The sequence below is a fragment of the Coccinella septempunctata genome, chromosome 5, assembly GCF_907165205.1.
Source record: "Coccinella septempunctata chromosome 5, icCocSept1.1, whole genome shotgun sequence".
Taxonomy (NCBI): Eukaryota; Metazoa; Arthropoda; class Insecta; order Coleoptera; family Coccinellidae; genus Coccinella; species Coccinella septempunctata.
The window spans coordinates 9,528,622-9,816,979 of NC_058193.1; the positions used below are offsets into that span (position 1 = coordinate 9,528,622).

At 36.2% G+C, this 288,358-nt stretch overlaps 7 protein-coding genes and 3 long non-coding RNA genes across 14 annotated transcripts in view; 5 read left to right on the plus strand and 5 right to left on the minus strand.

The window, feature by feature from the left end:
* The first annotated feature begins 373 nt into the window (after positions 1-373).
* On the plus strand, positions 374-1,222 carry LOC123313979. The gene has a single exon (XM_044899090.1). The coding sequence runs from the start codon at positions 374-376 to the stop codon at positions 1,220-1,222; it is 849 nt and encodes a 282-aa protein (XP_044755025.1).
* Positions 1,223-8,397: 7,175 nt separating this feature from the next.
* LOC123314408 lies at positions 8,398-8,863 on the minus strand. The gene is made up of 2 exons (XR_006537812.1): positions 8,757-8,863; positions 8,398-8,507 (listed from the first exon to the last, which is right to left on the minus strand). It is a non-coding gene; the product is annotated as an uncharacterized LOC123314408 (long non-coding RNA).
* Positions 8,864-16,115: 7,252 nt separating this feature from the next.
* LOC123314406 (N-acetyl-D-glucosamine kinase) lies at positions 16,116-120,091 on the minus strand. Of its 2 annotated transcripts, none has more exons than XM_044899694.1 (4): positions 119,787-120,091; positions 51,376-51,559; positions 34,259-34,511; positions 16,116-16,872 (listed from the first exon to the last, which is right to left on the minus strand). In XM_044899694.1, the coding sequence occupies exons 2-4, from the start codon at positions 51,529-51,531 to the stop codon at positions 16,295-16,297; spliced, it is 987 nt and encodes a 328-aa protein (XP_044755629.1). In that variant the 5' UTR covers positions 51,532-51,559; positions 119,787-120,091; the 3' UTR covers positions 16,116-16,294. The 2 variants fall into 2 exon arrangements, with proteins under 2 accessions (XP_044755629.1, XP_044755628.1); XM_044899693.1 differs by lacking the exon at positions 119,787-120,091 and adding an exon at positions 99,677-99,853.
* LOC123314409 lies at positions 101,433-102,103 on the plus strand. The gene is made up of 2 exons (XR_006537813.1): positions 101,433-101,711; positions 101,775-102,103. It is a non-coding gene; the product is annotated as an uncharacterized LOC123314409 (long non-coding RNA).
* Positions 107,933-109,451, plus strand: LOC123314410. Its single transcript, XR_006537814.1, has 2 exons — positions 107,933-108,478; positions 108,933-109,451. It is a non-coding gene; the product is annotated as an uncharacterized LOC123314410 (long non-coding RNA).
* A 4,496-nt stretch (positions 120,092-124,587) lies between the features above and the next one.
* Positions 124,588-126,228, minus strand: LOC123313980. Its single transcript, XM_044899091.1, has one exon. The coding sequence runs from the start codon at positions 126,226-126,228 to the stop codon at positions 124,588-124,590; it is 1,641 nt and encodes a 546-aa protein (XP_044755026.1).
* A 28,658-nt stretch (positions 126,229-154,886) lies between these two features.
* Positions 154,887-222,313, minus strand: LOC123314402 (RNA polymerase I-specific transcription initiation factor RRN3). Its single transcript, XM_044899687.1, has 8 exons — positions 221,652-222,313; positions 221,471-221,573; positions 221,259-221,411; positions 189,146-189,381; positions 188,855-189,089; positions 177,386-177,564; positions 166,569-166,830; positions 154,887-155,421 (listed from the first exon to the last, which is right to left on the minus strand). Exons 1-8 carry the CDS (start codon positions 222,088-222,090, stop codon positions 155,241-155,243), a joined length of 1,788 nt encoding a protein of 595 aa, XP_044755622.1. The 5' UTR covers positions 222,091-222,313; the 3' UTR covers positions 154,887-155,240.
* A 6,732-nt stretch (positions 222,314-229,045) lies between these two features.
* Positions 229,046-288,358, plus strand: part of LOC123314401 (ATP-binding cassette sub-family F member 3) — a 154,975-nt gene continuing 95,662 nt past the window's right edge. For all 3 annotated transcript variants that reach the window (XM_044899684.1, XM_044899685.1, XM_044899686.1), the window contains exons 1-6: positions 229,046-229,267; positions 229,317-229,425; positions 229,478-229,652; positions 255,243-255,362; positions 255,418-255,512; positions 286,440-286,703. In XM_044899684.1, the coding sequence (XP_044755619.1) occupies positions 229,195-229,267; positions 229,317-229,425; positions 229,478-229,652; positions 255,243-255,362; positions 255,418-255,512; positions 286,440-286,703 (836 nt within the window). In that variant the 5' untranslated portion in view covers positions 229,046-229,194. The remainder of the gene's footprint in view (positions 229,268-229,316; positions 229,426-229,477; positions 229,653-255,242; positions 255,363-255,417; positions 255,513-286,439; positions 286,704-288,358) is intronic.
* Positions 244,916-245,947, plus strand: LOC123314407. Its single transcript, XM_044899695.1, has 3 exons — positions 244,916-245,163; positions 245,269-245,454; positions 245,555-245,947. The coding sequence occupies exons 1-3, from the start codon at positions 244,957-244,959 to the stop codon at positions 245,696-245,698; spliced, it is 537 nt and encodes a 178-aa protein (XP_044755630.1). The 5' UTR covers positions 244,916-244,956; the 3' UTR covers positions 245,699-245,947.
* Positions 246,059-247,552, minus strand: LOC123314405 (putative nuclease HARBI1). 2 transcript variants are annotated; one of them, XM_044899690.1, is made up of 5 exons: positions 247,220-247,552; positions 246,963-247,159; positions 246,763-246,910; positions 246,558-246,702; positions 246,059-246,505 (listed from the first exon to the last, which is right to left on the minus strand). In XM_044899690.1, the coding sequence occupies exons 1-5, from the start codon at positions 247,457-247,459 to the stop codon at positions 246,234-246,236; spliced, it is 1,002 nt and encodes a 333-aa protein (XP_044755625.1). In that variant the 5' UTR covers positions 247,460-247,552; the 3' UTR covers positions 246,059-246,233. The 2 variants fall into 2 exon arrangements, with proteins under 2 accessions (XP_044755625.1, XP_044755624.1); XM_044899689.1 differs by having other exon boundaries at positions 246,963-247,548.

A 288,358-nucleotide genomic window follows, 5' to 3' on the forward strand; every position in this document is an offset into this window, starting at 1 on the left:
TATATATATAATACGCAGGGGAGCGGGAGCTCTCGGGGAGTGACGACCCCGCGTACCTGAGTCACCCAATGTGATGGGCTAGCAACCCTCACATTGTATAAAAGAAAAAGCTTTCAACGGAAAGGAAAATGCCTCGGATACCGCCTCCGGAGTGTGGACTGCTCCAGGAGGACGACCGGCTCAGTCCATAGCGGAAGAAGGCGAAGCGAGTGGCGCCTCTACGCGAACTGGAACCACAAGGCCTAGCACCTCGAATAGGATGAACACGCGAGGACGAAGCTTGGAGTCCTCCGAATCTTCGGATCTGAGGGCTCCCGCTCGACCACGCACACGGGGTAGGCAGCGCTGGACGAGAGAACTAAATATAAGTCTAATGAGCGCCTACTTCACCGTGACAGAAGGAGAGACCAACACAAGAAAGTATGCAAACAAGCTGACAGAAAAGTGGGCTGAGATGTACCCAGATATGCCATTTACTGGCAAACACCTAATAGCTCAGATCAGAAACATAAAGAACAGAAAACTGCTATCACCAGATGAAATAACGAGCATGAAAACCGAGGCACTATTACGATCATCATCGTCCCGACTGAGAAATATCAGGAGGAGCATCCTCGAAATGACAAGCCACCCAAGATGTGAACTGAATGTAGATACGGAGAGAGAGACACCTCTAGAGCTCGAAACAGTCCCCAATGAGTCTATTCGTGAGATAAAGGCCGTATACGATGAGATCAGTATGAAATGGAGTGGCATACCTATAGAGAATAGACCGAGAATATCCCGAATAATAGTAGACGCAGAAGCAAAAAATACAATGAAGGCCATCAACTTAACTCTGGAAAGCGAGATTACAGAGTCGGAGGAGTTTAACCAGGTGTGTCACAAACTCTATTGCGCAGCAATGACAGCGAATATGATCCTACTGAAGAAAACGAAAGAAAAGATTAACATAAGGCGACCTCAGAAACCACCATGGGAGGAAAGATTAGAAAAGAAGATCACAGCGTTAAGGCAAGAAATAGGAATCATACAACATACATTGAACAGCCAAAAGATAAGTAGGAAAGTACAGAAAAAGCTAAGACTGTATACACGACGCATCCGACTGAAAGAAACGGACTCGCAATACAAGATGAAGCTTCGAATACACTCAGAAGAGCTCAAACAAAAGATTGCAGCAAAAGGACGCTCAGATATAAACAAAATAACCTGTTTATGAACAACCAAAAGCGCTTCTTCAGAGAACTTAATAATGAAGCGCCTGAACAGGGATTCACCCCACCAACGGAAGAGTTAATGAACAGCTACTGGTCATCGATATGGTCACAAACAAAACACCACAACAAAAGTGCACCATGGATTCGCGCTGAAAAGGAGAACCATAGGAATCAGCCCGCCATGCCAGCAGTGACAGTTACTGAGGAGGACATCAGTGAGAAGAATGAGGAACTGGGCCTCACCCGGAATCGATGGTCTCCATAATTACTGGTGGAAATCATAGATTAACTAGATGGAACATAAGCTATTTTCCAGACTGTTCATTTTTCCAATAATTCCCACTCCATGCAACCACCAATGACATGAATTTTCGCTTGTATTCCCCTCCTGATCGCTTCAAAATTTCTAAGACGGCGTGTGTATTTGTAATTGTCAAAATATTATTTCAATCATTCACGTCGTAATATTTTGGAAAATATGCAACGATGTGCCGTAAAAAAGTGTGTTTGAAATAAAAAAGCATTTATACATGGAAGAGGAAAGCGATTCACTTATTCCGGTAAGTTTTTGATATTTTATTCTTGTTTGAGTACACGACTTTATGAAATCAGGGGAGGGAGTTAGGGGACGCCAGGGTCGAATTCTGTTTGAATACGATCTAATGATTTGTGCTTACATTGAAATGTTGAGTTTGTACATTAAAATAATTGATTTAAATTTTAGTTTTCCAAGAAATAAAACCAGACGACCAGACCAGACTGGGTCATGAAAACAATTTACACTTCTCTTGTAATTTACACTCCAGACTTCAGTATAATGAGAGAAATCGACTTTTACTGTTAATTTGAAAAAGATGCCATCCCGAGTGAGGTAAGAAAGGTACATTACCACTTTTTTAACTCGCTTTCTTGTCTGAATATCACTTTGTTTGGAATTTTGCAAGTGATTTCTGACAACTTCTAGTTTTGAGGTGAACTTGAAATTTGGTAGATTCTCTTTCTCCTATAATAAATCATGCTTATTTATATAAACATCCTTCCTGGTTTCAAGACGAACAGTAGAACGAGATTTTAATTGCTTTAACAATTCTTTAATTATAGCCAATACTGTGCCTGTCATCAGTACTGGAGTTTTTGAAGAAAATGGAAGGAAAATGGGATCAAAATCATCAAACATGAATGCCAGTTCAGGATTTGCAGAAATGAAAGTGTCTTGTGGTTCAAGAATAAAACAAGTAAGATACATACCCACCCAGGGTGGTACAAAAAATTCTCTAAACTACTATGGTTAATAGAACTCGTCTTAGGAATGAAAATCCATAAAAATGATTAAAGGTCATGTTTTGAGGCACACGGCGTTGAACCTTTTTTGATAATAAAAAAAGTTTTCTTCATTTGTAACATGTATTTCAATGGCAATGTAAAAATTATGCTACTACTATAATTATGAACAAAATATTATGACCATTCAAATGGAGCTCGGATATTCCCATTACTTTTATGAGTTATTAAATGTCCGTTATCAGGATATTTCGAAATGAAATTTCAGTTGAAACATTTTTGCAGGAATGAACACGCGGAGAACAGAAATTGAAAAACAGCTGATTGAAGTCGAAACCGATTTAAGACGACGAGTGTGTCGTCAGTACTTCAAGAAATAATTTGCTACCCTACAAGCCGTTGTCTATTCATTGGGAGGAAAAATTGAAGATGAAAGCTTGAAAAGCCGAGGCGAATACCTTATGAAAAATTTCTTTGAAGACAGCTGCATGCATAAAAAACATAAATATGGCAATGACCTCAAGCAAGTTGCTTTAAAGTAACATTATTATTCAGTTAAAGCTTACAGTCTCGTTAAAATTGCTCTTAATTATGATGCACTTCAACACCCAGAAGCACTTTTGAGGTTGTATGAAAATTTGAAGGGGGAAGCAGATTGTTGAAGTATTTGAGTTGCTAAAAATGAAAGTTTAAAACACTGCTTATTAGTTGATATGCAATATAACTTAATTGAATTTATAACTGCCCGTAAAAGAAAAAAAATGATGCTTTATCACGAATTTAGGGATTCTTTCATGGCTAACTCTATGCAAAAAGAAATCATTTCTTTTTGATTTCACAATCATTGGTAGATGTTTATAGTATAACATTACTTTTTCATTCCGCCTAATCTGTTCAAAAGACTTGAGAATTTCTTCAATGAACAAACTCTTTCAGATTCTCATTATACAAATTCCATAAAATTCAGCTGCTTCCACTTCTATTGATCTGAGAATTAACCATTTTGAAGGGAATTAATTTGATGAAAGTAATTTTTAGTTTTTAGTATATACTTATACTAAACATATACTTATCATATACTGTATGTAGGTTAAGGTCATATTGACCATTAGTGTATGGTAACATTGTATTCAAAATAAATTCTTTTTCACACAAGGTGTTTTGGTATTACTAGTTCTATATCCCTTTGAATAGTTGTCATAAAAAAATACTCGAAATCTTTGCATTAAAACATACTTATTTTCCATTCGATATAAAATTATTGCCGACTATCTGAAATATTCAGTGCAAATAGTTCTGAATCAGCCCCTGTCCAGTTCCCCCACCCAAAGAATCCAAATTCATATTTATGGCAGTATTTTGTGAATGCGTTTTGGTCGAAATGCTCTATCTCCTGTTTTATTAATCTATGGTGGAAATCAATACCCTCCACACACAAGCCAATGGCCAGGCTTCTAGAAAAGGCACTGGACGATCCTACGATCATCCCAGATTACTTCACAAAAGGAGTAACTTATATGCTGCCAAAAAAGGGAGATTTGACCCTACCTGAGAATTATAGGCCAATAACATGTTTATCGTCAGCTTATAAAATCATCACCTCAACGTTAGCCCACAAAATCAGTTCTCACTTAAAGAATAACAGCATCATGGCGTGGGAGCAGAATGGGTGCAAGATCAAAAGTCGGGGCAGTAAGGAACTCCTGGTAATAGACAACGCAATTACCAAGCAGGTAAGCAGGTAAAGAAAGAACAAAAACTTAGCTGTGGCATGGATAGATTATCAGAAGGCCTACGACTCGGTGCTCCACTCATGGCTGCTGGAGGTTTTAGAAATTTATGGCGTGGAACGACGAGTAATCGAAATTCTCAGAACTACGATGGTCACATGGCGAACAACGATTAAGGTGAATGGAAAATCAACCGGAAGAGAAATTAAAATAAAGAGAGGCATTTTTCAGGGTGACAGTTTGAGTCCTTCCTGGTTCTGCTTGTCCCTCAACGCCCTGAGTAACATCCTCAATCGCTCCAACTATGGGTATTCGTTCACGGATAGGGAAAAAATCACCCACCTCTTCTACATGGATGATTTAAAATTATATGCAAGAGGAAGACCACAACTGGAGGGGCTTCTAGAGATAGTTAGACAGTTCAGCATGGATATCGGGATGAGCCTAGGACTGGATTAGTGTGCAGCAATTGTAATCAAGAGAGGAAAGATAGTTGAGGAAGAAGATCTCAGAATGAGAGACGGAGCGGAAATCACAAATCTCAGTACAGAAGAAAGGTACAAATATCTGGGCATACAACAAACAATTGAAACAAAACAACAAGAGAACAAAGAACTGGTTAAAAAAGAGTTGGAAAGGAGAACGCAAATCATACTTAGAACCCAGTTGTCTGCTAAGAACAAGATCATGGCTATCAACATATGGGCAATACCATCATTCCTTTATACAGCTGGGGTGCTCTCCTGGTCCAGTACAGACCTGCAGTCCATGGACAGGAAAATCAGGACAACAATGACCCAATTTGGCATTCTGCATCCTAACTCTGCTATCGAGCGGCTGTATTTACCTCGAAGAGAGGGAGGCAGAGGCCTGAGCTGCATAGAGAAAACCTGCCGGAAAGAACAAGCCGAAATGAAGATCTGTTTTGAAAAAACACACTTACCCGTTCACCAATGGGTAACACAACAGATAAATGCCTTTTTCACTCCAAATAACATCAATGAAAATGAATCTGGCGGCGATATGATGGATGATCTGAGACAAAGATGGCAATCCAAACAACTGCATGGAAGGTTTTACGCGAGCTTGCACAAGGAGGGCATAGATAAAGAGGCATCCAATAATTATCTCACTCAAGGATACCTGTTCCCTCAGACGGAAGGAACAGTATTTGCCATTCAGGACCAGGTAGTTCCTACAAGAAATTACACCTTCCATATAATGAAAAAACAAGTGGATAGCACGAAATGTCGACTATGCGATAATGCAGAAGAAACGGTTCAGCACTTATCAGCGGCATGCTCTGTGATGGCAGGCACCAGGTAGCTATCTCGTCATGACAATATGGGGAAGGTTGTCCACCAACTGCTTTGCCTCAATAAACAGCTTCTGCAACACTTCACCCAGCACCACCTGTATACTCCACAACCAATCCTGGAGAACGAGCACACAAAAGTTTATTGGGACTTTACAATAAGAACTGACATAGGAGTCGAACACAACCGGCCTGATATGGTGTTTTGGGACAAAAATGGAAAAACAGCCACCATTATAGATTTTGCGGTTCCCCAGGACTATAATATGACGAAGGTATATGGAGAAAAGATCAATAAATACGAGGCACTAGCTCAGCAGATCAAGAGCATGTGGAATCTAAAAAAAGTCAGGACAGTACCTGATCTTGTGCTGAAGAAAACTGTCTCGCACCTAGAGGAACTACAACTACCTCCCAACACTGTAACTTGGATGCAGAAAGCCGTAATATTGGGCACCGTCAACATAATAAGACGAGTAGTCTCACTATACTAGTCGGAATATCTTCTCTTGATGGTTAAATCCGGGAAGATCAACCCCACAATTACGTGTGAAATTTAAAAAAAAAAAATATATATATATGTATATAATATATATAAGATTTTTTTACTGAAATCAGAGTCTACTTTCAAGTATTTTGAGTAGGTATAAGGTAAGGGTTATTGACTCAATTAAGGAGAATATTGGTGTTTTTTCTCTTTATTCTTCGCCGAGCTTTCGCATTTGTTTAATGCTTCTTCAGGGCTTCTAAAAAGTATAATCATGTTTAATATCAATCTTACATATTTGTTTCTCTTAAATTTTCACTTACCGAATGTGAGGTTTATTTGTAAACTTTCATCAAAGCTTCAACATTCGTCATTTTGATTTTAAAAACATTATAAATCTAGTCACAAGGAAAAAAATAATTTAAAGTACAATAAAAACACACAAAAGAGTTTGTTTTGATTCATTTCAGTTTTTGTTAATAAGGTTATGTTACTTTTTGTTGTTTTGTGGTCCGCTGTTCACCACTGAATATTGTTTCCATTGCAGTCTCCTGTTTTCTGGTTCCTTATTCATCTAGAGGGCCATCATAAAATTCTTCATGCATAGACATTTTCAATAAATAACTGTATATATGGCTCAATTTATTAGTATCCATTTTCTTGTTTATTACATTTTCGTTTTTATGTATCTGTATCATTTCATGTATTATTCTTTTATGATAATTTTTCTCTGATTTCAATATTTTTACGTTTTCAAAGTCTATACAATGGTCTAAATTATGTGCATGTGTTGCCAGTGCACATCTTTCATGTTGTTTTTTTATGTCCGATTTGTGCAATGCCATCCTACTCTTGACCCATTGGGATGTTTGTCCAATATATTTTTTATTGCATGTTCCACACTCCACTTGGTATACGACATTACTCTTTACGGGTATAGGGATGGGGTCCTTTATTTTACTATAAAGATTTCCAACAGTTTTGGTATTATAAACTGCAATTTTTACATTTTCATGTTTAAATACATTCTTTAACTTGTTCGTGAGGCCATAAATATTTGGGTACGATGTTAAATGAGGTCCATCAGATATAATATTCTCTCTTGCTCCTGTATCTATGTTCGATGTTTCTTGTGTTGCATATAAAAGTTTATTTACCATTCCGGCTGGATATCCATTTTGTCTGAGAAGTTCCGATAATTTTCTCTCACATTCTTGTTTGAATGATTCATGGCATATTTTATTAATTCTGTCTTTCATTTGTTTCATGATATTTATTTTGTGTATATATATTTATGTTGTGTCCAGATTTGAAGTGAATGATTTTGTTAGAGTGTGTTTCTTTTTTATGCCACTTTAATTTAACTTTGTTGTTTTGTCTTACGACTTTTGTTTCCAAGAATGGTAATGATTGTTCATAATCCTCTTCTTCTAGGGTGAATTGAAGATTTTTGCTATAAGTGTTGAAACATTTCAGTGTGGTTTCTATATGTAAAAATGGAACTATCATGAAGATATCGTCGACAAATTTCTTCAAAATCTCTACTTTATATGGCAACTTGACTATGATTGAATCTATTGAATGGTCCATGACGTATTGTGCTAGTATTGGTGATAACTTCGAGCCCATTGCACACCCAAAAACCTGTAGATAGAATTTTCCCCGGAACATACAATAATTATTTTCCAGTATAAAAGTGGTTATTTCCATAAACAGTTCCATATCCATACTTGTGTGATCTTTTATGTCATCCCATTTTAGTCTTAATAGTGCTATTATTTCATCCTTGTCTAAATTGAGGTTTACTACATCCAGAGATATTAGTCTGGGGTCGTCCGGTATGTCATAACCGTTAATTTCATGAGCAAACTGAAACGTGTCCTTAACATAGTACCTATTGTCATTATTGTATGCCGCCTTCAAGATATCAGCTATAAATTTTGCTAGAGAACTTGTTGGGCTATTTATGCTAGATATGATGGGTCTCAATGGGTAGTCTGTTTTATGTACCTTCGGGTTACTATATATTCTTGGTGCTACAGAGTTGTACGTTCTCATCTCACGAGCTTTACGAGGTTATATAATTTTCCTGTTGCATTTTTGTTATATATTTATTACATTTGTTTTGTATTGTTTGAGTGATATATATATATATATATATATATATATATATATATATATATATATATATATATATATATATATATATATATATATATATATATATATATATATATATATATATATATATATATATATATATATATATATATATATATATATATATATATATATATATATATATATATATATATATATATATTGTTATGGTTCAAAGTATTACGTTCAATATAAAATTCCAAATCACATTTGAAAAGGATACATTATGATATATTACTTATATATTCAAGTTGAAGTACATATTTTTATACTGATATTCAAAATTCATATCCAATATCTATTGAGGCCAATAACTGAAAATGAAAAATTTAGATTATAAAAATTTGTGAATAGTGTCTATGAATAGATAAGTTGAAAATCAGGAAATCAAGAGTGTAGGAAAGTGAGGGGATGGAAACCGGGGAAACAAGAAAAAAAAGAAGGGAGATATGAAGATCGAGAGTAGAAAGAAGCATTGCAGAAATTGTGAAAAGGACAAATCGTTTGAATAATTGGAAATTGAAGCCGAAAAACTCAGTTGAAGTAGAAACAGAAGGTATTACCATATCAAGACGATAATATTTATATATTTGGAAGTATACTACTGGCTGTTGAATTACTTTCATAAAAGTAACATTCATTGTGATCCTGAGCAACCAATTCAACGGTGAAAGGACCTAGAAATAATAGCTGAAAGCATCATATCCAGACAACAAGAAGCCAAGGAGCATTTTGGTGTGAAATAAACTTTAAAGATAAACATAACCTACATTTTGAATTTGTGGATATTGGACCATAGATTAGTCAGTAACATAGATGTAAGTGTAGTTTTCCTTTTCATATAGAATTAGATTTAATTAATTATAGGAATTTAATTAGAATATTTCGAGAATTTTGAATTGAGATTATTTTTTTAATGGCATTAAATGTTATATTAATATATATAAATTTTTCATTTTTCTTGAATCCTCAATAGTGATAGAGTCTACCGGGAATTTCAAAATTTAATTTTATCATTTATTCGATTCTAAAATTCATTCTCATCTCTAACGAAAAAACAAATAAAAGGAATCATAACAAATTTGGCGCCCAACGTGGGGCAGAAAATTTTCATTTCTTATAATATTAAGAGTTATTGAAAGGCATTTATCAAATTTCTTGATTCATTATATTTTTTTTATATATATATTATATATTCCAAGTAAGATACAAATGGCAAACCGCAAAATGGAATTAAGAAATAAAAGAAATGAAGAAAATGAAATACTTGATGAGGAAGAAATAATCAGAGATCAAGGTACAGGAGAGAGTCAAATGGATAAAATTGTGAAGTTATTAGAAAATATGAACACAAGATTTGAAGAACAGAATAAAAAATTTGATGATATAATATCAGACTTAAGGAATACAATGAAAAATGAGAAAGATGAAATCATTACAAAAATAAAAGATAATGAAAATAAAATAAATGAAATAAATCATGAGGTAGAAACAAAAATGGATATTGCAATAGATAAAATAAATAAATATGAACAAAATATCACAGTGGAGGTAGAGGAACAACTCAAAATGTACCAACAACAACAAGAAGAAAAAATTCGATACATACAAGTAAAACAAGAAGAGAAGAATAACATTTAATGGAAGAGATTTATAAAAATAGAATAAATCCATTTCCAAGTGTTTTGATGAACAATGAAAATATACAAAAATTTGACGGAAACATGAAACATTTGCATCCAAAAATTTTCATAAATGATATAAAAAGTAAATTGAAAGCAGTACATGATTGGGAAGTACAAAAGAATATTATTAAAACATATTTGACATCCAGTGCATCATTATGGTTTGCAAGCCGAGAAGAAGAAATACAAAATTTGCAGCAATTTGAAATTAGATTCTTAGATTACTTCTGGGGATTTGTGCAACAAAATAATGTTAGACAGGAACTAATATGGGGAAATTTGAAATTTTAATTACCAAAGGAGTAGCAATTTGAATGATTATTCTTTAAAATTGTTTAATATGGCCAAGCATTTAGATCCAATGATGCAACAAGAAGAAATAATAAAATGTATAAGCCGACATTTTGGACCAGAAATTTCTTTATATTTGAATGCGATAGAAAATGACATAAAACAAAGAAATAGACCATATGGGAATTATAATAATAATAATAATGAAAATGGAAGGGATAGAAATTACAGGAACCATATGAATATTGACAATGGCAGAGAGAGAGATAATAGAAATAATCGAAATTTTGATAATAGAAACTATAATAATAATAGAAACTATAATAATAATAGAAATTATAATAATAATAGACAGTATAATGATAAATTCAGAAGAGGGGATTTTGAAAGAAATGGTGGAGAACGAACAGAAGGAAACAGAAACAGGAATTATGACGAAGAAAATGCAGGAAGATCAGACACAAGAAGATTTCAGAATATGAGTTGTCTAAGAATGGAAGAACAGGAGTCTCAAGAAATAATACCATCCATTATGAACATCCATCAGACTTTGTTGATCTAGAAGAAAATATTAATACACGAGAAGATTTCAAATTGATTATATTACGAGGAAAATTCAAAGACCAAAATGTTTCCATTTTAATAGACACTGGTTCGGAAGTATCATTAATTAATGAAAATTTGGTGAATAATTTGAAATTAGAAAATGAAGTAATCAAAATTCCAAAAATAAATTTAATGAGTGCTAATGGAAAATAATTAATGGAGGTGAACAATTCAATTATAGCAGATTTATATTTGAAGGAAGATATTGTGGTACAATTTCTTGTGGTGAAGGGGATTGAATACGATATGGTAATAGGATGTGATGAATTAGAAAAACACAAGATAATCATTGATTATAAAAACAGAATAATTCAACTGAATTCATCAGTAATTCATTTTGAACATGAAAATGGATTGATAAAAGGAGAAGAAAATAAACAATTGAATATTATATCAGAAGAGGCAATGAAGGAACCATCATGTCCTGAGAGAATTAAAAATGAAATAAAAGAATTATTACAATAGTATAAGGGTATCATGATGAGTGGGAATGGAAAAGCAAAAAGTTATGTTCATAAATTGGAAGTAAAAGGAATTGAAAATTTCAAATCAAAGAATTATCCAATACCATATCGATACAGAAAAGAAGTAGCAGAGGAAATTAATAAGATGCTGGAGAATGGAATTATAGAAAAAAGTAGAACAAGATACATCAATCCAATAGTAGTAGTGAAGAAGAATAATGGAGATTTACGTTTATGTTTAGATGCAAGAAATATTAACAAGTATACAGTACCACAATACGAAGCACCAATGAATATTGAAGCAATTTTTGGAAGAATTACAAAACCCAAAATTTTCTCTAAAATAGATTTGAAGCATAGTTTTTGGTTAATTCCATTAGCAGAAAATTGTAGAGATTACACAGGATTTTCCATTGATGGAGTTATTTATAGATTTAAAGTAGTGCCATTTGGTTTACAGAGTGCATGTTCAGCATTAGTTCGAGCACTACATCAGATTTTTGACAAATATGAAGATTTTATCTTACATTATGTGGACGATATATTGGTTTTCTCAGATGATGAAGTGGACCATTTGAAACATATTGAAATTGTATTGAAGGAATTAGAAGAGGCAGGATTAAAAATTAATTTGGAAAAATGTAAATTTTATCAAGAGCAAATCACATATTTAGGATATAAAGTAGATCAAGAGGGACTGGAAATGGACGATGACAAGATAAAAGCAATTCAAGAATATAAGACACCCAAGAATTTGAAAACGTTAAGGGGATTTTTAGGAATGATTAATTATTTCAAAAGATTGATTCCAGATTTAAGTCAGAAGGAAATCAAGTTGATAGAACTTTTAAGGAAGGTGTAAAATGGAAATGGAATGATGAACGAAACATGGCATTTGAAGAATTAAAAAAAACATTAACTCAACAATTGAAAGTATTTCATCCAAATTATGACTATCCTTTCATATTAAAAACGAATGCATCAAAAGAAAAATTTGCAGGTGTGTTATTTCAAAAATATCAAGATAAGGAGGTCCCAATATGTTTTATTTCAAGAATCACAAAACCATATGAGAAAAATTATAGTGTATCCGAATTAGAATTAGCAAGTATCATATTTTGTATAAGAAAATTGAGGTTTTATTTACTGGGTGATAAATTCTATATAGAAACAGATCATTCAGCACTCACAAACATATTGAAGAATAGATTTGGAAATAGCAGAATACATAGATGGGCTCTTTTACTACAAGAGTATGATTTTGAAATTCGACATATACCAGGAAAATCAAATGTGATTTCAGATATATTATCAAGAGAAGGAAACCAGAAAAAGGTTAATCAAAAATATATAGGGATTAATGTAATGAAAGATGCAGATGGAATTTTTTCTTCAGATATGATTATTGAGTCACAGCAACAATTAGAAGATAAAGAAAAACAAAAATGCCAATTGAAAAATGAAATATATTTAAAGAAAGAACAAAATAAAGAATTGTATGTTATTACAGAAGATTTATGCAGAAGAATTTTAAAATATCTACATGAGGAATATGGACATATTGGATCAAGGAAGTTATGGTTGTTATTCAGAGAAAATTACATCACAAAGCATGACCAAAGATTAGCAAAGGAAATAACATCTACATGTAGAATATGTCAATTAAGCAAGAATAAAAATAGAACAAATATTAATCAAACAAAAACAATAACAGCAAATAAGCCATTAGATTTAGTAGCAATTGATTTTCTGAGTGATCTGATACCAAGCAAAAGTGGAAATAGACATATTTTAGTGATTTTGGATATTTTTTCAAAGTACGTTAAATTGTATCCATGTAAAAAAACAAATTGTGAAGAAATAAAAAGAAAATTCAGACAATATATGGACGAGTTGGGAGCAGTTAAGGCTTGTATACTTGATAATGCCACATATTTCAGAAATGAAAGATTTGAAAGGTTTTGCAGTGAAAATGAAATACAATTAAGATTTACAAGTATTCGACATCCAGCAGAGAGATATATACGAGAAGTAATAAAATTTTTGAGAATTATAAATCCTGATGACCACACAGAATGGGAAAATAATTTACATAAAGTGGAGAAATTCATGAATTGTGTGCCGAATACGAATACTGAAGAATGCCCAATAGTATTGATGAAAAATGAATTACCTGAAAGAAAATGGGAATTTGAAAACAACAGACAATATCAAGAGATTGTGAATGAAGTCAATAGAAGAATGGAAATGAATGCAGCTAAATTTTTGAAGAAAATGAAAAAAAGAAATAAAAAGAAAACAAAATTCAAAAAAGGAGATTTAGTAATAGTTAAAACATTGAGAGTATCTAACAGAAGAGAAGATAGATGTGCTAAATTCTTATTTCCATTTGATGGACCATATAGAGTTGAAAAAGAACATCCTGTGAACAGTTATCTATTTAAAGATTTGAATACTGGTGCAATTAAAGGAATATATAATATAGAAAGCATTTTTGATTATAAAAGGATATGAATCAGGAAGGTTCATAAAATTAGTTTCTATTTGCATAATTTTAATTTATTCAAATATCAACGAATTTTAGGGGAATTGTTATGGTTCAAAGTATTACGTTCAATATAAAATTCCAAATCACATTTGAAAAGGATACATTATGATATATTACTTATATATTCAAGTTGAAGTACATATTTTTATACTGATATTCAAAATTCATATCCAATATCTATTGAGGCCAATAACTGAAAATGAAAAATTTAGATTATAAAAATTTGTGAATAGTGTCTATGAATAGATAAGTTGAAAATCAGGAAATCAAGAGTGTAGGAAAGTGAGGGGATAGAAACCGGGGAAACAAGAAAAAAAAGAAGGGAGATATGAAGATCGGGTAATTATGGAGAACATGCCACCATCAAGAAATACGGATGAAAAATTCAGTACTTACTAATTTTGGGGCGTAGATTGCGAATCCGAAGTCGAAATCCCGTGCAAATGCCTCGAAACCAAAAACAATAAAGTGTAAATTATCATGATCTACCATAGCATTGCTCAGAGGTATACCACACAGGACTTCGCTTAAGTCACGGGCATGCGTGTCAATACTACGGTTCAGATAAAATAAAAGCAAAACTAAAAACAATAAACTGTAAAACCTGTTACACCAGAAAACAAAAATAAGCGAACCTCCCTGGTCTTCGCAATGACATTAAAACCATTCAAAGAAGCTAATATCTCAAGGCTATCAAGTTCTGAGCATATCAATTCAACTTAAATCGTATAAAACAGTATTAGCTTTTGTAGTGCAATGATAGATACAAACATTAAACAGTTAACATTTTCACAGTTTTGTTAGATACACTGTCACATTGAAAATTTCAATCGATAGGCCATCAAATACGAATCCACCTGAAGCAAAATAACATCATGGCATGGGAGCAAAATGGGTGCAAAGAAAAAGGACGTGGGAGTAAGGAACTCCTGGTGATCGACAATATGCTTACCAGACAGGCAAAAAAGATACTGAAGAACATATCGATGGTCTGGATCGATTTCCAGAAGGCATATGATTCGGTGCCACACTCCTGGCTGGTTGAGATCTTGGAGATATACAAGGTGAACAGACTGGTAATAAATCTAGTCAAAAGCCTAGTGTCAACATGGCGCACAACATTGTCTGTTAAAACACGAACTACCACCTATAGTACGGAAGAACTAAAAATTAGGAACGGCATATTCCAGGGCGATGGTTTGCACCCCCTCAGCAACATGCTAAATAGTTCACCGTACGGTTACACAATCAACGATCAAACCAAAATAACCCATCTTTTCTATATGGATGATCTGAAGCTGTTTGATAGAGGGAGGAAACAACTGGAAGGAGAACTCGAACTCGTGTGAGGTTTCAGCGCAGATATTGGGATGTCATTTGGCCTAGAAAAGGGCGCCACGGTGGAAGTGAAGAGGGGAAAGCTGGTGGAAAGAGAAAACATAAAGATGGCGAATGGAAGAGAAATGGCAAACTTGGGGACAGAGAACACATACAAATATCTAGGGATACAGACGTACGAAATAGAACAAAAAGAAAACAAAAATGCTGCAGAAACAGAACTCATCGCACGAGTCAAGAAAATAATCAGCTCACAACTGTCAGCAAAAATTAAAATCACAGCCATACACCTGGGCCATACCAACTTTTTCTTATTCGACTGGGATCCTTGATTGGTCCAAAACATATCTGGAAAGACTGGACAGAAGAATACGAACAACATTGTTTTTCAGTTTTTCAGGGAGAACAACTTACCTGTACATCAGTGGATATCGGCCCAGTACATTGAAATAAACAACGAACAGGACGCAGAAGAAGACCCATCTGAAAAATTGAGACAGAGCTGGAAAACAAAAGCCTTACACGGAAAATTCTACACAAGTTTACACCAACCAGATCTTCTTCTTCTTCCTCCTTATTCTAAAGACCATGTATTGTGTGTTTGTATAATTTTTAAGATTATTGTAGTTCATGTTGTACCATTTCAGAGCCCTGATGAAGACTTTCGAATAAAGTTGAAACAAGTTGGCATGTTTTCCAAATAATGGTTTTGTGATCAAATCGTGGACCTAGAAATCTGTATAAAATCATCTTATTCATATTCATAGGTCACATCATTATTCATCGTGAAATTATTATTGATTTTAAAAAGAGGATATCCTCTTTTTAGTATGGGAGTGCTATTTGGAGGCACATATTTTTGGAGGCGTCCTAGGAAAAAAATTATTCGTGATTCGTCTTAACATAGTTTATTCATAAATGAGAAAGAGTCATGGAGTGACGGGAAGGGACAACCAGTATATTTTTTTAATTTTTGAATGAATGAATCCATCAAACTCAACAATTTATTAATATAATATCAAGTACATAAAAATATATCTCAAGTTTATGATACTGATGTAACTGATGTACAATATTGAATGTGAGGTCTGAATTACAATTTGTTTATTGTAGTGATGTATCATTTTCCAGCCCACTGAACCGATTGACCAATGATACAAATGTTTTTTCTAGCTACGTATACATTTACATGAACTGCGATTTCTTTCGTAACGAAATAGTATTTCGTAATTTTCCTCATAATTTCTGGAAACATCTATCTTCAATTTATCACAAGCCATATATGCGGCACCAAGACCACCAGGTGATATTACCCTAATTAGCAACAATTTGTCGATGTCAGTATTGTTTTCGATATGCCTTACAAATCCTTCCTTGAGAAAACACCAACTAAGCCAAACAGAACCCACGCAAGCTACTTGTAGGCCTTCCACTCTGTCTGTCAATTCTGGCGAAGCCTTCGGATATACAGCTGAAATAGATTTGGCAATATATCGTCCAGCTTCTTGAAATATATGGATGGCGAGCGGGTCACCTAAACCAGCCAACTTCGATACTTCTTTGCAGAAACCTGCTATCTTTGCTTTGCAGAAGGGACCGTAAAAAATATTCAGGAGGTCTGGTTGGTTAACTATATCGAAGTATTCTTGAACTTTCTTCCATATAGCATCTATCGGATGTGGAGGAGTTTCAAGATTGTCGATTGCATCGAAGCACGTTTTGATGGATCTGTGTGCGATATCCCAGGCTGAAATTATGAAAACTATTAGAATCAGATCTAATACACTGATCAACGACAGTCATCCGATTTCAAAATATAAATCATTTAAATTTTCATTGTATATAAGTATCATTAAATGGACATCCATTGATCATAATTTCATGGAAGAATGATATTCTGCCTGCTGATAACTGAATTATCGATTCCAAACAAATCGATGTTCATCCGTCAAGCATTCAATCACCGATCAAGCCGGACATAAGTGTAATAGTATTTTTATTTTTACTCTTCGATTGGACACAATGAAATAATTGGCGGAGATGTATCAGCAATGTCACTTCGTATACAAAAAATATAGGGAATGTCATGAGAAAAAAGAGGACTGTAGAAATGCAATCGCCCAGTGCGTGAATAATTTCATTATAGGCGATAAATTATAGAATACTAGGTACGCTTTGTCACTAGAGAAATGCGTAGGTCACTTGTAAATTTTTTAAGCAAATCAAATATTGAGCAGTCCAGTTGAATATGATCTTATAAGGAGGAGAAGTGTCACTTTTCATGGCGAGCTCAAGTGTAACTGCCGAACTGCGTTCGGCGGGTAATTGAAAGCCAGCTACTTCTACTCCGGATGAAATATGTTTTTTATTTTCATTTACCTCTGAGGCTGGACTTTACTTTACGGACATTGATCGATTTTGTTCGTAATTTTTTATACATGCAGTTTTCATGGACGAGGAGTAACTTCTTGTGAGTCTCGTAAGATCTTCAGGTGGTTGAGGGTAAACTGAAAAATTTGGTACCGAACGAGGAGATTTATAAACAAATACAGGGTGTTTTTTGAGATGAGGGGTTCACAAGCATTTTCAATTGTTGTTGTCTTAGTTCGTCCGCACTATCCAGTTCACCGTCACTGTACAGTAATTTTTAATCCCAAGGAAAAAAATCACAGGGGTTAAGATCCGGTGAGGGTGCAGGCCTAGAAAGGGATCCACCACATCCTATCCACCTATTCGGTAACACATTATTTAAATAATTTCGAACGTTTTGTCGAAAGTGAGGTGGTGCTCCATCCAGTAACAACCACATTCTCTGTCGAAAATTGAGAGGAACATCTTCTTGTAATCCTGGCAAATTGTTCTGGAGAAAATGGAGAAAATCTTCACCTAACATTCGTGGTGGTGAAAAAAATGGCCCAATAAGCATTCCACACAGGAGTGCGATCCAGACATTCAAGGAAAACCTTTGCTGAAAATCTGTTCTTCTGATAGCGTGTGGATTTTCTGTAGACCATACATGGGTATTGTAGAAATTGTTTTCTCCATTTCTTGAGACAGTGGCTTCTTCAATAAACAGAAGATATGTTGTTAAATATTAGTGATTCAAAAGCCACAGGCAGAATTCTTTTCTTCGAAGATGGTTTTCTGGTTGGGGTGCTTGAACTTTCTGGAAATGGTAGGGGTACAATTAGTCTTGTCTTAGTGTCATTCAATTTCTACTGTGGCACATTCCGACGACCCTGACTATGGATCTAGTACTTGTTGTCGATTGTTCCTCAACTATGTCCAGAATCTGCTCCTCGATTTCTGCCATTTGCGCTGTTACAGGCCCGCTAACATTTGCTCCCCCGGATTCGTGCAAACGTTCAGTATCCCTACATCTCAGCACCAAGTTTATGAACATCCGATGAGTTGGGTTCTTAACGGAAATCGTCTTCTGTACAACCTGCACGCCGCACTGGGACATTTAAATTAATATCACGTCAACATGTTCATTGTTTGAGTAAACGTGAGGCACTTTTCAACTACTTTGCGACACTCCGAAAATTCACAAAAATCATAAGCTGACTCTGACGGTTTCCAGTACCTTTCGCCGGCACAAGCCTACGCATAAAGCATAAAGCTATGGTTTCGGTAGTGCGTCGGATGCATGCAGTGGTTGCAGAATGTGATTACCCATATGCAATTACCAAGTTGCAGTCACTTTCTGTAGCGCTGTAGTGTAACATTGCATCCGAAGCACTACCAAGGTATGGTACCTTGAGTAGGCATGAAGATCCGGAGCGGTAATTTCTCAGATTTTCGACTACCTTTGGTTTCGAAATACTCAGCCCTGGTGAATATTTTATATAAACGATTCTGGTACCATGACTTATTTGGAGGAGTTCTATTACCTGTCAAAAAAAGCCTCACCTTTGATAACACTCTGTATTTAACTCTCTAGTCCTAAACTCCTAAAAATATAGAGGGGGCGGGGGTAGTTTCCATAACATTCAGAGCAATTTCAGGATTTTTTCGTCTGTTTAGTTGCTAATATGAAACAAACTAACAAACCAAAAAAATCGCCAAACAAAAAAAACCTAATTTAAAAAAAAAATTGCATGTAAAATGAACAAAAAATGAAACAACTCGTTGAAATCTAAGGATAGATGATGGTTTTCGACAACATTATGCATTGATAGGAGGTTTCCTCTGCTATATTTTTTAATGACCGATCATCCGATTTGTGCCTACTTTGTAATTGCTCTGAACGTTCCGAAAATTACCATTTACCCAATATAGTCCGATTTTAACCAACTCTGAAAAGAAATAGCTCTGAACCCCCTGTAGATTTTTAAATTAAGTAAAACGCTTGATTGAATATCTTCTCGTTCGGTACCATATATTTCAGTTTACCTTTACCCACCTAAAGTGTCTATTGTGATAGCGAAACAAGTGTCGTGATTTGACAACTCTGTTTTGTGGAAATCATATATAATCTGTTTCTAGTTCAACTATGGATGTATCGGCCACAACAATTCAATACTGCACTTTTATTTTTGACTCCGTTGTAATGATTGGCAGTTCAACAGAATGTGTTTTCTAGTGTTATCTCAAAAATACTGTTAATTTCTTATTTTAATAAAAAATGAAGTCAATAAGAGTCGAAAATCATAATATTCGCATAAATACCTAGCAGATTTCTTTTTAAGAGCTATAATAGAGTAAAAACGCGTATTCATTGTTTTGAAGCACCAAATTCGTTTTCGAAAATTTTCCGGGGTAGAGCACCGGAACCCCTTAATAGGTCTCCGCTGAGGGCCCCAAGTGGTCCCAGTCCGGGCCTGTCTGCAGTATTCATGTCCATGTTTGAAATAAGTAAAATATCGCAGGTTGAATAATAATAATAAACAGTCCGACGTGTGACACTCAACGAAATAAAAACAATGAAACCGAGTCGGAATTACATACTTTGTTATCGATGACAGATATTCTCATATTCGGTCTCGGCTTATTTGATTTATCCCAACCAGCAAACATACAGTGCAGTGGCGGCTGGTCTGTGAGGGCTACAGCCCCATATAAGAAATCACAAGAAATCAATCCTTTTATGTTATTTACCTTCCCATACGATTTTTAATGAAAATATTACATTCCACGGATACTTATATAATTTATTAATGTACAACTTTCATGAGACTCCTTCAGTTTTGTTTATCTCGATCATAATCTAGCAGTCCGTCCCTGCATGGGCGATGAATCGTATAGCCCCGATTTCTTGCATTCGGTCAGTCATTCGGCTCCACCCGCAACTCATCGTGTCGGTCAGATACAAGGAGATATCCTATATCTCCTTGGGGTCAGATACGAAGTAAAAGGGCTACGATAAAAGTCGCCCCTCTTCGCTTCACTTTAGCCGCTAGCGCATAGACAATCTAGCGTGTGTTCGCATTTGTTTACGTATTGAAATCATGGCGGGCAATAGTGTTCAAAATATTTTAAAAACTGATTTCGCGAGGCTTTCGCTGGCAGGAAAAAGCCGTATTGAACTGCTGGGTAGACCGACTCCCGATTTAAATTTAACCCAGGCAGAAAAAACTCCAAAAACTTCTTACACAAGACGATTCTCAAGACAAGTGTATGAAAAGAACAAATGGATATGTGGCTGTGATACTGTGCACAAGCATGAGCTATCTGCCAAGCATGTAAATCGTTCGAGAGAATTAAGTTTTTGTGAGTACGACTAATATTGCTGCTCAATTAGATTCAGCTTACCGACATAATATTATTAAGCAGAACGAGCAAGTAGATACGAACAGGTATGTTTTAAAAAGAATTATAAATTGCATCAAATTTTGCGGCAAACTGGTTTTAAAATTTCATATTTTTATTATTATTCTAAAAGTAGCCCCCTAGTGAATTAGATCAGGAGCCGCCACTGATGCAGTGTGAGACAAACATACAAAAGGCGACGAACACGAAACAAAGCGCGCAGACAAACAATTTTTACATTTATATTCAAAGAGTTTGGCTGCACAACATCCTTGATAACAACAAAAAATTGTTTACTAACCTAAAAACCAACATAAAAAACAAAACCCCTCCAACTATGCAATCCAGTCTGGTGTATTTCCCTGCCAAGATTGTGGCCAATTGTACGTGGGCCAAACAAGACAATACTTGAAAGACAGAATTCGACAACATAAAAATGATCTGGCAGACAGAGGCACATACGTTTAATTTTGAAGATGTAACCATCCTAGATCACGAACAGAAATGATACATATAAGAAGAAACGACACAGTGAATTATAGAGAGGATACCAACAACCTGAGTGCCAGGGCCGCCGCCCCGGCGAAATAAAATTTCGTCGCCTCCGCAAAATGATACTTTGCCACCTTGCTGTGACTATATTGAGTTTAAATAGGTACATCATTCTTTATGGAATAACGTACAACCATGAGTACATGAGTAAATGTTGAATCTAAAAAAACGATAAGAAAAAAAGGAATACAAAAGAATGGATTATATAACTACGCCGGCGCCGGAATCATACAGTAAAATACATGCAGTGAAACGTTTGAAAAATACAGATATAGAACTGAACTTCGATATGATTCAATTTGAAATTCTGAATCCCACAGATAAAGAGATTTATGATAATACACAACAGTCTCAATTCGTATAAACACGATATATTATTGTAAAGGGTTGATATGTACTCTTGCTTCTCAAGTATTTTAAATTCCTCCCGGGAATGAACATTTTGAATTCAGATTGGCAAACAGAATATCAAAATTATTTCTGAATTACCTTGGAAGCCGTCCCAAAAACTATACATTCCGTGACGTTTATCAAAGAGACCGACTGCGATGAAATTATTTAATGGCTTACCAAGGAATCTGCAAGGCATCGATCAGTTTGACCTTTTTCGGAGAAGGATTCACAGCTACATACTTCAGTGTGAACCTTATAACTTGGAAGAATTTGGAGAATTTTGTAAAGAGAAAAATTGCTCCTGAGATACTTTTTTTTTGGTTTGTTGTTTTGACATGTTTCTATTTTATTTTGACATATCTGTGATATGTAAATTAATTGTAGAAATTAAATAAATATACTATACTACAGGGTCTTTCACGAGGAACCTCACCCATATTTATACGGGAAACTACTGAACGTATTTTCATGAAATTCAGCACTTATAAGTATTTCACGATGCTGATGAAATCTAAAATATTTTCAAGGCATGAGCACCTCCGGTTTTTCCGGAAATGACGTCAACTTCCGTTTTTCAAATTAGAACACCATTTTTTTATTGCAGAAATAGATTCCTTAGAAAATTTCAAGTTATTTTGATGTAACATTTTTCAGTTTTGGTTGGAAAATTCTCTCTGAGCGGGAAAATTCGAAAAAAAAATCGAAAATAGAGCTCCGCCGAAACAAGAATAACTTCGGGGTTTTTGGATGGAAAATTTTCATTTTTGGGATTTTTCAAGATGTAAGATTGATGTATCCACTTTAAAAATCGAAATCGCGATTCATGATACAGCCGGTGAAAAAATCGCTTTCAAAGTTAGGGATGACAAAATCGTGAAAAATCAATTTTTTTCGAATTAGAACCCCATTTTTTTATGGCAGATATTGAATCTACGTTGAAAAATAATGTGAGTGTATGCATCACACCCTTGCCCTAAAATGGATATTTTCTGAGTTATTCACAAAAAACTGTTTTTCGTCTTGAATTTTCAGCTATTTCTTTTCCCTTCACGCCAAAAAGATGAAATTTTCAGGAACTGTTATTTGAACCCTGCTGTAGATTTTTCACCCCTTCTTGAAACCGACTTCAAGTTACTATAAGGAGAACCATGGCAAACTCTGGCAGTTATAACTAGAGAAGATGCTCAAAGTTTTGACCGTTAATTTCTAGACATTTATTTATACGTCTCAGGAATGCTTCGTGCGTTGCTCTTCTTATTTCATCGGGAGGATGAGATCTGCAAAAGTGTTTAAAAACCAAATTGAGTTTCAAAACTATGAATCTAAAAATCTAAACAAACCTGAACGCATTTCTGACTCGTTCTATGCAGTCCTCTTTATCAGTCAGGGGAGTTGAGTAGACAATATTTTTTATCCTACCCCAAACATAATAGTCTAAAGGAGTTAAATCGGGAGAACGTGGTGGCCAAAGGTGTGGACCATTGTTCGCCAACCATCGATCTTCAAATAGCCTGTAGATACCTGTTGATACCATAAGTCATTATGGTTCTGTACTAGCGGCTCAATTATTTGAGTCAATATGTCAGAATATCTATCTCCTAAGGGAGAACATTCTTTAAATAATGCAAACATGTGTAGTGTTCTATCTTACCAGTTAAAGTCCATAATAAATGTGAACATCGAGAATTGCATTATTTTTGATGGCGCAAAAAACATTGAAACTCCAGGTCTCTTGAAAGTTCCATTGTCCGAAGTGGTGGTTGTTCTCTTCATCCCAATAATGACTGTTATGCCTATTGAAAGAACCATTCTTTGTGAATTTAGATTCATCTGTCCAAATTATACAGACGAAAATCAGTTCTCCTGACGAAATCAGTTTCCTTCAAATGCTGTACCCTATTGAATTTATATGGGTGCATTTTATGTTTTTTTAATATTCTCCAAACACTCGATTGAGATAATTCCAGATCAATCTCGGCATCTTTGAGAGAATTTTGAGGATTCACACGAAAATATGCAAGAACTGTAATTTCGTTGTTCTCATCTTCTACTACACTTTTTTCTCTGTGTTTTCTTAACGAAAGATCCGACATTTCTCAAGTTTGTCATGGTTCTGTTAATGGTATCTCTCGTTGGTCTGGGTCGGTCAGGAAACCTCTCAATGAACAGTCGAATCGTTCTATCTACAACTTTATTACATTCTCCATGAAGTAGAAGGAGTTTTAAATAATCTTCATTGGTAAAATTAGGCATAGTGATCGATTTTATAACTTAATACGAATTATCACCAAATTAATAGAAAACACAAAATGCTACTGAATAAAGAGGAATTTGGCAGATGTAATTAATGCTATCTATCATTAAAAAAAAAGAATGTAAAACATGGTAAGTTTTTGCATATGGTTCATAAGGAATTATTTATTTATCACTGGAGAGAAAACCGATGGCCGATTAGTTGAAGTAAAGAGGTTTCCGATACAAATTCGAATCAAAATTCGCCATGTATTTAGGAACAACCTGTAACTTTTTTCTCTTGCATATTAGGGTAGTAAAATCTAAAACATGGTTTAAGTAACAGTTCCTGAAAATTTCATCTTTTTGGCGTGAAGGGAAAAGAAATAGCTGAAAATTCAAGACGACAAACAGTTTTTTGTGAATAACTCAGAAAATATCCACTTTAAGGCAAGGGTGTGATGCATACACTCACATTATTTTTTAACGTAGATTCAATATCTGGCATAAAAAAATGGGGTTCTAATTTGAAAAAATTGATTTTTCACGATTTTGTCATCCCTAACTTTGAAAGCGATTTTTTCACCGGCTGTATCATGAATCGCGATTTCGATTTTTAAAGTGGATACATCAATCTTACATCTTGAAAAATCCCAAAAATGAAAATTTTCCATCCAAAAACCTCGAAGTTATTCTTGTTTCAGCGGAGCTCTATTTTCGATTTTTTTTTCGAATTTTCCCGCTCAGAGAGAATTTTCCAACCAAAACTGAAAAATGTTACATCAAAATAACTTGAAATTTTCTAAGGAATCTATTTCTGCAATAAAAAAATGGTGTTCTAATTTGAAAAACGGAAGTTGACGTCATTTCCGGAAAAACCGAAGATGCTCATGCCTTTAAAATATTTTAGATTTCATCAGCATTGTGAAATACTTATAAGTGCTGAATTTCATGAAAATACGTTCAGTAGTTTCCCGTACAAATATGGGTGAGGTTCCTCGTGAAAGACCCTGTATACTATTATTAATATGTAACGGCTCAATTCTCCAAATTGAAAATTTAATATGAATGACTTTGAGAGCGCCCCCGTATCTGTGCTCGATCGATGATATCGACTCCCGCTATGCGCTGCGCACCTGCGAGCTAGTTCTACAGTTGCCGAGGATTTTCTTTTCTCGTCTCGGGCAGCGTTACCTAAACATCTTTAAGAAATAGATTCTGACTTTTCTGAATCAGTTATTTATCTGTGGCGATTTATAAGCTCCACATTAATTGATAAGAAGATCTATACCGAACTGCGAACATTTTCATGGTTTGAAATGGTTCTTTGAGATCATTATTCTGATTCATTTATCGAAAACCTGCTTTGTGAAAATGGAGAGATGGATTTGAAAACTTGCTGTTCACCACATTGAGGAGATTCCTTCCATCTTCCGAGATTCGATCCATCCAGCCACTACGGAAGTTTCGATGTGAAATTCCTATGATTAGTTCCACACATACGTATAGAGATCACATGTGATTCGAACTGTGATTAATCTGACTTGTTGTTCAATTAATATTCTTTGTTTGACCAACTCTTGTATATATTGTATATAATAATTGTTATAAGAGTGGAATAAAGCCCATCTGTTCAAATAGACTATTACTGACCAGAGTGGAAGCATCTATCTATAAAAAAAAGGAAAAAGGTAAGGTGGTTTCATGCTCTTTGCCAGCCGGATCTTTACGAAGTAAATAAAACCTTACACAATTGGCGACCAACGTGAAAGGGGCCTGATTTTCTTGATGGTTCTGCTTTGCAATGTTAGTCTGAACCACTGGTAACGGATTTTCGAAATTTGAATTTCTGGATCACAGGTGATTTCTGTTTTCTCCTCTTTTTACTTTTCTACCTCTTTGATCTCCTTATTTATCGTTTACAAGCTCATTCACCTCTCATTTCCATTAACTTATCTTCTACCTAACTTATCGGGTGAGACTTGAAAGTAGCTTATATCTTCATCGATATGTCTATGAATCCAAACTATTTGAAGACTCATGAGGTGACTTATGAGGTTTCTATTCGTTTGGGTAAGAAGGTAACTGATTCAGTTGAGAAAAATCGTAAGACCTTGAGAGGTTCTCTTTCCCAGGAAGAAGCAAACCGTAGTTTTGTTGCTTTACTTGATGTCTATACTTTTGATGTAGCTGAACTTGTGATTTCTCTCAAAGAAATTACTGAACTAGTAGGTAAATTTGGAGCAACCTCTTCTAAACATGAGTATAACCGATTAACATACAGGTTGGTTCATTGTTCAGGTAGATTGTATAGATTGCAACCTAATAATGATAAAGAAGCCGAGATTAAGCAGGCCTTACAAACAGAACTTTTCGGCTTGGAATCAGATTTGGCTGATAAACATTTTGATGAGCCTCCAGCTTCATCAACTCCGATTAAGAATTCTTTTCATAGTCCAAATGTAGCATTGGAAAATATTTCCCCTAGTTTATCGAAAAAAGTTCCAGTATTTAAGTGGGGTATTAAAAAATTCTCTGGTAGGGAACCTTAAGTTCCATTTCTCGATTTAGTTGATTCACTTCAAATTTCACGAGGTTGTACTGATCAAGACTTATTTGAGTCAGCTTCAGATTTGTTTCAATTGGACGCGTGGACGTTGTGGCACAATCATTATATCAGAAAAAGTTTCAAAAATTGGTCCGAACTAATAACAGGTTTAAAACAGACTTTTTTGCCATCTAATTACGACCAAGTTCTGATGGATGAAATTAAATCTAGGAAACAACAACTAGGAGAATCAGTAACTATTTTTATTAGTTCTCTGGAATCACAATTCAACAGACTGACGGCCCGTCCTTCTGAACAACAGATTGTTTCTATTATTAAAGCTAACTTACTACCTGATTTTATCAAGGCTTTGATTTTACAAGATATATATACCTTGCCTAAATTAGTTACTCTTTGTAAACGTATTGAATATACTTTACCACCACGCCTGTTGGCAGACGCTTACGATTTCAATTCAGTTAAGATCCTAGACCATTTTGACACAACATTCATCTTGGTAATAATTAGAAAGTTCCAATCGATTTTTTCAAATCTTTTCAATTTTTTTTATCCAATAAGGCGACCACTCACGAACGGCAGACGGACGGTTTCAAGTTCACATTATTAAAATGAACCAAAGTGCCAAACAGAACCTTTGGTACCTTATGAGGTAGTTGTTTTTGCTGCCAGCTCTCGGACTATTAGGTCATTAGCCGAAAAAGTAGTTGACTCATTGCAATTCAGGTACAGAAGTTATAATTAGATATAAGATATCACAAGGATATAAAAGATATTGAATAAAAACAAATATATCGTACTTAGAGTATGATACAATACAAAAAATTTAAAGATATATAAAAGTAAGACGATGTAACAATAAAATGAAGAACAATAAATATTATTTATGAAATATCGGTAGAAATGACAGGTATATACCCACAATGCCCTCATATACATATATACACATCTATAAAAAATTATTCAAATATGCACCTATACAGATCAAAATAAATGGTGTCCGGGATTGATGATCTTTGGGAGAAAATTCTTGTGATTGAGTAATCTAAGATGGTATAGTAAACTTGTTAGGTTGAAAAAGGGCGAGAAAAAAGAAGCGTACTTCGTACATATGTCCTATTACGGTGGAGAGGAGTTAGTTGCCGTCAGGATCTCCTCACGCTGCCGCAATATCATTCCGTGCAAACGCATATAACAACGTTTCAGAACGCTTCAGTTGAGTGGTTTGTGCTTAATTTCCGACTTCGTATCGGCGGTTTTGAGAGACAACGCAAATTCATCCCTGGGATTCTAGCTGGGAGGGCCCTCCTCAACAACTATCAGGAACGGACAAAGGTAAGTGCGCTTCTTTCAGTCCCCTTCATTTGTTGATATATATTACATGAATATCATTGGAATATTTCAGATCACTCAACTGTTCATTCGCCTATGCGATATTCATTCATTTGATCTCTCCGGTTGCTACCAAAGAAGTGTACGCTTTTGTTTTTATTTCTTCTTTCTTTTTCTACCCTGAATCAATCCTCGCACAAATAAGGCCTGTTTTGGTTCACTTTTAGGATGATTCCAGAACGGTTCAAAACAGTCGCACATTTATTTATTCAGCGTAAGCTCGCGCGTAGCATGTGTGTAGCTTCCCATAGCATTGCTGCTCCACTACTTTGAACCGATTCGGAACCGCCTAAAGTGCGAACCAAAACAAAGCCATAGAATACAACAATTATTCAATGAGCATTTTGATAATATCACATTCTACACACATGAACTATTCAATCAAGTAGAATAAGTTTATTCCTTTCAGGAACTTAATTGTCTTCTCAATTTCTCTATGGAAAGAAAGATTATGTCTCAGTTCAGGTCTAATATAGCAGTCTTTTCTAGCCAGGTTTTAGCTAGAAGAGGTAAGAACTCTTAAAGTTTAAAACCCGTTGAAATGGGAGACTTGGAAGAGGCTACCACTCTAGTCTTCAATGATACTAAAAGTTACCCCCACTCTATTATTGAGATTCTGTGATAGACGTGGAGTTTCAATGATTGCTCCACTGGCGCCCGAGCAAAGGCAAAGGGCTGCCAGAGTGCGAAAGTGTCTATCGCAGAAATAAAGTAATGATTCTTTCGGAATGAGCAGTTTTCCTCATTATTTTTCTTCTATGGTGATAAATAATTTACGCATACAAGATGTTTGAAAGTTGGTTATTGATAATAAATTTGTCGAAACTACATGCCTTCACGTTTTTTTTTATAAGGTAGAGATCCAGATGAAAGGAAAATAACCAATAGTTGTTGTTTTAAGGTGGAAAAATACCATGGGAGAAAAAAAAAACGTATTTTTTGAGATTTTGTGCATCGTCATTCTCAATGCTTGCTGTTCCACAATCGTAAATACTACGATTCTCTCGTGAACGACTGGTGTGTGTCGACGTAGAATTTCTGGCTCCGGAGTAATCTCGTTTATTTCGCGATTTATTGGCTTGAAAATTTTCGTATTTGTGGTTGTGGCGCGACCTCAGTGATCATATATCTATTATACCAATATCGATAACACGCGTTCTAGACTACGACAAAAAGTTAAGCCAAATCGTTGGGAGGATTCCACTTGTACGCATGCGCGAATTAGAAGTTCGAAAATGACAATCAAGATATTGGTTAGTTTGTTTTCATATTCACAGATAACAGAATTATATTTGACGTTGAATGAATTCGAATGATGATTTATTTCAAATTCTTGTACACATTTATCCGTTTTTTTCAACTTTCAGATAAATCAACGAAAAGAGATCAAACCAAATGAGTGCATCAAAACTATTCACTCAATATTATTATGATTTGTGAAATAATAAGTGCCGAATAGGAATGGTATTGTCTATACTCAGTAAACTCAAGAGTGACATAATAACAATTTCGTTTAATATTACTGTTTCATACCAGTTTCAATATTGCGTGTTTGTGTCAACACCATACTTATCTCACCTCCTGAATTTCCCCTCTTGTAAATCTACTCAATACTCAATAAAAAATATTCTTGGGTCAACATTTAATGTAATATGTAGTTATATTTTATATATAAAAGTACGGAGTGCTCATTAAAAGAGCCCTGCTTCAATAGAAGCAATACAATAATCAAATTGGCAATAAGAATATTGCCAGAAGATGAGAAACTTTTAGATACTACTAACTACAGTTGAGCTTTATATATATAGATGTCGATTTAGATATTTCACTATTTCAGTGCTGAAAAAACAATCATATAAATTGAACTAGAATTATTACCTCAACTCCCAACTGGATTTCAAGACAATAACAGACTTATCTAGATACAATGCAGACAATATACGATAGTGAACAACCTAGAAAAATGTATTCACAGTTCTACAATTTTGTTGATTCAACATCACTTTCGTTAGTCTCCGCACTCCGCAGGTTTTCTGTGGATTACACATAATATTTAACTTATTTGTTATGAATTCGAGCGTCTAGTGTTGCAAAATGATGAAGTTTCAAGGATTTTGACTTCTAGTTACTAGAAATCATTGAAGAAATACAAATTATACTACGTAATGCAAACCTGAGTTTGAACCTGATTCAAACCAATATCAACATATTGATAGGTTAAGGTCGAAAATATTCGAATGGTTGTGAAAAAAAATCATTTCATTCCTGTCAATTCATAAAACCATGTATCAGAAAGAGACAGAACTAATCAGGTATTTTATTCTTAATATTTCTGCACATGCGCATAAGTCGATTCCGGCCACGGGCTGGCTTCAATTTTCGAGGTCCCATTATCGATATAGAATATAATAGATATATGTGAGTGATTGTTGAAGCTGGTTTGTATAAATCAACATTTTATTGGTCAGAAATATTACGAAATCATAAGTGAAATTTCCGTTGTTTATAAACTCGGACCAGTTTTTTCAACACCATAACCCCACCATTTCAGTCCGGTGGTGCGCGGTCATATCGTGGGTGTCATCCCGTACCCGCTGTTATCAGCGACCGGCGAACCGTCGCTGGTCTCAGATCTCAGTTAAACATTGGACTTCATTGTTGAGCTGCATCTTCTCGAAATATCACTTGGAAGTTAGAACGTTCGTAAAATTACGGAGATCTGTTTCCTCTCACTTCTCTCTACCTTTGTTTTTGATAACCCTTCAATCCGTGGTCACCCTTCTGTATACTTTAAGTCTGTCTTACAGACCCAAGACAGTGAAGCGCGTCTTTTCCAATAAATCCCATTTCCTTTCATAAAGATGCCGAATTCTTGCGCTGGCTGTTCTGTATCAATAGGCGATGGGTCATCGTCAATAATATGTAACCCCTGTAGGAGACATTATCATCATAAATGTGTCAACTTAGGCGACGTTGAGGTGTCCTTTATCTTAGAAAATAAACAGAAATGGGTTCGCCCTTCTTGTTCCTCGCGTTCGAGAACACTACGAAGCAATTCCTCTTCATCTTCCACTGGCAGTTCTCAACCCATTTCTAATTATGTGACCAATGAGTTTCAGTCTTCTTGTAGACAAAATAACGGCCATGTCGCAGCAGCTTTCGATGGTGCTGAGTGAGGTGAGGTCCATGAAGGTGGAGCAAACGGGTTTGATTTCCCGGGTCGATGCCTGTGTCTCTATTGTGGAAAAACATACCATCTTCACAGAATGGAGCCTAATTTATACTAACATTCAATCACTCTACAGCAAATATAATGAGTTGCTAGCTTATGTCAATTACAATAAAACAGATTTAATTTTGATTTCGGAATCTTGGCTCAAGACCACCATTCCAGACAGCGTTGTTGCTATTCCTGGGTACAAGTTGTTTCGATGTGACAATTCCTTCAATGTAGGATACGATGGTGTATGCATCTTTGTCAGTGATAACATCCAACAGAACTATAATATAAATTATCAGTTTACACCATTGCCACTCCTCATATAGATAATCTATTTCTAGATATAAGGGAAAACAACGAACTCCTAGTGACGGTAGGTTGTGTCTACAGGCCCCGGGCATCCGCCTCCGACTGCACCCTCTTCTCCCATCTGGAACAGTTGTCTCGTAGTGGTAGAACTGTTTTTATTGCCGGCGATTTCAATTTCCCCGATCTGAAATGGCCTTTGCAGGCAACATTCCAGGGCACATCTCCGCATGCGCAGTTTGCAGAGTTGATCCAAAACTCTTCCTTCACTCAATTAGTTGACAAACCTACCAGATATCGAAGTGGACAGCAGCCTTCTCTTTTGGATCTCATTCTCGTCAATGACACTGATTTAGTGACGGAACTTGATTACTTGCCTCCCTTCGGGAAATCGGATCATGTGACACTTGCCACAAAATTTCAATTTACCTCACGGATTCGAGCTGCCTCAACTAAGTCAGTTAAGAGAATTGATTTCCAGGCCTTAAATGACGATCTTTCTATTGTGGATTGGGTGAGCAAATTCCATGGAAAATCAATACAGGAAATGTGGGACGCTTTCATCTTCACGTTCGATGAACTACTCAATTCGCGTACTTCAATCCGTCAATTCAAAGTCGATCCTAAGAAGCCCTGGATTACTAAGGAAACTGCTAAGATGCTGCATCACAAGAAGGTCCTCTAGCGTCGCTTCCTCCGTTTTAAAACACGGGAGAATTACAGACGCCATAGATTGTACTCGAATACACTACATTCCAGACTTGCACGGGACAGAAAAGAATACCAGATAAAGATAGCGGGTTCGAAGAATAAGAAACAACTCTACAAATTTGTCCGATCTTCCTTGAGTACTAAGGTAGGTGTCCTAGTTATAAGGGATGCCGATGGATCTGTCACTCTTGAGCCTGAAAAGTCTGCTGAACTCTTCGCCGACACTTTCTTCTCCAGCTTCATTGATGAACCTAGTGGCAAGATACCTGAAATAGACCCCTCGACAGACGAATAACCTCTGCAACATAGTTTTCACCGAATCCGCTGTTCTCGAGGAACTCAATTCTCTGGATGGTACATCTGCTCCAGGGCCGGACAATTTAACTCCTTTTGCTTTGAAGCAGTGTGCATCCTCGTTGGCCTTACCATTATCGCTCATATTCACTGAATCATTTAATTCTGGCATTATTCCTACTGATTGGCTTGTGGCAAATGTTGCTCCCATCTTCAAGTCGGGAGATAAATTGCAGGCTTCGAATTACCGACCCATCAGTCTCACCTCAGTAGTATCTAAGATCTGCGAAAGACTCATTACCAGGGAAATGATATCTTTTCTTTTGCAAAATGGTTCTCTTCCCGAGTGCCAGCATGGCTTTCTACCTGGAAGATCTGTCCTCACGAACCTTCTCACGAGTGTCCATGATTGCACGAGAATGGTGGATGATGGGCGGCCAGTTGATTTCCTCTACTTGGACCTCTCCCGGGCATTTGACCGTGTTCCCTTCAGGCGGCTCTTGTACAAACTCGAGCACATCGGAGTCAGAGGCAAGCTCTTGGAATGGATTGGAGCGTTTCTACGGGGTAGGCATTTTCGAGTGAAGGTCTCCGATATTGTTTCAACGCTCAGAATGGTGTCAAGTGGAGTGCCCCAGGGTACAGTTTTGGGTCCAATTTTGTTCCTTGTTTATGAGGCAGACCTCCCCCCACTACTTCAATCCAGGTGTTCTCAATACGCTGATGACCTGAAGCTGTACGCAGATCCCAGAACTGATTACCGGACTCTCCAGGATGACCTGAACTCGGTTGCTGAGTGGTGTGACGCATGGTTGATGTCGGTGAACGTTTCGAAGTGTAGAGTTCTTCATATAGGGAATCCACTCTTACCCTACTACTTAAATGGGTCGCCGATCCAGAGTGCTGATTCTCATGTGGATTTGGGTTTGGTTGTGAACAGAACGCTAACATGGTCTGACCATATAGCGAATATCTCAGCAAAGGCGAATAAGATGCTATACCTGTTCTACAAGTCATTCCCAAGTATGGACATCACAACATGCTCCCTTCTGTATAAGACGTACATTCGACCGGTGTTGGAGTTCGCTGGGCCGGTTTGGTATCCGATCTATCAGTACGATGGAGACCTCCTGGAGTCGGTGCAGCGCTTTGCAACGAGATTGCCCTATGGATATCTCCGTCCTGACTATCCAACGCGACTGAAGATCTTCTCCTTGCCAACTGTTAAGGATCGTAGACTACGTGGGGATCTCATCGTGACGTACCGAGCTCTTCGCGGACATTTTGGGTTGGATCTGTCACACATGTTCCCACTTAACATCAATAACGCTCTACGTGGTCACAACTTTAAGCTCGCCAAGGAAGTTTTCAGGACAACAAGCCGCCAGAAGTTTCTGCCCAACAGAGTGTTCAGTGTTTGGAACAGCTTACCGGTTGAGGTTGTGAACGCTAGTAGTGTGAACTCTTTTAAAAATAGATATGACGATTGGCGTGCTCTGATTTCGAGGCAGTGAAAAATATTTTCCGTCCTATTTCGAATTTTGTTCCTCGGATGCTAGAAATTTTTCTTTATTCTTTCCTTCTTGTAGAGATTTCTTTTTGTTTCAAACATTTCTGCTGGGCCATACTGGTTGTGATTTTGTATTCATTATTGTATTGAGTCATAAAAGGCTAATAGGCCTCGACTCTATTTTGTATTTAATAATAATAACTCACCACTTCCTTCATCCCCTAAAAGATAGCCCCATCCACCACACTGTGAACGCGTTCCGTCAGGATTTATGAGAAGAGTATTTGAGCCAGTTCCTGCTATGGAAACCAAGCCACCATTAGATGAAGTAGCAGCCACTGACCCTTCGGTGTCGCTTCCAATGGCTATATTTGGACTAAGGTTTGGGTATTTCTCCTTAAGGCCTTCGACGAGTTCATTATTTGACTCTTCAAGTTCGCAGCCACTAAGACTCAATCCCTAAAATAAATGGTAACCTGGTTGATGACCTTTTAATTTAGAACGTGACAGAGGATGACTGGAGAGGTCAGAATTGCAAAGAAACACCTTCAATTCGGCCGACGTTTCGACATATTTAATGTCTTCATCAGGGCACTGTAATTAGATAAAATCTCATGCAGTATTACACAAATACAGTAGAAAATATATACGTGATCGTTACAACAAGATAGAACAAACAACACTTACAATTTGTATTGGTTTCCTCTAAATCAATAGCAAAAACAACATCCGACAACAATACACAAAAATGGAAATCTTCGCAAGGAAAGAAAAACAACATGTGATGGATTGACCATTGAAAGGAAAACGAACTGGCGTTCCTCAATCGGGTGCGCGCATGCTAGAGATGTTTGATCTACTGTGGTCATGGTTTTCTTCCAAAGTGAATTGCAAACTAGGAAAAATCGATCAAATCAAGAATGTAGTTGTAAATATCGTTAGGATGAAATTTTCAATGCGTTTTCAAGTAATCAGATAACGTACTACAAAAAAGAATTCAAAAACATCAAAAGGAAGCAAATCGCAAAAGTCACAAAGTTGCTGCAACTTCAAAGATCTTACCTCGCTTATCGAATTAATGAAAAATGGTTAATGAATCAGTCATCCATTCCAAATATTCCTTTGGAAGTGCAACATCTCTAAGTATGGGCCATAAACATAATTTACGTATATCAAATCGTACCCCATGAAAGAATTAATAGCTGATTGCGAGAACATACTCAGAAAACACAAGGAAACAGACAGGATTGAGGCTAGAAATAGGGTCATCAATATCTTAACCAATTTTAAAAACAAGAATAACCCCGAACGTTACATCGACCACCACCTAAAAACTCAAATGGCAATGACAAGACATTTCCTCAGAAACAACAAAGACCAGATAATAATTGTTAAGGCAGATAACACTTCCGTTATACTCGATAAAAATGTATACCTTGATGAAGCGTTCTCCTTGTTAAACGACGATCGAATATACGAAAAACTACCAGCAGATCCAGCCATCAAGATTCAAAATAAATGTAAAAGACTGGTCAAAGTTTCGCTTGAAAAGGGGATAATATTCAAGGAAACATCGAAATCTCTGGCCTGCGAAAACGGAGTTGTCCCTAAAATGTATTTCTTACCTAAAATTCATAAGCCTGATACCCCACTCAGGCCGATATTGAGCTATGTGGGTTCTCCAACCTTCTTTCTTAGCAAGTTTGTTACCGATCTTCTTTAACCCATCTTCATCAAAGATGATAAATATGTTCGCAACTCCTTCGAATTCTTCGAGGCAGTAAACAAATTTCAATTACCTGCTGGGTACGTCATGATATCGATCGACATAATTTCCCTCTACACAAATACTCCAACTGATTTGGCACTGGAAATTATTGAACAAAATTGGCATCTTGTAGAGCTAACACAACTTGATTTCGACACCTTTAAAACTATTTACAAATTTTTAATAGAAAGCAGCTATTTCTCTTTCGGCGACCAGATCTATAAACAGATATTTGGTTTCGGAATGGGTAATTGCATGTCCCAGATCTGTGCTGACATCGTTGTGTTCCACTTGCAGAATTTCTGCCTCATGAAACTACAATTTCAAGTTCTACTTTAAAAACGTTACGTTGACGACATCTTTATGTGTATTCCCGAGGGTTTCTATCAGACTGTCCTTGATTGTTTCAATTCATTTTATTCTAGTTTGCAATTCACTTTGGAACATGAGAATAACAACAGCTTGAGTTTCCTAGATGTAAAAGCCATCAGAACGCCTGAAAACATCATTATAGTAGACTGGTATCAGAAGCCATCTTTCTCCGAAAGATGTCTCAATTTCAGATCAGAGCACCCCTTAAATCAGAAAATCAATGTCATCACAAACATGGAATTCAGAGCCACTCATCTCTCTGATGTCCAATTCTGGCCCAAAAACCTCGATTTTATTAAGTCCATCCTTCTCGAAAACAATTACCCAATATATATATACATTAACAAATTATCGGAGAGACTATCAGGAGTTTTATCTAACAACAATATCAAGATCTCATTTAAAGGTGACAACACAGTAGGGAAACTCTTCTTCTCAAAACTCAAGGACTAAACTCCTCCAACAATGATGTCTGACATCATATATAAGATTCCCTGCCTGCAGTGTAATAAATCATACATCGGACAAACAAGCAGATACCTAAAGAAAAGATTGGATGAACACATAAGATCTGTCATCGAGCCTATAACCAATGCCAAAACTGCCTTAGCTGAGCACTGCAAAATCGAAAACCACAAGTTTGATTTTGCAAACACGTCAATTATAGATCGACAACCACATCTATATAAAAGACTCCTACATGAAATGTTCCACATAATGACAGAGGAAACTGTAAATTTTAGAAGCGATATTCAAAATTTCAACTAAGGGTACTATAATATATTAAAAGAAAACCATGACCACAGTAGATCAAATATCTCTAGCATGCGCGCATCCGATTGAAGAACGCCAGTTTGTTTTCCTTTCAATGGTCAATCCATCACATGTTGTTTTTCTTTCCTTGCGAAGATTTCCATTTTTGTGTATTGTTGTCGGATGTTGTTTCTGCTATTGATTTAGAGGAAACCAATACAAATTGTAAGTGTTGTTTGTTCTATCTTATTGTAACGATCACGTAAATATTTCCTACTGTATTTGTGTAATACTGCATGAGATTTTATCTAATTACAGTGCCCTGATGAAGACATTAAATATGTCGAAACGTCGGCCGAATTGAAGGTGTTTCTTTGCAATTCTGATCTTGAGTTCAATTAACGGAGGGCCTCTGTTGAATCAGGTCTCTCTAATTTCCTCATTTCACTTCACAAACAGAACATATGTTAATGGTACAAAAAGTTTGTTTGAATTCTAATCTGAGTTTAAGATCGATAGCAAAAAAATATCGAATTTTTCATAAACAACTCGTAACTATAACGTCTGGTTTACAATCGATGGTTCATGATTACGGTTAGGTTACCACCACGCGATGGTTAACTTATAACTTGCATTTTACAATAATTTAATATTGAACGGGGGTTTTGGATATAGGCAAACCAGGTCTATTCAAAACGGTTTATTTCGCTACACTTTCAGATCAGATTTGATCCTTCTTCGGGCTGCAATAAATTTCAACTCTGGAATATACAGAGTGATCAAAATTAATTCTCAAACATCAAGTACAAATAATCGTCGAAAACTTTCTTATTTCAAATGGCATACTCGGTATTTCTATATCTGTTTGAACGTAAAAATTAATTTCGAAACTATCTTCATAAAATTTTTCTACATCTAAACCTGATAGTTTCTGAGCAATTTTAGATTTTCAATTCAAACTAATAAACCATTTTCGCCATTATCTCGTAAATGGCAAATTGGGTCTGTCATCTGTTAAAAACGCGAGATATCCGAGATAAACTAAGACAGAGTTAGCTCGCCACTTGTGAAGCGGCTACAGATGGTATGGCAAGCCTTTGCAGCCTGCTGCGAGGTAGTTATGGAATTTAAGGTTCTTTACATGCATTGTTATGATGTGGATGATATTTTATTCTAAAACGAAGGGAACGAGATTTTTCTTGGAATATTGATTAACATTAATTTAATTAAAATTACTTGCGGCCACTTTTGACAGGCTGCGGTGTAAACAGTGTATACTCCTATCCATAAACGAATGTAAAAATGTGTGTTTGACTCAATACGTAATGAACATAGTGATTCTGCAGCGGGATCTCGTAGTATTAGGAAATCTGAAGATAAAGATACAATGTACGTTTCGGAGAGCAAACCGGCGATCGCCGGCCTATGTAATTGATTCCAATATCCGGTGATGGGACTTCAGAACGGGCGAAAATGGTCAGTCATGTAGATTAGGGAAGTCTGGAGTCCCTGAGATGAAATTGATTCTCGAAATTCGTGGCAAAGTTTCGAGAAACTGGATCAGTGTATAATAAAAAGCCAAAATGTAGGGGTGGATGTGGCAGTTATTGGTTCGGTGGCTCTCAATCCACCCGTACGAATTCCATCTTGTACATCAAATTAATGAAGATGAATTTGAGCGCCGGTGCCGCGCGACTTCAGATTTCTGTGAAGTGATCAGTGAACGATTGCCTAATGATCCAAATTTCGTTTTTAATATTTGTTTCAAAGATAAATGTTCATTCTTCCTCCACAGTACTGTGAATCGTCACAATTGTGAATTTTTCTTGGTAATGGGTAGATGAAAAACATAGATTAACTCTGGAAATTCTCACACAACACCAAGAAAAACTGAAAGTTTTGGCTGAATTATTTGGTGATCGCATAGCTGGCCCTTTTTTCATACCAGGAAATCTCAATGGAGATGGAGAATAGAGATAGGTACCTGGAGTTGCTTCAAAACCTCTTCAATGTTGACTGACATCGAGAATAAGAAGCAGTATCCAGAAGATGTGTTGGTATCTTAGCAGGATGGGGCTTCTCAACAATAGAATTCCAAATCGTTGGATTGAAAAACGAGGATCTTTAGAATGGCCCGCACATCGCCTGTCCCTTTTTTTCCACTTTTTTTGTGGGATTACATGAAAGGTGAATGTTTGGAAGAATTACGTCATCGTATCGTCAACGAATGTCAACAAATGACTCCAGCGAATTTATAGAATGTTCCTCAATGTTTTGAACATTTGCGAAACTAATAGTTGTCAATAAATGAATTTTCTAACTTGACAACGTTCTTTTAGAAAACTAATTCACGTAGTATCTGTTTCAAACTGAAGTTGAACTGTCTTTTACTTCTCCTGATGTAAGGACTTTTCCGCAAGCAAATATTCGCTGATTCAAGTAACTCAAAAAACGAAATAATAAAAAAATCGAAAAATATGACATCTTTTAGAAGAGATAAATGTAAGAGCACGAATCAGGAAATATTCTCAGGAGATACGATGAACAACCATTCATTATTAAAATTCAATTCAATTGTACAAAAAGCTGCAAATTATGAAGAGTTGAAGTGATGAGCTTTCAAATTATATATACTAACTGACAAAGAAATTGCAATACCCAGAAAAAGCTGTTTGAATTCAAATTTTTTTTTTGGTAAAACAGAAGAGTATCAAGGAGTAAATGATTAAAATTTGAAGAAAAAAAAACGAAGGGTTTACAATTTTATTCATTAAATTTGTTAATAATGTGTTTGTCCACCGCATTTATCTGCACACTCCCCAACACGTCTTGGCATTGATGCAAGAAGATGGTCTATCTTTTATTTATTTATTTATTGCACATTTAGGATACAAACAGTAAAAAGATTACCAACAAAGTATCCACATAAAGACATTGAAAATTCGAGTTCACCGAGCAAACCAACTCGTCGAAATCAAGGAAAAAACAAAAAAAAAAACAAAAACAAAAGAACTTCTCTCTCACAAACTCGATATAAAAAAATGTTTCAAAATTTTTTTAAATCTAACAAAATTGTCTGAGAAGATATCCATGCCACCATCCAATTCAAGACCGTTAAAAGTAACCTGAAAGCGCCGCATCGGAGAGTGCTGTCCTGTGTTTGTTCTTCGATATTTAATGTTGAAGAGAGCTTTATCTCGAAGATCACGACCTGATACATTCGGATTAACCCTACTAAGCAGAAAGGACGAATCAATCTGAGTGTGTATAATCTTATAAAGCATACAAAGTTCCTGCACCATCCTACTATCCTTCGAAGATAAAATGCGAAATTTTTTTCTTATAGGTGTATAATCCCTGTTCTCTATGGTAGTATGAGTTTTGAACGCTAGAAATTTTAAGAATTTATTCTGAACACTTTGAACCCTTTTTATGTAAACTTCGTATATTGGGTTCCAGATAGCGGAAGCAAAAGAAAGTTTACTGTGAATAAAAGCATAGTAAAGACCGATGAAAACCCTAGGATCTCTAAAGTCTTTGCAACTTCTGTTAATAAATCCGACCATTTTGTTTGACGCACTAATCATCTTATTTATGTGTGGTCGGAATGACCAATTTTCATCAAGCGTCACACCCAAATCAACGGTTTCATTGACGTATTTCAACTTTTCATTATCGATTTTATATTCATATATAATTTTTTGAATTTTCTTAGTGAATGAAATATGAAAACATTTCGACGGGTTCAGAACTAAATTATTCTGTTTGCAATATTGTACTAGTCTTTCAAGGTCCTCTTGAATTTTCTGACAGTCCTCCAATGATCGAACGCTTCGAAAGTTCTTTGAGTCGTCCGCGTAAAGAAGTATCCAACAATGTCTGAAGCAACCCTTGATGTTGTTTATATAAATCAGGAAAACAAGAGGACCCAGATGGCTACCCTGAGGAACGCCAGATGTAATAAAGAAAGGTTCAAATCTGTGGCCACCAATCGAAACAAAGCCCACCCTTCCCATTAAATAGGATTTACACCATTCTATCAATGAATCGGGTAAGCCAACCTCATCAAGTCTTTTCAGTAATTTTACGTGACTGATCTTATCGAATGCTTTACTAAAGTCTGTATATATCGTGTCTATCTGACCCTGGTTGTCTATCTGTTCTATTATATGCTCAGAGAATGAAAGAAGATTAGTTTCTAAGGATCGTCCAGGAAAGAACCCGTGTTGATGTTCTATAATAATATTTTTCACATATTTCATCTTGAGGAATACTATCCCAAGCTACCTGTACTTCATGTCTCAGAGCCGCCAAAGTCTGTGGGGGCTGGGGTAAATTTCTAAGCCTTCTACCCATGATGTACCTATGGGCGAAAGATCGAGGGATCTGGGTGGTCATGGCAAAAGATTCACCTGGGTAGCTTGAAAAAAGTTTAAACTAACTCTGGCAACATGAGGTCGAGCATTATCATGCTTGTTAAGGTATGGGAAAACATATGGATCCACCATTTCTTGAAGGTAACGCAGCGCTGTCATGTTACCTCGAATAAAGACTAAAGGTGACCTACTTGCATGTGCAATGGTACCCCATACCATAATAGTAGGTTTACACATGCAATGATTTAGTGGCGCCAGTGACTTCTGGCGCGCCAGTAACTTTAAAATGCATATGTAAACACTTACTGGCGTGCAAACGTTATCCAGGCATGCATGGATTAAAAATTTTGGTCGCTTCCAAAATTTTATGCGCCAGTATCTTTTCTTGCGCCAGTGAAATTACAACTTGCAAATGTAAACACATTCCGTGCACGCCAATGAATATTGTTTACGCAGCGGCAAATCACTTTTAAGGTTAGGGGCACAGTTTAATAGTTTACTTTGGTTCTTTTCTGAGTTTTGTGTTTTAACGATGAACAAAAAAGAGAAGAAATGGAAATCAGAAACCACAATACAGTTTTCAGAATTGTATGAACAAGTTCCTTGTTTGTGGGAGGTGCATTCTGGAATGTACAAAAATAAAGATGCTAGGGAAAATGGCTATTTACAGATAGCACGATTAAAGAATATTGAAGGATTTGGGGGTCTTCCATTGAAAGTTCTTTTAAAAGAGAATTTGAAGCACCCATCATTAGCTCTGAGAAATCCAATTGCGCACCCATAAGCGACCTTTTCTTTTATGTCGTTTCTTCCCTTCTAAATCTTCAATGATATTATCAATTATCGATTTTGCAATTTTTCGATAATTTTTTACAAGCTCCTTTTGTGACATGATGTAGGTACCTACTATAACGAGAGTATCGATACTAGCAACTGGCGTGCAAAACACTGGAAACCGTGTAAACGCTTACTGGCGTGAAAGTTGAACTGGCGTTAAGACTGGCGCCGGTAAATCCATGCATGTGTAAACCTACTATAACGCCTACTGCCTGGTGTACATGACACTCAATATCAAAATGAGGTTCACATCTTTCTCCTCGACGTCGTCTAACCGTTCTTCGGCCATCATGTGCACCCGAGGATAACCGAGATTCATCAGAAAAGACGACCTGATGCCATTCCACATTCCAATGTTCTCGTTCTCTGCACCACTGTAATCGTTGCCGGCGATGCTCGACCGTAAGAGGTAACACAAGATGGGGGTCGATAGTGCTGCAGTGCAAAACACCTTGTGCTGCGGTAAACCGTTAGGACAGTTACAGGATGGCCTTGTTCTCCTAACATGCAACATCCAGCACTGATGTGCTGGATGGTTTAATGAGTCGCACAGCCATAACGACAGCTTTCGTTGGCCACTGAGGTATCCGTTGCGATATATTTCATATAGTTTTTTGTTGGGATAACTTGATCTTGGATGGCAATGATGAATTCCTCTGTCTCAGGAAACAACTTTCAAGAAGTCAACCAGTAGTTCGATGCAGATATGTCGACATAATCATGGTTGACCTCGTTCTGGTGTCTCCCATGTAAAAGCTTGCCAATCAGTTTCTGCATTTTGCTTTCTGTGGAGTTCGACGATTTTTATGTGATCCTGCAGCAGCTTTAATGGAGCAGAATTATCGGTATGACAAACTGCTTGATGGAGTCTTGATGAGGAGGCCTAATTCAGGAAAATTTCAGGAAAGTCATTCAATTTCCTGGGACATTCGTTTGAAAAAATCAGTAATTCCTCGACCCCCAAGATATCGTGGTAGATCTGCACGTTCTATTAAGCTTTTAGGGTATGTTTTTGATCTTACGTCAGCATTGTTATTATTTTTTCCTGTAGAGCTGTGTATGGCTAGGAGCTGGATCCGCCGTCTACCGCTCCAACTGCGAAACGGTGCTCTCGTCTGTCTATGAGCTTCTGAATGCGGAAGGAATCTATCAATGTCATTCAGCAATCATTCATGAGTCTATACTTCATTCAAATTTATCTTAGCAGTCGGTTGGCCATGAAATAATTTTCTCAAGTTTTTGTAACTAGAACGAAGATAGGTTGGCACTCATGAAATGTCGTTAATGTCATAACGCCGTTGCCACAACTAATATCAATATTTATTACAAAAATGCCGATTGAAAAAAGAGACAGGGTTTCAGGAAGTGCTATTTAGAATTCAGGTCCGCTCATTCAAATAGTCATACTAGTCCAAGAGCCAGAGCCAAAAAAAGTCTCTTAATTTCTTAAGCCTGTTTTTTTCTCAGGTGATTACAATTATAATATACAATAAAATGCTGCGGTCAGTCAAGTGGATGTTAGAACATGTGCCTCTGGTGCGCGGTCAAACATGTCGTGATTACCGACATAACAAAATCAATTTCTTAAGGCTGAAACTTTATAAACTTTTGTATTTTGGTATTTAAATCAAAATTATGATAGTCAGTCAGCGTCCGATCGGGACAGAGCTGGTCAGTCAGCTTTAATGTGCGTAGACTGGACTGGACGTGTGACTGGAAAGCATCAAAGGATGATTAATGTCAGTAGAATGCATCAAGGATTGGGAAATTCAGTTTGCAATGCTCTTCCTGAACTGCATGCTTTGACTGGATGTGATTTTAACCCAGCTTTTAACAAGAAAGGTAAAAAAAAACCTCTGCAGATAATGAAGCAAAGCGGCAGCAGTTCTTAACAGTGAGCTTCATTTCAAATATTTGGCGTAATGCTCACCGTTAAATTCCAACGGAGCTATCTCCTACAGACTACGGGTGGAAATTGGTGGATGAGAAATATGACTTTGATTGGTTCAAAGGCGACCAATTACCAGAACTTGTACAAGATGTCATTATTCCACCTCTACAAGAAAATACAGGTATAGAAATATCTTTATCTGGATTAAACAATCACAAAAATACTTTTTTTACTGAATTTTATTTATTTTTCAGATTCTGCAACACCCGAGCTCGACTTGTCAGATCACGATTATGAAAATGATGATATGGATTCAGATGAAGATTCAGATTATGAATCATGTGATGATTCTTTATAGCTTGTTATCGTTAATGAATTAAATAAATATTAGAAATGTTTGAAAATCAATGAGTTCTTACTTGTGCGTATACCCATGTTCGTTAAGTATCTTGTTGATTTTGAACGAACTTTATTTCTGAGATTTTAAAGAACAGTTGCTCATTAAAATAAATGTGTTTTACTTTAAATGTTTTTGATGTAATATCTATAGGGAGCGAAAAAATTTAATTTCTTATCCACTGACTGACGGGGGTTGTTCTACGGAATGGCTGACTGACTATTTTATTTATCAATAATATAGTCAGTAATAGTTACAAAAAAAATTTCACGCTTAATAAACGAATTGCATCCTTATAAACGACGCTACGCACATTGAAGCTGACTGACGAGCTGTGTCCCGATCGGAAGTTGACTGACTATCATAATTTTGATTTACATACCAAAATACAAAAGTTTATAAAGTTTCAGCCTTAAGAAATTGATTTTGTTATGTCGGTAATCACGACATGTTTGACCGCGCACCAGAGGCACATGTTCTAACATCCACTTGACTGACCGCAGCATTTTATTGTATATTATGATTGTAATCACCTGAGAAAAAACCAGGCTTAAGAAATTCAGAGACTTTTTTTGGCTCTGGCTCTCCGTCTATACCCTGATATTCTAAAATCCACAATACGCCAGACGGTAGCGAACATATTCAATGTAAGAGAATTTATATAATGTTTCATCTGAATCTAAACGACATATATTTCAGCTGGATATTTCCACAATCAGAAAGATTGTGAATGAAGAGGATGACGAAGAATTTGCTTCTATTGGGAGACCCAAAAAAGTGGTGGCATTTGAGAATTTTATGTTTGAGTGAATTAATGCGAAAAGATTACTTTCGATTTTCGATAAACGTCATCGGAGAATAAGTTCCCTAAAATGGATTTTTCTATTTTTCATTTGACTTGTCCTATACAATGTAAATGTCTTAAGGTACTAATAAATACCTATAATTATTATTATTATACATTAATGTATTAAGATGAATAGCCACAAATACGCGCAAGTTGCCCTGTTACTTGTTTATTCATGTGAAATTTTTGTTCAAAGGTTAAGTTCATCTTAACTTGAAACTTCCTTCAATTCCTTTTACTTCCATTGATGCAAGATGATTTTTGTTGAAGAATTTAACATTCTTGTAATTATTTGTTAATTCCTTCGGGAGATACCCATTCCCAACCACTGCATCATATGCATTTCATCTTTGAGTTATTATTTTTGAAATCTACAAATGATGTAAGCCAAAGAAGATAACGAACATTAACTCTCCTCAAGCTAGTGCATATTATGATATTACACTGATCTCTTGTATTTTCCATGCAAATAACTGGATTTGGTATGCCCTCAATCAGTTTGTATAAACTTCAATTATGTTCGTCGCATATTTTCCGAAGAGATTCGACATAGTGATAAAATACGTAATAACAGAAACTTTTACGTAGAACGGGCAACATAGCGTTGATTTAAAATTCAAAAATGTTTTGACAAGCTTCATAACCCCACATTTTCGTACTATACAGAGTGAAATGTGTCAAATTATCATGGCCAACCGACTGCTAAAATAAAAGTGAATGAAGTATAGTCAGTATTCATTATTCACATTCACTCGATGTCTATGATACAGTCTACATTGTCAAAGCGTGAAGTATGCAAAGAATAAAGTTACCTTTTCAAAGTGAAAAGAATTCTTGTTTTTTTATAATCACAAACAAGTTAATGCAGTCCACGAAAACCAACAGGATGCTAAATCGGTGGTGCTCCAAGTGATGATACCGAATGAGTAGTTCAATGCTGAGCAAGCGTAGATATTAATCGCTTTGATCAGATTCTTGCTGTTTAGACTAGTCTTCATTATCCTTCTCAATATTCTAGTGAATTCTTCAGCTAATTCTTTCTTCATCTGGCTCTGATTGATCCTTCTGGCCTGTTTGATCCGCGGATTCTTGTAGGTACATGTATCCCTCTTTCAATACTTCGATTTCTGCACCTTCCTTGAGTTTGAAGTACCGTCTTCTTTTTTGCCTCTCGATATATTCAGAACACCACATTTTTCCAGTCCAAACTTCATTTTTATATTTTCTGCTACTATTTTCAGCATCTGTTGCATTTGGTTTTTAGTAGATGTAATAAGTTTCAAATCATCGATTTTTATTAACTGTGCATTCTATTTCAGAAGGAGCGGTTATAGATTCAATGTTGAGATATGATTTCGGTTGTGCGTCGGACGCATACAGTGGCTACAGAATTTGCTGCTTCGTAATTGCCAGTGGCGGCCCGTCAGGGACGGCAGGGTCGGCAGTGCCGACCCAAAATTTCGGAGTAGCAAAAATGCGAATACTCACTTGTGTAAAATAATAATGTATTAGAAATTCTCCAAACATTACATAGCTCTCAATAAATTTTATAAAAATATTAGGTATATGATATCTGATATCAATGGAATATGGAACTTCTTTGAAATACGCTGTTTCAATTCAAATCCCACATCTACTCGGTCCGTAGACAAAATACGCTCATCTCCAATCGAGCTATGAAGACAGCGCCGCAGATGCCTTCTCTAGCGACCGAGTGACCGACCGTTCGTTCTGTTCATTCCGGTACGGCATGCCGGATCTAGATTGTAAACATATCGAAAAGCGCTAATATCAATGTGTCAAATTGCTTCAAACTTGAATAATTTGTGTTGGAATTTCATTCGGATAACAATTAAAATGAGATAAGTCTCTTATTTAATATTTTTTCCGCCAATATCCGATAGTTTCAGTTTCACATAACAAATTACAAGAGATCCCTGTTATTTAAAACGAATTTTTATCGTATTTGTTAATTTTTATAAACGTGAGTGCTGGATATATATAACTAATGAAATTCCGACAATTTTTTAAGAACTTTTCAAAGAATAAAGACCAAAACTATGATGAAAGTTGATATTGTTGGCTCAATACTTCGCACGGTGTAGGACATATAGGTCCGGCAGGCAGCGACCCTGCCGACCCTAGAATGCCTCTCTTCGGTAACTCGAAGAATGATCGTTCGGTTCGGGATATCTCGATTCTATCGTTTGCGCTCGAGGTGATATTAATTTCTCGCAATTCTCAATTTCGTTAGAATGCACTTTTGTTTGTTTTTCCAATTTTATTTTATGGATAAGCATTTTTAGAATATTTTTATTTGTTATATATATTTTCGGTTCTTATTTTCATATTTGTTCCGAAATGATGTTTATTTTTCAAGTGGTATGCAGGGCTAAAATAGTTATTTCTCAATCATTTTTTATTTTCCGGATAATCTTCAGAGATTATTGAAACAGAAACAAAAATTTTGGCGAAACTCCACTATGAAAAACTAACGCACCGAGTGCAGTACCCCATGGTGATGTGGAAACCTGCATTATACATAGGTATGGAAAATATTGAAAAAAAAAAGATATATATATATACCTCTTTTTTTTCAATATATATATATATATATATATATATATATATCATTCTTAAAGAAATATGTAGACGACCTGATAGCTGCAGTCCCTGAAGATAAGGTAGCCTTCATTCGTGACAGATTTAATAGACAACATGAGTGTATAAAGTTTACTGTTGAGGAGGAGACTGACATGAGCGTTTCTTTCCTAGACACTAAGGTAATGAGAACACCTCAAAACAGATTAATGCTAGATTGGTATAGGAAACCTAGCAGTTCGGGAAGATATTTGCATTTCTGCTCGAATCATCCCCATAGGCAGAAAGTCAACATGGTTCTAGGTTTAAAAAACCGAATACAGAAGATTGCCCACCCCACCTTGAGACATAACAACCTAAAAATATTGTTCGGTTTGATGCGTGAGAATGGTTACCCTGAGGGATTACTGAAGAGATTAATCTACAACGCCACTCCTTCTGGACAGCCACAGAACGGAGACAGTGGCGCATCCACCAGTAATACACAAATGAGGACAATTTACTCATCCATCCCCTACGTTAGAGGTATGACTCATGCCTTAGTTAACCTCTTAAAAACCCCCAACCTTCATGTTGTCTCAAGATCGGAGTTCAGAATTGATAGATTATACAGTCGTACCAAAGATAGAATAGACGTGGGAAAGATGAGTGGGGTAGTTTATCGTATTCCTTGTTCAATGTGTGACAAAGTGTATGTGGGTCAAACGTCACAGCAACTGAAACAGAGGATTTCTCAGCATAAGAGCGATACAAAAAACCCGAACAAGATTTGTGCTCTTGCTGACCATGTCAGATTAGAGGATCACGTGATGGGTTACGATTCGGCTGATGTTTTGGAGTGGGAGTTGAACACTAGGAAGAGATGTTTCTTAGAGTCATATCACATTAAGCGCCAGACTAATTCTATGAACTTCAAGAAGGACATAGAGGGCGTTAGCAGTATCTATGCCTATTTGATACACTTCGACTTGTTCAGTGAGAGTGGACTAAGTATTGTGAGGTCAGATCAGGAGACGACTCGAGATGAGGGATTGTTTTCGGTCGGTTCAGTGAGAGTGAAGTTGACCCAGATAAATGTTCATTTCTGACATTTCAGTGAGAGTGAAGTGAAGGAGAAGAACAAGAGGTGAATTGACATAAGCCAATAAATTTATTATGTTCTGTGTTCTAACCGCTTTTCTCTACACTCCTTGTTCGGAGGGCTGTCTGTTTTTACAATAGATATAATTTATGTATGCAATTCATTGCCGTTAGATGTTCTGCCCGTTTTATCGTTGCCCTGGATCAATGTAAACTTTTAAGATCTTTGTATCATCTTTGTAATTCGGTATGTTCAACTTGTTTTTTTCACTCCATGACTGTTGATGATTGTCCCCTTTTTTTTAGAGTTCTGAAGAAGACCCCAATCCGGGTCGAAACGTAGACCTATGAATTAAAGAAGAAATTTCAATAGTTATTTTGATCTTTTTCCTACACCCCTTAACTAAGTGATATTTGTATATATATATATATATATATATATATATATCTGCCGACCCACGATAAATATGCTCGAGCCGCCACTGGTAATTGCGCATGAGCAGCCGATGCTACTGGCGTAGCAGTCATATTCTGCAGCCACTACAGTATAACGTACAACCGAAACCACACTTTCGAATGTGGTAAAATAAAATTGAGGACTTTTTTTGATACCTACATAGTTACAAAGTGTTAAATACACAAAATTGTATTTGAAAAGAAAAATGCAGAGCCGCATTCAGGTGAATTTTTATTGAATAATATTAGTGCGTGGAATAATATTAGCGTGTTATCATGAAAACAGAGAACAAGCATGAAAACGACCACGAAAAAAATCATAAACCATTTACTTACTTTACATCTTGTCACAATTATTATTAATTCTTTAAGTAATGCTCCTGAATTCTCAATGATTTCGAGAGGTATACTCAATATAGTAGGTTCAACAACGACATGATTATAAATGAGAATCAAAAGTTATTAGACTAGCAGAAATTTATTCTCTGAATAAATTATAAAGAACGTGTCGCCATCGAGGGAGAGCACTGATAGACCGGTTTCGCTCTTATTTTACCTCATCATAAAGGCAAAAACCAGGGGTCGCCAAGTTCTTGAAAAATTCGATATCTTGTCTTGATTTCAAGATAAGATGAAGAGAAGAAATAATTTCAGAATTTCAAGACCAGACAAGAAATTTTATGTCAGTACCAAGATTCCTCGTCAAGAAAACAAAAAATTTTGAAATATCTTGTCTAACCATAAATACGCTAAAACATTTTTTTAAAGATAACATATTTTAACGCGAAATACCTATTTCCATTTTTTCCAGAAATTCTTGCTAGAAAAATATAAATTGAAAATAATTGATGATAATCTTGTTGAAACTCCAATTGGAATCTAGAATCGCAATTTTTACTTTCAGGCATACATTTTTTTATATTTATGAAAACATGGTATAATTTTGACTTATTTATTATGTATCTCGAAAAGAATAATATAATTCCTTTCTGTCAGTATTGCTACTTGTACCTATCACTATCTTGCATTAGTAATTGCTGTTTTTTTTTTCTTTCACTGCCGCTTTCGTATCTACGGTTTCAGATTCAGATTTATCATTTTCTCTCGCATTAGTAGGTACAGTTTCTCTGATCATTTTAAATTTTTACTAAGACTTTTGTTTTCCTCTATTGCTTGTCAATCTCTATTGCTTGTCAATGAATATTCTGAGTCAGAATTGGAGCCAAATGGCTCAGCAGACGTTCTATTTACCGAAGAGTCACTTATGGTAAAATAAGACTACCACTTTGTGATAATCAAGAGTAGGTATAGAAAAAAGTTGCAATTCAATTCAACGTCGATGAAAGATGACGTAGAAGTTGGCAAAGTCAAGTTCAATTGACAGAACTGGGTTCGTTAACAGTGGCGTATCGATAAATAATTGAAATAGGTAAATATTGAAGGAAGAAAATTTAACTTTAACTTTTGTGCCAAAACGTTATTATTTAAATTGCACTGCCCGATTATATGATAGTTACGCCAATGCGCGCTTATGTGACGTGGCGTGTAGAGATACCAAAGAGAGCCGAGCATTTTCGGTGTCCTATTGAGCCTCCTTCCTATATTTTATTGAATAATAACCTCCCTCAACTAATTGGGGTGAATAGTGAATCTGCGGAACATCAGAAAACAAATAAAATATCGGAGAAACACCAGATTGTCGTGTTTTGCAACTGTTTAGTTGCAGAAGTGAGTACAACGCATTTATTTGGGGCCGCGCAGACATGCAACAGAAAAGTTTTGCGATCGAATAGTTTCAGCCTCGACACAAACTAAACGATTGCGTATGTGTGCGCACTCGAACCGCTTGCAATCAAACTTTTGCCCAACTATCGCGAAACTGAAAAGTTGCATGTCCGCGACAGGCCTTATTATGGCTGTTTATGCAGACAAATTTATTACTTACCAAGGCCAGAAGTGGTGTATCTAAAGGAATTTTAGCCTTGATTTTAGCTTTGTTTACTAAATCTGCTATTCTTTTCCTGCATTCCTCCATTCCTATCAGATGATGATTTGTTCCTTCCGCTTTGAATGTGGTAATAACATTACCTGAAGTATCCATAAGTATCAGAGTTGAATGTGTGGCACCACTGAAAAATGAATTAACTGTGAAAATATGGACAAGATACCATCAGAAGAACTTCCTAACTTATAGATCACTGGATTACGCAAGATCAATATCTGAATGAGTTGGTAATATTTTTATCAGTAATATTATCTGAAAGGGAAATGAATGAAATAAATTCTATAGAAATTTATTATTTATAAATAGTTATTTAATCAACAAGGTTATTGATGAAAGCGATTAATGATTGAGATATTTTAACGTTAATGTTCGAGATCATTAATCGCTCAATTAATAAACGAGTTCATTACAAGATTTTTTCGTCGACCACATTTCGAATTGAATGTGAATTCTTGATTGCAAAAATTTTCTATCGATACCTAGTCAAATTTGACACCTTATAAATTTTCTATGTTCATACCGGAATGTTGATATTTATGCTTAGAACATGTTCTAAGTATTTATGCGGCCGATCGAACAATTCGAGACGTCCATAGAGAACATATTCGAGTTGTGACATTTTGAGTAAATCACATTGATATCGTTCCATATAATATCTTAAAGAATGTGTGTAGCTGGTGGAAGTTGTAGTACATATACATATATTGATTACTCTCTAACCATCATAATTTTTTGCAACCTCCACAATTCAGCTCTACTCAATTCACCCGCTAGGTACTACGAAAATCAATGCGACATACAAATAAAATAATTATTTGGGAAGCTCCTGAATACTTCGATTACTCATGACAATAATGCATTAAGGGCCACTTGCACCGTACTTTTAAGCGTCTGTTAAGAAAACTACGATTAATTTATTAAATCTCAGATTAACTCTTTGACTTGCACCGTGGTTCAAAAGAACTGGATTAATAGTAATCCACAGATCTGGTTATTTTGTTGGTTTAGTTGGTACTGTCGCTATCATCACATGACTTCCGTTTGCCGTTTTGCGCAGGACTAGAAAAATTTGTAAAATGTCAGATAAAACTGTACAGAAAATGTCCAGAAATCGCTCATGCAATTTCACGACAAATGAAAAAACATGTCTCTTCACTATTGTTGCGAAATTCAAAAATATTATAGGGAATAAAAAAACCGATGCGGTCACGAACCAGGACAAAATGAATACGTGGGAGAAAGTTGCGAGAGAATTCAATTCATTATCTCCGGGGAATGTGCATAGACCTACAAATGTATTGAAACGATTTTATGAGAATAAAAAAAAAGGAATTGCGGAAGAGATGTGGCAATAGAAGAATTCATATTAGAGGCACTGGTGGTGGTCCTCCACTTCCAGAAAAAGACAATCATACAAGTGATGATTTGCTGCTATCCATTGTAAATGAGGAAACTGTGCGCGGAATGAATCCACTATATGGAGGTAGACAGCGAACCTGATGATGAAATTCAGAATGAGGCTGATGGGTTGACAAGTCAGTTAAGTAATGAAATAGAATTCGTATTTGACCCACCAGGCATACCTGATATATCGATATATGTAAGTGGATATATATTATTATACATTACATTATATTATCCTGATTCACTTGATATAGAAATCACAATTTTGCATATATCTATTATACCAATATCGATAACACGCGTTCTAGACTACGACAAAAAGTTAAGACAAATCGTTGGGAGGATTCCTCTTGTACGCATGCGCGAATTAGAAGTTCGAAAATGACAATCAAGATATTGGTTAGTTTGTTTTCATATTTGACGGTGAATGAATTCGAATGATGATTTATTTCAAATTCTTGTACACACTTTGAGAAGAATTTTATTCGACGCGAAAGTTAATGAATATTGAATTCATCGAGAATTTATCCGTTTTTTTCAACTTTCATATAAATCAACGAAAAGAGATCAAACCAAATGAGTGCATCAAAACTATTCACTCAATATTATTATGATTTGTGAAATAATAAGTGCCGAATAGGAATGGTATTGTCTATACTCAGTAAACTCGAGAGTGACATAATAACAATTTCGTTTAATATTACTGTTTCATACCAGTTTCAATATTGCGTGTTTGGGTCAACATCATACTTATCTCACCTCCTGAATTTCTCCTCTTGTAAATCTACTCAATACTCAATAAAAAATATTCTTTGGTCAACATTTAATGTAATATGTAGTTATATTTTATATATAAAAGTACAGAGTGCTCATTAAAAGAGCCATGCTTCAATAGAAGCAATACAATAATCAATTTGGCAATAAGAATATTGCCAGAAGATGAGAAACTTGTAGATACTAGTAACTACAGTTGAGCTTTATATAAATAGATGTCCATTTAGATATTTCACTATTTCAGTGCTGAAAAAACAATCATATAAATTGAACTAGAATTATTACCTCAACTCCCAACTGAATTTCAAGACAATAACAGACTTATCTAGATACAATGCAGACAATATACGATAGTGAACAACCTAGAAAAATGTATTCACAGTCCTACAATTTTGTTGATTCAACATCACTTTTGTTAGTCTCCGCACTCCGCAGGTTTTCTGTGGATTACACATAATATTTCACTTTTGTTATGAATCCAAGCGTCTAGTGTTGCAAAGTGATGAAGTTTCAAGAATTTTGACTTCTAGTTATTAGAAATCAACGAAGAAATACAAATTATACTACGTAATGCAAACCTGAGTTTGAACCTGATTCAAACCAATATCAACATATTGATAGGTTAATGTCGAAAATATTCGAATGGTTGTGAAGTAAAATTATTTCATTCCTGTCAATTCATAAAACCGTGTATCAGAAAGAGACAGAACTAATCAGGTATTTTTATTCTTAATATTTCTGCACATGCGCATAAGTCGATTCCGGCCACGGGCTGGCTTCAATTTTCGAGGTCCCATTATCGATATAGAATATAATAGATATATGCAATTTTGGTACCATAGCAATTCACAAACAAATTATTCTACAGTGAAGCACTGCATATCAAAATGCCCTTAGTTTTTGAATCGAAGTAGTAATTTTTTTTTATAGGATGAAGAATCAGAGCCTTTGAATACTCCTAGAGTTGAAATTCCAGAAACTTCAGCACATACACAGGAGAATGTGAGTTATGTAACAATATTTCAAACTTTTAACTTAATTGCGTCAATATTACAAGTTGAAAGTGAATTATAAGCATTGAAGTAATAAACCAACATTCACTCATTGATTTTAGATTCAGACAAACAAGACATGGGACATGGGCATCGTATAAACCGTCAGATTTATCACAAAAGCTAAGCTCTCCTTTGAGAATGAGAACCTCAAGTGTTCCATCTCATTCTCGAGATGAAAATATGCCTGGTGAGAATATCGAGCAAATAATTTGGAAATTTTTTTGAAGTCTCTTCAAACTTAATCAATCATAAAGCCGTGACAACCATTTTGGAACTGATGTATCGTTATTTATTGTTTAGGTTTCAAAGTTTACGATTAATCTTCTATTTAATCTACCGAATTTGGGGGATTTACTTTAAGCGCTAGTTGAGGAGGTTAAACGAGGTTTACGACACGGTGCAAGATAATCATATAAGCTAAAATTAGTTTTGGACTTAAACTATTGATTAGTTCTACGGTGAAAGTGGCCCTAATAGGAAATAAACCAATAAAATGATTCAGCTAATTTCGTGTACGTTAAACAGTGCTATTATTAAGAGGTCGGCGGAAAATATCTTTTTCAGTATAAATCTTTTCAGCAAATTGCGAATGAAAAAATTTATATCAATTCAACTAGATCATTAAGAATTTTCAATGAATACATACAGGGTGTTTCATGAGTCGTAGGCCATACCCTAATGGTGTAAACAGGATAGATCCATCTATTTCTCAAGTTTCGATTCCATCCTTAGGTATGGAATAGTGATTTGGGGTAATGGTTCTGATGGCTGTAAGTTATTTGTTATTCAAAAATACGCTTTAAGATCTAGGCTTGGTCTAAAATATAGAGAAACTTGCAGAGGGCATTTCAGACAGAATGGAATTCTCACTTTTTATGGACTGTACGTTCTGGAAAGCATACTTTTTATGAAAAAAAATCATTATAACACAATACGTACTGTACCCTTTTTCTTTCCAATACATAAAAGGACACTGACTGAAAAAAAAATTTGTGTATAAAATTCTATAATTGTGTACCTGAGAATATTTTGAATATAGTGAATTTCGCCAAATTCAAAAGATAACTCACAAATTTAATTATAGATATCGAACCTTACTCGATTTCAGAATTTTTAAACTATTCTCATGTGAACACTATAGTATAATTTGTTTTTTTTTCTATTGTTGATGGTTTCTCATTTTTTTGTATAGAACATTCTGAGAATAAAGTTATTGTTATTGAATGCGGGTCATCCAGGCCTTTCAGAAAACTGTTCACTTCAGAAAGCTCTTTCAAGCGGCTCATGAAATATCAATATTTCCAGTTCAGTACTCAGAATATCATAATTTTCGTTCAGGCTCCAAAAACCTATATTTTTTACATCCCACAGAAATTTCGTTATTGTTATGAAAAACTACATCATTTATTTTAAGGAATTCAATTTTCACTTTTCATGGTACACTTGTCACAAGAGAATAGGAATAGACGAATTCATGAGGTCCTTTCGTTTGCATAAAAAGTGTAGCACTTTTCTACACTCGATTTGATTTACACCAGTGTAGTTTATCTACACATAATCAAAAGGAGATGTCGATAAACTACACCTCCTCTACACTGATCTAAATTCAATCAGCAAACGAATACTAAAATCGAGTGTAGAAAAGTGCTACACTTTTTATGCACAGGACCTATTGTGTCCATCTTTTATGTAATTTTTTTGAAATGTGGTCCTGTTTTTATTCCTTTGGTGATATTACCTATTGATGCCAACTGTCGAAATTTTGATTTTTTTTCATTCTGTTCAATTCTTTTCCATTTTAAAACCGCATTTCCTACTGAGGGTGCGTGAAAAAGTGATTAAAAGTATGCATAATCAAGATATGATTTCTTTAGGAATTACATTCTGAATTTAGATTCAATGGATAAACCCGCTTAGAAAATGTAATACGTGAATGAATTCGCTTTGAAACACAAAAAATTTTAACGAATTGAATTTCAGGGAGAATTTACTTCCAGCATGATAGTATAGGTCCTCGCCGCTACTAGTTATGTAATATCTGAACAACAACTTTCCAAACAGATGGATAGGAAATGGGGGACCTTTGGCATGGTCCCCAAGGTCTCATGATCTAACGCCTCTGGATCATTTTCTTTCGGGTTATGTTGAAGACAAAGTATATGACGCAGAAGTTGAACAAAATCCCGATATGATAAGTGTTAGATCTAACACATAGTTGTGACATTGGGACTATTTTTTGTGACATTTCATTTAGGTTTCTATGGTTTGGGAATACCGTCAAACGGGGTGAAGTGGATCAAAAATTGAGGTTTTTTAGCAATAAGATTTAAAGTATCAGTGCGAGCGGGCTGGTGTTTATAATATAGATTCTATGATCCTTTTGCTATGGATTGACCTATTTACCAAAATTTTCGGCTGCACAGTTTTTGTAATTTTTTTGGTTGAAGTGCGATCCACTTCGAAAATAGTAAATGCTAGCGAGATGCTGAAGAAAAAACTTGAAAATCTCATATAGATTCGGAAAAATTGAAGTTTGAATTTTCCGGGCCAACTTATGTGCAGCCCGTAAAACCCAGCATTTTTCATCGATATGTCCAAAATCAAAAATGCTCGCAAAATGCTGGCGAATGCTGAAGACAAAACTGAAAAATCTCATATAGATTTGGAAAAATTGGAAATTGAATTTTCTTGGCACCCTTATGTGCACCATGTAAAAGTCAGCAATTTTCATTGATATCTAGCTATGTGCGGGCGAATGACAAGTACCACTAGAAAAATGGGTGATTAAATTTGCCAGGGCACTTTGTTCAAAAAAACAACCATTTTGATGAACAGCTTTATTGTACCAGTAGTAAGACAATTCGTTCTTTAGTTATTAGTTGGCAGTGACTAAACGAAATTATTCATTTTTCCGCTATGGATGTTGTTTCTGTTAACTCCAAAATAAGACAGTTATCTAACGATATAGCATATGTATGAGTTCTAAGTTCTAAAGCTGCGTTTACATTAGCGAAATTTCCTCGCGAAAATCACTCGGGCATCAATTACTCGCATCGAGTGAAATTTCGCAGTTCCCAAAACAAAGCGCAATTAAGAGCAAAATCTTTCGCGAGTGGAGCTAGCCGCCTTCAGTTTTTGTTTCGCAGTCAGTACGGAGATTGTCGACCACGTTTACACTATGCGAAATTCGATGAGCGAAACCCTTTGATGCGCGGACAAAAACCGACAGACCTCTGGCTCGCAGCGAGGGCCCTCGCCCCGCAATTCCTCGCGGTGAGGGAGGCGTCTACACTAGGCGAAATTTCCTCGCGCAATTATTTCGCGAGGGAAATTTCGCTTATGTAAACGCAGCTTAACAGAGGTTAGTGTAACGGGGTACCATAAAATTGGGCGTGTGATACAAGAGATTACGGAACAATCTCCGTAAAAAACCCTGTCTCCCCGTGAATAGTGTAGTGATGACAGATTTTTCCACAGAATAAGCTTTTGAAACTGAAGGGTTTCTTTTCCATTGACATAAAAATTTCTTTATTTTTCGACTGTCAAGAAATACCTTCATTGTATATTCATGATGATTTCTAAATATAGTATATTATCATACTCCATCTCGAAATTATGTCTGAAACAAAAAACCAGAGCAGAAAGAAAAAATTAATAATACAGCCTTCATCAAACTGATTCGAAAACTGAGGAAAAAATAATTAATCATAGGTACCTACATAACTCGTTCTCCAATTGCCCTGTGAACAATCTGTGCGTCAAAAATCTTCTGTTTTCGTCGTTAGATATCACTCCAGTTCTGTTATTAATAATATTCCAAAAGATAAATATTCATAATGGTGATTTAATTATATCCAAGAATTTTTTTCTAATTCTTCAATATGGGTAGGTACTGTAACGATCCGTTGAATTCTAATTTTATTTATATATTATTTCTTCTAGTTCCTAATACTTATTGAACAAACTGAACTCAATAATATTATATTGGGAAAACTCAAACCATAACAGTACCTACATATATGAATCTTTGGAATATTATATGCTCTATAAGTGTGAACTTAACAGTTTATCAGTTATTCGCATCCTCATGAAAATGATGTTATCTACTATGGTTACGTTAGGATTCATTAGCATTCTACCAACATTATCATGTAACCTTTGTATAGAAGCTTTGAAACTGAAATAAATAAATAAAAGTAAAAACAAAAGGACTATTTTTCTGATATTTCGACAGAGGAGGTTTCTTTCCGAAAAAATCATTTCGTTGTCGACCAATATGTATTATTAAAACTCTGCTTTTTGACTGAACTAGGCATCCACATTTTTCATGATAACATCTTCAAGTTGGACAAATCGAATTCATCACTAGTCAATATTTCGAAATTCTAATTTCATTTTTGATTTTTCACTGGTGAAAAGAAGGAAATTTTTCTTAGAAAAACCCTTCACTTTGAATGAAAACATACTTCAAGAGGCATCGAGGCAGAATTTAGTATACGAGAACAATGGAATTTCAAACTGCGTCAGAAGTCCGGAAACTTCCGGAAATCACAGAAATGGTCTGAAATTAGGTAAGTGTTTCTTTATAACATTTCCTACGGTTTCCGGATATCACACACTTCTCACTTAATTAATCGAATGTATGATATTTTTACTTTAAGGTGCAGGTCTCACTTAAGAAACCCTCTTCTCTTCTGTAGAATTGACAGCACGAATGAAAAATATTTCGATTTGAAAAGCTTGAGTACAGATTAATTTTGATTATTCCACTCTGATGATCTTTTCATGATTATTCGGTACAAACAAGTAGTGTTATTATACTACCATCCTAATATTAACCTTTGTCTTCACTTTTTTCATAAGGAATCCAACATAAATAATGTTTTTTTTCCAAGTAAAGCATATTTTTGGAAAGGTGTTTTTCCGTGTACTTATACTATGGTCAATCCCATATTTTAACAGTGGATTCTTGAGGTCAAAAGAAATACTTTTTTCCTTCACAATTTTTTCCGAATCGGCAGATACAGGCTGTTTAAAAACCATAAAAAATGTATCATTAGTTCTATCTCACAAAAGGTTTTATCGAATAAAATGAATTTGGGAATATAGTTTTTCATCTATTTGATGAATCTTTTTGGGACACAAGATATCATTTACGTCTTCCAGCTTTTTTTCTCATTATGACCATTATGTGTACCATAAAATTACCAAAAAGTCAAAGAACCCAACTCTTGGATCTAAGTTGGACGCTATCTAATCAATTATTGAATGAACATTTTCTAAAATAAAAGTATTCTTCATATTTTCTCGTATACTACGTCGTAATTTGATGTTCAAAAATTAAAGAATATCTGTGAAAGTTGGAACATTGGATACTTTGGCTGAATATGACTCTGTTTGAAAGATATACAGATGTGTAGTGTCATAGATTCAGCTTGTTATTTTTATAAAAACTCAAAATGGCTATATTTTTTTATCAACTACCCTTTACTATTTGTGATATTTTTAAATGATCTGTTAAATTCCCTCGGATGCATGGCTTTGGCGTATGCTGATGATTTAAAGTTGTTCCTGAGAATATGTGGTGTGGATGATCTGAGGATGCTCCAGTTCAGTTTGCAGATTGTCTGGGATTGGTGTAAGAGGAATGGGCTAAAATTGAATTTCCAGAAATGATTCCAGATGTCCTACATTAGGAGACTCCAGCCCTTGTTTGCCAATTACTTCATTGGGGACCACTTTCTTGCACGTGTAGATCAAATACGCGATCGTGGTGTATTATTTGACATTTCGTTGAGCTTCATTCCTCATACATTAATGTATTAATGAGCTGTACGTCTCTGCTTGTAGAGCGCTGGGTTTTGTATTTAGATGCTCTAAAGAATTTGATGACATAGAGTTATTTAGAAAACTTTATTTAACTCTGGTTATAAGCAAGCTAGAGTATGGTAGCATCATTTGCACTAAAAGTTATGAATGCGAATACATAATTGCCTATTTAAGATATTTAGATAATTTAAACAGAACAAATTAGAACAAATTGAATACTAAATTTTGGAATTAAAATTTTTTCGAAATTTGAAAATGTTGGTGCTGAGTGTGAAGTCAGCACTAAATCATAGAAATGCGAATTACTCAAAAACCAGACCAGTGCTTGAAAAGTTTTTTACGGAACAAATCAGAACAAATTGAGTACTAAATATTGAGCTTAGTTTCAGAATTTGTTCTACCAACTTTTCGCTAACTTCACGCGGCCACGGAGAACTATTGATACTGGTACACTCATAGATTTAATAGCTACAGGTTTACCAAATTTCATAGCTGATGAGATCGATAGAGATTCATTGACTGAAACTGAAGATATCTTCAATTAATTAGGAAAACTAGAACATCTAGGTGTGAGGAAAAACTTCAGGAAAACAAAGTGAACAAAGAGGAAGGGAAGAATATAATAAAAAATCGCCATGCAAGTTTTGTGAAAAAAATGACAAACGTACACGATACCACTCAGAAACCATATGTTGGTTTAAACCAAGAGAACATGGTCGGAAAAATGAGAAAATAGAGTGTATTAATGTTTCAGAACTTGAAGATGTATTGATAAAAGAAGATCAAAAAAACTAGATTTGACACCATTGATAAAAGTGAAGGTATTGCTCAACGATAGTCTTGAAGTTAAAGCCGTTTATGACTCAGGTTCAAATGTTTCTTATGAATTCGAAATTAATTAGAATGAATAAGAAACAAACACGCAATACTAGTAATAAGAATTTAAGAACAATCAATGGTGTCAGGAAAGCAGATGCACTAATAACTCTAAAGGCAAAAATCTTCAGCATGGAAAATATGATTGATGTATTCATGATAAACAGTGAGAGTTTCAATTATGATTTTCTAATAGGTTTGGACTTCATTAAAAAATTTGGTCTATATCAAAATGAGAAATTAGAAATAAAACAAATTATTCCAGGAAGAATTAACATAGCTAATGAAAATTCATCTTCATATGATGAAGAGAAGGAATTAAATGAAGGAGAAAAAAAAATTGAAAACATCCATATGAAATCGGATTATTCCGAACAAATGATTAACTTCAACGAACATGTAGATGATTTGAGATTTATATCAATTATTTAGACCATAAGGAAAAAAATGAAATAGACAATCTAATAAACAAATATAAGTCAATTTTTGCGAAAGATAAGTATGAAGTAGGAACAGTGAAAGATTATGAAGCTCATATTGACTTGCTCATAGAAAAATATCCTAGCAAGAGACCATACAGGTGTACGATAGATGACAAGAAAGAAATTGAACAACAAATTGCAAAATTATAGGAGATGAAACTGATCGAAGAATCGTATAGTCCATTTGCTGCTCCTGTAACCTTGGCCTACAAAAGGGAAGAAAATAAAAGATCCAATCATAACCTTTTCCTTTGATTGACGAACTTGAGGAGGAAACCCGAGATGGCAAATATTTTTCCACGTTAGATATAAATTCAGCGTTCTGGTCTATACCTCTGAAAATCGAAGACGGAAAAAAAACAGGATTCATAACACAAGAAGGTCACTACCAATGGACCTGTTTACAATTTAGGTTAAAGACCTCACCTGCGATTTTTCAAAGAATTTTGAGTAATACTATTAGGAAAAATAAACTCTCTAACTTCACAGTAAATTATATTGATGATATACTGGTTTTTTCAAGAACATTTGATGAGCACATGGAGCACTTAACACAGCTTTTAGAAGCAATAAAAAAGGAAGGATTTGGGTTGAAATTCTCAAAATGTGCCTTTGTTAGGAATTGGGTGAAATATTTAGGATGCATCATAGAAAATAATTCGATTCGTCCTCTGAAAGATAATTTAGTATCAATAAAAAAATTTCCCACACCAAGGACTAGAAAAAACGTTTAGGCAAAATAAATGTTTACAATAGATATGTGAAGAATCACACAACTATGTTTAGACACACTACATAATCTTTTAAGGAAAAATCAACAAACAAAATTGGACTAATGATTGTCAAGAAGCATTTGCTAAGATTAAAAATTTGCTTTGTTGTCAACAAGTTTTGGGAATATTTGATCCTAGTTTATCTATTTCTATATATACAAATGCTAGTTTGAAAGGGGTCGGAGCAATTTTGAATTAGCCACAAATTGACGGAGAAGAAAAACCAATAGCATACTTCTCGAAAAAACTGAATGAAGCTCAGAATAAAAAAAACAATTTACCTAGAATGCCTAGCCATCAAAGAGGCTGTAAAGTATTGGCAATACAGATTGACAGGAAAAGAATTTACGGTTTTCACAGATCATAAAGCGTTAGAAAATTTAAATGTGAAATGTAGAACGGACGAAGATTCAGGAGATTTAATTTATTATTTATCCCAGTACAATTTCAAAATTATTTTTTCTCCAGGTAAATACAACATCGAGGCTTATGAAAATAGTTGATACCATAAGCTTGGAAGAAATATTGAGAGATCAAGAAAGCAACATAGACTTGAGAGTTGGGAGAAAAATCATGAAAAGGGATGGAATATACTTAAGAAAAATAAGACGAAATGAGAAAATAGTATTATCTGGAAAACTGAGTGATAATTTTTTCAAGAGAATTCATGAAAAATACAGTCATTTAGGTATACAACAAATGAAAGCCAAAATAAGTCCATATTATACTAGTAAAAATCAGATGATATAGTCATCAGAGAATATAAGGAAAATTTGTGAAGAGTACACAATATGCATCAAAAATAAATCTAGAGGAAATAATAAATACGGATTAATGTCTCATTAAGGACCAGCTGGACAACCATTCGAAATTATGTCAATAGATACAATCGGAGGATTTGGTGGAACGAGATCAGCAAAAAAATATTTACAGTTACGTGTGGATATCAACTTCAAAGACTCAAAGTGCCAATGACTTCATCAAATTGATAGAAATGATTAATGAAGAGAACAAAATTGGCATGATACTAACTGACCAGTATCCAAGAATAAACTAAAAAAAATTATTTAGATACAAAAAAATTCCTATAATTTTCACAGCTGTAAATTCGCCGTTTTCAAATGGATTGAATGAAAGACTGAACCAGACTTTAGTGAATAAAATGAGATGCAGAACCAATGAGAAGGAAAAAAAATGGCATGGCTCACGAGTGTGTAAAAAGATACATATTATGAAACAGAACACACAGTAACTGGTTTCTCTCCTAAATACTTACTAGAAGGCGAGAACACTTCGATTCTGCCCAAAGAACTGAAACATATTAAAAGCCATAGAGATTTACAAAGAGACAGAGAGATTGCTTTCCAAGATACTGGACACAGAAAGCTAGAATCAAATTGATTTCATATAACTAAGCTTATACCAGCCACGATAATCATTTCAGATTAATGAAGAGAGAATTTCTAGGAAATTTTGTCTCCAAGAAGGGAGATGTAAAAAAAGTACAGTGTACTCTTTTTGAATCTTGCCTAGTAGTTTGCATTGTTGATTTAAATCAAAATGAATTGATCAAAGTGTGTATTATAATGTCAAACTGTCTATTATAATAGTCAGTAGTAGAATATTAATCATTGATCTGTCATTATAGAATTTTGATATCGAAAACTCATTCGAGAATTGAAATTGTTATAAGTGGCATTTAATGTCGTTTCTCTTTTTTACAGAAGAGAAATGTATATAGTGTTACTGAGAATGATAATAAGATTACAACTCTTTCTTGCAGAGAAACTCAGATTTGCTTGTTATCACTAAAAGAACATTATATAAATTTAAAGCCGGCCACAGACTTCGTTCTTTTCCATCCGTTCGTATCGCCGCGATTCGAACCGACGATTCTGATCGCCGTCCTGTTTTGCCCACACACTTCGGTAAATCCTCTCAGTTATTCTTCAGTCGTTTTCGTATCTGTACATCATGAACAAAGATTATAGAGTAGGAAGATGGGAAACGACCCTACTAATCTAGTACTAAAAACCGACTACACTTTGGGCCTGTGTTTCACATACTGAGAAATTAGATGGCGCTGAAATCGTAATGTCAAACAGTAAAATTACAGTTGTCTGCTTTGTAATTTAAGGGCGCGAAATTCGAATTTTATTCCTTGTATTGGATTCGAATATCGACTTAGTCGAGACCAGAAAAAAACATCCTGAGCGACAAAACAGTACCAGGGCTTTGTTTCGTGATCAGGATGTTTTTTTTATGTGAACATTGTTTTGAATCAATTAATATTAATGAAATACTCTGTTAGATTTGCTATATTTTTATTCGAAATTTATAAAAAAATATGACAGAATTGAAGATTTTACAGGGTATATTTAAAGGTGAGGTTTTTTTTGACATGTACAACTGGTGAGAATAATTGTGTCGAAATTCTCACCTTTGAAAACACCTGTATACAAATAATACAGCTTTGAATAAAGGATACAAAAGTACATATTGAATATTATATATCAAAGTTCTTATTTCCATGCAATAAATTTTTTTGAGGCAATGGAATTTGTTGAATTTGTACAATCTTTATCAGAAATCTAAATGAACAAATAATCAATATATTTTGCATTCCAAGGAGTTGATTGTTAATTTCAGTTTTCAGATCTTTCTATCACTTCTGGGGAAAGACTTGAAAGTACTCTACAGAGTGTGGGAACTTCTTTCAGGTACACTCGAAAGAATATCTGAAAAAGGGGAAGTTCTTTTAATCTACTTTCATAATAAAACAATTAATTCAATATATTGCATGAATTTTCTCATATATAAGATGATAATTCATTCAATTATTTTTGTCACAGATATCTAGGATGACTTACATTCAGTATTTGTCATAACACTTTCAATCTGCTTGCTTTCCATTTAATGTGACCCCTCCATGAACGGAATGCTTCCTGCATATAAAAAAGATATGCATTCAATACATGATAAATGAGTAATGAATTCAGTTGTGCATTGCAGATATCTAGGAAGACTTACCATCAGTATTCGATGTATCAGTTCATGGGCGCCCGCAGAAACCCGCAGAAATTTTTCTCAGGGGGGGCAAAATATCATTACGATTAGTTTTACTGAAAGAAAAATTTCTCTAACGGTGTCTATCAGAATCTCAGGGGGGGCCGTGGCCCCCCCTGCCCCCCCCCCCCCCCCCTGCGGGCGCCCATGTATCAGTTTCAAACTGCTTGTCCTCCATCGCATGTGGTTCCTTTGGTGGCCCTTTCATGCATGGGATGCTTCCTGCATACAGCAACTTGCGTGGATGAAAAGATTCAGATTGACTTTAAGTAAAATGCAAAGATTATAGAACCTAACTTTATAATCTTTGGTAGAATGTTCACTGCACATGGTGTAGCTTTTACTCAAGTCAATGTCTTGACGCCCGGAAAATTCTATCCACTTCAGAACACTGAAAATAAAAATCAATCAACATCCGAGTCACATGGTACGAGTTTCAATACTTACGATTCCATTTTCTTTGGTAAATTCAAAAAACTTATATTCGGAGAATACCAAACGGCAGTTTCAACAGTTTTTCACCATACAATATTTTCCATACGACATTTTGAGCAAAATCTTTGATTTTGAAGTTTTCACTATATACACAAATAACATTGAAATAAGGTGACTAGAACGAGCGATTTGAACGAGCGGTACGAAAATCAAAACGTAAACAAAACGGCCATGTTGAAATATCGCTATGAAATGCCAAATGGCCCTTGAATAAATATTTTAACCAGTCTCAGTATTTCAATACACAACGGAACCTCCAGGCGGCGCTCACGCAAGTGTAGTCGCTTCGTTTCCCATCTTCCTTCTCTATAATCTTTGATCATGAAGGAGAAAACATCTTTTAGCAGTGGCGGCGGCGGTTAATGTATCGGATAAAAATTTAAAAAATCCTGTAAATTGCCTGTACAAGTCGAATAAATCCGTAATTAATTGTTTGTTAGCTGTCTTCTGATCCATCGTTGTTGAAATAACTAAATAAAATGATACAAAAACAGTACGGCAATATGGTCTAGACGAGATATTCTTTCCGGTAATGAAAAATAGTCGCCGATTGTGAACGAAATCCCCACACACTGTCGGTTTGGACCGACATCCGATGGACCGTGGTTCCAAAAATCAGACTCGGACAGATATTTTAACCGACGATTCGGAACGACGGTTTTTCACCACACACGTCGGTTATTGGCGCTTTCGGAACGACGGTTCAAATCGCGGCGATTCGAACGGATAGAAAAGAACGAAGTCTGTGGGCGGCATAAGAAAAACTTCACATAAATGAACTAAAACTTCGAAAATAAGCATCACGACGATTTCAATTATTGTTGTCTATAACTTCCATCTTCATGCATTGCTATGAATAAAACTAACATAATGTGTCGTCATCGTGAGTAGTCGTACGATCGTGAGCTCCGCTTATTTGTTGGTCAAACTTATAATAATATCACTAATTAACTGTCTCATCCATATATCTTGACAGGTCTTTTATCGGTAGCACTATGGCTTTAGCACAGAAAGATATTCAGAAGATTATCAAAGAGGCAATGAAAACAATTTTATCCGATCAAAATTTCATTGATTCCCTCGTGAAGCATGTATCAGAACACTTGAATGAAAAACTTGATGAAGTCCTTATCAAACAACAGGAAAAGTTGGAGGAATACGAAGAAAAGTTGGCAGCGCTGCAGACTGAAAATCAAAATCTTCATGAAAAATTGGATATGCATGAGCAATTACAAAGAAGAAACTGTATCCGAATCTTTGGATTAGAAGAAAGTACCGAAGAATTGGTTCAAGATTTATTTAACAAAAGGATGAAAATCAAAATAAATATGACTACACAATCTGAGTCATGCTTCCGCACAACAAACAACAAGATTGGAATCCAAAAAATCCCGACCCATTCTTGTGCGTTTTTGTAACTACCGTGATAAACAGAGAGTCATGTGGAATAGAAAATTGTTGAAATCCAGTGGCGTAGCTATCAAGGACGACCTAACGAAATCAAGATTGGAACTACTTCAAAGGGCTGTGAAGAAATATTCTGCAAAGAATGTATGGAGTTTTAATGGTGAGGTCTTCGCAATTATTGGCGGTCAGAGAAAGAAAATCCACACACATGGTGATCTATTATAGGAATAACATATTTTTAGTTATAGCAATTAAATGAGCGGATGCTTACTATTTCTTGTTGTACTTTATTTTTTTTTCTTGGTCGTTAGAATAAGCAACTAAGAGTTTCTTTTTTTTTTTTTTTGGTTTGAGGAATTTAGACAAATAAATGGGAAAGACACTTAAATGTTACTATCAAAATTTCAGAGGGTTGAGGACAAAGCTCAATGATATGAAGTTGAGTACTGAAGAGGAAGAATATGATATTATTACTGGAACAGAAACGTGGTTGTATGAGGATATTTTTGATTCGGAAATTTCCAATTTAGAAAAAATTCAGGTCTATAGATCAGACAGAGATATGAGACAGACAAACAAGGTAAGTGATGGTGGTGTGATGATAGCTGTTAAGACCGGGTTTAAAGTGATTGAAGTTGATACCAAGGCTGATAGTTACGAATTAGTTGAAATAAGTATGAAGGTGATCAATTGTGTCAGCATACTTTCCACCTAACTCGAGTATTGACAGTTACAACGATTTCTTTCTTCATATTCAAAGTACAGTGGAAAGAAATGCGGACACTATAATAATAGGGGATTTTAATCTACCGGATTTACCTAACGACTTGACAGCGTATGATGGGCTGAATGAAAGGCATGAAAACTTTTTAGACCACTTAAATATAAATATGTTACAACAAACTGATAACGTCTGCAATGCAAATGGTCGAAAATTGGATCTGATTTTAGTTCCTAGCGATACATCACACACAATGACGGTGTCTAGATTAGATTTTCCTTTGTTGCCAGAGGACAGGCATCACCCCGCTCTGGTCTTTGACATGGAATTAAACTATGACCTGGGTCATCAATCTGAGAGTGGTGAGTGGTATTATAATTTTAAAAAGTGTAATTTTTTTGAGCTGAGTTGTGGAATAAGAGATATAGACTGGACGCCACTGTTCGAATATCCGGATGTTAACGATGCACTAGATTCCTTTTATAACCAACTCTATAGTGTATTTGATTTGGTGGTTCCATTTTCATATAAAAAGAAATCAAGGTTTCCTATTTGGTATACAAGGAAGGTGATTCAATCAATTAAGAGGAAAAACTGCCTGCAGAAATTAAAAAATTTGTCGTTACACCATATGAATGTACAAATATGAAAGAAATAATCTGAAAAAATTAATAAAATTTTGTTATTCGAATTACATAAGAAATATCGAGAACTCTATACAAGAGGGGCGTTCACAAAAAATAATAGCAGTAATTGTACTTCGGTGTCACAATTTGAATTGGACGGTAGAAGGATTCCGAAATCAGAAATCACACAAAAATTTGGTGAATATTTTGAGTCTGTATTCAAAACGGACATTTCCACTTATATAACGGATCCACTTACGAGTGGAATGCCTGATTTTTTCATTTCGGAGATAACTTTTGGGGAATTTTTTATGGCAGTTACAAAGTTAAAACCAAAGAAATCACAGGTATTGACCAGATTCCACCTTATGTCGTAAAGGGATGTGCTGAGTGGCTCCAGAAGCCCTTGCTTTACATTTTCAATTTGTTGTTGAAGACAAATACGTTCCCTACCTTATAGAAAGAGGTTTTGGTAACGCCCATTCATAAGTCTGGAAAGAAAACGGAAATAAAAAACTACAGACCTGTCTCACTTCTTTGTGCAGCTGCTAAATGGTTCGAACAAGTTGTCTACGCCAAGTTGTGGTTGGGTGTGAAGAACAAAATATGCCATGAACAGCACGGCTTCACTCCAAATAAATCTACTGCCACAAATTTACTGGAGTTCTGTCATGAGGTGTCCAGTATTATGGAAAAGTCTCAAGCTGATATAGTTTACACTGACTTCCGAAAAGCATTTGATAGTGTCGATCACGACATTATGTTGAGTAAAATGGCTGAATTCGGAGCAGGTATTAACGTTCTCAGATTTTTCGCATCTTATCTACGAAAAAGAACTTTTAGGGTAAAATACAGTGGTAATTGTTCGGGGAAATTTCATGCTAATTCGGGAGTACCTCAGGGCTCAAACTTAGGTCCTTTATTATTTGTAATTTTTATAAATGACTTGCCACAGTGCCTGAGGTATTGTAAATGCCTGCTATTTGCGGACGACCTGAAATTTTACCGTAGATTTGAGGATTTTCGTGATTATGCCGGGGTTCAATCTGATATCAATGCCATCCAACAGTGGAGTATTAGGAATAATTTACCCTTTAATAAAGATAAATGCGTTGTTCTTTCTTGCTCCAGAAAAAAAGCAATACTCAAGTTTGGATACTGTATGAATGGCCAAGAGTTAGTTAGAGTTGAGGAGGTCAAGGATTTGGGTGTACAGTACAACTTCAAACTATCGTTCAAAACTCATGTTGAATCTATAGCAGCTAAAGCGCTAAGAAAGTTGGGGTTTGTGATATGGCATTGTAAGCACTTCAAAAACATAAAAACCTTTATATTATTGTACAATTCCTTGGTCAGACCCCAACTCGAATATTGCTCTGTGGTGTGGCACCCGGCACCTCTCACGTATAAAAATACTTTGGAAAAGGTTCAGAACAGGTTCTTGCGATTCCTCTACTTGAAGAAACACAAAGTCTATCCAGATTACAACATTATTCGATCAAATGACCTCAGAAAGGAGTTTCAAATAACATCGCTCGAAAACAGGAGACTGCTATAAGATTTTCAATCGGCATTATGATGCACCGCGTATAAAAGGAATTATGAAATTGAGAGTTCCCCTTCGAGATACCAGACTCGTACAGTTCTTTGACATACTTCCTGCAACCACTCTGATTTATTGTTCACCGATTATCACAATGCTAAAAATAGCAAACAATTTCTTAAGTTTATCTGGCACCAGCTTTGTCCTAAAACCCAAGCAGTTTCATAGATGTCCAAATGAATATTATAATTTAGTTTAATTAATTAGATTTTTTAGGGTAAATGTATTTGTTTTAGCTATGGTAATGTTTCTGGCTTACTTCGACTTGCAAATTTGTTCATTTCACTTTTTTTCTCATGTAAAGAGATTTGTTTATAATCTGTTTGAGAAATAAATAAATAAATAAATAAACTGACATATTAAAAAAAAAACAACACGGTATGTTGAATGAAATAAATCGGGCTGGCAGAATCCGGTATGCTGAATGTTTAGCAGGGACCGGATCCTCACATCACACTACGATATATTCCTTGCAATATGGCGAAACATATTTAGAAATAAATAATTCCTAATATATATTGAGGAGGAATTCATATGAATTGAATTTTATCAAATCATATAATTGGATATTAATTCTGGGGATATACATTCGCTTTATTGATTCGCTTCGAATCATTCTGTTGAATCGCACTATAGTGTCGCCTATAGGCGTTTTTGGAAAACTAATCACAATTTCGTGCTGAAAATCATATTGTGGTACAGTATATTTCCTCCCTGAAATGTTTTAAGACCCCTGCAACTTTCGGTTATATCTGAAACAGCCTACGCAACTTTGTTATTTCAAATGGCACACTAAAAGTTTTTAGTAGTCTATGACCTGAGTATTAATAATTCGGGTTCGATTTTTGGACAGTCCGAGAATTGTTCTAGAACTGCGTAAAACTGTTGCGCTCTAGTATCGAATCCTCTGCGCAGTTCTAGAACCATTCTCGGACTGTCCAAAAGTCGAACCCGAATACAGCTAATGAGGGTTAATACTCGATGCTAGGACTGAAGTTTTCGACCGCTTGTGGTATATATCGAGAAGTATAGATATCCCGGATTTTTTCGGTTATTCGCTGCTTGAGTTCTGGCAGGTTATGTAGACGGCCCTCAAGACTTTATCTTCAAGGTAGAAGAAGAAAGAAAAACAAAGTCCCGATGCACTCTGGTGCCGATTGAAAACTACACAAACTTTTTTTTTTGGTGTAGCAGGGGAAAAATCTGCAAGTCAGACGAACCAGCCTCTCCTGAGGGGGAACAAGTGTGGGGTTTATCACTTTCCTGAGCTCGAGACCCACTAAAAACCCTTAACTGCTTCTTGAATATTGGTTGCCTATAAACCGTTCATCTCTTAGTCGGTTTTCTTCTCGCCCACTATTGTGCTGGGATTTATGTGTTTACCCTCTATTGGATAACACTTTATTGGATTTTTCAATAGTTTCTGTTCTTATTTTAATCTCTTTATAATTGATCTCTTGGTCTCTTTCGGTAAATTCGCATTCTCCTTTTGTCTTCCTCTGGGTCGTAGTCCACTAGTCTCCTGAGTTCTTGATTAGGATGGTTTTTCGCTGTTTCGAATAATTTCTCTGCTTTTCTTTTCATGAATTCCGTTATGGTTTGACATTTTAGGTCCCTATAAATCTGTGTATTCCTGACAAACCAAGGTGCATCTATTGCACATCGTAGCAGCTTGTTTTCAGTGGCCTGAATTCTTTTGATATGGCTCTTTGCCGCGAAACCCCAGGCAACTGATCCATAAGTCAGTTGAGGCCTAGCAACGGCTTTGATTATCTTCAATTTTGTCTCTTTCGACATGTGGCTTCTTCTTCCTATCAGAGGGTAGAGTCTATTCATCGCTGCTTTCGTTCTGTCGATTGCTTGTTTGATATGACTTTTCCAAGTTAGTCCTTTGTCGAGCGTTATTCCTAAATATTTGGCTTCATTTTTCCAGTCAATTTCTTCGCCGTCAACTTCTAGATTCGTCGTGGGTGGCAGTCTTCTCTTCTGCAGTAATATTGCTTGGCTCTTTTGTCTATTGAGCTTGATTTTCCACTTTATGCACCAGTCATTTGTTTCGTCAATCGTTTCTTGTAGAAGTCGTTCTATTACTTCTGGGTTGCGGTGTCGAGTTGCTATGCCTGTGTCGTCAGCATATAACCTTAGCATGGTTTTTGCATTCTGCGGAATATCGTGGATGTTTATGTTGTACAGAAGTGGCCCAAGTACTGATACTTGAGCTGTATTCGGGTTCGGCTTTTGGACGGTCCGAGGATGGTTCTAGAACTGCGCAGAGGATTTTATACTAGGGCGCAATAGTTTTGCGCAGTCCTAGAACAATTCTCGGACCGTCCAAAAGCCGAACCCGAATACAGCTTTGGGGTACTCCAGCCTCTATATCTCTTGTTGAGGAGCATTCTCCTCCCACTTTCACGTAAAATCTTCTATTTTTTAGATAATTCCTGATCAACTTGCATATTTTGATAGAATATCCAGCACATCTCATCTTATACATATATTAATCCTTCATACCATACTCTGTCAAGAAGTACAAGAACTGTAGCTTGTTTATTTTGAAATCCCTCTGTAATGTATTCTATGAGCCTTAATAATTGTTGCTCTGTTGAATGCTCTCTTCTGAAACCGAACTGTTCTGGTGGTATTAGTTTCAGATTTTCCTCATTTAGCCTCGAGGCTATAATTCTTTCTACTACTTTTCCTAACGCCGACAGTAGACTTATCGGTCTGTAGTTTTGTGGGAACTTCTTCTATTTAAATGGTTTATTGAACACTATGACTTCCGCTGTTTTCCACCTTTTCTAGGTAATTTCTTCAACATAACATTCGTTATTTTATCGCTTCCGGGAGCTTTCCTCTTCTTCAAACTTCTAATTATTTCCCTGATTTCATTTGGAGATGTTGGTTGTCTATTTCAGCAGCCATTGGTAATTCATCCATTCCTTATTCATTTTCTTCAACCAGTTCTTCCAAATCTTCATTATCGTCGTTTATCCTGTAATTTATTCTCGATTCTCGTTCGATCGAGTCCGCCAATGCATCTGCCTTATCAGTATTGGTATACGCCATTCCCCTTTCTCCGTGTAGGGGTGGAATTTTAGTCTTTTCTCCTCGTAGGCTTTTTTGCTTTCTCCACGCAGAATGATCAATTGTATTCAACGAATTGTTTATTATAAGTACACTGGGTGTCTTCTATTTTATTCGAGTTTTCTTCTATAAGAGATCATAACAACGATATGGCAATCTTATTCAGGATGCTCCATAACGTTTTGTATCATTTTTATCATATTCCGGGTGTTTTATAAAAACATTTGTTTTTCATATGTACAAGATGCTCATAAGGGCTCTTCGCAATGGACAAGTAATATGTAAACTCGATGTTCTTCGATGATCCTTCAGTTTTCTTACATGTGAATGTAATTTCAGCGTCAAGAAAACCTCATATAGGCTGCTCTAGTCATTCATGGAGAGGATAACCTACTTTTTTTTCATGAAACATTCCGGAAATCCAAAAATGCCGGTATCAGTAAATAATACTCGGACTTTGAAGTCGGAATTTAGTAAAAAATATTACGTTTTCACCATTTTTTTCATAGGAACAATAACTCATAAATCGTTTAGTTGTTTACATATACTGTTGAAAATGTCATGAAATCAGCTACTTAACGATCCAAAGATATACTACGTATTCCATTTGGAGTACAGAAGAAAAAGGCGGTTCCGGTATAAGAAGATGTTGCAGAGGTCTGAAAGTTCATTGTCGAAAACTTTAACATGTTAATTTGCAGCATAAAATTCTGATAAGTTCTCCATAAATATCTAATAGGCCTTCGCAGTGAATCCACCCGACTCACTCTGTATGTCATAAAGAAAATACTCAGTGATTCGAGTGAAGTTAATTTATTCAATTCAATTCTGCTTGATACAATTGCTCACAACAGAATGAAAAAGCATGAAAGAAATTCATTTCGTGGAGACCGAATTCTCTTGTTTCAATATTCACATCTGAAGAATCGGTATATCCGTAGAAAAATTGGTGCATTTGAATACCTTCAGATGGCCACCCGTAAGATAGCAACACTTATCAGCTTCCTCTTAAAAAAAAATAAAAACAGTCGTAATCTTTATATAATATCTGATTTACGACAAAATTGCGCTTGCTTTCGAGAAGCCCCTCCAATCAGTATTATCGGGATCTTGAAGTACACATTGGTTTTCATAGATGGCGAGTTGTGTGAAACAGAGAAAATAGTGAATAAATCAAAAATAACTAATGATAAAGAACTAATTCCAACATAACAAATTGGGTACTAATTAATGGCTCAAAAAAAAATTAAAATTTCAAACTTTTTCGCTAACTTCACGCTTTATACAAAACAATAGTGAATTGCTGGAAAACCAAAAATGATATTGAAGTAATTTCAACACAACAAATTGAAACAAATTCCACTACTAAAAATATTGGCATTGAAATTTTTTCGAAACCAGAAAAGTGAGAAAGTGTTGTTGCTGTGTGTGAAGTCAGCACTAAAAGTTATGAATGCGAATAAATAAATATCTACTTGAGATATTTAGATAATTTCAACAGAACAAATTAGAACAAATTATGTAATAAATATTGGTATTATAATTCTTTTTTCGAAATTTGAAAATTTTGATGCTGAGTGTGAAGTCAGTAATAAATTATAGAAATACGAATTACTCAAAAACCAGATCGGTGCTTGACAAGTTTTTACGGAACAAATTGAGTACTACATATTGAGCTTAGTTTCATAATTTGTTCTATCTTCACTTCGTTAGATTCTACCATAATATGACATTACTGAGGTGTTTTTTTTTGGGAAACCTTCCAGAAGAACAATATCGTAATTTTGCTCCAAAACAGTGACAATATTCGAAACTTATAGTAAAGCTGTATAGTCTAATGATGCAAAGCTCCTTCGGAGTTCTAAATTAGTTTTCTCAAATTCGATATTCATATTTTATCCTGATGAATAAAAAGGTTCGATTCAGAAAATTCCTTAATACTATACATGTAACATACTGTATAATATAATGTATATGATATTCTCATGATTCCGTGATATTGAATTTGGGTTTAACATATGAATTTATAGATTCTTAAGCTGGTATTCGATGTAAATGCATACGGAATTATTGATTGATATTGATTTAATTTGGAATAAAGTTGTACATAGATTTTGTGACTTTTATCATGGACATGACAATAATCTGGCGACGAGGATTATGGTAAAGCAGCAAAGGGATCGTTCCGGATAAGAAGATTGGGAAAGAATGCTGAAAACTGATGATACTGCAAGTTCTCAATGTAGTTCCAGGGAGAGAAGTCCATCCAGTGAAGTGAGAGTGAGCTGGGTATACGAACTTAATAAACATGAACTCATTGAAAAACTAAAAACTTATAGCCAAAGATTATAGAGTAGAAAGATGGGAAACGAGGCGACTAAAGCGATTTGAGCGCCATCTGTGTGTCAAGCGTGTTTTTAAGACGCTAGGACTGGTTAAAATATTAATTTGAGTGCCATTTTCAAAAATATATGAAATTTTGTAAGATTTCAGACGTCCAGTTTGATCAAAGAGGTTTTGAATGTTTTGATTCTCGTACCGCTTTTTGTTTATCTAGCTAGTTCTAGTTGCTGATTATTGAATTTTTTGTCTTATTTCTTGGTGAAAACAACAAAATATTGTTCGAAAATTATTGAATGGTGAAGAACGGTGGATCAAATAATAAAATGTATTTTACGAGATTAAGTTTTTCACTCAACTAAGGAAAATGAAAGCGTAAGTATAAAAAGTCGTAATATGTGAATCGGTCATTCATTGATTCTAATTTTCAGTGCTTCGAAGTGAATAAAATTCTCAGGTCACAATTACTTCAGCAAACACTACTAACTACACCATGTGCAGTGAACATTTTACTGCAAGTCTATTGAGAACTGTTCATCGACGTAATTTGTTGTATGCAGAAAGCATCCCTTGCATGAACGGCCTATATTAAGGGGGAATTATGATCTTCATAGGTCCATTCAATGATTCTCAATTGCTAATCTTTCAATATATTCAGAAATGCAGAGGTTTTATTGATTTCCATTTGGGAACCGAGTGACTGTCAAATTGTTGTTTAGAAAGTCAAAGTTATATGAAACCTGCTTGTTCATTCATTAATCAATTTGTATATTGTGTCATGAAGAGACCATATCATAAGAAAATCATAAAAAGAGCACCAAGAAACTATACTCATATACAGGTCTAGTATATGTCTGCAAGGTTTTTCTTAAGTGCGGTTCTGAAAATTCTATAAATAATACCTTCATATTATGTAAGTAACTGGAATATGTATGCTATGATGGTATATTGAATATTGGTTCATATTAACCCATAATAACCTAGTGTTACACATATGTAACGCAAATTTCACTGGCAAATCTATTTTATTTCACAGTAACTGTAGCTATTAGCGTTACATACAGGGTCTTTCACGAGGAACCTCACCCATATTTATACGGGAAACTACTGAACGTATTTTCATGAAATTCAGCACTTATAAGTATTTCACGATGCTGATGAAATCTAAAATATTTTCAAGGCATGAGCACCTCCGGTTTTTCCGGAAATGACGTCAACTTCCGTTTTTCAAATAAGAACACCATTTTTTTATTGCAGAAATAGATTCCTTGGAAAATTTCAAGTTATTTTGATGTAACATTTTTCAGTTTTGGTTGGAAAATTCTCTCTGAGCGGGAAAATTCGAAAAAAAAATCGAAAATAGAGCTCCGCTGAAACAAGAATAACTTCGAGGTTTTTGGATGGAAAATTTTCATTTTTGGGATTTTTCAAGATGTAAGATTGATGTATCCACTTTAATCGAAATCGCGATTCATGATACAGCCGGTGAAAAAATCGCTCTCAAAGTTGGGGATGACAAAATCGTGAAAAATCAATTTTTTCAAATTAGAACCCCATTTTTTTATGGCAGATATTGAATCTACGTTGAAAAATAATGTGAGTGTATGCATCACACCCTTGCCCTAAATTGGATATTTTCTGAGTTATTCACAAAAAACTGTTTTTCGTCTTGAATTTTCAGCTATTTCTTTTCCCTTCACGCCAAAAAGATGAAATTTTCAGGAACTGTTATTTGAACCATGCTGTAGATTTTTCACCCCTTCTTGAAAACGACTTCAGGTTACTATTAGGAGAACCATGGCAAACTCTCGCAGTTATAACTAGAGAAGATGCTCAAAGTTTTGACTGTTAATTTCTAGACATTTATTTATACGTCTCAGGAATGCTTTGTGCGTTGCTCTTCTTATTTCATCGGGAGGAAGGGATCTGCAAAAGTGTTTAAAAACCAAATTGAGTTTCAAAACTATGAATCTAAAAATCTAAACAAACCTGAACGCATTTCTGACTCGTTCTATGCAGTCCTCTTTATCAGTCAGGGGAGTTGAGTAGAAAATATTTTTATCCTACCCCAAACATAATAGTCTAAAGGAGTTAAATCGGGAGAACGTGGTGGCCAAAGATGTGGACCATTGTTCGCCAACCATCGATCTTCAAATAGCCTGTAGAGGATATTTGACACATTGAGTGAATTGTGTGGAGGCGCGCCATCTTGTTGATACCATAAGTCATTATGGTTCTGTACTAGCGGCTCAATTATTTGAGTCAATATGTCAGAATATCTATCTCCTAAGGGAGGACATTCTTTAAATAATGCAAACATGTGTAGTGTTCTATCTTACCAGTTAAAGTCCCATCATAAATGTGAACATCGAAGGCCTCTTCCGATATTGCTGGTTTTACTGGCCCGCAATCGAATAACAATAAAACTCGAACGACTGGGCCAATAGGCATCGTCTCTGAAATACTGACAGTACTGTTCAGGAATATCGGAACAGACGGTGTGAATTGCATTATTTTTGATGGCGCAAAAAACATTGAAACTCCAGGTCTCTTGAAAGTTCCATTGTCTGAAGTGGTGGTTGTTCTCTTCATCCCAATAATGACTGTTATGCCAAAGAACCATTCTTTGTGAATTTAGATTCATCTGTCCAAATTATACAGTCCAAAAAGTTTTCATTCTCTTGAAATCGAATCATTATAGCTTCACAAAACTCTGTTCTCCTGACGAAATCAGTTTCCTTCAAATGCTGTACCCTATTGAATTTATATGGGTGGATTTTATGTTTTTTTAATATCCTCCAAACACTCGATTGAGATAATCCCAGATCAATCTCGGCATCTTTGAGAGAATTTTGAGGATTCACACGAAAATATGCAAGAACTGTAATTTCGTTGTTCTCATCTTATACTACACTTTTTTCTCTGTGTATAGTTTTCTTAACGAAAGATCCGACATTTCTCAAGTTTGTCATGGTTCTGTTAATGGTATCTCTCGTTGGTCTGGGTCGGTCAGGAAACCTCTCAATGAACAGTCGAATCGTTCTATCTACAACTTTATTACATTCTCCATGAAGTAGAATGAGATTTAAATAATCTTCATTGGTAAAATTAGGCATAGTGATCGATTTTATAACTTAATACGAATTATCACCAAATTAATAGTAAACACAAAATGCTACTGAATAAAGAAGAATTTGGCAGATGTAATTAATGATATCTATCGTTAAAATAAAAAGAATGTAAAACATGGTAAGTTTTTGCATATGGTTCATAAGGAATTATTTATTTATCACTGGAGAGAAAACCAATGGCCGATTAGTTGAAATAAAGAGGTTTCCGATACAAATTCGAATCAAAATTCGCCATCTATTTAGGAACAACCTGTAACTTTTTTCTCTTGCATATTAGGGTAGTAAAATCTAAAACATGGTTTAAGTAACAGTTCCTGAAAATTTCATCTTTTTGGCGTGAAGGGAAAAGAAATAGCTGAAAGTTCAAGACGAAAAACAGTTTTTTGTGAATAACTCAGAAAATATCCACTTTAGGGCAAGGGTGTGATGCATACACTCACATTATTTTTTAACGTAGATTCAATATCTGCCATAAAAAAATGGGGTTCTAATCTGAAAAAATTGATTTTTCACTATTTTGTCATCCCAAACTTTGAAAGCGATTTTTTCACCCCCTGTATCATGAATCGCGATTTCGATTTTTAAAGTGGATATATCAATCTTACATCTTGAAAAATCCCAAAAATGAAAATTTTCCATCCAAAAACCTCGAAGTTATTCTTGTTTCAGCGGAGCTCTATTTTCGATTTTTTTTTCGAATTTTCCCGCTCAGAGAGAATTTTCCAACCAAAACTGAAAAATGTTACATCAAAATAACTTGAAATTTTCTAAGGTATCTATTTCTGCAATAAAAAAATGGTGTTCTAATTTGAAAAACTGAAGTTGACGTCATTTCCGGAAAAACCGGAGGTGCTCATGCCTTGAAAATATTTTAGATTTCATCAGCATCGTGAAATACTTATAAGTGCTGAATTTCATGAAAATACGTTCAGTAGTTTCCCGTATGTATATGGGTGAGGTTCCTCGTGAAAGACCCTGTATATGTAACACCATTTCTCTCAAACAAAAACCATACAATTTTCAAACAGAAATTGAGTCGTTCTTGTCTTGTACACTCTATAAAGAATATTTATTCAATTAGAATAGTATTTTTCTGTACAAAAAATCTCAGGTTATTAAGGGTTTCTGATATATGTATATTTTACGAATTCAACTAAGTTCATTAATTCAGAACAACCTATTGTACAGAAATAACACCTTCAACGTATAGCAGATCACCATATATGTACTTTAGTGTCCTAGTCAAAGCTTCATTTATTGCCCACAATTTCAATTTTTGTAAATTTTTAATGAATTGCAATTAAACATATAACACATCCAACAGCGTTTTTCGTTGATATCATTGATTCCAAATAATGTATAGATGAAAACTAACATCCTGATCCCAAAACAAAACCATACTTTTGTTTTGTCGCCCAGGATGTTTGTTTTCTGATAGAAACAAAGTCGATATTGAAATTTAATGCAAGGAATAGTATTCGAATTTCGCGCCTCTCAATTAAAAAACAGAAAACTGTTATCAAAAAGTTTTTCTGTATTGACAGTGCGTTTTTAGCGCCATCTCATTGTCCATTTTAAATTAAAGGTGAATCCTCAGATAATTGTTAAAAGACATCCATTACCTTTAAAAGAAGAAGTTTTTCAGACTTTGCAGATTGGAACTAAATGGTCCCAGATTGATGTAAAACATGCATTTATGCAATTTGAAGTAGCTGAAGAAAGTAGAGATCCATTGACTATAATTACACAAAAAGGGTTATTTAGATATAGAAAATTGCCAGAGGGTATAGCTTCTAGCCCTGCAGAATGTCAAGATATTGTTACTGATATTTTGAAAGATATTCCGAATATTCAAACTTATATTCACAATATTTATTGGACAGGAAAAAACCATTCTGAACACCTTGATAATTTAGAAAGAATATTTTTCAAACTGAATGAAGCAGGACTTAAAGAAAACGAATCAAAATGTGAATTTTTTAAGTCAGAAATAGAGATATCGGGATTCAAATTGGACTGTCAGGGTTTAGCACCATCTTAGGAGATGGTGGAGATGGTGCCCTATCCTATTAGGATAGGGTTCATTCAGTTTTGAATATGCCTTATCCAAAAACAAAAAAAGAATCTCAAGCTTTTTTAGGATTAATTGACTTTTTCGAATCATTTCTGTATAAGCGAGCTGATGAACTTAAGGTACTATACGATGTTTTGAAAGCGGATAAATTTTACTGGAATACTTATTGTGATCGAGCGGTAGATTGGGTGAAAGGGGAGTTAGCATCAGATAAAATTTTGGTTCCGTATCGGCAAGATATTCCTTTAGTATTAGCTACAAATGCGAGTTACACAGGATTATCAGCTATATTGTCCCACAGGTTTTCAGATGGTTCAGAGAGACCTATAGCCTTTGCATCTAAGTTGATACCTCAAAACGAATTACATAGATCTATTTTAGATGAAGAAGCAGCAGCCATAATTTTCGGATTCAGAAAATTTTATCACTATATTGTTGGTAATGAAATTATTCTCAAAACAGATAATCAACTATAGAAGTATATATTTGGTAGTTCAGTGAAATTAAACGTTACAGTTCAGAATAGACTTATACGATGGATTTATTTTTTATCAGGTTTCAAATACAAAATCGAACTGATTTCATCAGCAAAGAATAGTAATTGTGATGCACTTTCCAGGTTAGCAGTACGAGATAAAATTTTGTATTTGATTCGGAATTAGATATCATAAATTTTGTAGGAATTTAGAGTAATTTGGTAGGTTCGAATTTAGTTAAGCAGGAAACAAAAAGAGATAAAATTCTAGGGAATATAAAAAGGAAATTAATGTTTGTTTGGAAAGAAGAAAATTCAGTAAATATGTCTTTTGAGGAGAAAATGTATCAAAATACATTCAAATCAGGCGATTTTTATGACCGAGCAACAATAGTCCGAGAGCTGGCAGCAAAAACAACTACCTCATAAGTTACCAAAGGTTTGGTTTGGCACTTTGGTTCAACTTTATTACCAAAACTTAAAACCGCTCGTCTGCCGGGAGTGAGTGGTCGCCTTATGGGATAAAAAAAAATTGAAAAGATGAGAAAAAATCGATTGGAACTTCCTAATAGTTACTAAGATGAATGTTGCGTCAAAATTGTCTAGGATCTTAACTGAATTGAAATCGTAAGCGTCTGCCAACAGGGGTGGTCGCTATTTTGAAACAGACGCTGTCAAATACAGGGTGGTCCAGATCATAACCAAGAAATTTTAACCACGTATTCTACATCAAAAATAAGCCCTAGTTTGTCATATGAACATATGTCGAGAAATGTTTCCTCTCCGAGATACGGGGTGTTAAAATTATAGAAAAAAAAATGGTTTTTATTGATTACTTTCACACTGCTTGAAATATGTTTATGAAATTTGAGACATAGGTTTTGAGCGTCAAGGAGCACTTTTTGCATAATATCATTTCTTTTCTATTCTACCTGTGGCCTCCGTACTGCAGCGAGACTGAATATTTTCAGATAAAAAAATGATACGCCACTGGTTTTTCCGACAATATAAATTACTTTTCAAATCCTTATTTACTTTGGAGCAAATTCGGTCTCCTGACTTTTTGCTGTACGAGGCACCGTTTCCGGTTAAAAAAATAAAACACAAACAATTTTTTTAGATTCGGTAATATGTTTTCCAAAGAGTTGAGGTAAATTTCACCATTCAATCTGCAAAAATGTGAGGGCCAACTAAATTATTCGCTATTGTTCCAAGCAAAATATTGACAGAAAATCTGTGTTGGCTATTATGATTTTTCTATAAATGCGGCTGTCCCTTACACATTCGTGAGAATTGTGGCTATTGAAAATTCCATTCTTATTGAACTTAGCCTCGTCGCTGAATAGAATACGAAAAATAGTTGGTTGGTGACTAATTACCCATTTGGTATGATATGGGGGAAATTTTTGTTTCTTCAAAGTCTTGCAGATTTTGCCTTGCGAAATCCCTAATTCGGTACAAAGACTAATAGACGGACGGCTGCTCCTCCACCCGTTCAACAATTTGATAGGAAATTTCATTTTGCCTATCAATGTGCTCTGATTTACTAGAGTATTGCCCATGTTCTTTAGAATAATGAAACACTTATTCAAAAGTACCTTTGTTTGGTTGACGACGTTGACGTCAGTTGGGAAATCGTCTTTGGTATTTTATTTTGGTTTGATTTCCATTTCTGTTACAAAAATCGTAAACGAAAATCATATCTGCATCTTCCGCATGAGTATATAATTGTGGTATGTTGAAATACATATCTTGCGACAGATTATTCATTTAACCCTTAACCGGTCCGGTAATATTTTGAGACATGGATGGTACAGCGTAGTCATTATGTCTACTCTTTTTTGATGGGGTAAAAATTAGAATAATTATTTGAAATTTCAATTTTATTTTCATAGAATGATGAATATACGTATACAATAAATGTGATTTACTCTGAAAAATAAAGAGAACATATTGACATGAAAACTCATTAAAATTCTGAACAAGAACTGACATCTGATCGACATTATATAATTATCAAATATCGTACATCATATTTGCAGTAGTCATTTCGACTACGCCGGACCTGTTAAGGGTTAATATTCACATTCTGTTTGTTGTTCACTGTGATGGTAACCATGCATCTTAACGAATTTGTTTCAAATTGGAGCGAAATTACGATATTGTTCTTTTTTAGAAATTTTTTCTTAGAAAACCTAAGATGTGCCAATAAAAATAAAAACACCTGAGTAATGTCACATCATGGTAGAATTTGAAACAAGGAGCGAATGATTTTAATAGAATGTACAGGGTGTTTTTCAACCTACAAAATTAATCTGAAATTAACATGATTCCCATCCTGTATTTTCGAAAAACTGTTGGAATTATTGAAAGTACACAATCATATTGTTCTACACTGAAAATTTCATCAAAATTGATCAAGCCATACCAAAGTTATGAATAAAAGAAAAATTGGTCGAATCGGACAAATCTCCCTGTAGATGTAGACTGTAGATTCTCAATTAAGACCCCCAAACATTGTTTCGAAACTGTCTTGACTAGTGCAAATTTCACCTAAAATCTGACGGTCTCCAACGGAATCACCCTGTATTTGTGCACGGAGAACTTATTACCTATTTATTGTTATTGATGGCAATTTTTGGCTAATTTCAGAATTTTGAATGATTTTTTGCAATGTTTCTTCAAACATTCGGAAAAATTGTATTTTTGCTTCACCTTCATGAGAAAATATTGCTCAAATGTGATTTTTTCGGTTAAGAAATCTTATAAAAACTGATTTGTTTACAAATAATTTTGATAATGAGCCAATGTATATTTGTGAGGTTTCAAAAAGATATGCAAAATAGAATCAGATTTTTTTATTCAATATCATTCTGATTCTCAAATTCGAATTTAGCAGAGAGAGAACGAAATACATGGAAGTCCTTTTTTATTTTTTCCCACCGCCATACAGACAGAACACAAGGTCATAGGCAGGCGTTCTGCCAAAATTCATGAGTAAAACCTAGTCTTTGGTCAAACACAGGCTCGCCATGAAAAGTGACATTTCTCTTCCTTATGAAATTATATACTACTACGCAGATATCAAAGGAATTGTGAAAATCACTATACATAGAGAGTGATTTCAACTTCATTAAAGTGTCCAAATTTTTGGAATGCGGTCCTGCAAATCGACAGACACTTCACTTCAAATACTTTTGGACCCATTAACAGCTATCCTCATTTCAAATATTAGCAAAATCAGTAACTTCGTTCAGGAGATATAGTGGTTTTAATTTCTATTATATTACGAAAAGAGCCTGTGTATCAGAATCTAATAGTCACAGATACTATATAAGTCTCTTTATAATTTTCTGATTTCTAAGTTGTTCCGTGAAAATGTTTCCCATCTTATCTGGGAGAATATAAAATATAATAAAAAATTTTCTTATAGTCATAATAATATGAATGCCGAGTTAGTTTTAACGCATGTTATGTGGTCATAAGCATCTACAAAATGGTTCTTTTTCTCTATCTATTCATGCATACCATCTGGTCGATATCTTGAGGGTGATGCAAATAATTCTTCCATAACGTGACAATGAGGTCTTATCAAGAACTTATCAATCAAGTGCTTCTCATTTACGGAATATATTATATAATCCAATACTTCGAAATATTATCTTCAAAAAATAGTGAATATGCCTAACGTCAGAAGTGCGAAGGACAAAATTTTCGCCGAAATCCCGTCATTCGCATACAATGGAGAAATTTTGTTTTTCCATGGGAAATAGCCAAAATCTTTCATTTATATATCACCAATCTTGAAAACCTTATCAGATAACAGTAGGAATTTGCACTTGAAATTATTGCATATTTAAGCCCAGAATGTCTAGATGTCTGTTTTGTGAGTGAATAACTGTAAGGGTGGGCACACACCGAACCGGTCTTCGACGGGACGGTTTTCGACTGTTGCTACACGCAAACCGCATGTACTCAAACAGAGGGTCGAAGAGAAAGGAGGGACGATTTGATTCAGGGAATATTTCGTCTTTGAAGACTATGGCTGTATTCGGGTTCGGCTTTCTGACAGTACGAGAATTGTTCTAGGACTGCGCAAAAACTGTTGCGCCCTAGTATTAAATCCTCTGCGCAGTTCTAGAACCATTCTCGGACTGTCCGAAAGCCGAACCCGAATACAGCTTATATTTACTTTTCATCCTATTCTTACGCAGTATCTCAATATCGTTCAAAGTGAACCAATAATATGCACCCACTTTTTCGAAAATGAATAGGTATATTTTTTTGAGCTTTCATTAGTAACTCTTTAGTAATAACAAAATTTTCGTTTGTACTTCAAAGATAGTGGTAGAAGAATACAGCATTCCGCTGGGTGCTAACTTCACTGTTCGATTTTTCGCGAAAAATAAAATAAAGTTGGAAACTCTATCATTAGTAACTATGAACAAAAAAATTATGTTAGGTATGTTTTAGTCATGTCTCTATGTACTTAAGCCATCAATTTCTTTGATCGGCTATTTTGAAATGACTTATCTTGTGGAGAAGGAATCCTCAAAACATTTCTCTATCCACCAATTTTTTTGGGCAGCCATTCTGAACTTGAAAAACATCAGGAATATGGGCTTCATCGTAATATGAAAATCAATTATGAAATCAGAGATTATAAAACATGTTCTACAGGGTGTTTCATGAGTCGTTGGCCATAGCTTAATGGTGAATGCATGTCATCCAGATCTTTCAGAAAACTTGTTTTTTTTGTATCCTAAGGCTATTAGTTTCGGAGATACGGGGTGATTCATGAATATTGGCCTAAATTTGCGATAGCCATAACTCTGGACGGCAAGGTCCTTTTTGATCAAATTTTATGGTTTTGCTCCCTTCAGAATGCTCTTTCAAACGGTGCATGAAATATCAATATTTTCAGGGCAGTACTCAGAATTTCGTGATTTTTCATTCAAGCCCCAAAATCCATATTTTTTACATACCTTACAGAAATTTCGTTATTGCCCTGAAAAACTACATAATTTATTCTAAGAAATTGATGAATAAGGATGAGAACAGAGCACTATTCATCGTCATGGCGATTCCAAATGTTAACAATCTTCTAGATAGGCACACCGAAAAATTTTCAAAATACAGAGATCTAGAGAAACAAACCAGGAGGCAAGGAAGTTGAAAGAGATGAAGATCATTTCTATTGTCATTGCATCTACATACCTGATACCAAAGAAACTACCAGAGAACTTGAGGACACCTCAGTGGGACGAAAATATTTATAGAGTCATCCTGAAGGCGGTGCTGCTGGAAACGGCGAGAACTGTTCGCTAGTACATGGGGAATGCAGAGGAACACTGTCTGTTTCGACAGGAAGTGCGGGTGGAGCAGGAATCCAACTGACAGCAAGAAGCCGAGGAGCGGCCAGAACCCGACCACCACCACGAGCCCGAAAACCTGGAAAGGGCTCCAACTGACGCTATAATAAGAGCCATTGGCATGAATCGATCTCAACTCACGCCTGAAACCTGAAGAACGCTTCTCAATCAACTACTTCGGTAGAACATTATAGATCTGAATAGGGATCGTCTTTGGTAATACTGGCAGTACTTTTCGGGAATATCGGAACTACTCCTCTGTCTGAAGCGGTCTGCTGTGCGACGGTCTCCTTATTTATTTATTCATCGCAACGCTTTTAACGACAACGTATTCGAGCACAGAAAATGTGTCTAGCCGCAGACTGTCGACTGTCGACTCCGGTGTGCGACCAGCCTAACTGTTATCATCAGTCAACTCTATTCAGATTGAGTTCGAACAATTTCAGGTTCATTATCAATTTTTCGATAAAGACTGTAAAACAATAAAGTAGAAGAGATGTAAATACATGTGTGTTTGTTCGAGATAAAATCCGAAGACTAAACAAATATTTGACGAGTTCGATATTATTATACAGGGTTGAAATAAAGTATGAAATTAAGTATTAAGGAAGAAATTCACGACACTTTTCACATTTCAAGCTGGGGCAATGAAACATAAAACATATGATACCATATTTGTTGTCGAAACTGTACAGGATGGTCAAAATTCGTTGTCTACTTAGGGGATCTCGAGAAGTATAGCAACTAGAAGATAACGGATTACACAGCTCTTTTTTCCTGCCCAATCTAAATCTGAAAACAGAACCGGTCTTTAATTTCTAGAGTTATGAAAAAAAATTGAAAAATTGCCATTTTCAATAATGCTGAATTCCTCGCTTGTTTCAACTCGTCCTCGAATATGATTATTACAACCTAGGGGCACTTTTGTATGAGTGATTCGAATATGATTTTATTGAATTTTTCGATCCAGGCATTTTCAAGATATGAACGGGATTTCTGATTTTTCAAATAAATGGTAATCGATTTTTTCAATATTTTCAAAATTTTTGGACATATCCTACACAGAAATCCAACCCTCGATAGCGGTGGTCTGGTTTATTTTTCAGTGGACGACATAATTGAATAAAAAATTATGAATGTTAAGGGTAGAAGTTTCAACCACGCCGTCCCATCCGAGGTCCGTAATTTTTTATAGAATGCACCGTCGCCGTTGTCTTTGTGAAAAAAATTATGAATGTTAAGGGTTGAAGTTTCAACCCCGCCGTCCTATCCGGAATCTGTAATTTTCTAACCAGAATGTTCATTTTTCCCTACTGAATCATCGTACAAAACCTATTCGTGCTCCGTCGCCGTTTCTACGTGGATCTTTATACATATATTATAAATATATAAAAAGTGATGATCAAGAAACATCTACGAAACATTTATTGACTGAAAGTGACTCTTATCAAGCTGAAAACATTCCTTTCACATCATCATGGGTGCCGCCGCCGTTATCAAGTGAAACCAGCGAGGATGATGATGAATTAACGACACCATTGTCTCTCAGGTCACCGGTGCCGCCGTCAAAGCTATTTAGTCAAGAACACGAATCTGATACCAAGTCTATGTCTACAGGTTTGTGGCCCATAACAATTACTGATGTGGACCGAACTGAGATTTTATTAAAAGGCGAGCTAAAAGGTCCATTCCGGGTTGAAGTTGATTTATTTCCCGTAAATGAAAATGGACGGCGATTAAGCTAATATCATTATGAAAAGATATTAATTTACGGAGAAAAGCTTTACAGGATGGTCCAGATCGTAACCAGGAAATTTTACCCACGTATTCTACATCAAAAATAAGCCCTAGTTTGTCATATAAACATATGTCGAGAAATGTTTCCTCTCCGAGATACGGGGTGTTAAAATTATTGAAAAAAAAATGTTTTTTATTGATAACTTTCACACTGCTTGAAATATTTTTATTAAATTTGAGACATAGGTTTTGAGCGTCAAGGAGCACTTTTTGCATAATATCATTTCATTTCTATTCTACCAGTGGCGTCCGTATTGCAGCGAGACTGAATATTTTCAGAATACGCTACTGGTTTTTCCGAAAATAAAAATTGCTATTTGACTCCTTATTTAATTTGGAGCAAATTCGGTCTCTTGAATTTTTGCTGTACGAGGCACAGTTTCCGGTTAAAAAATAAAGCACATTCTCATGCATGAAGAAATCGCCAAAATTTGATATGGTAGGTACATAATAATAATAAGGCTATTTTTGTGAACGAAACGTGTAACTAAAAAAAAATGAGCATTAACAGCCACACTCAAAACGAACTTGAAAAAGATGTTTGAAGTATGAACCATTTTGCTGAACACATAATTCACATCGACATCTAACAAATTTTGGCGATTTCTTCATGCATTAGAATGTGTTTTATTCTTTTAACCGGAAACGGTGCCTCGTACAGCAAAAAGTCATGAGACTGAATTTGCTCCAAATTGAATGAGGATTTAAATATTAATTTCTATTGTCTAAAAAAACCAGTGGCGTATCATTTTTTTATCTGAAAATATGCAGTCTCGCTACAGTACGGACGGCACTGGTAGAATAGAAAAAAAATGATATCATGCAAAAAGTGCTCCTTGACGCCCAAAACCTATGTCTCAAATTTAATAAAAATATTTCAAGCAGTGTGGAAGTTATCAATAAAATATTTTTTTTCTATAATTTTAACACCCCGTATCTCGGAGAGGAAACATTTCTCGACATATGTTCATATGACAAACTAGGGCTTATTTTTGATGTAGAATACGAGGTTAAAAATTCTTGGTTACGATCTGGACCACCCTGTATAGACGCTGGATGATTTATTCACAAACAAGGGATGCCGTTTACTGCTTTCCGTGTCGAATATTCGGGCTAGAAAATACAAAAATTGGATCAAGTGAAGGAGTGTGGGAACACTTGGGTGAATACCTAAAGTCTCACGAATCTAGTCGACAGCACAAAGATTGTATGTTGAAGTGGATTAATTTAGAGAATGGCTTAAAAAGCTGTTGGCCCAATCACAAATGAATCAAGAAAGGCAAGGCAACGTTGAAGAGATATTTTAGAACGATTGCTAGCAATTGTAAAGTTTTTAGTATCTCATAATTTGGCCTTCAGGGGTCATAGAGAGAAGTTAACATCTGACTCATACAAGTAAGACAAGCGAAAATTTTATAGATTTAGTAAAGTTAATAGCCCGATTTGATCCTGTGCTGAGACTTCACCTGAAACAACTAAGGGATAAGACGATTAATGAACACTATATCGGAAAAAATATTCAAAATGAGCTCATTCAATTGATGGCAGGTCACGTGAAGGCTCAAAGTGTTGAAAAAATAATAAATTATAAATATTACTCATTTTCACTCGAGTTATGTTTACGACCTTGTATGTCATTTCTCTTCGATTGAAGAGAGCAGAGAACCTTGTTTCATGACTCAATTAAACCATGAAAGTTGTAGGTATAATAAAAAATAATTAACAAATGGAATGCAATTTGAAAAACAAGCATGAACAACGGACGTTGCAGTTTAAAAATCAACTAAAATAGGTAGGTCAACAAAATATGACGTGTATAGACAGTAAAATAACAATAAAGCATAAAATACTTACAATACTGTATGATCTTCTTTGTCAAATAAGACGCTACATCAATAAAACAATGAATCAACCTATTAGCATGAATATCACATTCATTACTCGGCAGCGAAAGTGAATGAAGAACCCAGATATGAACTGAATACGTAGCAAGGGTGACAATATGTTTATAATTTCTTCATCGTGGATTTGAGAGAATAATAACAACATTCGATTCATTCTTGATTTCAATCATTTTATGTAACAATCTTTTTTTAAATTGGTTTGCTTGCCAATGACCTCCGTTTCATCAAAGTTAAAAATATGTAAAGAATCTCTACTATGTTCTGCCAGAGCCGTACAGTTTTCTTTAGATTTCAGTGGGTTTATGCTATCCATCATATCCACGTAAGTCTTTCTACAGTTCGAACATGGAATCCGGTATATTACCCGTCTGTTCCGATATTCCTGAACAGTACTGTCAGTATTTCGGAAACGATGCCTATTGGCCCAGTCGTTCGAGTTCTATTGTTATTCGATTGCGGGCCAGTACTAGCAGCAATATCGGAACAGGCCCTACATCTGTCAAGAAATCCTTCGGGGTCCTAGTTTTCAGTACCGAATGAAAACGTTGCCCCACAGTATTTTCAGGGTTTTGCACAATATCAATTTGATCTGTTTTCAGTACTTTCCGGATCTGTTCAGAAACATTCTCGATGTAAGGTATTTTATAAAAAATTTTGCTGCTATCATTAGTCCTCGTTAATACGCTCTAATGAGCGAAAATTCACATCATTAATAATATTCATCTGAACTAAATGGATAGTCGTTTTCTCTTAGTATATTAGTTATCTTTCTTAGATTTTCTTCGTTAAACCTCGGATGGGATAGGTAAAGTGCTCTACGTTTCAAATTATCAATAATATTAAGCTTAAAATTAAAAATTGTTTTATATATGTAGCGTCTTATTCGACAAAGAAGATCATACAGTATTGTAAGTATTTTATGCTTTATTGTTATTTTACTGTCTATACACGACATATTTCGTTGACCTACCTATTTGAGTTGATTTTTGAACTTCAACGTCCGTTGTTCATGCTTGTTTTTTAAATTGTATTCCCTTTGTTAATTAATTTTGATTATACCTATATCTTTCATGTTTTAATTGAGTCATGACACAAGGTTCTCTGCTGTCTCTTCTAGTGCCCTGAGGATGTTAATAAAAATAAACGAAACGTCGGGCTATATATACAGTGCAACCTTAATATAACGAACCTCAATATAACGATTTCCTCGATTTAACGGATTTTTTCCTAATCCTCTTGATTTGTCCATAAGAGTCCAAGAGGGTAAAATAAACCTTTACATTACGAAATTTTTTTACGAACAACCTCTTTATAACGAATTATCAACTATCAAAGAAAAGTGTTAATATTGTTATGGTTCAGTTTTAATCAAATGAAAGTATTGTTGTGAGTAACAATTCAAATCGTACAAAATTTAGTTTCATATAAAAGAATTTTTCAGTTGGGAATTTCAATGAGGTTTCTCAGTTCTAAGGAGATCTAGGCTAGTTAGTTGTTCTTCGAATTTTAGAAAATTGTTACATTTGGTATGTTAACGTAGCATTAATGAGGATATTTAAATTATCAGAGATGCTCAGATTTGAAAATTTCAAGATGACAGGAAACAAAAAATAATTAATTTGTCAGATTTTTTCGATAGTATGAATGAAAGCATTGTTTTTGTAATTTGGTGCTGAATATTCCGTGAAGTGATATTGACAGGACAATCAGAGATATAAAGTAAGGTAATTTAGTAATTAGTATTTAAGTGTTTGTATTTTATCATTTTCTGATCGATTATAGGTTGTTGATTGAATATTAAATTTTTTTTATATATATCATTGATGAATTTATTTATTTATTCATCTATTTAATCAAGAAAAGGTACAAACAGATAATGAATCCACAATAGCACTAACTGAATTGAAATTTAAAAAAATATACTCATACATCATACTTAATTTCTTAATTTCCTAATTAAAAATAAACATGTCTCAAACAGAAAATTCAAACAATACCCATATGTATCCAATTGGACATACTTCCGGCTTAACAATAGCAACAAAAATAAATTTACGAGAAAGAAACCACATACACAGTTGAACCCCAAAGAAAACCCACCGATCCGACATCACCCTAGTGAAGGAGTTCACGCTTCAGCTCCCTCTTGAAAACATTTGAGGTGGAGTTGAATAAATCAACCCTAGGTGTCAGAGTGTTGTAACAGGTGACCAATCTACAAAGAGGAGAATTCTGAGTGACGTTAACCCTCCTAAAAGGTATACTGAAAACCTCCCTCGATCTTGTTACTCTCTCCGGCACTCTGAGGGAAAGGAGTTCCAAGATTCCTGGAACCGCAAAGGATCCATTCACCACCTTATAGAGAATGCACAAATCGCTCATCCTTCTCCTATCCTCTAGACTCAGACAATTGAAAAGTCCACGAGCCCGTGCATAGTCGTGCTTCTCTATGGAAAGACCGTTTCTGTAGCAAAGGTGACGCAACATTTTATTCTGAACATTCTCTAATCTCTTTATGTAGCATTTGTAACGCGGATTCCACACAACCGAAGCGAAATTAATCCTGCTATAGACAAATGCATAGTACAATGTTAAAAGTGTACGGTCCTGTCGGAACTGCCTCGACCCACGAATAACAAACCCAAGCATCCTATTAGACGCTGCAACTATTCTCTCAACATGCCGATCAAATATAAGTTTAGAATCCATGGTGACGCCCAGATCCAACACCTCGCTCACCTCACGCAATGGGTAAAGGAGGTAAAGGACTTTACAGCTGAGAACCCCCTTGAGAAAGAGTTAATAGAAAAATATTTCAAAATTCATTGGAAATTAGTATTAAATCAATTTCAAAAGGTTTATGAATCCGTTTAAACTAAATTTAAATTTTTTTATTCATGACAAGTTGACAATAAAGGGATTTGTATAAAACGGATCATAACAATATCTCTAATTAACGTATTTTTTCAACTCAAAACCTCTATATAACGTTCCCACTAATATATCCCTTAATCCAGTTCCAAAATGGTCGTCACGGCGTGATGGGTACTTTCCCACACGTCCCATTTTGGAGCTCCAAAAATTAGAAATATTTGAAAATAAAATAATAAAACTAGAAAGTAATTTGATGTAAATTTTGTGTATGGTTATGCGATTGTGCTGCTACTTTGTGATTATTGATCACCGCGTGCTTTGTTAAAGACTATTTTTGGGGATTGGTTCGACCAAGCCTCCTGCAGTTCCTCGGGACCCCAAGAATACAACGACCAAGATCTGAACTGAACTGTTATTGGGTACATAGTCTAATTGTGCTGAGCCCAGATTACCGTCATCCTGGTTTAGAGGGGCTGCTAGCCGGGGTGATGTGATTACCAAGAAATAGAAAGAAAGATAAGCCTAGTTGCACACACACCGATTTTGGACGGCCGATTTTATATCGGTCGTCCAAATTCCAATAGTGAACCACGTGTGGGAACGGGAGCTGGCATACACGCCGACCGCCGATCGATGCCGGTAAAATGCCGGTGAGCAACCGTCCAATACAGGCAATACCGGGATGTAGTGGCGTGCGTGACTATGTACACGTTTGTACAAGCACCGATTGTTTACCATTGAACTCAAGAAGGAGTTCTTTCTTGAGTTCAATGTTTTTTACCGACCATTTCAGTCGACTTTAGTTGGTTGATCGTTTGGACGGTAAAAATCCGGTGAGTGTGCAAGCAACTACTACCGATAAAATGTCGGCCGATTTTATACCGGCCGTCCAAAAATCGGTGTGTGTGCAACTAGGCTAACCCTTAATCCCATAGTACCTATGTGATTCAGTCGCGACAGGCTTCGACACGTTTTCTTCGTAAAACAGTCAAAGTTGTTTGATGGCAAGTAAGGTAAACAGTACTGCTGTTCTAGTTTCAATGGCTGAGAAACTTAAAAGATATTGTTTATCAGTCGTAAAAAAAACATCATCAAGAAGTTCTTCGCTAAAACAAGATGAGTACCTACGTAATGTTGAGGTGAATAAAACTGCAGTGGAACCTCGATATAAAAAATTCTAGACCGATCTCACCTCACTATAACAAACCTCAGTTTAACGAATTACTTGATATTATAACGTTATTTTATGATTTGAGCTCAAAACCTGTCATTTCTCTTCGATTATTACTCATTTTATTAGTTTTGTAGCCATCGAAAAAACCACAGCTGAGAGTTTGACGAATTATATAATCACAGAATTAGAACAGTTAGATATATCATTGCAAAACTGCAGAGGCCAAGGATATGATAATGGAGACAATATGAGTGGTGAAAAAAGTGGTTTCCAAAAACGTATTCTTGAAATTAATCCACTTGCTTATTTTTTACCTTATGGAAGTCATAGCTGGAATCTCATCTTAGGAGATGCAGTATCGTCTTGTGTCCAAGCAAAATCTTTTTTTGGTTTGCTACAAAGGATGTACACTCTGTTTGCCGGCCCAAGTCAGAGGTGGGCTATTTTAAATGTTCATGTAAAATCGTTATCGCTGAAACCACTTTCTGAAACTAGATGGCAGTGCAGGGTAGTATCTGTGAAGGCCGTTAAATACCAACTGAGCGATATGTGTGATGCTTTAAAGAATTTAGCAGAAAATACAACAGATTGTCGTTGGTCAGTGAATGCCATTCTATAGAATGGGAAATAACTACCTATGAATTTGTAGTTTCACTTGTCATATGGTATGACATTCTTACAAAGATAAATGTTATAAGTAGGATATGGCAAAGCGAAAACATGCACTCAGAAGTGGCTGTACAACACCTAGATGCATTCACAAATTGGCTGGATAATTATCGGGAAAACGGTTTTCAGTCATCCCTTGTTTGGGGAAAATGATATTGACAGAAAGTTCAAATAAGTTGTTCATGTGATATTGATGAACATAAATTGTACGAAGAACTGAATATGTTCATCCGTGTGTATAAGGGAAACGACGACATTATCCCGGTGCTGAAATACATAAGAGAAAAAAAATTAACTGAAGTTTACCCTACTATCGAAATAGTCCTGAGAATTATTGCCACCACACCTGTTACAGTTGCGTCTGAGGAAAGCAGTTTTTCGAGGCTTAAAATTATTATAACATATTTAAGGAATTCGATGGCACAAGATCGGCTTTCAGCCCTTGCTATTGTTTCAAACGAAAATGACGGAGCTCATTCGTTAGATTATTGTTCTTTAATTAAAGATTTCAGTCTTAGGAAAAGCCACAAACATCAATTTTGAAATGTAGGTATTATTTCTGTATTTGTTAAATTTGTTAATCTTTCAAAGTGAAATATTTCAAAACACAAATTTTAGTTATTTATATAACTCTGGCATTTCTCGTCAAATATGACAAACACCTACTCCAAACAACCCGACTTACTTTCGAATCACATACACGAAGGACAAAGACCTGCCGCCCGGAGCCTCGCAATGGGTAATGCCGCCGCTGTTCATCCTGGCTTACCATTATTTGGCTGATTTGATTCGATAAGTTGATACACGTTTTTTCGACAGTTTGTGAGAACTGTGTACTATTTTTTCCGAATAAATTTGTAGGCTTGAAGGAGCAAAAAGTCGCTTTTACGAGACGTCGCCACGAATGTGAGAACCTTCAATATCTCTTAATTTTTTCCTAGTCCTATTTCCGGCTATCTGTATTTTCCGAATGAATCCTGGTAATGACCACCTTATTTTAAAAACCGAAACGATGAATTTCAGAAGTTTTTCAATGTATTTGCTATTTTCGATACGGATACCTATCTAATGGGTATTCATTCCCAAAAGCAAATTTCAGGAAAACATTTATTCATTCACTTTGCGCGAAAAGACGAAGTACTAGGAACTTATAATTTTACTGAGCACTTACAACCCTCGGTGGAATTCATTTGGTAACACACAAAATATAAAAAACAGAACTGAAATTATTTACCTTGCCTTTTCCTCAATAATCCCAAATTTATAGGCATTTCCTTTATCAGTCTACAAAGACTGACAGTGTTTTTATAGCTGTGTGGCGAACTTTATTTTCACCACTCCGTAGCAAACAGCACTTGTACATTCCTCACCAAACACAAAAAGCGCTCCATTTATTTATTATGTCTTTGAAATTAGTAGCTTTTGTGAAAACTCTATCATGCCGTCTTATTTTGTTATTCATTGACGATTGAATATGAACCGAGCAAGTCTTCTTGTTGTCATAACTTGGTATATTGTTGCTACCCTGTATAAAAGGGCCCCATTGATAACATATTCTTGCCCAAGTCAGCATTTTCCAAAACAATATATAAGTAGCAGCATGGCGCTCTCAGTTCAGTTCAGATCGTACCGTTCAGACTGATTCTTCGTTCATATCGCATAGTTCATATTGATTTTCGTATTACTCAGATCTATTGATCTATTTTGTATCTTGTGCCTTCCAAATAAATTAATTAAAATAACAGTGTGTTATCCTTCGTAAAGTGACAATCTGATAGTGTTCATCACTAGAGGTTTTACGGAGCTTTACCTCAATAAAGCTGCCCTGGTGACAGCGACCCTGCTTTCTGTTAGTTTTTTTAAAAACTAAGTTTGTTCAGAAAGGAATACAACAATATACTGGAGCTTGAAACTTTTACATTTTAGACAAATTTTGGCATTTTTTCGAATGGTGATGATTTAGTCCTTCTAACATTCCTTCAAACTTCCTATGCGAAACCAAACATTCTGAAAGTTGTCTTGCGGGCAGGACAAATTGTACCGTCAGTAGGCCAATTGGACGTTCTGTCAGAAATGAAACCAATTTGGAAAGTCAAGGCCAATTACAGTAACAAATTGACCATTATCATTGCATATGAAGTATTAAAAGGTTGAATACTCAATGCTACTTCTACTCTCTACTTCTCGGATCCAAGGAATGAACGGATAGAAGAACATAAACGAAATTCGTGACATTTTGGACGTAATTGATGTCTATTCACAACTATTGTAGGTATGCAATATTTAATATCGAGTGAAGGAAAACTTCCTACTGGGGATTGAATGGGTATAATAAAGGTTCATTGCAGGTGTAGGTACTTGATGTATTTGTATTGTGTACTTTCTCACTTACATAAACTTGATACTCTGAGTGTCGTGTCTTCAGAAAAAACTGAATTGACATCCACTCACCAATCGGTCATTGTATTATATAAAGAGGTATTCTATACACGATGATTCTGTTATAGCAGGGACATTTGATGACATTTTATGAAAAATATGGAATTTATAATATAAAATCAGTAAAAGCTTCAATGAACAAATATAATCTCAGAGCAGTGAAATGTTTTCTTGAGATTTTTTCGAACTTTTTCTATGATCACCTAACCCACAGTTGGGTTACAGAGTTATCATGCAGAGAATTCCAATTATATTCACCTAACGGCTGGTTTCATAGTCAAACCTAAAGCCGCTTTAACTTTAAAGCTTCCTTTAACCCTACTAAAAATGCCAGTAAAGGAAGCTTTAAGCTTAAAGTGACTTTGAATTTGATTATGAAACCGGACGTTAGATGTCTAAAACACTGGTGTGTGCACTTGTCACTTTTTGCAAGCATCAACATTTCAGAAAATCGGGGATATGGGATCAGTTTCGTGGCGGCGCCGCCATGTCACTTGCTTCGTTCTATTCTTGTTTTACCAAAGGAAGTCCAATGATACTTTCTCGTTTTATTATGTTTTGCGTTGATTTATCGAATATCGATCAACGAGTGCGTAATATGAACTGGCCCATTTTGTCAGCTCATAAAGATTATTTGTGATTTACAGTTTAATTTATTTTCTTTGTAAAAACAAATCTGTCAATATTTCAACACTATCGAATAAGGGTTCGAAGGAGTATTGACTATTTTTCTTCAAGATAATTTCCGTTTGACAAATTGAATTCGTGAGGGGGTTCAATATGTTTTAAATAAAACACAGTTAACGGAAAGGGAATGTTCACTATATCTACTCATGCAGAATATTTGAAGAACAGACTCGAATAGATGTATATATTTTTGATTCTCAATACATGTTCATAACTCACATTACGTATTTCAAATACAGTTTCTCTGAAATATTGCTGAAGTTGCCATAAAACTTAGCAATATCCGTCCCGAATGTTCGTTTATCTGATTTGGTTCTGCCTCAAATTTCAACAACACCGAATTTTCAGCTGTAGTTCTCGATTGTCCATACAGAAAACTGAACGACATGTTGAATAAATGAATGTTCTACACTCCTTTCTCGAAACTAATACATTTTCACACACCAATAATCGCTTTTAAATACAACATATTCGTAAGTCGTAGTAAATTATTCAAAATTATTTTCAAATATCAATTGACAATGCTCTGTCAAATTCTAAACGGCGCTACCTACAGTGGGAAAAACGAAACTGATCCCATATCCCCACGAAATTGAAAACAAAATCGAATCAGTGAATACACCAGACTTTTACACATCTTATATTCACCCATCATAGTCAATGAAAAGTATTAAATAAGTAAATCTACCTAAAATATTTTGGGCATTAAACTGAAACGAACACGGACATATGGACAACATGGTATATTGAGAACTGCAACCTTAGATCTTCAAATTTTGAATTATGTTCAGTCCAATTTTTTTATTAGGTTTGAAAGGCGTCCAGAAATTAACAAGAAAAATTTAATAGGTATCTACGCATTTAACGCAAGCAGGATGAACACTATCATATTATCATCTCAGAGCGGTTGCGGCAGAAGTGATTTATAGGACTCATTTAGATTGCTCAAGTTCTGAATTATCCATGAAGCCAATTAAAAATTGTTTATTCAAACCTTCAACAGAATCAAAACAAAAATAACAGGAATTCTTTTTACTCAAGTTCAAATGAGAAAAAGCTACCTGGTAGATTACGTCTTCACATAAATCCATCCGAAAACTTATCACTTACCCTTCTATACCTCCTATTATGTTACTCATTTTAATTGGGATATATGGAGCATTCACAAACTAGTTGTTGTTCCACTCAGAAGAAAATCCGAATTCTCTCGTACCTCCTTCTGTTACTACACTCCAGCTTCTGACAGCCGACTGTCTACACGAGTTTTGTCGGTTCACATATTTTATGAATTGGTTGTAGTTTTCAATGCCATTCACGAACTTTGCCGAACTGGAGGCAAGAATTGCGACGTTGTCACGTTGAATACACAGAACTTACCTTACTGATTGGAGTTCAGGAACGTTTGCCAACCTTGTAAATTAAAGAAAATACTTTTTCAATGGAAACGTATTTTTTTAAAGTTATATTTGTGCCTTTCGGTCGCTTTCATCATTTTACAATCCTTGAAATGGTAAGGAATAATGAGACACATTGGAAGGCTAGTTGATTTCTGTGAAATGTCATTTATTCTGGAAATATTATCATGAAGGCAGAGTTTCGGACATGCATTTTCTTTCAATATTAAATAAATAATATCGAACTATCTTGTTTGGTAAACATTCTGACAATATGTTTTTATATGATTTCTTGCATACGTCATTGTCGTCATTTCAACGAATTTCTAGTCGGAAGTGAATGGACGAGTTCTGGAACGTTTGCCAACCTTGTAAATAATAGAAAAAACTGTTTCAATGGAAAAGTATTTTTTTAAATTATATTTATGCCTTTCAGTTGCTTTCATCATTTTACATTCCTTGAAATATCTCCGGCTCTCAAATCCAAGTGATATAAGGAAATTTATATTGAATTTTCAAGGTGAGTTTTGACATTATTCAGGAGAGATTTTCGTCTTTCGTGCATTATATTTATGGTTTCATCTATAGACTAATAATTTATTTATTATTAGATTATGGTTTTATCACAGAACACATTAGTAGTTGAGGCGTTCTGAGATGAAACCATAGTCTAATAATAAATAAATTATTAGTCTATGGATGAAAGTACAAATATAATGCACGAAAGACGAAAAAAACGCTTGGATAATGTCAAAACTCACATTGAAAATTCAATATAAATTTTCTTTTATATCACTTGGATTTTAGAGCCGGGTATATTCCAAGGATTGTAAAATGATGAAAGCAACCGAAAGGCACAAATATAATTAAAAAAAATACGTTTTCATTTAGAGAGTTTTTTCTATTATTTACAAGGTTGGCAAACATTCCTGAACTCGTCCATTCACTTCCGAAATTGAACTCTAAAAGAACTGGAAGGGCCTCTTAGGTCGACGAAAAGTGTGTCCAACTGAGACGGAAGATGTAGGGCAACCCATCTCTTTCTAATGGTGCGGAAACCAATCGAATATCCGCATCAGACGTCGGACGCAGTAGTCGTCTCACTTGAACGCCTCGGGTTGTTTTTGTTTACATCGTTATAATCCAATTATTAATAATTAAATTGAAAAAATTAAAAAAAAATTAAAAAAATTAATTAATAATTAAATTGACAGAGCGCAGAGAGAGATCTACTTCTTCCCCATAGACATATTAAAAGAGACGGAATTGTTTACATTGAAAACTGTCGCCAACATTCCCCATGCGTATTATTCAGCTACAGTCAGAGACTTTCTCTATGGCTACAGTCGACTACAGAAGAAACTATTCCCATTTCGTTCCCGTGTTGCAAGATTTCGGAAGTAGGAAACGAATTCAACGAATTCACAAATATATATTATAATTTATAATTCGAAATTCATAATTATGGCGGAGTTTTCTCAAATCCACATAACTATAGTGAAAAAATAAATAAATATAATGCAAAATGTATGTTCAATTTCTCATTTCATGAGTGCCAGCATTGACTTTCTAATCCTACCACGGTATGAAAGAAATTCTTCTTGCCATTTAGGCAACGTCGTAATAAGCGCTGCCCAATAGAATGAAGCCCTCTCTCTAAGCCTCTCCTCTTCAGTTATCACCATAGTAAAACGTAGCTCCACTCCGTAATCTGTGAGTTCCTCGTTGCCAATACAGGTGCAAGTACAACGGTACGGAATATTTATATTTTTTGACCGTTTTTTTGAGTTTAGAGTTGCGTGTTTTTTTTTCAGCAACATGGTTCGTAAGTGCGAAATATGTGGAAAGGACGGAAAAATCTCATCCGGATTTATCCCTCCATAGTCCATAGGTGAATCAACCTGCAGTGTGATGTTGTTCAGTGGCGTCGCACGTGGCAGCAAACATGTATTATTTTGATATCTTTTATATGAATCACATAAAATGTGTATATACCTGTTCACGCAAGAACTACTTGTGAAATTTTTTGTAATTTTATATGTTAATAGGAATTTTTCTCAACATTTTTTGTGGGCTTAATAATAAAAATAATAATATTCATCACTTGAAAAAGCCCAGATCATGTAAAAACTTTTTTATTGCATCAGATTTTTTTCTTAAAACCATCCAGATAGAAAATAATGAAATATCGTAATAGTAAATTATTGAAAACATCTTTCTAGATAGTGAATAGTGAAACCAGATTGAAATTCACACAATTTACAATTTTCTTTTTGACAAGTATCAATTATTCTCAATTCTTAAGTGTTAAAATTTTTTACACAGTTGAAAACCATACACATGCGTACGCACTATGAGGATTTTATTGTTCAAAATTTGGTTATTTCAAGAACGGAAGGAAAATGCGAAATATTCTCAAATAACACTTCCTCTTCAATGATTAACTAAAATATTCTCTTCTAGACTCCTTTGCAATTCATCGAAAATATGATAATGTTCATTTTCAATTCTAACGATAATTTGTACAATTGCAAAATATTGTACAGGGTATCCCAAATTCGATGTCCAATGAGGAAACTATATAGAATAGCTAAAGCAAAACCGATGATACATTTCAGAAATTTGAATTGGAAAGTTTGTCAGTCTAGTTTCCACGTATTAACGTGTCTATAGAAGGTTCAAGATTGGATCTGATGTGACTTCAAAGTTATGAGAACTTTTCGAAATAGTCGAAATAAAATGTTTTGGTGATAATTCAAAAAAAAGGTACAAAGGATCGTGTCATCGGTTTTGCTCTAGAGATCTCTTCTAGACGACCAATTTGGGACACCTTGTATATTTCGCCTGTTTGGTTCAGTGTGGCATGAAAAATAGAAAATATTTCCGTGGAATGTACAATGTTTGGAACTTTCAACTATGGTTTCTTACGAAAATTTGAAGATACTTGAACCAATAAATACCTATTTTTTATCGAAACTTTCATTATGTGAGCAATTCATCGATAGATATTTATCGATTATAATCATTAACCCGCTGGTTTGAGCTAGTCTTCCATGAAACGTTCCCGCTTTGGATGGGTAATGGGCCTGTTCCGATATTGCTGGTTGCTGGTTTTACTGGCCCGCAATCGAATAACAATAGAACTCGAACGACTAGGCCAATAGGCATCGTCTCTGAAATACTGACGGTACTGTTTAGGAATATATCGGAACAGACGGAATAAATAAAATACCGCACGCTCATGATCATTCTGGAACGATTGACGTAAGTATTCTTTGCGCCGTTGCCGATAGAAGGGGCGCGACAAGGAGGTCCGATGTTTTATCTTTGTTGCACTCGTTGTGTGGAACCTCAGTATTGGAATCACAACAAACCCGATATTTGTATAGTGATGTTTCGTCTCCTCGGCGTAATAAGTCTATGATCTTCCCTTTCAGTCTTCCTCAGTTTGCCTCAGTGGCAGCTGGTCTGTGAGGGCTATAGGCATAGAGAAAGGGAAAGAAAAGAGTAGTCAATTCAGTGTTATTCATGGGCGACCATTGAACTTTCTTTAGTTCAATGTGGGCGACACATTTAGTGGCTCCCCCCTTGGCTACGGGAGAAACTACTCCGAAAAAAATTTCGCGGGAAATTCAAATAACGGACGCGTTTTTGAAATAATATTTACCAAGTTCGAAAAATACACTCCGTCGCCTCTCTCTACTCCTATTGTTCTTTTTACCGAGTTTAGTTGGAAAGATTCGATTAAAAGAACGATAGGAGTAGAGAGAGTCGATGGAGTGTATTTTTCGAACTTGGTAATTATAGATTTTTAGACGAATCATGAAGTAGTGTAATAAAATAGAAAATCAACTGAAATAAATATATATTCATGAAAATATCAGAAAATTACATTTGTATAGGAAAAATATACAGAAAATTAACCGAAATAAATATATAATAGAAATATTTGACAATAAAATCTGTAATTACAATATTGTACATAATACATTATATAAAGGAACTGATCTTGTAAAGGGTTGAATGGATAAATAATATGAGCCAAACTAAACACAAAAACTGAACTTTGATATACATGAATGACTGAATTTGATGGATTCAGGATTTCTATGTGGTCATATCATATTGTATATATCATAATACGGCAACAATGGCGACCGCTGGTGATTATAGTGGTGAATTAACCAAGTTGAAAAAAGAAGTTTTAATAGAAATTATAATGTCAGGACAAGTGCCAGAGGGTGTAACTTTGAGTAATAACCTTCGAAAACATATAGTTTCAACTAGAGATCATTTTGTTGACTCCTTGGCAGATGTTTCAGAAAACGACAACAAAGTCGACAAGGACTTGAATGATCACTATTATCAATATAAACTAACCAAAGTGGAACTCGATGCATCGAGAAGACTATTGAAGGAGTTAGAGAAAACTATAGCCGATAAAAACTATATTATTGAACTTCTAAAATCCAAAAGAGGTTATGTAAACAATGATAACGTTGAAAGTGGAACTAGCGATGTTGCCGCTTTTGACAATGTTACGGAGTCCGAGGGAAAAAGTTCATTTACTGCTCGTAAAGAAAATAATCGAAATTCCAGACACAATCCAACGAGAAGAAGAGAGCCTACTGTGGGAACTTGCGACTCTTTACCCAGTACTGCAGATTCCGACGCCTCTTTTAGTGGAGCTATTAAACGTGCATGGCTTTATGTAGGAAGAGTAGATCAAAATGCAACGAATAGTAACGTTAAGAATTATCTGACAATGAAGTTTCCGGGTAGAGATTTTTATGTAGAGAAGCTACCTAAGAGGGACGATGCTAATAGTGTAGCCTTCAAGGTAGCAGCGGACATGTCACTGATGGATGAGTTGCACAGACCTGAAACTTGGCCTAGTGGAGTTGTGGTAAAGCAGTTTAGGTTTCTTCGGAACTGGAAAAGAAATAAACCAGGACAAAACATCACAGGTAACCACTTTACTGAATATTAACATAAATGGCATAGGGAATAAAATAAATAAAATACGAATGTTCTTGGAACAGAACAGGATTGATATACTGTGTATTACAGAACATTTTATGCAGAAACAAAATGTTGATAATATTTTTTTGCACGGGTACACAATAGGAAGTATTTTTGCAAGAACTAGGTATATACATGGCGGATCAATGATTTTGGTTCGGAATGACATTAAATATATTGAAATTGAAAGAATTAAACATTTATCTGTTGAGAAAGATATTGAGCTTTCTGCTGTCGAGATAGAAGGTGGAAATTTGGTCATAGTTTCAGTTTACAGGTCTCCAAATGGTGACAGTAAAAGATTTCTCAATGTTATGGGTGAGGCTCTTTCTATGGTCGATAATGGTAAGAATATAGTACTAGCGGGAGATTTCAACATAGATTTTAGAAATAAAAGAGAAAGTCATGATTTAATGGTTTTATTTGATACGTTCAACATGAAAATTACAACAACTGAGATCAGTCGAATAAACGGAAAAAGATGTATAGATAACATTGTAGTTAACTTCGGAATGTCTGGATCTGCAACGAGAACAGAGAACATGCACATGGGAGATCATCTAGCACAAATAAGAAACTTACCTGTAACAACTCTGCGTGGCACGAAGGCTGAATTGGTTTCCATGAGGATATATGATTCTGTTGCTTTGGGTGGTTTTCAGAAGGCGTTGTCAGGTGTGAGGTGGAACGATGTTTTGTCTGGCCTCTCTGCTGAGGATGCTTATAATAATTTTCACAGCTATTTTTTACAGGCTTTCAATGAGTATTTTCCTGAAATTAAAAAAACAGTTCGATCATCTGGTTGTGATGACGTAGGAAACAAAAAATTTGAGTATAGCGAAAATCTCAAAGTGATGAAGAATAGACTGGATGCTTTAGGTATTATATCTCAGGTAACGAAAGATAATTTAATATATCAAGGTTACGTTGCCCTCAAGGAAAAATTTTTCAAAATGGTAGATATGGAAAAAAGGATTAAAAATGAGCAGTTCATAAATAATAGTGAAAACAAACAGAAGGCTGCTTGGAAGGTAGTTAATCGAGAAATTGGATCTACTAAAGCAAGAAAACAGAGAGTAAACTGCAGAAATTATAGTGGCGAGGCGGATGATTTCAATAATTTCTTCTTGGATGTCCCCAAACAGATACTTCGCGACATTGATTGCAGTTCCCCTGATCCTAGTATATATATGAAAAACTTCAATTTGCATAACAGAACTATGAATTCATTTTTTCTTGAGCCTACGGATCACTCTGAAATCAGCAGTATTCTGGCGAATCTGAAAAAATCAAAATCTGAGGACATATATGGTGTATCTAGTGAGTTCATCAAGCGACGCGATATATCCAGTATAATACTTGAACCTTTGGTGATAATAATGAACAAATGCCTGGCTGAGGGTGTATTTCCTAATAAGTTGAAGCATTCAAAGGTTGTACCAGTATATAAAAATGGTGACACTGAAAACTGTAGCAGCTATCGTCCTATCTCGGTTGTTCCAGTTTTTTCAAAGATTTTGGAAGTTATCATTAAGAAGCGCCTTGTGAAATATTTTGAGAGTCTGAAGCTGTTTGTTGAAGAGCAACATGGCTATCTGAAGGGACGATCTGTCATAACTGCAATCAATAGTGTGATTCAGAGTGCAATTATTGGTCAGGATGAGATGGAGCAGTTGATGGTGACCTGCTGTGACCTGTCGAAAGCGTTCGATACGGTAGATCACCGGAACCTTCTTGAAAAATTGTCGTTTTATGGAGTCAGGGGTGTACCATTGGATCTTATGAAGTCCTACTTGGAATATAGAAGGCAGACTGTGAAATGGAAAGGAAAATATTCAGATACAAAAGAAGTATTGTGTGGAGTCCCTCAAGGGTCAATACTAGGACCCATACTTTTTATTATTTACATAAATGACCTAGTTTGTAATTTAAAGAGTGCTGATGCCTGCCTTTACGCCGATGATACCACGCTGATCTTGAAAGATGCCACAATTGATAAACTGCAGAAGAAAAACGAAATGACTATGAAGGACACAGGCTTGTGGATGTCATCTAACAGGTTAAAATTAAATAATGAGAAAACCCAAAGTTTGATCTTCAATCAGAAACCGGAGAAATCAGTTAAATTTCTCGGTATGTACATTGATAGTGGCCTGAATTGGATGAAACATATTGAGGTGTTAACCAAGAAACTTACCTCTGCAATTTTCAGTCTAAGAACCATCAAGACGGTTGTCACTTTGGGGGCTCTTAAGTCGGTATACTATGCCAATTTTCATAGTCACGTCAACTATGGCATAATGTTCTGGGGGACGACAACTTGGTCTCAGAGCATTTTCATCCTGCAAAAAAGAGCCATCAGAGTTATGTTCAACTTGGGTTATAATGAATCCTGCCGAGAGGCATTCAAGGATCATGGAATACTTACGGTTCCATCACTTTTCATTTACAACTTACTGTGCTATGTACATCAGAACTGGAAGGATTTTCCGACCAATTCTGTAAATCATGAATATCAAACAAGAAATAAAGATTCCTTGCAGATTCCAATGCATCGTCTGAAGCGCACACAGCAGGGCATTGACTTCTGGGGCCCCAAACTATACAATAAACTTCCTCCTGAGTTTCATGGCAGGCCCCTGATGATTTTCAAGAGGGAAGTCAAGAGGTTGCTTTTGGATGAGACTATATATTCCATAGAAGAGTTTTTGTTGAGAAAGAAAATGTGATAACTAATGACTGTTTTTTAATTTAATTTATTTGTTTGTATGTTATAACCTCGGTACTATTGTGATATTTTGTAATTATTTATTACTGTCGACACCATTTGTAATTTTTATTGCAAATAAAGATCCATCTATCTATCTATCTATCTATCTATCTATATCATCGTAATACTTTCTTCCAATTATTAGAGAAATACATACCATACTCCAATAAATCATGAACAACCGAGTCCACATGTTCTTCAAATGTAAACCAGAAAAATGTTACATGCGACTTTAAAAATAATTTCAACTTAGTGGTTATCGATGCAATATGTCCAAATGGCGGAAGAACAAACACAATCAAATTATGCATCTCAGTTAGAGTTGAAATCATATGTTTGGAGACTTAAGTTAGTGGCTTTTTATAATCATTTTTCTTGAATGCAACAAACAAATGTTCTATTTCCATTGTTTCTGAACTCAATAGTTCCATACATTTACTGCAGGAATGTTTGTAGCGTACTACATGTCAATTGTGCCCCCTGTATATATATTCCTTATATCTGCGAAGGCAATTGAATAAAACTTGTCCGTCGAAGACATATGTGCGATATTGATAAGCGCATCGGTTAACTGAGTGTACCTACGTTTTTCCTTTTTCCTTTGTCTACCTTCAATCAGTGCAAATAATTGAAATATTTGTCTAGAAATCATCTCGATTTTCAGTTATTTCGCTATTGTTACATAAAATAATCAGATTATCGTGTTTGGAAAACCCTCATAAAGGGGTAAGTAATTTCATTTTCGCTTGGCTATCTTTAGGTTGATTGCTTATTCGTTCTTTATTGAATAAGTTTTCGACGATAACATTTTCTTATTTCAGTGTTAAATGTACATATAAAATTCAGAGCATCTGCCGATTATTTGATTTATTTTAGGTTTCTAATGCTTTGCATGTAGAAATCTTATTCATTCTGCACCATTTATTTCAGGAAAATTTTTATAAAATCTGTCTGTTTCTGGATTAATTCACGTATGACTGCACATAGATTTTCTTTTTGGTTAATTGATTGAGATAATGTTCAATATTTTCTATTCATTCAGTTTGCAAGTGTTTATAAATTTTTTGTAAAATTTTTTTATATAATGTAAACAATTACTTATATTGAATCGCTTGATCCAGAGACAGAGAGAAAGTCATGATAACCTTGACTGTTCTTTGATTTGTATTGTCTTTCACAGTTTTTCCTGGGAGATAATTTTTCCTGGGAGATAATTTTTCCTGGAAGATAATTTTTCTGGGAGACCAATTCCTTATCGACTCCCTCAAAACTATCGAAACTTTTGGATTCCTTGGAATATAATTTTGGAAAGAAGAGGATTTTCCATCGTGAACTATTGACTGCAGATATTTACCAGCAGTAGTCATTGAAATACTCCACTATAGCTAGACGCTGTAGGCATCACTACCACCCTGATATTAATGTTCACCACCTTGAGACTATCTACAGGGAGGTCACAATAACTAGAGAGTTTTTCACCAGCCATTCTATCCATCAGCGACTGTACACAGGGTGTACAAAATTGTTAGGAAGTTTTCGCCGACATTTCCAACGTGGAGAAAATATACAGGGAAGTCCATTATTTTTATCATTGTCTCCGATATCGAAATTATTTACTTTTTCTTGGTCATTTATCAAATATTTGGTGCCAGATTATCTGTAAATATTGCAAATATTGTAAATAAACGCTTGTATATAATTGAGGATTGTGATTTGCCTGTCTGAATTTTTTTTGTTGCTTCTATTCTCAAAATTTAATTTTTGGGAATCCACTCCCACTCTCCCGACTGAGCTCGGACATTTAAAAATATTTGAAGCCGGAAAGGTTACATGTTCCAATTTTTTACAAGGAATCCTGCAACATATGCCACAGCCTGGGATACACAAATATTCTCTTTATTTTCATTCGAGGGTGGAACTATTGTATCTAGTTCATTATTATCGAGGCATGAAATGGACACAGGCTTGTCATCATGAAACAAAAAGTAACGCAAGTTGTACAATATGCCATTCTCATCATTTTCATAACTCTTGTTAGATTTAGAAATGATCAAATATCAAATTATTGCACCTTTATATGATGACATGTAATAATAACAGTTCGAATAGCAGCAAACATATTTCCCAGAGGATTCCCTAGATTGAGACTTCTAGTTCGCAAAAACTTGAATCCCTGGTCCCTACAACTTTTGTGTGGCATTTATTGTTTAAAGCCATCCAGACTTGAAAGGCATTTGTGTCTGTTTCTTCTGGGCATGGGATCTGAAAAAATATTCTATATTTTGGTATCCAAAAAATAAATAACATTATTACAATTTTGTGAAATCAAGCAATACATAATTTTAATTGATTATAGAAATAGAAATATATACAAAAACTCACCATGTGTTTAGAAGCAAACAATTTCTTTTTCGGGGAATAAACAAAAATCTCGAAATACTCGAACTTTCTGCAATAACCAAAACAAACTCAGACGGAATGACGGAAATCAGCTGACTTGAGTTCTGTCACAGATTACAGATTTCTTTCATCCACATCCACTAGTTCTTAAACTCGCCACCAAACACTAGCGCCATTTCCGACGGGATTCCAAAAATTCATAACCTAATTCCAAAAACGTGTCCCCCGTGTTGCCTATCTATTCGGCAGTCTCTCTTTTCTCTTGTCTCTGGCTATAGGGCTACAGTCCCCCATACAAGAAATCACAAGAAATCAATCCTTTTATGCTATTTACCTTCCCATACGATTTTTTATGAAAATATTACATTCCACGGTTATTTATATAATTTATTAATGTAAAACTTTCATGCGACTCCTGCAGTTTTGTTTATTTCAATCATAATCTAACAGTTCGTCCCTGCATGGGCGATGAATCGTATAGCCCCGAATTCTTGCATTCGGACAGTCATTCGGCTCCAGCCACAACTCTTCGTGTCGGTTGTTTTAAGGAGTAAAAGGGCTACGATAAAAGTCGCCCCTATCCGCTTCAGTCTAGCCGCTGCCCGCTAGCGTATAGACAACCTAGCGTGTGTTCGTATTTGTTTACGTTTTGAAATCATGGCGGACAATAGTGTTGACAATATTTTAAAAACTGATTTCGCGAGGCTTTCGCTGGCGGAAAAAAGCCGTATTAAACTGTTTGGTAGACCGACTCCCGATTTAAATTTAACCCAGGCAGATAAAACTCCAAAAACTTCTTACGCAAGACAAGTGTATAACAAGTGATAACGTATGGCAAGGGCAGGATTTAGAGATTTGAAGCACCTTAATGAAAAAATTAAGAAGCATGAGCTATTTGCCAAGCATGAAAAATTGTTCGACAGAATTAGCTTTTCTGGTTACGACTAATATCGCTGCTCAATTAGATTCAGCTTACCGGAATAATATCATTAAGCACAACGAGAAAGTAGATAAGAACAGGTATGTTTTAAAAAGAATTATAAATTGCATCAAATTTTGCGGAAAACTGGTTTTAAAATTTCATATTTTTATTATTATTCTAAAAGTGGCCCCCTAGTGAACTAGATCACGAGCCGTCACTGGTTTGCCTGCATCGAGATGCCATTCCAATTCTTTTAGAGTTCAATGCAGTGGTCTCGAACGTCAAACTGCGATATCGGTAGGGGTGATCAAAAAAAAACGGTAAATTCGCTCGAAATTCGGTAGATACGCCAGAGTGTTGTCGATAATAACGAAATTTTTTTTCTGAGAGTATGAGCAAAGAGTAACTTAACTGTTACTCTTTGGTATGAGAGCCGAGTTGGCGAATTGTGATGCATGGAAATAAAAATGAAGGATATCTATATCTCATACAATAAAGAACATAATTTTAATTGGGAGGTAAATTCATTTCGGAATATTTAAAATACAGAGGATATTATACATAATTAAAAATTAATTTCATAGCGTACATTAGTTTTAAAAACATTTAAATACAGAACCAACACAATAAATTAATTTGGCAAGGTATCTAACACAAAAATTTTGGGAAATCGGCAAAAAGTTTCTGAAAGTACTATAACAAATAAAGTAATTTCTGTCATTTCTACTACCGACTGTGGCCTGTGGCTATGGTAATGATATTTTTAAAGGCCGACCAGCTGCGGTGTTGTTTCGATGCGTACTTCTGGATTCCGTTATTAGAGGAATACCTGAACCGTCCCTCACTTGTACTTTCCTTTGAATTTTGCCGACGAGATCAATGAAAATAATGATGGTTCATAAATAAAATTACCAAATTCTAACACAACAAGTGGCTGGTTATATCTATTTTTCGAAAGATAAATATAATCCACAGCGGCAATAAGGCTGGAAATGTGTAAAACTGGTAAAAATTCAGTAGATTCGCCGATTCATAAAAATCGTGAAAAAATCTTTCTATTTCGGTATATCGGTAGCAAAAGCCTCAAATCGGTAGATCTACCGAAAAATCGGTAGGTTCGAGACCACTGGTTCAATGACTTCCTACTAGGAATTCTATGGAGAGTAGAGAGAAGGAGAACGATCGCTGCTTTGAGACCACAGATTTTTTGTCCCCTAAAATATGTACCAATATAGTAGTTTATGTTTTTGCTGGCGATCACGGGATGACGAAATTTTGATTTAGGCCCGGTACTTTCAGGTGCGAATAAATAAATTTATTCGATATATAAGTCTTATTCTTAGGATAAGTAAAAATGCTGTCTTTTCACTTTCAGATAGTGTTATTCATCGAATAAATCTGTCATTGAAACTTATTGATAAGAGTTTATTTGTTATTGATCGAATGTAGGTACGTCATTCTTGGTAGAATTTTCTAGATTCTGGATGTATGGTTATTCTTTGTGTGATTTTCACGAAATATTTGCTTTCTAGTTCGAATTACGACAATTTCTACAATGCGGTGTCTTATTCTACATTAATCAGTGAAAAGTAGTATACCATGCTTTCATAGAATTATCATTCGTCAAATAATTTCATCTGAAAGCACCGAAATTAGGTATCCTTCAGATAGGAAATTATTTGACAGATACTTATTGACATTGAATAAAATTTATTCGAAGGTGAAAGTACCGGGCCTTAACCAACTAACATATCCTGTTTTCAATAAACAATGATGAACATATTATGTAGGTATCATTCTTTTTGATCAGTGATTTCTTTTGAATTTCATTAATTTTTTCATTCATTATGAACTAATAAAGCTGAATGCTTAGTCCCCTTTACAATGTGAATTGTATTTCATTGTATATAATTCAGAAAATTCATATTTATTATAGATTTGAAGAACGTACCTATTTGGAAAATCATCAGAAAAAACTACGATGACACATAACCTAAAATAAAATGAGGGTTGTTAATTTCAAATTGACGCTTTAATTCCCACCCCTTATCGATAAACGTAGCGATCGCAGTGACGCCTACCCTACGTTCCTTGTTTTTGGAGACACATTTTTAGTATGGCGATCGTTCTCCTTCTCTCTACCCTCCATAAGTAATTCGTTGAAATGACGACAATGACGTATGCAAGAAGTCATAGAAAAACATATTGTCAGAAGGTATACCAAACAAGATAGTTCGCTATTATTTATTTAATATTGAAAGGAAATGCATGTCCGAAACTCTGCCTTTATGATAATATTCACATAAGTGACATTTCACAGAAATGAACTCGCCTTCCTTCCATTGTTTCTCATTATTCCTTACCATAGGTATAGTCTTTCAGCTATACCATTGAATTTGAGGATTAAAACTAACGTAAGATACCTATTATTAGTAATTTATTCATTTGAAAAACGTCGATGATATTGTTGTACTTGTTCTAATTAGAGTTTACATGGGAACATGGGGAATATTGAATATTGTATGCCGGGAATAAACTGTACAGGTTGGGCAAAATTGGTGATACCTGAACTCCAACTTTTTCAACCCAACGAGATAGAGGAAAATGCATGGCACAAAACGGTCGCCTTTTTTCGAGAAACTAATGATGCCATCAACTGCATCCCTCTTCATTCATCTTCTTTTGTTTTCGAGTTATGGGTCAAAATTAAAATTTCAACTTTGGTCATTATTTCCGTTTCTGTTTGAGCTAGGATGTTGAAATGAAAACATTATACAGACACTTTTTTATAGCAATCCAGTGGCGTACTATTATTTTTTCCAACAGGTATATTCGCTGAGCTACAACATAAAGATGTGTTTTTTCTTATGAAAGCAGTCCTTCAAAAAGACTTTGAAAGACTGAGGGCGATGTATCATATATTTCTGAAACAGCAAAAAAGTCATTTCAAACTACTGTTTTCATGAAAAAATCATAACTTTATGTTATAGCTCAGCAAATAAACCTGTAGGAAAAAATCATAGTACGCCACTGGATAGCCATCAAAAAAGTGCCTGTATAATGTTTTCATTTCAACATCCTAGCACAAACAAAAACGGAGATAATGACCAATGTTGAAATCGCCCAAATTTAAATTTTGACCTATAGCTCAAAAGCAAAAGAAAATAAAGGAATGCAGTTGATGACGTTATTAGTTTCCCGAAAGACATGCATGGTACATTCATTTTCCTCTATCCCTTTCTTTGGGTTAAAAATGTGTAATTCAGGTATCACCAATTTTGCTGACGCTGTAGAGGGTATACCAAATTGCTTGATTTTGTCTGTTTCTGGTACTTCTTTACTGGATAGGTCTAGTAAAAGTGAAAACTTTGAGTGGCTAGATTTTTGTGAAAAGTCCATAAATGAAAACCGTTTCACGATATCTCCATTTGTCTTGAAGATATGACCGAATTTTGATATTTTGTCGATTTCGGAAATGTGCCGTAACTTCTTTATTTAAGAAAATATCTGAAAACGGTAAAAACTTTCTACCGGAAATTTTTCATTGGAAATACTATAGCATACTCAAATTTTTTTTCTCTTGTACTACGGGTGGAAAAAACAACTTCGTTATTTTGAATAAGAATGCATTCTTCGTTTTGCCCCATATCATCCGAAAAAAAAATTAGCTCTTCAAAAAAAAATATATATATATATATATATGTATGTTGAAATAATACTTTCTTACTCAAGGCAAAATCACCGCTTTAGTAAAATTTTTATATTTGATAGAATTCTATGAAACCATTGACCTCAAAATTGTCCACTCCCAATAAATCCCCATAAACGAATAAACTATTCAATTTGATTTCAGTTCGTTGCGAATTATGGGCAGATGCGCCATCCTGCTGATAAGAAAGCAACCTCGATTAACTGAGAGGAATATTGTCAATATATTCAAAGTCATTATCGGGAATTGGACTCTTGTCTGTGTGATAAAGATAAAGATATCACACTCTCAACCTTGCCGACGTTTCGGGAAGCTTCGTCTCGTCTTTATGGGCTACAATGATCACAATTAAACATATAATGAATACAATAACAATACTTGATTTACTTAGTTGAGATGTTATTCTAATGAGCATTTGTCAATTGCAATAGGGCCGATCATGGTTATGCCAAAGAGTAACAACTCTTGATACTCTTTGGTTATGCTGATCATATTTGGATAAAAATCTTAAAAAAAACTTATTTTCTCGAACAACGACGTAGTAATTATAATCGTATCCACAACCAATCTTCCTACACGCAATCACGTATTGTGCAATGTCATGAAGTTTCAGGGACACAGAAGTATTCTTTGTTTCTTCATTACTCGCAGTAAATAGTAAACAACATTTGAACGCAACAAAACAAAACATTACAAATCTCAACACATCAACAATTGAATATAAATAACACTTACACCTTGTATATCCTCTCTGAAGTTAACAGTATCATTCATTTTGATAAATACCATCTTATACTTATATTATAATTTTCTTCGAAATATTCAATTGAAACTCCGCCAAAATCAAATTTATGACCACTGCTGAATGAATGAGCGGTTAATGCCATTTTACTTGTGTGAGTTACATTTTTACAATCATTTTTATGTTGTCTTAAACGTTCTTTCGAATATTGTCTAGTTTGAACTATACAGGATCTTTCACGAGGAACCTCACCCATATTTATACGGGAAACTACTGAACGTTATTTTCATGAAATTCAGCATTTATAAGTATTTCACGATGCTGATGAAATCTAAAATATTTTCAAGGCATGAGCACCTCCGGTTTTTCCGGAAATGACGTCAACTTCCGTTTTTCAAATTAGAACACCATTTTTTTATTGCAGAAATAGATTCCTTAGAAAATTTCAAGTTATTTTGATGTAACATTTTTCAGTTTTGGTTGGAAAATTCTCTCTGAGCGGGAAAATTCGAAAAAAAAATCGAAAATAGAGCTCCGCTGAAACAAAAATAACTTCGAGGTTTTTGGATGAAAAATTTTCATTTTTGGGATTTTTCAAGATGTAAGATTGATGTATCCACTTTAAAAATCGAAATCCCGATTCATGATACAGGGGGTGAAAAAATCGCTTTCAAAGTTAGGGATAACAAAATCATGAAAAATCAATTTTTTCAAATTAGAACCCCATTTTTTATGGCAGATATTGAATCTACGTTAAAAAATAATGTGAGTGTATGCATCACACCCTTGCCCTAAATTGGATATTTTCTGAGTTATTCACAAAAAACTGTTTTTCGTCTTGAATTTTCAGCTATTTCTTTTCCCTTCACGCCAAAAAGATGAAATTTTCAGGAACTGTTATTTGAACCATGCTGTAGATTTTTCACCCCTTCTTGAAACCGACTTCAAGTTACTATTAGGAGAACCATGGCAAACTCTCGCAGTTATAACTAGAGAAGATGCTCAAAGTTTTGACCGTTAATTTCTAGACATTTATTTATACGTCTCAGGAATGCTTCGTGCGTTGCTCTTCTTATTTCATCGGGAGGAAGAGATCTGCAAAAAGGTTTAAAAACCAAATTGAGTTTCAAAACTATGAATCTAAAAATCTAAACAAACCTGAACGCATTTCTGACTCGTTCTATGCAGTCCTCTTTATCAGTCAGGGGAGTTGAGTAGACAATATTTTTTATCCTACCCCGAACATAATAGTCTAAAGTCGTTAAATCGGGAGAACGTGGTGGCCAAAGATGTGGACCATTGTTCGCCAACCATCGATCTTCAAATAGCCTGTAGAGGATATTTGACACATTGAGTAAATTGTGTGGAGGCGCGCCATCTTGTTGATACCATAAGTCATTATGGTTCTGTACTAGCGGCTCAATTATTTGAGTCAATATGTCAGAATATTTATCTCCTAAGGGAGGACATTCTTTAAATAATGCAAACATGTGTAGTGTTCTATCTTACCAGTTAAAGTCCCATCATAAATGTGAACATCGAGAATTGCATTATTTTTTATGGCGCCATAAACATTGAAACTCCAGGTCTCTTGAAAGTTCCATTGTCTGAAGTGGTGGTTGTTCTCTTCATCCCAATAATGACTGTTATGCCTATTGAAAGAACCATTCTTTGTGAATTTAGATTCATCTGTTCAAATTATACAGTCCAAAAAGTTTTCATTCTCTTGAAATCGAATCATCATAGCTTCGCAAAACTCTGTTCTCCTGACGAAATCAGTTTCCTTCAAATGCTGTACCCTATTGAATTTATATGGGTGGATTTTATGTTTTCTTTAATATTCTCCAAACACTCGATTGAGATAATCCCAGATCAATCTCGGCATCTTTGAGAGAATTTTGAGGATTCACACGAAAATATGTAAGAACTGTAATTTCGTTGTTCTCATCTTTTACTACACTTTTTTCTCTGTGTATAGTTTTCTTAACGAAAGATCCGACATTTCTCAAGTTTGTCATGGTTCTGTTAATGGTATCTCTCGTTGGTCTGGGTCGGTCAGGAAACCTCTCAATGAACAGTCGAATCGTTCTATCTACAACTTCATTACATTCTCCATGAAGTAGAATGAGATTCAAATAATCTTCATTGGTAAAATTAGGCATAGTGATCGATTTTATAACTTTATACTAATTATCACCAAATTAATAGTAAACACAAAATGCTACTGAATAAAGAGGAATTTGGCAGATGTAATTAATGATATCTATCATTAAAAAAAGAATGTAAAACATGGTAAGTTTTTGCATATGGTTCATAGGGAATTATTTATTTATCACTGGAGAGAAAACCGATGGCCGATTAGTTGAAATAAAGAGGTTTCCGATACAAATTCGAATCAAAATTCGCCATCTATTTAGGAACGACCTGTAACTTTTTTCTCTTGCATATTGGGGTAATAAAATCTAAAACATGGTTTAAGTAACAGTTCCTGAAAATTTAATCTTTTTGGCGTGAAGGGAAAAACAGATTTTTGTGAATAACTCAGAAAATATCCACTTTAGGGTAAGGGTGTGATGCATACACTCACATTATTTTTCAACGTAGATTCAATATCTGTCATAAAAAAATGGGGTTCTAATTTGAAAAAATTGATTTTTCACGATTTTGTCATCCCTAACTTTGAAAACGATTTTTTCACCCCCTGTATCATGAATCAGACTTCGATTTCTAAAGTGGATACATCAATCTTACATCTTGAAAAATCCCAAAAATAAAAATTTTCCATCCAAAAACCTCGAAGTTATTCTTGTTTCAGCGGAGCTCTATTTTCGATTTTTTTTTTCAAATTGTCCCGCTCAGAGAGAATTTTCCAACCAAAACTGAAAAATGTTACATCAAAATAACTTGAAATTTTCTAAAGATTCTATTTCTGCAATAAAAAAATGGTGTTCTAATTTGAAAAACGGAAGTTGACGTCATTTCCGGAAAAACCGGAAGTGCTCATGCCTTGAAAATATTTTAGATTTCATCAGCATCGTGAAATACTTATAAATGCTGAATTTCATGAAAATACGTTCAGTAGTTTCCCGTATAAATATGGGTGAGGTTCCTCGTGAAAGACCCTGTATAACATTTGTTACATCCACTACAAGGGACTTTATATACAACACAAGACTGTAAGTCCTTGGGTGTTTTATCTTTTAGTTTGTTTAAAAACTTATTGGTACTTTTTGTATTATAAAATAAAAATATAAAATAAAGTTGTTATTGAGAGCTAGAACCTCAAATCAAACGAAAGGCCATTTATTTATGAAAATTTAAAAAATCTATCTGTTACTGCAACCCACAATACTTTCAGATATATTTGTAATTACATAGTTTCGAGGGACTCATCTGAAAGAATAAATCGAATTCCCTTATGCTGGACATGAGATCTGTCGCACCGCTGATAAAGGGACATTAAATCAATGCTCTTCGCTCGAAATAACCGTATGAATTAACGCCTCTCAGTGCTTAATATTTACGTGATTTCTTTTTCTCTTTTCTTGAACTCTATAATATTTCTCTCTACAAACTTTAACATATAGATAATAAGTGAATGTGTGGTGCTGTTCTGAAGCCTTCTACGTGGTTAGCTAACCCGGCGAAAGAACCAAGTCCCAGGATTATTCGAGGATATCCACCTGTTCAAGGTAGGCACCTCAACCCCCAGTATCGCGTTTTCATTTATTTCAGTCCTTCGAATTTTCAAGCTCTTTCAGCCCCAGTCGTGCCATTTTGGTCCTTCGAGCCGGATAATGAATCAGTTTTCTTTTCATAAAATTCTTTCAGCTGAGTTGTTCGAGATTATTGAAAAATTATCGCTGATAAACATAGTTTTACTTGTCGTTCGGGAACAGGTTCTATTTTATCGCATTTAATTTCACGTCATTCAGAAAAAGGAAAACAGAACCATATATTCTGAACAAAAACAAAAGTCATTTTCTCTCTTCCTCGAATATTGTCGTTCGTTATAATATTCATTTCATCGAGGCATTGTTTTGTTTTGCTGTATTTGGAGTTGTTTTCTTTTTTATTTTCCTTCCTCTTCAAAATTCATAATTTTCATATTTTACTTGGTGTCTGCCATATACCTTTCGAGAACATATTTGTTTGAATTCGTCTTGGTGGTTTTGATGGAATGGACTGTATATAATTTGGCGAACCGTTCTAGTTTAAAAAGCACTAAATCACCGGAAAAGAAAATGTAGAAAGGTCTTACAGAGGAATCCTGACCGCACTCTTCTTCTGCTGGGGAAGTTCTGAAGTTGTCTTGAGGTTGTTCCGTTTCTTGCGAAAAGGGCCCTTTTAACGGATTCTCGTGGTCGATCCTCGATGATGATCTTCCTTCCTGATCCTTGTTACACGCACTAGGCGATCGAATATTCACAAACGATTCGTGGCTGTTTATAATTGTTTTATGGTTTCAAAGTAACCGATGCCGACGCGGGCAGAAAACTGTTAAAAGCAAAATTGGCGACTAATGGCACAAAATAGCGTAAGAGTCAATTTATTTCACTGATATATGTAGCCTGAAGCGGATAAAATCATACTGTTCTTTTACTTCTTTTTGATGTTCGAAGAAGTTCACATATGGCGAATTAAGTTTATTCACGCAGAATCGTCCGCACTTTTGTTTATGAGAACCACAATTCGAATTTCAAACAATATTCTAAGTAAATAAACAAACATGAATGCTAAACTGAAACAGAAAAAAGCTAGTCGTCAAGTTGTCATTGATGATCTTAACGAAATTTTCCATTTAGCTCAGAATGCCGTTACTGATGAAAGTTTCCACGTAAGATTACAGTTTAGGTATGAAATGTTGGACGATTTATATGAGAAGTTTTTAAATTTTCATAATCAAATTATCGTTCTGTTGTCTACTACTGAAAATCCTGATTATGAGGCAGAAAAAACACTCAGAACTGCGTTCTTAGATAATTATTTCATAATCAAGACCATACATGTAAACTTATTTCCCGCAGTAAAACCTGAAGCAGCTGATGATATTGTCAAGACGCCTAATGTCAAATTGCCAAAGAGTACTTTACCAAATTTCGAAGGTGATTATAAAAATTGGCCTATATTTTATGATTTATTTGAAAGTCTCGTTCACGAAAATTCTAGTCACAAAATTATCAAACTGCATGTCGAACCTTAAAGGAATGATACCAAAACAAACGACTTTTGGCCAACACATGTTGGAAGGAGATTTATAACGTCCCAAAAATTCAAACTGAATCTGCTACAGGTCTTAGAAAAATTCTGGAAGTCTTTTCAGAAAATTTATCTGTTCCAAATAATTTAGGACTACCAATTGCTCATCATTGGGACTTTGTTTTGTTTCATCTCCTAATACAAAAATTAGATACGCCTACAATTAGAAGATTTGAATTACAGGAATGCTCAACTGACATTCCCTCATTTAATAATTTACAAACTTTCTTATTGAATCAATGAACAGCCTTAGAATCTGTAGCTCTTTCTGTTCCTCATCAACATGATACAAAATTCAATTCCCAAAAATCAAAAACTTATAATTTACCTACTTATAAGCGAAATTCAGCTCTTATAGTTCACACAAAGTTTGATTCTGATAAAAAAGAATCGGTTTGTAATTATTGCAAGTTAGGTCATACTATTTACAAATGTCGATCTTTCTTGGAAAAATCTACTTCAGATCGTTTTCGCATTGTTAAAGAGAAAAATTGGTGTATTAATTGTGTTCATTCTGGGCATCAAATAAACTAATGCTCTTTTAAATCGAGCTGTCGTACATGCAATGAAAAACATCATTCTTTATTTCACATGCGCAGTTCATCAAATATTTTATCAAACTCACAAACTATTTTTTCGAATCAAAGTGAATCCTCTGGTGATTCTGTTCCCCCGCCCGCAAAAGTTTTGACAAATCAAATGTTCTTCCCACTAAAACTACCGTGTTACTGGCAACTGTGCAGGTCGAAATTCTCGATGCTTGGGGTAGATTTCAGAAGGTACGCGTCTTGTTAGATGGTGGTTCTCAAGTTAATATCATATCCCAAAGTTGTGTCGATAGGTTAGGATTAAAAACATCCAAGATTTCACTCGCGATCCTCGGTATTAATAATAATAATAATAACTCTTTATTTAGTGAAAAACACTAGTTACAACAGAAAAAAAGAAATAAAATTAATTCAAATCAGAAATGCTCCCGTATGTGTGCCATCAGTAACTTCCTGAATAACCTATAATTAATTGAATCTCTAATCGCATGAGGTAGCTCATTGTAACAGACTAGGCCCCTCACCAAAGTGGATCCTGTCATCGAAGTAGTACGGTAAGTATCCACAAAAAAATTGTCTCTGGACCTTGTATCGTGATGATGAATATGTGAAACATATGTTAATTTCTCTGATAAATAATTTGGTTGCATATTAAGTTTTATCTTATGAATCAAATCCAAGGTTCTGAAGAGGATCCTCTGCCTAACACTCATCAAATTGAGGGCCTCCAACATCAGTCTGATTGGGGTCCTCCTGCCACATTTTAAAACTATTCTCATGCCCCTATTCACAATTCTTTGCATTTTATCTAAATAATTGGATGACAAATTGAAGAAAAGGGAGGTGCAGAAATCCAGATGAGGTAGTACAATGAATCTGAACAACAAAACTCTACTTCTCATATCAATTTTGTTACTGATTCTTCCAATAAAGTGAATTTTTTGTGCCATTTTTTTCATGATATATTCTGCATGTAATTGAAATTTCAACTTAGAGTCCATAATTACTTTTACTATTAATTTAATTAAATTAATAAGTATTGGTGATAGCTCCTTGAAAAAGTTCTGGAAAATTGAAGAAGTTGCAAAGCTCCCAACCTTGTTACATTAAGATGAGTATTGTGAACAACTTTTCAAAAATTGTCACTCACGGGACGCATCAGGACGATATCCTGTTACGTTACCTTTCAAGAATAATGACATTCCTTATTTCGATGATACCTACTCCCTAGCTTTTCGTCGTCTCCTATCTTTGGAACGTCGCCTAATAAAAAATCCAGTGTTTATGAAGCGTATCGTAATTTCATGAGTGACTATATATCTAGTAACCATATGTCCTTGATATCTTCAGATTTCAGATCGAAATATTCATTTTATATTCCTCATCATTGCGTTATCAAGCCAGATAGTGTTTCAACTAAGCTGAGGATGGTTTTCTATGCCTCTGCTTGTGTTCCCGAAAATCCCTCATTGAATGATACTCTCTGCATTGGTCCAAAACTGCAGAAAGACATTGTGGTCATTCTGTTGAATTTCCGCATTCATAATTTTGTTTTCACTGCTGATATACAGCAAATGTATCGGCAAATCTTGATTCAACCTTCTCATAGAGATTTCCAAAGAATTCTTTGGAGATTTTCACCCCGTGAGTCGGTCCAAGAATATCAGTTGAATACTGTAACGTATGGAGTTTCTCCTGCTCCCTTTCTTGCACTTAGAACTCTATTCCAGTTGGCGCAGGACAGTGACGGCTCGTGCCCATAAGGTGTGGGTCGGCCCGACCCAGGATATACAGGGAATATCCTGGAATAAAATTAGTATCTATTATTTCAACCAATAACTGGAAATGAAAACGCGGAGTATTCAATTTTATGTCCAAAAAATAAGTGTAATCAGAACTCAATTGATATGTTTTTCAGCATCTTGATGTTAAGTTATTGGTTGAGAATCTATCAATTGATAGAAGAAGAAGTTAATTGAAAAGCAATTGGTGGGTTTCAACGTCTGCATTTTGAGTGGTTGATCAATATTGAAAAAACCCCTTAGGCCTTCGCATTTGTTTACAGATATCCTGTATACAGATATATTTTATCTATGTACCTATTCATTTTGGATAGTAGAAGTTTAATCAATATGTGTTATTTTCGAAGACCAAATCAAAAATTTCAATTGCACCTGATTTGTTAATTATAAGAATCATCATTTATTTTGAATAATAAAACTGCATGCGAAATTACTCAAATTAACTTTTGTCTTTCTCCTTTCATCATGCGCCCATAATAGTGTCCGCTGTTCATCATAGCTTTTGGGAATTTACCAATCAGTCATCTGTATATCAATCATATGTATCCGAGTATGTATCTATATTATCAACTTCATTTTGTAGATTCATTATGTCTTGACAAAATGATGGTTGCAATTTCAAAATAAGTTGACTCGAGGCCTTCAAAAGACTTCAATTTTGTTTTTCTCTGAAGAGCTCCTTTTATTATATGCAATGTAACAATACTGATTATTCGTTATTCTAATAGGTAGTATTATCTATATGGATCATTTCCATAGAGAGAAGCAATATTATTATGGACAAGACTCAAATCGATTTGTTTTCAGATAGGTAATGAAATAGTTCGCCAAATTCAGAATTATAGTGTTAGCTTGAGATGAAAGAAGTTCAACGGATGCATAGATACACACGATGAAATATAAACAGTCATAATCCCATTCGAGAGGCCAAGATGGGTTTTCTTTCACGTGATACTTTCCCCTACAAAAGAATATATATATATATATATATATATATATATATATATATATATATATATATATATATATATATATATATATATATATATATATATATATATATATATATATATATATATATATATATTTGGAGTAAGATCACAGTCGTACTGATTTGTATTGAGAAAATAAGGGAATTCGACTGAAAGATTTTTATGTTTATCTCTTTATTCTGTGCCTAGCTTTCGAAACGTTTTTTGTTTCTTCCTCAGGGCTACTACAATGAACAGTTGACAATCATTATTTATTCTTAAAATTTTGGTGGTTATACTTACAGAAAAGCGAGATTAATATGATTTTATTATCTGAATGCTAATAATCATTTAACTGACTGAAGACTACATTAATAACTAAAACTAAAAAATATTTTCCCACAAAGAGACAAATCGACTTATAATTAACGGTTGACATGTGTCAGAAAATTCTATGACTCAAGTTACACAGATATGTTGTGTCAATTTTGTTGGTTCTTTTTCTTGGCAATTGACAATAGGAAAGTGTATATATTACTTAAATTTTGTACATCAGACTTCTTGTTTATGCTGTTGTGTTCTCGTTGTATGTGTATCATTTCCATGATCAATCTTTTATTATAGCTAGATGTTTTATCAATAATCTCCACACTGTCCAAATCTATCTGGTGTTTTAGATCAACTGAATGTTTGGTCAGGGCACATCTTACATTTTGCTTTTTTATGTCACTTTTGTGTATGCTAATTCTATTCTTCAGCCACTGTGAGGTTTGGCCCACATATGTCGCTTGGCAGTCACTGCAATTTATTCGGTAGATCACATTTGAATTAAACTGCTTTGGGGTTGGATCCTTCAATTTTGTAAAGAGTGAAAAGACTTTCTTTGAATTATAGGTGGCTATCTTCATATTTTCACTCTTGAAGCAATTCTTGATTTTTCCTGTTAAGTTTTTGATATTCAGTATACTACCAAACTTGGTCACTTCATCACCATCACCATTTCTTAAGGGAATGTTATCATCTCGTTGTACTGGAACTGACTCATATAGGAGTTTCTTCACCATCCCCACTGGGTAACCATTATCAATAAAAATTTTAAGGAGCTTTGCTATGTTTTTCTGTATAAATTCTGGGTGGCACAATCTTAGAATTCTATTTTTCATCTCTGTTATGATGTTGATTTTCATTTGTATTGAGTGATCTGATAAATAGTGAACAAATCTGTCCGAATTGGTGTCCTTTCTAAACCAATCTAGCTTTATAATATTATTTGAGCGATGTACTCTCGTGTCCAAAAAAGGCACGGAAAAGTCTACATCTTCCTTTTCCATGGTAAATTGAGTATATTTGTCAAAACTGTTGAAAATTGGTAGCAAATCTTCTACTCCCTCTATTGGTGAAATGATGAATAAGTCATCTACATATTTTTTAATAAGGAAAATTGGCCAAGGTAATTTAGGGATAGTATTATCAAGCAAAAAGTCCATTACGTACTGAGTCAATATTGGGCTTGATTTAGATCCCATAGCACTTCCGAAAATTTGTTTGTAGAATTTATTTTGGAAAGAAAAATAGCTATTTTCTAAAAGGAAATTCAAAATCTCCATGAATAGACTTTTTGGCATGGTAGTGTGTTGTTGAATTATGTTCCATTTTTCATTTATAACTCTTTTCACTAGTTCGTTATGAATGTTACCGTATAGATTTACAACATCCAGAGATAAAATGACTTGATTTGGTGGAATCGCTAAATTATTCATTTGTTGTGCAAAGTCAAAACTATCCTTTATGTAGTATTCGTTACCTTTATCGTAAGCACTTTTTAATATGTCCACTATGAACTCAGAGAGATGTCTGGTTGGTGATTGGATGCAGGACACTATGGGTCTGAGAGGGACACCATCCTTATGAATTTTGGGGTTACCATAAATTTTTGGTGCTGTCGAATTATAGACTTTCATGGATTTAGCCTTTTCTCTAGTAATGACTTTGTGTGTAAGTAGCATTGATATGAAACCATTACTTTTGGTCTGTATGCTAGGTGTTGGGTCTCTGTGGATTTCACTGAACTCGTCTGAGTTGATGATGCTTAACATTTTTTGTGTGTAATCTGATCTTTCCATGACTACTGTAACTGATCCTTTATCACTATTTAGTATGATTAATTCATTGTTTAATTTCAAAAAGTTCTTTGTTGTATTATATAATTTTTCAAATATGTAGTTTTTATTTTGTAGTTATTATTTTTCAGCAAACCAAACACCAATATACAGACTCATTACAGATATTGAAGACCTGATACAGAAAATTCCAAATGAAAGAAGAGACCTACTAAGGGCACAGATTACAAGCATTACCACCAATTTCATCTACCGAAACCAAAATAAAAACTACATATTTGAAAAATTATATAATACAACAAAGAACTTTTTGAAATTAAACAATGAATTAATCATACTAAATAGTGATAAAGGATCAGTTACAGTAGTCATGGAAAGATCAGATTACACACAAAAAATGTTAAGCATCATCAGCTCAGACGAGTTCAGTGAAATCCACAGAGACCCAACACCTAGCATACAGACCAAAAGTAATGGTTTCATATCAATGCTACTTACACACAAAGTCATTACTAGAGAAAAGGCTAAATCCATGAAAGTCTATAATTCGACAGCACCAAAAATTTATGGTAACCCCAAAATTCATAAGGATGGTGTCCCTCTCAGACCCATAGTGTCCTGCATCCAATCACCAACCAGACATCTCTCTGAGTTCATAGTGGACATATTAAAAAGTGCTTACGATAAAGGTAACGAATACTACATAAAGGATAGTTTTGACTTTGCACAACAAATGAATAATTTAGCGATTCCACCAAATCAAGTCATTTTATCTCTGGATGTTGTAAATCTATACGGTAACATTCATAACGAACTAGTGAAAAGAGTTATAAATGAAAAATGGAACATAATTCAACAATTTGAGTCCTTAGTTTACAAGACAATAATGCATCACGTAAAACACTTGATTATTGAAAATCAGCATGGGTTCGTGAAGGGTAGAAATCTCGAAACCAATTTAGTCCATTTCCTCGAAATTCTACATGATGGTATCGAAGCACATAATCAAACAGATGTAATATATACGGACTTCAAAAAAGCTTTCGATAAAGTTAATCACACTGTACTTTTTCGACGACTTGCGGAAGTGGGAATATGTGGTAGCCTCTTGAGGTGGGTGAGGTCGTATGTGTTGCGGAGATCACAGTATGTGTGTGTCGGGGGACAGAAATCAGGAAACTACACCAGTACATCAGGTGTACCTCAGGGTTCGCACTTGGGGCCCCTACTTTTTATAATTTATATCAATAATATATCTTCCTGTTTTCGTTCTGCAGGATTTCTGATTTATGCAGACGACCTCAAAATATTCATGAGGATAAGATCTATTGAGGATGCTGCTTTGCTTCAGGAGGACTTGGATAGGTTCTGCCAATACTGTAGAGATAACTTTCTTTTCCTCAGCCTGAATAAATGTCAGGTAATTTCGTTCACGAGGAATACAAATGTCCTGTTAAATACATATTCAATGAATCAAATCAATTTGCCAAGGGTCGACAGTATTAGGGATTTAGGAGTAATTTTGGATACCAAGTTGAACTTTATCCATCATATCAATAATGTTATATCATCTTCGAACAAACTGCTTGGATTCACCCTTCGTCATGGTAAATTGTTCAGGACTAACAAGAGCTTACTCATTTTATACAACTCCTTTGTTTTGAGTAAATTGAATTTTGCCTCTCCGACCTGGAATCCTCACTATCAGTGTCACATAAAACGATTAGAAAGCATACAACACAAATTTCTCAAACACTTGTCATACAGGAATAATTTGGTTATAACAGATCATGATTACACTCAAGCTCAATCAAGGTTCAATATTCTAAGTTTGGAAAACCGCAGAAAAATGAATGACATGAGTTTTCTATACAAGGTTCTGAACGGCATCTTTTTGGCCCCCTCAATACTACAGTTGATATCCATCAAAGTACCCGAGAGAAGATTAAGATCAAGGGAGACGTTTGCTATTTCTTTTCGTCGCTTGAATGTTACGCAGAATTCACCAGTATGTAGATTTTTGACCACATTTAACAATGAGTTTGGAGACACTGATCCGTTTTGTACGTCTCTCTCCCAGTTCAAGGGAGTTCTCAGGCGAAAGTTATCATCCGGTGTTATAACATAGATTGTAATATTGATTACATAGAAAAAACTGTTAATTTGCACTTTGGTTATATTAGAATTATATATAAGAATTTATACTTAAAATTGTATGATTATTTTTTGTTAATAATTTGTGAGTACTATTTTTGGGTTTCAATGCCCGTTTGTATTCCTATATGCAATAAATAAAATAAAAAAAAAAAAAAAAAACAACACACTACCCAGCGAGCACAAACATCCCTGGGATGTTTTGGGATGTTTCGAAAATGTTGGCATGAGGATGTTTCTTTGAAACGTAATATGCACTTCCCAAAGAGGTCCCCAAAGGATATTGGAAATCTTTATTTGTTCTGATCTGTGCCATCTGTGGCATTTCTTCGTCTACCTACTGAGAGGTACTGTCGTGTTGAAAATAATGTAAACGTGTGGATATCTTCTCTTGGCGTCACATAGTTTGCCTTGGGAGGTTTATTCCAAATAAACAATATACAATTCACCTATTTCATTTTGCCGCCATTTCCACTTTCTTCGTAGTTTGGACTGTGGACTGTTCGGAGTTGAAAGTTGATTGGTGATTTGTATAATATTAACTACTTCTGTGTTGGTTTTGATTGTGAATTTAGGATCGATCTCTTCATAGTAACCAAATACAATTAATAAGTAAGTATTACATGAATTAAATGTATAGTATAATGTCCAGAAACATACATATAACCTCAAAAGAATCCACGCTGCGTGGTTAATATTATTTGTGTATTTGGGACTAGGTATAAGAGATCATTGTATTTTGGTTGGAATAATCGAATGGTATATGGAAGGTTATTATAATTATTCAAGAAATAACTTTATAAAGTTTAAAGCCATATCATAGAGGATTTCAACATATTTCGATAATCTAGCTCTGCCGTTGATAATTCCCAGAATATTTTGTAAGATTACTCTTCCGACGATGATAATAATCATTCATCACTTGTGAATCAAAAAATAATTCAAATTGTTCCAGAAAAGTTCTTGTTTTTGAAAACTCCTTTAAATTCTTCCATCTTTAAATATCAGTACAAATAATTAAATAAATAAAATCGTTTCGCAAATCAACCTGGTCAGGAGCTATATACAACTCAAATCTTCCAGATCCTTTCATGCAGCTATTTTCTCTGTTATTTTAATTGGAAAAAATCATCATAAAATTCATATATTTTATGAATTAATTGTTTGAATTGTTTTTATTTTGTAGATGTGATCCATAAAAAATTCCAAATCACTAGGAAAGTATTCGAACTCTATGCCAAAGATTGGTTTAGGCATATTAGGCAGAGGAGGAGGGACGATAAAATGAAGAGAAAATAAATTTTTTTTCATTTTCCCTTTCGGTACATCTAAAATTATAATCAGTTTGTTTTCTATTATTTCTGTTTTTTTTTATGTTAAATGTGATATTTCTTTTTGGTTATTTATATGTTTGTTTTATTGAATGTGATATATTTTTTTGTTTATTCTCCCTTTCTGTAGTATAATATTTATCAATTGTTTTTTGTTGTTCAATTTTTTATATGAAATGTGATTTCTTTTCCTTTTGTATCTGTTGAAGTATCATTAAAATATTTTTATTCTTATATAGTATTCTGTATTTCATTTAAAAACTTTGTAGTTCATTTAAAATAGAATGTGGTATCCTCAAACATTCAAATGAAAGAAAAAAGGCCTCACAAAAGAATTTCATATAAAGTCTTACAAACAGCGATTTCGTGTGCGCAAAGCACTTTAGAAATGTTCTATTGTGTACATGAAAAGGCTATCAAAAAAACTTCTGAGTAGTTCTTTTTGTGACATCCCATGGACATCCATATAATAGCCGCCTGCGGCGGACATTGGCTGTTCTATAAAAGTTCTATTCATGTATAAACAGAACATCGCAGTGGATGTTCAATGTCTCGAAATCTCTTACTTTTAACATCTCTGAGATGTTTTTGTGCTCGCTGGGTACCATGCCAAAAAGTCTATTCATGGAGATTTTGAATTTCCTTTTAGAAAATAGCTATTTTTCTTTCCAAAATAAATTCTACAAACAAATTTTCGGAAGTGCTATGGGATCTAAATCAAGCCCAATATTGACTCAGTACGTAATGGACTTTTTGCTTGATAATACTATCCCTAAATTACCTTGGCCAATTTTCCTTATTAAAAAATATGTAGATGACTTATTCATCATTTCACCAATAGAGGGAGTAGAAGATTTGCTACCAATTTTCAACAGTTTTGACAAATATACTCAATTTACCATGGAAAAGGAAGATGTAGACTTTTCCGTGCCTTTTTTGGACACGAGAGTACATCGCTCAAATAATATTATAAAGCTAGATTGGTTTAGAAAGGACACCAATTCGGACAGATTTGTTCACTATTTATCAGATCACTCAATACAAATGAAAATCAACATCATAACAGAGATGAAAAATAGAATTCTAAGATTGTGCCACCCAGAATTTATACAGAAAAACATAGCAAAGCTCCTTAAAATTTTTATTGATAATGGTTACCCAGTGGGGATGGTGAAGAAACTCCTATATGAGTCAGTTCCAGTACAACGAGATGATAACATTCCCTTAAGAAATGGTGATGGTGATGAAGTGACCAAGTTTGGTAGTATACTGAATATCAAAAACTTAACAGGAAAAATCAAGAATTGCTTCAAGAGTGAAAATATGAAGATAGCCACCTATAATTCAAAGAAAGTCTTTTCACTCTTTACAAAATTGAAGGATCCAACCCCAAAGCAGTTTAATTCAAATGTGATCTACCGAATAAATTGCAGTGACTGCCAAGCGACATATGTGGGCCAAACCTCACAGTGGCTGAAGAATAGAATTAGCATACACAAAAGTGACATAAAAAAGCAAAATGTAAGATGTGCCCTGACCAAACATTCAGTTGATCTAAAACACCAGATAGATTTGGACAGTGTGGAGATTATTGATAAAACATCTAGCTATAATAAAAGATTGATCATGGAAATGATACACATACAACGAGAACACAACAGCATAAACAAGAAGTCTGATGTACAAAATTTAAGTAATATATACACTTTCCTATTGTCAATTGCCAAGAAAAAGAACCAACAAAATTGACACAACATATCTGTGTAACTTGAGTCATAGAATTTTCTGACACATGTCAACCGTTAATTATAAGTCGATTTGTCTCTTTGTGGGAAAATATTTTTTAGTTTTAGTTATTAATGTAGTCTTCAGTCAGTTTAATGATTATTAGCATTCAGATAATAAAATCATATTAATCTCGCTTTTCTGTAAGTATAACCACCAAAATTTTAAGAATAAATAATGATTGTCAACTGTTCATTGTAGTAGCCCTGAGGAAGAAACAAAAAACGTTTCGAAAGCTAGGCACAGAATAAAGAGATAAACATAAAAATCTTTCAGTCGAATTCCCTTATTTTCTCAATATATATATATATATATATATATATATATATATATATATATATATTTATATATATATATATATATATATATATATATATATATATATATATATATATATATATATATATATATATATATATATATATAATTTTTGGGCATTATATTCCATTGAGATGTATTTCCCGAATGAATCAACAAAGATATACGTTTTACTTTCAGCTTCTGTACTTCATTCACTTTCATTTTAGCACTGGATTGGCCATGGAAATTGGATACCTTTCACTCTGTATGCAACGAAAATGTTGGGTTAAAACGCTTGTAAAAATATTTTTGAGTTTTAAATCAGTGCTACGTAGTCCGTTCTACGTGAGACTCTCAGTAATTAAGTATTTCATCACAATGTCAAATAACTTCGGAAAATATTAAGTCAAAAATATGTAACGAACATTATTGACGTTTATACAAACTGATTGAAGACATACCAAATCTTTTTATTTGCATGGAACATACAAGTGATCAGTAGCTTGAGGAGAGTTACTGTTGTTTATCTTCTTTGTCTGAAAGTTGAAGACGTTACATCAGTTGTAGGATTCAAAAAAATCAACTCGAAGATGAAATGCATTTGATGCAGTGTTAGCATTGAGTTGAATACTCAAAGGTGGTAGGGAATGGGTATCTCTTGAAGAAATGAACGGATAATTACAAGAATGTTGAATTCTTCAACAAAATCATCTTGCGTGAATGGTAGTCAAAATAATTAAAAGAAGTTTGAAGTAAGGGGAGCTTCACCTTCAAACAAAACAACTGGCTCTTATTCATGTCTGTTTATTTTCAATACATTGATATAATAATAATAATTATACAGGGTGTGGTATAATGAATGGATAATATGGAGCCTGTGGGTAGAGGATTCTATGGCGGTTCAAAAAAATATATTTTACGTTTGGTAAAAGTGCCTTGGTTTTCGAGATATTGGGAATTTTCGATTAATCACCCCAAATAATAATAATATTGGATATCGACATTTTTCATCATAGCGGATCAAAAGAAACTCTTTGATTTAATGGCATTTCTTAATTGCTCGAGGAGTCTTTTGCGATTTTTCAGTACATAGGGTGTTTCACAAGTAAACGGACAAACGAAAACCGTGAATAGAGGGCATTGAGCTCAGTTCAAAAACACCTCATATATGTGTCTAGGGCATTCCGTTTCCGATATACAGAGGAGTTTATTCAAATTTCCCGAATTTTCGTTCAGCTATAACTCCAAATATTTTAGTTGGATTCGGCTAAAAATTCATTATCCGCTTAAACTTGTAAGTTTCAATAAAACAGAACATTAAAAGTTGACGAACACACGACCGGACTCATTGAGGCTATATTCAAATTTAAACTCATGCAATACACTCAGTTTGTAGTTTTTCGTCATAATTTTGAATTTTTCAGGTATCTGCATTGATTTTCTCAAAATCAATGAAACTTTGGTATGCCTTAACAGTGGATTATTTTTAATGAATAATTGTTTGGTGGTGAAATGCCACTGGAAAAAACAGCGCTGCATATTGACTTTTACTTCACATTAATTAATGGTATGAATATGATCCCCAATCAAATGTGGAAATTTAAAAATGGAATTAGAAATGTTCAACTGAATTTTTTCGTTCTCAATATATGTCATGCATTTGTTTTTGATATTTATAGCATATCTGGTTATTCAGATAAGTCATTTACAGTGATAAGAAGCTTTATTATTGATAATGAACAAGAATGGAAATAAAAAACTACGTTATCATGGAAATAATAATTGTAACTTGATATCTTCCGAATGAATCGCTTTTTATGGACAATGTGGACCTGAAGTAATTTTCCGAATTAATTTTCACCTCCTTTGGTCTTTTAGTGAAGGTAATGATTCGCCCTTCGAATAAGTATGATAAATGCACTTTCGAATTCTTCACTGATTCCGTTATAGTCATTATTCGATCTATGGAAATCTATTGATTGGTCTTATTATAATTTGTTATTGAAGCATTGATGATATTCATGCACCAGCAAAAGTATTTACCAGTATTTCAGGTCATTTCATTAGAAGGGTAGGACTGAAGATCAAGTTTTAATTTTTATTCTCAAGATAGCGTAGTTTTTCCATCCATATTTGGATATTATGTATTTCGAAACATTTTATCATTGTGAATGACTATTTTGAAGACCGAATATGGTATGATTGTTTAACACATTCAACAGAATATTCTTTGAAAAAGAAATCAATTAAGAGTTTCTTAATACATTTTCATGAAGTGCTCTATTCCTTATTTTTGTCGAATTTTAATGTTCTGTTTCAATGAAATTAACGACACAAGGCTAAATATAAATTTTCGGTCGACTTGATCGAGAATTTCAGGAGTTATAGCCAAACGGAAATTCGAGAAATTTCAAAAAAACACGAAGAAACCTATATATATGGTGTCCCAAAACTATTGAATCAAACGTCACACCACGATAGACTAGATCAAATACTATCGAATGACACCAACATTAGTTGAGCGAAAATGTACCGTTTCTGAGAAACCTATCCTGAAGTTTCCGATTTTCGAACTATTTTTTCAATCACAAGGCCAATTTGTGATTAAGGATAGCGTTTTTTTCCCATATTATCACCCCCGTTTATTCTGAGTATTGAAAATCATGTAGAAAAAACAATTGTTCTAATTTACATTTACTTAGGTTATGGTTATCGATTAACTACTTAAAATAATTTCAATTAGGGGAGATGAAACAATAATCTTAGTTCAATATAATTTAAAATCGATATCCTTTTTCACAAACTGGCCCTGTTATTAAGAAAAATGGTTCGAAAATCGGCAACTTTAGGTATTTTAATAAAATTCTGATTATTTTGGAAACGGTACCTTTTCGTCGAACTACTAATGTTGGTGTCATTCGATAATATTTGATTTACTCTACCGTGGTGTGACGTTTGATTCACTAGTTTTGGGACACCCTGTACATGGGGTGATTTTGAACTCAGCTCAATGCCCTCTATTCATGGTTTTCATTTGTCTGTTCACTTGTGAAACACCCTGTACCTCCTTGTACCGTCGTATGAAAATTCAAATTCTTCTTGTTGTGAGAAACGTTCAGCCCAACATCTGTTTACTGCAAAGCACGTGTTGATGCTGATATGAAGAGTTCAAACTTTTCTACCTGATTCGGGCTTTTAGGAACGAATTGCTCAAGATGCCGAGTTCGAGTAACATTTCGTTTTGCGTGTTATATTGGATAAAATTGAATTTATTCCATGGATGATTCGAGAATTATTGATGTTCAGAATGCTCCAGAATGATGAAAATTTTCAGATTTCATTGAAACTCTTGCAAAAATTATCTCGTATATTATCAAGTTTAGATTTTAATTCATTCAGAACCTCGAAGTTCGGCAAATAATGATGTAAATAATTCAATATTCTATTTGCCTCAAGACTCAAAACTTTTCGAAAAACGATTTTTTTAATGATTTGATGACGAATAAATCAAAAAATTATGTGTATTGGTATAATATTTTTATTTAGAATAATGAAGTTCAACAAATGATACGAACAAGATACTTATTCAATTAGCCTCATGATCCGAAACATTTCAGAATTTATTTCATGTTTAGATAATCCGCTGCATATCGTTGTTCACAATACGTAATATGACTGTCAATTTAGGACCAATTATAGAACGATTCAATTAATACATCAATAGCTTGCGAAAATGTTGGTCAGGCTATAAACTGACAACTCATTTTGTCAAATGACGGATTTCAGTATCAGACTGCTACATAGTATAATGAGAGTTCAAAAAATTTGTATAGACTAAAGAATTTAGATGGTTGATATTATGTGTCGCTAACAGTCAATCACATTTCCTTCAGCGTAGTTGTTGTTTTGATCCGAAACTCTACATGAATAGGCCTTGTTGTTCGGTTCGGTTCCTAGATTGATTTTGACATTTCAGTTCAGTTCTGTCAGGTTAATCTAGGATCATCTTGAATCTCGGCCTAATCCTGAACTGAACAACCGGGCCTTATAGTAATAGCAATGTTGTGACGAGGCAGATTTTGCCCCGCCACGAAAAGGAAATTTCTTCACCTATACTTGTATAATAGGACCTGACAACCGAAATATCTCCGAAGAAAACCGTTATGTTATCATAGGGGGTCTTTACCGATTGATATTATGTCATTGTTTTCCACCGACCAGTCCCATATTTGTAGCGGAAACCGTATATGTCTTTTGTTTTCAGAATTCATATATTTTATAATTATTTCCGTTCAACCGTACATTTTCTGAGTCGAGAGCGGTTTTTCAACTTGTTCAGTTTTTCCTTCTCTTCAGTTGTTTCTGTTTCTTTCCGAGCCGGCTGATTGACCGAGCAATTTGAGTGCAGCCAATGGGGAAATGAGTTACCGATAGTGGGGCAGTTTTCCCGAGGAGTGGTACTTCTTCGAGCCCTGCGCGGAAGGTCAAGAGCGAGGTCAGTGGAGATCGAGCTGCCGAGAAAAGTGCGTAAGGTGTTATTGCCGTGAGTTGGAAATTACGTTAAGAAGTTTGAAAGTTTAAGGCAAGTCGCTTGTAGTATTATTGTTTCTTACGTAGTGCATACCTGAGGACTATTTTCCGCTTTCTTTAGTCTGTTGGACTGGCTGAGAATACTTACCTACCGTTTAAACTTGACCTAGTGATCGTAGACTGTGTAAAGTGCCGGCCATCTGTGTCCGTGCGACCGCCGTGGGGTCCTCGTAGGACTTGGAGTTCCTACCGTATTTTTGGTGCTTATTTTGTTAATATATTGCCGACTTCCGACCGATCAAGTTACAGGTTGACAGTTCCTTCCGACCTGCTGTCTGACTGGCAGCCATTTTGAGGACTACAGAGAGAGAAAGGGAGAGAGAGAGACAGCACTGCAATTGGACTGAGACCAGCCACGGTACCGATTTCTGCCGACAGAGGGTAACAGAGAGAGAGAGAGAGAGACAAAGAGTGAGAGACAGGGTGCACTGCCATTCGACTGAGACCAGCCACTGTACCGATTTCCGCCGACAGAAGGAGTGACTTGCCAGGATCTCAACAGACCGTAACTACCGTCTATTTCCACCGTACTCCTCTGGAGTGACCGTACAAAATTTAACCGTATTTACCGTCTATTTCAACCGTATTCTCCTGGAGAGACCGTGTTTCATCAGCCGCCCCCACACTGACCAGGACGCCGGTTGACATCAATATTTGTTGAGACTTGTACATTTCTGTATATAATTTAATCCAGTAGGAATAAAGGACTAAACATTTATTTTGTTGCCAGTTATTTTGCCAGTGAGAGACAGTTCCCCAAATCAGTAAGAACTAGATTTTCGTCAGAAGAGGTAGGTACTCTTTTTGAACGATTAAAAACCGTCAGAAAGCAGAGACAAAGAAGACGCTACCACCCTAGTTTTCACTGCTACCCTTCTCCACTGATCATTCAAGTCTACCCGGGCTCTCTAATTTTTGGAGATTCTGTGAGAGACGTGGGGTTCCACTGATTGCCCCACTGGCGCCCGAGCAAAGGTAAGGAGCGTCCAGGGTGAGAGAAAAAGCCCATCACATCTGGCGCCCGAGCAGGGACTTCTGCTGTTCTGTGAGTAGTTCCTGTTACCGTTACCGTCCGTACCGTTTCTTTATTTTTTTCTTTTCGAACCAAAATATTCTACACTGGCAAATTGGTAACCGTTCTTTATTTCTTGTATATGTTACGGCTAAAGATAGGTGTGAACATAAACTTAAGATTAGCCGGCTAAACTTAGGTTTAGCTTCGGGTATTTGCTAATGTTAGTTTCTTCTATCTTTAGCCGGCTAAACTTAAGTGTAACCACATCCCATCGGCTAAAAATGTAGAAGGCTTGAGGGGCGCAAATTTCCGGCAATTAAAAGAATATAAAAAAATAGTGATACGAGTATAATCAAACTATTAATGCAATGCATTTTTTGTATGAATTTCACATATTTTAATAGCAGAAAAGCATTCTGTTGAGCAGTTGGATAAATGAGAATGAACATTATATTTGTTTCAACTTTGTCTCAACGAATTCTTTTTGACGAATCTAAAAATCTGAACGCTTGATGACGAAATTCATGACATGCTATTTTGAGTGTGAGGGAAAACTGTAGTGTTAATGATTATTTTTCATCTTGTTATTATTCATAATTTGAGGGAAATTGAATGAGCAGACAAAAACTTCTTCACCAAAATACCGAAGGTTGAATTCTAGAAAAATATGAGTAGAAGTGCCCAATCTTGTTTGTAGTTAACCGGACTATTTGGCACAAAGATTATAGAGTTAACTCTATATCCCCCAGGATGATTCATCAAGGGTGGCAACAGGCCATATTTTGGAACCCGTATGTTCAATGACTCGGGAAGAAATTTTTAACAAAATCAGCTAGAGAAAGTGTTTTCAACTATGTTCATGTTCATAGTTTTTTTTTGTTCTTTTTTGCGCAAGAATTGGTTGGAAAGAAATTGCAACATTAGTTCCTATTTCGTAATTTTTCCATAAACCCAATTATTGAATGGTAGGGAAAATATACTTTTGTTTACGGAAAAAATTTTCTATGTCTAATATCTCATTTTATTGTGGGGTTATATTATGGTTTTTCACAAATGAGGCTCGGTTTGAAGAGCATTAATCTCCTAAACAGATGAAAATAAATCGTTAAATGTAGAATTGAAAACCCATGGGCGTTATGTAATACAACCCCAATACATTCGATGCTCTTTTGCATATTTCGATTCTAAAAATTTAAACAAAAAAGTGGCCGTGTGCTTTCGTCCTCTCCCATCCGACCATTCATGATAAATCACCTGTCCGCGTGTCCATCGAATACATTTTTAGCCGTTCCGTTTTGGGTAATGTGCACATTAGCCGGCTAAAGATGAAATGCCCTGACGCGGATGAATATTTTATCGAACTTTAGCCGATCCTCGAATATAAACCTAAGTTTAGCCGGCTAATCTTAAGTTTATGCTCACACCTATCTTTAGCCGTAACATATATACCCATACAGTACATATTGTAAATATTTCTTCTGAGTTTCTGGTGCCGTAAAAATGGATGTCAACCGACTGAAGAGCGACGAGCTTACGTGGGAGTTAGAGGCACGAGGCTGTACTGTAGGACATAACGTTCAGGATAAGAGAGCTCAACTGAGAAGGGCTATCCATTCCGAAATTCCGTTTATACCAAGAGATGACATTGACCAGGCGCAGGAAATTGGTGTTTGTGGTGCCAAGTTGTTCGACTTGATGGGAGACATATGTGAGTTTGACTTTGCTAATAGAGACAATGAGTTACAGCGCATAAGGAGCCGGCTATTGCACGTTCAAGGCCGACTGAGAAGTTTATCTCCGGAAGCTGCCAATCTTCTTCACAAGAAAACCGAGCTGGAGCACTCTCTGAAGATGGCTATGAGATTGCTGGAGAATACTCACTGGTTAGGTGGTATTCCAGGGAACCTGTCAGCCGGCACACCATCGCTGATTGACCAGGAATTACCGGAGTTCGCATCTAGACTTGGTCCAGGTTTGATTCCGTGTTCAACAACCGTTGGAGATGCGGACTTGTTGAACTTGGGAGAAGAAGGTGACATATCCCGACCGACCACTCAGGATAACAGGCTGCAGCAAGACCGCCAAGAAGTTTGTAGGGTAATAACCGAACAAATTGAACGCACTATTTTGCAGTATCGACCTACGTACAACCGACCGCCAACCGATGTCCTTCCATTTATCGTCGACCAACCGCTACCAACAGACCAAACCGATGATGACCACAGACCGTTGATAACATCCCCTGAGTCAAGGCGATTAGCGAGGGAGTTTGCCGAATCAACCAGGAGAGTTTCATTTGCCTCATCTCCTACCGATACCGCTGGGATAAGACAAGTAGGAAGCGAAGTATCAACGACCAAGGAAACCGAACTGACGACCGAAGATCCGTCGACGAAACCGCCGAAAACTACCAATTTTTCCGTTCCTACTGTTCCTGTATGGAAATGGAGCCTGACATTTGATCGGTCGACCAGTGTGACCTCGTTCCTGAAAGAGGCTGAGTATCTTGCCGAGGCTAGAAAGGTGAGCCATGAACAGTTGTTTAAGTCCATCTACGAGTTGTTACGTAAAGATGCGAGAGATTGGTACATCCCTCGAAGAGGCACATTCAGCAACTGGACGGATTTCAAGGACCAACTCCGAGAGGCCTTTCTTCCTCCTGATTACGAGGAGATTCTACTAGAAGAAATCAAGAAACGCACTCAAGGAACCGACGAACGACTCTTGTTGTATGTAACTCGAATGCAAAATCTGTTTCAGAAACTGACCGTAAAGCGACCGACCGAGGAAGAGCAGGTGAATATCATCCGACGACGTTTACTGCCAGAGTTACAAACCGCCCTGGCCTTCCAACCGACCGCCACAATAGATGAACTGCTCCGAAAGGGAAAAGTTTTCGAATTGGTCAAATGGCAAACCGCTAACTATACTTCGCCACCGTTCCAAAAGAGTCTCATCAACGAACCGCATCTTACTTTCCGAAATCCCTCATCGAACGTCCAACCGATCGGAATGCACCTAAGTACACTGTCCGAACCGTCCGATAAACCGAAACTTGTCCAAAACTCTACAGCACGTCAGAGACAACCTGAACCGAAGAATACCGTCCGACCGCCAACCGAAACCCAGTGCTGGAGATGTGGTGGTAAGGGCCATCTCCGAACACAGTGTACATCGAAACCGATACTTTTCTGCTCTCGATGTGGTAAGAAAGGTGTAATGTCTAGAGATTGTCAGTGTCCGTTATCGAGGAACTCCCCAAAACCGGGGATCCGTCAGTTCCAATCAACCCCATCCCCCGTTATTCCGAAGAAAAATCTTTCTGATAACCGTCCTATAATTACTGTTCTTATAGGAGACAAGGAGTTCCAGGCACTCTTGGACACCGGATCAACCAGGTCCTTCATCAGCAGTGAAGTGGCTGCTCACTGCAAGGCCGCTGGAATAAAACCGAATTATGTTAGGGACGTTACCACCACCGTCGCTAACGGAAGTTCTATCCCGATTAAGGAAATGTACACAGCACAAGTTCAGGTTGGATCCGAAAATATTGAGGCTACGTGGGTTGTTAGTTTCAGATTTACCGATCAGTGTGGTACTGGGAATGGATGTACTGAGAGCACACGACTTCTCCATCAATCTCCAAACCGCCGAATGCTTTCTGAATGGCAGGTCTATAAAGGACAAGCCCATGATTCAGGAAAAGCAGAATCAGAATCCGTTACCGTTACCGTTACCGTTACCGACCGAAGGAACCATTTGCCTGACCGAGGACAATGTAAGTTGCTCATGGTACAGGAGGAAATCGGCAGAGGTAAAATCGAATCCTATAGCGTTTCCCGACTACAGAATTGTGTCAGGAAAATTATACCGCCATTTTTGCGATTCCGATGATTTTACAGAGCCAGAATTGGGAAATCCCTGGAAGTTATGTGTTCCGAAAGATGACCGAAGAGAAGTCCTTCTCGAAAACCACGACCGACCGACCGCTGGACACTTGGGAATAGCAGAAACGAAATTGCTCATAGCCCGCAGCTACTATTGGCCAGGAATGTTCCGAGAAATTGCCCAATATGTCCGAAAATGTAGCAAGTGTCACCGATACGAGGTTCCACAGCAGAAACCGGCAAGGAATCATTCCTATGTTGTGGAAGAACCCTGTAAAAATTACAGATTCTCCAAATGGATGGTATTTAGGCCCATGAGAACAGCTGTTCAAAGAGGTGTGTACCAGGCTTCCAAGGAAGATGGAGTGAATTCCCCAAAACAGGAGTCAACCGGAGACCCCAGAGCATTCTTGAACTTTGATAGGGAAATGCGTTCACTGAACGCCAAATTTTCTACCAAGATTGCTAACAAGGATGGAAAGGATCACACCAAACCGGATACCGAACCGCAAGTTGCTTACCATGTAAATAACCGTAACCGATTTACCGAAACTTTTAAATTTGTCCTAACTAGATTAACACGAGCCTTCGCCCAGCAAAGTCACCATAACCTACGTCGTAGGGACTGGCGTCATAGGATTGGAGACCAAGTGTACCGAAGAGAGCATCCCTTGTCTTCTGCAGTGAAGGGAGTTGCCGCCAAGTTGGCTCCGAAATACTCCGGACCGTATACCGTTGTAGACGTAGTCTCTCCTGTGGTGTATGACATCAAGGATGGCAGTGGTAAGGTTGTCAGCCACGTCCACATAAAGGACCTGAAATCCCCTGGGATTGAAAGGTATATGCTGTTAAGAACCTGACCGAATAATTTTCCAATTTGAAAATCCGAGAAGGCTAAGTCTTCTTACCGAAATGGTGGATGCGCCAACCGACAGTTTTTAAATTACCGTTCGAGTTCATCAGGTCATGAAATGACGCCGAGGTCAACAACCCCGTAGCTCTCACAGGCTGAGACCGACATTTAGAAATACCGCAACGATACCCAGGGGGGTTGAAAGAAAAATAAAACTTCGTTTTATTTTTTGCCGACGAAGGAGGAGGATGTGACGAGGCAGATTTTGCCCCGCCACGAAAAGGAAATTTCTTCACCTTTACTTGTATAATAGGACCTGACAACCGAAATATCTCCGAAGAAAACCGTTATGTTATCATAGGGGGTCTTTACCGATTGATATTATGTCATTGTTTTCCACCGACCAGTCCCATATTTGTAGCGGAAACCGTATATGTCTTTTGTTTTCAAAATTCATATATTTTATAATTATTTCCGTTCAACCGTACATTTTCTGAGTCGAGAGCGGTTTTTCAACTTGTTCAGTTTTTCCTTCTCTTCAGTTGTTTCTGTTTCTTTCCGAGCCGGCTGATTGACCGAGCAATTTGAGTGCAGCCAATGGGGAAATGAGTTACCGATAGTGGGGCAGTTTTCCCGAGGAGTGGTACTTCTTCGAGCCCTGCGCGGAAGGTCAAGAGCGAGGTCAGTGGAGATCGAGCTGCCGAGAAAAGTGCGTAAGGTGTTATTGCCGTGAGTTGGAAATTACGTTAAGAAGTTTGAAAGTTTAAGGCAAGTCGCTTGTAGTATTATTGTTTCTTACGTAGTGCATACCTGAGGACTATTTTCCGCTTTCTTTAGTCTGTTGGACTGGCTGAGAATACTTACCTACCGTTTAAACTTGACCTAGTGATCGTAGACTGTGTAAAGTGCCGGCCATCTGTGTCCGTGCGACCGCCGTGGGGTCCTCGTAGGACTTGGAGTTCCTACCGTATTTTTGGTGCTTATTTTGTTAATATATTGCCGACTTCCGACCGATCAAGTTACAGGTTGACAGTTCCTTCCGACCTGCTGTCTGACTGGCAGCCATTTTGAGGACTACAGAGAGAGAAAGGGAGAGAGAGAGACAGCACTGCAATTGGACTGAGACCAGCCACGGTACCGATTTCTGCCGACAGAGGGTAACAGAGAGAGAGAGAGAGAGAGAGAGAGAGAGAGAGACAAAGAGTGAGAGACAGGGTGCACTGCCATTCGACTGAGACCAGCCACTGTACCGATTTCCGCCGACAGAAGGAGTGACTTGCCAGGATCTCAACAGACCGTAACTACCGTCTATTTCCACCGTACTCCTCTGGAGTGACCGTACAAAATTTAACCGTATTTACCGTCTATTTCAACCGTATTCTCCTGGAGAGACCGTGTTTCATCAGCCGCCCCCACACTGACCAGGACGCCGGTTGACATCAATATTTGTTGAGACTTGTACATTTCTGTATATAATTTAATCCAGTAGGAATAAAGGACTAAACATTTATTTTGTTGCCAGTTATTTTGCCAGTGAGAGACAGTTCCCTAAATCAGTTAGAACTAGATTTTCGTCAGAAGAGGTAGGTACTCTTTTTGAACGATTAAAAACCGTCAGAAAGCAGAGACAAAGAAGACGCTACCACCCTAGTTTTCACTGCTACCCTTCTCCACTGATCATTCAAGTCTACCCGGGCTCTCTAATTTTTGGAGATTCTGTGAGAGACGTGGGGTTCCACTGATTGCCCCACTGGCGCCCGAGCAAAGGTAAGGAGCGTCCAGGGTGAGAGAAAAAGCCCATCACAATGTAGCATTAATAAAGTCGGTATATTATTGGAATAATACTAATTTTTTATAGCGGAGAATAGTAGTTTTCAGCCTCGGTATTCACGAAATTCATTTTATTATGTTTTTTTTTTTAATATAAATCGGCCCGAAATCTTGGATCCCCCGACCTGCTAGTTTTGTATACTTATACAGAAATTTTTAAATTCAAGCGAGAGACACATTTCCTTCAGCGCAGTTGTTGTTTTGAAGAAAAAGTAGTAGATTCTCGAAAAATCCGAAACTCTACATGTATAGGCGTTTATTATTTTATTATTAACAGAAATTTTTGAATTTAAGGGAGAGACACATTAAAAAAATCGATAGCAAGTTACCGCCTAAACTACGAGCTTGCCGAAGTTGAAACTGGTACCAATCTACTCAGTGCTTTATAATATGTATAGGTTCATGACTCAGTGTTTTTCAGAACCTGTAAAAAAATCAAAAACTGTAAACGCCTTCCAAAGGCTGTATCTTTGTATTTGGAAAAAAATTTATAGGAACTACCCCCGCTTATTTTCATTGAGGAATCATCTCCCTTAGGCCTTCGCATTTGTTTACAGATATCCTGTATATAGATATATTTTATCTATGTACCTATTCATTTTGGATAGTAGAAGTTTAATCAATATGTGTTATTTTCGAAGACCAAATCAAAAATTTCAATTGCACCTGATTCGTTAATTATAAGAATCATCATTCATTTTGAATAATAGAACTGCATGCGGAAATACTTAAATTAACTTTTGTCTTTATCCTTTCATCATGCGCCCATCATAGTGTCCGCTGTTCATCACAGCTTTTATGAATTTACCAATGAATCATCTGTATATCAATCATATGTATCCGAGTATGTAGATTCATCATGTCTTGAAAAATATGGTTGCAATTTCAAAATAAGTTGACTCGAGCAAATCTGTTTTGGATAATTCTTCATAAAATCTTACTTGTTTCGTTATAATTGGTAATTTTCTTTATGATACATCACTAAAAAATTTAAACCAGAGAGATGGTACAAGCTCTTAAAATTTTCGAGAAAATCCAATATTCAAACATAATCGATAATAAGAAAGATGTTTTTGAACGATTTAAGAAAAATATATAGAGCGTTCCATTTGAAATAACACAACAATGTCCAACATTCGGTTTAGCCGACCTTGTTCATTTTTGTGATATTTTAAAACTTGTACCATTTTTTCTCTTGATTCTGAAATGAAAATTTTCCTAATGGCTCATTGTCCTTGAATATTCATCACCATTTACATCAGAATATTCTTTTCCAAAAAAAATTTTTTTCTCTGAACAGCTCCTTTTATTATATGCAATGTAACAATACAGATTATTCGTTATTCTAATAGGCAGTATTATCTATATAGATCATTTCCATAGAGAGAAGCAATATTATTATGGACAAGACTCAAATCGATTTGTTTTCAGATAGGTAATGAAATAGTTCGCCAAATTCAGAATTCTAGTGTTAGCTTGAGATGAAACAAGTTCAACGGATGCATAGATACACACGATGAAATATAAACAGTCATAATCCCATTCGAGAGGGCCAAGATTGGTTTTCTTTCACGTGATTCTTTCCCCTACAAAAGAATGCGATAAAACATCTTTGAGATATGCCGCCTGGATTGCATTAAAGGAGGCGATAACGCGCTGCGCCTCTCTTCAGTTAATTCCTCCGTATACTGATATTCCGCCTGTCTACATCTGCTTGGAAAATACAGCGTTGCCATTTTCGGAGGTGCTAACGAGCAAAGATTCCCGCAGAGCAATTCTTTTATATACAGCTCGGCACACTAGCGCCAGTGATATACACTCGAACTAAAAGATTGTTCAGTACATAAACGGGGTGCGTTGTGACCTCAAAACGATTTTTTGATATGTTGGTCCCTGAAGCCTCCTGAATCTAACAAGCTAAAAAACAAGGCAAAACGTTGTCACCTCCGATTTCGGAGGTGACAGCGATATATATGAGGTGAGAGCGTTAAACGAGTTACTATTTTGGAGGTGGTATTAACACTTTATAACTATATATATATATATATATATATATATATATATATATATATATATATATATATATATATATATATATATATATATATATATATATATATATATATATATCCAGTATTTTGTATATTTGTACTCTCCATTGCAAAGAAAAGGTATAGTTTACCCGCTAAATCAAGTTTTTCAACCAAATATATGGCAACAGCTTCCGAAAAAATAGTGAAACTTATTAATAAATCAACGACTTTAACGTCAAACTGAAAGCAAATAATCCAACAACCGCGAATCCGGACTTGTCTCTTGTCATTTTGCTCAACAGCTGATCGTCCAACTCGCTGCGCGGAGTTGGTGCTTCCTCTATCTACGACTAATAACCGTTTTATTTGGGAAGAAGGGGTTTTTACATCTCTTTACCTCACAAGGCGCACTTCACCTTCATTTAAAGTTTTCTGACATATAAGGGGTAGGGATGCGTTTTATAGCTTCTCCCTCAAATGCCAACCTCACCTACTCTCGATACACCAAGTTCTTACGAACGAGGCTCTGGCGACCGAACATGAGCGGTATAACTCTGTTTCCCACACCTCGCCTAAACATTGACTTGAGCAGGAAATGGCTCTCTGCGTTGCTTAAGTTACGTCTTAGAACACCTTCTAACGTAGCTCCTACAAAAATATGGATCAGTCGTACAGGACAAAATTTGTATCCGGAGGTAAAATATACGCCCATTCGGATCTCCGGGGGAAGGTGCCTGAGCGACTTAATCATCGTACAGCCACCAATGAAAAGCACATAGCTTTTGCAGCATGGAACGTTAGAACCTTGCTAGACAACACCAAGGCCGACCGACCAGAGAGGCGTACCACCCTTGTTGATAAGGAACTGCAACGAACATCCATTGCAATAGTTGCCTTAAGCGAGACACGCTTTTCGGACGAAGGTAGCTTGGTAGAACAAGCGTATCCTTTTTTCTGGCGAAATCAGACAACATTGTGTAGGCTTTTTTTGCCATTAGAAACCACTTGGCCGCAAAACCGAAAAACCAGTTGGCATCTCGGAACGTTTAATGACCCTTCGCTTTCCTGCAGCAAATAACACGTTTGTGAACATCATTGCCGTATACGCACCCACTTTGAACTCCTCTGACAACTCAAAGGACACTTTCTACAAAAAACACTCGTTGCTACATTGAGTAAAATCCTAAAAACGGGAACGAATTATCCTCCTTGGACGAGTGGGTAGATGTCAAGACTCAATATTGTTGCTAGGAATAATAGGGAAACACGGCAGAGAGCATCTATTGACGGAGAATGTCTGCTGGCTCTTAGTGCAGAACACAGTATGTGTATAACACCTATTTTATTAACCCCCCATTCAAGGGGAACCTGGCGCCACCCGCGCTCAGATCATTGGCATACTCTCGACTATGTAATCGTAAGAAGAAAAGATCTCAAAGAGGTCTGCTGGAATGCTGGACTGATCAAAGGCTGGTAATCTCGAGAATGAAGATCTCAGTGCGGAAAAAATACCAACACAAGCCAAAGTTACTAAGAGAGCGCCTTCAAATCTCCAAACTAAAAAACCCTTCTGCAAAAGAAAGATTCACAGCTGCCGTCAAAGATAGCCTAACACCACCGGATTATAACGTCGACATTGAGTGTCATTAGCTCCCCTTCAAATCATCTCTTACAAATACAGCGAAAGAAACACTGGGCACAGAACGCTCCCGAAAATCCCCAGACTGGTTCGCCGACAGCGAAACTCATATCGCACCCCGTTTGGAGGCAAAACACAAAGCGATGAAAACAGCAATTTACAAGCCTGGCCATGTTGTAGCTCAAAAAAGTCTTATAAACAAAAAACGCGAGGTCCGTCAAGAAATAAGAAAAATCAAGGATAGCTGGTGGAACGAAAAAGCTAGGGAAATACAAGCTTACGCCGATAACCATGACTACGTTTTTTCGAAGCTATTAAAACTGTTAATGGTCCAAGCAGAAAAGCTAACTTTCCTCTAAGAGATGCTCATGGAGCCATCCTGATAGAAAAATTCTCGAAAGATGGAGGGAGCATTACTCACAGGCCTTGAATCAAAATAACGACTCGGATTCATTCATTTTAGACCGGCTCCCCGCGGTTAGTCCGGTTGAGTACGAAATCTCAATGTCGGAAATCATAAGTCACCTGGTCTAGACGGCGTTCCAGCGGAGATATCCAAAGCCTTGGATGAAGACATTGTCAATAGTCTTCTAACACTATAGGCGCTTTCTTTTTGGTGCTTCATGCACCGGTACAGCTCCGAGCTTCTCGCCCCTGAGCTGTTCCCAAATAAAACGGTTATTAGTCGTAGATAGAGGAAGCACCAACTCCGCGCAGCGAGTTGGACGATCAGCTGTTGAGCAAAATGACAAGAGACAAGTCCGGATTCGCGGTTGTTGGATTATTTGCTTTCAGTTTGACGTTAAAGTCGTTGATTTATTAATAAGTTTCACTATTTTTTCGGAAGCTGTTGCCATATATTTGGTTGAAAAACTTGATTTAGCGGGTAAACTATACCTTTTCTTTGCAATGGAGAGTACAAATATACAAAATACTGGATATATATATATATATATATATATATATATATATATATATATATATATATATATATATATATCCAGTATTTTGTATATTTGTACTCTCCATTGCAAAGAAAAGGTATAGTTTACCCGCTAAATCAAGTTTTTCAACCAAATATATGGCAACAGCTTCCGAAAAAATAGTGAAACTTATTAATAAATCAACGACTTTAACGTCAAACTGAAAGCAAATAATCCAACAACCGCGAATCCGGACTTGTCTCTTGTCATTTTGCTCAACAGCTGATCGTCCAACTCGCTGCGCGGAGTTGGTGCTTCCTCTATCTACGACTAATAACCGTTTTATTTGGGAACAGCTCAGGGGCGAGAAGCTCGGAGCTGTACCGGTGCATGAAGCACCAAAAAGAAAGCGCCTATAGTGTTAGAAGACTATTGACAATGTCTTCATCCAAGGCTTTGGATATCTCCGCTGGAACGCCGTCTAGACCAGGTGACTTATGATTTCCGACATTGAGATTTCGTACTCAACCGGACTAACCGCGGGGAGCCGGTCTAAAATGAATGAATCCGAGTCGTTATTTTGATTCAAGGCCTGTGAGTAATGCTCCCTCCATCTTTCGAGAATTTTTCTATCAGGATGGCTCCATGAGCATCTCTTAGAGGAAAGTTAGCTTTTCTGCTTGGACCATTAACAGTTTTAATAGCTTCGAAAAAACGTAGTCATGGTTATCGGCGTAAGCTTGTATTTCCCTAGCTTTTTCGTTCCACCAGCTATCCTTGATTTTTCTTATTTCTTGACGGACCTCGCGTTTTTTGTTTATAAGACTTTTTTGAGCTACAACATGGCCAGGCTTGTAAATTGCTGTTTTCATCGCTTTGTGTTTTGCCTCCAAACGGGGTGCGATATGAGTTTCGCTGTCGGCGAACCAGTCTGGGGATTTTCGGGAGCGTTCTGTGCCCAGTGTTTCTTTCGCTGTATTTGTAAGAGATGATTTGAAGGGGAGCTAATGACACTCAATGTCGACGTTATAATCCGGTGGTGTTAGGCTATCTTTGACGGCAGCTGTGAATCTTTCTTTTGCAGAAGGGTTTTTTAGTTTGGAGATTTGAAGGCGCTCTCTTAGTAACTTTGGCTTGTGTTGGTATTTTTTCCGCACTGAGATCTTCATTCTCGAGATTACCAGCCTTTGATCAGTCCAGCATTCCAGCAGACCTCTTTGAGATCTTTTCTTCTTACGATTACATAGTCGAGAGTATGCCAATGATCTGAGCGCGGGTGGCGCCAGGTTCCCCTTGAATGGGGGGTTAATAAAATAGGTGTTATACACATACTGTGTTCTGCACTAAGAGCCAGCAGACATTCTCCGTCAATAGATGCTCTCTGCCGTGTTTCCCTATTATTCCTAGCAACAATATTGAGTCTTGACATCTACCCACTCGTCCAAGGAGGATAATTCGTTCCCGTTTTTAGGATTTTACTCAATGTAGCAACGAGTGTTTTTTGTAGAAAGTGTCCTTTGAGTTGTCAGAGGAGTTCAAAGTGGGTGCGTATACGGCAATGATGTTCACAAACGTGTTATTTGCTGCAGGAAAGCGAAGGGTCATTAAACGTTCCGAGATGCCAACTGGTTTTTCGGTTTTGCGGCCAAGTGGTTTCTAATGGCAAAAAAAGCCTACACAATGTTGTCTGATTTCGCCAGAAAAAAGGATACGCTTGTTCTACCAAGCTACCTTCGTCCGAAAAGCGTGTCTCGCTTAAGGCAACTATTGCAATGGATGTTCGTTGCAGTTCCTTATCAACAAGGGTGGTACGCCTCTCTGGTCGGTCGGCCTTGGTGTTGTCTAGCAAGGTTCTAACGTTCCATGCTGCAAAAGCTATGTGCTTTTCATTGGTGGCTGTACGATGATTAAGTCGCTCAGGCACCTTCCCCCGGAGATCCGAATGGGCGTATATTTTACCTCCGGATACAAATTTTGTCCTGTACGACTGATCCATATTTTTGTAGGAGCTACGTTAGAAGGTGTTCTAAGACGTAACTTAAGCAACGCAGAGAGCCATTTCCTGCTCAAGTCAATGTTTAGGCGAGGTGTGGGAAACAGAGTTATACCGCTCATGTTCGGTCGCCAGAGCCTCGTTCGTAAGAACTTGGTGTATCGAGAGTAGGTGAGGTTGGCATTTGAGGGAGAAGCTATAAAACGCATCCCTACCCCTTATATGTCAGAAAACTTTAAATGAAGGTGAAGTGCGCCTTGTGAGGTAAAGAGATGTAAAAACCCCTTCTTCCCTTAAGAACACATAAAATAAATGAGCGTTTCTTGAAGGGTGTAAATGAGATATACCGGGTGTCCCAGAGCTTTTAGGCCAGCAGATATCTCAGTTACCTGCGGAAAAAAAAATTGAAAAAAATACTTGTCGTAGGAGACCATACGCTCTTTCATGCAGCATAGCAAAGTCCACCCCCTGACAAACAACCCCTGAGAAACAACCCCTAACTTTTGTTTTTCAAATGGCACCCCCATGTTTGTTTGGCTTCAACTGACAGCTCTTTTTAATTCTCAATCAATGATATATCATAATATGTAGTTGTAAAGATAGTCACTCGATAAAATTGAATTCGTTAGTGGGTACTGTTAATTGGACTGATCGAATTAGTCCACATTGTAGAGACAAGAAAAAGTGGATGTTGAAAAAAAAGAGTCAATAAAATGTTAGAACTTTTTGTGCTTTGTTTTATTCCTACGGTATCTGGATGACACATTTGTATCAGTCGTGATATTGTTGTTGTATATCAAAATGCCTTTTACCTATGTATTTTTATTTTCCATAATTCTGCATGCCATTCTAGCTACCATGATACATAATTGAATGAGAAATGAAAAAAACTGTAACTTGAAGCACAACAAACATGGGGGTGCCATTTGAAAAACAAAAGTTAGGGGTGGTTTCTCGGGGGTTTTTTGTCAGGGGGTGGATTTTGCTATGCTGCATGAAAGAGCGTATGGTGTCCTACGACAAGTATTTTTTTCAATTTTTTTTTCCGCAGGTAACTGAGATATTTGCTGGCCTAAAAGCTCTGGGACACCCGGTATATGTGCACAGTGCTTGTCAGATATAACACAATAATCCGAAGTTGATCGAAGCAACTGGAAAATCAAATATTACGCCATCGAGGCCCACGAGATCAGTATCTGAGCAGTTCAATTTCAGAGTACACTGTTTTCTATGTGGAGAAACAATAACTGATGAGTTCACAATATCATTACTGCGGAAAAGTTGTCTCACAGTGTAAACAATCTTGAAAGCAGCTGAGAAATGTTGTGATGAATGAGCTCTTAAAATAAAAGAGCGTATATATGAGAACACAGATTTGGTAGCCCATGATGCCCGATATCATCGGTTTTGCCGAACAAAGCTGTACCACCACCAACAGGAAAGTCCAGGGGTATCATCAGCAGACCACTGTTGATGAGGCGATGGAAGAGATTTATTCATTTCTGGAAGAGAACCCTACAAGGCCTCAACCTCAAAATGATGATCAGAAATGCAGCCCCACAACACCTCTTGCAGATGATTTCTTGTGGCTGCTCGATGGATTGTGGAAACGCGTGCAACTGTAGGAAAGCAGCCTTAAAATACTCATCAGTCTCTAGGCACTGCAGTAGGGTCTCTCTTGTGACGATATACCTGATGTTGAAGTAGCAGATATCCCAGAAGGCGACGATCTGTCCGATGTCGAAGTGGAGGATGAGTTGTTGGCACAAGAATTCGACCATTCATCACCATCTCCTGATGGGGATATGCCATCATACGTTAATCTAGATACGGGCGAACCTCAACCGGGATCATCCAAATACTGAATTAATCAATTTTTTTTTATTTCTAATATAACTCTATTTCGTAACAAATAAACTTATCAACTTTTGTTGTAATTATTTTTTCACTTCTTTAGTCATAGCTTAGCTTAAACATCATCGTTTACACTTCTCATTTTCTTCTTCAACATCTCATCATAAAAGTACAGAGCTTCGATACTATAATCAGGGTCAAAATTCATTCAAAACGACAGAATTTCAAAAAAATCGAATGATGAAATGATGAATACAGAAAGGCTCAATCTCGGAAAAAATTGGGTCGTCTACAGAGATAGTTCTGGTATCATATTGTAGCAAATTTAGTCTACTTCAAAAAAGTCCGAAAGAAGTTTTTTCAAGAATTTATCCTTTAGGTTTATAATCTACAAAATTTTAAAAATTTAAGATTGTTTTGCGATTTTTTCGATTTTTTACTTTATTTGTTTTTTTAGCTTGGATTATTCATTAGGCCAACATCATAAACAAGTCTGCAAAAAAATCAGAACTACTGGATTTGACGCATGCTGTGATGTATAAAGTTACTGGACTGAGGTCCTAGTGCTTGGATGTCCCTGAAAGTGCTCATATTCAAATAGAATGGGGACATTCGTATTTGTGTTGATATGAGGCGGGCGAATGAGGCAATTCAGAGAGAGAACTATCCCCTACCCACATTCGACACATTCATGACGAAATTACGAAATGCCCAATATTTTTACCTTCAGAACTGAACTGTCATCACTGGGTCCCATAGTTCTAAGAGGAAACCGAATTATTATTCCTCAGTAACTCAGGAAACATGTCCTAGAATTAGAACAGGAAGGTCATCCAGGAGAAACTATAATGAAAAGACGTTTTAGAGCAAAAGTTTGGTGGCCTGATAAAGAAGCAGAAAATTTTGTGAAATCTTGCCGTGACTGCTTGTTGGTGTCTCAACCGAACAGACCCACCGATGTCAGGGCATAGATTTCCCGAAGGAGCTTGGCAGTGCCTATCAATGGATTTGATTGGACCGTTGCCAAACCAAGACATGATCCTGGTAATAATCCATTATTATTCCAGGTATCAGGAAATAAAATTTCACAGAACAAAAACATCGTTCATAATCGTTGAACATCTCTCTGAACTTCTTTCGAGAGTAGGGTAACCCAAGAGCATAAGGACAGATAACGGGAGACAATTCATTAGCAGAGAATTCAAGGAATTTTGTGACCATAATGATATAAAACTGATAAAAACTACGCCGTATTGGCCACAAGTAAATGGTGAAGTAGAGAATATGAATCGATCCATTTTGAAACGACTTCAGATATCCTATGCGAATAATGCTGACTATAAAAAGGAAATACAAAAATTTATTCCGATGTACAATGTAACGCCTCATGGTACATCAAGAAAATCACCCACACAACTCATACTTGGCAGGACCATCAAGGACAAAATACCATCCATAGGGCGATTCAATGAAACAGAAAACGAAGCTAGAGATAACGATATGATGAATAAACATAAAGGAAAGGAGATGGAAGACAATAGAAGGAACGCGAAACAAATTGAGATTGAAAAAGAAGATGAAGTGGTTGTGCAAAATATGTTAGTTACTAATAAACTAATTAGCAGATTCGGAAATCAAGACTATGAAGTTATAAGTAGAGAAGGAAATGAATTGACTTCGTCAAGAGATGGAAAAATTTATAAGCTCCACATAAATCATGTTAAAAAAATGCCCGATCCGGAATGTAAAGAGCAGAAAAATTCTCAGATTGTTTCAAATCACGAATATCAAAAAATATATGTGTAGATCCCTGGACCGTCCGACAAACCTGAGAAAAGAGAACTCCAGGATGTAAATGATGAGATGGAAAGGCCTTCGAAGGTTACACCTTTGAAATTGAGAAGAAAGGAGGGAATGGAGAACGGTGTCTCGTGATGATTGGGTGTCTATGGTAGAAAAACATTAGTTCCCTAGCGGATGACATTAGAGTTTAGTTTTTGAAAGTTTGACGTTAATTGAATTTGTTAATAAATTACTTAAAACTCGACTAACCGCGGTCAGTCGATTGTCCAAAAGTGGTGTACAAGAGCAAGAGCTTACAAAAATTACGGTCAACAATGCCAACTCAATAAAACCGTACTTGAATATCATAATCATCAAATAATAATCAAATGATTAACAGCATGCGTAGTGGAAATACATCTTCATCAGTTATTGTTATAGAAACTAACACGTCTGGATCTTCATTCAACGTTTCTAATTGTCTAATCCCCGAACATTGATAAATGGTAGAAAAATTTTTTAACAACTTTCTCAAGCTTGTTGCTTATGGGTCTATTGCCTATAAGCGCCAGTCGGCAGCGAAGGGAATGGGTGCTATTCGTCTGAACCTGACTTTATGTTGATGTAAATTTTTATCATGAAGTATCAAGTGAAGTCTCTTTCAGATCCACATATTCCCCATACCAAAAATATGACATGAAGATTTTATTTAAACACATGATAATTTTATGCTCTTGGAAATATTTCGAAATTTAAATATACAAAAATATGTAACATTTCATAAATCACTTTATACAATTACAAAGAATTCCTTCCGACTATAACATCTTTCAAATATCACAAAATAACAGTTCAGCTGAATTCACAATTTAAGGATATCCTACAACGATTTTTCAAATATTTCCGACAAATTTTTCATGAAGAATTATTTTCACAGTGAAAGAGTAATAATCATAAATTTCAGTTAATTTTGTTGGAAACTATAAATCACGTCGATCAATTGATCCATAAATAATTCATAATACGAGAAATTGTGGAAATTGAATTCACAGATTGAATTTGAAACCAGGTGAGGATCCATATGAAAATTTTTTACGCTTATTAGAAACGTAAGTCTGATCGATGAAGTCATCCATTTCAATCTCGTTAGTTTCCTCGGCTTCAGCTTTTCGTTTCAGGTCGAATTCTTCGTAAACTCTATAAAATGGTTTAATATCTCCACTACACCTGTAAAATAATATAAACTGATGATTTGTAGCATGCTCAAGAACATAGAAGGTAGATACTGGGCAGCAAAATACTCATTTCAACCTCATCCAAATTTATAAGAACTACTCAGTATAATTTTGTTTTTCAATTCAGTAGCTTAGAATTTTCGAATGCTACGTTGTACGTTTTTCACTCTCATTTTAAAGAATACTTCAACACAAAACATATCGAATTTCGATTGGTGATTTCAAAAACAGTTTTCTCGAATTATGATTAAATTCCTAAATCAAACATCTGCATATAATTGACTCTTTTTGAGATATTACAAAAATATGAGGTAAGTAACTCATTCAGGGCCATCTCAACGAAGGGCATGGTAGGATACTGTCAAGGGCATCGAGATTGTGGCATTTCAGCATAGTCAACCAAACAATTCGAATGTGTGGCAATTCATAGTACCAATTAAAAATGCAATAGAGCCTGAAACGAAAAAAATACCGACAGATCGAAAATCATTCTACTTATAGATTCCAACCCAAACCAGCAGTGAATGTCGCCACTGAAGTGGCCACCTTCCGGACTTTCACGAGTTATTCACGTTATAGCTCAACAAGGTGATCAACTTTTCTTTTTTCAATTGTCGAAGCGTGTTTACCATGGAAACTAGGGAAGCACAGCTTCCCTAACAAATTCGAGTAAAATTAATGACATTATAGAACAACAATTATTCAAATGAATAATGAAACGAAAACAATAATCGCGAAAAATAATCAAAATATTCTACCTATTTGCATTTTTCTTATGAAACAACATAATAGCGGGCAAACTACGATAGGAAACACGGACCTAGCCCTGAAACGCCTTGTAAGTTGTGATCTCCCAGCTTGTCTAGGATCGATCGGCTTTGAATTTCTAACTGTTGACTATTTATATTTTCTTACTTCGAAATATCTCTTTCTTATTTGACCATTATAAGTATTTACGAGTCTTGAAAAGTACGAGAAATTCAACTTCCTCGGACCGCCTGTAAGCTGCGATTCTACCAATTACATAGCGCTTGGTAGTAGAGCCAGGTGCCGGTAACATTAGCGGCTCAGATTTAACTTCTATGGTTTTGAACATGGACTCACTTGACGACAAATTTTGTTGAATTTAAAAAAAAATGAGAAAATATGGAGTAGCTTCCCTAATTACGATGGTCTAGACACGCCACTGATTCTATGATATCTCATGAATTAGTTCTCAAGTTCTTTTTAGAATGTTGATTTTCGGGAGAAGCATTAAAAACTTGAGAACTATTCCTTTACATTCACTGCAAAAATTGGAATGATAATATTGTAAAACTGTCAAGCGTTATTTGCCATAATATGATAAATAAACAGGCCCGAATGTAGGGGGGGGGGCTTTGCCTTATCAAAGTATGCCACTTATCATAGTATTGTTAGCAATGGACTTTATTTATTATCCATTTTCCGGGAGAAGTGGACTGTATAAGTTGTTTATTCAATTGTATTTTCTTGGAAAGCAGGAAGAAAGACTTTTTATTAATAATGATCTTTATTCGTTGTCAAAGTCGAATACAATCTGCCTAATTCACATTATCTCAATCTCCGTCAACATATGTCGAGATTCTTTCGCTGCATGCGTGATGGAAATATAAATTAAATGCATTTTTACAGTGACGGATCTGTGGATGCGAATATAATAATTATTGATCTTTTAACAGTATGATGATGATGAAATTGTGTTTTCCAAAAATCCATTTCAATATTTGAATCGATGAATGATAAACCACACTTATTATTTTACACGATATCTTCAGTTATCCAAGAAACTCACAGGTTCATTGATATTATTATTTTTTTGCTCATACTGTCGATTCACCTCGCTCAAACATTTTCTTAAAGTTACATGAATACAGGAAAAAAGCACGCCACCAGTGACAACTAAGTCTTTAATTTGATTTTAACAATGTTTTTTTAACCTCCATGTACTTAATCTAAATTTTGAAATCTGAACAATAAGGTTCAGGAACGATGAAAGAAGGCGAATAAATCAAAAAATGTGCCGAAGTAAGCGGCTGCATGTCACGTATATCATCGTGCAAGCTCGTTAAAGGTCTAGAGTTCAAGCAGGCTTCTACCTGCGTCAGCAGTGTGTAAAATTCTTGGAATGTAAGGGTATGCGAGGCTACAAACTTGTCGCAGATGGTATTTGGCAGATTTGACTGCAGCCTCCCATATTCCTCCATAAAAATACTATCTATAAAGGCAGTAGATTTCTCAAATAATGCTCTTTATCCGCTCCAACAAAGGTTGTCCCACGATCACTATAAATATCGGAGCAAAATCCGCGCCTAAAAGTGAACCTTCTGAAGGCAGCTATGAATTCTTTGGATGTGTAACCAGAGACCAACTCTAGATGTACAGAACTTGTGCTTAAGCAAATGAATAATGCAATATAACCTTTATAGGTTTTTTGGCCTCGACTAGGAGAAGCTCTAATGTTGTAAGGCCCGGCATAATCCACACCAGCCTTGAGAAAAGGACGGCTAGGTCGAGTTCGAAACTCTAGTAAATTTCCCAACTTCTGATAGATTGCGCTTCTTCGGTATCTCAAGCAAGAATGACATTTATGAATTATGCTTTTCACCAGCTGTCGCCCACGAACTATCCAAAAGTCTCTTCTTAGGGTACGTTCATACCGAAGATGCATGGATGAGCGCGGTGGACGTCGCGGTCGCGGTCGAGGTTTACATCGATGCCTGGCAGTACATGTCGAAGATGCTTTCCTTTCAGTCAAAGCTCATAAACGAACTGAAAAATGAATACGTTTCCCTGGTGAATGTCACGTGATTTGAAGAGCGCCAATAAGCGTGCAAGGTACCTCGCGGCAACTGCCCGATCGCCATATAAAATCAAACTATTTTGTTCTGCTATCGACATCGCTGAAAACCGCGATGATGAGCGGCGAGGGTGAACGGGTGAAACATCCTTGGTATGTACGGTCTCATTAGAATATGAAGGTTTGTTTTGAAATCGATGTAAAGATCGCGACCGCGACCTCCACCGCGCTCATCCAGGCATCTTCGGTATGAACGCACCCTTAGTGTCTTCTTCTTCTTCTTCAACAGCCTGTCTGCATCCACTCCAGGATATAGGCCTCCCCTTGAATCTTCCAGTTCATTCGGTCTTGGGCAAACTGGTGCCAGCATCGTCCAACCTTTGCCTTGATGTCATCTAACCAGCGTTTTGGTGGTCTTCCTATACTTCGTTTATGTGCTCGTGGTATCCAATGTACAATTTTCTTTGTCCCTCGATCGTCTTCCTGCCGAGCCACATGTCCCACCCAGGCACATTTCATTTCCGCTATTCTACCTATTACATCTTCTACTCTTGTTCGATTCCTGATCTCTTCATTTCGAATATGCTCTCTCAAGGAGATTCCTAGCATAGCTCTTTCAATAGATCTCTGGGTCGTTCTCATTTGATTTGCTGAGTAGACTGTGAGTGTCATTGTTTCTACTCCGTAGGTCAAAACTGGGAGTATACAGGTGTTGAAGACTTTTCTCTTTAGATTTATAGGAATGTCTGAATTTCTAAGCATATTTCTAAGTTTTCCCACTGCGGCTCAGGTCATACGAATCCTTCTCGTGATCTATGCAGTTTGGTTCTGTTTGGCCAGTGTTATTGTATGTCTCAGGTATACATATTCGTTGACTTTTCGATCCCACCACCATTTCGACTTTAATATTTTGGTCAGTCAATACTTTCGTTCTGCCTAGGTTCATCTTCAAGCCGACCTTCTCTGACTCCTTTTTCAATTGCTTTAACAACTCCTGAAGTTCTTCCACTCTAGTGCTTATGAGCTTAGTGTGGCAAGTGTTAATTTAACACCACCATGCAAAGTTTTAGAATGGTAAAATTTAACAAGAAGTGATGATAATAGCGATTCAAATGGCAAAAATCAGAGGATGCATTTCTTCAAATTCAAGAAATGAGTTCTGCAGTCGACCACCCACTCTGATCAAACTCTCACTCAGAAAGAGGTCCAACCTCAAAATTTTGCTATTTTTTTTTAATTGGGCAACTTTCTCTCAGCAATTTGATCTCTTTCGAATAATAAGATTGTTGCACTAAATAAACCAATGCCAGACGAAACCTGTTCAATTCATAAGTGTTCAATTCTAAGTTATAAGGAGTCTAATTTCCTTAAGTGGTAGATAAATCGTACACCTGTATATTGTAAACGCTCCAGTTTCATCAGCTGTGTGGTTGTGAGACCCATAGAGGCTACGTCAGCATAATCGAGTATAGGAAGTACGAGAGAGAAGAATAATGTTTTTCTGGTTTCGAAGGGCAAGAAGTTCTTTAAAAGTCGGAGTTGACGCAAGACACAGAACTGATAGAAGCAATCTGATTATTCCAGGATAGAGTTTCCTCCAATAAGATACCAAGGTTTGTAACCTCATTGGAGTAGGGAACAACAGCATCGTTGAGGACAATTTTATTATTTACTTTGTCGATCAAACCCAAGTTTCTTTTAGTACCGGTAATGATCGACTTAGTTTTGGTAGTATTTAGAGTCAGACCTATGCTCTCAGCGACGACAGACAGTCGTAAGGAGTCCTGTTTAAATTTTCGATAGTAGCTGAGAAATCTTCAACGGAAGTGTGGACATATATTTGTAGGTCATCCGCGAAAAGGTGAAATTTAATGTCCAAGGAATCAGTCAGTGAAGAGACGTAAATAGAGAATAAAAGAGGACCCAACACGCTCCCCTGCGGAACACCTGAAAACGTGGTCACCCAATCAGAGGAGCTGCCACCTATCTCAACAGATATTTCGCAATCCTGCAGATAAGAGTAGAAGAAGGCTATGGTATGCTCAGCAAAACCCAGCAGACGCAGCTTGGCTAAAAGTATATCGAAGTCGAGAGAGTCGAAGGCCTTCCTAAAGTCTAAGAGAACCAAAACAGTGAGTAATTTATTATCCATGGCCACGCTGATATCATCAGTTATTTTAGTAAGGGCAGTTGTGCTGCGTTTTTGGCGAAACCCCGACTGGTAGCAATTATGAAGATTATTTTTATAATTTAATAATTTTTTCAAAAATTTTATATAGAGTAGGGAGTATGGAAATGGGTCTGAAGTCCCCTGGACTCGTAGGATTTTGGCACTTAGGTATGGGAGTGATTTTAGCATATTTCCATGCACTAGGAAAAATGCCAGTTGGAAGTGGAATATTGTAGATGTGTGAGAGCACAGGAAGAATCTCATTCGCAATGGGCCTCAGAAGGCCCACTCCAATACCATCGGAACCAACCGACCCTGAACCAACCTCTCCCAGAGCAGTCTTAACATCGTCCTCATTAATGGGTACAAAATCGAACACACTACCTGGTGGAGAACATGAGCTTAACTTCATTAATGTATTTGTCTTAATATTTTCATTAATCCTAGTACCAGAAGTCGCAAAATGCCGGGCAAGCAGAGAGGGATCAAAATTTGCACAAGGTAGGCTGTGCCTCTCGCCCACCCCAACTGATCGCAAAGTCTGCCAGACCTTCCTTGGTGGTGCACCATTAAGATTTTCATGGAGATAATCTCTCTTTGCACTCCTGCACATCCGATTGCAAGTGTTCCTCGCAGTACGATAGTGTTCCCTTTTTACTTCGGTAGAATACGCGATGTAGAAGGCCTTCAACCTTTCACTAACCTTAATGAGTTTCAAGGGCGCTAATTCATCGTAGATTTTAAATATTAATTCATTAGAAATAGCAACCTTTGCATCCAATGTAAGAGCTTGATGAACCGATTTCCAATCTGCATCCCTCCCAGTTTGAACCAGCCTCGCCAGATCGACACCTCCCAAATTCCGACATTTAATAACTCGAGGCTTAGGTTTAGGGCATTTGAGTTTAAATCCAGCAAACACCAGATCATGACGAGAAAATTGACAAGCATGCTGCTGTCCACTGGCAACCACTATGTTAGGTATAGACGTTATAAACAAGTCGAGTAACGTATCACAGGTAGCACTGTGATGCGTGGGCCTGTTATTCACTAGTTTTAGCTTATAGGATTCTAATATGTTCCTCATCGCCCTCGAACGGTCAGAATTCTGAATCATGCAATTATTCATGTCCCCCATCCGAATAACAAGCAAAAATTTCATCCAATACAAACTCCAACTCACCAAAATAGTCGTGCATTGGAGGGGAATAAAGGACGCCAATACAACACTTTCTATGGAAATTAATTTCAATAAAAAAGGTACTCCAATGCAGGTACCGTCCCCGAGCAGGAATGTTTCATTATTTTGCAAGGGATATTTTCCCTCACATAAATTGCAACTCCACCGCCCCGACGGAGATCTCTATCATTCCTCAACAAGACTTATCCAGGTAAGCCAACAAAAGATGAACCAATACTATCCTTGAGCCAGGTCTCACTGACAAGTATGAGGTGATATTTATTGTGCGAAAAAGTATTGACGAGATCACAATGGTGGGCAACCAAGCTTTGCGCATTAATATGGCAGATAAGTAAGTAATTCGGAAACATATCGGTAAGTGCATCACACTCAGTGTCAGCAATAGTTGAAGAATAGTCAGTATCAACAAGATTAATCAATTCTTCCGCAACATCATCAAAGGATAAAAAATTTGACCGGAGAGAAGGGGGGAGGGTAAAATCTGGAGCAGTTATACTCATTATGAAATTTAACAAAATAGCAACCAAAAAAAAATTCTCTAATTGAGTTCTGAAAAACAGAGAAAAAAAGGAAAGAAAAGACTCCCACAAACCACTCGAACAAAAAAAAAAAAAAAAACAAGAGAAACAGCAGATTACACACGCCAAATGAAATCTCTCACACCCCGACAGAATCAACTACACAGTAATCTTCACCTGCTTACTTCTCGTTTGTCTCTGAGAGCCTTGTAGAGTCGAAGCAGCCTCAACTTCTGCAGTGCGTTTCAAGTCAGGAATCTGCAGTGATGACGAAATCATAATCTTCCGGTCACCCAAAGCCACATGTACTGAACCATTCTGTGTCCACACTTTACCGGGGCCAAACACCTCTCTACACTCCTTGAACAAGTCCTGTCTTTGTTTGGTGAGAAATTCAGTGATTAAGACTCTGTAGTATTCATGTCCATGCTTCTTAGAATTGAATGATCTATCGCAGGAATTTGGACTTAGTAAGTAAATCAATTATGATTTTGCCAACGTTTCGGAACCTATTGTTCCTTTCTCAAGGCTAAAAAGAGGCATTTATTAACCATACAAAGAAATACAACATATAACATTAAATACTATACCTCATCATACAATTAATAAGACATAATAGGTGTATAATTAAAATATTTGAGCGAAGTCAGAAATAAATATATGGTTACGACGTATGACAGTCAATAAATTAAAAAACAATGAATGTAAATTGCGATGAAATATTGTGTTTTGGTATGATGTTTGTTTGACACATATTTTCAATCTGCTCTCAGCTTACTCCATTCAATTCGACCAGTAAATATATAGGGTGACATAAATATAAAACATATAAAAAAAAAATTTTATATGTTTTATTTACACAATATTTCATCGCAATTTACATTCATTGTTTTTTAATTTATTGACTGTCATACGTCGTAACCATATATTTATTTCTGACTTCGCTCAAATATTTTAATTATACACCTATTATGTCTTATTAATTGTATGATGAGGTATAGTATTTAATGTTATATGTTATATGTTGTATTTCTTTGTATGGTTAATAAATGCTTCTTTTTAGCCTTGAGAAAGGAACAATAGGTTCCGAAACGTTGGCAAAATCATAATTGATTTACTTACTAAGTCCAAATTCCTGCGATAGATCATTCAATTCAGTGATTAAGGTCCTGGTTCCCTTCAATCTACTCTCCATAGGCCATATTAAATGTTTATATTTATATTTACTGAATGACAAGTTGACTTTGTCCACCAATTCACTGAGAAATCGTAAAATATGAGCAGTAACTCTCAGAGTTTCTGTACACTTGAAAATCTCTCAAGTAGATCCCAACTGGTTTAGGATGATATGATACCAAAGTAGAGGTGAAGCTATGATTATCAATTAGCGATGAGCAGAGGCTCTCAACTGAATTTTGAGAGGTGGTTGCAAATGGTTCATTATCTCTAGAAAGCCATTTAGGACCCTGCCACCATAACTGATAGTTCAGCAAGTCACTTGGCTTCAGACCTCGAGAAATACAATCAGCAGGATTTTCAATTCCTCTGACATGTCTCCAAGAAGCATTAGGAACCAAAGATGTATTTTGGAGCACCGATTCGCAATGAATATAGGCCAAAGTGAGGGATGAGCATTCAGCCAAAACAAGACACCAGTGGAATCGGACCACAGATGTACGTTGCAGTTTTTTAAGCGTAAATCATCAACAACTCTTCGGGAAAGTTTAGCTAGCAGAGAAGCTGCACACAACTCCAACCAGGGGATAGTAAGTAAGGGTTTTATAGGAGACTCTTTTGTTTTAGCTTGAAGTAAATTCACTACAACCTCATTTCCACTGATAATACGAAGATACACCACAGGTCCATAAGCAAGTTCTGAAGAATCAGCAAAACCGTGGATCTCGCAGAGGTTAGCATCAGCATTATAACCCAACCAGCGATTGAGTTTGAGACCATTAAGAACACAGAGATCTCGGTACCAACACAGCCATTGTCTGGTCATGTCAGTATCCAACTTGTAATCCCAATCGATTTTATTAATCCAAAGCTGTTGCATGAAAATCTTTGCTGTGACAATCACGCTATTTTAGAAAGAATAACCCCCAGTGATATTCATATCGTCGCAGTCAGAGGTACTTCCGACTCTGAATATAAAACTATCTGTTTCTGGATTCCAACCGAGACCCAGAATACTAAATGAACTATTATCAATAAAGTTGTAGGACTGAGAGTTTGATCCCTCACAATCACAAACGTTATATAGGAGATTATTGTCATTAGCTAACCATTTATGTAAAGCAGAGCCACCAGAGCTACAAATATCAATAAGCTGTTTTTGCTCGAGTAAGGCTTCCTGCCGCGTATATCTATTATATTCTATATCGATAATGGGACTTCGAAAATTGAAGCCAGCCCGTGGTCGGAATTTCTGCGTATGTGCAAAAATATTAAGAATAAAAATGCCTGATTAGCTTATAATATTTCTAATAATTAGAAGTCAAAATTCATGAAACTATATCATTTTGCAACACTAGACGCTCGGATTCATAACAAAAGTGAAATATTATGTGTTTTCCACAAAAAACCTGCGGAGTGTGGAGATTAACAAAAGTGATGTTGAATCAACAGAATTGTAGGACTGTGAATATATTTTTCTAGGTTGTTCACTATCGTATATCGTATATTATCTGCATTGTATCTAGATAAGTCTGTTATTGTCTTGAAATTCAGTTGGGAGTTGAGGTAATTATTCTAGTTCAATTTATGATTGTTTTTTCAGCACTGAAATAGTGAAACATCTAATTCGACATCTATATCTGTGAAGCTCAACTGTAGTTACTAATATCTACCAGTTTCTCATCTTCTAAGTACCTATTCTTATTGCCCAATTGATTATTGTGTTGGTTATATTGGAGCATGGCTCTTTTAATAAGAACTCTGTACTTTTATATGTAATATAACTATATATTACATTAAATGTTGACCCAAAAATATTTTTTATTGAGTATTGAGTAGATTTAAAGGAGGGGAAATTCAGGAGGTGAGATAAGTATGATGTTTACACGTACATCTTTCCTCACTAACTAACTTCTCTTGGCTCGAAAGTAACCCGAGAGGCTCTGTAGGAGTCACCACATATATATATATATATATATATATATATATATATATATATATATATATATATATATATATATATATATATATACGTTAATTTTTTTATCACAGTCGTGCTATATTTGATTGGGTTAATTTCAGAGAATTCGACTGGCATTAACCCAATCATATATACAGGGTGGCCATTTGAAAACGAAACAGACGAGATTACAGACGAAATTAATTTTTTCGATAGAAATGCTCGGACAGGCCGATTTCTGTTTCGAGGGGGACAATTTAAGATGTAGGTTACGGACGCATAGCGCTTCAACCCTTGCTACTACAACCCTCACCCCCAATTTTTGAATAGGGAAGATGGGGTGAGTGATACCTCATTTGAAAGGTATTTTTATACTGATTTTCTGATATAGTGCTAATGACTGTGACAGAGACAATTCTGCATGAATAGACCCTTACTGTTGGCACTCTAAATGATGGTATGTGGCAAATTCCATTCAGATGATTGATATTTATATCAATCAGTGGTATCTGTCTGAATCATCCGATATAATTCTGTTAAATTAATTCTAAATTCTACACAAAAAGTGATAAATATTTTGACTTAAGTAGTTCTCTGTATAAATTTGGTTGGAGTTGAGAAAAAATGATGCTGTATCTATCAGACAAGAAAAATTTTTAAAAAAATTTCTAGTAAATACAAAACTTCCGAACACCAGTATTAAATGCGACAATAAAAGATGTGGTGGACCTGATGGGTTAACGTCCATTTCTTTAGATTTGGAAATAAAATATCGGGAAATTGGACTATTTTATAACTTCTATTTTTTAACTATGCCGACGTTTCGAGGAAGTTTACCTCTTTCTCAAGTCTAGTCAATTCGTTAAAAGTTAAAGTCATATGAATTATTTAAAAACAGAGTCAAGGAAATGTATCGTACGATTGATGCTTCCTTGACTCTACTTTTAAATAATTTATATGACTTTAACATTTAACGAATTGACTAGCCTTGAGAAAGAGGTAAACTTCCTCGAAACGTCGGCATAGTTAAGAAATAAAAGTTACAAAATAGTCCAATTTCCCGATATTTTATTTCCAGATGTGGTGGACTTTCCTATTCGATGTGGAAACATGGATGTAAAAAAACACGCATCAACAAAAAGCATTCGTAACTCAAACATTATAGAAGAACCTTATTAGATATAGTTGTAAATTGATTTGACTCGACTTTTTGTCTTATTGTTCCCAAATAAAAATGATGAAGTAGATATGGAGGATCGGTGAAAAAATCGTAATTAATACATATTTTCAACTCACCTCTTCAATACAAATGGATCAAATGGGTAATTCGCATCCAATACATCATTTGTTTGAGCCATTCCAAGGCCACCCTGATTTTGGTATATAGTTGAAATCGTGGTTCTTGAATTGTGTTCAATTATTGCATGACAGTATGCTAATTGATAATTCCTGGTGAAAGCTGCGAAATTCTGCACCACTGCTGGTTGACATACTCTTAGAGGATTCAAACGGCAAGTAACTATTTTTGAGAAATTGAGATTTTGCAGAAAAGATAAATCTGAAACAAAAAATTGAATTGAAAACATACTGCACTGGTGATTATCATAGACTTATAATAAATAGACTCACTGTCACGAGACTTTTCAGTAGATGGAAAGGTTGAGTGCATTAGAGAGAGAAGGGCTTATGCGTTTTAATCGAATGAAAAAGAGATGAACCGAGTCCGTGTTGGCAATGTCAAAATCATATGATGGATGCAAACAAATATGTGACTTTGACCACAAGGTCTTGATACGTAGAATGGTTGAGTAATTATTATTCTCATTACATTTATTCTTGAATAAAACCCTTGAGTATTGAATACTCAAAGATAAAACTCACATCATATTTATTATTTTATATAATTCATTTCGAAGGAATGTTGAGTAATTCCTGTTAGGTGTCTCGAAAACTTTTTTTTTAAGCATTTATTGATCAGCAATCAGAATACAAATTCTATGAGCTAATTTTTTAACAATTCTACATGACATAGAGAACATTACATGAAGAGGTTCTCCCTATTGGGAGAATCTCTTAATATTCCGTTAGGTCAGTTGGCCATTTCCTTTGCAGTCTTCTCACTTCGTTGTCTCGTGTTAAGGGTTGTAGAAGGATATTTGTGTGTACTTCCAATCTAGAGTGGTGGTTTCTACTTCTTGTTTTTATGACATCCTGGACAAAGGGTATTTTCAGATCATCATGGAGTGTTTGGTTGGTGACATACCATGGTGCATTGGCTATCATGCGTAATATTTTGGACTGGCATCTTTTAATGATGGCTATATTTGACTTGCTTGCGCATCCCCAAATTTCAAGTCCATACGCCCAAATCGGAATTATAATTGTTTTGTACAAAAGAATTTTATTTTCTAATGATAGTTTTGACTTTCTTCCTATTAGCCAATAGATTTCCTTGGTTTTAAAATCTACTTGTTTTCTCTTCTTTTTAATATGTTCTTTCCATGTAAGTCTGGTATCCCAGTGGACTTGACTGTTTCAGCTTGTGGTATTGCTTTACCATTGAGATGGATTGGAGGACACCGGCTACATATTCAGCAAACGATTTTTCTTGTAGGTCCCTCAGTTTATTTTTAAGAACTTGGCTTGCCTTATTGAATATTCTTTTGTCATCTGAAAAACGTGTTTTTTGCCATCTTGATCTTGCTTTTCTCTTCACAGCAATCAATCTTTTAATTTCGACAGGTATAGATTCTGTTGACCCACATTCTTTTACTTATGGAGTTCGGTCAATAGCTGCCTGTTTTAGGATGTTCGTTAACATTTCTAGTGCTTCTTCAAGATGGATATTTGAGGCTCAATGATAGATTTACTTGTTGCTCCATTTTGCTTAGGTAGTCATCCCAATTAGTTCTGCAGTTATGTAATTTTGTCTTTCTGTCTAGAGCAAACGTTCCTAGTGATGCAATTATTGGGGAATGATCAGATGTCAAATCGTTGCTCGATTTCACTTTCATATACGTTGATGATATACCATTGACAATGAAGAAGTCTAGGAGATCTGGTATTTTCTTTGGATCACTGGGCCAATATGTTGGACAAGAACGTGTAATTTTTATCCTGTATCAGTTTAGCCAGCTCTCTGCCTTTAGGCTTTATTAGGCGGGAACCCCAAAGGGTGTGTTTGCTATTGAAGTCTCCTCCTACTATGAATCTTGATCCCAATAATGTATCGAAAAATTCTTTGAATTGATCGAACTTTATATTGTGCTTGGGCGGACAGTATACTGGCGAAACTGTTAGATCGTAGGTGGCCATTTTAACATTCACTGATGTGGCTTGAAGATAGTCGAGTTGATATTTTGGCAATTCATAGTGAGTAATCGTCTCTTTTATTATTACTGCAGTTCCCGCGTGGGTTGTGTTGTCTGGATGGTTTGTGTAGTAGGTTATATAGTGGGGTATTCGGAAGTGGGATCTGTCCGTGAAGTGTGTTTCGCTTATTGAAAGGATATCTATAGAGTTCAGTTGTAAAAATGTTTGGACCTCGTTCTTGTGCTGTGGTAAACCGTTGGCATTCCATTTTGGGCTATTCTGATCATTCTAGCGAATTTTTGTGATAAGCGTTGTGAGCATGTTTAGTATCATGCTGTTTTGTTGGACCAATTGCTGGAACATATTTTCGAACTCTGCCAAGAAAGAAGTCAAGATGGAAGAATCATTATCAGTGCTTTGTGAATTGTTCAATCCTTTTAGGCCCAGTTTCACAATACATGGTTAACCCAAAGTTATGTAGTGACCAGTGGTAAAATCAAAAATTCTGTTTCACAAAGTGTGGTTTATCGTTTGACCTAAAGTAAACTTGTGGTTGACTTAACCCCGAAAATTTCATGAGTTAACTATGAGTTGCCTGGACATAGAAGTTTCGTGGCGTATGCTTTTCTGCATAGATAACATATTTTGAGTTCTGTCAGAGACAAGTCAGCATTTCTTCGAGACTGGTTAGGAAGCGTTTCACATGTATTGGGTGTTTATTAGTTATTATTTACGAATATCGTGGACGATTATGATGTGAATACTCATAGTAGTGATGAGGAAACAGTGAGGCCCAGAAGATTTGGAGCTAGGAGGAATTATTTTGAGTAATATGTCAACCTGGATTTCTTCTGTAGATTCAGAAACACAGTGGAAAGGTAGGCAGTTGGAAGCGAAGATTCTCAGCTTCTTCAATGAGAATATTAAAAGTATAGATGCAATGATGATGATTAAGTCCACAGTTTTTTTACATAACATATCTTGTAATGAAAATGAAGGACAACCTCCTTCATGAGGAGAAGAAGAGGCAATGAATTCATATCAAAATGTTGCTGTGCCCCCTATAGGGGATCAAGAATTTTTGTCAAATAATAGAACTAGAAGAACAAGACTGAATCTTATGAATAGTTATTATGCAAATATGTTGAATTAGAGTGGTGAAATTTGAATTTTTGAAATAGATCAAAGCATCTCAATTCAAACTCAAATAATCAATAAGAATAGGCTTTTGAAGAATTGTTGAGGAAAACACCTAGATAGATATAAATTATTCAAGGAACTTTATGTTATAAATGCAAAACTCAATTTTGTTTGAATTTTTCAATAAAGTAATAATTTCCATGGGTCTAGCACAGTTGCACTGTTTTTTCTTATTTCGTACAAGAGAAAACGAATGCTTCGCTTCACTTAAATCAAAATCCAAACGAAAAATAACCTTTAGGCAATTATGAAACTCATATCGGCACAGAACATCAAACATTCGTACGGTGCCCATACGTTTTATTCGTTTTCTGTCATACTCATAACAATTTCTATATTCTTAAGTTCTTGTTTCACAGAAATAGGAAGTGTCAGTAATAAATAACCCAAAAGTAGTTCTATCGTACACGAAAAACATTACCAACCCTCAGAAAAAATTTTTAACCGATGGTCAAAAAACCATTACTCATTTTTTCGTTGTGAAACGAGCATCTTTTTAAACCTTGGGTTAACTCAAAGGTAGTGGTTAATAAACCACCACTGGTTACCAATGATTGTGAAACTGGGCCTTAGAGTGTCTGCATAGCTTGGTTTTTGTTGTTGTTCTGTTGTTTGATTATTAGACACTGGATAATTGTTATTTGTTATATTGGTTTTTATAACTGGCTGCTGCATGTTCAGTCTGTTGTTCTGATTGTTGGGTCTTTTCAGTATTGCATGATAAAATTCGCATCCCCTATAGTTCGCTGGATGAGGTCCATTACATAGGGCACATTTAGCAGGTGTGTTGCTGCTTTTTTGCAGTGTTACGTGTTCCTACAAATTTTACACAAACATATGACCTGTTGCAGTACGTTTTCGTGTGCCCATATTGCTGGCATCTCATACATTGTGGTAGGCCTTTGACTTTTTTTGGCGGTTCAATCTGCACTAATCTATTCTGGATTCCACATATCTTGTATATTTCTCTATTATTAGCTGATGGTTCTAAGTCTACAAAAAATTGATTCAATGGCTCCTTTGTCACTCTGCTTTTTCCATTGTGGATGTTCCTCACTTTGTGTCCCTGTTTAATAAGTTCATCTTTAATTTCTTCTATGTTTGTTGAGAAATGAAGATTTTTAATAACTACTCTGAAAGCTCTGTTTTCTTTTGCTTGGTAGGTGTGATGTATTATGTTGGATTCCCTCATGTGGTGTACCATTTTGCGATAATCGTCTAGGGTTTGGCAGTTCACTTTTATGGTGTTGTCGGCTAGAGTTTTTGTTGTAAAATATTATGCATTATTTGAAACTCAATACATACATACAATACATCTATTGATACATCTGTTTTATTTACTATGAAAGTAATTTCTACTGTTTCAATTTTTTGGAATTCTCAACTTTTGAAATTAAATCGTTTTTCATTGTTAGAATTCCTTACATATTATGAGTATTCATTGGAGATTTCTTAATATTTCTGGCACTTGGGGCAGGGAAATGTGTATTATGATGTGTTTAGTTCTCAACTAAAACCTTATTTTTTCCTCATGAGTTATGTACAATTTTTCAATTGTAATTTCTAAATTCCGCTTTTTTTCAAGCGGAATTCAGAATCCACTTGAAATTCTAGAGAATTGCATAACCTTATGCAGCTTGCCCGCAAACACTCCATTTTATTCAATCAACCCACCCCTCGCTCTCTCAGGCAGAGTCCATTTATGAATTGTATATGTAACTATTGGGCTACTAAAGGCTGGTAAAAGATCTCAGGGGCAATATGATCTGCTGATAGTCATAGTGCAATAAAACTCTGGGTAATGTCCACTGTCTTCCGGTGAAAGGGACGGAGACTCTGGGAATAGAGTTTAGCTCTACCAGCAAATCCAACTCACGACCTCGAAGGCAGGTCGCCGCGTAGTAGCTGGGTACAGATCGTGCAACATGTACGTGATGGAGCTAACGAGAGAGGGTGAAAGGTGAGTTTCCGGCGCCTGAAACATATCGACTAAGCGAGCACACCACAACAGAAAAGCCTGGTCATCCAGGGATGGGGGTTTGGGCGTTGGGCCAGCAACCCAATATCAGTAAAATCTATAATGGTGCTACTTTTGCATTCAACAAGCCTCGGAATAGGACTGGAAATATACGGCAACGACTGGCGAGTAAACGGACTATGAGAATGATAACTTGGAACGTGCCGGGAATATCGAATAAGATGCATGAAATTGTGTTGGCCTTAGATGATAATAGTACAGACCTTGCTGTGGTAACGGAAACTAAAGGACGGGTAAAGGCAATGAGGACCTAGACAACTACATACACCTATGGTCAGGCGTGGATAAATCTCAGAGAGCAGCGGTTGGAGTCTCTATTCTTTTTAACAAACGTCACAAGAAATACATTGAGACATATGAATACAGGTCGGAAAGAATCATGACCTTGACATTTTCTATATATGGTTACGAAACTACAGTGATAGCAGTGTATGCACCAACGAACGATTCTACATAACAGCTTAAAGATTACTTCTATGGTTATCTAACAGAAATAATAGAGGAGCGTCCTCATCACCGGGAGATATATATATATAACTGATGATCTGAACGCAAGAGTTGGATCAAGGTTGGAACATGAAGTGATAGGACAGTTTGGTGAAATATGTGAACCACTCAGGAGAAATGCTCATGGCCTTTTGTATTCAAAATTCTTTGAAGATACTGAATGGGTTTTTTGAACATAAGCAAATTCACAGATACACCTGGGAGAGGCCATCTCTACATCAAAAATCCATTCTGGATTATTTCATAACCAAACAGAAAAGTCAGTTCCATTGGCAGAATTGCAGAGTGAAGAGAGGTCCAAACTGCGGATCTGGTCATTACATGGTGGAAGCGAAGATAATATGCCCTTTTGGAAAAGAACAAACTAAGAAATACCAAGAAACTGAAGAACCGGAAAAACAGAGATATAAGCTATACCTGTTATCAGGCCATGGCCAGGAGCCTTATTATTTTTAGGTTTGCGTATTTCGTATTTGACTTCCTTAGGATTTATAGGTTTTATGGGAAGTGATAACTGGCCGGGTGCATCTAGGAATTCTTCGACATCAATTTCGAATCCTGGTACTGGCTTTGGCTCTTACGGTTGATAGGTGCATTGCAAAGGCGTTTGCTTTTTCCTGGTTGGATCGTGCCCAGCCGTTCTCGGTACGTATTGGTGTAATGGATTGTGTTGGTCTGCTCAATTTTTTTGTGGCTCTTCACAGACTTTGATCTGTGGTAGTCAATTCTATAGCGTTCAAAAGAGGAGTTTTGTATATCTCTTAGGGTTTTGGTCAGGTTGCGTGACATACTTCTATATTGATGGAGATCAGTAATATTGCGTCACCGCTGCCATACACCCCTTGCTCTCCTTTTTTCAGATATTAATTGCCGTATGTGTAGAGGAGTGTTGTTATCATTGGAGGTTTATCTTCCGGTTCAGGGGGTAGCTTGTCGTGCTGCTTGTTGTAACATTTCTGAGAAGTGTTGTACGGCTAGATCAATCTCAGCTGGTTCTTTCATTGAGAGGTTATTATCCAGTTTTTCTATGACATATTCTTTGAATTGCTACCATCTAGTGAACGTAGACAATTTGGGTGGAGAATTTGTTATTATAAGCTGACTGTTTAGGGTCAGAACAACAGGTGAATGGTCAGAATCCAAGTCATAACTGGACTCCAGAAGGGATCTAGTACTATCACTGCTACTCGATTTTGTGAAATTTGCGAATTTAGCGAATCTACACCTCTGATTAAATTTTTGTTCAAGTTTTTTCTTTCAATTTCAGCTCGGGCATCAAACACAAAGCGAAACTTGTTTGGCTCACTGGAATGTTTCACAGCAAAGTGCGGCAAGTAACATGTTCTGTTTGTTGTGGTCAGATTCTTCGTTGTAGAGATCTTTTGCATATCCCTTCTAAACGAAATTGTCAATTTGTCATCTATCTGCAAACTGGCTATCCCTTTCCATTTTCCTTTCAATCGTATGTAACCTGTTCAAAGGAGTGGTCTTACTTTCTGGTATCATTACATTTTCTGTCCAAAGGATATCAATTTCGCGAGGGGGATTCTCTAATTGACGGCATTTTTTTGCCATTATTCGTAGTCCTCTGTTGTCCTCTTCAGATTACAACTTTCTGTTATTGTTTTCAATAGCCAACTTGTCTATAGAAATAGCTTCTTGAATTAGTACCTTCAGTTCTTCATCTTCATCATTTTTAGTTTCGGAGAAACCGTACATCGCTAATTCTTGGTCAAACCTGTATTCGAACACAAAAGTAAAAAAGCTATTGATTTTGTTGAATAAGACAGGTACATTTATGTGTACTTGGGCATTTTCGTGTTTTCAAATTTGTGCCAAATTACTCAGGTCTGCTATTCCAGTATTTGTCCCCGCTGGTTCGAAAAGACTGCGACCAAATAACAAGCAAGGAAAGCAAAATAAATGATTCGTTTCAGGATTTACACTTTGTAGTATGGGTTAAGTTAATTGTAAGTTTTGGTCTACCAGTGTTTTTAACTTTTTTTTAAGTTTTTGTTACTAACTCAATTATTTAAATTTTGTCTTAAATATTCCATAGTAAATTTTGTTGCATCCCTAATGCAAACTAGACTCGAGACACAAAACACTACTTGAAATGAACGTACAATTCCTACTCCACCTAATGAATTATGTCGCGCGTATTTTACGGATAAATATTCCGAACGTCATCTCTATAGTTAAATCGGCGTATATCCCCTTCAGAATTATCAGGTTCATATTTCCTCTCGTCTTTGGCAGATGAATCAGAATGCAACAGTCGATTGTGATATTTGGAGCAGTTCTGCACTCCACAGCGTTTTTTATTTTTGCATCCAAATACACGATGTGAAGATAAACATGAAAAACAAACTTTACGTTTCTTCACCCAATCCCATTTTCTGTTTGTTGCCAGTGTGTTTACAGTGATATAAAGAATGGGCAGATTCAGAACAAAATATGCAACTTCCTCCATCTGAAATCTCTTCTGATCCACGAAAAACAGTATTCTTGACCTTTCTTTCTGAATATCGATCTGATAAACTAGCTGCTGACGATTCTTTTTGTGACCATTCAGAAAACTCCTTCAATGAAGGCTTTTCCTTTATCAACAATTATTATAGCCTATTGAAATTGAAGATGTTCAGGCACTTCTTGAACGAGTTGATTAAGAAGTTGAGGGTTGGTGATGTAGGCTTCCATTTTCAGAGATTCGGCAGTTACTGTTAGATTCAGGACGGAATTTGCAAATTTAATGAGGGATAGCGGAAAATGAGTATTTACTAGTGGCATCTGCTTTACTTTATCATTCATTGAATCGATTATGAACTCAGGGCGACTAAATCTAGTTTCTGACGTTTGTATAATAGTTTCCAAATTTTCTGGAGAAACGAATAATGTTTTGACAGCTTCTATAAAGCTTCATTTTTCAGAGCTTTTAGCAGACGTAACATATTTTCTGCAGTATTGAATGTACAAGTTTCAGTAGATCTTCTATAAAGCGAAATAAACATAGGCCAATCTTCTACATTCCCATAAAATAGAGGAAGTTCTTTACCAACAACGTTTCTGAAGGATATTTTGGATCGGTTAAAGATTGGAATGCTTGAGTCATGGCTTGAGTGGCAGTTGTGAATTCTTTAATCCCTTCAGTTGTTGTATTTTTATCCTTTCTGAAATAATATTAATCAAGTAATTTGAGTTCAGCTGGCTGGATTTCTTCGAACAACCAAGATTTAACTTTTGCGTGTGCACTTTGTGTTTGTACAATTGAATTCACATCTTTATGGCTTTTTGTTTCCTCGTGAGAATCTTCGAGAAATTTTAATTCGAATGATGCTTGGCTTCAACTAGAGATATTTGTCTCTGTAACTGCCTTTCTTCAAATTCTTCTTGTAATTTAATGATAGCTTCCAGGTTCTTCAATTCTATTTCTTTTAGTCTTTTGCTCGTTATTGAGCTCTTAGATGTGACGGATTTTTTCGAGGCAATGTTATTTTCTTGGTTTGGACTGTATCTCATTGAGGGAACGCCTGCAGTAGGCATGTTAGTTCTTCTCAAAATGTCTCTTCCTTCGCTTTGTAACATTTTCGACTTAGTTTGGCGTCAATTATTGCTGAATTTAATATTCTTGGAGTCAAAATGTTCCCAGAATGCTCGAAGGACCAAAATTTCTGGGCAAAACACTAATTTTAGGCAAAATTGTATTCGTCGAATGACTTTTCCATTTTATTTTTCATACATCATCATCGACGATTCATGACTCTAATTTACATCAACTACACAATGAGGAGTGAAATATCAATCGAGTCAATTAAAAAAATTACATGAAAATATTTTTAATCATAAAAAAATATTCATTACTGTTATGAATTTTATAGTTGAGATGATGGTCATGATGGTCATAAAATGAAAAACATTTATTAGTGTCAATGAACAGGATAATGTGATATTACCGTTTATAGTAAAAGTAAAAAATGTGTGAAAATGAACTCTGGTTCAGTTTCAAAAATGTTGAACGAAGGTGGTCGGAAAGGGCGAGACTACTCCAAAATTTGAAATGAGTCCATTGATTAATTCGAGATTTATTGAACATGAAATTTCATTTAACATCTGATCATCAATCTGTATATCCTTAACTTAAACTAAGGCTTTAAGTCAATTAAAACGTCTTGGTATGAGTCCACTTTGATGACCTGAGATCATGGTTTCCGTTGGTCACTTTAAAGCCGGGGCACGTAGACAGTGCGCGTCAAAATTATGGAACGAATTCATTTTCTCAGAAGAAAAATATTTGCCAACAAAATCCTGAAAAAGGTCAATTTTTGTTTAGTTAGTTCAAAGAGATTTTCAGTATGTGCACTTTGTCATGGCTCATGATAACTGATGAAATTTGTCACCGAATGAAAGACGACCATTACAGTTTAGTTCATGCACAACTTTCAACCCCTACGAACCCTTCAATTGAGAAAAAAATGGAGTGACATTGGAAATTTATTTCGGCATTGAAGTACCACCCGGAGAATCATTGTGCATTACAAGATAAGTAAATTTAAATGTTCAAAATGACCACCATCATTCTGGATGCAATTATCAAAGCGCTTGGGGTTGAAAGTTGCGCATGAACAAAACTGTAATGGTCGACTTTCATTCGGTGACAAATTTCATCCGGTACCATCGTCTCAAAGTAAATGAGCCATGACAAAGTGCACATAAGGAAAACCTCTTTGAACTAATTGAAAAAAAAATTTTGTTTTACCCCATGACTCACTTTCCCTATTCAAAAACTTTAGTAGAGGGTTGTTAGGGATGGCACAGGGTGCAACGAAAATCCTTCGAATATGCATAAAAATTTGGCAAAAGTGAAACAAATATTGACCTGTTTCAAGATTTTGTTGCCAAATATTTTTATTCTGAGAAAATGAATTTGTTCCATAATTTTGACGTGCACTGTATAATAGTGATAAGAAACCGATATACATATATAATATGAAATTTATCCTCTCCATACTTGACATTCTTGGCTTATAATTAAAGAAAATAAGTTCAGGGTACTTACTTTTATTGCTAGCAATCATTTCCTTATGCCTAAAAAATGTAACATAAAATAATGCCTGACAAGTACTATAAAAGACTGAATGTACTTTGAGATTCCAATTCACGCACTCTACGTCATCCTGCGCATTTATGTAAGAGTGGATCCAGGAGGACAGTTGCTGAAGAACATTTTTGAGGAGCCTTAAAGAAATAAATTGCAATTAGTAAATAGTTTGCATTAATAATATTAATGGTTGTTCCATTTCGTCCACTTCAATAATATAAAGTCATTAATCGATTTCATGCGAATAACCCGTATTAGCCGCGGTTATTGCTGGTTTTGCCCTTGGTTATGGCCCTTCACAACTTCTAACCTCACTTCAATAACCAGAAGTTTAACCCAGCTCTCGAGTATGGTTATCTCCGGTTATCTGCGTTCCAAAATGATGACGTTGAAGGGCTAGTTCATAACGTCACGATATTAAAACCAATAATGACCAAAAGCGCTTGAATGCAGTTGCTTATTGTTGGTAATTACCAATGATGACCAGGTTATTCGTTTGAAATCGATTATTATCGGGAATTTGGACTCTTACATTCTCAACAATGCCGACGTTTCATGAAGCTACTTTCCTTCTTCATGGGCTACAATGTTCACAATTAAATATAATGAATACAATAACAATAATTGATTTACCTAGTTAAGATGTTACTCTAATGAACATTTGTCAATTGCAATAGGGCCGAACAGGTTTATGCAGATCATATTTGGAGAAAAAACCAACGAGAATAGTAGTAAATAAAATCGTATCCACAACAAATCTTCCATAGATTAGAGTTATGTAGATTGGAAACTTCCATACTACGAGACGAAACCGTTTTTTTTTGCGCCCTCTCTTAACCTGGGGTGAATTAATAGGTGTTTCTTTCAATATACAGTTAATAGATGACGCTGGAAAAAAGTAGATTTCCTTCAACTCCATTCACAGGACAAGGAGAGAAGTGTGTTCTGTCATTTGAAATTTTGAAGATTAATCTTTTTGAATTCGAATGTTTGAAAATATTTTATATATCCTAGTTTAGGCAGTGAGTTATTATTCCTATGTATTTGTCAAGTTTTTTTCATCCTCTTCAGGTATTGAAGAACATTTTTAGTTAACTGTTTTATGTTTACCTATTGAATTATGCATTTTCATATGGACTTGTTAACATTCGATACATTGAAGTTGTAACGAACGATAGGTACTACCAATTTTACTCACTCAAAATTAATATTTTTCAACTATTGATCAATAGGTATCGGAACAAGAAAGTTACGATTGTGGCGACTGTGAAATAGCTTATCATGAAAAACTTTCATGTACCTACTAAAATGGTTCAAATTTAAGGCTGGACTCCTGGTATAAACGAAAAAATAAACCTTTATAAAGTATATTTTATTACTTGTTGATCCATGCAATCAATAAAATAATACAACAAAGAAAGCCATATTATCCTTATTTATTCCTTTGCATTAATCGGTTTTTTACTTTGAAAATTATGCGAATGAAAGAATTCGCAAGTAATTTATTCGTATCATAAAAATACTAAACTACAGATATTTCATCTGAACTAAATACCAGTACATTGGTGTTTATATTATTTGATACGAATAAATTGTCAATTAGTTTTCTTGCGTTCACATGGACAATTCGAATTTCCTGCAATGTATGGAGAACAGACTGAAAACACAGAAATTATACTCGTTCTTTTTGTTTGACAACACACAGCTTTTTTTCAAAACCAGATCTACTCAAGCTTCACCCCAGTCCAGGTCGCGGTGAACAATGTTTCAAAATATTGTGAGAGTTTCCTATCTACACCACCTCAATCTATGAAATCTTCCTACACGCAATTACATATTGTGCAATGTCATGAAGTGTCAGGGACACAGAAGTATTCTCTGTTTCTTCATCACTCGCATAAATAGTAAACAACATTCAAACGTAACAAAACAAAACATGACGTTTTATTTGTGTTAGTTACATTTTTACAATCATTTTTATGTTGTCTTGAACGTTCTTTCTAACATTGTCTAGTTTGACCCATATAACATTTGTTACATCGACTACAAGGGACTCTATGTACAGATATCGATCGAAATTCATTCTGGGAGGATTCTGCATTTCTTAATAAACTTTTTAGGGTTTTCACTCCCAATCTCTGAAACAAAATCAATTAATAAATAACGTTGAAATTATAATTTTAAGTGGTAACGTTTCGGAGTCTATATCAGACTCCTTCATCAGACGAAAAATCAATTTTCGAAAATCTTCTGAATTGTATCATTTGTTTGACATTAGATGTCAATACATAGAAACAGATACTGCATAGAAACGTTGATTGATTTAATTTTGAAATTACCGGATGACAGTTCCTTCTTCAGTAAATTGATCCAAATATGATCTGTTCTTACCGAACAATTTGCCAAATTATTATCTTGATCCAATAGAATACACGTAGACTCTTTAATCTTTCACAAATTGTTCGGTAGGAATACATCATATTTGGATCAATATACTGAAGAAGGAACTGTCATCCGGTAATTTCAAAATTAAATGAATCAACGTTCCTATGAAGTCTCTGTTTCTATGTATTGACAATTATGTCAAACAAAAGATACAATTCAGAAGATTTTCGAAAATTGATTTTTCGTCTGATGAAGTAGTCTGATATAGACTCCGAAACGTTACAACATTAAATTATAATGTCAACGTTCTTTATTTTCAGTTCATTGTCAGGCAACAATTTTTTCTAGTTGATTTGCTCCTGACGAATTAGTGCAAGAATTTACGCAGGAGCAAATCATTTATTTCATTTTTAATTGATTTTCGTTCAGTTGCAGGAAAGTGCATTAAAATTTAAAACTTCATTAAAATCTTAATCCTCCATTTTCCCCTTCAAAAATGACAGTTTAAGATTTTGATGGGACATCAAATCTTAATGGACTTTCCTGCAACTGGGCCTTTGTTTCAGAGATTGGGAGTGAAAACCCTAAAAAGTTTATTAAGAAAAACTCTATGTAAAACAGAGGACTGTAAAACCTTGGGTGATTTATCTTTTAGTTTGGTAAAAAACTTATTGGTACTTTCTGTATTATAAAATGTACAGTTGGTATTGAGACCTCGAACAATCCTCCTCAAATAAAACGAAAGGCCACTTGTATATGGAAATTTAAAAAATCTATCTATATTTTTTTGACGTGTCAATGCTACTTTTGTAGTTTTTTATGGCAAAATAAATACTTACTTACTTACTTATTATCTATCTTTTCCATTCTCGATTTATTAGAGTTTGAAAAGAGTTTAATGGATCGGTCAATCAAATAGGAATAGTTGTTTTTCTTAAAAATATCTTTCACTTTGTCTAAGTTGTTTTTATGGAATCTGTGGTTACTTAGATTTATCGCTCTATAGAGGTTTTTTATAACAGTAATTTTAACTTGTGGACTATGGGTACTTAAATAATTCAGACATCTATTTGAACTACATAATAGGTTTTGTGTACAAATTTGTCACAAGTACATTATTTTCTCTAATAGGAATACTCTTTCTTACGAAAATGATGTATTTTTCATGAGAAAACGTCACATTTTGAAATAATCATTTCAACCGTTTCCCAAAAAAAATTATTTCAAGTACTTAAAAATTAAAAATGAATTGGTTATCAAATCTCGTCCTTATAAAATAAAAATATTAAAAATGAAAATGGGTATTCAAAATTTAAAGCGTTTCGTTTCTATTGCACAAGTTGGCAACATCGACTAAAATATGCGTTGATAATAAAGGACAATAAATACACTCACTATCTTGATGAGATAGACAAAGATGGTTGTCTATGAAGTCTGCGACGAACGAAGGTCGTAAAATTTTATGGGTTTTTTATGGCCGGTTGCTGTTGAGGCTCGCCAGTGAGTACGCGCCTTATGATGGGTGTAAATCAACAGCTGTTATTTCATAAACAATCCAATGTTCTTTTTATTTTCTAGTAGGCGCGGTTGCCTAATCGTAAACTAGAAACGAAGCGATTTAAATTTTAAAACCTGGTATTTGAAGAATGATTTTGAATAGTTTCCGCAGTGCATTTGAAAAATTCATGAATGAAACTGTTAAAGTTAATTATTTTTAATATTGAATAAAAATAGAGTCGGTTCGACGAATTGTCGTCTGATTGGTGTAAATAAAAAGTTAGTTGCTATGGATATGGAGTAAAAATTAATTTTCCAATATAGTTAGTCTGGTCAGAATTGTAATCAAGATCGAGTTACAGACAAAATAAAATTATACCAAAAATACAGTTGTATTTTGTATTCAGTACGAAAACCTTATTTTTTCACTGCAAAGGAATAACAGGTTATGGTGCCCAGAAAAGTAGTAGAGTAATTAATCTTTAGAAGCAAGTTGTTGGGTCAAGACGTTGCGGCAATGTGTTAAACCAAAAGAATCGTTCCACCCAGATTTCACAGAATACAGTATTGTTTGGGAGGAGGAAATTTTGAGGACCGTCGTCCAGCTACTTGAATTCATCTTCAGGCGTTCACGCAACTGTTTGATTTTAATAACTAAACATCAGATTATCGAAATGGATAATATAAAATCTCAAATGGAAATGCTTTTAGAAAATTCTCAAGGTACTGTTAACTATAATTCTTGGCGTTTTGAGTTGAATCTGATTTTACTAAGAAATTGTTTAATGTAGCCAGTGGGGTTTCACAGAGGTAATGATTCAATTATGACTGCTTGGTTAGAGAAAGACTTAGAGGCACAAGTTTTAATTGGTTTGAATGTCAGTAGTAAAATTTCTAACAAAATTGTAAATTGTAACACAGCATGTAAAATAATAATAATAATATCTATATTTCTTTAACTCATATAACAGTAGTGAAATGTTTACATATTAGAGGGCGAAATTTAGCTCGCATGATCTTGGGCAGAATACAATAACATATTAAAAAACTGAAACAATTCCAAAACCATGCGTCTATTCTTCCACCTAACCCTCCATTATAATCGACTACGAAAATACAATTTGAAGTGAGCGCATAACCGAAAACAAAAATAAAACTCAGACAATGCCGCCTAAACATAATACGAGCCCTGAAACCCCTCACCTCAGACAAATCTCCAAAATATTTAGAAATGTAAGTTTACGCAAAAAAAAAGTTCACTATGAATGTCCATGAATGTGTGAACATCAACCTAATTACATACTGGATCGTTGCGGAAATTGTTCAATATATGTAGTTTAAACTTATCAAGTGTGAACTGTCTGTATTCAAATTTCAACCAATTCATGACTTTAGATACCTGATAAGAGTAAGACCTCGTGAATATGGCAGTACTGTGTTTTGGAACAGAAATGGCGCATCTTGAACGAACATTAATGGAATGAACACTAAAACGAAAGACGATCTTATTGAAGAGGTGCGGTGCTGCTCCCCCTTGATGATCCAATAAAACCAAGGAGTGAAAGTTTCTTCTGTGTTCCATGTTGAGCCATCCAGTGTTTTAAGGACGTATGTTATGCGCTCGTCTACATAACTGCGTCGAACTACTGGTTGACTTCCGGAAGGTTGTTTCCTGAGACAGAGGGCTTCATGCTCGCCATCCAGGATCAGGTGATTCCAACAAGGAACTACATGAAATATATCGCCAAGGATGCCTCAGTGGCGGATGATAGCTGTCGTTATGGCTGTGCGACACATGAAACTATCCAGCACATCACCGGGGGATGTCAGAAGTTCGCGGGCACGGAGTACAAAAATAGACATGATGCCGTTGCCAAGATACTTCACCAAGAATTGGCACTAAAACACCAACTTCTAAGTTCGAAAAAGGTTCCTTATTACAATTACCATCCGGATGCTGTATTGGAAAATGAACATCACAAGCTATACTGAGATCGTACGGTTCTCACAGACCGGAAAATAACCCACGATAGACCAGACCTCATATTGCTCAATAAGGATGAGGACAGAGCACTATTCATCGATATGGCGATTCCAAATAATAACAATCTTCTAGATAGACACACTGAAAAAATTTCAAGGTACAGAGATCTCGAGGAGCAAACCAGGAGACAGTGGAAGCTGAAAGATGTCATGACCATCCCTATTGTCATATCATCTACAGGCCTGATACCGAAAAAACTAATAGAGAACTTGAGGAAACTTCAGCTGGAAGAAAATATCTATAGAGTCATTCAGAAGGCGGTACTGCTGGGAACGGCGAGAACTGTACGCAAGTACATGGGAAATTCAGAGGAATACCGTCTGCTCCGACAGGAAGTGCGGGTGGAGCAGGAATCCAACCTACAGCAGGGAGCCGAGGAGCGACCCGAACCCGACCACCACCACGAGCCCGAAAACCTGGAAAGGGCTCCAACAGAGCTTAATCCTTTTGATATCTGAGATATCTGGGATAAGTGAATTTTCCTCTGGAGAGAAGTGTGAAAGCCGCAAGGCTAAAGTCATAATAAAGGGCCTTTATTTTGTACTCTATGAATACAATCATGAGGCGAAGTTTAGCTTACAGCTATCCTACTTAACCTCTATATTATGGAGATCATGATTGAGTTCCACTACGGCCTGTGATGACACACAAGGTTTGAACGACAATTTGAGCTGAATATCGTCCGCGTAAAAATAAGATGTTGCTGATATGCAAACACAGGCGAATGAAATATATACAAGAAATAGAAGTGGACCCAGGATGGATCCCTGTGGAATTCCGAAGCTGAAATCTAAAAATGAAGATAGCCTACCATCTACCATGACCGCTTCAGATAGAAACCCAACATAATCAGCCAGCAAATGTGTAGCGCCCTGAGAAAGACCTACAAAATGTAAAACAGCAATAAGAAGCCGGTGATTAATGGAATCGAAGGCCCTTGAGTAATCCAGCAATGTCAGAACTGTGAGATACCCTTGATCAGTAGACCTGAATATTTCATCAGTGATATTGAGCAGGGCGGTGCAACACCTATGGCCTGGTCTGAATCCAGATTGTGTAGTGGGAATGATCTTGTATTTCTCCAAATGTTCTCGTAGTTGCCCCTACATTACCTAATTTTGGAAAGAGTGGGGAGTACGTTGATTGGTCGCAATTCATCTAAACCTCGGACTGACCGAACATGAGCGGTATAACTCTGTTTCCCACAATTACGTAGCCTAAACATTGGCTTGAGCAGGAAATGGCTCTCTGCGTTGCTCAAGTTACGTCTAAGACCTTGTCGTCTCAGGATACCTGTGATAATCTAGTCGTAGCCGCAACCAAAGTTGCACTGACAGCGTTACCAGTGCAGCTTTTGAACACCTTCTAACGCAGCTCCTACAAAAAAAAGGATCAGTCGAACAGGACAAAATTCGTATCCGGAGGTAAAATACCCTCCCATTCGGATCTCCGGGGGAGGGTGCCTGAGCGAGTGAATCATCGAACAAACACCAATGAAAAGCACATAGCTTTTGCAGCATGGAACGTCAGAACCTTGCTAGACAACCCCAAGGCCGACCGACCAGAGAGGCGTACTGCTCTAATCGATAAGGAACTGCAACGAACATCCATTGCAATAGTTGCTTTAAGCGAAACACGCTTTTCGGACGAAGGTAGCTTGGTAGAACAAGCGTATACTTTTTTCTGGAAAGGTCTGCCGGAAGGCGAAATCAGACAACATGGCGTAGGCTTTGCCATTAGAAACGACCTGGCCGCCAAACTTACCGAAAATCCAGTTGGTATCTCAGAACGTTTAATGACCCTACGTTTTCCTGCAGCGAATAACACGTTTGTGAACATCATTGCAGTATACGCACCCACTTTGAACTCCTCTGACAACTTAAAGGACACTTTTTACGAAACACTCGTTGCTACATTAAGTAAAATCCCAAAACGGGAACGAATTATTCTCCTTGGAGACTTCAACGCTAGAGTGGGCAGAGGTCAAGTCTCAGAACTATGGCCGGGAATAATAGGGAAACACGGCACAGACAGCATCAATTCGAATGGAGAACGTCTGCTGGCTCTTTGTGCAGAACACAATCTGTGTATAACGAACACCTATTTTATTACGAGACCCAATTCAAGGGGGACCTGGCGCCACCCGCGCTCAGGGCATTGGCATACCCTCGACTATGTGATCGTGAGAAGGAAAGATCTGAAAGAGGTGTTGGTCACTAAACCCAGAGCAGATCTGGAGTGCTGGACTGATCATAGGCTGGTAATCTCGAGAATGAAAATCTCAATGCGCCCAAAATACCAACGCAAGCCGAAGTATCTAAGAGAGCGCCTTCAAATATCCAAACTACAAAACCCTTCTACAAAGGACAGATTCACAGCTGCCGTCAAAGATAGCCTAACACCACCGGATTATAACGACGACATTGAGACTCATTGGCTCCGTTTCAAGTCATCCCTTACAAATACAGCGAAAGAAATACTGGGCACAGAACGCTCCCGAAAATCTCCAGACTGGTTTGCTGACAGCGAAACTCATATCGCACCCCTTTTGGACGCAAAACACAAAGCGATGAAAACCGCAATTAACAAGCCTGGCGATGTTGCAGCCCAAATAGGTTTCATAAACATAAAACGCGAGGTCCGTCAAGAAATAAGAAAAATCAAAGACAGCTGGTGGAAAGAAAAAGCTAGGGAAATACAAGCTTACGCCGATAACCATGACTACAGGCGTTTTTTCGAAGCTATCAAAACTGTTTACGGTCCAAGCAGAAAAGCTAGCTTTCCTATAAGAGATGCTCATGGAGCTATTCTAACTGATGATAGAAAAATTCTCGAAAGATGGAAGGAGCATTACTCACAGGTCTTGAATCAAAATAACGACTCGGATTTATCCATTTTAGACCTGCTCCCCGCATATAGTCCGATGACATCGCTTGATGACGAAATCTCAATGTCGGAAATCATAAGCGCGATTAAAAATATGAAAAATGATAAGTCACCTGGTCTAGACGGCATTCCGGCGGAGATATTCAAAGCCTTGGATGAGGACATTGTCAATAGTCTCCTAATACTATTCCGCAAGATCTGGGAACAGGGAGATGTGCCACAAAACTTCAGAGACGCTTAAGTTATCAACCTCTATAAGAACAAAGGCGATACGTCGAATTGCAACAATTACAGGGGCATATCGTTGCTTAATGTGGCCGGTAAAATTCTCTCGAAGATTATGGCTAATCGTCTGGTTCCTCTCTTAGAGAAGCTTTTACCTGAATCCCAGTGCGGCTTTCGACCAAATCGAGGTACGGTGGACCTAATTTTTACACTACGACAGCTACAAGAAAAGGTCCGTGAACAACAATCAAGGATTTATACAGCCTTCATCGATTTAAGCAAGGCATTCGACTCGGTGAATCGGAGAGCGCTATGGAAAATCATGGCACGTCTAGGAGTACCCGAAAAATTCCTAGCAGTGTGTAAAAGCCTTCATACTAACAACACCGCTAGAATACAGCATAATGGCTCTACAACCGACCATTTCTCAACCAACTCTGGAATAAAACAAGGCTGCGTATTAGCGCCTTTACTGTTCAATATTTTCGCCATAGCTGTATCGATAATTGCTGACATGAGCATGCCCGTAAGAGGTGTTGGGATAAGATTCAGATTTGATGGAGGCCTGTTCAACCTGAAGCGCCACAGAGCAAAAACCCGTACCAAGTTTATCACGGAACTTCAATATGCAGACGACTGTTCACTCATCGCTAGCAGCTCAGAGGATCTACAGATAATGATGGACACCTATAAACATATATACGAAGCTTTAGGCCTTAGACTCAATATTGACAAGACCAAAATCCTGGTAAGTCCGCCAGAAAGCCTTCAAACAGATATCAGCCTGGACAATGAAACTCTAGAACAGGTCGAGTAGTTCAAATACTTGGGAAGCTTCATAAATACTAGGGCTAACCTTGACACGGAAATACACAACCTTATCAATTCGGCATCACGGGCATTCTGGAAGCTGAAGGACAGAGTGTTCCAAAATCACGACCTCAATCTGAAGACCAAGACAGCTGTTTACAGAGCAGTGGTCCTCCCAACGCTTCTTTACGGAAGCGAAAGCTGGACTCCCTACAGGCGACATATTAAACAGCTTGAACAGACGCAGCAACGTCATACAAGACAGATAATGCACATCAGATGGTTCCACAAAGTTTCGAATGCAGAAGTCTTGCAGCGCGCGAGTTGTACAACAATTGAGACTCAAGTAACGAGGGCCCGACTCAGATGGAGCGGCCACATTCTGAGGATGCAAGACACAAGACTCCCCAAAATAGCTCTATACGGCGAACTCACTGAGGGAGCCCGGAAACCAGGAGGCCAGTATAAGCGGTTTAAGGATACACTACATCAATCCCTAAAATCAGTTAATGCTTATCATAACTGGGAACAACTAGCGTTAGACAGGTCACAGTGGAGGTCTTTGGTCCACAGTTATAATGGAGAATCGAGAAGGATACAGCGGCGGCCAGATCTGGCTGGAGACTATCCATGCCCTGAGTGTGGAAGGATCTGCAGGTCACGGTTGGGTCTCTTTAGTCACAGGAGGGCACACAGTCGCAACTAGCACTAAGAAGTTAAAAGTCTGTTCGATTTTTTTTTCCTTCTTCTTTTTGTAGATTTATTCCCGGTAACGGGATACAGCAATGAATGAATGAAACCTCGGACTCGATGTTTTGGAAGAGGGATTACCAGTGATTGCTTCCAAGCAGAAGGAAAAACCGAATATTTCAGGCAGAAATTGCATTTAAGACCTTGAACAATAAACTTCAGAGCCCAGATATTCTTGGTGGCTTGTGCTTCAATGTTCCCCAGAGGTCTCTCAGAGCGTGTGAGCTTTTTATGGTACCCTTTAGGTACACATACACGGCTCAGCACTCGCCTCTATTTCGGATATCTCGGACCAGCAACATGTTTAGTGGTCAAGTTGATTATTTTTTTATGTCTCTTGAGCAGGTCCGAAAGATTTTAAAAAAGAATTGTACGTAATTGACATTTTTGGGGCATTCTGGGTTTCTCGCTTTTTTGTTCTCTTTTATTTGTTGATTTTTTGTTGTTGATTTTCATCAGTTGTACTCATGATCATTAGTTAAGTTAGTAATCTTGTATCGAATTGATCTATGTACTTATAATTTCTGTAATTTTGTTCGTTTTATCTGAGGATACATTAGTGGGTTTTTGTACCTGTTTGTATCCCCTTGTGAATAAATAAATAAATAAATAGACATGTTGGTGAAGTATGGGCAACCCATAATTACCCAACATTTGATTATGATTTCGTAGTATATAATAATACTCGAAATCATTAACTTGAATACTCATCACACAGTCAGGAAGTAAAAAGAATTGTCATCGATAATTTCAAAAATCAACCTGTTAGTTCTTCAAAGTGTTTTCTTATCTCATAATGGCCAATAAAAACATTAGGAAAAAAAACCTACCTCAAATTAACATATGATGCTCTGGCTACTAAACTGGCTATGTATTGTACAGATGTTTGTCTGAGAACAGGAGAAATACTAGGATCCGTTACTTTTTGCCATAGATGATCTATGAATATTTCTGCTAAACAGGGCTTGAAGCTGAACAACAGGAACCAACAAAACTGTATATGATGACAATTGTATGTGGGCAAAACAATTCCATCAAATATTTTTAGGGTATTTTTGTAGAATTCTGAAAAATTCAATTCAGTTATAAGAAGAATAATTTCAAGATGTTTCTGTTCCAACCTTTAGTTTCATTCCAAGCGAAATCTCCAGTTTCAGGATTATGACACACTTTGTGAATAAATCTGAAAATTCTTCTCAAACATATATCCAGAGTCTCAACGACAACTTTATCAGGTGACACCAGATTATTATTTGAGCAAGACTTGCCTTCATCCAATAAAACTATGTCTTCATCTACATCCGAGTACACTTTCTCTATCAGATCCCTAGGAACACCAACATCCATGTTCACTAATCTGAAAAATTGAATTCAATATTCATATAATTTTTGTTCCACTGATCCAATAAGTCAGAAAGTGGGAATCCTAGTCGTCATAACCATATAAGTACTAATTTCGTAAGCATAGAGTGGGAGGGGTAAGGGGAAACGATGATCAATAGTGAATATACATTAAATAATACACATATAGTGTCGACTTTTATTTATTCAAATGAAACATGACGCGTTTCACTAAATTGTAGCTTCTTTGCATGTATTTGAACAACTGGTATTAAAATATTTCGCTACAATGCAGCTAAACGCCACGTGTTTCATTTGAATAAATATAAATCAACACTTATTTATGTATAAGTATTATTTATTAGATGTACTGTGAATTTCTATCAAGTGAAGACCACCTATTATAAATAAATATTAGGGAGTTTGAAAAAAAAGTTATGCGGAACCACGCTTAGAAGTTATGTTTGAATGCCGAAAAAGGCCTCTGAAAATATAAGCCTTTAATATTTATGTTTAGGTTGTCCGCATCGCACTTTTCGATTTCCCATAAAAAATTTTTCCTTCTGATTTTTATAACTGATAAACGATTAATTGCATTGCGAAATCCTTTCTATATTTTGTATATTCTACAAAATATAAATAAGACCTCTGGGGACTGTTAACCATTAGAGGGATGACTAGTAACCCCTTTTATCCCTATGCGACTCGCTGATTTTTTGTGTGGTTAATCACATCGATATGACGATCCTACATACCAAATATGGTTATGCTCCGGCGAATAGTTTCCGTGTCGAAAATTGAAATTAAAGGGTTGACTAAACAACCCCTGTATCCCTATGCGAGTCGTTGAATTTCTTTGTGGTTAATCACATCGATATAACGATCCTACATACCAACTATGATTATGCTTCGGCGAATAGTTTCCGTGTTATCGAATTTTGAAATTTAAGGGTTGACTAATCACCCCCTGTTTCCCTTCGCGATTAGCTGATTTTTTTGTGTGGTTAATCACATAGATATGACGATCCTACATATCGAATATGGTTATGCTCCGGCGAATAGTTTCAGTACACGTATATTCGAGGATGAAAACATCAAGTCCTCGAAATAATTTCCAAGATGAATTTTTTTTTCATGCATCTCAAGCTACTGCAAACTGCATAATATATTATGGGTCAATAATTGATATTCGGCAAAAGTCGTAGCTCCCGAAGTTGAAACCGATCTCAGGACGATAACGCGAAATCAAAGGTCGCGTCATCATAACGAAAAGACCGACGACGACTCCAATTGGTTGGATAAGGTCACGTGGCCAACTCTGAAATGTCAGATTTTTGAATATCTACATTTGAGTAATATCAACTTCTTACCTTAATTATTTTCAAAATAAGAAGTAGGAAAAAGAACGAGAAGAAAGTTGAAGGTGCTACCCAATTAATTTTAGCTCTCAGAGTGTTTAGAAGAGCAGACAAATAAAAGCAGCAAGATTCTTCACAGTAGTATTCAGGATTAGAAGGTTGGTATAAAAAACTATATTTATAAGCACTTTTATGGTATAATTAATTATTATTGTTTCTTTGAAATTTCAGAATGAATTCAGAGGAACGGCCGAAAACGAATTCGTTGCAGTGGTCAACGTTGGAGTTGGACTTCGCGGAAGTCCATCCAGAAATTCTTAATAAAAAATTCAACTGCTTAAACGGCAGAAAGAAGTATGAAGAAAAATAGAAAAAAATTTCAAATATTCTAAACAGCATGGGGTATATCAGAGCAAACCCGTAGAAAAATGGCAAAAGGTATGTATAAAAAGTATAATCATACCAAATTTTTGTTATTTCAACTTGAATAATAACTTTCATATTTTTCATCAAATAATAAACATAAATTCGATTTTTCATAGATGTTGATATTGTTCACAATTTATTAATATTCCAATATTGACTTTAGGCTGTTTCGGACTGGAGGTCCAAAGTTAAGGGCAAAGCAGCCACCATCAAAAAAGAGATGGGAAACAGGTGGAGGTGGTCCTTCAAGCAGTCTCAATGAGAAAGAGTTGAGTTGCAATTATTGGGGAAACGTCAATTACAGGCGTAACGCAGGAGGAAATTGGAATTGTATGTGAAAAAATTATTTCAAATCATTGTACAAAATATTGAACTATTGAACATTTTTCTTTGTAGATTTCAGAAGAAAGGAAATTGTCAAGTTCATCAGAAGTTCCAGTTAATGAAGGACAGAAGGAGCAGGTTTCGGTATCTCCACCTCCACTTATACCATTATCGATAAGTGGTGATGGTTCCTTGATACTGAAATCGATTCCCTATAATAACTTAAAGTATTGTTCGAACACAAAAATAAAAATAATTTAAATACTGTGCCATCAAGTTTGTATTATTGAACATTCAAAATGACGAGTGCGATTATTATTATAATACCACTTACATATTTGACAAAATCAAATTAGAAAAGGGGTATACGATGTAACAAACATGAGGCATATTCATTAAAATTTATGTTTCACTTGTAGGAAATGAAACGACAAGAATATTTTCAAAAATATAATGAATCAAATCACATCACAATATTTTTTTTTATTTCTGAAAATATCTAGATATTACAGAGTCGCGTATTTGATTTCCCTCTGGCGATTCTTGAATGAAACGATTTTGTGTAATATGCAACATGCAGAAATTATCTCAACAGCATTTTGTGGGCTACACCGAAGCTCCCTTTCACCAAGTAGGCAGCGAATTCGCGCTTTCAAAGGGCCATTTGTTCTTTCAATACAATTACGGCCTATAGCGTGGGCCCGATTGAAACGTGCTTGGGGTGAATTCGAGGCGGCACCTAAACCTAGCACTATAACCAGGTCTGCCTTTCCCCTCTTTGGTGTTGACTCTCCATATGACTCTTGATAGACGATTGTCGCCATATGAAGGAGTCATGTCAACGTCCAGGAAAACTGGCATTTGCATTTAAAATCAACAAATCCGAGTTACAGATCAATTGTACGTTGATTGAATGGTATCCTTTCCTATTCAGAAAATAATGTTTTTCTCCCGATGGTATCAATATCTTAATTTGTGTACAGTCGATAGCTCCAATTATTACTGGTATTCCACATTTTTCAAAAAAATTCCCTTTATTTGCAACTTTCTCAGATTGGTTTGGAAATTTAATACTCCCTTGAAATACCTGATTAATCAATTTTTTAACCTCATTAACACTTTCACTAACCATGTGCTGACTGACGGCCAGCAACTATTCTTGTCCAATACCACGTTGGTAATTTCCAGTGGCAAAAAATCTCAATGCTGTTAAAATTCTCTGTTCAAATGGAGTTTTCGTCCTCCTCAAACCATTATCCATAAATGGTCTCAACCCATCGAATAAAATACTAATCTTTCGACAAACGGAAAAAATCTTTAAATCTCTCATCAGTTAAACTAAATGGATAGCTTGCTATCTCGAAGAAATATGTTCTCCTCTCGTGTCACAGCTTCACGAACTCTTAGTCCGAGAGCTGGCAGCAAAAACAACTACCTCATAAGTTACCAAAGGTTTGGTTCGGCACTTTGGTTCAACTTTATAATGTGAACTTGAAAGTGTCCGTCTGCCGTGCGTGAGTGGTCGCCTTATTGGATAAAAAAAATTGAAAATATGTGCAAAAATCGATAAGAACTTCCTCATAAGTTACCACTGTCATTTTTGTTTCAAATTTTCAATTCATATATCACTAATCGAAGTTCAGAAAACATTGGCAGACGGTCGCATTCTCAAGACAGACGGCCTAAAAGTATTACTACCTGAGGTAGGTAGTACGCGTAGACTCGCAAAATTTCTTGCGATTTATAACCAATTGTGATTTTTCCTGATTTGAATATTGTCTCTTGAAATAAGAGCTAACATGTTTGTAAAAAAGCGCCATCAACTTCTTCACATGTTACCTCAGTTTTTCTTACCAGATTGCCAAATTATTTGTTATTGTTATGCTATGAGGACGAATGGAAAAATCTTTGGCCTACGAACAGATGATTCTATTCTATGAATATGTAAAAAGTCTAGTATAATTATTTGAAACAACAGCATAAACATAGAGGTCGTCAAGAAGAAATTTCATGTAAAAAATGAGCAATTTTAAATTACCTAATTATATTTTGTGGATGTTGTTCGGAAAACAGGAGTCAAAATACAGAAAATTTCAGCAGAAATAAAACATATATTGAAGATATGAATAGCTACCAAAAAAATTTAATAAATAATTGTTATTAAAATTAAAATGCTAACTAAATACGTTAATTATTAATTCAATTAATCTTCATCACTTCACTCACTGTGGAATACTTATCTTCTTCCATGTCTGGAGTTGGGTCTTCACATATTTCTTGAATAGTGGGCTCTGTTCGTGGTCCAATAAACCATTCAGTTGGTATCTTCCATCAACTAGAAGCCAGGCATGTTTTCCAGAAAAACAAAAATTCTTCGGATGCACTTTTCAGACGTAATTTCAGATGACACAAACTTGATTCACCCTTTTCATTTCACGTGTAAATTTTTTTACGAGGTGGCGTCAAGCATCTATCACATTTTCTTCTTTCTAAAGCTTCATCTGCCTGTCATACTTTAACAGGCAGTGATTATACAGCATCATCTACTAATGCACACAATTAAGCATTTTAATATTATTGAAAAAGATACCAATATTGCCAAAATTTCTGCGTCTTCTTGACATTCTCAAGAAACGCGCAAATTCGAGGCATTTAAAAATTTGTATGCTGCATGTATGGCTATGCTGATAGATAAAGCAGGGCTGGATTTGTTCCTCAGATAAAAACCATGATGGCTCTATGTCTCAGGCATGAAATCCATAAGACAAAGATTTTTTGATGGGAGCTTGATGTCACCTTGTTGAAAGGTGCGTATAAATAAAATAAAAAGTGAAAATCAAGTTTGCGGCATCTGGAATTACGCCACAGAAGCCTATTCGAATGATTTGATTCTGATCCTGAAAAACAAGCCTGGCCTCTAGTTGAGGGAAAATAAAACTGAAATGGTTTATTGAACCACAAACTCCTTCTGCACTCAACTCCAGGCATACAAGGAATGTTTTCAAAGTTCTGGAATTTAGCATGGATTTTTATAATTTTGTTAATTCTTGTCAATATCACAATGTGAATTTTCAGTATAATCTTCATTTGCATATCGATTGAAATTCAATCTGGGACGACTCTCTACATCTTCTAAAACTTTTTGCTGAGAGTGAAAACACTGAAGAATCTCAGAAGATATAATTTCCTTTAAACTTATTCCAACCCTTTGAGTGATCGCATCCATATTCAATAAATGATAAAAGGAATTTGGACTGATTGAAAAAGTGTATATATTGATGATACCTTAATCATTTATAACTTGGCCAACGTTTCGGGCGCTATTTGTCCCTTCTCAAGGCTGCAATGATACGAATTCATAACTCATACATCCAGAAGAACAGAACTGATACTCAGCTCCTTATAATATTTCTCTTGGCAATGAATCTTTTTTTCGAAGTTGGACCAAAAAGTTTGCTCTTGTATCAATCAAATTATTAGTTTTTCTTATCTTTCTTATGTTACTGAGTCGGTAAATCTGTTCCTTCATAACAAATGATCTTGTAAGTTACAACGCATTCAAATCCACAAAACAGCACAACTTAAAAATATCAAAAGTCAAGAAATTATAAAATTAGATCAAAATCAGGATTTAAAATAATATAAGCTACAAACCGCCAGTCAATGTATCACTGAACTAGCAAAACAATCACAGTCTAATTTAAATATATTACCCTGAGTAGTCCTACCACTCTTCGCTGAAGCCCTGAATATTAAATAAAAGCGAAACGTCAGCTTAGAAGCAAAGTGTTCTCTTGTTTCAATCGATCCTTCACACCCAAAGAAATCATCACAATACAACTGAATAATATTGCAGTTGCATAAACATGTCTAGTACTACTAAAATTGCCTGTGTCCTGAGGAATTTAATTATAGCACAATTCCCAGAACTTTGGAAACATCCCTCGTAGATGAAGATGAAGTATTTCACGGTGCAAGTAGTGATGAAGATAATGCCATTTAGTAATCGATGCATTGAGTTGGCATTTTCAATTTCACACTTTTTTAAATTTTCAATGTGTGTTTTATCTCTGCAATTTTTTGTTGTTGTATTTTGGCTTCTGTTTTTCTGAGCAATATGCACAAGATTTACTTTCAAATTGGTAATCTTTTACATGAAATTTCTGTTTGACGACCTTTATGTATCCGTTATTGTTGCGAATAATTACACAAGGCCTTTCACATATTCATAGAATTGAAGCCATCTGTTCGTAGGATGCAACCGTATGAAAAAGATTTTTCCCTTCGTCTCATAACTTACAATAATGAATGATCTGGCAATCAAAATTGACGTACCTTGTGAAGAAGTTGATGGCGCTTTTTTACAAACATGTTAGCTCTTATTTCAAGAGACAATATTCAAATCAGGAAAAATCACAATTGGTTATAAACCGCGAGAAATTTTGCGAGTCTACGCGTACTACCTACCTCAAGTAGTAAATACTTTTAGGCCGTCTGTCTTGAGAATTTCTATATATATATATATATATATATATATATATATATATATATATATATATATATATATATATATATATATATATATATATATATATATATATATATATATATATATATATATATATATATATATTTTTTTCACCGTTTAGTTTCGGGAGATCCATTAACTACCTGCCGGACGAATCGCCAAGGCAGCCAGCAACTCGCTATGAACTCTGCAGGAACTTCCTCACTATCCGTACGGTTTGAAGGATGACCTGCTTCTGCGCATGTGAAACCAGTTTCTTGTTCAATCCAAGTCGCTCGGTATTCTCGACCAGGTGTTTCTCAACCAACCCATTCGTTGATATTATCAGAGGGAGTACGCTGACAGATTTTAATTTGTGTAGCTCTTTCAATTGGAACGCCAGATCTCCATATTTGCTCAGCTTTTCTGTGTAAGCTCTAGCGATGTTCTCATCTGCTGGAATAGTAACATCGAGCATCAGGCACAAATTCTTTTCTTTATCGAAAATCGTTATATCTGGGCGATTATGAGCTACACCCTGGGAAGTGATCATCGTGGCATCCCAGTAAAGTTTGAACTTATCATTTTCCAGAAGGGTTTTAGGCAGGTATAGATGTTGCTCTACCTCATCTTGAATCAGTCCATAACGGAGTGCGATCTGCTGATGGTACAGTTTAGCCATGGCGTTGTGTCTCTCAAGATATTCCCTAGGTGCCATAATTGAGCACGAAGATGTCATGTGCTGTATTGATTCGGGAGCTTGAAGACATTTTCTGCATCGATCGGATGGTATATCTTTCTTTGCTATATGTTTCAGGTACATCCTAGTAGGCATCACCTGGTCCTGGATTGCGATGATTCTACCTTCCGTTTCCGGGAAGAGGTATCCCGCACGTAAGTATTCCATTGTTTCCAACTTATTCACGTTAGTATTTTCCAGGTGGCTAGGGTACCTGCCATGGAGGGCCTTGGATTTCCATTCCGATATTAGTTCCTCAGTTGTTTTTATGGGAGGCAGTTGGCGTGCTGAGATGTTTTCGTCAGCCTCACACAAAGCCTGGGAAAGAGGTGAGTTGTTTTTATAAAAATACTTCCTCAAGCTTTCGACATCTCTGCGGTGAGTGGCCTCGATATTGAGTAAACCCCTACCTCCCTGGTGGCGTGGGAGGTAGAGTTTGATTGTGGACGAATGGGGGTGGAGGATTCCACATCTGGTGAGCGCAGATCTTACAGCTCTATCCAGATCCCGAAGCTCGGTCGTCGACCAGGTCAACACGCCAAATGAATAAGTCATACACGGCATCGCCCATATGTTAATGGCGGTAAAGAGGGACTTCGAGTTGAGTCCTGATTTCAGAAGCAAGTTTATTCGCCCAAGCAGTTTCTCCTTAAATGAGCGCTTCATCGCGGAGACATCAATCTCAAGCGCTTGTCTAATTCCTAGGTATTTGTACGTATCATTGGTGTTCAGATTCGGTATCGCGAGATTGGTCATGAGAGTTGTCGCCTGCCCCGCATTCTGTATCTTTCCCCTCCTCACCTCAAGAACTGCACACTTATCCGTGCCCATTTTCATACCAATCGAGTCACTGAAAGCTCTCACTGTCTCCAGCAGCCCTCTGAGCTCGTCTTGGTTTGCAGCGTATAACTTGAGGTCGTCCATATAGAGATAGTGTGTGATGGTAATTTTTCTTCTTTTGTTTATAACATATCCATATTTGGTATTGTTGAGGAGCAAGCTCAAGGGATTAAGGGCAAGACAAAACCATAAAGGGCTAAAGCTGTCTCCCTGGAAGATTCCGCGATAAATATAAACCATCTCCGATTCTTCCGTATGACTACCATCTTTCACCAGCAATGTTGTTCTCCAGCTCTTCATAAGATGACTCAAAATCTTAATGATATTTTCAGCGACCCCATGCATTCTTAATACCTCCAGAAGCCAGGAGTGGGGGACCGAATCGAAGGCTTTTTGGTAGTCCACCCACGCGACTGATATATTCCTGAGCCTTTTGCGTGCCTGTTTGGTCAGGATGCAGTCAGAGACGAGCAGCTCTTTGCATCCTTTAGATCTCGCTCGGCATCCATTCTGTTCGCGTGCCATCAGACCATGTCGCCTAAGATGTTCGTTTGTGTACTTAGTTAGGATGGAAGTGAAAATTTTATAAACAGTCGGGAGGCACGTGATCGGGCGATAGTTTTTTGGGTCAGCGGGATCATCCCCTTTAGATATCAAATGAGTTATGCCTTTGGTGAAAAATGTCGGAATTATGGAAGGGTCAGCCAAAGCGCTCCGGAAAAACTGTTGCAGGGGCTGGTGAATAGAGGTGAAATACTTGTACCAATAATTCTGGATCTTATCAACCCCCGGGGCTGCCCAGTTCTTAGATCTTCTCAGAGCGTCAACTATATCCGCGACTTCGATGACTATGTCAGGCATCCGAGCTCCCGGTATCTTGGATCGCGCCTCATCAATCCAGTATGCTTTTGCATCATGAGTTGTTTTTTCAGACCAAATGTTCGACCAATACTGATGGGCTTGTTTCACCTCAAGATGGGCCAAGTCAGTGTCTTCGTTTCCTTCCAAACTTCTGAAAAACTGTTTTTGGTTGGTATAAAAAAGTCTGTTACTCGCATAGCGCTTCACCCTTTCGTTATAGCGATGTATTCGGCTTCCCAAAACTTTTATTTTCTGTTTCAGGCAGTCACACCTGAGATGAACCTTGTCTCTGAAGGAGGGATCTCTTCTTCTGATGTGGAACTCCGATGCGATCCTCCTGACTGCCCTAATTACTTTCGTAGATGGATTCGGTGTATTCAGGTAAGTATGCATGATTCCGATCTTCTTCCTCATATTAGATATCTTCTTTTGCAGGCGATCTTTCCATGGTGGGATGGAGAGCTGTTTCCTCATGCGGACCTCAGGCGATGGTCCTACCTTATTTCCGTTCATCTCAGATATGGTGACCGCTCCAGCATACACAATATCCACCAGTCCCTCAAGGTTGCTAACGTTCTCAAGATGTCGTGGAAGAACAGAGTTGAGGGACTGGACCGACCACATAGCCTCCCTCGAGTACTTCAGCCTGGGTATTCTCGGCCGGCTCGAAGGTTCAACTCCCGAGTACTTCAAAAGATTTTCCAGAAATGACTCTTCCAGCTCATGAGTTGGTCTTCTCTCAGTGAACAACAAGCTTCTCCTTACTCTTGGTGACGACCTGCGTGTTTCGTCTTGTTGAGTCATTTGTTCTCCCGTTTGGACACATGGTGAGCACGTCGCTCTAATGGTCTCCAGTTCAGCTGCCGAAAACTTCTGTCCGTTCAAAATCCATCTTACGCGATTAGATATCAGCTGTGCGTATACTTGTCTGTCAGGCCTCATATCATGCCATACATCTACCAGTAGTTGCCGGTAGGTTTTGTCTGTTCGCTCAGCAAGGTCCATAGCAATATAATGCGCGCGCATTACTGTGTAATTTTCATCTCTTGTCCAGCGCGTTCGTCCATCCTGTCGCAGTCTTGGAGCGGGGTGATTCACTGAAACACCCAAGCTGCGTCGACCATTCCCCATTACAGGGGCAGGAGCTGGCCTTACGGTGCCATCTCGGAGGGGTGCGCCGCTCGCCCCACACGAACCTCCTACAGGCCGAACATCCGGACAGTTCCGAGAGGAGCCGGCCCGGGACTCCCCACTGCCCTGAAATTTACTTCTAGTAATAGGAGCATATTGTAGAAAAAAATCCGTCGAGGGTGCTGACCTCGGGCGGATTGTGTTGACTCGGGTACGCGGGGGCGTCACTCCCCGATAGTCTCACGACCACCCTGCGTGTATATATATATATATATATATATATATATATATATATATATATATATATATATATATATATATATATATATATATATATATATATATATATATACATATATACACACCGAGAAGATTAATAAGTATCAGGACCTCGCATTTGAAATGAAGGAAATATATGGGCTGAAAACAACATCTATCATCCCCTTAATTCTGTCTGTGAATGGGCTGGTTGAGTCTCACCTACTAGCAAATACTCTGAAATTAGGACTCGAAGAGAAACACATCAGTATGGCCCAGAAGGAGGTCATCCTGGGAACCACCAGAACAGTAAGGAAGTTCCTGACAAGCTCGTGAGGGTATCTTGGCACTGGTGCCCGGCACTCTCACGTACCAACCCGTGTGAAAGCGGTGATTTATATATATATATATATATATATATACTCCAATAAGCTTAATGGGTTCTTGGATCAAAACAGGCTGTATTATGTAAAACTACATTTATTCTCGGTCGACGTTTCGGTCCACGTCTGGACCTTCTTCAGGACTCTACAATAATGAAGAATAAGCTACACAAATCATTCCTCAACTACAACATTCAAGAAACTTACAGAATAGCTGAGTTCGAAAATTTTAGTTCTTTTCAGCATCTATTGAGAACGAACAAAAAGATAACTGTCATAATGCACAAGGACTACATGAAATCTGACTAATTTTTAACTTGAGAGGATACTCAATTAGTCAACTATTATAAAACACAGGAAGATTAAGGATTACAATTAACAATGTGGCATGTACAATAGTTCATAGAATGAAATTTAAGGTTAGATCACAGACAATCAATCTGAACTCACAGAAATATCCCGGACAATTCTCTCATTTTTGTAAGATATTAAAAAGGAATAAATGTTACTAATATTTTCTATGTCTTTTTTTGAGTTCATAACATTATCTGTTCGTTTGATGTGAAACATTTCCAAGAATGATCGTTTACTCAAATTACTTTCAAACTCCAGAATCTTGGTAGCATTATAATCTAATTCATGTTTGGTTTTTCGACTATGTTCCGCCAAAGCACAATTCTTTCTGGGATTTTTGATATCACTTTTGTGTTGAACTAATCTCTTTTTTAATTGTTGAGAAGTCTGGCCTATGTAGCTTAAATTGCAAGAAGTACATGGTACACAATATACTACTCCTCTCATTTTCATTTTGTCTAACTTATCTTTTACTGATGAATAAAGTCTGCCTATATTAAATTGATTTTTTATCGCGATCTTGAAGTGAGAATCTTTTAGTATATTCACTAATTTGTAGGTGACATCTGGTATAGCTGGTAAGGACACATAAAAAATATCTGCTAAATTAGCAATTCGCGATTCATTACCTACATCATGTGATCTTGAGGATGTGTTGAAAACTAATCTGCTAATCAATCCTCTTGGATATCCGTTTTTTAACATCAAATCTTGAAGGATTACTAGATTTTTGTTTAATAGTGTGGGGTGCGAAATCTTAGTGATTCTTTCTTTCATGCCAACAATAAGATTAATTTTTTGTTTTAATGGATGATTGGATGAGAAATTGATGTATCTACCTGAACTGCTATTTTTACGATACCAATCAATCTTTAATCTGTTATCATTAGTTCTTATGATTCTCGTATCAAGAAATGGAACTGAGTCATTTGTTTCCTCCTCCAATGTAAATTTGATGTATTGATTAAAACTGTTAAAACTATCTAACACAAACTGAATTTGATCAGCAGGAACCGCACAAAATATATCATCAACATATTTCTTTATTACAGGGATCAAAAACGGAATCAAGGCCAGAACCTTATCTAGTACATAGTCCATCACCATTCTTGCGACAATAGGGCTCAATTTTAAGCCCATAGGTGATCCAAAAATTTGAATAAAGATCTTACTATCAAAGATGAAATAATTTGACTTAAAAAGAAAACTCACTATATCCATGAATTCAACCATTGGAATATCAGTATGTGCCTCTATCGAACTCCAATTACTCTCTATTACTTCAAGCACCAAATCAAGAGGAATGTTACTGTACAGCGATACAACATCTAAGCTAATTAACCTATAACCTGGTGGCAACTGAAAATCATTAAACTCGGCAGAAAACTGAAAACTGTCTTTGACATAATATCTATTTTCTTCATTATCAACTGAGCTGGTTAAAATTGATGCTATGAATCCTGAGAGACTAGATGTAGGAGTATTAATACATGATACAATGGGACGTAGAGAAAGGGTAGGCTTGTGAACCTTGGGCAGGCCATAGAACCTAGCTGGAACACCGTTATAGTCATGCAACATTTTACCTTGTTCTTTAGATATATATTTATTGTCGACTAATTTATTAATCATCGCATTCAACTTGTTTTGAATTGATGTAGTTGGATCTCTCTGAAGCAACATATAATAACGATTGTCATTAAGTAGTTATTATTAAGTTATATGTTGCTTCAGAGAGATCCAACTACATCAATTCAAAACAAGTTGAATGCGATGATTAATAAATTAGTCGACAATAAATATATATCTAAAGAACAAGGTAAAATGTTGCATGACTATAACGGTGTTCCAGCTAGGTTCTATGGCCTGCCCAAGGTTCACAAGCCTACCCTTTCTCTACGTCCCATTGTATCATGTATTAATACTCCTACATCTAGTCTCTCAGGATTCATAGCATCAATTTTAACCAGCTCAGTTGATAATGAAGAAAATAGATATTATGTCAAAGACAGTTTTCAGTTTTCTGCCGAGTTTAATGATTTTCAGTTGCCACCAGGTTATAGGTTAATTAGCTTAGATGTTGTATCGCTGTACAGTAACATTCCTCTTGATTTGGTGCTTGAAGTAATAGAGAGTAATTGGAGTTCGATAGAGGCACATACTGATATTCCAATGGTTGAATTCATGGATATAGTGAGTTTTCTTTTTAAGTCAAATTATTTCATCTTTGATAGTAAGATCTTTATTCAAATTTTTGGATCACCTATGGGCTTAAAATTGAGCCCTATTGTCGCAAGAATGGTGATGGACTATGTACTAGATAAGGTTCTGGCCTTGATTCCGTTTTTGATCCCTGTAATAAAGAAATATGTTGATGATATATTTTGTGCGGTTCCTGCTGATCAAATTCAGTTTGTGTTAGATAGTTTTAACAGTTTTAATCAATACATCAAATTTACATTGGAGGAGGAAACAAATGACTCAGTTCCATTTCTTGATACGAGAATCATAAGAACTAATGATAACAGATTAAAGATTGATTGGTATCGTAAAAATAGCAGTTCAGGTAGATACATCAATTTCTCATCCAATCATCCATTAAAACAAAAAATTAATCTTATTGTTGGCATGAAAGAAAGAATCACTAAGATTTCGCACCCCACACTATTAAACAAAAATCTAGTAATCCTTCAAGATTTGATGTTAAAAAACGGATATCCAAGAGGATTGATTAGCAGATTAGTTTTCAACACATCCTCAAGATCACATGATGTAGGTAATGAATCGCGAATTGCTAATTTAGCAGATATTTTTTATGTGTCCTTACCAGCTATACCAGATGTCACCTACAAATTAGTGAATATACTAAAAGATTCTCACTTCAAGATCGCGATAAAAAATCAATTTAATATAGGCAGACTTTATTCATCAGTAAAAGATAAGTTAGACAAAATGAAAATGAGAGGAGTAGTATATTGTGTACCATGTACTTCTTGCAATTTAAGCTACATAGGCCAGACTTCTCAACAATTAAAAAAGAGATTAGTTCAACACAAAAGTGATATCAAAAATCCCAGAAAGAATTGTGCTTTGGCGGAACATAGTCGAAAAACCAAACATGAATTAGATTATAATGCTACCAAGATTCTGGAGTTTGAAAGTAATTTGAGTAAACGATCATTCTTGGAAATGTTTCACATCAAACGAACAGATAATGTTATGAACTCAAAAAAAGACATAGAAAATATTAGTAACATTTATTCCTTTTTAATATCTTACAAAAATGAGAGAATTGTCCGGGATATTTCTGTGAGTTCAGATTGATTGTCTGTGATCTAACCTTAAATTTCATTCTATGAACTATTGTACATGCCACATTGTTAATTGTAATCCTTAATCTTCCTGTGTTTTATAATAGTTGACTAATTGAGTATCCTCTCAAGTTAAAAATTAGTCAGATTTCATGTAGTCCTTGTGCATTATGACAGTTATCTTTTTGTTCGTTCTCAATAGATGCTGAAAAGAACTAAAATTTTCGAACTCAGCTATTCTGTAAGTTTCTTGAATGTTGTAGTTGAGGAATGATTTGTGTAGCTTATTCTTCATTATTGTAGAGTCCTGAAGAAGGTCCAGACGTGGACCGAAACGTCGACCGAGAATAAATGTAGTTTTACATAATACAGCCTGTTTTGATCCAAGAACCCATTAACCTTATTGGAGAATTATACGATTGGAGTTATTTAGTATTGTGTTATATATATATATATATATATATATATATATATATATATATATATATATATATATATATATATATATATATATATATATATATATATACATATATATATAGTGATTCAAGGGCATGCTGAAGATGGAGGTTCTTGTGGGAATAAATTTCGATACAATGAAGCCATAGGAAGCTTGTTGTATTTGACATGTAAAACAAGACCAGATATCCTATGCTGTAAATCATGAAAGCCGTGCTACTGCAAATGCAAGCAAGGAAGACTTTCAGAATGTAAAAAGAACTATGAGATATTTGAAAGGAACTGTTAACAGATCAATTCATTACTAATCGACTATAAATGAAGAGAATATTAAAATACAAGCTTATTGTGATGCTGATTATGAAGGTGATAGAAGAGATAGAAAAAGTACAACAGGATATGATGCTGGTGGACCAATATCATGGTGCTCGCGAAAACAGAGTACTGTGGCTTTATCAACTACAGAAGCCGAGTACATAGCTGCTGCAGAATGTTGCAAAGAAATCAAATATCTTAAGACGGTTTTAGAAGAAAGAAAGACATACAAGTCATAATACATGTCGATAATCAGAGTACAATAAAACTGATTAAATCTGGTCAAATGAGCCGTAACAGCAAACATATAGACGTACGTTACCATTTTATGGGTGAACAACTCAAAGAAGTATGGTTTGAAATAACATATTGCAGTACAGAAGAACAAATGGCTGATATTATGACTAAACCTCTGATGAATATCAAGTTTGATTATTTCAAGAATAAGATGTTATCCACAATGATGATTTGAGAACAAGTGAATTCTACCGATTTTTTATTTGAGCATTTTGTCATTATGGGGGAGTGTTAAATTTCCATAAGGACAATTAATATTGTAATGACAAAATGAAATGATCAAGTTATAAGTTCAGTTCTGTTAGGTTAGGGTAAGAATCAAGATCACTCTTGTGATATATGTCATAAAAAAAAGTTCTGTCAATAAAAAATATAAAGTAGTTCCGCACTTGTAAATCTTTTTTCCACTAAAAGTTGAAGTAAATACAGAGGTTTATCGATATTCAGGGCTGCCGTCAGGACCGGCATACCGGGCACCCTGCCGGGGCGGCACACTCCGGGGGCGGCAAATCAGTTGATATCAATTTTTTCTCATCAAATTTTTTCAAAAGCTCACTTCTCAAAGTATGTTCACTTAACCAGAAACAAGGGGAATACCGCCAGATGGAAAACGATAAATAACTATTGTAACCAGTCCGGCCCTTGCGGTCGGACCTTTCGAGAACTAGAGCGGTCGGTAGGTTCTGGAACAACCGCGAAGGTACCTGAATGTTTCCGGCGCCTATATAAGCCCAGCGGAGGAGCAGGTAGGAAGTACAGTTCAGGGGCTTGACACTTCCTTACCCCCACCCCAAATATGGTTTTTAGTTCTGCAATCAAACGCTATGTGGCACTGCATACGAAAATATATGTCATGTTCTCCACAGATTACTGTATTCTGACATATCGGATTTGTCAATGCCAACAGTGTCAATGTCAATATGTTTTAATGCAAATTCTTGTTTACAAACGACATCTTATACGAGTGTAAATTAAAAATACCCATTTATTGAAGTCGACAGTTTTATCAGGAAATCGATTTTCTTGTAAGAAATGTTTGATTCAAAGAACCACGTAATTATAACATTAATCGTTTATACTTAAACCAATCCAACCAAACCCTTCAAAAATTGTTTTAATGGAAATGAAAGTCCAACTGTGTAATCAGGTATTAAGCCACTCCGTGGGGTCAATGATGAAGCTCATTTCTCAATGGGGTAAGTATTTTTTTCAAACATAATAATACAAAAATTTACTATTTTCCTTTTCAGAAATCAAGCATCCGCTTCAGCTTCCCAGAGAGGCTATCGACACTGCTGACTGTATACTATTCTTGGATGAGTTATTTGATTCGTTGAATGTATCCAGAGCTTGGACATCCACTGCGAAACTCTTAAAGAGGAAGGTTAGTATTCAAACGGAACACAATGTTTGTTGGGAGCAGGCGATACAATTTTTTCAACAGTATTTCATTTTATTGCCTTCGAAAGAAAAGATCCATTGTGGTGCCCACTTTGAAGAATATAGTCATAACATTGAAAGCATTCCTTTACCTTAGACAAAAACTGTTCAATAATTATCACTTCAAATATATTCTCACTGGGGCTTTCAATCAAGATTGTTTAGTAAACTTTTTTGGGTACATTAGAGCACATGGAGTAAGGAATACTCACCCAAATGTTGAACACTTTATTTCATCATTCAAAACTTAGTTATTAATAATTTCATGTCAGTGCATTCCTGGGGATCTAACTGTGAGGAAGATAAAACAGGGAGTCGTTGTTTAGACACTTTGAAATCTTTCCTGCAGGAAAATATAAAATCCACATAGGTCTTTGGGCAACTTATTTTTTCTTTTCCAAATTATTCATGCATTCTAAGCTTTGGCATGCTGTTTTTGATTTCTATGGCCGACTCCAAACAAACATTGTGTCCTGTTTGGATAATGTTGAAGATTTCTGAACATATAATAATTTCAACTGCATTTTTTTATGATAATGTATTTAATATTTTTAATTTTAATTTTATGCTTTATAAGCAGGCATAAGTTGTGCTATTCTGATGAGGTCAAATGAGACCGAAAGCATGGACAGCATCTACTTTTTCACAACAAAATTGTAGTATTTATTATAATTATTGTCAATTTTATGCTTTATAAGCAGGCATTAGTTGTGTGGTTCTGATTAGGTCAAATGAGACCGAAAACATGGACAGCATCTACTTTTTCACAACAAAATTGTAGTATTTATTATAATTATTTCAATATTTATAGCTTTTGTTATTGCAGAGTGGTATATAATAATTAAATTGCATATTTAATTTTTCTTGTATTGATAGATTTTTAATTTCAACTTCATTTCCTATGAACAATATTATTACTGTTTATTATAATTATTGTCTTACGGAGATATGTGACCCTATTGACATTTTACCTCTGCTCATATATTCATTGCCATAATTATAGCAATATTTTTTTTTCCTGTGCTGGAAATATCAATATATGTGTATATTTTTCATGAGAAGTTTTATTTCTCCTTAAAATTCGCCCTAATAATCCATATTATTCTATCGACGACTAAAACACCAGTGAATGGGCTAATTTAAATTTCGCGCCATGCGATTGCAGTTTTCTGTTATACCGACATTACTCCCGGTTAGTTGGGTGGCAACCGCATGGGGGCGTTGAGGGCGGCATAAACTGTATTTTTCACCGTAGAACGTGAGTGTAAGATCTATTCTACTCTGTAATCTGTGGTACAGTTATAGTTCACAGTACAAGCGATTAGTGGAAATAAATACGAGTGGAAATAAATAGCTGTGTCATAGTTAGTTTGTGAGTTATAAGTGTAAATAAATAATTTTAATAAGTTGGACGTTTTTATTAAGCGAAGAAAACGTTACATTGGTGTCAAGTGTGAGGTTCGCGCGAATTAAATAAATATTTTCGGTTATTTGGAGTACATGCCAGTGACCACAAGACTACAGAACGCGATGGAGACTCAAGCGGTAATGGACTTTTTGAGAATGAGAAAATGGACGAGAACTCTTGTAAGTTAAATGAACAATTGGAAGAAAATTCTAGAAGATTGAATGAGAAAATTGATAGAAAATGGACCAGATTAGGGAAAATTGTAACGATGCGGTGAGTTAACTTACAGATAAATTGAATGAGAAACTGGAAACCATAAATGAAAAATTCGATAAAGTGGAAGAGAGATTCGATATAGTCAGTGGAAAATTTGACGAGGTTGATGAAAAGTTTGACAAGGTTAACGAAAAGTTTGAAGAAATGGCAGGAATAATTGAACATCATGCCAAATTGATAGATTCCTTGAAAATAATGTCAAATAGAACAAATATTCTGGCTTCATCACCGTACAGCACAGCGAAAGCGGAAAATGATGGCGATGGTAGTAGAATGAAAATCAAGCCTCCAACTTTTGATGGAAAAATACCCTGGTCGACATATCAAAAACAGTTTGAAGCTGCTACCCTGGAAAACAATTGGAACGACAACGAAAAAGCCACGGCATTAATAATAGCTCTACGAGGAGAGGCACTCAACATTCTGCAGACGATCCCGGAAAGTCAACAAGACTGTTACGAAGTTCTTACATCGAAACTTCAGATGAGATATGGTGATGCTCATCTACAACAAGTATAACATGCACAAATAAAGAACCGATTGCAGAAAACAGGGGAAAATCTCCAGGAGTTTGAAGCTGATGTGGCGAGATTAGTCAGGCTGGCTTATCCATCTGCTCCAGATAGCTTCCTGGAACAGCTATCAATCCAGACATTCGTGGATGGGATAAAGGATAGTGAAAAACAACAAGCCCTGAGACTAGCACTCCCTAGAACTATAGATGATGCCTTAGCCCAGGCTTTGGAGATTGAGGCAGCGACGCAAGCGTCGCATAGAGGACACCTTCGTGTAAGACAAGAGCAAGAAACAGATCGATCTGTTGAGGAGATTGTCAGAGAAAAAGTCCGCAGAATATTGCTTGCTAGGAAAAAGGATGCTGTGTGCTGGAACTGCAACAGAAAGAAAAAGAAAAGAAAAGATCGATTTAAGGCGGACCACCGTAATCGAAGACGACTGGCTACCTGAAGAAATTCAAAGAGCACAAGAAGAAGATAACGACTTGAAAGTAATCCTGAGTTGGAAGAAGAGCGGTAGACGACCTACTTGCGAAGAAGTATCCAGACTGAGCCAGAATGTAAAGTCGTATTGGGCACAATGGGAAACGTTGAAGATTGATGGAGGTCTTCTAAAACGTTGTTGGGAAAGATGGAACTGAGCAGAGACTTCAGTTGATTGTGCCGAAGAGCCGTGTGACAGACATTCTGACCAGACTACATAATGGAACTTCAGGTGGACATTTCGGGATAACTCAAATGTTGGAAAAAGTAAGGCAGCGATTTTATTGGCTAAATTGTAAGAAGGACGTTAAAGATTGGTGTAGAAGATGCAAGGTTTGCGCTGCTGCTAACGGACCTTATGGTGAAGGAAAAGCACCAATGAAGCAATATAACGTCGGATCCCCCATGGAACGAGTAGCTATCGACATCGCTGGCCCCTTTCCCGAAACAGACCATGGAAACAAGTACATTTTGGTAGCCATGGACTATTTCACAAAATGGGTGGAAGAGCCTACGGTATTCCTAATCAAGAGGCAAGTACGGTAGCTGATAAATTGGTCAGAGAATTCTTCTGCAGATTTGGAAGACCTCTGGAGCTGCATTGTGATCAAGGCCGAAATTTTGAATCGAAGTTATTCCAAGAAGTATGCAGCAAATTGGGAATTCACAAAACAAGGACTACACCTCTTCATCCACAATCAGACGGCATGATCGAACGAATGAATCGGACCATGGGAAAACATCTAGCCAAAGTAGTTTCTGATCACCAGCGGGATTGGGATGAATATGTACATGTATTCACCATGGCATATAGATCTTCGGTTCAAGAATCTTCCAAGCTCCATCCAGTATAATGTTCGGCCGAGAAATAAGGCTGCCTTGCGACTTGGAGTTTAGATGTACGCCTGGAGAAGACGTAGCTGTGGAGGACTACGTTAGTAAATTAATGAACAAGCTGGATTACATTCATGACAAGGTACGCAATCAAATGCAGCAAGCAGGTGACCGAATGAAAATGCGCTACGACATCAAGGCTATTGAAGGTGGATTCACCACTGGAGATCTGGTGTGGCTACATAATCCACAAAGGAGGAAAGGTTTTTCACCAAAGCTGCAGAGACAGTGGGAGGGACCGTATGAAATAATCAAGAGGATAAATGATGTAGTTTACCGGATAAGGAAGCTCCCCAGAGGAAAACCAAAGGTTGTCCATTTCAACCGATTAGCCCCGTACGCGCAGGACAAAGAAGAAGTACGTCTTGTGGAAGCCCCGATGCAAGGTAGCAGCGATTTCCAGAAGTTTATGGATTGTTATGGTGAGACACGCGTTGCACCGTTCGGCGTTACACAGGAAGTACATCAAGATCTCTTTACCGTGTCTGAGGAATACTCTCTAGCTCATTGCGTAGCGAAGGACCTTCGTATGAGCAAAGGAATAGCAAGAGTATTCAGAAATAAATTTGGACGTCAGGAAGAACTATTGCGACAGCAGCCAAGAATCGGAAAAATTTTGAAATTGGAGGCTGAAGGTCGGTTCATTTATTACCTAGTCACCAAGCAACATTCCTATCAGAAGCCAACCTATCAAAATCTATGGACGGCACTGCATAGCTTGAAAGAAGACCTTCAACGCTTTGGAGTTAGGAAATTAGCTGTTCCCAAGTTCGGTTGTCGATTGGACCAGCTGAATTGGCGAGTTGTGCGAAGCATGCTGGAGGTGGTATTTCAGGGGACTGGTATACGGATCCTGGTGTGCAGTTTCAACCCCAAGCAGGCCATTCGTCGTTCCGAATCGTCAGTTTTTCACCACACACATCGGTTTTTGGCGTTTTTGGAACGACGGTTCGAATCGCGGCGATTCGAACGGATGGAAAAGAACGAAGTCTGTGGGCGGCATTAGGCATATTCATTTTGTACCTACATCTTCCTCGGAATGATATAAGCATTTCGTCGATTGTCATGTTGGAATAAGGCGAATAAACCTTTTGGCAATTCAACACAAACATACTGAATACTTCAGAAATTGGGGCCAATGAGTCTTCTTGACGTCTTTCGGCGCGATCGATAGTATTATCAAAACGTAAAGCTGTGAGTATTGTTGCAAATCTGTTTTTACTCATTACACAACGGAATATTTCACGGCCTGCCCTGTCCGTGGCGGATATTCTCTCAATTTTTTCATTGTTCGATTGGAACACAGCACTATAGAATAGAAGCTCTCAACTCAGTCATATCTAAATCCTTTAGTTCAGATCTTTTTTTATATTTGGCTTTAATGTTCTGCAGATTCAAATTTGTCCATCGCAGAATACATTTCAAGAGATCATCACAGAACAAGAGATTCCAGTATGAAACCGTTTCAGCTTTATTTCCCAATGCAGTTGAAGGACGCAGTCCGGGTAACTGCAATACAATATTGTGTTTCTGTGTTCTTGTGCGAGATAGAAAACTTTGTTTTGACCTCTTGAAACGATTCTTGCCATAATAAACCTTTTTATTTTGTAGAGGCTCTTCCTAAGTTGGTAGAATAATTTGTCAGTGTGGGTGTACCTGCGACGGTTAACTGTACTCCAAAAAACTAAGCATGCCTACAATGTGGCCAATTATTTATACTAATATCCAATCTCTCTCAGCTGAGTTTAATGAATTGTTTATATATGTTGAAGACAATAAACCATCCTAAGTATTCATCAGTGAATCCTGGGTCTAACCCTCCATGAACGACAGTATGTTCGCCATACCATCTTACACAGTACAAAGATGATAACAGCCAATCTGTGGGATATAAAGGAGTCTGCATATATGTACGAGATAGAATATCCGAAAATTTTAAAATTAACGCGATACACAACAGTTGCCAAGGAGGTATTGACAACCTCTTCCTCGGGATATCCAGTGCACAATTTTCAATCATGGTCGGCTGCATTTATCGACCTCGTCATGTTCAGCTGATGCTGATTTTATTGAATTTCTGTCTGCCTTTTCTACTTCAGAACAAAATATTCTGATTACAGGTGACTTCAATTGCCCTGACCTCGAGTGGCCCTTAATACAACTACCAGCTGAAAAATCCCCCTCTATCCCTTATGCCAATTTTTTCCTTAGTTCCGGACTGCAACAATTGGTAAGCGAACCTACCAGATACCGTTCTGGTCAGACACCATCGCTACTCGACCTGATCATTACATCCGATGCAAATATGACTTCTGAAATCTTCCACCTTTCGGAAAATCTGACCATGACGGGTGTGAAACCAGCAACACATTTCTTTATACAGCACAACGTCTGGTTTACTTTTTATGGAACTTTGAAAAATTCACCTGTCGTAAGTTATTTTCTGAGTCTCCTACGGCCCGACAATGGATTTTGTCGATATTTTTCGGTTGCTTGTAACATATCTAACACAGAAATCTTTCCCTCTATACAGCACAGCACAACTTCTAGTTCACTTTTTATGGAACTTTGAAAAATTCACCTGTCGAAATTATCAAAGTGTTTTCCCAAGTCTCCTACGGCCCAGCAATGGATTTTGTCGATATTTTTCTATCGTTTGTAACATATTTAACACAGAAATCCACCACTCCATACAGCACAACGTCTGGTTCACTTTTTATGGAACTTTGAAAAATTCACCTGTCGAAATTATCAAAGTTTTTTTTAAGTCTCCTACGGCGCGACAATGGATTTTGTCGATATTTTTCTATCGTTTGTAACATATCTAACACAGAAATCCACCCCTCTATACAGCACAACTTCTAGTTCACTTTTTATGGAACTTTGAAAAATTCACCTGTCGAAATTATCAAAGTGTTTTCCTAAGTCTCCTACGGCCCGGCAATGGATTTTGTCGATATTTTTCTATCGTTTGTAACATATTCAACATAGAAATCCACCACTCCATACAGCACAACGTCTGGTTCACTTTTTATGGAACTTTGAAAAATTCACCTGTCGAAATTTTCAAAGTTTTTTTTTAAGTCTCGTAGGGCCCGACGATGGATTTTGTCGATATTTTTCGATCTTTTGTAACATATCTAACACAGAAATCCACCCCTCTATACAGCACAACGTCTGGTTCACTTTTTATGGAACTTTGAAAAATTCACCTGTCGAAATTATCAAAGTTTTTTTTAAGTCTCCTACGGCACGACAATGGATTTTGTCGATATTTTTCGATCGTTTGTAACATATCTAACACAGAAATCCACCCCTCTATACAGCACAACGTCTGGTTCACTTTTTATGGAACTTTGAAAAATTCACCTGTCGAAATTATCAGTTTTTTTTAAGTCTCCTACGGCGCGACAATGGATTTTGTTGATATTTTTCTATCGTTTGTAACATATCTAACACAGAAATCCACCCCTCTATATAGCACAACGTCTGGTTCACTTTTTATGGAACTTTGAAAAATTCACCTGTTTAAATTTTCAGAGTTCTTCCAAGAATTAGTACTATACACATTTCAATCTGTGACAGTACACATCTGTGGAACAGAGTTGTATTCAGCAAAAGTACCCAATTTTCGAATTTCACAGATAATTTGTAATTTTTAAACATCAAATTACACGAAAACGACACATTATACGAGAAAATATAAAGAATACTTTTATTATACACAACGTTCAAATATTCATTATATAGCGTTATTTCAAGAGTTGGGTACTTTGAATTTTTGGTATTTTAAGGCTACGTAATGCTTATAATAAGAAAAATGGAAGATGTGGGTGATATCTTGTGTTCGAAAAACATTCATCAAATGAGTGAAAACCTATATTCCAAAATTTATTTCATTCGGTAAAACCGTTTGTGAGATAGAACTAAAAATAACATTTTTTATGGTTATTCAACAGCCTGCATCTTTTGAACCGAGCCTATTCGATAGAAATGATAAGGGAAAAAAGCGTTTCTTTTGACCTCAAGAATATACTGTGGAAATATTTGTACGATTCAAAGACTCACCCTGTAGATGAGAATCGGCTAATTTTTTATGAGATCGACTCAAAAATCTCACGAGATCGACCGGTCAATCGTGATCGACAGTTTGAGCACCCCTGGTCTAAACAGTGTGTTTACCCTCAATTGTTTTATTTATCTGCAATAACTACTCTAAGAAAAGCATTATAGATATACAGGGTGAGTCGCGAGGAACGGACCTAACTCCAGGTGTGTATTATACACGTAAAAATAATTTCAAAAAACCCATATATTTTTATATGATTCTCATTTGATTTCAAGATATGGCGTAATTAACATGTTTTAAATATTTGGACAGAGTTTCCAGGAGTACTGATTGGTCGCCAGTGGTCCAATTAGTTGGCCTCCAAGATCTCCAGACTCTATGGAGTTGTGGATTATACAAAAATGGTAGAAAGACTGAGAACAGTTGCAGAGGACGAACAATATTCCACTAAATGCTTGGCAGACAATACCATAAAAATAAACAGTTCAACACCAGAGACATATAGGAAACTCATTAAGTTTATGCGTGATAACAATATAGTTCATCACACATACCAGCCAAAAGAGGAGCGCGCTTATAGAATAGTGATAAAACACCTTCATCACTCAACAGATCCTAACGTAATCAAGAACGAATTAGCAAACAAAGGACACCAAGTCAGGAATATAATTAATGGAAGGCGTAGACCGACGAAAGAACCACTAAATCTCTTCTTTGTAGACTTAGAACCAGCCACTAACAACAAAGATATATATGCACTAAAGTACCTCCACAACATAGCCATACAAATTGAACCCCCAATTAGAACAAAAGGAATCACACAATGCATGAGGTGCCAGCAATATGGGCCCTCAAAAACTTATTGCAACAGACCGTTCGTCTGTGTTAAATGCGGAGGACCACACAACACTGCCACTTGCAGAAAAAGCAAAGAAACGCCAGCAACATGTGCCTTATGTGGAGGAGATCACCCAGCAAGTTATAAGGGATGCGAATTCTATCACAAACTACTGAAAACTAACCGGAATGCTAATAATAGACAGAATATACAACCGAACAGGAGGACACACAACAATGAGCAAACAACGTTCTCAACACAAACACAACATACATCACCCCCCCATAGATAATCAGCAATATCCAAAATTACAATCTCGCCAGGAAGAAACAACATTCCCACATCACTACCAGCAAACAACAAGAAGTTATGCCACTGCAGTTAAAACAAAAAATCAAGAACAACCAAATGATCTCACAAATGTAATGAACAAATTTCTAGAAGAATTTAAAACAATGTTTCAACAATTAATTCAACAGAACACCATGATGATGAACATGCTAACAACCCTTATCAGTAAAATTCACTAACTTCATTAAAATTGCCGAGTGGAATGCCAACGGTCTTCGACAACACAAAAATGAAATAGAAATTTTTCTCCATTACAACTCAATAGACATCTTACTGATAAGTGAAACACACTTCACAGAGAGGTCCTACTTCAACATACCCCAATACACAACGTATCACACCAATCATCCCGACAACAACGCACATGCCGGCACCGCCATCATCGTCAAAAATACCATCAATCATGTGGAACTACCGAAATACAATAAAGACCTGCTAAAAGCTACAACTATAAAGGTACAGCTTGCATCATACAATATAAAAGTTGCTGCAGTGTATTGTCCACCACGTCACAACATCAAAAAAGAAAACTTCAGTGACTTCTTTTCAACACTGGGTCCTAAATTCATAGCAGGAGGAGATTATAACAGCAAACATACCCTCTTTGGGTCGCGACTCACCACAACTAAGGGTAGGGAACTTGCTAGTCTCATACAACAAAATGGCTACAGTTTCTTATCAACTGGCACCCCCACATATTGGCCGACTGATCCCAAAAAGATTCCAGACCTACTGGACTTCTTCGTTACAAACGGCATCTCTTCTACAAACATGGATATTGTTCCAAGCTACGACCTATCATCGGACCACTCCCCCATAATTGCAACAGTCGGTGCCTTTGCAATACAGGGTCTTTCACGAGGAACCTCACCCATATTTATACGGGAAACTACTGAACGTATTTTCATGAAATTCAGCACTTATAAGTATTTCACGATGCTGATGAAATCTAAAATATTTTCAAGGCATGAGCACCTCCGGTTTTTCCGGAAATGACGTCAACTTCCGTTTTTCAAATTAGAACACCATTTTTTTATTGCAGAAATAGATTCCTTAGAAAATTTCAAGTTATTTTGATGTAACATTTTTCAGTTTTGGTTGGAAAATTCTCTCTGAGCGGGAAAATTCGAAAAAAAAATCGAAAATAGAGCTCCGCTGAAACAAGAATAACTTCGAGGTTTTTGGATGGAAAATTTTCATTTTTGGGATTTTTCAAGATGTAAGATTGATGTATCCACTTTGAAAATCGAAATCGCGATTCATGATACAGGGGGTGAAAAAATCGCTTTCAAAGTTAGGGATGACAAAATCGTGAAAAATCAATTTTTTCAAATTAGAACCCCATTTTTTTATGACAGATATTGAATCTACGTTAAAAAATAATGTGAGTGTATGCATCACACCCTTGCCCTAAAATGGATATTTTCTGAGTTATTCACAAAAAACTGTTTTTCGTCTTGAAATTTCAGCTATTTCTTTTCCCTTCATGCCAAAAAGATGAAATTTTCAGGAACTGTTATTTGAACCATGCTGTAGATTTTTCACCCCTTCTTGAAACCGACTTCAAGTTACTATTAGGAGAACCAAGGCAAACTCTCGCAGTTATAACTAGAGAAGATGCTCAAAGTTTTGACCGTTAATTTCTAGAAATTTGTTTATACGTCTCAGGAATGCTTCGTGCGTTGCTCTTCTTATTTCATCGGGAGGAAGAGATCTGCAAAAGTGTTTAAAAACCAAATTGAGTTTCAAAACTATGAATCTAAAAATCTAAACAAATCTGAACGCATTTCTGACTCGTTCTATGCAGTCCTCTTTATCAGTCAGGGGAGTTGAGTAGACAATATTTTTTATCCTACCCCAAACATAATAGTCTAAAGGAGTTAAATCGGGAGAACGTGGTGGCCAAAGATGTGGACCATTGTTCGCCAACCATCGATCTTCAAATAGCCTGTAGAGGATATTTGACACATTGAGTGAATTGTGTGGAGGCGCGCCATCTTGTTGATACCATAAGTCATTATGGTTCTGTACTAGCGGCTCAATTATTTGAGTCAATATGTCAGAATATCTATCTCCTAAGGGAGAACATTCTTTAAATAATGCAAACATGTGTAGTGTTCTATCTTACCAGTTAAAGTCCCATCATAAATGTGAACATCGAGAATTGCATTATTTTTGATGGCGCAAAAAACATTGAAACTCCAGGTCTCTTGAAAGTTCCATTGTCTGAAGTGGTGGTTGTTCTCTTCATCCCAATAATGACTGTTATGCCTATTGAAAGAACCATTCTTTGTGAATTTAGATTCATCTTTCCAAATTATACAGTCCAAAAAGTTTTCATTCTCTTGAAATCGAATCATCATAGCTTCGCAAAACTCTGTCCTCCTGACGAAATCAGTTCCCTTCAAATGCTGTACCCTATTGAATTTATATGGGTGCATTTTATGTTTTTTTAATATTCTCCAAACACTCGATTGAGATAATCCCAGATCAATCTCGGCATCTTTGAGAGAATTTTGAGGATTCACACGAAAATATGCAAGAACTGTAATTTCGTTGTTCTCATCTTCTACTACACTTTTTTCTCAGTGTATAGTTTTCTTAACGAAAGATCCGACATTTCTCAAGTTTGTCATGGTTCTGTTAATGGAATCTCTCGTTGGTCTGGGTCGGTCAGGAAACCTCTCAATGAACAGTCGGATCGTTCTATCTACAACTTTATTACCTTCTCCAAGAACTAGAATGAGATTTAAATAATCTTCATTGGTAAAATTAGGCATAGTGATCGATTTTATAACTTAATACGAATTATCACCAAATTAATAGTCAACACAAAATGCTACTGAATGAAGAGGAATTTGGCAGATGTAATTAATGATACCTATCATTAAAAAAAAGAATGTAAAACATGGTAAGTTTTTGCATATGGTTCATAAGGACTTATTTATTTATCACTGGAGAGAAAACCGATGGCCGATTAGTTGAAATTAACAGGTTTCCGATACAAATTCGAATCAAAATTCGCCATCTATTGAGGAACAACCTGTAACTTTTTTCTCTTGCATATTAGGGTAGTAAAATCTAAAACATGCTTTAAGTAACAGTTCCTGAAAATTTCATCTTTTTGGCGTGAAGGGAAAAGAAATAGCTGAAAATTCAAGACGAAAAACAGTTTTTTGTGAATAACTCAGAAAATATCCACTTTAGGGCAAGGGTGTGATGCATACACTTACATTATTTTTCAACGTTGATTCAATATCTGCCATAAAAAAATGGGGTTCTATTTTAAAAAAATTGATTTTTCACGATTTTGTCATCCCTAACTTTGAAAGCGATTTTTTCACCCCCTGTATCATGAATCGCGATTTCGATTTTTAAAGTGGATACATCAATCTTACATCTTGAAAAATCCCAAAAATGAAAATTTTCCATCCAAAAACCTCGAAGTTATTCTTGTTTCAGCGGAGCTCTATTTTCGATTTTTTTTTTTCGAATTTTCCCGCTCAGAGAGAATTTTCCAACCAAAACTGAAAAATGTTACATCAAAATAACTTGAAATTTTCTAAGGAATCTATTTCTGCAATAAAAAAATGGTGTTCTAATTTGAAAAACGGAAGTTGACGTCATTTCCAGAAAAACCGGAGGTGCTCATGCCTTGAAAATATTTTAGATTTCATCAGCATCCTGAAATACTTATAAGTGCTGAATTTCATGAAAATACGTTCAGTAGTTTCCCGTATAAATATGGGTGAGGTTCCTCGTGAAAGACCCTGTATATAAAAAACCAAATCCAAGACTAAACAACAGAAGAACCGACTGGTACGAATACCGAAACAAAATTGAAGAAACCATAAGCCTTGATGTGAGCCTGAAAAACCCAGATGAAATTGAGAAAGCGCTGTGCACATTCAATAACCTGATTATACACGCAGTGCAACAAGCAATCCCAGCAATGAACGAAGCAATTCAGGTCTATAATATCCCGGCGACAATTAAGGAAAGGACATAGCACGAAAAAGAAGGGCAAGAGCAAACTGGCAGCAGACACATTCCCTAGCAGATAAAAACACCTTGAACAGAATAACCCGCCAGTTGAAGATGGAACTCAAAGAGGCAAAAGAGACCTCATTCAACAATTACGTCTCAAACCTCAACAGAAATGACAATTCCATATGGAAGCCGATAAAAAGTTCCAAAAAGCCTACGATGCACATCCCAGCTATACATAATTCAATATCTGATATACAGTGGACTAGAAACGATGAAAAAAGGCCAAATTATTTGCAGAACACCTAGCCGGAGTGTTTACCCCCAACGACGACACCATAGATTATGAAATAGAGAGGGAACTCCTGAATATACCTGATTATACAACACCTATCAAACCTCTCAGAACAGCCGAAGTTCAAGACAAAATCAAACACCTCAAACTAAAAAAAGCAGCAGGATCTGACAAAATTACTACAAAAATGCTGAAAGAGCTACCAGAAAGGGGGGTTATCTAACTAGAATTTATACAACGCCATACTTATAGACAAAACTACTGGCCAGAGCAGTTTAAAACAGCAGAAGTCATTCTTATCCCAAAACCTGGAAAAGATCCAAACCTTGTTACCTCATATCAGCCGATCAGTCTGCTTCCAGTCACATCAAAAATCCTTGAACGACTCGTACTGGGAAGAATCAACTCAGATCCAACAACAGAGCAATGGATACCAGATCATCAATTTGGGTTTCGAGCAGCTCACTCAACAATGCAGCAAGCACATAGACTAAGCCACGTAGTTAACCAAGCATTGGAACAGAAAAAATATTGCACATCCTCATTTCTGGACGTGCGCCACGCATTTGATAAGGTCTGGCACCTTGGCCTACTTTACAAGATCAAAACATTTCTTCCAATAGTGTATTTCAAACTTCTGAGATCCTATCTGAACAGCAGAAAATTTAGAGTGATAGTGAATGACAAAATATCGACAAATTTACCCATAACATCTGGAGTACCACAAGGAAGTGTTCTTGGTCCCTTACTGTATCTATTGTACACAGCTGATCTACCAACCAATCCACATACTGTAATGGGAACATTTGCAGACGACACCGCTGTTTTAGCAAGCGACGAAAACCCTGTAGAAGCCTCTCACATGCTGCAGAATCACCTGGACGAGATACAAAAATGGTTGAGTAAATGGAGAATCAACGATCAACGAGATGAAATCTGTACAAGTGAACTTTACATTAAGAAAGGGCAAATGTCCCCCAGTGCATATAAATCTTACACAAATACCTGAATCTCCCACAGTAAAATACCTGGGCATGCACATGGACAAGAGACTAACATGGAAAGAACACGTCATCAAAAAGCGTAAACAAATAGATCTCAAAGTTAAAGAATTGCACTGGCTCATGGAAAGAAGATCAAAATTGGCAATAGACAACAAATTCCTGATATATAAAACCATCATAAAGCCAATTTGGACTTACGGAATCGAGATATGGGGTTGCACCAGCAAATCAAATATTGAAATAATCCAAAGAAGTCAGTCCAAAATTCTTAGGATGATAGCAGATGCACCATGGTATGTTTCCAATGAGACCCTACACGATGACTTGAACATACCCTACGTGAAGGACGTCATAAAGAATGAAAGCGATAAACACCATGCAAGGCTTGAGGGACATACGAACATCCTGATACACCCACTGACCGAACCTCAGCACAGTAGGAGACTCAAACGAAAATGGCCAGCAGACCTGAAAGAGTTTTGAGAAGGAACTGTCAATGGACAGGTCCTCATCTCGATAACTGAGAGCAGCCTGCTCTCAAATGAGCTCAAAGAATAGAATATTCTGATTGCTTGTAATATTGATACAATAAAAAAATTTTAAAAAATGTAGGAAATCTTGTTTCGTTTGTAATTACGTTATATTTTGAAAACATATGAGAATCGTATAAGAACATATGGGTGTTTTGAAATTATTTTTACGTGTATAATACACACCTGGAGTTTGGTCCGTTCCTACCGGCTCTCCCTGCATACAACACATCTACTCACCTCAAGAAAATTAGATCTAGAATTTCAGCTTTAAGACTTGGTGCATAATCTAACACCTTCAAGAGATTATACAGATAACAATCATTAACATGAACTCCTCTCCTGAAGTACGGATAGTGGCGTTGTAATGCATCCACCATCATATCCATACACCTGAAGTGAAAACTTTTTCGATTAATACATATGTAGGTTAATTAAGTTGAAATACTCACATGGGTACAATCCTAAAAAGAGTTTTGAGTACTTTGTGAACGTTTGAAAATTTCTTATCATCTTCATGAGTAGGTTCTCCATTTTCCCATACTTCATTTGAATCTAGAAAAAAAACAGGTAAGGAACAAGTATTTAAATAACATCTTTCTATTACAAAAACAAATTGTTATGTTTACTTACTTTGTAGGAATAACGAAACCAAATTATCAATAACAATTTTAGCATGATATGTATGTGCTACCAACAAATTATTCAAGAAAGATTGATATTCCTTTACCAATTTTATATCTCGATTAGCCCATTGTATAGTAAGCAGCACTTCAGTGAAAAGCCTTAAATCATTGTTCATCAAAGAAATACATTCAGTACATTCTTTCAATAGAGAACTCAAATCATCATCTGTTAATTCTGAATCACGAATCAAACAAATCAAGTGTTGATAATCTTTTGTGTTGTTATGTTTCAAAAAGTCTCGCAAAATTTTACGAACATTTTGTGAATGAGGCAATACGAATCGAACCTTCGTGGTACTTTTAGGCGTAGACTGTATCCTTTCTTGAATTGTTGAAGATTTTTTCAAAATCGATGGAGTAAGTGTATGTCCACTACACAGAGACATTTTGGGAGGCTTTTGGATTGCATAAACTTCGAATAATCATTCGTTCACCCAGAAAACAATTTTATAACTTCTTATGAATCCCAAGTAACAAACTGAAGTAGAATCACAACACAAATAAAATACGAATATGTGCCAAAATTTTCGCCACAAAACAAATATTTTCATTTGCATACATTTGCAGTACACACAAGAGCTGCAGGCGTGTAGGTCGTAGGCAGATTTCTCTGTGAATTGAGGTTAATTTTAATCCACCATAGATCCACTACATATTTCTTCTTCTTTTTGCATCCTTGGTCGGTCGCCATCTAACGTGCGATCAAAAAAATTCCTCGTATATCTATGGAGTATATTCAACTCTCTAATAGAGAGTTGAAGTGCGCACAGAACGTTAGCATGAACGTAAACGTTAACGTGACAAATATGTCAAATATAACGTTTACGTGTTGTAATGAAATTTGAGTTGAAGTTTGAAGTACTGCCACACAGACAAGAGTCTCTGACTCTTTCCCTTTCTCTATGTACTGCCATCATGAAACGTCAGACGTTAAACATAAGCTACATTGATTCTTTAGTTCAATGATAAGCCATTGAACTAAAGAAAGTTCTTTCTTTAGTTCAATGTGATAAGCTATCACTTAGGGTGTGTTCATAAACTTACTCCGAGAGTAGAGTGTGAGTATGGTCATGCTCAGAGAGCATACTCTGAGGAACTAAAAGTACGTTTGTGAACGCTTCGGGTAATCAGAGCTTACTAAGAGCTTGCTCTGAGTAAGTTTGTGAACGCAACCATAGCCTACTAGTCGAAGATATATCTTTGCTACTAGTAGGCTATGCCTATCAATTTGGAATTTGATTTCGTTTTGCTGGAACTCTCTAATATTGAGCCTAGACAGCTGGAATAATAATAGAGAGTTGAAGTGTGCACAATTTATCGTCGGTAAATCGTCGGCTGTGTGCTGTTACTGCTGGTGAAGTGCGTACTGCTGTTACACATCATCGGACCTTTGAAGATCCGAGGACATGGTTTACGCTGCTGAAGATGTGGCGAAACATGAGCATCTAGCCAGCGTCGGCAAAACGCTGCTGTTAGATGAGCAACTTCTTGGCGGTTTATATTCATCGGATCGGTTGCGATTAGATGCATCTTCAGCGCTTTTTACCCTTAACATAAGGTCAAGCTGTACTATTTAAATTTCGCGGGATTTTGCATAAGAGCTTCCAGACAATCTAATTTCCGTAATTCCGTATCGAAGCGTTATTTCATTCAGGCGGCGTACGTGTGCACGTGTTTCGAAGATAAAAGAGTTTTTAAGAGTAGGCTATTTGACGAAATTTTTCTTTCTGAAAACTTCCTTGTTGTGTTGTGTTGTATTAACATAGTAACAGTGATGTCCCAGGGCAGGTGAGTACAAGAAATCAAAATAAAATGGTATTTCTATTTCTAATAAACGTCGGAGTAGGCGTCAGGAATATCATCACGTGAAACAGAGAGTTCTCGAAATATTAGGTCCAAGTAGTACATCATCACCATCATTAGAACCGAGTACCTTAACGATCTTTTGAGATTGCATGTAGATAAAAAAAATGCAGAGATAGAAATGGATAAGAACACCATCAAAATAAAAAGGTACGAAGAATTGAAGAAATTCGATGCTGATATACTTATATATGATCTAGAATATTTGAAAAAATGTGTAGGTAGAATTATGTATCTACTCTTTTGGGATATGCTTTTTATTTTTGGTTTTGGTCTTTTTTATTCTAGAGAAAAAATTCTACAATTTGAAAGACAGAAAAATCTATATATACAAATATTTTTCAGTTGTCCAAATTTGTCCTCAACGGAGGTAAGGACGCAGCAGAGACAACACGCAAAATAATCTAACTCATAATAAGCCATGAATCAGGAATTTTCCTGAATTGGTCGGGTAGGAATTAATAATAAAAATGGATTAGAAGCAATGGCGAATATTGTTGAGCTTAATCATGGTGAGTTTTCATGTTGTATTGGTCGAAAATGTTGACATTTTTGAATGTAAGGAAGTTACTTAAATTGAATACATATTTTGCATGTTGACATATATTTAATTAGTTTAAACACATATAAGATGATATTCTATATGAAATTCAATAATTTATTTTATACAAATAATGATATTCTATTATGCAGGATCTGTAAGGATAAATCCTATTACAAGAAGTGCCACTGATGTGGAAATGAATCATGTAATGAATTGGCTTCGCAATGCCGGTGACAGAGCAGGGGGCAGATTGAAAAGAGCGGAGGAAAAAGAAGCAGGCAATAATGAGCAGTGAATAAATATATACTTTTTTTTTCAAGTAAGCTAGTCGTTTTTATGTGTTCTTTCAACCTACAAAGTATTTATATATGTATAATATTATATGAGCGTTATATTTGAGTTGTTTGAATATATGAAGGTTCTTTTCAATTGGCTGTATAAATTGTCTTGCCCTAATCACAATAGAAGTGTTGCAAGGTTTCAAAAAATATTTGAAGAAAAAATAGATCTCCTTCAACATGAGAAATTATTCCGAGATTTCATAAGAAACATTCAAAGATCAGAAATTATTGATCAAATGATTCATATTTAATTTTTTTTGGATTTGCCAAATTAAAGAATTAATATAATGTTTCATCTGAATCTAAACGACTTATATTTCAGCTGAATATTTCCACAATCAGAAAGATTGTGAATGAAGAGTATGACAAAGAATTTCCTTCTATTGGGAGACCCAAAAAAGTGGTGGCATTTGGGAATTTTATGTTTGAGTGAATTAATGCGAAAAGTTTACTACAGGATTTTCGATAAAAATGTCATCGGAGATTAAGTTCCCTAAAATGGATTTTTCTGTTTTTCATTTGACTTGTCCTATACAATGTAAATGTCTTAAGGTACTAATAAATACCTTATTATTATAATTACATCAATGTATTAATACATTAGCCACAAATACACGCAAGTTGCCCTGTTACTGTTTATTCATGTGAAATTTTTGTTCAACGGTGAAGTTGCATCTTAACTTGAATCTTCCTTCAACTCCTTTTACTTATATTGATGCAAGATGGTTCTTGTAATTATCTGTTAATTCCTTCGGGAGATACCAGAGATATAGTATCTCTGGGAGATACCCATTGCCAACCACTGCATGATATGCATTTCATCTTCGGGTTAATATTTTTGAAATCTACAAATGATGTAAGCCAAAGAAGATAACGAACATATTAACTCTCCGTAAGCTAGTGCATATTATGATATTATACTGATCTCTTGTATTTTCCATGCAAATAACTGGATTTGGTATGCCTTCAGTCAGTTTGTATAAACTTCAATTATGTTCGTCACATATTTTCCGAAGAGATTCGACATTGTGATAAATTACGTAATAACAGAAACTTTTACGTAGAACGGGCAACATAGCGTTGATTTAAAACCCAAAAATGTTTTGACAAGCTTCATAACCCCACATTTTCGTACTATACAGAGTGAAATGTGTCAAATTTCCATGGCCAACCGACTGCTAAAATAAAGTTGAATGAAGTATATATATTATACCGACGTTGTACCGATCAATTGGAACAGCGTATTCCCAGCATTGTCTAGACGTTAAGCCGACGTGGTGCCGATCAATTGTAAAAGCATTCTTCCAATATTTTGTAGAAGCTGAACCGACGTCGTAACGATTAATTTGAGGAGCGTATTTGAAGCATAGTCTTGACGCTAAACCGATGTGTTTTTGCACAGTCGAATCGTCACCGGATCTGCGGTGTGCAGACTCTGCAACATGTCGGCTCATAGTCCGTCGGGCGGCTGTCGGCCGATGTTACACTATTTGCAGTATACCGACTCTATAACATCGCAGGACTCACCCAACGTTGGGCCGAGTTAAAAATGTTTGCTGGGTTCCTTCAATTCCTTTTACTTATATTGATGCAAGATGATTTTTGTTGAAGAATTTAACATTCTTGTAATTATCTGTTAATTGCTCAGGGAGATACCCATTCCCAACCACTGCATCATATGCATTTCATCTTCGGGTTAATATTTTCAAAATCTACAAATGATGTAAGCCAAAGAAGATAACGAACATTAACTCTCCTCAAGCTAGTGCATATTATGATATTATACCGATCTCTTGTATTTTCCATGCAAATAACTGGATTTGGTATGCCTTCAATCAGTATAAACTTCAATCATGTTCGTCACATATTTTCCGAAGATATTCGACATTGTGATAAAATAAGTAATTACAGAAACTTTTACGTAGAACGGGCAACATAGCGTTGATTCAAAACCCAAAAATGTTTTGACAAGCGTCATAACCCCACATTTCGTACTATACAGAGTGAAATGTGTCAAATTTCCATGGCCAACCGACTGCTAAAATAAAAGTGAATGGAGTATATATCGAAAACAAACTTTGACATTTACCGATCATCTGTTGCCTACGCAAATAACGTAAATTCGTATCTTCCATACAACTAAAATCTGAGCCAGATAGCGCAAGACGTTATTCCATTACCGCATAACGTTATTAGCGTACGTCGGCGTAGTACGCTTCCACCATTGAACTAAAGAAGTTCAATGGCTTCCACGGATAATGAAACATTTTTGAGTATCCGTGGTACGCTTCTTCTCCATTGAACTAAAGAAAGTTTTCTTTAGTTCAAAGTTCTTCCCATGGACATGCTTCTTCCATATCTCTCTAATAGTAGAGTGAAATCTCTTGTTCCTCTTTGCTCGTACTCTACTCTCGGAGTAAGTTTGTGAACGCAACCCTAGTCTCTGGTTAACTCTTTAATCTTGGTTATAATTAGTGTTCTGTGGTTTAATCTTGTCTTTGGTTATGCCGTAGATAGAGGAAGGGGAAGATAACGTAAACAACAAGAAAAGTGTGTCCAACATCTCTATGTTTTTGTTGACATTTACTGTGCACCTACTCCATGTTTGTTTACGTTTACCCCAATATTTGAATGTTTATTATCGTATTTGTGTTCGATTTAATAGTGTTTCGTGCGTTTTAAGACTTGAGTATCAAGAATTTCGGTGTTAACATGCCAGGAAATTGTGTAATTTGTGGAAAATATGCCGAAAAAGATAAATTCGGATTGGGGTAAACGTAAACAAAAACAAGTTGATGTTGGACACAGAAAGCTCTCCTTCGTAGCTGCGCAATGCGGTATCTTCTCTTTCCTCTATCTACGGGTTATGCTCAAAGATTATAGAGAAGGAAGATGGGAAACGAAGCGACTACACTTGCGTGAGCGCCGCCTGGTGGTTCCGTTGTGTATTAAAATACTAAGACTGGTTAAAATATTTATTCAAGGGCCATTTGGCATTTCATGGAGATATTTCAACATGGCCGTTTTGTTTACGTTTTGATTTTCGTACCGCTCTTTCAACTCGCTCGTTCTAGTCACCTTATTTCAATGTTATTTTTGTGTATATAGTGAAAACTTCAAAATCAAAGATTTTGCTCAAAATGTCGTATGGAAAATGTTGTATGGTGAAGAACTGTTGAAACTGCCGTTTGGGATTCTCCGAATATAAGTTTTTTGAATTTACCAAAGAAAATGGAATCGTAAGTATTGAAACTCGTACCATGTGACTCGGATGTTGATTGATTTTTATTTTCAGTGTTCTGAAGTGGATAGAATTTTCAGGGCGTCAAGACATTGACTTGAGTAAAAGCTACACCATGTGCAGTGAACATTCTACCAAAGATTATAGAGTTAGGTTCTATAATCTATAATCTTTGCATTTTACTTAAAGTCAATTTGAATCTTTTCATCCACGCAAGTTGCTGTATGCAGGAAGCATCCCATGCATGAAAGGGCCACCAAAGGAACCACAGACTATGGAGGGCGAGCAGTTTGAAACTGATACATCGAATACTGATGGTAAGTCTTCCTAGATATCTGCAATGCATAACTGAATTCATTACTCATTTATCATATATTGAATGCATATCTTTTTTATATGCAGGAAGCATTCCGTTCATGGAGGGGTCACATTAAATGGAAAGCAAGCAGATTGAAAGTGTTACCACAAATACTTATGGTAAGTCATCCTAGATATCTCTGACAAAAATAATTGAATGAAGTATTATCTTATATATGACAAAATTTATGCAATATATTGAATTAATTGTTTTATTATGAAAGTAGATTACAAGAACTTCCCCTTTTTCAGATATTCTTTCGAGTGTACCTGAAAGAAGTTCCCACACTCTGTAGAGTACTTCCAAGTCTTTCCCCAGAAGTGATAGAAAGATCCGAAAACTGAAATTAACAATCAACTCCTTGGAATGCAAAATATATGGTACCTATTTTGTACATTGTACAAATTCAACAAATTCTATTGCCTCAAAAAAATTTATTGCATGGAAAAAAGAACTTTGATATATAATATTCAATATGTACTTTTGTATCCTTTATTCCAAGCTGTATTATTTGTATACAGGTGTTTTCAAAGGTGAGAATTTCGACACAATTATTCTCACCAGTTGTACATGTCAAAAAAAACCTCACCTTTAAATATACCCTGTGAAATCTTCAATTCTGTCATATTTTTTTTATAAATTTCGAATAAAAATATACCAAATCTAACAGAGTATTTCATTAATATTAATTGATTCAAAACAATGTTTACATAAAAAAAACATCCTGATCACGAAACAAACCCCTGTTACTGTTTTGTCGCTCAGGATGTTTTTTTCTGGTCTCGACTAAGTCGATATTCGAATCCAATACAAGGAATAAAATTCGAATTTCGCGCCCTTAAATTACAAAGCAGACAACTGTAATTTACTGTTTGGCATTACGATTTCAGCGCCATCTAATTTCTCAGTATGTGAAACACAGGCCCAAAGTGTAGTCGGTTTTTAGTACTAGATTAGTAGGGTCGTTTCCCATCTTCCTACTCTATAATCTTTGGTTATGCTATTTTGTGTTTTTGGCATAGAGAAAGGGTTTTTGGCTCTGGTTTTTGGTACGAGAAGATCCTGAAATTTAGATTTGCCTTGCTTTGTGAACATCTCATATTAATGTTACTTATTATTGAATATCCAATTTTCTACTGAAAAATGTCTAGCTGTAGAGAATATATAAAATCCACCTTCCCACTCATAGACGATGATCTCAAACAATATGTAGAAGGTGAGAATATTAAAATCTTTTCAGTTCTGTTTAACATTTCGATTTATAGATGTATTAGTGAATGGCGTAGACGATTTTGAAAGTAGTGATGAAGTTTTTGATGCGATAGGGGAAGTGTTGCAAGAAATATCTAGGGATAAAACCGAGTCTGATATAAGGTGAGATGTTTTATCGTTCCTTGTGTTCAATTCAATATTTTTATGATTACAGAAACATCTGTGACAATCTGCTGAACATGTTGAAACCTGGACATACAATTGAAACGACCCAGACTGTTGCTCGAATTTTGAATACTCCTGTTCATCTAGCTTCCATGGCTGCAAGTTTAGAAAATAATGTGGAAGAAGTTAAGAGCATATGGTTGATGCAAAGAGATGAATCCCTGGTGAGATATAAATAAATAACCTGTACTTTATTCTCACAATGGCCATCGATCAAAGTCCTTCATCCATTATCGATAAAGATATAATTTTCAGTCATTTATAATGAGTAGATAACCAGTAAGTAGTAGATATTATGAGACACACAAAAAAACATACATATGCATATATCACAATTTTTGAAATATGGTATTTAGTGGAAATTTTCTTCTAGGCCTTCTGTTCTGGTCTCTATTCACACAAAACTCTCCCAGAATTTCTTTGTTGTGGGTTTGCTGTGCAAATTTTTTGGAGTGTTCTCCCATTCGAAGATTGATGGGTGTAATACCTGTTATTTCATAGTCAAGAGTGTTGGGGGATTATGAAGTGGGTTTCTTGGGTGCCTCATTCTGCTGTTTAGAGGATCTTTGTTGTGGTTTTATTCGCCAAGAAATATAATGGGTGGCAATACTCCAAAAGTGGACGACATATTGTTTTGTATATATGTGCTGCAGTTCTTTCATTAATTCCTGAGTTTTTGTATGTTGATTTCCTGAAGTGCCTGCTCCTGCCGATACATTTTCTCTTCATGATGTTCGCGTGTTTTCTGAAGTTAGTTTTTTATCTATTTTTACAGCAAGATATTTAACACTGTTTTTACACTATATAAATGTGTTTCCCACAATCATTTTAGGATGTTCTGTTTTATCCGAAGATGAACTGAGGTTTGGCTGGGTTTAGTTGCAATCTCCATGCATTGAACCAAGATATCCTTCTGTCCTGGAACCACTGGATGTTTTGTACCGTTTTTGCAAGGGTGTTATTATGACTGATAAGGGCTGCGTCATCGGCGAATTGTGAGATATACAGGGTGTCCAGTATACTATTCTAGCAGTACATGCTCATACCAGAGATAGAGTTGGACTAGCTGGTTACTGATTGACTATAAAAAATTAATTTCTGGATTTCCCTAGAAAGCTACAGGGTGATTTTCCAACTTCATGGACATAATAATAATAATAATCTATTCGTCCTTTGAGATATCACAAAGATACATAGGATATGTCAACAAACAATAATTATATAGAAAATTAATTGTACCCAAATATAACAGTCATACTTAGACCATCATAAAATCCAAACTTATTGATGGATATTATTGAAACTTGGGAGGTTATTGACACATGCTAAGGTCAAGTCAGAAAGAGGCTCGACTACACTTTAGCGGAAGTCGATTTTTTGTACAGGACGAGTCCTATCTTATGTATTTTGACGAGTTCAATTAAAGTTGTTTCAACGTTAGGAAACCATTGGTTCAAAAGTTACGCCATTTTGAAGTTCCAATGTTAAGTGTATTCTATTTGCTGCTTTGACTTCAGGAGGAGTCCTATCTTATAAAATTTGACGAGGCGAGTTCAATAAATGTGGCATCAACATTAGGAAACCATTTGTTCAAAAGTAACGCCACCTTGAAGTTTCAATCTTAAGAGTATTCTGGGTAATGTTCATTATACTCTAATTTTATGTTTGTCACTATGCATAGAATGAAAAATATTAGATGACAGAATTATTTTTCAGGGAAATTAACGTCAGATTTCTTTGGCACCGTCATATTCACACGATGGAAGATTTAAATGAAATTAGATACTTTTATTCATTTTAATTCAATTCTTCATTCTCATAATTGTTTGTTTATTTTAGGTTAGTTTGGGTTAGGTTACGTTAGGCTAGCATAGGTTAGCCACAAGGGCGGTCCTACAGGGGGGTAAAGGGGGTAAATACCCCCCCCAGAGCCCATAACGAATTCGAGTTTTTGAATTTTTCATATGAAAAAACTAAGAAAAAACAATATTATAATGAAATGAAAAGGAGAGATTCCTTGTACAATTTTAAGAAAAAAAAATATGGGACTGTAAATGCTACCTAGAGATACCTACAGTCTTAATTTGAAATTTCAATTGTTCTATCAGTTACAACCCCCCCCAGAAAATCAGTCTAGGACAGCCCTTGGTTACCCATGATATGTAACAGCAAAAAACCAATTATTTTATTACGATTTGGTAAAGTTGTCGTTTTTTTAGGGTTAAGTCACGTAAATATGCTTAGGTGTCCCTTAAAATTTAGAGATTGTTGGTGAGAACGAGCATTAGTATTGCAGGTATGTATATGTTATGGGCAATGTAAATAATTGGGCATTGTTTATAATGCCCGGGCAATTTAAAAAGTGCCCAAAAGGATATGACAAAATGATAAATTATGTTGCAAATATCACATTGCCCGGTTATTATGTATAATGCTAAAAATCAGGTGGGCAATTTGAAAATTATATATTATTCATACTTCTTATAAAAAATAACAAATTTTTGCATACCTGACTGACAAAGTAACAAATAAAATTTCACATGCTGACAAACAAACCGGTGGGATGAAATAAGTACAAACAAAACGTAAGTCCAAATAAAACTAAAGTATTAGATATGTACGTACTTTCAAATTTATATTCACACAAAATGTCAATACGTAGCAATACAGGCCAATACAGGCTCTATTCATTAGAGCAGCTTCCACTTTGGTGACATTTCGAGTTACATAGCTTTTTTTCTTTACGGCACTTGCGCTCGTCGGATTTACAGTTATCTTTACAGCCACATCGACTATAGCCTGTCTTGGATGACAATCTTGCATATTCTCTTAGTTAAATCTCTATCTGTGGAATATCTTCGCCATTCTTTTCACATAGGTTGTCCCAAAGATTATAGAGAATATAATATTTGAGGTTGTCCCTTTGGTGTCAATTAATCGAAGTGCCCAAAGAAAAATAGCGGTATTTATAATGACCGGACAATGTGAGAAATTATTGTAAAGTAATTCAAATTTATCAAATTGCCCGATTTAAATGGTCATTATTCATAATAACCAAGCATTATGAATACTGACCTAAATAATTACATTGCCCGTAACATATATATTATACCGACGTTGTACCGATCAATTGGAACAGCGTATTCCGAGCATTGTCTAGACGTTAAGCCGACGTGGTGCCGATCAATTGTAAAAGCATTCTTCCAATATTTTGTAGAAGCTGAACCGACGTCGTAACTATTAATTTGAGGAGCGTATTTGAAGCATATTATAATGAAATGAAAAGGAGAGATTCCTTGTACAATTTTAAGAAAAAAAAATATGGGACTGTAAATGCTACCTAGAGATACCTACAGGCTGTGATTTGAAGTCTTAATTTGAAATTTCAATTGTTCCATCAGTTACAACCCCCCCCCCCCAGAAAATCAGTCTAGGACCGCCCTTGGTTACCCATGATATGTAACAGCAAAAAACCAATTATTTTATTACGATTTGGTAAAGTTGTCGTTTTTTTAGGGTTAAGTTTATAGCAATTTATAGGGAACTCTAACGATTTGTCAAAATCAGTTAAGCGTTCGTTGTCGTGGGGCACACAAGCCTTTCCCTCCATTGAATCGCATGCTGTTTTAGTGTTGAGTATTGTGTTTTGTGCATGTTTTTGGAAAAAAATGTTCTTCCTGACGTTAGATTAGAGTGATTAGACTATAACTTTCTCAGAAATGCCTCTTTACAGTGATAATAGAAAGCTTTGTGTGCCCCACGCCAACGAACGGTCAGCTGATTTTGACAAATCGTTAGAGTACCCTATACGAGTGCGGAGGCTCGTGTCGTAAATTGCATTTTGAAACCACCATTCTTAAGCTATCACTTCTTAGCGTCATAGATTGTATATTTATATAGTTATATTTATTAGAAAACATTATACAGTAAACGTTCATCATCAAATGATCGGCATTTCAATCTCAATTCTCGGATAATTTACTAGGTACTTTAGAACTCTTATACACGGTAAAGTTGAGGAACAAACCTAATGAATAGGGAAAGCACGATAAAAACAGTATGTATTACGATTGTGCTATAGAGTCAAGTCCTGATATTTCACATGAAAATTCAACTTGCATGAACTATATCAACCAATATGATTTTTTTTCGTTCCAAATCTGTCCAAAAAATAAATATATGTCAATGGATAACATGAATTCGAGTTAGTCTCTGTCACTTTGATACATGCCAAAACTTATTCAGAAGTTTGTACACAATTTGGAATGAAAAGAGCAAATTCAATTCAATTAAAAAGAATTCATGATTATTTTCGTTCATGAAAAAGTGAAAAGAATTGTACTGTAGTGTTGTATCGAAAAAGTAACGTGAATGCAGTGATAGGAATTGGTTGATCATTGAGCTTCGGATTCGTCGTCTACTAAGTGAGTGAAGAATTTTCAACCGTATGACCAGTTGTGAAATATTATAGACCATAATTAAAAGGCACCAAATAACTGAATTTTAAGTTTTTAAATTCATTCGATGCGGTTCACATTATTTTGTCAAATGTCATTCAGGTCAGACTTAACATTGAACCTTCAAAGTGGCGTAACTTTTGAGCCACTGGTTTCCTAAAGTTGAAACCGCTTTTTTTGAACTCAGTTCGTCGAAATATACACAATTAAATCAAAAAATTACAGAAAATCGACTTCCGCTAAAGTGTAGGCGGACCAATTTTTTACCATGAAGAGAACTGAAATCTCATGTTTGAATATAAAATGCGAAAGTATTAGTAGAAAATTTATATAAAAGTTCAAAGCTTTAATAAGTTCTTCAATAACGAAACAATAACAAATGAAAAAAACTAAAATACAGTAAAGAGTACCTAATGAAAATAAAAATAGGAACGAATGAACTGCTGAGTCACCGTTATTTCAAAAGAGGTTCGAAATGAAAACCATTAGCTTGTATACATTTCTTTTCATTTCAAATTGGATACATCCTCTTAAAATATCGCAACAGTTGATTATTCTGTTCATCAACTGTATACACTATACATACCACCAATTTTTTCTTCAAAATACCTTCATTTACTCCCTCAAGTTGAAATCCGCGTCTGGGGTGGCCACCCAGTATATCAACAAATTATTATAGTCTTTCTTCACCTTTAGTGACTTTTAAGAAAATTTTCGACCTGCACAAGATGACTAAGTTCTGTTCAGGTAAATAAATTGCAATTTTCGAACTTTATCCAGATTATAAAATTCATAAAAAAATAATTGTTGATGTGACAACTTTGAGCGATACCAAAAATTGAAGCATAATTTAGCTTCTTTCTAAAAAGCGAATCAATTATTTGTAATTCGAAATACAAAGTGTTTTTTTTACCCGGAACACTTTAAATGAAGATTAATTAGTCCGGCCCTGGAATAATGGAATAATTGATATCTTTCTAACTCAACCTTAGCATGTGTCAATAACCTCCTAAGTTTCAATAATATCCGTCAATAAGTTTGGATTTTATGATGGTCTAAGTATTTCGATGAAGTTGGAAAATCACCCTGTAGCTTTCTAGGGAAATCCAGAAATTAATTTTTTGTAGTCAATCCGTACTCAGCTAGTCCAACTCTATCTCTGGTATGAGTATGTACAGTTACTCCCCGGACACCCTGTATATGTTTGAAATAAATTTAATTACCCCATGGTTTTAATGAAACCAATTTCCCATTATCACCATTTTTTCTACTTGAACTGGATTTCAATCTACTTAGGGTGAGTTCTAACTGAGTTGGTTAAACTCTGGTTTTCGTTGACCGCTGGTTATCGTTCATTGGGTTGTTGTATGACAGAACTTTCGAAGGTTACCAAATGGTTAACTGTCGAATTGTTTACCATCCGATTTTGGAGGTTTAACCAAGGTTTAGGCCTGGGTGCACAAAATTCATGTATATAAAATCAGAGAGTATGGTATAAAATACCCTAAATTAAGAAATATCCATCATATGATGAATGTCATATATCATAAATGAATAGGGAAAAGTGTAAATGAATAACACAAAAGGGAGAATCTGCGTGAATTTAACTCAACGGACGATAAAGATTTTTTAGAACTCCTTGAATTGGAAATATATCCAAGGGCAAAACATAATTTTCGAATTGCTCAATATTTATTAATCAATATAAAAGGGTTCACATTGTTCACAAAATAAATAATAATTGTTGCTATACCATGAATGAAAATTATTATAATTAAACTAATCAGTAACGAATTATTGAGTTTGACGGATTTCCGATTATCTGGACGTCCCCGAAATGAAAATCACGGAATATTTCAAGCCAAAATGAAATCGATTACATAAATGTATTATGTAAATATTCAAAAAGAATCTAGTCCATTTTTTATTTATTTTTAATGAATATTTATTTATATTGCTGAGTATGCCGAGTGTTATTTTTGTTTTTCTCAATAAATATATAAATTAATATATATGAATTTTTGCAATAATATGAATGTAAGAAATGAAAACGCTAAGTTGTATCGTGGGTGAAAGCTTTATTCACAAAGTAAGATGGTGGACGGTTATCTCGCACGTGGCGGTGCTCTACAAAGCATCAGGTAAAAAGCGTACCACTCGGCAGGAAGTTCGAGCAGAGGCAACCTTGTCTCTGAGTTCGAGTAATTGTGTCTTAGACCTATGCATAGAGAAAGCAGGTTACATTGGAGCGCAGGGTGCACAGAGCATGGGTTCTATATTCTTATTCTTCCTTTGACATTCATCATCGGACATTATCATTATATTATAAAGGGTGTCAAAATTAACATTTGCTAACACGGCCATACTGACCATTGAAACGTCCTCGTTTCACTCATCTTAATAACAAACAACATTGTTAAAGAGAACTTGTAAATATAAAACAGTTGAATCTTGTGTACATGGCTCTGTTTGCCATGCGCTGGCTCGCGCTGCGGCATTATTATAGGTGGAAAAAAGAACTAAGCGAGAAAAAAACCACCACCGCTTACATGCTCACGAGTTGAATGTAAATTAGAACTGAATAGCCAAGAATTAAAGAAAATCAAACCTTGCTAACCAAAAGAAACTCTTATCAGACTATAGCATTGCTCAGAGGTATACCACGCAGGACTTCGCCTAAGTCACGGGCATGCGTGTCAATACTACGGTTCAGATAAAATAAGAGCTAAACTGAAAACAATAAACTGTAACAACTGTTACACCAAAAAAACAAAAATAAGCGAACCTCCCTGGTCATCGCAATAACATTAAAACCATTCAAAGAAGCTAATATCTCAAGGCTATCAAGTTATGAGCATATTAATTCAACCTAAATCGTATAAAACAGTATTAGCTTTCGTAGTGCAATGATAGTCAGCTATAGATACAAACATTAAACAGTTAACATTTTCACAGTTCTTGTTAGATACCCTGTCACATTGAAAATTTCACAATTCACAAGAATCTTCAGGCCAAATTCTTAATTGTTCCTGGCCTGCCGTGGTCGTTCTATTCTGGCCGCTTGTCCTTTTCAGTACATATCGATCATTCGGTAAGACAGCCTTGATTTCAAAAGGGCCAATAAATTTTGGCTTCAACTTTCCTCCATTAGATAGTTGTGTCACTTCCATTACAACTTTTTGGTTAACTTCAAACGGGTGACCAGGTTTTCGGGTTTCATCGAATTTCTTCTTTGTATGCTTGGTTGCAACATTGAGCTTCTCCTTGAGGGCTCCTTTATTGACTTCTATTGGCTCTTGCAGCTGTCGCAGTGTGAAAATTAGGTCCAGCGTACCTTGATTTGGTCGAAAGTCGCACTGGGATTCAGGTAAAAGCTTGTCTAAGAGTGGAATCAGACGATAAGCCATAATCTTCGAGAGAATTTTGCCAGCCACGCTAAGCAACGATATGCCCCTGTAATTGTTGCAATTTGACGTATCGCCTTTGTTCTTATAGAGGTTGATAACTAAAACGTCTCTGAAGTCTTGTGGCACATCTCCTTGTTCCCAGACCTTGCGGAATAGTGATAGGAGACTATTGACAATGTCTTCATCCAAGGCTTTGAATATCTCAGCTGGAAAGCCGTCTAGACCAGGTGACTTATCATTTTTCATATTGTTAATCGCACTTATGATTTCCGACATTGAGATTTCGTCATCAAGCGATGTCATCGGATTATACGCGGGGAGCTGGTCTAAAATGGATAAATCCGAGTCGTTATTTTGATTCAAGACCTGTGAGTAATGCTCTTTCCTTCTTTCGAGGATTTTTCTATCAGTTAAGGTAAGCGCACATACATCAGCATCGGACGGACGGCATGGAAGGAACGGCACGGCAGCGGCGGAATTTTTATGAAGGTATCGCACATATAACATCGGAATCGCCGGACTCCGGAGGAATAGATTAGTTGCGAATATGTCTTCAAGCGGTGAGGAACTAGCGTTTGTTCTGGAGGAAGAAGAGTTTCAAAAGCGAAGGAATCGTAGACGAATGTGGATACATGACATATGTAAAAAAGGGAGGATTTTGGAGAATATGTTCATTTATTTCCGCACTTGATGAAGGACGAAAAAAAAATGGTTGCTATAATTTCTGTCACTTAAATTGTACAATTCATTATAATTTTGTACGCGCAGTATTAAGTTCTCCTGAAAACTCATACTTCTGCCGTGAATTCGTATTTCGTATGACTACCCGTACAAGCCGCTGCATGTAGAGACTTGTAAAATGACGCAGATGCCGCGGCAATCTCCGATTGGTATCGCACATATGTCGGGATCGGCCGGCACAGCACGCATCGGTCGGAATTTAATTCTCGTTCCTCAATTCCGTCGGATGCGATGCGATGCGATGCCTGCCGTCCGCACATATGTGCGTTGCTCCATTCAGTTCCATTGAAAGTAATTTATTCCGATCCGTACCGTCCGTCCGATGCCGTTGTATGTGCGCTTACCTTTAGAATAGCTCCATGATCATCTCTTATTCGCGAATCCAATTACCGTTGAGGGCGCTGCGAAATGAAAACAAACTTTGACGTTTGTCAGTACTATTTTCGAGATTTCTACGGCCTAACAGAGTTTTTCTAGTAAATCAAGATATTTATCGGAAGTGAATTGATTGATTTAGTTTCGTAAAGAAAGATCAACATTCTTTGGAAATACTTCATTTGAAAGGGATGAATTGTGGAATAAAATCGAGTGATGATATTGGTGATCCACTGTACCTAGACACAAAATCCAATTATTTCACAGATTCTTTCTTGAATTAAACCTAGCTAATAATGTTGAGGTAGCATATACTGAGTTTGTGAAGTTTCTATTTGAAATATTTCAATTCCATGTTGTGATATAGGTAGTCCTCATACTGAAACCTCAAGAGACATAAATATGATTCAGCTCATGGAACAAGTTCTACAGATGAGAAAAAGCATTCATTTGGAAGCATGAAAATTATGAAATTGTATTTCTAAATCGTCAATTGAATTTAGCAGAAAACTCTCGCAAAGAAAAATCGTTTAACCTTACTCTTGCCAGTTGAAAGCACTGGTATAGATACTTTTTCCAATATTTTTTCGGAATCAATATTTCTATTCAGAAACCCAGACAATAATCCCAATATAACTTCTGCAAATAATAATTATAATACTTTGTTGGATAAAAAAAAACATAAGGAACAAAACTTGTTTTGACTTTGCAGTACCGACAAAGTAGTTTCGTAATTCAGTCGGCAGAGGGCGTCTAGATTTTTGGATTCGCCAATAGGAAAGCTAGCTTTTCTGCTTGTACCATAAACAGTTTTTATAGCTTCGAAGAAACGCCTGTAGTCATGGTTATCGGCGTAAGCTTGTATTTCCCTAGCTTTTTCTTTCCACCAGCTACCGTTGGATTTTATTATTTCTTGACGGACCTCGCGTTTTATGTTTATAAAACTTTTTTGGGCTGCAACATCGCCAGGCTTGTTAATTGCGGTTTTCATCGCTATGTGTTTTGAGTCCAAAAGGGGTGCGATATGAGTTTCGCTGTCGGCAAACCAGTCTAGGGATTTTCGGGAGCGTTCTGTGCCCAGTTTTTCTTTCGCTGTATTTGTAAGAGATGTGATTGTAATGAGATGAAACGGAGCCAATGAGTCTCAATGTTGTCGCTATAATCCGGTGGTGTTGGACTATCTTTGACGGCAGCTGTGAATCTTTCCTTGGTAGAATTGTTTTGTAGTTTGGAGATTTGAAGACGCTCTCTTAGATACTTTGGCTTGCGTTGGTATTTTGGGCGCATTGAGATTTTCATTCTCGAGATTACCAGCCTATGATCAGTCCAGCACTCCAGATCTGCTCTGGGTTTAGTGACAAACACCTCTTTCAGGGGCCCGATTCTCGAATGTGTAGGAATGTAATCCTATAGGAAAAAAATGACATTTCCCATGGAATTTTCAAATTCTGTATTCTCGAACTGAAGTATGGGAATATATTCCTTTACATTTCAGAGGAACTGCTTCCTATGGTTTTTTCTATGGGAATGAGCTGTTTCCAGTGGGAAAATTTGACGTTACAGGGTCGTTTGACGTTTATGTTCTTATTTCGACAGTTTCGCGAATCAATATTTTTCGGAATTCAAGATTAGGAACATATTCATTCATTGAATTTTTTGAAATGTGCCTGGCTGGTCGCCATATACACGTGGAACGAGCTGCGTTGCAAACTCCGTCACAATATCTGATTATCATAACAATCACCAAACATTTTCGAAATATTTTCTTCACAAACGTCGACAACAGAAAATATTCAAAGACACTTTCAACTCAGGGAGCTCCAAAATGAGACGCGAGGAAAAGTAATCATCTCACCCTAACGACCATTTCGGAAATATTTGCACTGAATTTGGATGTTACAGTTTGATATAGAACATATTCTTTTTATCACATTTTATGATTATTTACCCCTTATCATGAAATATTCTTTTATATGTTTGAGAACAAAACAAACAGTAGAGAAAATTCAGCGTATATTATCATTGTAAACGAAATTATTATACAACAATTAACGAACAGGCTATGTGACAATAAAACAAGAATCTGAATAATAAATAATTAAACTCAACAAGAAATAACATTTCAACAAACTAATCTGAAAACTTAATGCTGACTTAATAATATATGTACATATATAATTATTTAGTATATGCCTTTTCTTCGCCAATGACCTAAGTCTCCCAAGTCCTCAGAATCCTGCATTATTTCAATCAGAAGTTTTTTCTAGTCCTTACTGATACTGGCCCCTCTTCGATCTCTTTTATTTCCGTTCCTATCCATCTTTCTTCGCTGTCTTATGTATTATGAACAAGTAGTAATAAAAATATATCAAAACACTTTGAACACAATATTGAAGTATTGAAGTTTTCATTCATTGAGTTCAATGTTAAAATAATATAACCTCAGATCTACATACCATATATACATACCATATGTTACATATCACCAACATAATTTACATCTTTTTCATTGGTGTATTCGTTAAAGGACAAGACACTATCATCGACAAACCTCACTCTGTCAATCCTATGGGAAAAACTATTCCATCGAATTCGAGAATAGGTATCACGTCAAATTATGATTTCCTATGGGAACTGAAAGCATGGGATCATGTTCCTATAGGATCTAATTCCTACACATTCGAGAATCGAGACCCAGATCTTCTCACGATCACATTGTCTAGGGTATGCCAATGCCCTGAGCGCGGTTGGCGCCATCAGCATACATCAGAGCAAGCAAGATCATTTCTTCAATAAATAAGATTTAATTTGAATGTATCTGTTCCGACACCCGCTTCTTCTCTTCTCAGGAAGAGATTAGAGTGGTTGTTCTTGGTCTCGGTTCGAATGCTGTTGGATGTGATAATATTTCGGCGAAGATGTTGCAGCTATCGATTGACATTATATTGCCTTATCTCACACATATTATTAATGTTTGTATCGAAGCTTGTTACTTTCCTACCGCTTGGAAGTGTTCTTCTATTATCAGGCCTCTACCCAAATTGAAGAGTCCGGAACAGCTCAGCGATTTCAGACCGATAAGTATTCTCCCTTGCATGTCGAAGATCCTTGAGAAGATTCTTAGTGAGCAAATATATGGGTACATTACTGAAGCTGATATTATAACAGCCAGTCAATCAGGCTTCAGAAGGGGTTTCAGTACTACAACACTGTTTTTGAATGTGGCGGATGACATATTTAGGGCATTGGATGAAGGAAAATCCACGATATTGACCTTATTAGACTTTGCCAAAGCATTTGACACTCTCGACCACGAGCTCTTGTGTGCTAAGTTATCTTTTTACGGTTTCGGTGTGGGTGCTCTGCGGTTCTTTCGATCTTATCTCGTTGGCAGATTTCAGAGAGTTCGTGTGGGTGATATGTTTTCTGATATTTCCCCCGTAACCTCCGGTGTTCCGCAGGGTTCAATCCTGGGACCTATTCTATTTTTAATTTATGTAGCCGATATGTATAGGGTAGTTATGTATGTGATGATATACTCTTATGCAGATGATGCGCAGATTCGACTTTCTTTCCATCGCTCTGATGTTGATGTAGCGATGACGAAGATCAATGCAGATTTGTCCAGATTAGTAGAGTACTCCAGTGCCAATAATCTCAAGTTGAGTATGTAACGTTCAAATTTGAAAGTTTGTAGATTCGCGCGAAGGTGCGCAAGGATCGCTAATATTCGAGCGCAGGTCGCGAACGGTCGGACCGGAATAAATCTTTTTCTCGGCTCATTATTATTTTGGATGCTCCGTCTTCACGAGATAAATAAAAAAGCGGTAGAAAATTTCTGCAACCACAAGTGTGGGATCTGTTATAAATTTATTTCAAGGAAGAGAAGTATTGAGAAGGTGTAGTGATCACCTTCATTCGATTAATTCGGATTTCAATAATAATAAGCGCTACGAGTGCGATTTCTGTGGAAGCACCAGTCCGATTGGCCGATTGCTAATTTTGGGCCGATTTGCCGACTTTGGGCCCGATTTTGCGGACCTCTCGACCGCCAAGGTACACCCAGTTCACCTTGGTACATCGCCACTCACTGGGGACGTTGCCACCCCTTACGTTTGTGCCGTTTCGCCGATATTCCCGCTAAGTATACCTCAATTAAATCTTGGTGCAATTTCCCCTGTGTATTAATTTACAAAAGACAGTAAAGTTTTAGATTTTATACCCATTTACCTCTTGAAGAAACACGTTTGAATTGTGTATTTGATAGTGAAGAGAGAGATAGAATAACACAAACTAACAACTAGACTTAGAAATTTTGATATCGATGTGATTTGGCGACTATAAATAAAAGCAAGGGAGAAAATATAATATCATCTTGTTATTAACCCTCATTCAAGTAGAGAAGAAGGAAATTATTGGTGAGTTCCTTTTATTGTTTTCCTCTTAACAAATTTATTGTACGTTAGAACCGGAACTTCGAGCTAGCCGGAGTTCTAGCGTTACAAGTATCTCGAAGTGTGTCTCATTGCTTTTTTCTAGTGGATCTAGAATTAATTCGGAGCAGATTATCCTTAAAGTTGGTGATGAGCGAATTCCGTTTGCTAACATCTGCAGGAATCTTGGCATCATTTTCGACTGCAGACTGAGATTTGTTGAGCATGTTGCGCTGCTCGTAAAGAAGTCGTACCTTGCACTGAGACATCTATATAGGAATCGGCGTATTCTGGGTTTTCGCTCGCGTAAATACCTTTGTGAGTCCCTTGTGCTGTCTATATTGAATTATGGCTTGATATTGTTCTATCCTTGCTTGGACTCCACAACTAAGTACCGACTTCAGAAAGTTCAAAATGCATGTTGTAGATTCATATTCGGTTTGCGCAAGTTTTCCAGGATCTCTAATAAAATAAAGGAACTCCAGTGGTTAAAACTCTATAGCTTGTACAGATTGCAGCTTGTTGTTTCAATTAAAAAAATTTTGACTTCGTCAAACCCTCCATATTTGCGTGATAAGCTCATCTTTCGAGGAGATGTTCATGATGTGTCTGTAAGACATAGGAATAGGCTTATGTTGCCCCGATTTAGATCAGCCATGTTTCATCTTGTTTTGTTATATTATATCACATTTTTTTTTGTCGTATTTGTTTTTGATGAAATTATTGTAAGAGGTTAAGTAGAATAGCTATAGGCTGAACTTCGCCTCATGATTGTATTCATAGAGTACAAAATAAAGGCCCTTTATTATTATTATTATTATAAAATCCTTGGTGAACAAAAGTAAGGGTTCAAGATTGGATCCCTGCGGTACTCCAGATTTAGCTGTAAATTTAAATGATATATAATGTCCAATCTAAACGAACTGATGTCTGTCCACAAGGTGGGAGCGTAGTAAACAGAGGAGACCCCTCGAAAAAACGAATCCATTTTCCAACTAAGGGTGACCGGCCACCGAATGCGAAGTTGAGCGAAGCTGAGCTTTTTCAATGCTAAATCACGAGCTACGTCATTCGATTCGTAGCTTGTCAATTATATTCGTACTGAAAACGCTCAGCTTCGGTCAACTTCGCATTCGGGGGCCGGTCACCCTCAGATAGAAGAACACTATGGACGATTCTATCAAACGCCTTCCGAAAATCTGTATATACAACGTCCATCTGACGACTCTTATCCAAGATCTCACACACTGCCTGGGAGAAAACAACTAAATTTCGCATACGTGATCTTCCACCGATACATTCATTCATTCATTCACTCATTGCTGTATCCCGTTACCGGGAATTAATCTACAAAAAGACATAAAAAAAACAGACTTATAATTTCTTGGGGCTAATTGCGACTGTGTGCCCTCCTGTGACTGAAGAGACCCAACCGTGACCTACAGATCCTTCCACACTCCGGGCATGGATAGTCACCAACCAGATCTGGCCGCCGCTGAATTCTTCTCTAGTCTCCATTATAACTATGCACCATATAGTCCGGGAGGCAGGGGCTTTTTTTTCAAGGAATTTCATCCCGGCTGAATTTAATACTGTAGGTTGTAGTTACATTGCAAATGACGAAACCGACCGTCAGCTTCAATACCGTCAGGGGTTCGATTCTCGAGTCCATGCGCTGCGTAAAGTATACGAGCCGCGGCGCATGGATGATGGCGCATAGAACCCATTGGATCTATTCTCGAAACCATCGGCAACGTATACGTTACGGAAATGGGCGACTCGCACGATACATTTTGGCAACATCGCAAAATTGTGGGTTGTTCTGAATTGAATGAAGCTGCGCATGTCGCTCAGGTTATATTTTAAATTAAAAATGGTTCAATGGTGCTAAGAAAACTTTGGCTTGGGAAGAATAAGAGCACAATCATTTTAATTATTTCTCGTCACGTGTATTTCTGAGAATTTTTGAATATAACATTCTAAGGTGAGAATAGTGTTAAAATTATTTGTGTACTGTGTAGTGAAGGGTGAACAAGTACGATTTTTGATTTTAAAATGACGACTCCATTACGCACAGGTAAAATAAGCGAGCAGCAGAAAGCGGCTCTTATCGATTATATAACACAAAATGAACAATTGAAGAGTGGCAAATTCACTCAAGATTTCACCTATAAAAAAGCCCAAAATTGCTGGAAGGAACTGGCGATAATACTGAATGCAATTCCTGGTGGTGCTGAAAAAGATTGGCGCCAATGGAGGAAGGTGAGAAGAGAAACACAATGTTTCACATATAGATATTTAGTTGTAGATCAGAGATTCATATGTGTATGAAAGAAATTATTAATTTACATATTCACACTATTCTAGACATGGCATGATTTGCGCACGAAAACAAAATCGAAAAGTGCTGCTATAAAGGCTCACAGAGAGGGCACAGGAGGCGGTGAAGCTTTCAATGAATGTCTTACTGCAACAGAGGAGAAAATTGTGGAATTGATGTGCCCCACTTCCATTGCGGGCCATCAGGATACGTTAGAGTCGGAGGTGGTAAATGTAAGTATATTTGAACATGTGTATACAAATTGTCACAGTATTTTATGAATCTTAATCTATTTGGTGTGTGTTAGCATTATATTTATTTCAAATCATACAGATTTCAGTCGACCCTGGTGTGCCCACAATTTCATCTGGGGATTGCGGCATCAATAGTGAAACAACCATTAGTGTGGAGACGGAAGATAATAGCAGTTTTGACTCAGGTATTCATACTTTCGAAACAATAGTGCTGATTATATAATAAAATTGATCAATTATTATTTCATTTATTTTCATATTTTTCAGTTACCAGAAAAACCAGGAGGGAGAGAAAAAATTTGAGAGCTAGTGTGGAGGCCACCAAAAACCTAATACAGATTGGCCAAGACCAAGCCAACATGCAGCAGTGGTTCTATGAGAAAACTGTTGAAATCATGGAACGGCAGACTAGTATAATGGAACGACAGACAACTGCCATTGAACAGATGTCAGCAGACATGGCAAAAATGGGAACCAGCATCGAACAACTGGTAGCTAGCATCGAAAAAATTGCCGCCTCTGTTGAGAAACATCTCAAATAAAAAAAATAACATTTAAAAATAAAGTTTTTTTACTTCTTTTTCCACTATAAAATTTTATAATAACACTGCCTATCAATTATTGACTCTGAAATAATTTCTAATTAGTTGCTGTTGCAGTCGACGGGCTGCTACTAAATCAGGATTCACCCTACTATTTGAAGTGATATTTTGAGTCCCACCGATACTCAACCCAAAATCAATATCTTCATCGGAATCTTATAACTCTGGCTCTGGAATATTGCTTTCTATACACATATTGTGCAACACAGCACAAGCGTTTATGATTTTTGAAGCTACTCTTGGTTCATAATGTAGAACCCGATGCTTCAGTAAACATCGAAATCTCATTTTCAATAGACCGTTACATCTTTCTATGATGCTCCTAGTGCTCCTATGTTTTTGGTTGTATCTCTCTTCAGCGCTTCCTGGTAAAGGATCATCTTCGAGAGGTGTCAGAAGCCATGGCCTAAGAGGATATCCAGAGTCTCCTAGAACAGACATGGTTACTTCATTTAGAATTCAAATTAAACATCTACATACCTAAGAGATAAAACTGTGTATTCCCGTTCCTATGCAAATTAACAAAAGCTTGATTTATGTTCGAGTTTTGCCAAATGTAAGCATCGTTGGTACTTCCAGGGAACTTCGCATTGATGTTGAGAATTCTCAATCTTGTGTCACATATCTGAAGAAATAATTTTTTTAAACTGTACATCTTTTTTGTAAGTCAGGCATTTAATATTACCAGTTGCACATTTATGGAATGATATCCCTTTCTGTTCACATAAATTCTTTCTGGATAGACCTCATCGTCCACTTTGGGTGGGAATATAGCAACATGGGCGCAATCAATGCACCCAACAACACCAGGAAATCCATGATTTTGGTAGAACCTGTGAAATAATTCGTCAACCTTGGTCATTGCAGTATTTCTTTGGTACTTACTGATTACGTAACTGATTCAACTGATGAATTTGCATCGGAAAATGAATCCATGTATTGAATACTTGTGGTAAATTTAGAACTCCAACCACTTCATTGATAGCTCTACTCACTGAAGATTGACTAACAGCTAAAAATATGTTGGAAGCTGCATCCATTTGGTAACTACCAGTGGCAAAAAAACGTAATGCAATAAGCGTCTGGAAATAAAAAAAAAATATTGTACAAATTACTTGACTAAGCCTTATCGAATATCTTACCTTCAGTTGAGAATCTAGAGCGGAAGATCTCGAAGGTTGGACTATGTGTTCCGATACAATACTTATGAGATTCCTCGCCAAATCCTTTGATAATCGAAACAGCCGTATAAACTGTTTGTCAGACAATAAAAATGGATCATCCCGCTTATGAAATATGCGAGGTGGTCGTTCGGATTGAAATTCTGCCTCCTCTAGAACTTCAATACTGTGTAACAAAGCTATTAAATTCGAAGATGCCATATTAATCCGTTTATCACACTTGAGTCCTCAAAAATGATTAAATCACTTTCAACTTTTTCACAAAATTATTTGTATGTTTGACGGTGCGGAAACGTTTGAATTCCATACGACCGAACTAATCGCCCACTTATAACCACACTCTGCTAGACGTCTGCTTTTAACGCACAGAATATTCGTATACGACAGGGTCGCCCACTCCAGAATAGCTATTTGTGAATTCTGTGCGTTACGCCGTCGCAAGCGTATACGTTGTCGAGTCGCCTGATTCGAGAATTGCCCGCCTGTGGGTGCGGGCGTGGGAGGCGGCGGAACTTGGGAAAAAATGCAAAATTTCAAGTGATTTTATCCCGGCTGAAATTTTTTATATGTAATATTAATGTTAAATAGAAACAAAATAGTGAAGTCAGCCGATAGGCGGAGGGTGGAAAATACGTCAGTCGAGCGCGTGAACTGGGGAAAAAAATTTGAAAATCAAGTGATTTCATCCCGAATGCACCTCCATATATGGAAATATAAAAATGACCGTCAGCTGCGTGTCTAGCGGGGGAAAGACCGTCAGTCAGAGCATTCTCTAAATTCTTCCAAGTTATAAGGTTCACACTGAAGTATGTAGCTGTAGCTGTGAATCCTTCTCCGAAAAAGGTCAAACTGATCGATGCCTTGCTAATTCCTTGGTAACCAATTAAATAATTTCATCGCTGCATAATGGACATTTTTCTCCCTTAAAGTTGAGGAGTGTATGGGATAAAAGTAGGGTTCAGTTCTTCTTGTGTTATTACCATTCTTACAGTCCTCAAAGTAATACTGGTGGTTGTGGAGAAATAGAAGTAGTCTATATATGTAGAGACCATATACTGTCAGAATGTTGTTTTTTCTAAAGTGACCCCGAGACGATTCTCTATGTCCAAATGATGTATAGATTTATTGCACATATGCAATAGGTCATTCATATTTTTATTAATTCGTTATCAACATAATCAACATTCAAATAAATCGGTAGGTACAGGTAAATGTGCTTGGCTCCAAAGGTGGGCGATGTATGCCGTTCGAAAGAAATGTTGGTTCAGTTCAGCCTTAGAGGGCGGGAATAACAATCCGTCATTTTTTTTTCCAAGCTAAGTGGATTGCAATCATCTTGACTGCCGTATGCTCTATTGAATGTTAACTCATGAGCAGTGTTAATATCATCAAATTCTGTAAATTCATATATTCTACAAACATAGCATTCTAAGTATGTGAACAATTGATCGAGGTCACAATTGGGAATTTGTGAAATGTCACTCACTGCTTGGATGTACGTTGGAGACTTCCGGAGAATTTCAAACGTTTTTTTTTCCCTTACGGTAAAATGCTGAGTTGAAATTGCATCCACTGAAGGCATGAAATCCTGGCAATACAGAGCACAAATTTGGACCCAATGATGCGAACAATTTGGTGACATCAATGAATGTCTGATTATTGTCGGTCCAACATGCATCGAGATTTGGACGTTCTTCTCGATGAAATTCATATTTCCCAACATAATGATCAATATATCTGTATCATAACATCGCATTGTTACATGAACATCAGATTTCAAGTGACAGACATGGAAAACCATATTTGTGTCTGTTTCTTCGTGACCTGGACACGTTAACAATGGATCCGATGATCGTTGAATTTTACCTTGTTCAACTTCATGTTTGTGACATTCCATATAGTTTACGAAAAGTGTTTTATTCCCAATCCACGATGCCATGTGATCATTTAACCAATCGTCTATTAAAAATTCAACGAGCGCTTCTTTGAAATAAGTGCGGTGGATGAGGGCGTGGGAGACGGCGGAACTTGGGAAAAAATGCAAAATTTCAAGTGATTTTATCAGGGCTGAAATTTTCTATATGTAATATTGATGTTAATCAGAAACATAATAGTGAAGTCAGCCGATCGGCGGAGGGTGTAAAATACGTCAGTCGAGCACTTGAACTTGGGAAAAAAATTTGAAAGTCAAGTGATTTCATCCCGAATGAAAACACCTCCATATGATTTCTTACATATATGGAAATATAAAAATGACCGTCAGCTGCGTGTCTAGCGGGGGAAAGACCGTCAGTCAGAGCAAAAATGTATGAGCGCGCTCATGCATTTATACGGCGCGCGGAATTTTCAATGATCTGACTGACGAACTTTCCCCTGCTAGACACGCAGCTGACGGTCATTTTTGTATTTCCATATATGTAAGAAATCATATGGAGGTGTTTTCATTCGGGATGAAATCACTTGATTTTTAAATTTTTTCCCCCAGTTCACGCGCTCGACTGACGTATTTTCCACCCTCCGCCTATCGGCTGACTTCACTATTTTGTTTCTATTTAACATTTATATTACATATAAAAAATTTCAGCCGGGATAAAATCACTTGAAATTTTGCATTTTTTCCCAAGTTCCGCCGCCTCCCACGCGCGCACCCACCGCTACTTGACCAGCTGACGGTCAGTTTCGTCATTTGCAATGTGACTACAACATACAGTATTAAATTCAGCCGGGATAAAATTCCTTGAAAAAAAAGGCCCTGCCTCCCGGACTAATAGATCTCCACTGTGACCTGTCTAACGCTAGTTGTTTCCAGTTATGATTGGCATTAATTGATTTCAGGGATTGATGTAGTGTGTACTTAAACCGCTTATACTGGCCAACTGGTTTCTGGGCTCCCTCTGCCATACAGAGCTATTTTGGGGAGTCTTCTGTCTTGCATCCTCAGAATGTGGTCGCTCCATGTGATAAAACCATGTTGATCTGGATAAACTTTATTATACAAAATTATTTCGAACACTTTTGAAAAATTAGATAGGATGGTGACGGGGCGATAATTATCAACCTAAGATGAACTGCCCTCCTCAATTTTGGCTACCTTCCAAACTGCAGGTTTTAGGTAGTTACCGAGAGACAACTGAAACAGATGATGAAGTGGAAAGACCAAAGCTCTAATGCAGTCCTTGACCACGAAGTTGGGCACTTGGTCAGGTCTTCCACGATTCCACGATTGGAAACCATCAGAAGAGAAGAAGAATCTCCTTGAAGCCATACCAAGTACCGGAGTTCATTAGAACTCTGGAATTGGATGGCCAGCTCTAGACAACGTAGCGGCGAAAACAGCTCTGATGTTCGCAATGCAACGCATCCTCCCTTAAAATCTACAATCCAGATATACCTGGATATCCGTCAGACATCAACGGACGTCTCTAAGACATCCTCTTATAACCTCGGACATTCCTAATTTTGTACTCCAGATATTCCCAGCGCTTTACCTTTCGTCGCTCATAGAAGGACAGCAGAGTCTTCAACTGTTTCGGTTAGCCTGAAGCTAAGAATACCTCAGCCAGGTATTTATACTAATTAAGAGGATAATCATTAAGCGGCATTAACCACGAACTGCAAAAATCCACTAAAATCCCTACTAATCCAAGTTATATTGTTGAACCTAGATGCAAGACTTCTTTTACCCTACATTGATTGAACGCCCCACAATGGACTTTCGTCATATTATAGATGCAAGAAGTTTAAATAAGGCAGCTCCTTTCCGAAAATTCTTTTGGGACTCGATAATGGGTTAACCAGCCCTACTCAGTATAAAAAAGTGAAGAAATGGTGAATGATGTTCTCCCGCAGCAGTGCAGTAAACCGATATTATAAAAAGTGAAATGGTGAAGGGAAATCGGAAAACAAAAGGTAGAAAAAAAGAATGTTCCAACTCGAGCGTGAGGTGTCTTTCCGCACTTGTTACGAAAATACCTATTTCGCGACTGCGGTGTCATATTCTACAACATATTGCTCATCTTCGATATGTATTCGAGACGAAATCTAAGAATAATGCTTTTCCTGACAACATTTTATGGAATTTGTTTATGTAGACATCAGTGAAAAAAGAGAAAATCTACACTTTTCGGAAGCTATCAATTGACATAATTGATAAGGTCGTATTAGTTTTTCGTTTTGCGACCTGTTGGAAATAACGTTGGTTTAGGATAAATTCTTCTTCAAAGAAACGCACTTTGTGAAACAATCTGTATATTGATTCAATCGATTTAACGAAGGTCGATCTATACTCTCAATGAATATCAAACCAGCCCACGTACCACAAGCTCACGACAAGCGCACGACTCGACAATAATCCCGTTTTTCCCCTTTTTTCCTGCCCTATCTTTAACCCTTAATAACCTGAGTTATGATCACTATTCTAATTGAATAAATATTCTTTATAGAGTGTACAAGACAAAAACAACTCAATTTCTGTTTGAAAATTGTATAGTTTTTGTTTGAGAAAAATGGTGTTACATATATGTAACGCTAATAGCTACAGTTACTGAGAAATAAAATAGATTTGCCAGTGAAATTTGCGTTACATATGTGTAACACTAGGTTATTATGGGTTAAGTCGAATAGTTGAAAATTTCTACCAAAGATAATCAGTATTCTCTGTATGAGCATCTTTTTAACACCAAAACTGTCGGGTGTAATAAGATTGCCGACAACGCCTCATCGAATTCGACATCGATAAGTTGTCGATAGATTGTAGATCGATCGTGGTACCACTGCAGAACTGACTAAGACGGAGAGAAATATCTTATTCCTAAAGATGCTTATATACAGTATATAGGTGGCAATAGCAAAGTACATAATATGGTTTTCACAGTCGAAAACTGCTGGGGAATGTCATTCAACACTTTGACCGCCAGCACTAATATTGTCGACTAATAAACCAATCGCATTCGACATATTTATTGTTGGCGAGAATTCTGAATGAGTAAGGGATTTGGTTTTGCTTGACTCTGGTGAATGAATTTATCTCAACACAGCCTTATTAGGATCGCTTGCCACTCGCTGGAATTCACTACTTGATTATAATACTCCCTACGCATGTGACTTTTGAATATTCCAACATTCAATACCCACTGAATTCAGTAAACAATTCAGCATGGTTGCAAAGACTCCTATTTGTTTTATTGTCAATATTTTCATCGATTGAAATTATTTCTAATATTGAATCGATGTGGCCGATACTTGATGAAAATTCTTAATTGAACTCAAAACAGATTATACTATTTTCACAAAATGAGTTTTTAAACGCTAAACGTGTTTCGTTATCACAATAGCATCTTCAGGTGGGTGAAAGTAAACTAATATATTTGGTACAGTACAATCCCGATTTTACGAATCGCGATTTTCCGAAATCCGGTTTATTCGAAACAAACTATTTAAAAACAAAAATCCCGATTAACCGAGAAAATTCGCATTATACGAAAAGCGTCTGGGATTCAGGGATTCACCTATACTGCTAGCTGGTTCCCCTCGGGGTTTCACGGCAATACGAAATTCTAAAATTAGAATTGTTTTGGTTGGCCGACAACGTGTTGTAAGTACGTCTGTTATTATCGTATACAGATTAGGCTTATTTTCAAATATTTTAAATATTGGGGGGGGGGTGGTCTAGAGCACCAATAGCCCCCCCCCCCGAGCCTGACCTTTAGATTTCAAAGTTTTTTATTTTTTCCCTTTTTTTAACATTCGAATTTTATATATTTTTCTGTTCATTTTATTCATGTTAGCGACTAGACTGACGAAAATACTACTAGTTGAACACAAATATTCAAAATAAATTCAGTAATAGGGAGTTATTTATAATAGGTCAATTTGGTCGTTAAGTTGAGTAAATCCGGCGTCACCTTACATTTATTGATTTCCAAACTTTCTAAGGGCCGGTTGTTCATTCGTGGTTTAACTAATTGATTATCTAACCAATTGTTAACTGTAACTATGGTTTGAGATGGGTTATGGGTTGTTCATAGAAAATAACCATGGATTTCAAAACTGTTAGTTAACTAGTCGATTCATAAATTTGTTTGTTTTTATGGGCCACATTAGTGTTCTTTGTTGGCCACACTGATTTTGAAATATGAATTTTGACAAGTTTGAAAGGAAGAAAACCATTACTATAGTTATTTCTATGACCACTCTCCAACAGATTCAAAATTTAAAATTTGAAAATCCTTTTCGTGTTGAGATAGTTTGTATGAGTGATGGCGATAAATTATGATTAGAAAGATGGAGACGTAAAAAAGTAAGAGATGTGCGAATTTCATGCAGGGAGAAGTCTGAATATTAGTATCTCTTGCCGCACAACTTCTGGAAGCGGGCTCTTTAATTTATTTGCTAAGTTTTGAGGAATTTCAGTTAAAGCTACAATGGCTTCACATCTTTTCACATTCACTCGCAAGCCTAATGCCAATATTGGGAATCCACGCTTCCAAACACCAAAATAATCTTTCAATTGGATTTCTGTTCCTTTTTTGTGATTCATTGAAGAGATGCTCAGGCCTGCTCCTCTGCTGGCCCAATGGATTAATAAGAAACTTTGTTATGGCATAACCACTATCACCAACCAAGAAGAACATACTCTACATTTTCAAATGAAGCGCACAATGAAGATTGTTTGAATATTGTAGAATCATGGCTAGAACCAGGCCAACGACAGACAATATTCAAAAGATTCAATGATGAATCACGAACTGCCTGGACGTTTAATGAGAAATATCCTTTTCTGTTCCTAAATATTTCAGCATCCTCTCCTGACACAAGAAACAACACAAATAAGATTCTTTAATTTCGTTCTGTCAAAACATTGACGTTATAAACAAGATATTAATCAGACGTTCATTTTCGACTGGTTTACTTAAACCAAAGGAAACTAGTGGTTTACGCCTATCCTATGAATGAACAACAGCTTGACAGTTCGTAATCACTGGATTAAGCAAAACGCTAGTTAAGTCGAGTTAACCAGCTATTGAACAACCGGCCCTAAAAGATTCAGTTTCTGAATTTTAGTTTTTATAATTTCGAAGTCTTCGTTGAAGTTGTGTTTTGCATTCAACAGATGCCCTGCAAACGTAGAAATTCCAGTGCCTTGATGAAACAATTTAGGTGTTCTAATAAGAATATTAAAACACAGAACATCAGAAAAGAATTTCTGAAATTTTCTACCAGTACAATCAGTACAAGTAAGTTTATAAACTCCACATTTATCCCCCTTATTCGTTTGATCGTTATTCTTTATGTATTTACCTAGTTACGAAAGCTAATTTGATACCTTCCGATTTCAAAAAGTTTTATAGTTTTTCATAACTCTTTCCTAAATAGGATATCATTTTATATTCATGATTAGTTTCTACTTGAAAAGGGTAAACTTTTTTTATTGCTGAATAACTTTTCCGCATTATAACCGTTACTCACCGCGATTTATTTTATTATGTTTAGTGAAATTAATTTTTGTAAGAGGAAAATTTACTAATCTATGAATCATACTACATATTATACGCCGCGCCGCTTTCTGTGAATACGGATATGTTGATTTCTCATGAATTGTTATATCCGCATATGAAGGTTTATGAAAAATCGTGAAGTCGTGATTTTACTAATTGTCAAATCCAAAAAATTGATTGTATTATTTAATACTATTTCCATCGTGAATTGATTGCAAGGATATATTGCATTGATGAAATCAAAGAATTTATTCAACTGACGATCAGTTTCGACGAAACACGTATCTATGACAGTCAATGAAATTTGTAATCAAAGGAGATTTATGAATTTGTTCCTTTGATTAAAAGGATCTCTATTGTGATAGTGAAACACGCGTTGCGGTGTGAAAACTCATTTTGTGAAAATTGTATAATCTGTTCTATGTTGAAATTATTCTATTGCAAATACATTCTTGTTGAAAACGAACTGATACTATTTTTTTTTTCAGAAAGTTGATGCGAAAAAATTAGAGAAAGCGCAAGCCAAATTACAGGAAAAGCAAGAAAAAAGATCGAAAGATGTCAAAGCCGTTGCTGCTCCTATATTAGAAACCGCTACTGCTTCTCAGGTAGACATTCTAACTTTTTCTATGAAGCGTACATAACAGTATATTTTTCTTCAAGGTAACGAGCAAAAAAGAAAGTAAACTCGAAGCCAAAGGAATGAATAAAATACAAGATATTCGAATCGAAAATTTTGACATAGCATATGGAGACAAGTGAGTTAAAAATGTTTGGATTTATTATTTACATTATTGGAAGGTAAACGCATTGAGCATCATCCTTGTCTTTTCGGGGGTAATGCCACGAGTGCCGGCAGTACTATCGATAAATAGTTCTCTCAGAAATCAACGAGATCAAACTGTCACTAGTCCGCAGGACGAGTGATGTAACGTAACCTCACAGCAATTTGATCGAGTCCAAGCATTCTGCAGGAATTTATACAGGACGAGTCTTTGACTCTAACAAATATTTCAACAGATACTTGATTCGTGGATATCAGCAAAATCGTTCGTTCGCACCAAAGCTACGCTACTGCTACGCGATCGCTAAGCTATCTATATTTGAATTTTGAAAGAAAATACATTGTTGTCAAAAATGTTTTTGAAGAATTGTTTTTGAGAAATTGATATCACACTTTGCCGAATTGACCATTGAAATCTCAATTGCTATCTGAACTATCGAACTGCAATTCAACATGCACATCTCAATTCGAAAACTATGTGCAGTTTCAAGATTTGGGTCGAATCGATCCAACAGTTTTTGAGAAATTGATATCACACTTTGCCGAATTGACCCCTGAAATCTCAATTCCTATCTGAACTATCGAACTGAAATACAACATGTGCATTTCAATTCGAAAACTGTGTACAATTCCGCGATTTGGGTCGAATTGATCAAACAGTTCCTTAGGAATTGATATCACACTTTGCCGAATTGACCATTGAAATCGCAATTGCTATCTGAATTATCGAACTGAAATTCAACATGTGCATCTCAATTCGAAAACTATCTGCAGTTTCAAGATTTGGGTCGAATTGATGCAACAGTTTTTGAGAAATTGATATCATACTTTGCCAAATCGACTGCTGAAATCTCAATTCCTATCTGAACTACCGAACTGAAATTCAACATGTGCATTTCAATTCGAAAACTATGTGTAGTTTCAAGATTTGGGTCGAATTGATCCAACAGTTTTTGAGAAATGGATATCATACTTTGTCAAATCGAACGCTGAAATCTCAATTCCTATCTGAACTGAAATTCAACATGTGCATTTCAATTCGAAAACTATGTGTAGTTTCAAGATTTGGGTCGAATTGATCCAACAGTTTTTGAGAAATTGATATCACACTTTGCCGAATCGACCACTGAAATCTCAATTCCTATCTGACCTATCAAACTGAAATACAACATGTGCATTTCAATTCGAAAACTGTGTGCAGTTTCAAGATTTGGGTCGAATCGATCCAACAGTTTTTGAGAAATTGATATCACACTTTGCCGAATTGACCCCTGAAATCTCAATTCCTATCTGACCTATCGAACTGAAATACAACATGTGCATTTCAATTCGAAAACTGTGTACAATTCCGAGATTTGGGTCGAATTGATCAAACAGTTCCTTAGGAATTGATATCACACTTTGCCGAATTGACCATTGAAATCGCAATTGCTATCTGAACTATCGAACTGAAATTCAACATGTGCATCTCAATTCGAGAACTATCTGCAGTTTCAAGATTTGGGTCGAATTGATCCAACAGTTTTCGAGGAATTGATATCACACTTTGCCGAATTGACCACTGAAATCTCAATTCCTATCTGAACTATCGAACTGAAATTCAACATGTTTATCCCAATTCGAAAACTATCTGTAGTTTCAAGATTTGGGTCGAATTGATCCAACAGTTTTTGTGAAATTGATATCATACTTTGCCAAATCGACCGCTGAAATCTCAATTCCTATCTGAACTACCGAACTGAAATTCAACATGTGCATTTCAATTCGAAAACTGTGTAGTTTCAAGATTTGGGTCGAATTGATCCAACAGTTTTTGAGAAATTGATATCATACTTTGTCAAATCGAACGCTGAAATCTCAATTCCTATCTGAACTGAAATTCAACATGTGCATTTCAATTCGAAAACTATGTGTAGTTTCAAGATTTGGGTCGAATTGATCCAACAGTTTTTGAGAAATTGATATCACACTTTGCCGAATTGACCACTGAAATCTCAATTCCTATCTGAACTATCGAACTGAAATTCAACATGCACATCTCAATTCGAAAACTATGTGCAGTTTCAAGATTTGGGTCGAATCGATCCAACAGTTTTTGAGAAATTGATATCACACTTTGCCGAATTGACCCCTGAAATCTCAATTCCTATCTGACCTATCAAACTGAAATACAACATGTGCATTTCAATTCGAAAACTGTGTACAATTCCGAGATTTGGGTCGAATTGATCAAACAGTTCCTTAGGAATTGATATCACACTTTGCCGAATTGACCATTGAAATCGCAATTGCTATCTGAACTATCGAACTGAAATTCAACATGTGCATCTCAATTCGAAAACTATCTGCAGTTTCAAGATTTGGGTCGAATTGATCCAACAGTTTTTGAGAAATTGATATCATACTTTGCCAAATCGACCGCTGAAATCTCAATTCCTATCTGAACTATCGAACTGAAATTCAACATGTGCATCTCAATTCGAAAACTATCTGCAGTTTCAAGATTTGGGTCGAATTGATCCAACAGTTTTTGAGAAATTGATATCATACTTTGCCAAATCGACCGCTGAAATCTCAATTCCTATCTGAACTACCGAACTGAAATTCAACATGTGCATTTCAATTCGAAAACTGTGTAGTTTCAAGATTTGGGTCGAATTGATCCAACAGTTTTTGAGAAATTGATATCATACTTTGTCAAATCGAACGCTGAAATCTCAATTCCTATCTGAACTGAAATTCAACATGAGCATTTCAATTCGAAAACTATCTGCAGTTTCAAGATTTGGGTCGAATTGATCCAACAGTTTTTGAGAAATTGATATCATACTTTGCCAAATCGACCGCTGAAATCTCAATTCCTATCTGAACTATCGAACTGAAATTCAACATGTGCATCTCAATTCGAAAACTATCTGCAGTTTCAAGATTTGGGTCGAATTGATCCAACAGTTTTTGAGAAATTGATATCATACTTTGCCAAATCGACCGCTGAAATCTCAATTCCTATCTGAACTACCGAACTGAAATTCAACATGTGCATTTCAATTCGAAAACTGTGTAGTTTCAAGATTTGGGTCGAATTGATCCAACAGTTTTTGAGAAATTGATATCACACTTTGCCGAATTGACCACTGAAATCTCAATTCCTATCTGAACTATCGAAATTCAACATATGCACCTCAATTCGAAAACTATGTGCAGTTTCAAGATTTGGGTCCAATTGATCCAACAGTTTTTGAGAAATTGATATCACACTTTGCCGAAACTATGTTCATTCAAAGACCACAAAGTGGTCTTTATACAATGACTATGTGCAGTTTCAAGATTTGGGTGGAATTGATCCAACAGTTTTTGAGAAATTGATATCACACTATGCCGAATTGACCATTGAAATCTCAATTGCTATCTGAACTATCGAACTGAAATTCAACATGTGCATCTCAATTCGAAAACTATCTTCAGTTTCAAGATTTGATCCAATAGTTCCATAGGAATTGAAATGATACTATGTCGAATCGACCACTGAAATCTCAATTCCTATCAGAACTATCGAACTGAAATTCAACATGTGCATCTCAATTCGAAAACTATGTGCAGTTTCAAGATTTGGTTCGAATTGATCCAACAGTTTTTAGGAATTGATATCACACTTTGCCGAATTGACCACTGAAATCTCAATTCCTATCTAAACTATCGAACTGAAATTCAACATGTGCATCTCAATTCGAAAACTATGTGCTGTTTCAAGATTTGGTTCGAATTGATCCAACAGTTTTTGAGGAATTGATATCACACTTTGCCGAATAGACCACTGAAATCTCAATTCCTATCTGAACTATCGAACTGAAATTCAACATGTGCATCTCAATCCGAAAACTATGTGCAGTTTCAAGATTTGGTTCGAATTGATCCAGCAGTTTTCGAGGAATTGATATCACACTTTGCCGAATTGACCACTGAAATCTCAATTTCTATCTGAACTATCGAACTGAAATTCAACATGTGCATCTCAATTCGAAAACTGAGTACAGTTTCGGGATTTGGGCCGAATTGATACAATAGTTCCTTGGGAATTGAAATGATATTTTGTCGAATCGACCACTGAAATCTCAATTCCTATCAGAACTATCGAACTGAAATTCAACATGTGCATCTCAATTCGAAAACTACAGTCCCTGGCCAGTTTATTAGACGCACTGAGGATTTTTTTTATATTTACTGGTATTGCTCGAGGAAAAAGCAGAATATTTGAATTTCATTTCCACAGAATGTTAGTTTCATCTACGACTCTCATTAAATTGTTCTATTTGGCATTTATTTTTGATGTTGTAGTATTAGTACTTAAGTATGAATCAGTACTATGTCTTCCAGTGGACGTCTTGCATTCTGCAGGTTCGGACGTTATTTCGACAATCCACATATGAAATCATTATCTTCGAATGCAGCAAACCGAACAACTCTGCATTGAGAGTATGAAGCTCTCATAGCTACACAGGGTGGCTCAGCAAAATATTAGAATTTCATGTTTAATCATCAATAAATCGATATTTTTTATTGAATATGATATATTATATGTGAAAACCATTTACAGATGAAGTATATGTAACATATACATTCAATTTGATTATTCCATATTGAGATTTTGCATCGAATCAATGCGTCTAATAATATGGCCAGGGACTGTATGTGCTGTTTCAAGATTTGGTTCGAATTGATCCAACAGTTTTCGAGGAATTGATATCACACTTTGCCGAATTGACCACTGAAATCTCAATTCCTATCTGAACTATCGAACTGAAATTCAACATCTGCATCTCAATCCGAAAACTATGTGCAGTTTCAAGATTTGGTTCGAATTGATCCAGCAGTTTTCGAGGCATTGATATCACACTAGGCCGAATTGACCACTGAAATCTCAATTCCTATCTGAACAATCGAACTGAAATTCTACATGTGCATCTCAATTCGAAAACTGTGTAAAATTTCAAGATTTGGTTCGAATTGATCCAACAGTTTTTGAGGAATTGATATCACACTTTGCCGAATAGACCACTAAAATCTCAATTCCTATCAGAACTATCGAACTGAAATTCAACATGTGCATCTCATTTCGAATACTATGTGCAGTTTCAAGATTTGGTTCGAATTGATCCAACAGTTTTCGAGGAATTGATATCACACCTTGCCGAATTGACCACTGAAATCTCAATTCCTATCTGATATATCAAACTGAAATTCAACATGTGCATCTCAATTCGAAAATTATGTGCAGTTTCAAGATTTGGTTCGAATTGATCCAATAGTTCCTTAGGAATTGAAATGATATTTTGTCGAATCGACTACTGAAATCTCCATTCCTATCAGAAATATATATATATATATATATATATATATATATATATATATATATATATATATACAGGGTGTGGCGTAATGAATGGATAATATTGAGCCTGGGGGTAGAGGACTCTATTGCGGTCCAGAAAAATATATTTTACAATAATAAGGATAAATTCAGATGCATACCACCCGACGATATGAATATCGAAAAGTGTTACGATCTGAATTGAGCTAGCCGATTTGCCATCGTCAAGGCCCCAAATGGAGTACGTTCCACCGAAGACTGTGGGTAAATAATACCCACTAGAACATAACAACATTGAATAAAGTTCCATCAATTCCAAACGTTCTCCACCGTGGAAAAATGCTATGTTGCTCTGATGAGGCCAAATGAGGCCGAAACCATGGTCAGCATCTGCTTTTCTTCGATGGAACGTACTCCATTTGGGGCCTTGACGATGGCAAATCGGCTAGCTCAATTCAGATCGTAACACTTTTCGATATTCATATCGTCGGGTGGTATGCATCTAAATTTATTATTATTATTATTCATTGCCTCCTCGTTTAGGCGTGATCATTCTTGATTAATATATTTTACGTTTAGTGAAAGTGCCTTAGTTTTCGAGATATTGGAGATTTTCGAAAATTCAAGAGAATTACACCCTTCGCCACTCGTTTTGCAGGCAAGACTTCAAATGAAGGAATTTTTTCAAACTGTTTTTTGGATATATATATTTATATTCTTTTGATTTAGAGCATTACAATCTTGAACAGCAAACAATAATTTTAGCATGTGTATGAGATACAGTTTTAGCAGAGGTAAGCGTAACGGGGATAGTATTTCTGGATAGATGATCTATCGAATGTAATTCATTATTTTTCAGGCGCATGAATAGTTCTTCATAAAAAAAAATCTAGCTCAACTTTTCCGTTTTGCTAATTTTTTTTCGTAAGTTCAACCTAGCGCGGTGTAAAAAATAATATGGTTACCTGAGAGCCAATGCAAGAAAAAACATGCCAGTTTCATTGAGATTCCGAAATGGTATAACTCTCTGTATTCTCAGCATTTAATACAAAATAAATTCCTATTGTAATCAGTTGAGGCCCAGTTTAATGTAAACAGTGTTTCTAAAATTTTTATCAGCTAAAATGAGAAATGCAAGCAGAATGAAGCAATCGTCTATAAGAAGGTATAGAGCGTTTACTGAAGCTCATGGTGGCCTCTTAGAGAATCTTTTGTGAAATTTAATTCAATGAAACGATACTCATTTCAGAATTGTTGATATCAATACAATAAAGCTATGATTCATTAGAAAGTGTAGACTATAGAGCATGTATCAGAATTCATGGTGGCATCATTTGTGATTTGTGAAACTTTATTCAATGAAACGATATTGTTATTTTTTCTCGTTTTCTTTTATTATTGAACCCCAACGTTGTGAAATCAATATTTTCAAGTTGATTTCAAGTTATGCATTGAATTTCAGCATTTTTGTAACAAGGGTCTTGACTCAATTAATGTAATAAAAATTACCTAATTTTCAACTTTTTTTCTTAATTACAAAAGTGCTAAAATTCATTCCGTTACTTGAAATTCGCTTAACAACTATCAACTTTATAACTATAGGGCTTAATAATGAAAGAATACGAGAGAAAAAAACCAATTTTAAAATATTGTTTAATTGAATCGAGTTTCACAAAAAGTATTCGAAGTGTGCATCAGGAGCTGTACTAGATGCTCTACAACTTCATATGAATAATTGCTTTATTCTGCTTGCAGGTCTCATTTCAGTTGCTAAAAATAAAAGAAAAAGGCTTACGTCAAACTCTGCCTTGACTCATTGTAATATAAATTTATTTTGAATTTAATGCTGAAAATGGAGTGAGTTATACCATTTCAGAATCTCAGTGAAACAGGCATGTTTTCTCTTGCTTTGGCACTCAGGTAAACTTATTATTTTTCACACCACGCTGGGTTGAACTTAGGAAAAAAAATAAGCAAAACGGAAAATTTGAGTTAATTCTTTTATTTATGAAAAACTATTCATGCGCCTCAAAAATAATAATTTACATTCGAAAGCGCATCTATCCAGGAATACTATCCAAAAAAAAGTTTGAACAAATTCCTTCATTTGGAGTCTTGCCTGCAAAAAGAGTGGCGAAGGGTGTGATTTTCTTGAATTTTCGAAAATCTCGAATATCTCGAAAACCAAGGCACTTCTACTAAACGTAAGATATATTTTTCTGAACCGCCATAGAGTCCTCTATCTGCAGGCTCCATATTATTCATTCATTACGCCACACCCTGTATATATATATATATATATATATATATATATATATATATATATATATATATTGATTTAAATTAAGGGTGTTTCGACTATTTTTCAGGGCAAAATTCCAATGAGAGTCAAATTATATTAAAGCTCTATATTTCGTCAACTATCGTTGACTTCTTCAGGAGCAACTGGAAAATACAAAGATCTCATAACAAAAGTTCAAATTCTCTTAGGCTAAAACTTACAATACCATGACAATAAATATGGTAGCTTCAGAAAAAACAAGACCATGTAGAGGGTAATCAAAAAAGTACGTCAATTTCAGTTGAATTATTCAGGAAAAAATTGGTTTTACAAATGACAGATTTCAGAAAATTCTATAAATTGGCATGGACAAACAAATGTGCCATGATGTTCACAGAAGGGCAAAAAAAAATTTAGAAAATCTTTTCTTATTTTATACAATTTGGATTAGAAATGTCTCTTATTTATAAGTACCTGCAAATAAGGTTACAAATTAGGAGATATTAGGAGAATACCTATTTTTTTTATCACAGGTCAGTAAGAAACTATAGATGTTACTAAGATTATTCGTATCCGTTTTCTTATTCATCGTTGAATTTTTATTTTCATTTATATATATATATATATATATATATATATATATATATATATATATTTATCCAACATACTATGTTGCGTCCATACATTGTCTTTGGGCCATACACTATTGCGTCCTGAATAATACTGCGTCCGTATACCGGACGCAACATTGTTTTTCAAAGTTTTCTCTGGTATTTCGAGGGATTCAACGACAGGGGTGGTCGCAAATCGTGAAGGACGTCGAGAGCTATCTTTGGAACAACTATAGATTTCATTCATCCTTTGATAAAAGAGTTATTCCATGTTGAAAAACATATCTCCAGACGCAGTAAAGTGCGTCTCATGAAACCTAAAGTATATTTTTAGTTCACGCAAATTCCGCTTCGGGGGCGCTTCAAATGATGAAAACTGATATACAGTCAATATACGTCTTTCACACGACGCATAATGTTGCGTCCTAAATCTGGCAACTGTGTATACAAGTAAACCAAGTTGTATTTGCACAACTGAAATGATTTAGCTTCCTAGGCTCCAAGGTCATCCCGAAAGTCTGTTAGGTGAAGAATTGGATTCTGTCTCTAGAGCAATAGCAGGTCCGATTGAAGTGCCCTTATGGTGTTCTTTGGACTGATATTGTCATTATTATTTTTTCGAATGAAAAAAAATTATAACTCACGTGAATTTTATTCCACTTCAATTAAAAATCAAACGATAACACTTTCCAGAGAATAATCGGATTTATAAATTGACATGAAAGGTATCGCTTTATCCGCTTAAGCTTATGTCATCTCATTTCACTTGAGAATTAAAATTTTTTTATTCCACTGGATGAGTAAACGTCATCTTCCCTGTATTTTCCTCTTCATTTCTTTTTGTTCCCGAGGGACCAGGACCTAGCTATAGAGTCATACGGTCATACAGAGCAGTTTTTGTTGATCGGTCGTCCTGTAGGCCATCTGCTGGCATTTGTGAATTGGTGTATTCTCCAGATTCTATGTTCTTATGTTGTTATCTACTACTTTCTTCATTGTCTTCAATAGAAACGATGTTGAATTCATTGTTCTTGAAGATTGTGGGTACCCATTTTGTTGTGAAGGGAACTTTTGTCCTTCTCCATTTTCTGTGTATATGACTCATTCTAAGCAGCTTCTGGTTATCTTCAGAAGATGAAGACGAATCTCTTCTAGGATTTTTCTTTACACTTCTGGTGATCTATATAGATTGAAGGTGAAGGTCTATATATATATCTAGTTATGGGTTTACTACCTGTGAATTTTGTTTTGGGAAAACTGAAAGATCGTTCCTGTTCTCCTTCGCTGAATTATCCGTCTGGCTTATTGAGCGATATTGTGGGGTTGATTACTCCTTTTGCCATGACCTTTTGTATTCTGTGTGCTGTGGGATTAGAAGTGACATTACCACAAAAATCAAAAAGTTCTACAAATTATGTCAACTCTTGTATATATGTAGTGTCCTTGTAATATATTACATAATAAGGACTGTCTGTCAAAGTTTATATCACAGATGTGCGAGATCTGATTGAATTTAGAACAAATCATACTGTACACAGATGACTGAAACAATATATTTGTTCTGGGCGTAGTAAGGTTGAACAAGCGTACGGGTCTAGAACTTGGGCGTCCTAAATTTCATGATACAGGGGGTGAAAAAATCGCTTTCAAAGTTAGGGATGACAAAATCGTGAAAAATCAATTTTTTCAAATTAGAACCCCATTGTTTTATGGCAGATATTGAATCTACGTTAAAAAATAATGTGAGTGTATGCATCACACCTTGCCCTAAAATGGATATTTTCTGAGTTATTCACAAAAAACTGTTCTTCGTCTTTTCAGATATTTCTTTTCCCTTCACGCCAAAAAGATGAAATTTTCAGGAACTGTTACTTAAACCATGTTTTAGATTTTACTACCTTAATATGCAAGAGAAAAAAGTTACAGGTTGTTCCTAAATAGATGGCGAATTTTGATTCGAATTTGTATCGGAAACCTCTTTATTTCAACTAATCGGCCATCGGTTTTCTCTCCAGTGATAAATAAATAATTCCTTATGAACCATATGCAAAAACTTACCATGTTTTACATTCTTTTTTTTTAATGATAGATATCATTAATTACATCTGCCAAATTCCTCTTTATTCAGTAGCATTTTGTGTTTACCATTAATTTGGTGATAATTCGTATTAAGTTATAAAATCGATCACTATGCCTAATTTTACCAATGAAGATTATTTAAATCTCATTCTACTTCATGGAGAATGTATTAAAGTTATAGATAGAACGATTCGACTGTTCATTGAGATGTTTCCTGACCGACCCAGACCAACGAGAGATACCATTAACAGAACCATGACAAACTTGAGAAATGTCGGATCTTTCGTTAAGAAAACTATACACAGAGAAAAAAGTGCAGTAGAAGATGAGAACAACGAAATTACAGTTCTTGCATATTTTCGTGTGAATCCTCAAAATTCTCTCAAAGATGCCGAGATTGATCTGGGATTATCTCAATGGAGTGTTTGGAGAATATTAAAAAAACATAAAATGCACCCATATAAATTCAATAGGGTACAGCATTTGGAGGAAACTGATTTCGTCAGGAGAACAGAGTTTTACGAAGCTATGATGATTTGATTTCAAGAGAATGAAAACTTTTTGGACTGTATAATTTGGACAGATGAATCTACATTCACAAAGAATGGTTCTTTTCAATAGGCATAACAGTCATTATTGGGATGAAGAGAACAACCACCACTTCAGACAATGGAACTTTCAAGAGACCTGGAGTTTCAATGTTTTTTGCGCCATCAAAAATAATGCAATTCTCGATGTGCACATTTATGATGGGACTTTAACTGGTAAGATAGAACACTACACATGTTTGCATTATTTAAAGAATGTTCTCCCTTAGGAGATAGATATTCTGACATATTGACTCAAATAATTGAGCCGCTAGTACAGAACCATAATGACTTATGGTATCAACAAGATGGCGCGCCTCCACACAATTCACTCAATGTGTCAAATATCCTCTACAGGCTATTTGAAGATCGATGGTTGGCGAACAATGGTCCACATCTTTGGCCACCACGTTCTCCCGATTTAACTCCTTTAGACTATTATGTTTGGGGTAGGATAAAAAATATTGTCTACTCAACTCCCCTGACTGATACAGAGGACTGCATAGAACGAGTCAGAAATGCGTTCAGGTTTGTTTAGATTTTTAGATTCATAGTTTTGAAACTCAATTCGGTTTTTAAACACTTTTGCAGATCTCTTTCTCGCAATGAAATAAGAAGAGCAACGCACGAAGCATTCCTGAGACGTATAAATAAATGTCTAGAAATTAACGGTCAAAACTTTGAGCATCTTCTCTAGTTATAACTGCGAGAGTTTGCCATGGTTCTCCTAATAGTAACTTGAAGTCGGTTTCAAGAAGGGGTGAAAAATCTCAAAAATAACAGTTCCTGAAAGTTTCATCTTTTTGGCGTGAAGGGAAAAGAAATAGCTGAAAATTCAAGACGAAAAACAGTTTTTTGTGAATAACTCAGAAAATATCCATTTTAGGGCAAGGGTGTGATGCATACACTCACATTATTTTTTAACGTAGATTCAATATCTGCCATAAAAAAATGGGGTTCTAATTTGAAAAAATTGATTTTTCACGATTTTGTCATCCCTAACTTTGAAAGCGATTTTTTCACCCCCTGTATCATGAATCGCGATTTCGATTTCTAAAGTGAATACATCAATCTTACATCTTGAAAAATCCCAAAAATGAAAATTTTCCATCCAAAAACCTCGAAGTTATTCTTGTTTCAGGGGAGCTCTATTTTCGATTTTTTTTTCGAATTTTCCCGCTCAGAGAGAATTTTCCAACCGAAACTGAAAAATGTTACATCAAAATAACTTGAAATTTTCTAAGGAATTTATTTCTGCAATAAAAAAATGGTGTTCTAATTTGAAAAACGGAAGTTGACGTCATTTCCGGAAAAACCGGAGGTGCTCATGCCTTGAAAATATTTTAGATTTCATCAGCATCGTGAAATACTTATAAGTGCCTTTAATGCTGCCCTTACTGAATCTCTAGTGAGGGCTGCCAAGGTTAGAGGTGTCCCTCCTACCATATCGAATTGGATCAGCACAATGCTGAGCTCCAGAAACATCATAACCACGCTTTGTGGCGAAGCACTTAGATTCAAAGCAGGCAGAGGTTGTCCGCAAGGAGGTGTACTATCACCCCTTCTCTGGTCACTTCTGGTTGATGATCTAATTGCAATTATCAGCTCGCTTGACGTAAATGTTCAGGCTTACGCTGACGACATAGTTGTTTTACTGGCGGGCAATGACGATGTAACCATCTCAGATGCTCTTCAGGAAACACTAACAGTAATTCAGGGTTGGTGTGATGGGGAGCAGTTAGGGGTGAACCCCTCCAAGACCCTGATTGTCCCCTTTACCAGGAGAAGGAAATTTCAAATCTTTCCTCCAACTCTCTACGGTAAGATCATTCCACTCGTAGAGGAGGCCAAATATCTAGGCATTACCCTGGATAGGAAGCTTCTATGGAACTCCCATGTGGAAAAAGTCGTCCACAAAGCCAGGCACTCCCTATGGGCCTGCCAAAGGATCTGTGGAAGGACATGGGGGATAACGCCGAAGCAGCTCCGCTGGCTATACGTCACGGTGATCAGACCATTGATCACCTATGGCTGTGTCGCCTGGTGGTCCTGCACTGAACGCGTTCTAACCCAAAACAAACTTACCAAACTCCAAAGAACGGCTTGCCTCATGATTTCGGGGGCATTCCGCTCTACTCCAACTTCGTCAACAACAGTTGGATAAGGCAAAAGGTCCTGGAGCACTGGCGCAACCGTCCTGGATTGCGTCACTCGCATAGGGCTATTTCAGTGCCTCCCAGCCCATACACCAGTCGCTGGCTAGAATTTTCTAGAACTAATCTGAGATCCATAATAGCGGTTTTTACAGGACACTGCAGACTCAGAGCCCACCTCAAAAAACTCAAAATCGTCAATGACCAACTCTGCAGACTCTGCTTAGAGGAAGACGAAACAATTGAGCATATCCTCTGTGACTGCCCGGCGGCAGACAGGGTCAGACTCGGAGTTTTCGGCTCTCCGAAGATGATCCTAGAGGAACTCAAGAATCACTCCCCCTCCGACATCATCTCCTTTTTGGGTAGGATGGGACTAGAGGGAGAGATTTAGCTCTTTGAGCATGCTTGTGTGCTACAATAGACCGTTGGTCGCGGTGGCAGGTTTGGGTTAGTCCGTCCAAGACACCCAGCAATCAGTAATCAGTATAAGTGCTGAATTTCATGAAAATACGTTCAGTAGTTTCCCGTATAAATATGGGTGAGGTTCCTCGTGAAAGACCCTGTATAGAGGTGTTTTGAAAGATGAAAGTTGTAATAACTGGAGCCAATGTTATAATATGATCACGTCATCGAGTTCGAATAATCCTACTGTACCAGATTCTAAAACATATGTGGCAACTACGCTGGACGCAACAACATGCTAATGGTGAAAGATTGAATAAAATTCGGACGCAGCATTGTGCTACATATGAAAACAAAATATACGCCGGACGCACTAATGGTAGCACCATGAAAGGACGCAATAATGTGCGTATATCAACTTCTTTATTAATAAAGATATTTGAGATCTGAAACGACCAAACTACGTCATTTTTTGCGTAGATTAATATACTTCGATCAGATTCCACCTAGGTAGCGTATTTCTGGGAGACGCAATAAGGTTGCTTTTTGAAAGGACGCAATAAAGTATGCCAGATGTAAATATATATATATATATATATATATATATATATATATATATATATATATATATATATATATATATATATATATATATATATATATATATATCGGTGTCAGAACGTCCTCCGACGTCTTCCGATGCCTACTCTCCAAGCTTCCCTATCCATCCACAGATCTTCATCCAATTCTCGCTCCCTCATCTCTCTGTCAACTCCCTCTCTCCAGCTCTTTCTAGGGCGTCCTCTTTTTCTTCTTCCTTGCGGTGTCCAATCAAGGATCTGTTTTGGCAGGCGTTGGTCCTCCATTCTTCGCACATGTCCATACCATCTGAGTTGATTGATCTTGATGTCTTGTGTTATAGTATGAGTAACCCCCATAATTTCTCTTATTCTGTTGTTCGTGAATCTCTCCATCCTTGATCTTCCTGCTGCACGCCTCCAGAAATCCATTTCTGTTGCTTCGAGGGTTCTTTCTGCTGACGCTTTCAATTGCCATACCTCACTTCCATATGTAACAATAGGTTTTATTATTGTATTGTATATCCTGTGCTTGTTCGACTTTGATATGTGTTGGTCCCATATTATGCTGTTCAGTCGCGTGATAGCTCTTCTTCCCAGTGTATTCCTCTTCCTGATAGCTTGGTCTAATCTACCATCATCTGAGATTTCTAAACCTAAATATTTATAATTGTCGCAGTATTTTATCTGTTGTCCATCATTCAATATGAGATCTTGCCGGGTACCTTCGATGTTCATGTATCTTGTCTTCACTATGTTGACTTCCAAACCCCATTTCCTATATTCTTCGATTAGTTTGCGAGCCATGTACTCCAAGTCATCATAATCTTGCGCTACGACTATCTGGTCGTCAGCAGAGCAGAGTGTAAACAAGTTGTTATTTGCTAAAGGAATACCCGTTTCTGCCTTTTCGTTTCCAGATTTTTAACGCTTGCTCCAAATATATTTTGAATAGGGTGGGTGAAAGGCAGCATCCTTGTTTCAGGCCTTTAGTTGTTAGAAAGCCTTTGGAACTTGATCCTTTTATTTTTACCATAGAGTAAGAGCACTGATACAATTTTTTAACGGCTAATATGATATTAGAATTGATGTTAGTTTCATGTAAAACTTTCCATAGCAATTTTTGGGGGATGCTATCGTAGGCTTTTTTCAAGTCTACATATAAAATGTGTAGCTCTTGGTTTACTGCAACTTTCTTTTCTATGATCTGAGTTAAACAGAACAGGTGATCTGTAGTGGACCTTCCGGCTCTGAAACCTGCCTGTTCTTCGGCTTCTAAATCACTGTATTCTCTTTCAATTCTATTTTTCAGTATCCTTCCATATATTCTACTAATCGTGCTCATAACTGCTATTCCCCTATAATTATTACAGTCGTTTTTATTTCCTGATTTGTAAATTGTAGAAATGAAGGAAGTTCCGAATTCTTTTGGGATATCTTGTCCACTAATACAGTATTGGAATAAATTCCTGAGTTCTTCGTATAGTTTTTCTGTGCCGTTTTTTATGAGTTCTGTTGGGACACCACCCGGTCCTGGTGCTCTACCGTTCCTTAACGAGAGACATATATCCTTCACTTCTTTTTTTGATATTCTGATGGGGGAGGCTTCGACACGCACATACGGGGATGAATCTTCGATTTCGAATTCAGCTCGCTTTTCTTTTAGGAGTTCGCTGAAATATGAATCCCAATTTTCTAATGTAATTGGTGTTATAAGATCTTTTTTTCTTTCCGTTCTTATTGATTTTATTATTTTCCAGCTTTCAGTTGCTCGCTTTCCTCCTATGTAGCTATCGATTCTTAGACATTTTTGTTCCCAGGATTCGTTTTTCTTATTTGTAATCATTTTTCTAACTCTTGCTTGCTGATTTCTGTAACTTGTCCAATCGTTCTCTCTTTTCGTGTTCAAGTACTGTTGATATTTTTCCCTCTTTATTTTTATTTCGTCCTCTATTTCTTCATCCCACCAGTAAGGAGTTGGTTTAGCATTATTTTCCACAAAACCTAGAGCTTCTTTTGCTGCGGCATGAATGCTTTCTTTGATGTGATTATAAAGGTCTTCGGGGGTATTGTGGTGGACATGTCCCAGCTTCTCATCAAGTCTCTGTTTATAAAGTATCTTCACACTCTCCTGTTCCAGACTAATCAAATTATATCTTTTTTCTTCTGCTGTTTTAATACTTTCATCCTGATGTTTTTTGCCATGTTGTCTTCTAATTCCAATTTTCACTCTCAACAGATGATGGTCGCTTCCACAGGTTGCGCTTCTATACACTCTCACGTCTTGAATATCTAAGCTGGATTTTTGTCTAATGATTGCATAGTCTATTATTGATCTGAGGCTTCTTGTTTTTTGTTCCCATGTATATTTATGTATGTCCTTATGCTGAAAGAACCCGTTGGTAATTTTAAGCTTATTTTGGTCGCAGAGAGTGATCAGTCTGGTCCCGTTATCATTCGTCACGTCTTCTCCGTAAGGGCCGACTATATTATCATTCTGTCTTTTTCCTGTCCGACTGTTGAGGTCTCCGAGTATAATAATGTGCCTGGTATTTCCAACTTTGGAGATCTCATAGTTCATTTGTTCGAAAAAATCTTCTTTCATCTGAACTGGGGCATCTTCATTTAAGGCATATACTGCTATAAGTGTGATCTTTTGATTATTCAGTGTGATGTTCATCTTGATCAATCGCTCGCTAATGGCTTCCCAAGAGGTGATACATTTTCTCAGCTTCTTTTTAATTAACACCGCTAGCCCTTGTTGGGCTCTTTTCTCCTTAGGGACACCACTATAGAAAAGGTCATATGATCCCAGATTTTCCGATCCTACCCCTTTCTTCTTCGTCTCGGTCAGAACAACCAAATCCATACCCAACTTCTCCGCCTCAAACATAACCTATCTGAACTATCGAACTGAAATTCAACATATGCATCTCAATTCGAAAACTATGTGCAGTTTCAAGATTTGGGTCCAATTGATCCAACAGTTTTCGAGAAATTGATATCACACTTTGCCGAAACTATGTTCATTCAAAGACCACAAAGTGGTCTTTATACAATGACTATGTGCAGTTTCAAGATTTGGGTGGAATTGATCCAACAGTTTTTGAGAAATTGATATCACACTATGCCGAATTGACCATTGAAATCTCAATTGCTATCTGAACTATCGAACTGAAATTCAACATGTACATCTCAATTCGAAAACTATGTGCAGTTTCAAGATTTGGGTCGAATTGATCCAACAGTTTTTGAGAAATTGATATCACACTTTGCCGAATTGACCCCTGAAATCTCAATTCCTATCTGAACTATCGAACTGAAATTCAACATGTGCATTTCAATTCAATGTAATTTATGTTTCACGGTGAGTTTTCCACCCAGCTTCTTACACGCTCTCTTCACAACTGGTTTAGATGGAGTAGGGGCTTCATATTTATACAGGGTGTCCCGAAACTAGTGAATCAAACGTCACACCACGATAGAGTAGACCAAATATTATTATCGAATGACAACAACATTAGTTCAACGAAAATGTACCGTTAACAAAAAAATCAGAATTTTATTAAAATACCTAAAGTTGCCGATTTTCGAACTATTTTTCTTAATCACAGGGCCAGTTTGTGAAAGAGGATATCGATTTTAAATTATATTGAACTAAGATTATTGTTTTATTTCCCCTAATTGAAATTATTCTAAGTAGTTAATCGATAACCTAAGTAAATGTAAATTAAAACAATTGTTTTTTCTACATGATTTTCATTATTCAGAAGAACCCCCCTCTATAGGAGTGATAATATGGGAGAAAAACGCTATCCTTAATCACAAATTGGCCTTGAGATTGAAAAAATAGTTCGAAAATCGGCAACTTTAGGTTGGGTTTTTTCAGAAACGGTACATTTTCGCTCAACTAATGTTGGTGTCATTCGATAGTATTTGATCTACTCTATCGTGGCGTGACGTTTGATTCACTAGTTTTGGGAAAGCCTGTATAATATCGGCTTATTATTATCTGAAAAAGAGAAAGTGTAAACGCAAGCATTTGATTGATGGTATATGGTATTGATGGATTGATGGTATAAGAACTAATAAAGCGCGGAGGATGTCTATTTTAGCAAAAGAACTTGAAAGTGATGAAGAAAGATTTCAGTCATTTTATAGGATGACTTTCAATGCAGGGTGATTCAAGAGGAGATTTTAGGTGGAGTTTACAGTAGTCAAGACAGTTTTGAAACAATGTTTTGATTACGTATAATAGCCGCTTATTATTATCTGAAAAAGAGAAAGTGTAAACGCAAGCATTGGATTGATGGTATATGCAATGATGGATTGATGGTATAAGAACTAATAAAGCGCGGAGGATGTTCATTTTAGCAAAAAAAAACTTGAAAGTGATGAAGAAAGATTTCAGTTATTTTATAGGATGACGTTCAATGCAGGGTGATTTTAGGTGGAGTTTACTGTAGTCAAGACAGTTTTGAAACAATGTTTTGTTCATGGTTAGTGGCTTTAATTGATAGTCTACAGGGTGATTTGTCCGATTCGACCGATTTTTCTTTTATTCATAACTTTGGTAGGTATGGTTTGATCAATTTTGATGAAATTTTGAGTATAGAACAATATGATTGTGTTCTTTCCATAATTCCACTTTTTCAAAAATACAGGGTGGGAATTGTGTTGATTTCAGATTAATTTTGCGGGTTGAAAAAACGCCCTGTACATTTTCAATCATTCGCTACTTGTTTCAGCTTCTACCATAATGTGACATTACTCAGGTGTTTTTATTTTTATTGGCACACCTCAAGTTTTCTTAGAGACATTTCTAAAAAAGAACCATATCGTAATTTCGCTCCAATTCAAATCAAATTCGACCCATCACAGTGAATAACATAATGTGAATATTGAATGAATCAGCTGTAACGAGATGTGTATTTCAACATGCCACAGTTATTTACGCATGCCTAATATGCAGATACGATTTCCCAACCGACGTCAACCAAATAAAGTTTAATTATCCTAAAGAAGATGGGCAGAGCACATTGATAAGCCAATGTACTCAAAATGTAATTTCTCATCAAATTGTTGAAGGGGTGGAGGAGAAACCGTCTATTATTAATCGTCAAATTTATACCGTATTAGGAGTTTCGCAAAGCAAAGTGTGCAAGACTCTGAAGAAAGAAAAATTCCAGCCATACCACTACCAAAAGGTTCAAGAACTGTTGCTATAAGATCTCTCCCAACGATCACAATTCTGTCACCGGACTCTTGCATAAAGAAGAATTTTGCAATTGGAGAGATAGTTCATTTTTCAGTTGCGTCGAAGTCCCGTGGCTACTGACATGTTGAGTCCCCCGAGATCAGTAGCTTACAGGTACCGTAGCGGTATTCCCAGTGTGCGAACTCCCATTCAAAATGAAGTGCGCTACCTCTCAACGACCAGAAATCGTGGTTGCGTAACGGTAGCGTCGTGCCGGTCTGCGAGCGGCCTTACAGATTTAGCTTGTTATTCGGAAGGTAATTTTGTTTTTCCAGGAGTGGCACGGCTCATTATGAAAACCTTAAATGGTTATATCTTTCTATCAGCGCCGAATCAGAAAAATGGTATAAGAAATAGTGTTTCTCTTGACCTCGAGAATCTACTGTTAAAAATTTTTGTAAGAGTCAAACTCTCACCCTGTACAGTTCTAGCTAAAACCCGCGGCTTCGCTGGTTGAGAAATAATTAAAATTATTTAAGAAAGATAATGAGCAGAAAATAAAAATGAAATCGAAAATAAATAATGAATAATAATCAACTAGTTAACAAAAAATTAATAAGCATGTAACGAAAATTCTCACGACGAAGGAAACTGATTCGCTAAACTTTCCTGAAAAAAAAAAACCACCCGAATAAATTCTCTACGCTTTAGTGAAATTTCCATTTATAGCGGACATCTGTGTCCTGAGTTATTTATATATTTATTTATTTACTGAGAACAACAAGTTATGTAAAGATCCTCTTCAAATGGAACATTATTTTGTACTTAATAAAAAAATGTTGAAATTGGTTACCGTTGGATATCCTCGAAACTCAGATATGTATATGCCATCAATGATTTTTGGAGCTCTACAGAACTTCATGCACTTCATCAATTCATTCGAAATAACAAATATCTTTTTTCAATAACTGAAAAAATTATTATCAGCTCATATTTTTCACATCGGCCCATTTGAATTTTTGAAGGGCATATTAGAGGATTAACATTTCGAAAAATTAATATCAAAAGAAACATAATATATACTTTTTAAAGTGATATCTTTCTAATATCAGTTTAATTTTGATAATTTCTCCGTTTCTCACGTTATGTAATGAAGATTGATAATTTGGATAAATCCGACCCTTCTGCCGAGTCATAGTACCGGAGGGTAGTAAATATTCTTGCAGATCGCTGTAAGGGATTGCTACGAAAATGTAGCAGACTGATATGGCAGTTTGTACTCCCCTATTTAGCTGCTGTGTACTGCCACTTTACGGTCCATAATTTCGGCTTCATTTCGTTGAACCTCGTTGTTTATCTAGGGCACTGGTTCTTAACCGGTGGTCCGCGGACCACTGGTGGTCCCTGGAAGCACCCGAAGTGGTCCGCGAAGCCATCCGACAGGACATAGGGTTGAACCAGACTGAAGAGCACTTATTGATAACAATTATTTTATATAAGCTTTCTAGAAAAATGCCACCAAAACGAAAGTATGACGGCTATTATATTGAAATGGATTTCTTCAATTAAAAAAATGGGGAGATTAGACCCCAATGCTCTCTCTTTTCATCGACATATTTATGCGAGCAGGGGTTTTCGATTCTACTGATAATTAAAAACAAGCATCGAAATCGGTTGGATGCCAGTGCCGACATGGCAGTTTGGCATTAAGTACCTAGCACTGAACCAAGGATTCATAAATTGGTGAGGAGTATGCAGTGAAAAAAATCGCATTGAAATAATGAAGCTTCTGTATATTTATCTGTTTAAAAATGCAAATATAAAATACTGTTGGCTCTGAATGATTGTTGGCGTGTTTCGTTCATTCAAATTTATAACTACAACAACCTTGTTTATTCATTTACAAAAATTGACATTTAGATAGGTACTTAATATTACCTCGGAACAGTTGGTGGTCCGTGACAAGACAACAATTTTGTCAAATGGTCCCTGATCACTAAAAGGTTAAGAACCACTGATCTAGGGGGATGTATACTCAAAGTGTATGCACTGACGGAGAGTACTTTCATTTATATTCTTGGGCCAATCGCAGAAATTGAGAAAACAATTTTGAATCCTGATTTATTTTCTCAAATTTTTGTAACTAAAACGGAGAGGTTAGTACACTTCAAATGACGTTAATGTCGACACAACCAAAGAAAAGCAAAGAGAAGATCAGCAACAACCAGTTTGGAATTGTAAGTTGAAAAATTAACACTTCTGTATCGACACACTGCTCGCAATTTTGCGGAATATCCTTTGGAATATGAAGGGAAACTGAAATCACTCAAAATTTTAGAATGTATGCATTATACAGGGTGGTCCAACGAAATTTTAACACCTCGATTTTCCGAAATTACAATGAAAATGTGAATAATCGCTCCGACCCGTCAATTTCTGATTCGAGGGGGAACAACTTTGACGCTTTTTTTCATCCCCGTAACTTGAACCCCCTGACGGGGCTGGACACAACCCCTCAATTTCGAATACGGATGAGAGGTGATGCGGTAACTAATTTTGAAGATCCTATCGAGTACTATCTGACGCTCAAATTTTGCTTCGAAATATCCATCAATAATGAAATTACTGCTCAAATAGTGAAAGAAGCCACGTGGAATTTAATAGTATCCGGCATATTTCAAAAGTATTATGTAGTTATGCTGTTACTTTTTTGTCTAAAAAAGTAGACTGGCCATGTTTTTGATTTACCTTAGTCTATCGTGCATTTTTAAGAAAGTTACAAGTGTGTCAAAGCGATGGTAAATTTGTTGTAGAATTAAAATGGCATATTACGTAGAAGGATGGGTGGAAATGATAAAATTATTTTTCAGAAATAACGACTCTGTGCGAACAACAGCGGCTTTATTTTACGAACACTTCCTGGAAAAAATGTATCCGCTGCTTACGTTGTGCAACTGGTTGCCAAATTTGATGCTACTGGTTCAGTCGGAAACAAAAAGAGGGTGCATGAAAGAGACGAAGCGAGGGTCGTGGCTGTCGTAGGTCATGTAGCGATGGATCCGACCTTTGGTACTAGGAAATTGTCCAAAGTACCTGGTGTTTCACGCAGTAGAATCATGAGAATCATTGAAAAACTTTCATGTGAAAATAATAATAATGACTGAAGATAAATTTTCAGTTTTTTTCAGTACTAATGTTTGAATACTCATTATTCGCCTTTTATGTCTGTCAAAAATCTTTCAACTATTTGTGCCCTCTTTCTATTGAAGTGAAAGGTGATTTTTTTCTAGCAAAGTATCTAAAATAATGCTATGATTCAAATGAATTCCAAGTTGGAATTTGAAGGGTGGGAAAGTTGTTTGACTTCAATCACCTGACTACATATAAAGTATGTTGAAAATTGAACGTTACAAAAGGTGCAAAAATGGACAGGAATGAGAGACCAGGAAATGATAATGAAATAGTGATTATTCACATAGATTCTCCATAAATACTTATTATATCGGGTGTAAAGAAACAAAATTTCATTATTTTGGGAGCTGATTATAGCCTTAGAATAAGTAAAAAAAAAATAATAATTATAAACATGGGTCCGCAAACGGGCCGTTTTGTAGATATCAAGAGCTTCGTGCCAGAAGGGCGTATCCATAACATTTTTGTGGATTGTGGATATTTTGTGGATACGCCCTTTTGGACGAAACCCTTGATATCTTCAGAATCGATATTCGGTTTTCAGATCAACTAGTAATGCAACCAAATATGAGGGTATAGTACCGTCAACCACCTCAATAAGACAGTAAGAAAATTGATAGAAAAATCCACTGAATATAACATACCTCTACACTTGGCGTTGATTTTCGAAAGGCATTTAACTCCATTGAGACATGGGCTTTCCTTCAGGTGCTATGGACGATGCAAAAGTAAATTCCCGATATACAAAACTCCTAAAATACATATATGAAAATGCCACTTTTCATGTCAACATAAATGAAAACCAGACAACAGACAAAATAAAAATCAAGAGAGGCGTGCGCCAGAGACACTATCTCCCAAACTGTTCACCTTGGCTTTGGAGAACATATTTAAAACCTTGTTTTGGGATTTTAAGGGCATCAACGTGAACGGAACTCTTCTAAACCCCCTACTATTCGACGACGATAATAACATACATAAGGATATGTTGAGCCAACTAAATGAAGCGTTGAGAAAAGTAGCCCTAAGAGTGAACTTTTCTAAGACCAAGATAATCAGCGATATGGAAGACGTTGTAATAGTAGAGGGTTCGAATCTGGACAACGTCGACGAATATTTATATTTGGGGCATATCATCAAACTTGACAAAGAGAACCAAACTGCCGAAATAAAAGGTAGGAAAAGACTAACATGGGCGGCTTTTGGCAAGTTGAGCTATATCTTAAAAAACAGAGAGATACCGATAAACTTAAAGCGGAAAAATTTTGATACATGTATACTTGCGGTAGCAACGTACGGTTTACAAACAATGACAATAACAAAATGAAGAGTCGAACAGTTCAGAGTCGTGCAAAGAGCAATGGAACGCATCATGCTTGGAGTCAGTCTAAGAGATAGGATCAGGAAAGAGGAAATTCGACGAAGAACCAAAGTCATGGATATCATGAAGCAAATCTCGGAGATTAAATGGCATGTGGCCAGTCAGAGCCATGACAGCTGGACAACGAGAGTAGCACATTGGCGACCAAGACAGATCAAACATAGCGCAGGCAGACACCAGAAAATATGGGTGGACGATTTCAAGCGGATAGCGGGAAATAGATGGTTCTCAAATAGTGATGACTCAGATTCTTCGTTACGTCCGGGGTTCTTATTGTTATTATTATTATTACAAAATGATAAGAGTCAAGGTTATCCTATAAATTCAATATTAAAATACAAAATAAAACTGAGAGATTTTCAAGAAGTGATACAAACAAATGATTTGAACGTTAAATTGAATAGACTGGAATCAATCGATGTTGTTGGCTAGACCACCTATCCATAGAGTTCTTGAAAGAATTAATCAATTGCGATGACACAACTTCATTAGGAAGCCGATTCCACGTCTCGAACACGGGAAGAAAATTGCTCCTCGGTGTAGTCTTGAAGTTCTCCTTGGCAAGCTTGTAGCGGTGTTCCCTCAACAATCTGTTCCGATTTAGTGGGAACAGATGATTATCAAGTCACCCCTTCTTCTGCGTTCCGAAAAGGTAGGCAACTCAAACAACCGCAACCTCGTCTGATAGTCCGGGCGATTCCTGCCAAAAGGAAGACGAGTATTCCATTACTGTACGGATTCTAGAAGATCTTGATCACCCTTCAGATAAACCCACCAAACAGGGCCAGCATACTCCAGAATAGGACGCACGTAGGTTGCATAGAGAGTCCTGCTTGTTGCTACATCACATCCAGCGCAAGTTTTAGACAGTTGGTAGGTGAATTGTCTCTCCTTAGACACAGCAACTGAAATGTGAGTGGACCAGACAATAGACCAGACCTCATATTGCTCAATAAGGATGAGGACAGAGCACTATTCATCGACGTGGCGATTCCAAATAATTACAATCTTCTAGATAGGCACACTGAAAAAATTTCAAAGTGAAGAGATCTCGAGGAACAAATCAGGAGACAGTGGAAGCTGAAAGATAGTAAGACCATCCCTATTGTCTTGCAGAACTCGGTACTGCTAGGAACGGTGAGAACTGGGTTCTTGAAGACAAAAAGCACTGATACAGCAATTTTTACGCTGGTTCGGTCAATCCTGGGGGCCTTGGAGGGCGGCAAAGTACCAATGGGACTGTTTGTCGATTTTTTCAAGGCTTTTGACTGCGTGGTCCGTGAAAAATTGCTACATAAATTGCCTCTTTACGGATTTCCAGATAAACAGCTGAATCTTATGAGGAGTTACCTACAGGGTCGAATTCAAAGAGTGTGCCATGATGTTGACGGTGTGTCATACACTTCATCTGATGAAATGTTGGGTGTCGGTGTGCTCCAGAGATTTTTCGTGTACGTGTACAACGACTTGCCGGACAGCATTCTGGATGATTTCGTCAAAAACCTAAATAATATGCAATTTGCTGAGGATTTCCTGACAGAGGAGGACGATTTTGAGGTCGATATGTATGCGAATGATACAAACATACTGGTGGCAACACCCGATGTCCCAAAAAGTGTGAAATCCACGCAGAGAGGTTTTTCTTCTGTCGCCAGCTGGTGTCAACAGAACCAGCTCGCCCTCAACATGAATAAAAGCGAGTGTATGATTTTCTGCACCTCGCATAACAGAACATCAAAACCTGAGTCAATAGATCTCTTGGGACAGTCAAAACAGCTTTCTGTTTTTACAAATTTCCTAGGCATTACTCTGGATCAACATTTGAGTTGGCGTGAACACATTCGTTCACTTCAGAGTAAACTGAACTCTGTTCTTTATACTCTTCGAATCCTTGTGCGTCAGGCCGACCATAACGTGCTTAGAACTGTATATTACTCCTACTTTCAGACTTTTATGGCTTATGGAATCATTGCGTGGGGAAACAGCTCCAATATTTCCAAAATATTCATCATCCAAAAGAGAGCATTGAGATTCATTCTTTGTTTACCAACTAGACAATTTTGCCGTGAATACTTCAGAAGAGAAAAAATCCTTACACTAATCGGCCTATACATATTCAGATGTCTTGTTTTCTTACGAAAGAACGAGCATTATTTTGAAGAACATTTGAATCTGAACAAAAGCGGACGTATACAAACAATTCATTTACCGAAGTATTCACTAACACTAACTCAGAAAAACGTTGAATATATGTGCCTCAAGTTGTTCAATAAGGTTCCTAAACAATACCAAGCTTTAACAGACATCAAAATGTTTAAGAAAGCTATTCTCAATTTATTAATAGATTTAGAGCCGTACTCTAAAGATGAATATTCAAACTCTTGATTTCCTTCACAAACTGATTATCTGCAATTGTTGATGTGGATTTTCTTATTTTCCCATTTTTTGCTGTGTTGTTTCTAGGCTTCTCCAAGACGGATTTTATTTTCCGAATGTAGTTCTGATTATAAAATAAACGATATTATGACTTTAGCCTTGCGGCTTTCACACTCCTCTCCAGAGGAAAATTCACTTATCCCAGATATCTCAGATATCAAAAGGATTAAGCTCTGTTGGAGCCCTTTCCAGGTTTTCGGGCTCGTGGTGGTGGTCGGGTCCGGGTCGCTCCTCGCCTCCCTGCTGTAGGTTGGATTCCTGCTCCACCCGCACTTCCTGTCGGAGCAGACGGTGTTCCTCTGCATTCCCCATGTACTTGCGTACAGTTCTCGCCGTTCCGAGCAGTACCGCCTTCTGCATGACTCTATAGATATTTTCGTCCAACTGAAGTTTCCTCAAGTTCTCTAGTAGTTTCTTCGGTATCAGGCCTGTAGATGAAATGACAATAGGGATGGTCTCGATATCTTTCAGCTTCCACTGTCTTCTGGTTTGTTCCTCGAGATCTCTGTATTTTGAAATTTTTTCAGTGTGTCTATCTAGAAGATTGTTATTATTTGGAATTGTCACGTCGATGAATAGTGCTGTGTCCTCATCCTTATTGAGCAATATGAGGTCTGGTCTATTGTGGGTTATTTTCCGGTCTGTGAGAACAGTGCGATCCCAGTAGAGCTTGTGATGTTCGTTTTCCAGCACAGCATCTGGATGGTAATTGTAATAAGGAACCCTTTTCGAAGTTAGAAGTTGGTGTTTTAGTGCCAATTCTTGGTGAAGAATCTTGGCAACAGCATCATGTCTATTTTTGTATTCCGTGCCCGCGAACTTCTGACATCCCCCGGTGATGTGCTGGATAGTTTCATGTGTCGCACAGCCATAACGACAGCTATCGTCCGCTACTGAGGCATCCTTGGCGATGTATCTCATGTAATTTCTTGTTGGAATCACCTGATCCTGGATGGCGAGCATGAAGCCCTCTGTCTCAGGAAACAACCTTCCGGAAGTCAACCAGTAGTTCGACGCAGATATGTCGACGTAATCATGGTTGACCTCATTCTGGTGCCTCCCATGCAAAGGTTTGCCAATCAGTTTCTGCATTTTACTTTCTGCAGAGTGTTCGACGGTTTCCAAGTGATCCTGGTGTAGCTTTAACGGTGTTGAAGTATCAGCAACACAAACTACTCGATGGAGTTCTGACGAAGCTGCCTTGCTCAAGAAATAGTTTCGAAGTCCTTCAATTTCCTGGGACATACGGTTGGACAAATCAACAATTCCTCTACCCCCAAGATGTCGTGGCAGCTCTGTCCGTTCTATTGAGCTTTTGGGGTGATGTTTATTGTGTTTAGTCAGCATCGTCCTTATTTTTCTCTGTAAAGCTGCTAAATCGGTGGTCGTCCAAGAGATAATACCAAATGAATAGCTCAGCACCGAGCAAGCGTAGGTGTTAATCGCTTTTATCAGATTCTTGCTGTTAAGACCAGTTCTCATTATCCTCCTCAATCTTCGGGTAAACTCCTCCGTTAATTCTTTCTTCATCTGAGTCTGATTGATTTTTCTTGCCTGTTTTATGCCTAGATACTTGTATGTGTCTCCTTCCTTTAATGCTTCAATTTCTGCACCTTCCTTGAGTTTGAACGTACCATCTTCTATTTTCCCTCTCGTTATGTTTAGCAGTCGACATTTTTCTAGTCCAAACTTCATTTTGATGTCTTCCGAGAATCCTTCCACCATTTTCAGCATCAGTTGCATTTGTTTTTTGGTAGATGCGAAGAGTTTCAAATCGTCCATGTAAAGGAGATGATTCAGTTTCATCATAGTTCTACTGCCGCTTTTGATGGAAAATCCGTAGTCCGTAGAATTCAATCTATGAGACAAGGGATTCAGGGCCATGCAGAACCACAGAGGGCTCAGCGAGTCTCCTTGGAAAATTCCGCGTCTTATTGGAATAGGTCCTGTTGTAATGGAGCAATCTGCTGCTTTCATTTGAAGACTAGTACGCCAGGTTGACATGGCGTTTTTCAGGAACTTAACAATATTGGGATCCACCTTGTAAATCTTCAAGATCGTCAAGAGCCATTCGTGAGGTATAGAATCGAATGCTTTTTTGTAGTCTATGTACGCAGCGTAAAGATTCCTTCGCTTGGAGAACGCTTGATTGCAAATAACTGAATCTATTATTATTATTATTATTATTATTATTATTATAACTGTTCGCAAGTACAGGAATGCAGAGGAACACCGTCTGTTCCGACAGCAAGTGCGGGTGGAGCCGGAATCCAACCGTCGGCAGGGAGCCCAGGAGCGATCTGGATCCGACCACCACCGAAAACCCAGAAAGGGCTCCAACAGAGCTTAATCCTTTTGATATCTGAGATATCTGGGATAAGTGAATTTTCCCCTGGAGAGCAGTTTGAAAGCCGCAAGGCTAAAGTCATAATAATAATACTTTTCAGGTCATCGAGATGAAAAAATAATATGGAGTGTATTATATGCTTGAAAAAAGTATCAGAAGAACCGTATTACCTTTTCAATATGGAAGTGCGAAAATTCTAACAGAAAAATTTATAGTGCCGGATATTTGTTCCCCGAAACGGAAGGTAGAATGGTCGCAATACAAGATCAAGTGATCCCAACAAGATCTTACATAAAAAATATAACAGGGAGAAATATACCAACAGACAAATGCCGAAAATGCCTATATGCGACCGAGTCTGTGCAGCACATCACCTCATCCTGTCCCGTGTGGGCACCAACGGACTACACACGCCGTCACAATGCTATGGCAAGGGTTTTTCACAAGGCAATCGCCAAAAAATGTGGCCTAATACAAAAACTAAAAAAAGATATATGTATCAATTTTTTTGTTTCTGTTGGCTGATTTTTCGTATAACTTACTACTATCATACTTTGTTACATACGTTTTGAGACATTTTTCTTTTCATATAACCCTATATATTTATATATAGGATTAAATTTTACTACTATATCTCCATTATATGTTTGATATTAGGAGTATAAATAAGTTCGTGCGGTTATTTATCGAAAATTGAAGCTTTATTGTGGAAAATTGGTTATGTCATTTAGGGAAGTTGGGGCAGTGGGTAAGTGAGCGCCAAATTTATCAAATAAAACATTTTGAAAAGTATCGAAAATATGGTTTATCAATCAAATCACACAAAAAATAATTCAGTTCAGAGGTAAAAATTACCTGCCCGAATCATAGCAGTGTCCGGATTAACGACTGTCCTCACTATATTTACTAGGAATTTGTGAAAAAGAACCTCACTTCATATAAACATTACCTGAATAATTCAGAAAATAGTTTTGTGTCCACTTAAATCAATAGTACTATTATTCTTCGATATCAAGATTGGCGACCCAAGTCGTATATGTGTGAGCCGCTTAGGTGATAATAAAATTCCGCAATGACGACGAATCTATTACAGAGAGAATGATTCGCATACCTCTCCATAGATGGCTACGCGGTATCAAAACAGATAATTTCGTGTACCTCAAAAACTACAATGGTGCTGTCAAAGATTAATACGCCACTAAATGGCACAAATGAGGTACTGAATATTAGACGATACAGAATTAGTGCTTTCAACTTTTCGCTAACATCACGGACCCAAGTCTGTGATTCCTATCGATATTAAAAAAATTTCTCTTCTTTTTAGATTGAATGAAGCTAACATGGTTCAATATGTATTAGTGAACGGAATTTCACCCGTTCAGAACCAGTAGGCATTCATGCCACAATAAAAAAATTTTGCACTTACATTTTTGGTATTGGAAGCTGGTCGATTTTGTAGTGTCTCATGCGAGACTTATCCAGTAGACCCATGAGAGTAGGGCCCCAAATGCGAGAATGACTGTACACCGAATGCCAGTCGTGTAGATTTGGAGGTATATATGGAATTCTACACGTTACAGAATTCCACTGCTGATCTGTAACTTTGAAGACAAGAAAGTCATTCTTTGTTTTTCTGCAAAAGAGCTCGGAAACGTTTCATCGGCTTTGCTCCAGCTCTTCTAGTTTCCGAGATTCAATCACTGAACATCGAATTCAGGACATCCTGTACAGTTCACAAGCGTTGTGAACCGTTCTACGAACAAACCTACTGTTCGAAATGACTGCAAGTTGTGTTGCTTGTGAGCTATTCGTTCTGTTTCCCCACTAATTTGCTACTAAGACAGTTCGACCGCTGTTTTGTAGTTGGGAAGTGCTATGTGTGATTTAGGCCTAAGAGTCTTTTCACACCATCGGGTTTTTACCCGACTTACCTGAGTTACATTGATATAGTGGGAGCTTTCACATGTGTTCAGGTTCACTTTCGCACCGGAAAACAACCGGATGGCACTTTCGGCGGCGCTTATCGTCGCAAGATTCGAGAGCTCGATGTGCCCACCGTACGGATAAACTCCGATGAATAATTCTTCATCCGGTTTTTTCCGGTAAAAACCCGACGGTAAAAATCCCTGGTGTGAAAGGAGTCGGTTTAGTAAAAAAGTTTTCATTTCAATTTCATAAAGAGAGTAAATAAATAAATTGTGATGTGATGATTTGTAAAAATGAATCTGAGTGTTGAAGTTACTGGATTATTCCTAAATTATATTCTGAAGATTACTGCTTTTTCAGGGTATTATTACAGGGTGCAGATATCACATTAGCTTATGGTAGACGTTATGGTCTTGTTGGCAGAAATGGGTTGGGAAAGAGTACACTCCTAAGAATGATAGCTGGAGGCCAACTGCAAATACCGTCTCATTTCTCAATATTGCATGTTGAACAGGAAGTCATAGGGGATGAGACACTTGCATTAGATAGTGTTCTACAATGTGATACTATAAGAGAGAATTTGCTGAAGAGAGAAAAGGAAATGAGCTTTCTTGTTAATTCAGGGTATGTTATTATTTTCTTCAAAAACCATTGAAATTATGCACTTGTATTTATCGCCTTGGTTATGCTTTGTGGGTGATTGTGCGAGTAACTAGATTCTTGTGTCTACATACAGGGTGTATTTGAGGTTTTTTTCAACAGAATTTAAAACTGGTCATACTAAATTCTTGAAAACCCGTGAGTGCAATGTGGTAACTGAACGAGAAGTAGAAGCCTGAACACACTCAATTTATCGAACCATTTATTAACTAGGACGACATGTTTCGATATATAAATATCATTTTCAAGTCCATTAAATGCTGGAAAATGTAACATAGTGAGCAAAAACTTAGAGGGCTGCCTGAATATATATAATTTTTTTGTAACGAATAGTTGTTTTTGTTGTTACTACATCTATTTCAGTTTCAAGCAGCAGTGTTTAGTTTGGAAATACTTATTAATAAGGTTCTTTCAAATAACATGCTTGGTCCTTCCTAAATAACGACCACAAACAAAAATTTATAAAATTCCATGTCAGAGAGACCAAAGACGTCAAGAATTCGGTCTAAAATTTAGGTTAGAAATGTGTATTGTTTGTCGTAGAGGAGGAATAATAATACAAATAGAGGGGGAAAATGCAGAAAAATTTCTGCGATGTTCGGCTGAAAACGAGCTGGTGTATTATTTTTTTTATTCATTTTATATTATTCACAATATTTTTTCTACTTTCAGTTTTTTCATATCATTTATTTATTTTGAATGAGTTTATATGTATCTTGCATGATATTTATATCATATTTAAGTTGAGGGTATCTATCCTTCAAATGCTTATATATTTCCAACTCTTCGACAACCTCCTGTCTGAAACCATAATTGCACTGATTCAAGAACTTAGCGTTATTAGACATATCAAATTCGTGCTCCTCCGTTTTCAGATGTGTGCAAAAAACGGATTTGTTGTTACTCGGAACCCTCTGGCTGGTGAGGTGCTCCTTCATCCTGGTTTCTAAAGATCTACCGCTTCTACCTCTATACACCGAGTTACAATCTGCTGTTCCACATCCAAGTCTATAAACCCCAGACTTTTTTGGAGTTGGAATTCGATCCTTATTGTCTACCAAATGTTGGAAGATGAGATTTTTCGGTTTGAAAGAGACCTCAACGTTAGAGAAACTCTAGAGGATCTTTGAGAGTTTCAAAGAAATCTTTCCATAACAAGAAATGCTCACAAAGTTTATCTGGCCCCGGTCAACTGGAGGAGAGGGTGTCTGTTGACTACTTCCAAGCAAATCAGCATTATCCACTTTTCGTTGATATTTGAGGCTCAAATTGTCCACTACCTGGGTATCAAAACCATTCTCCTTGGCTATGAACTTCAGGGTATGTCTTTCCCTGTCCACGAGATCATCGTCTAAAGGAGTCCCAACTTATGCTCTAAAGGATGGCAGGACAAGTTGTGTATGGTATGACTGGTCTGGGTAGGTTTCCTGTATGTATCAAACTTGATATATACAAAAACAAAATATTGGAAGACCATCATGAAGCGACTCAGATTTGATAATCCTTCCAGATAATCTCATTAAAGTTCATTCTGATAACTCTCCTAGAGCTGAAATTGACCGTTCAAACTTTGGATTTCATACTAGAGTACTAAACCTCTCGGGGGCAACTCTCAACAA

Excerpts from the sequence above, each read along its gene's own strand:
- LOC123313979 (XM_044899090.1), top strand. The coding sequence starts at position 374 with ATGAGCGCCTACTTCACCGTGACAGAAGGAGAGACCAACACAAGAAAG.
- LOC123314406 (XM_044899693.1), bottom strand. The coding sequence starts at position 99,705 with ATGAGTAACATAATAGGAGGTATAGAAGG. Across the intron at positions 51,560-99,676 it reads ATAATAGGAGGTATAGAAGG|TGGTGCCACACATTCAACTC; the intron begins GTAAGTGATAAG and ends TTCATTTTTCAG. Across the intron at positions 34,512-51,375 it reads ATACACCACTTCTGGCCTTG|GGATTGAGTCTTAGTGGCTG; the intron begins GTAAGTAATAAA and ends CATTTATTTTAG.
- LOC123313980 (XM_044899091.1), bottom strand. The coding sequence starts at position 126,228 with ATGGAAAGATCAGATTACACACAAAAAATGTTAAGCATCATCAACTCA.
- LOC123314402 (XM_044899687.1), bottom strand. The coding sequence starts at position 222,090 with ATGTCTCTGTGTAGTGGACATACACTTACTCCATCGATTTTGAAAAAA. Across the intron at positions 166,831-177,385 it reads AATGATTGCTAGCAATAAAA|ATTTATCTTTTCTGCAAAAT; the intron begins GTAAGTACCCTG and ends TTTTTGTTTCAG. Across the intron at positions 155,422-166,568 it reads GATCCATTTGTATTGAAGAG|GTGTAGTGGAGATATTAAAC; the intron begins GTGAGTTGAAAA and ends ATTATTTTACAG.
- LOC123314407 (XM_044899695.1), top strand. The coding sequence starts at position 244,957 with ATGACGACTCCATTACGCACAGGTAAAATAAGCGAGCAGCAGAAAGCG. Across the intron at positions 245,164-245,268 it reads ATTGGCGCCAATGGAGGAAG|ACATGGCATGATTTGCGCAC; the intron begins GTGAGAAGAGAA and ends ACACTATTCTAG. Across the intron at positions 245,455-245,554 it reads TAGAGTCGGAGGTGGTAAAT|ATTTCAGTCGACCCTGGTGT; the intron begins GTAAGTATATTT and ends CAAATCATACAG.
- LOC123314405 (XM_044899689.1), bottom strand. The coding sequence starts at position 247,459 with ATGGCATCTTCGAATTTAATAGCTTTGTTACACAGTATTGAAGTTCTA. Across the intron at positions 246,911-246,962 it reads TTGAATCAGTTACGTAATCA|GTTCTACCAAAATCATGGAT; the intron begins GTAAGTACCAAA and ends ATTATTTCACAG. Across the intron at positions 246,703-246,762 it reads ATTCCATAAATGTGCAACTG|ATATGTGACACAAGATTGAG; the intron begins GTAATATTAAAT and ends TTATTTCTTCAG.